The sequence below is a fragment of the Scomber japonicus genome, chromosome 7, assembly GCF_027409825.1.
Source record: "Scomber japonicus isolate fScoJap1 chromosome 7, fScoJap1.pri, whole genome shotgun sequence".
In the NCBI taxonomy this organism is placed as follows: Eukaryota; Metazoa; Chordata; class Actinopteri; order Scombriformes; family Scombridae; genus Scomber; species Scomber japonicus.
In genome coordinates, this window is record NC_070584.1 from 23,637,793 (window position 1) to 23,855,423 (window position 217,631).

Consider the following 217,631-nt stretch of genomic DNA (forward strand, 5'->3'; position numbering starts at 1 on the left):
CTTCACAGCAACGTTCACATCCACATGCCACACATCACCTTCCACGATGCCACAGTGAGAGTCACAAGTCGTGATCCCATCCAACCACACACAAAAAACCAACTACCTGCTCGTAGCTTTGATTGGGTCAAGCAATGGGGACTTGCATCTTCTCAGATTCAGATTCACTGTTCACAAGAGGGAATATTTACTATACCAACAGAATAAAAGAGGCTTTGAAGACTGCGCTTATCCTTTAGAGGATCATGGAGGGCCGGAGCCCATCCCAGCTCAGACAATGCAGTAGTGGAAAGTAATTACTGTAAGTAAATTTGCTGTAGTACTGTACTTATATGCACTTTGAGGTACTTTATTCAAGCTTTTCAATTTCCTGTTACTTTATACTTCTACTACACAACATTTCTGTGGAAAATAGTGTACTTTCTACTCCACATTTATTTTACATCTATAGTTATGAAAATACATTACTACGGCAACTATAACCGTAGTATAAGAAAAATAATTATTGCCAATATCAACTCATCTTCCAATTAATTTAAAAATCTCTCAAGTCAATTAATCCTTTAGTCTATGAAAAGTAAAAAGATTCACATTGTCTCAGAGGCCACAATGTTGTTTTCACTTTGCCTGTTCTCTGTCTAAAAGTGTCATATATGATGAGGATTTGAGAAGCTTGACCCATCAATGTTTAAGGAGTAATGTGTTTTAATGTTTAGATTTATTAAAATATTTGGCAATTAATTTTTTGACAATCCACTAATCAATTATTTTTTTCAGCTCTGTAAAATATTATATAAGACCACATATGATGAGCTTATACATTGCATTGTTAGATCAGCGGTTCCAATGTTTCACACTACAAAAAAAAAGCCCAACAAATCTTTCCTAGTCCAATAATCATGTCACGACCCCTTTATTAAGTGGCTTTTGAGAGAAGCCACAAGATATGAATACAATCTACCAGGCTGAGCTAAAGACAAAATCTAATTAGTCAATTATGAACATAATCATCATGTTTACCTCAGCAGGAAACTGGAGGCTTTTTAGTGTTTGTGATGGGGCACCAGTTTTTAATGGAACAAAGGGTTTCCTCATCTTTTGTTTAATATATCCAGTGTGTGTGATACCTTCATGACCTTCTTCAATGCCAAAATATCCACCAGACACTGACTGCTACAAATAACTCTGCATCCTCTCTGCACTCTTGGCCTACATCTTCCTTCAGCTCTCCGCTCACCAGCTTCATACTGCCAACTGTCTCCGAAATAATTGGCCTCATTCATGAATCAAAGTTATCTACCTGCCAGTTAGACCCCCTACCTACCCACCTGGTAAAAATCTACCTACCTGCCCTGTCCGTGTTAATAACTGACATCATTCAATCCTCACTGACTTCTGGTGTTGTTCCATCATCACTCAAGACTGCTGCACTCAAGAAACCTGGCGCCAATCCGAATGATTTGAACAACTTCCGTCCCATCTCAAACCTGCCATTTCTCTCCAAAATACTAGAAAGAATTATTGCAGCTCAGGTCCACACCCATCTGTCTGACAACAATCTCTATGAACAATTTCAGTCTGGCTTCCGTCCCCTCCACAGCACTGAGACAGCCCAAGTGAAAATCACAAACGACCTCCTGATGGCATCTCTAGTCTCTAGTGGTGTTCCCCAGGGCTCTGTCCTTGGCCCCCTCCTGTTCATTATTTATCTTCTGCCTCTTGGTCACATTCTCAGGAAATTTGACATACAATTCCACTGTTACGCTGATGATATCCAACTCTATCTTTTCACTAAGCCTACTTCCACTCTGCCACCCATAGCTCTATCTGACTGCTTACTGGAAATTAAATCATGGCTCTTACTCAACTTTCTTAAACTCAATGGCGAAAAAAATGAGGTCCTCCTCATCAGTACCAGCAACACTCAACACTTTCCCTATGTCCATCAACAATTCCACTGTTCCTCCATCCCCTCAGGTAAAGAGCCTGGGTGTCATCCTGGACAGCACATTATCTTTCGAAGCCGACATCAATAACATTACTCGGTCTGCATACTTCCATCTACATAACATCAATTATCTCCGCCCCTCACTTTCACCAACCTGCACTGCTATCCTGGTAAACACCCTTCACATCCCGTCTGGACTACTGTAACTCTCTCCTCTTTGGTCTTCCACAGAAATCTCTTCACAAACTCCAACTGGTACAGAACGCAGCAGCTCGTATCATAACCAGAACTCCCTCTATTGAACACATCACTCCTGCCCTGTAGCAACTTCATTGGCTCCCTATCAAATCCCGCATTGACTTTAATATTCTACTCCTCACGTTCAAGATCCTTCACAACCCGGCACCATCATATCTCTCTGAACTTATTCACATCTACACACCTTCTCGAACTCTCCGATCCTCCTCTGCCAACCAGCTCTCTGCCCCATCTGCCAACTTAACCACCATGGGGGCAAGAGCTTTCAGCCGATCTGCCCCCCGCCTTTGTAACTCTCTCCCACCAGACATTCACACATCTGATTCTGTCTCCACCTTTAAATCCTGCCTGAAAACGCACCTATTCAGAGTGGCATACTCTGTCTCACACTGACTATGCAATCACATTCTTGTTTTATTTATTGTACTAATGCACTTTGTAGTCACATTCATATTTATTCTTCATCTTTGCACTAAATGTCACCTGATTTATATTGTTTGATGTAATGTTGTTGTGTTTTATGTGCCTTGTAAGGTGTCCTTGAGTGCTTTGAAAGGCGCCTTTAAATAAAATGCATTATTATTATTATTATTATTATTATTATATCCGAAGGTAAAAGTGGCTGAGTGTTCTTTCAGACACTCTTGTGATCCAAATCTATTCTAAAATGTTGGCTGGTGTACCTTAGGATGACTAAATCTAGAAGTAGACTGCTGCAGTGCAGTTCTTGACACAGCTCATCTCACCTTTAACGTGTGACTACAGTACAGTTGACTTGCAATTGTATGGCAAGAAATACCGATCCAGCAAGCCAGGAAAACCTTGAGGGCCTTTCAATAATTCACACACCACTCCTGAAACACTGAAACACTGAAACACTTTCCCTTTCCCTAGGCAGTTTTAGATTCTCCCCACCCACCCCAACGCCAACTCAATAAACACACACAGACACATATATGCACTTCTATCACAACTTAAAACACTCCTCCATGAATATTGTCCCAGAAAATACATTGAGTGGATTGTCAGCACGAGGAACCAAGACATGACTTTACAACCAAAGGTAGGCTAAGTACGGTAGTCTGCCTTTAGAAAGCAAGACAGACCAAATCTATGGAGCACAGACCTTTCCCGTGGTAACAATGACTTTACTTTGTGTGAGATTTGAGTGCTTTAGAGATGATTCTTGAGCTCTCTTTTGGCAATAATTTGATAACAGTATGCTTCCGGTGACAAAAAAATGCCACCTAATCTTCAGATGTTTATGTCAGTCCTGTCTGGACATGATGAAAAATTGTGGCTCACGCTAAACAAAAGAATTCAACCATATGTCCTTGACAAGATAACTTCATTTCTACCAAGGTGTCTCACTCTTCAATGTGAGATTCTTTTATGTATTTTTTTGTTTCCAACCATGAATCAGTTACTTCAAAATGTTGGAAGAATATTTAACCATGAAGGATATAAAACTTTTAAAATACTGACGCTTACACAAGGCCAGTTTGCTGTGTTTGCCATTGCAAAGAGATTCATTTTTCATCATCATTGGGGCAGCTTTTCCTGTGTTTAACAACATACAACTTAAATACAACAGCGTGCTGTTAATCGTGTATGTGACCAATATAACGCTACTGTCACCAGGCATTCATCATTGGTACAGTGCTTTGGCAAAACTAACATTTTGGTTATGGTCATGCCAATAAAGCAATTTGAATTTGAACTTGACAGAAGTTTGGACTGTCCAAATCTTCTCAGTATTCCAAAAACATGAAAGAAAGGCAAGTTTGTTATAGAAATGATCTCCATGCAGCGTTAATGATGAGTGGTGAGAATTTGTCGAGGTTAATAAGGCAGTTCAGAATAACAGTTTCCTAAATGAACAGAGGATAATGAAATATTTAGTTTCCCCAGCTATACTGGCTGTTAGGGAACAACTTAGCACTGACAGACCAAACGTTGCTGGCAGCTAGTTGTAATTTCCCACTGTGTTTTGAACTGTTGGCACAGCACACCATTATACAACCTGTGTATTAAATACATTTTGTCTGTTTCTGCTGTGTTAGCTGTGACAGCCCCGACTGCAGACTCCTCTGGGAAATCAGCCCACTTCCTGTTGTATCACAGTGACTGGAGGTGGAGGAATTAAGAAGTGTGTGTGTGTGTGTGTGTGTGTGTGTGTGTGTGTGTGTGTGTGTGTGTGTGTGGGTTTGGGTTTGGGGTAGGGTAGAGACAGGGGGATATAGAGAGGCTGCTCTACAGTTATTTAGTCAAGCTATATTTTCCAGCCTCCTTCTGTGAGAAATGGGTCAAAGCAGCACGGCACCTGCTGCTGGGTGTTGATGTTGGAGATCAATGCAGTCTACATACTGTACTTTAGCAGCCATGTGCAGAAAGTAAAGGAATACATACCTAAGGTTTTGCCAATTTGTTAATGATATAGTGCCGGGAAAAAAGTTCACCAATCATTGTGTTGCACAGGCCATTCCAAGTAATTAGACAGATTTAAACAATTATATATATCATATAATCATGTATATTGGTAATTTCCAAACAAAACAAATAATTTTTGATAGCTTAAAGCACAATGTCCACTGTACTTATAAAAAAGACACCCTTCTTACAGCCAGCAGTAACAGAGGTAACTATATAGCATTTACTTCATTTAAAAAACTAAAATGAACAAATAATTTTGGAAAGACACACCATGGTGATATTTTGGTATATCATTATTTGTACAATGGGATTAGATATCAACTGGCATTTAAATAGTTCTACATGTTGAAAGGCTTCATTACAGCGACATTTAAGAATACTTTTCACTTTTCAACAATAGATGACAGTAAACGTCACTGCTTTTTTTGTTACAATTTCTAATTTTTGTCTCTAAATTTTTCTTGCATCTCTTTCATAAAGAACTATCCATTAATAATAGTCACTTTATTAATGAGTATTCAGTCTTAAATATCAAGAAACACTTTTAACCAAACCAATTTTGACACCAGTAGCCCCAGTGGGAAATGAATCCCCTGCAGTGTGAGAGCTTTGTTCAACTTACTGAGACCTTCACCCTCTGCTCTCTTATCCAAAGTATACCCATGATGTAATTATAATACAGGTGACCCCAGTAAGAAACCCCGCTGTAGCTCTGCCAGTCACTGCCTTACTCCGCTCATCATCTTTTCAATTAGAGAGGATGCAGTCCACCAAATGCCAGCAGCAGCAGGCCACCCAGCCCAGACTGAACCAGTGTAAAAGAAGATCACAGCAGAAACAAAATGGCAAAACCACAAGACTCCAGCTCCTGCTGAGCTGCTTCACTGTCACTTCATCTCCTCCTTAAAGGCACATTTTAGGTTAAATTACAAGTGGAAAGATAGCTTAAGTCACACATGTTTTTTTTTGGCAATGTGTCATTTTCGACAGTGTAACTGTGTAACTGAATGGGGGCTACTCCTTCACAGTGAGGGACCCTGTCAGAAACACAGCTGTAGCCACTGACATTTGAATCCACAATCTGAAGAATTTAAAATGTAGCTAACGGTAAGAAAATCTGATCCCCTTTACCCTTTTTTTTATTATTATCAGTGCACATACCTGATCTGGTTACATGGTCTGTTTGTTCAACTCCGTCTAATCCTGTGGAGTTTGAACATGAAAAGATACCAGCATCCTTATCGCAGCAGGAGGAGAGCAGAGCTGTGCATGGGACTGCGGCGGGAACTTCTCCAAGGATGACCCGGAGTCCAGAACGCACAACGCCGCCAGGAAAACCAAACAGTCCCGCCGTGGGACCAGCAGACTAGAGGTCAGAGGGACGCCTGTAGAGACAGCCACTAACAGCAGATACCGAAAAACGGAGCATAATCACGGCCCAACTAGAGCAAACAAACAGGTGAGGACGGGGACGACGCTTCGGGATAAGCGCTTTTTACGCGCGTGTAAGCTGCAAAAAACGCGTTAACCTTCACACACCACAGTGGTCGACTCAGGTCTCAAAGAGGGCAAACAACCACCAAGAGGCTTGAAAGGAGAAAAATACAAACGGACACATCCAACAAGTGAGGGACGAGAAGGCGAAATGACGGAGTCCGATGCTGGGCGGTCTGGGAGGAGAGGAGCCGCCCCGCATAACACACCAGCCTACCTCTCTGGCAAAGGACCAATACTCTACTGCTTACAGCACAATTCAGAGGGATACTGTAAAATATCTATGGAAGGTTGTATTTAGAGGAAATATCATTAAGATATGTTAAGAAGAAGAAGAAGAAGAAGAAGAAGAAGAAAGTAGGCTACAATAAGGTCCTACTTGCCAATATGCTTAGCAGGATCTTAGGGACACTATCACACATATCAAATCATAAATCACAGTATGACTTCCTGTAATTCTTTATTTGGCATTTGGCTTTACAGTGATCCCTAGAAACAAAGAGATTTAGAGGATAAATGCCAAAAAGCACAATAACACTGTGGCTTATGTGCGTTTTCAAATCTTCTATAAAATTATGATTATGTAATATAAGGTTATTATGAAGTCACTATTGTTAATTACTACACATAAACTGGGGTTAGGGAATATATCCTGAATATTACAGTGGTGGTTTGTTGAGGATCTTTATATAAGAGAAGGAATCAATGTGGGTTTTGCTATGCCACAGTAAATAGATGCTACTGTAAACCCCCAAACACAGACTACTGAGCTACAGTAATTGATTTGCCCTCAATCACTGGTCCCTTAATCTACTTACTGTTGGCAACCAAGTCAACGCAAGTATCGACAGAATGGGCAGGACTGGCTGACCGAAGAGGGCTGAGTTGTGATACAAAACATACATATGAATTGTGTTGCTGAACCCCAGAACCAGCTGTGAAGATGAGGATGGTGGTAGTCTGGGAATGCATTTAGTAATAGGTTTCTAATTTGGAGTTCAGATTAATGACACAACATTACATGCTATAAACCTTCAACACATAAAATCAGATTGAGTGAGGTGAGAGCAAACAATTTTAGCAAGATGTGTTGTAAATTAAAGGCTAATAGTCATAATCCTTGTTTCATTTTCATTCAATTACCAGAGTCTTGCTTCTGAGCTTTTTTCTGCAGCACATCTCATGCAGAGGCTCTGTGCTAACCAAACCTTCTGATGACTTTTAAAACTTTTGGCTAATTAGCAAATCGATGTTGAGTTTCTCTGTGAAAGTCAATGCACAGCACATATCCCAGCACTAATACAGAAAGTGCAGATTTACCACATAAGGCAATGCTTTAAAATGCTTTACTACTTTGATCTCATGATGGGATTTTTCTCTCTCATCTGTTAAAAGGAAATGTTTTATACATAGTGACAGAGCACATCAGAGCAGATGCCTTAAACCTCACCACAGTAATTTAACTGGTGTCCATCCAAGTTTGCTTTGTGAAATTGAAATAAGAAGAAGAGGTACTTTATTGATCCCTGTGGGGAAATTGATCTTCTCTATTTGACCCATCTTGTACACACACACACACACACACGCACACACACACACTGGGAGCAGTGGGCAGCCGCAGTGCAGCACATGGGGACCAAGTCCAGTTCTTTTGCCAGTGCCAGTGACACAGGACACTGATAGCAGTATTAGCTCATCATGTGAAATAGCAATCTAATTTCAGTGTAATTGTTTGAAAAGGTGTGGACAGCAATAGGTCAGGATAACTATACATTTTATACCAAAACAAGAAAAAAAAGTACCAATCTCATCAAATAAAATGAAAGGACTTTATGACTAGCCACAAGTTCTGGTGCAATCTGACCACTGATCAAGACAAATAAGTTAACATATCAAAAATAATTGAAAAACACTGTTTTATACACAATAAGAAAAAGTTTATTATTGCAGGTTTAAGTGACAATTCTGGCAGTGAGTCTGTATGCTGTGAAATGTAAAAAAAAAAATGAAGGAGACAACTTTCCCTGAAACAGCAGCTTCTGTTCATGATAGTTCACATAGATAAAGCTGCAGGGAGTGCTGGTTGTACAGCTCAGTACTTCATCTGTGTTCATTCAGCTAGAAAACTGCCTCCACTGCTGCAGAAAGTGATTTTACCCCTAGCTGCCCAAAATACAGAAAAAGATTGGGTCGATAAGAAGAACTGGGCCTTTTTATCTTGAACATTGGTCAGTGGTACAAAAACAGATGGAAGCACCTTGGGGGAAAAATGAACGCAACACACTGTCCTGTTTCCTCCTTCAAAAAGTACTGCAGTCCCTCTGCCGCTAGGTTGGTGGTGCTTAGTAGACTCTGGTTGTCCTGACCAGCTCCCAGAGTTTCACCGGATGAATATGAATCAGAGGAGCTATCTATCCCTGAATACCTAAGTAAAAAGAAAAAAAACCCCAAAACTACTGTAATGGGTTTAGGATGCAGTGGGAGTTAAACTTAGGGCATAGTTTGGCATGTGAGGAAAAAAAACTGATTTCTTGCAGAGAGTTAGATACAGCACGTTGATACCACTCTGACATCTGTTCATGAAATACCAGCTGCGGGTTATCTTACTTTAGCATAAAGAGAAGAAACAGGGAGACAGCTAAAGCAGTCTAGCTTTGTCCAAAGTTAAAAATCACCTACTAGCAACATATTATTTCTTGTTTGTGTAATCCAATCATAAACTTGATTTTAAAAACAAGCTGTGGTTTTACAGGAGGTAATGTGTCACACTATTTTTTGTCCAGGACAAGTGACAGATACAAATATGTCCTAACCCTAAACCATGGTCAGCCACAACCACAAAGACATGACATTTATTAAAGATGCTGGTCCAATGACACATGATGTAGTTTCAGTCTGATTGGAAATGTTTCTATTGGTCAGACTTAAAAAAAACCCCACCTGCACTGCAAGAGATCATCTACAGTGTAGAACCAGGTGGAGCAGAAGTCAATACCGGTAACAAGAGTTTGATTGACCTGGCTAATTCTGGGGGTGGTTCAGTGAACTGTCCATGTGTGGTACTAGGTTTTGGCTTCAGATTGCTGGGTCTATTAGTCTGCCAGCAACAACACTCTTTGTTTTAGGCTACATTTTAGTTAGACTGGTATAGGCTAATCCCTTAGTTACTGGATCACAGATGCTGCATTCAAGGCGTAGGTGACACTGGTTTTGAAAAAAATGTAATATAATTGTCAAGAAAACACAGCAATAGATTATTTTAACTATATAAATTGTGAGAATGGCACAAAACATTCCTCACACAAAGTCAGAAGTCAAGTTGAAGTGAAGGTTGGCACCTGTTGTATCAATAACAGGTAGCAGGTTAATATTTTGTGATGAGTATTTATGAGACAGACTTCAGCCATTTATTTTAACAAGAGCTTAAACCAATGAGATGAACTTTGGCTTGTTGCAATTGTTCGATCAGTCTGCCAGAGAAGCTATCCATTACAGTCATTTGCTCAAGCCAGAGTTTTGACTCCCACAGTCAAATTCAGTATAGAGACAGATGGGAGAGAAACAGGAGACACTGTTTCATGAAGGACAGTGTGAAATCCTTTACTGTTCAGGAAGTGACATTTTGATGTTTTGTTTGAACTAAACAGAAAAAGAACTGGCAGCATGAGCAGTGATAGCCTCGGTGATTGAACACAGAAAAGAGTGCAGCCTTCCAAAACTACACTACTAAAATATCTGAAGTCACTCCCTCACTATTTGACTGAAAGGTCAAGGTCCAGCAAAGAAATGCCACATTAATGACAACTAGGCCCCAGAGGTTGAGTGTCTGTGCAGTAAATTGTAACAAAGCAGAGCTGCTGACACTGTTTGCATATGAGAACACAACCGTAAAAAATAAATGGATGTACATGTATGCCCACACAGCCTTCATGTGGCCAGCTGATTTGAAATGAGAGGGAGCAGTATCTCTATGGCAACCTGGGGCTCTCTGGTGAGTAAGAGGTCACTGTGTGTGTGTGTGTGTGTGTGTGTGTGTGTGTGTGTGTGTGTGTGTGTGTGTGTGTGTGTGACAACAAAGATAATGCTATTTCCTGTGCTGGGAGGCAGCTCTGACTTGATGCTTATCTGGAATTGCCCATCCCTGGTATTTTAGTATACTGACTGTTGTTGTCTTTCTGGCCATGTCCCCTCTAATGTGAATAAAGATCAGATTGCATGTCAATTTTTTCCATCCAAACAAACTTTTTTTCCCCAATAGCTTTCTGAAAGTTTGTCTTTCACACTGAAAAACACACAATACAACATAATTAAACCTTCATGTGTAGGTCACTAGAGCTAGTCACTCCATGTCATCCACCTTACTATGGAAGGCTAACTTTGATCTATTAAGATGACATTTTTTGCTCTTTCCAACATATTTGACTAAACAAAAGGTATGTCACACCTGACTTGGATTTACACCTTAGTCACTTACAGAAATATTTACTTTTTTATTTACACTTAATTACTTTCACTCCACTTTTTATGCTGTTCTTACACAACAATAGGCACAAAAATAAAAGGTAATCAGGAAGGTGTGGAGTGCCTCATCACTGATGTGTAATACGTTCATCCTCTTTTATACTTTTACAGTGAGCTTCAACTTGGTCAGTCTAAAAATGAGTCATGTCTTTACTGTTGCCTTCTCTAGTGCTCAACTGTGCTGCTGAACTCGAAAAATTGTACAAATAGGATATTAAACTAAACATGGAGATGGGGTAATGCATGACATTGGGCAAAAGATCCCCCCACAACTTCAACCAATGATTTTCACAACTTTTAAGATAAGCTAGTTCTGAAGATAGGTGCTGACATGATGTTCCAGATGGATTTCCTCCAATTATCATGTTGTGTTATATGCAGTACTTTAATTTTGAAAAGGAAAATATCACTTTAAAATAGAATTTAATAAAAACAATAATTACTGGTGACATTTAAATTTCCTTTCTCCTTGCAAAGATGAGAAGAGAAGAAAGGAGAAGAAAAGGTGAGGGGAGGAGATGAAAAAATAGGAGATGAGGAGGGGGATAGAAAGGGTGGGGTAAAGAGAAGAATGTGGAGTAAAAAAAAGACAAAGACTTGAGAAGAGCAAAAGAAAAACAGGAGATGAACAGAGGGCAGAGGAAGAAAGATGAGAGGAAGTGGGGGAGAGGAGTAAAGGATGAAATTGAAGAGGAGAGACGAGGTGAGAAGAAGAGGAGAGGCATGTGGGTGATGATTGATCATGACTAAGCATTATACTGCTGGCTGTAAGTGACTCTATTCATCAGGTGACCTGCTGCTCTGTCTGCTCTCCATTCATTGCTATTTTCTCTAAATACAACGTTTCATCAAGCAACTGATGATAGACATGAGTTTAAGATCGATAACATATAGCCTGTTAACATTAACATTTATTTATACAAACTGAAGTGCAGATATGCAGCTTTCCAAATCACAATAAATGATTCTACATGCTCAGTCGATAGCAATTCAGCAAAGTCATGAACTAAAAGTGCTACAGGGCACTTTTCCAGGGCACACTTTCTCTCTGTTAAGTGAAATATTCCAAATTCAACCACAACATCCCAGCAAGAACCGTCCTTACTGATAATATTGCCATTGAACAGAAGTAACTAATACAGTTATAAAAGATTGTCCATTCATTGATTAATCAATCCATTTTTCACTCTGGGTTGAGGACACTGTGGCAGGAGACTAATGAGCAGGGTAGCCCAGATGTCCTTCTCCCTAGCCATATCCTCCTAGTTGGACGTGCCCAGAATACTTCTGTAGGGATGTATCAACTCTAAGCTCCTTCTTAAGGCTCCTCTTTTTGTTTTCAAGTGTTAGCCCAGACACCAACTGCATGACAATAGCCGAGAAACGTGGTGGCTAAAAAGATTTGCCTTAAAGCTCGGCTGCTACTTCATCACTGTTGTGGTGAAGTAGCAGTGACCCCAATACACTTGTCGATCTCACACTCCCTCTATCTTATTCTCTGGTGTGAACATGACTTACATAAAAACTCAACTCCCTTAGTTGGGGCAGCAATATGCTCCTGACCCAATCTAACATTTTCTGGCAGGTACCACCTTATAAAACCTAAAGGTTCTCATCCCAATTGAGTCACACTTGGCTGCAAAAATCCCCAGTGTTCTTGCAACAAAGGCCTCCAGCTGGTATCAAACCACAGACCAGGCAACCCTTAGGTTACCAGGACACACCTAACTTCCCCACTATGTGCTGGATGTCAAAGTCCAATTACAACATGTGGCCGAGACCCGTCATAGCTGCAAATAAAAAGAAACGCTGCTGCATATAAAAGAAACGCTGCAAATAAAAAGACACACCGCAGCAAACAAAAAAAACGGTGCAAATAAAAAAAGCCACAACGGAAGTGGATTACCGGGGACTGTTTTTGCCGAAACACCGGAAGAAGAAACAACAACAACAGGACTACGAATTGGAAAACTAACTAGAAAGTTTGATTCTCCTCAAATGAGAAAATGAGCGCTCCCCCTCACAGTTTGTCACCGGCAACGTGAGGAACATCCTCAAAGCCACATAAACATTAGGGATGACTAACTGCAAACCAAACATCAATATGGTTTTCAGCATGTTTGAGGGTGACTTGTCTGTTTCAGCCAACATGGGGATGAGGATCGGAACTGCAGGCACTTAAAACACGCTGTTCCGCCTACGGGACGGGTCGGAGGTTGGGAGGTAGCCACAAGTTCTTCTGAATGTTTTAAACACCAACCCTTAAACATATATATTCATGCCGTACATTGTTAGAAAGCATAGGTTGCCCTGATTCATTCAAGACCACTCACGAATTATATTGGTTGCTCACAGCCGTAATAGTATTAGCGATTGGCTCGGCTAGCCACTCAGCTAAAGTAAAAACAGCTATAATCTCTACATACCTTCAAAGTCTTCCCTTTATCCACACCGATCATCTTATGACTCAGGACTTTCTGTACAGCTCGCCAAGTATCCATTCTTGTGATATATGAAATCCGTTTCCATAACATCGAAATACTTTCCTCAATATGTCCATGTATTTAGTCCAACACGTAACGTAATAACACACTCTCGTTAGTGGTCTCCCCGTGTTAGCCGAAGCTAACAATACACCGGCATTCTCCAGTTCAACTTCAAACCTGGGCTACATCGCCTGACAAAATAACACATTAAAAAGTACATGTAGCGATCCAATTCGTAGTCCTGTTGTTGTTGTTTCTTCTTCCGGTGTTTCGGCAAAAACAGTCCCCGGTAATCCACTTCCGTTGTGGCTTTTTTTATTTGCATCGTTTTTTTTAATTATATGCTGCGGTGTTTTTTTTTGTTTGCTGCGGTGTGTCTTTTTATTTGCAGCGTTTCTTTTATATGCAGCAGCGTTTCTTTTTATTTGCAGCAGCGTTTGTTTTTGTTTGCAGCGTTACTTTTACTTGCAGCTATGGCGGGTCTCGGCCACCGTAAAAAGATGAATGTATAACCTTGCAGAGCAAAAAGACCAGAATCCCCAAGAGGCTTCCCAACAATGAACAAAACAACAAAAATACCTAAACTGGTCATCGAGTTCAATGGGGCACCTGACCAAAGTAGAATAACTGCTCCCATGAATTAAAGCTGCATGGGCCACTGTTGTGAAAGAACTCTTATTACTATATGCACTTTCTTTCAAAAGCAGCCCGATGTGTGTAGGCTTTATATTTTAATGGATTCTGTAGCACCTAATTTATAACCAGTACCAACATTCAGTGCCAATGGAGAAGGCAGTGTGTCTTTAATGCAGTGAAATGGAAAGCAGGGCTGTGGAGGCTGGGGTGGTGGGTTGTTTGGTATGTAGTGCATCTGACTTTCATGCAAGAGACCACACTTCCTGTCCCAGCACAGACCAGCAATCAATACCTTCCTGTTTAATTATCGTACTTTAACATATACATCAACCACAAAATATCTTGACCTTTATGTAGTACCCACGTGCTTAAAAAAAAAAAAAAGACTCCAGTACTATGACATTCAAAATAGTTTTCCTTAAAGAGGATCCTTGATTTTGAAGAATCAATATCAACATCCAATCAGGTGAAAGCATTTTTATAGAAATAACCAAATACAGACATAATTTGTAATATCCACTCTTGCCCCCATTTACTTTTTTAGGACAGTTTTCATGTTGTAACCTCCTCCCTGAGGAACTGTCGTCAGTGAAAAAGCTGAAGATTGTATCATTATATAATGAATGACTAAACTGAAGGGTTGCTGTGAGTCTCACCACTGAGTAAGTGCTCTGCGGTCTGTTTAGTAACGTTGTCTATATGAATGGCTTTGACCATGTTCATCCCTGATATGTTGTATAGCTGACTGTCTTTTGTTGTACAAATCCTGCCTACTGTACCACTGGGACTGACTGCGGAGTGAGTAGAGAGGGTTTAACTACAGAGATTCACAGTACTTACTTGAGGGCAAACACTCCTTACAGGAACATTCAACTTATATACAGTATTACATTCTACCTTGCCTAGTATGATTTATAACCTTTTAAAGAATGAAAGATTTTCTGTACTGACTGAAGTGTTTGTTCAAACAGTGAGGAACAGCAAAAGGAGCATGAATAGGGCAAGGAAAGGATGACAATAAGGAAGGAGAGATAAGACAAAGAGAGAAAGAGGGACAGAGGTCTAAGAGGACAAACAATACCCAGTAATGGTGCATACTGTCTCTGTTGTCACTGAGCATGGCATTTTGATGCATTGCACTGCTGGACCAAAGACAATTCTGCGAATGCGGACAGCCTGGCGTTTCTGCATATCGATTATTTGTGGCTGTCATAAATACGGTTTAATGGAACTGTCAGTGTGTGCCATCGCATATTAACTGAGCCTGGGGCTCAGCTGCAGCTGGATGCTGCTGGCAAACAGTGCTGGCCACATCTGCATCCAGGTGGAGAACAGCAGGAAGTACAGCAAGCAGTCAAAGAGACCTGTACTAACTTGAATATGAAGAGCAGCTGTATGTTTGCATCTTAAAATTTCAACAATTAGTCCATATCTTCCATCATGCTGAACACTAGAATAATAAAGCTGCTTTGGAATTTGCTCTAAATCCAAAGCATTTTGATTATTTGATGATCCCTGAGCAGTTGAGAATGCCGGCAGGTGGGATTGAAGGTCGGGGTGAGGTATTGTTATTGAATTACAACAGCGTCAATGCCCACAGGTACATTATAAGCAACAACTTGAACTATAATATGATGCACTACAATACAAAAGCTCTGCAATAAATAATAAATAAATACATTTACTAAATATCGGTCTAATCCATCTAAAGTTGATAGTGCTGACATATATTTTTATCAAAAAGTAACTAATGGAAGTGCTTCTACTCCTTAAAATAAGATCTGTTGTATGTTATTCACTTCACATAGTTTAAACCGGGACACCACATTTTACATATGAAGTCGTAAGGAGGATGGCTGAGGACAAGGGTGAGGAGATGAGCTTTTCATCCCTCTTCTCTGCCTCCAGCCGTCAGTCCTTCCCTCAGTCCAGTTCTGTCCCTCCAACAAACAGCTCTCCTCTGCCCCCAGGGTCTCTTCAAGGCCTTCATTAATTCTCAGAGCCATAAATTCTCACACTCAGACTGGCAGCCAGCAGGGCTAGGAGTTTAACGGGAATGTCATAACAGCAGGTGGCAAATGAAAATGTTAAAATGTAAGAAATAAATAATATAAATAAGTAATGTCCTCTACAGCCAGTAGTGTCAGTTATTGCCTAGATAAAGTAACCAGTGTCAACTCAGCATTGACAGTGCTAGCTAACTAACACATCTGTAATATAAGCTAAAGACAAGGATCAATGATAGTCACTTCAGCTAAACAGACAGAAATTGCTTATTGTTCTGTTGAGAAGTTCTAGATAAGACCATATAATTATATTGCCTTCCGTTAGGTCATTAGGGGTCTTGATGTCCTGTGTTTTTTCATGTGGGTCACATCAATCAGGTAGCGCTTGAAGTCAGTTTGTATAGAAGTCTATAAGAAAATGACCCTACTACTAACTTGATGTATTACCTCAGAAAACTCTTTCGTAATGAGTTTATGGTCTCAGTTGATAGTTTCAAGACTTCTTCAATACAGCACAATGGTTATTTTGTAAATTATAGTCCCATTTAGAGTAAAATAGACTGATGAGAAGATCAATATCACTCTTAAGTCAGTCCATTGTCAAAGCCAGTTAGTTAAGCTTGGCACACAGACTACAAGCATGAGGAAACAGCTAGCCAAGCACTCTCCAAAGTGTAAAATTTTGCCTGCTTAGACAAAATTGAATGTGTCAAGGTTGACCAAAATGATGGCACATACCTAATGATAAAACCGCAAACTGTCGCTTTAACATTTCTGTTTGTGTATAGATTAAACTGGCAAGATACAAGTTGTTTGTTAATGAATTTCAGAGGTATTGGTAGGCAGATTTGAAACTTTTTTTTAAAAAAAGAGCTTGGTAAGCTGTTTCTCCCTGCTTCCAGTCTTCATGTTAAGCTATTGTAAGCTAATCGCCTGCTGCCTCCAATACTCATGAGAGTGGTCGACATGAAAGTAATATCTATCCTCTCATCTAACGCTCAACAAGAGAATGAATAACCACATTTCCTCAGCTTTCTTTGAAGCTGAGGAGAATGTCATTGTTTCTGATATGAGCTTATGAAGCTCTCTCAGACTATTCTTTTGATCAAGAGCTACAACAAATGATCTTGGCTGTTGTCTGTACATCTATTGTCAAAGAGTTACCAACTCTAACATATATGACTGGCAAAGGTCAGTTCTTTGTTTTATGGTTTCGATATGAAGGAGGATATTCATGAAGCAGATGGGGTCCCAGACACACTCTATTAATACAAAATTTAAGTTATTACATGCAATAAAAGTGGCTAATGCAAACTTTTCTAAAGTTTTAGAAACTTGTATAAAATGCAGGACGAAAAGGGCTATACTAATTTATTGTCTATGGAACTACAAAACTACAGCAGTTCTGTAAAAGTGTGGTTGAATGTATAAGCCAGATAATAGGAAAAGAAATGTTCTTGGAATATACCCCGAAGACTTTGTTGTAACACTGCAACAGATGTTGCTCGTTGACTTTGGACTTTTACAAGCCAGAGGGATAATAGCACTATCACAGAAGAGCAAGGACATACCCTCTGTGGAAATGTGGACAAAAGAACTGGCAGCCTGTGTAGCCTCGGATAAACTGACTTGCATTGTTGAAAGGAAGGACAAGACCTTTGCTTGCTTATGGAGTCCTTACATGAAGTTTTTGGAAACTCATAATTTTGAACTGTTTGGAGACAATGCACTGCTGTAATTTGCAATTATTACTTACTTTAGGTTTTTTCAACTTTTTTAAATTTTGTGGGCTGGGGAGTAAATGTACACATTTTAGCTTTTGCATCATGTTAAAGCTAAATGTGATAAAACTGAACAGATAAATAATTACTCATCCTCATTGTGCTGAGTGCTGCTTCTGCTAGTGTGTGACAGTAGATGAACCAGAGCCCAGAGGTATTAACAGGAGGATGATGCTTGGTCCCATTGTCTTCAAATTAATACAGCCTATAAGAATTTTGATACAGATATAAAAATACAAGGCTCTTTTCAGAAAACATCTTTCAGAGGATTAGTGTGACATAGCACATGCTCATTTACACACAGCGTATTCATTCCCACGTGTACAGCTGCTCACAAACAAACCTAAGAAAGTATTACACATCCTATTAGTAAGCACATGGACACACTTACAGCATACACACAAACATCCAGAATCAATCACCATGAAAGGCACACAGAAATACAAAAACACCATTTGAATTTTTTTTACACACATGGAGCTGAACTAGAGGTTAGACAATAAAAAGAACAATAAAGGGAGGAAGGCTGGAAAGTTGGAGGGAAAAAGAGAAAGCAGATTATACAGCTAATTGTTCCTGTGCATTTTGGCGAGGAAGCTTTCTGAAAAATCCACAACCTAGAAAAATATAAATATAACACTGCAAAAATCCCTCACTGAAAAAGAAGTGAAAGGTCTACTAACCCTAACCCTACTGGCCATATGAGATACATTTCTTATTTCTAACCTTTAAATTCCTGTAGAAATTATAGACTTATGTTTCACAAGATCTTCTCACTCTTTTATCAGTTCTTAAATAAATGTCATCTTGTTGCCATATCTCAGGTGTTAAAACACCCCCTCTGGTGGCCACATTTCAAGTCTTTGTCTCCTGTCAGCTGACTGTCTCAGCACAAGTGAGCAGACAGTTAATTTCTGTCTGACTGAACTGATCATGTCTTTACTGATCACTGAGGCGACTGAATGTGTGGTTAGACAATGACGGGTTTTCAGCTGACTGACAGCCTCTGCTCAGGTGAAAATTAATGAGTGATCCACAGGGGGGCAGAGGGAGAGTCGCTCAAGGAAAACACAACTTTAAGTGTTTTCTATTTTCTTCAGTTTCCTGGAAAGAAATGCAAATAGGTGATTGTGGGCAGTAAAGGGTTACTATATGTTATTTGTGATATGCTAACAACCTATGTGTATACCACATGTGAAGGTCATATTAAATCACCAACAAAATTATACATTTAAAAAAATGTATGTAAGTCTGCATATTGCAATTTCTAGAAGATACAAATGGACGAGAGTTTGTGACACTTTATACAACTTTCTTAATTATGATAAATATAAGTAAGTTAATCAACAATATTACTGATACTATCTGAAAAAGTCTTGGTGTTCAGAACACAAACAGATTTAAAGACAAGCTTTGACAAAGCTCTTTATTTTCTATTACTTGTACTGCTCTGGCATCAACCCAATGTCCATAATAGACAAACAGTAAATGTAAAAAAAATCTAAATTATCAATTGTACCCACCATCTACTTAGCTAATGGGCAAACAGAAGCCTGTCAGACAAAAACAATCTTCTTTCGACTTTGTCTGTTTTAAGGTCTCGACTGTGAATCGAAGCCATCAGATCTTCATGCTCCATTCAGCACACAGATGCTCTGCTGCTCTTGGCTGCTAATTCAGCTGCAACCACATTACTGTCCTCCATAATAAGGTTTACTGTGTGTCTGCCTTACTGAGCCTCACCCTCCTCCTTACACACACACACACGCACGCACGCATGCACGCACGCACGCACACACACACACACACACACACACACACACACACGCACGCACGCATGCACACACACACACACACACACACGCATACACACACGCACACACACACACACACACACACACAATGCCTGTAACAAGCAACGGCTTGCAGCGCATGAACCTTTGCAAATGGTTTTTGTTGCGTATTGGTGTTGAAAAATAAGTATGTGTGTGTAATTATGGGCCTGCTTGTTAGAGACTGCCATCATATGTCTGCTTGTAAATCAGAACAAGTTGAATATTTGAAAGCCAATGTTATGCCAAAAACCCTTATGCCAAAAAAAACCCTAAAGTGTGTGTATCTATATATGCTAATTAGAGATGATTTATCTTTCAAAAGGACATACAGGTGTGGTGTAAACATGTGTGTACAGTACATTGTATATAAATGTATGTTATATGTCAATGCACACCTGTGTCATAAGAGCAGGAAGTGCGTTTATGATTGTGTGTGTGTGTGTGTGTGTGTGTATACAGGATGTAGATTAATGCTCTTTGCTGTGTAGCTGTGTTCTTGTATGAGGAGGAGCTATACTCATTAGGAGCCTTTTAAAAAGCTAATTGGCTGAGCCAGTAAAGGTCAGGGAGCCCAGCAGGATGCAGATTAATGATCCAGCACACAGCACATTCTGTTTTAACCTTTATGCATCCAGACACATTTTGTTTACTGCGCTCCACTTTGGAGTTTCAGCATTTTCACAGGTTTCAGTGGAATATAATTAAATCTTTTATCAGAAAATTAAGCAAAGACCCCTCTGACAAAAACAGAACCAGACACAGCTTCCAAAACCAGATGGAAAGGGAAAGGACAACAGGAAATTAAGAGACATGTAATCCAACTGAATCTAGTAAACCAGACATGATGCATATTGAACTACAACTAACCCTTTTTCTCTTGATGTTGCACAAGTCAGCTTCATATTCTAGCTACTGTGAAATAGTGATGGAAGAAAACATGTTGAAAACTGAACATAAATACCCAGATATTCCTAGTCTGTAATTGCACACGACTTTCACCGCAGAGTGGTTTATTATACTTTGAAACTTTTTATGATGATACTTTGTAAGATTTTGCCCGGCACAAACCACCAGCCGACCCAAAAGGCATTTTTTTAATATAGTGAAAGTGTTGTAATGTGTTATAAATTATTTATCTCTAGTCTTACATTTTGGATTTTATTGTTTTTTATGCCATATTTTAATCTAAAGCACTTTGTACCTTTTTAAAATGTGCTATATAAATAGAGTTAATGTCATTACTGTTAGGATTCTGTAGCGTCCCCTATAAATAGACATCACTCCCTCTATAGTACTGTGTGTAAACTGAGGCAGTGTTGTTGGGCATGCTGATTGGTTGAATCATCATTATAATTTCATAACCATGAGAATTACTACATGTGCTCTTATTGTTTTGACAGTAGGTGGTTTTGGAATTGCGGAGGGGACTTGAATCTATATTGGGTTGTGTGGGCGACTCTCTTAAATGACACACACACATTATGAGCTCCATAACTGTCAGCTCTGCTCAGTAACAATGCTTTGACTCAAGGTAACGAACATCATTGAGTTTAGAGTGGGCCTCCTTGTTTTGTTTTATTTATTGTTTCTGCACGCTGATCTTGTCTCTTTAGTCATTCATATTCCCTCTGAGACAAGGCACTGCTGTTCACATACTGCCTCATTCCAAGAGCCGAGTCACACGAGTCAAATGTAGAGTAACAGGCGAAGAAATTTTAGTCTGTAGGATGATGCAAATAATAAATTAATTAAGGCTTGGCTGAAAGTCACATTGATTTTGTTTTGATGAAGGGAGAAGGGCAAAGGTCACTACAGCTGCTGAATAACTGGACCAACAATACTAAAATAACAGCACTACATTTCAAGAAGTTTACTTGACCATGTGTACGTAGATTACTCTGAGTTGCTTGGTTTGTCATTCTTCATCAGTCCAGCAGATGCCCTCTGACTTTTTCTCTGCTCGCTGAAGTGGAATGAGTGGGAGTGGGCCATTGTAAAGGAATTTGAATTTTGCTTTCACACCACAAAGTAGTTGTAAAATGTTACTGGCACACTTAGTTAGATGTCAAAGATGCAGCAATTTATACACAAGCAGTTCACTCACCATGTTGAATGTATTTACATTCAGGGAATTTCACAGACCTTCTTATCCAGAGACTGACAGGTGATTATTCAATAACTGGACTCTATTTAAATCTTCTTTAACATGTTTTGAAAAGGGGGTGTAATGATTTGTATCTATGGATTTGAATAATTTGTATCTCAAGCCTCTGCGTACTATGTTGAAAGAACTGCATCATCATAAAATTATAAATAAAAGAGGTTGCCGGTTATAGTCTACTTGTGTAGTTAGTTTCATTCATGTATGTTCTTCAAAGGGCTTATTGGATATAAGATGATTGTATTTCTCAGTTTTTCCTCCCGTGTCCCCAGCCTGCTTTTCCCTCCACACCTGCCCTGAAGCAGCCTCGTTAGCCCTGCCCTGCTCCCTTTGTCTTCCCCATCCAATCTGCTCCTTTCCTGTTCTCCTGTTCCATCCGCACCTCATCTCCTCATTAGTTTAGTTTGTATTTCAGTTCAGTGTTCTTGTATGCACTTCTTCATTCTGTGTTGCTCTGTAATAAGTTCTTTCTGCCTGCAGTCTCCTGCATTTGGGTCCAGTTGCTCTTCTACTCCTAACAGCTACATTATTTATGTATTCACATTCATATTTTTGTTCAGTAAACTAGCTGTAATTCTTCTCCTGTGCACTATTTAAAGGAGAAATATAATGTTGATATCCATGTTAGAGAAGGCTTAAAAGGCTTTGTCGTAATGTAAACCATTGTGCTTTACAATTTGCCTACATATTTATGAGATGCTGGGAAATTGAAGAAAACAGTGAAATGGAATATCTAGCATTAAAGTCCACTAATAAGAATCACATGACACAAGTTGAAATACAAAAAAATAATCCAATATTTACTTCTCAAAACAAGATGACATTAGTCATAGCTTATACATCATAACATTTTTCTTTTATGTTTTAACCCTGTCCAGAACAGCAATATTAACATGTATAAGGAAATTAAACCATTTAACACATCAGACATCTTGATGGCCTCTCTGAGAAAATGATATGATGCTACATCCAAACAAAAAAAACAGTTCCTTAAAACAAAATGCATTCACAACGTTCCCAACATATAAAAAAAGTATCCTAACATACTATGTAAATAATCCACATTATATTAAAATGACATGAAAATCAACTCCTTATAAAAAATGCTTTGGGCCTTTTTAAGCCAGTACATAACTCAAGTCTTTGATGGCAATATTCCCTCCATAATGATTCATTCAGGTGGTTGGGGGTTGATTTAGGGTGGATGTAGGGGACATGAACTACCTGGCCCCAAAAAGAGGAAACAAGATACCTGTGTTTCGAAGGTGGAGCGGAGAAACCGGTACACCTGGAGACCAAAATCAAACATTTTATTAATATCAATATAAACATACTATTCTTCTAAATATTATAATTACACATTTTACTTTACCTCTATTTATGAGTGTTACTTTCATTCACCACATGTAACTCCACTCACATATATCTCCAAAATTCAACATCCTTCTTTCATTCTGGCACCTTGTTCTCTTTAGTATACGCTAGTCTTTTTGCTATAACAAGATTTATAAAAGCTTCCACATGGAGGCCCTGTCATATTATTACTCCATCAACTACAAGGAATATTGTCAGCTGATTGTCGGAATTTACTATTTTTGCACACACATTTTTTCAGACACACACACACACACACTAAAATCATGTCTAATCTGTAAACATCTGTAAACAATGTAAACATTCTTGTCTTCATCTTGTTTGTTTTTATCTGTATTTGTCCAGCTGTGCAAAGCACTTTGTCACACTATAGTTCTCTAAAAATGATCTGTAGGTAAATCTACCTTAACCCACTGTGTGAAGGGTTTTGCTTTTTTTCATTAACACAGTGCTAGTGAAAGCATTGTGGAGCAGCAGTGTATCAATATCAGGACAAATGCAATGAAAGCAGCTTGTTGGGTCAAATAGCTCTGGTAACAGGTCTAATTGAATCTGTGTCAGGTTCTCAGTGCAGGTACATCCACCACTGCAGACAGCAGGATGGAAATCAATACGTCCTCTCTGCATCCATGGACACACTCTAATTTCATTGAAGGCCTGTGTGTGTGTGTGTGTGTGTGTGTGTGTGTGTGTGTGTGTGTCTGTGGTAAAGGGGAGAGAGGCACAGTGAGTGTATTTATGTGCAGGTTAATGAAGGGCATTTTAGAATTGTATTAGAAAATGAGAGTGTGAGTGTGTGTGTAGAAGAGAGAACATGAAAACTATTCTTTGTGTGTACATACTTTTTTTTTTTATCACAATGTTACAATCCGCTAGCCTGGGTATACCCATGCTCTCTTTCCAGCGACATTCCACTTCGCTCAGAAAGTTAGCATGGCCACCAAGACAAAATTTTCGCCTGAGATAAGGAACCAATCACAGAATGGGGAGGCGGGCTCAAGCCAGTAGAGTGACTCTGTTTACACCCAGCATGGCGGCCACAGAGGTGCAGCAACCGTTCAAAGCAGCAGTAGATTGTGTACTAAATAAATTGGAAGGCAAGTTCACTTTGAAAATAGAACAAAAACTTGCGCTACATGATTTTCCCGTCATAAAAAGGATGTGTTCGCGCTGCTCCCTACAGGCTCTGAATACGTCATCGTCTATTGTTGATATGATTGGCTGTAAGTTTGTCCAGTAGCGTACAGAAGCATTTAATCGACATTCGTTGATCCCGCTTCAAATACAAGGAAATGAACGGCTCCTCGCCAGACCCTACCTCACCAGACTAACAATCCGCCCTATTTGGAGGAGATGTGAAGTAGCTGACTGCTACAGGATGTAAAAATATTTAACCAAACTTAATCCTTCAGGCTTGACCGATTGGTAATCTAGATAGAAAGCTGATGGATAATTATAGTTCTGCACTAATTATGTATTTTTGTTCATTTGTTCATTTCCCAAAACTGTTTCCCAATAACTCACTTCGCTCTCCACCATAAAAAAGCAAAGTACCTATTAATATGAATCTCTTGCAGTCAGACTTTGAATCCTTAAACTAAACATTTTCTTCACTTAGGTCATGACTTAAGTGCACGTTGTGTACTTCTGTTAAAACTGAATATGTCTCTGTGTGTGTATGTACCAAGAGAATAGTCCTGGATTTGCCCTAGGGCAGGGGTGTGGAGGCTCAGGGTTCTCAGGATTGAAGGTCGCTTGACCAAAGACGGGGATGTGACCTTAGGACTGTCCTTCGCATCTTTGGGTGTTGAACAGCAGGAAACAATGCTGAACGGAGTTGGTGGTGGGGTCAAGCTCAACATCTGAAAACAGAGTAAAGCATCTTTAGTGAACAAAAAGCACCACCTATTATTATGTTTTGTAGTGCTTTATAAAAAGCACTACAAAAATCCAAAGTAACTTTGCTTCCATAAAACCAAACTGAAGCCGCCTCACTTTAACATCAGCTTTATAGTGAGCTGGGATTCTCTCAGTCTGGATCAAATCTGGAGGGGCAAGATGGTTGGAGGTGGGACTGGTAGGGTTGTTCAAGGCCCAGCCCAATTCATTGCAACTGAGAGTTTGGTCATCCAGCAGAGCGCTGAAGGGGTTGGGGTCCTTATCCTGAAGACACAGCAATAAACAAAAATTTTGTAGCACTTGTTACTGTGGTACTTGACTGGTACTGTAGAAAAACAGCACTCTCTGTAAACATTTATTTTTCACATTAAAATTGCATTGATAGTTGTTTAAGCAATGCTCCAATTACTTAAATGGTTGCATACTGTTTACTATGTTAATTGCAATACAATCATATTCAAGTAAACCAAACCCAGATAACTCTAATAAACAATACACATAAACAAAGCAAACAACATAATACAGTACCATCCAGAAGCAGAAACAACTTCGAAATGTCAAATTTAAGTGATTTAATACATAGAATGAAGGCAGTGTTTGTGTGTGTAGCCATACCTGCATGTGTGAGCTGTCCTCATTCTCCTCAATAAACTCCAGAGCCGGCACATCTTCCTCTTCAACCTGAGACACCAAGAAACGTCATATTTCCTTCAGACACATGGTTCACTAACTAATACAGATTGATTAATCTGTTCATAGAACTACAAATAATAACCTATAATGGTTCCTGTAGCTGTATATTATTTTTGACATTTGTAATTAATATGTCAAACTGATTGATTTTAGCTGGAATAAACTGCATTTATCAAAACAATTATATGAAGGTACGACACCACAAATTATAGTGAAGATGCCTATTTAACTATATTATTGATTTCTGCCTATGTTAACTGTGTGGGACACACTGTAGGGTTTTACTGAAGTAGTTTATAATGTTGTAATTTATAGGTTGTTTTATTCACTGGGCTTTACAGTTGCCTTATTCAGTTTGTTTCCTTTAATATTTTATTGTTCTGCCACTGTTATTCAGTATCGTATCTGTGCTTGTAAAAGTTTATTTTTATTACATACTTTTGCTTTAACTTTTTATTACAATACAAACAATAAACAAAAACTCTGGAGTGTTTTTAATGTCAGACACTAACATTGTAAAATTCCCTTTTCTTTATGTTCAGTTTAACAACCATCCACTCATTAACATAAGAAAGAGAATCTTGTAATCCAATATCCATTAAACAGCCCACTGATTGGCTGTCATCTTATTTATTGGCCAACAACAAGCTGTGACCTTCCAGCAGTGTGACTATACATTAAGCAGAGTTGGACTGCAACCCCCTTCTGCAAGAGAATGTGTGTTTCATCTGAGTGTTGAAAATTACTGCGCGTGTGTGTGTGCCTCTGTGTGTGCGTGCGTGCGTGTGCGTGCGTGTGTGTGTGTGCCTGAGTGTTGAGGGTGCTTGGTGCCGCAGTGGGCCTGAAGCAGTGACAGTATGGCTAGTAAGATAAGAGCTACAGACATCAGAGAATAAAAGCTTGGTTACAGCAACATTAAAAGATTGGGTGAGGAAGAGGACGTAAGAGAGGGAGGGTGAGCAGAGACAAAGAGAGTGTACTCATAGATAAGAAACAATTGAGGGATAAAACTGCAAATCCACCACAAACATCCAAGTAACCCGATACTGGCCATATTTTGGCTATACAGCAACCTAAAGATATTTACATAGAACAGCAGCAGCTAGTTTGGTGTATGTAGCGGTGTGTTACTGACTGTGTGTGTTGGGACTACAGTACCTCCAATGTGGCTGACATGGACTGTTCATGATTGTCTGCTGGCTTGGGACAGGAAGGGGTCTCTTGTTCTACCTCTGGCAGGTCAACCATCCCCTCCCCCAGGTAGAGACTCACCGGATTGGTCTTAACGCACAGCTGAGCAAGAAAAGTGTTATGTAGAAGAAAGTGTATAGATCAAGTACAGTATCAAAAGTATTTCAGTATTATACTTATACCATGGTTCACCAGTGGATTAACTCACGTCTTAGCCTAAAACAAAAGTATTTATTTTACGGCTAACTATTATTACTGATCTCAATTATGCAGTACGTATCTCATGCAATGATCTAGTACTATGGGTATACTGTTGACCATATTGATGTTTAAAATGTGTTGTTATATATTCCACGTGTCTTAAAACACACCTGGCTGCCAATCAAAAACTGTAACTGATGGTGGCCATGGCACAAATATTCTTATGTTTGTGTGAGTGGCTCACCGCTGCACTGGCCAAGGGGCTGCAAGCTGTCCCGTGACCCCGGTTCAGCAGGACAGTGTGGATGTAGATGTCATTATCAGTGTGTGTGTCACACAGGTAGACCTGTAGTGTGTCTCCAGTGTAACGATCCAGAGCGCCCACCAGAGTGCGGTCAGAGCACAGCTTCTGGAAAGAAGCCGTGGCCTCGGCAGTCCAGCTGCCCTGCAGGACAGAAACCGCACTATCACTCTTATTCATCAAACTGGAGCATTGAATTGTGTAACATCTGCAGCTTGACATTTTATATTTATATCTTTTATTTTATCTATTCATATTTGCAAGAGCCAAAATGTGACTGTAAGTAATAAAATCAAAGCAGAAAACACACTTACATGTAACTTATTTCAATGACCACTTGAACATTATTTTATCAAATCATTAATTGAGCATGGAACATTTAAAATATCATGACAGGGTTAGTGAAAATAAGCTGATGGTGAATTGATTAATGAATGAAGTCTCCATTTTAACTGCAGGTTTGTTTACAATAGTTACTGTTGTACACTAGCTCTATCCACAAGAATAATCATTTTGAACAATTAAGTTTGTTCTCTTTAAAAGCCTTGAGAAACTAATGGCTTCAGAAAAAGTTTGTTAACAGACATAATACTGTATATCTGGTAACACGATGCCAGATGAATCCATATAGGAACATGTTCAACACTGTCCTACTGTATTAATACAGGACAGAAGCTAGACACAGCTGGCTCTGTGGTATTAAGAAGGGGATGCAGAGATTTGCAGGAAGGCTCACATTTGACAGCTAACTGTGATAATATAAATACAAATGCAATCAGACTCACAGTGGTAGGTTTAATTCCAGCGAGTGATGACGGGACAGCTTGTGCTGGAAGAATCGAATAACAAGACCTGTAAAGCAGAGAGATGAACTGAAAAAATGACCAGCTGTGAGGCAGTAGTTGCCCTATTGAAAAGCTTGAATGTTTTAGATGCCCTTACTTGAGGAACTTGAGACTGGCACTCTGCACCACGGTCATATCGCCAAAATCAACGTAGTACACCTCGACCTGTGTGGTGCTGATGACCCGGTGGATCACCACCCGGTAGAACCACATTCCTTTCGGTGACACACAGCAGACTTGACCCCGTCGGACAAATCGCTCAGGGAGGTGGTAGCGCTCTGACACTTCGGGACAGGTGTAACATCGTCTAGAGGAAACAGAGGAGAGGATCAGAGAAAGACGAGGTGAGACAAAGATTGCTCATAGGGACATATCAGGAAGCTCAGTGGACAGTTTATTTGTATATTGTGTTGAAAGCATATTAATTAACTTTTATTATATATATATATATATATATAGTCAGTATAGTTTGTGATGTTTCATAATAATATTAATAATAATCTAAACTTCCAACAGATCCAACTTCCTAAGAAGCTTTTCAACATCTTTACTTCAATTAAAATGTGATCCAGCTGATAGATCCAGTCACACTTACTTAAAGCTTATTTTCAGTTACTTAGAAAAATTTAAAGTCATGTTAGTCACCCAGTCATGTCAAGCTTAATCATTAAGTGTATTCTGTATCATATAATGTTTGGGGGACATTTTTTTAAATTTATTTTTTATTAGAGCTATATGATTTAAAATTGAATGTGGCATGGAGAGGAGCTTTCACCAACATCCCCTCACCTCATCTCAATCATCATGTCCTCCATAGCTCGTGCCTCCTCACTCTCACTGAAGCGGATGTAGAAATGTCCCGGTGACTCCACCTGTCCCACCAGGACCTCTACCAGCTCTTGAGCTCTATGGCGAGTTGGCGGTTTAAGATGCTGACTCTGCAGGGCGTCCAGGGGCACAGCAGAGCTGCAGTGCACCTGAATAGCAGGATACATCTCAGACATCTACAGACAGGCACAGAGAGAGAAAAGTGAGCACAACATTTACAGTTATTCCTACCACTGATTTTGTTCCTTTTATTTCAATGTTGTGATGCTCTAAACACTCACAAATTCTCCAAAAAGTTCTCCCCATACTATATAACATTTTGAAATAATGCAACAAAAAAGATACTGACTAACCATTTCTTGGGTTTTGGAATTGCCTCTGGTCTCTAGCTCTTCATTCTGGCCAACCACTGAGACAATATCATCATTATCATCGTCATCATCTCCTTCCAGTTTGCCTTCCCAAGAGGACTCTCCACAGCTAAAGTAGTAGCTCATAAATGGCTTCTTCACACGATCACCAAAACTCACAGTCTCCCTTGAATCTACAAAATAAAGAAATATATACAAAGGGGAAAGGTTTACCTGCAGTAAGCATAATGAAAAGTGCATCTCTAATTTCCAAAAAAATACCTGCTATTAGCAGTTGAGGTGATATTGACTGGTGTTATTTAAATACATGCACATACACACCTGTTTGTGTTTTGTCACTGTCCTGTATGTCCATGACTATCAAGTGGTGGCCATCGTTATCCCCTGCGGGTTTCAGGTGAAAGATGTCACTCATGGCACCGACCAGTTCAGTGACACTGACAAAACCACTCTGTAGCAGTGGCAGCTCCTCGCCACAGAGCCTCTATGAAGCGCAAAACACAAGTGAGAGAGTCGGTTACTGTTTTTCTTTACTTAGTCAAGTCTGGAAACACTGAATCAATTGCTCACATGCACTGCTTGACTTTCATTTCTTACCTTGTACTCTGCAGGCAGATCATGCACTGATAATCCACCACTGGTTTCAGCTACAACCTAGGAAAAATAGGTTTCATCACAAGACGTTATATAAATCTATTTAAATATGACTATTGACTATTTGCTTCCACTCACATTTAAGTAGTGCATTGCTATCAGAGCAAATCATATTTGAGGATTGTAATCACTTAAATAACTATTGGGAAGTCTGACCTTTCGTAACTTGTCCTTCAGCTCTTGACTAATGGTGCCAGCAACTCCATTCTCAAGGATTTGCTGGCGAAGCTCCTCCTCCAGCTGATGATTGAAGTACATAAAACAAGGACACAGTACTTTATAATAAATAAATGTCCAATGCTGAACACGCTTCATGTGACCAAACAAAAAAACAGCCTTTAGATTGGTAGCTGCAACACAAATTTGCTCTTTTGCTTTTCATTCTAGTTATCTGTAACTTAATAACTAATAAGGTTTTGTCTATGTCTCTTTGTTTTATCTGTGAACAAACCTTCAGGACACGTTTCTGAAAGAGCTCGGGTTCTGAGTCCTGCTTCTTCTCAAATGTTGTCTTCATAGCAGGCCCACTCAGAGGACTCTGCTTTACTGGGACTTCAGCTTGAGTAAAGCACAAAGGTGTTTCAAAAGGTCAAATAACTAAAAAAATTAATATACATATTTGTGTGTTGACCTAATAATCCCATTTACATGGCACATTCCAGCAAGATATTTAAAACATGTAAATGCATCATTGTCTGTGTACATGTATAGTCCACCTCTTTAATAACGCACCAGGGGGTTTTGTTGGTGTCGGAGCTCTGGAGTCTGGCACTTTGGAGACTGACTTGTCAGTTGTGGGTGATGCTGGCTTTATTGGTCCAGTCCTCCGTGGTGAATTGGACAGTCTGAGTAGGGGCCTAGGCAGCATGTGCTCCCTCAGGGTCAGAACTGAGCCTAGCCTGCTCTGCTGGATAAGGACCAAGTCCGATGCTGCTTCCAGCATCTCTCCAGTGGAGAAGAAGCCATAGCTGTGTACACGCAGCGGATGGCCAAAGCAGCGAAGGAAGCAGGCATCCAGCGCCGACAACCTGAGAGGACCCTGGGACAGGACATTGGTTGCATCATTACTCCAAACAAAATTACATTTTACAGTAACACAGCTACATTTTTAGAAAAATAATTGATAATAAGTCATACCTGGGAGAGTAAGATGCGCAGCTGTGCCCTCAGCGTGGCAGGGAGGGCTGGAGGAGCAGGGCCTCGTCTGGGAAGGACCACAGAGGTTGAAAAGTGAGAGTTGCGGGGCGAGAAGTAGTTGGCACCTCTCCTACTGATCTTTTTGTTGAACTTAGACACGCGCTGCCTGGCTACCAGATCCTCAATGTTTCGGGTAGACTCGTCGCTAACAGCTACAGAAAAGAAGGGGAGAGCATGAAATGTTAGGATTTGTTCAGGTGTTTGAAATATAAATATAATAAAATATAAATTAGGACATCTACATCAAACATTAGTTTTGGTGTTATTTTAAATGCTGAACCGAAGTCCTATTAAAACACCAAAATCATGCTCAACTGGAGAAAAAAATACTCTTTAAAACACCTTTTAAGAATGGGCTGCCATCTGATCTGAAGTGAAGTGACACCACGTCGGGCATCTCCTTCACCATATCCAGGATGTTTCTGAAGCCCAGGACTTTCAGGGGCATGGGGTGCCCCAACATGTTCCCATAGTCCCGCCTGAGCTGGTCAGGCTCCAAGCCCATCTTAGATGAAATGAGTAAGGAGCGAATATCCTTCTTCAGCTTAGCCAAAACGTCTTCCTGGTTCATCTTGCCTGCTGATATCTGTCGAACACAGGAACGGGACAAATAGATCAAAACATCCTGACGAGAGCCTGAACCCAACTACCAACTGATACTGTGGTATCAATCAATCAATCAAACTTTAAATATATAGCACCTTTCATGATAATGATAAGCTGATAATAAAAGACAGAATGAGTGACAACATACAGAAAAAAGGAATAAAAATGATAACAAACAAATTAAAAGATAACAATTGAGACCAAAATAAATAAAATATTTAAATAAATAAACAATGAATAAATAAATAAATAAACTAAGTAAAATAAGAGAAAAGGTTAATAAAAACTTAAAGTAAAAAAACTAGGTTAAACTAAATTAAAAAGACAGAAGAAAAGTAAAATGAAATTAAAGTTTAATAAAAAGGTTGACTAAAACTGTGTTAAAAAGAGATTAAAAGACAAGAACCAGATGAATAAAAGTGATAAGAATATGAAACTTATATAATAATATACAATGGCGTGAAATAAAGTAGAAACAAAACACAATACAATATCATTTTAAGTAGTTTAGGAAGGTAGACACAAGTCCACCATGCATACATATTTTCTAATCTCTGCAGTGAACAAGCTACCTAAAAGTCTCATATTCCTTTAAAATGGTATGGCTGGCCAGTAATTAAGTATGCGAATATTAATAATCTCAACACATAACTGTATGGTCACTTTTGGCTGGCTTAAGTTAGATACAGCCCCATTTCCCCTGACCCATGTGGATAAAAATTCAGCCTGTTAATTCCCTGGTGGGCAGAGCAGGTGCAAGTCTGCAGCTGCTTCAACTTGAACTATCCGCCATCTTTTGCTAGCATTGCACTTCAGATATGTTCAGTAATCTCACTATTAATGACATTATCGTTAAGGCCCTGCTGATACACCTTCATGAAGTCACACCCTGTAAACGCTTAAGAATAGGGGTAAACTAGTTAGCCTAAAAGTAATGGATAGCCTCCCTCCACCTTGCAGAACACAGCATGCATAAAGTTGGATACAGCTGTAGAAATTATGAGTATTACTTATATTGAAATACAATAAATAATAAATAACAGTCATGCCATCTTATTAAATGGCTCCAAAATGTGTAGCTATGTATGTCCATATATAGCTATATATATAGCTAGTGACTAGCTTTCCCTTAGCACGTTGTTGAGATGCAGCAGCAACCTGGACAAACACGACAAAAAACACCAAGCACGTAGTTTAAACAATAACCTAAACATAAAGATATTACTTCAAGATATCCAACGTTACGTAAAATAAAATAAAATACACTTGCTATTTAACTTTAACTGAGCGCTCCTCCAGAAATGTTACCGTGGCAGCAACGTGATGGTGATGAGCTCTGCACTCTGTGATTTGGCCCATTAGCCTGTATGAGCCAGGCCAAAGCATAGGGCCAAGGAAGTGACAGAGCTGGACAGTAGGCTACTGCAAAAAAGTGTTCATTTCATATTTTCAAGCCTTGAAAAATTGGCCCCAAAAAAAGGCTTTTTAGTTTTACTAAGTTAACCATCCTTTCATAAGAGCCAGGATTTGCACCTAGATCATTACAACCATTAGGCTACATCAAGTTTTTTTCCATTTTAATTCTGAGATTGAAAAAAAAAAAGTTTAGTTATATTTCTCAAGATAATGCACATTTATATGCATGCAACACCTAATTCATTCCAATATGCCTACAACAGCTCCTCCAGAAATTCTCTTTTTTAAAATACATTTTCACATTATCAAATAGGTGATAATATTACTTTATGTTTATGCTGAGGCTGTACTAAGAGTCATTGGGTGCATTATATTGACCCCCCCCCCCTTCACCAATGTATGGTAATGGTAATATTAAGATCAACAATATCATACACCATTATACACCACAACCATCACCCACTATGACCTCAATGATAATCATAAAATAGAAATAACCTATCACCTTTTTGACAATGTCAACAAATGGAACCTGTGGAATTAGATTCCACAGGTTTACCTAATGAAGTGGCCAGTGAGTGCATAAGCCTACCTTAAAGGCATATACGTCAACTGACATTAATATGACTGTGTCCAGATTCCAGATCCTTACTTCCAATATTTCACATTGTACTATGATTATTCTCTTCTATGCAAGCTCATATATATCAGGGACTTTGGCTGGCCCCAGTTCAGTCAGTGCATGATCAGAGGCCCATACCAAGGACCCAAACACACACACACACACACACACACACACACACACACACACACACACACACACACACACACACACACACACACTGAGGACAAAGTAAGAACTTTGTGAACATCACAACAGTCTAATGGTTGAGACACAAACTGCACAATGCCCAGGGGTTGTTTCCAGCTGCATTGCATGTCACATCCTTCTTTCCTGGCTCTCTGCACTTCCAGCTTCAGGAAAAATGTCAAAGAATAATGTTTAATAAGACTTGGGACTCCCAAAGCAGTTGAGTGGGCCACAAGACTCCTTTTCAGTTTAATTAAAGCTGAATTAGGGAGGACATTGTGCGTCTTTTCTTGTAAAAACACACACAAAAACAGTGTCAGCACTTTGGAAATGAGTATCTGTCTGAGTCTGCACATTCCCATGTAAGACACACTGTGACTGAAGGAAAGAACACAATACAAACAAACAGGAAATTAAAGTCATACCAACAAAACCTTACATGGAGAGAGGGTGTTACAGTAGGTGGCACTCCTACTGGTTTCCTGTACTCCCACGTTCAAACAGTCAGCCTGGTTTACCATCCATGTAGTTTGTCATTGCAGCCCATGGAAGCAGCTGACACCAGTAAAAGACACAAAGGCCAATTCTCCTTCAATTGTGCTTCTTCCCAAACTGATAGCCATCCACCAACCCATCGAGTGGCAACATCTCAACAACCATTCCTCTTATGCTCCTCATTGCAGAGCCTCAAGCCACTATGGAGAAATCCTCTGATGTCCACCCTAGTCACGCTGCGAAATCTACAACGGTGCCAAGGAAGGACAGAGAGAGAGGAGCCTTGGTGCCTCCAAAGAGACAACATCCAAAGGCTTCTAAGGCAGGTCGGCTCCCTGAGGCATCATCAGTGAGGAAGGAGAGGCCAAAGAAGGAGAAGTCAGAGACAAATGAGGTGACGGTGGAGCAGGAGACAGAAGTGAAGGTGAAATCCACTGTGGTGGACATAGACAGTGTGAGAGAGAAGGTAAATGAGGAGAACACAGGGCTGGAAGCAGCAGAGGAGGACGGTGAGTCAAAGCTTAAAGAATGCAAAATCAAGATTCAAATTCAAATTTGTTGAACTAGACATTCTGGAAAACAATTTGTAAATGATCACAGATTAAAAAATAAAACAAAAAAAATAAAGGTAAACCTTCAGTAACATGTTACAAATCTTGATGTTAAAAACACAGGTTAAAGGAATTTTGGGATCTGTGTAAAATTGCAACTAAAATGCTAAATGACTCATACTTTCTGTGTAATGTTGGTTAGAGGTCTAAATTTGAAGTATTGTTGATTTCTGCAGGTCTAAAGCGCAAGAACCTGGGAGTGTTAGAGTGGCTGCTGATGGTCTTCGTCTTGACTCTGATTCTCCTCTTCCTCCCTCTCACCATCTGGTTCTGTTTTAAAGTATGAACTTCATCACAGACCAAACAGAAACCAAAATTGTACAATTATCTACTTCACGAGAATGAGTCTGATGCCTTCAATGTAAAATATGTCACAGATTAGGTGAAATACATGCACAGGATACATGCTGTTTGTGATGGAAAACTGAAGTTATAGAGATCAGGTGACCCAGTCTGACCTCATGACAGGTGGGGAATTTTACATTTATCAACCCTAGTGAAATTTCAGCTGCTCCAACAAACCATTAGCTAAAATTATCATGTGACCAACAGATGAAAATAATGCGTCTAATTAGTTTGATTCATAGATAGAAAGATCTGTGGACAGAATTGAATCACTAAGGTTTCAGTGGAAATAATTCTTTCTCCGAAGTGAAAATAGTGTTTAAGAGTCTCTTCCACTCTCACAAGTCAGAAATAGTGAAAATTGGACATTATAATGAGAATCAGTAAGCTTTATTATTGTTAATTCTAATTCAACATGCATACTACATTGGTTGTCTTATCCAGTTGGACACTGCTGATGTTTGTCATTTTGATTGACAGATAGTGAGGGAGCACGAGAGAGCAGTGATCTTCAGACTAGGTCACTTACTGCGGGGAAGACCCAGAGGACCAGGTTGGTTGCGGTTAATGTAATCTGTCAGACCTATTTGTTAGCAGTAATCGTAAGGGTTTCTCTGCCATTTCTAAAAATGTGTGTCAGCGTATGAATGATGAGCTATGAAGCTATGGAGCCATGTAAAAGAATTGGAAACCCCAAAACTATGTTGTACATTTTTTAAGTCTGAGATCTTGACAGGTTCTGTCACATAAGAGTCATACTGTAGTAAGAATGATTTAACATGTTACCAATGTGTTCTCAGATCAAATCCTCCCCCCACCTTTCTGCAGGCCTTATTTTCTACCTGCCACTCCTTGATGTGTGCCACAAAGTAGACATCCGACTGAAAATGCTGAAGGTTCCTTCTCACACGGTACAGAAAAATAAGCATACCAGGCACATTCACGTGTAATTCCATCAATGAAACTGATCCATAATAAATGTATTTTTTATATACACTTGTAACAGTAAATCTTTCATAATTAGAGAGACAGTTTCACTACTGAACTAAGTTATGAGACAGTGCTAAGGGTTTAATTACATTAGACTGATGGCTGATAACCTTTTTTTTATATATCTGTACTCAGGTGGTGACAAAGGACTTGGTGAGGCCAGAGCTGAGTGTGGTGGTTTATTACCAGATAGAAAATGTGGCTCTGTGTAGCGCAGCATTGTCTAGTCTGACCACAGTGCTACAAACTCTGGTCCAGTCGGTGGCCAGAGACGTTCTCGCCCAACACACTCTCAGCCACATCGTGCTGCACCGGAGGCACATCGGTCAGCAGATACAGACTGCTGTTGACTCTGTGGCTTACCGCTGGGGCATTAAGGTGGAGAGAGCAGACATGTAAGACCCAAGATAAAAGACAAGTCCCCTCAGATCCTCTAACACAATTATTTTCAAGTGGTAGAACTTCTCTCTCTCTCTTTTTTACTAACCATGTCTATATCAGTGAGTGCCTACATTTCATTAGAGGTCAAAAAAAGAACAAAACACTCAATACAGTTATTGATACATGGACAAATGTGCCAAGAGTTGAGTAAGCATTCATAAGTAAGCCCAATACAAATGTTAAATGATATAATGATACTCTGGCAGCAATGCACTCTGGTGTACTTACTTTTATTATTATAGGTGTAGAAACTGCCTCTTGCTGCCTCTTACTGCCTCTTCTATGCCACATCCTGAACACTTCAGCCAAACAGTAGCTCCAGGAAGAACCTCTTTCAATTTCCTTCTGACATTTATTTTAGCTGATGCTTTAAAAGAAAATCAAGGCGACTTCTATCAAAACAACACAAAAGAAAAATAAGCTGATTTATACAATACCTTTTTTTTTTCTCTCCTTGTACTGATTTTGCCATGTAAAGAGCAAAGACTCTCTTTTCTCTGTTCAGACAAGCAAATGGTAAATCTTTAATGAAGTGGCAATAGGGTGAATGACTAATGTATGGTATCAGTGAATGAAAAAACATTTTTAACAGTTCTATCTTGCTGCCATCTAGACCAGATAATGTTAACAACTATCCAGTGCAGGAGTTGGTGCCAACATAAAAGGTAGAAATTCCTCCAAAAATGCACCTCGATCCCAATGTGGTGCATGTAGAGATTTGTAGTGTGCTGTGAGCTTCCTGCTGACCAGGCTGAGTTGTGCTTGTGTTTGATTTTCTGCCAGAGATGAGCTCGGTTTTCCTGTGGAGTTACAGCAGAGTCTGGCTGCTGAGGCTGAGGCCAAGAGACAACAGCAGGTCAAAGTAAGTAACCATATCAAACTTTAAAAATTCTATGGTTAAAATTTAAATCCAGGAATTAAAGTGTCTATTGTTCTTGCTCAATACAGGTTTTCCGGTTACTTTTAAAACCACTTTGCTCCATTTTTTCCAACCTTAAGCATAACCTTGCTCTGGTTTTTAGTCTAGTTATTCTCTCCTGCAGGTAAAAGCAGCTGAAGGAGAGAGAGCTGCTTGGGAGGGGTTGAGGTCTTCCTTTCGTCTCCTCCATCCTGCCCTAGTTTTTCCATTCTCCTCAGATCTCTTCAACCCTGACCTTTCATCTCTCCCACCACCTCCTCCCCCTGTTGTGGAAGAAGAGGGACAGATAGCAGATAGAGGGAGAGAGACGGACTCGCCCATGATGTGACAGACTTTATTGAGATAAAATGTTGGTTAATATTGATTATTACTAAATAGCATTTAAAGTGAAATTGACCTAATAATTCTGATATTAGAGTTCCATTACATATTGTAAACTTAAATATGAGATATGAGACATGAGTTTATAATAAATGTTTCAAATAAATGGGTTGTTTAGACTAGTGAACTTTTGCATTGAAGGGTTTGAGCACCTCTACTAGTAAACTGGGTTTGTGTAACAATCTGACAATTTCCATGTCTTGAAAAGTTTGTGGGAAAAGGTAAAAATAAGGTAAAAGTAAGTAAAAATCATATTCACTCTTCATATATATATATACAGTAATATCTCCTAGTTTAGCTTAGTTTGCTCTTTCACATTACTGTTTCTCAGTAATAGTAACTATAAAGTGATGAGGTTTAGTATCATATTATATGACCTAGCCTGGTCATTTAGTGTGTCTAAATGAAATTCAATACAATATTCTAACTTCAGCCTAGAAATAAAGGCTAAGAAGAGTCTGATGTTTAAAAATGTCTGCAGACATTTTAATTTTTGGAAGGAAACATTGAAGTTTGCTTTTACACTCCAATACAAAATTCATACAAGGGAGAACAGGGACAGCCTCCTGTTAGTATTTAATACTTGCAAGTCAGCACTGGTGAATGATTTTCTTTATTCCTCTGTGCTACTACTTTGAACACAGTACATATGCACAAAAAGTCATTATACTGTTGATATTTTTCTGGTGTTATGGGTGTGACTGTGATTGAGTATATATGAGGAGTTTCTCTGGCCTTTGTTAAAAGAGAGAACACACAGGAAACATAAAATTGTCTCAACATTACATATAAAGGCTGGTGTCAGATCAGCGTTTCTTGGTCTTTTTGGGGCTGCTTGATGATTTGGCTTCAGAAGCAGTTTTCTTTGGAGGAGCTGGGGCTGTTACTGGTGGTGGGGAAGGTGGTGGTACTTCCTTTTTCTCTGCAACACAAACAGAGCACCTCTGTGCTTTAACATATTATTTCTTTAATGAAGCTCAGCTAAAAGTTTATACAGTTAGTTATTTGCACGATACCATCACTACTTTTGGGCTCCAGGCTGGATTGATCCTCCAGTCGTTTCTCCAGGTCTTTAATCGTCTCTAGTGCTGCCTGGAGGGCCTCCTCAGCTTTCAGAGCACGCTGCTCAGCACTCTGAACCTGCAGCTCAGACTCACTGACAAACAAATGGAGACAATAAATCTGGCATAGAAGCCCTTCATACATCCACAGGTCAATAGAGACTCATTCACTTTTGGAGCAACTGCACTCAGCTGAAGTGTTGTGACGTGTACCAATGATCAACCAGCAATGTTCGATGGTTACTGAAGCAAAATGATTATATGTACTTCCCTGTTGCCCTCATGATGTGATTTTGTTTAATAAACTTCACTAGAGTCTGCCAACTGTGAAAGCTTGTTTTTGACTAATTATGAAAGGCAAAACAAAAGCATATATTTTCAGCCATGGTGGTGACTGCTGCTTATGCTAGCTACCAAATTCTTAGAGGAAAAATCATTATTGTCTGTGAGGCAGAAAAGAGCAAACAGGTAGCAAGTGTTGAGAATAATACATGGAAAATCTTTCAAAAACTAGATATAAATGGATTGAGTACTGTTTTGGAGCACTCAGAGAAAAAAATGACAGCTAGTGGGAAATACTATGAAAAAAAACATATTTTAACACTAACAGGTTAATAACATATATAGTCCAGAAATAAAAGTGTTCTACTCAACCAAAAGAAGGTTACTTACTGCAGTTCCTGTTGCAGTAATCCTACTGTGGTCAGATCACTAAAAGCTTTCTGTGCTTCATCTGTTGCTGGAGACACAACCAGTTCCTCAGTCTGACAGACAGGGACAGAAACACAGACAGGCCTTTTCTATTCTATAAAAAAGTGAAGGCATGGCACCAATGTACACAAAATACAACTTGATATTGATTAGTGCTAAAAAGAGCTAAGAAACACCACCATTTCAAAAACTATTTATATTTACTTACTTATATTACATTATTTTATAAAAAATAAAGAGATGATAGTAAGAAAACAAATGGGAAAACAAAGAAAATTATTATTAAAATTGATTATTTCAAAGTAGAAAATGTAATTGAAATGTTTCTTTTGGACAAATAAAATAATTAATGTGGACTACAAGCTTGTATCAGTAAAGTGGACTGCATTGAAAACATAGTTTTTCTTTTCAGTTGTAAATGTGCATATTGTGTTTTGCTGTATAGTGGCATCATAACCCATCATATTTGTGTTGCAGCACAATACATACATTACTGTACATATACTTTCTGTGTCTTGTACTTAAATATTTAAGTATTATCTAACACACTGACACAATGTATGCAGATTTTTCAAACGTGTGTGATGTAATTGTCTAACCCCACTCAGCCGCACACTGCTCTCTCCCAGCTTCCTTTGTGTGATGTTTCCGTCATAGTCAATTAAATTCACCACTGGACTCTCACAAACCATTAGCTCCCCCTTAGTGGAGCACATTAATGAAAAATCGTTCACTTTGTGGTACAAGCGCCACATTTGGTACACAAGTGCTTTTGGACCTACTATCTCATAAAAGTACGTTGCCCACTTGAACAAACAAAGTGGCCACCATTTTTCAAGATGGCCGCCATTTGAAGTGGTTTGAAACAGCGTTTGAACTATATTTTGATTGAATAGTCCTATTCTGATGGTTTATACATTGAAATATGTGTTTTTGCACATGAGAAATACAACTCTGCATTTAGAAAATCAAAATTATTGAATATTATGATGATACAATGCGAATTAAATGAAAAAAAACACTCACAAACAAAGACATTAGTTTCACTTAAAGCTTTTGGACCTGTAAGCTACTTGTAGGGGAGGCCACGTAGAGGCTGTCTTTGTCTCCCCCATTTTTCCAACTCAAACATTCAACTTAAACTTGGTTGTTCTATTTTCTTAGCCCTCACATGCACAGGCACACAACTGTGTGCACTTCAGGCCGAAGCGATAGCATTTGCATCGTCCTTGGCATTCAGTCTTGCAGCCACATTTTGTCAACTGCTCACAAGTCTGAGCAATGGGTGGAAGGGTTGTCCAGAGAACTTGCCAGATCTGACCATCTTTTTGCCAGCCCCAGTTGGCAGGACTTTCAGTTTGCATTTTGCACACTGTTGCTTGGCCCCATATGCAGGCAGCTTGGAAAGCAGACCGTTTCACATGCTGAACGAGGGATGCGCTTGTTGGTGGAATGGCATCATAAGACCTTTGCTTCCGAGCAAACAAGTCCAGTCTTGCCTCATCAACCTTGCATGTAGTACTTTGCTTGTCATACATGGTGATGACAAACTTCTCAAGGATGTTGAGGTCTGCATCTTCTATGATAGGTGGGTATTGGCTGAGCTTTTTGAAGACAGGACTAACTTCAGGGCAAACCTCCCATGCTTGCCATGCACTTTTCTTGCTTTTACCACGGAAAGCTGACACAACATCGCAGCCAGTGAAGGCATGGAAGAACAGCATGCCATTGGATTTCTCTGGGCCAAGATTCACCACCATATCATGAATTGGCAACCACCTAATGGACTGACCCTGGCCAAATTCTATCCAGATCTTTTCCAAGCCTGCATCCTGAAGAGTCGCAAAAACATTGACTGCAACCACAAGAATATCTGTGTCGCATGCCTTAATCAACACAGACTTTATCTGTTGCTTGGCTGCATGAAGAGCATGTGTGAAGATTCTGGAGTCAGCTTCTTCGTGGTTGCAAGGACTTAAACCTTCAAGGCTGATGGGTTTGTTTGAAAGAGCCTGCTCTCCTTTGGTCACAACTACGACATTGTCAGGTCACTATCTTCTCTGCTAGGAACCCAAAGAGTTCAGTCTTGTTTTCATTGTCTCGCAAGAAGCTTTTCCAGTTGGGCGGTAGTTTGGTTTTGTCGGTCACTCTACGTCGACCTCCCTTACCTCTGTTTGCCTTGTTTCAGCCTTCAGGCTTGAAGTCCAGTAGACATCAAAAATTATGTCTGTTCGCTCATACTTTGATGAGTATGCCTGGATCTTTGGAACTACATCTTGGACAGCATATTCCTCAAAGGTCTTTGATGTCTTTGGAGACAATGAATACACAAGAGAGGAACCATCAATGATAATAGCACCACATTCTGGTTGTTTGTCAGGAGGAGAAATGGGAGCTTCCAAAATGTTTGCAAGCTGAGACTTCTGGCCGTAGTAGAGTTTCCTTGTGTCGCTCAGTGCTGCAGGGAAAGACTGATTCTCATGCTTAAAGAACTCAAGCAGGTCACACTCTCGTGATTGGCAGGATATAAAGTGCTGTGAGAACAGGCGACAGTCATCTTTGAGTACTTGCTTCTTCATGTCACTGCAAGCTGAAGCTGCTTCTTGGCGAAAGAAGTCAACTTTGTTCTTTTTAATCGGCCTATAGAAGGAAGTCTCATCACCCAGACCATTGAAAAAGTCTCTGAAGGCAACTTGACCTTTCTCAAAGTGAGTTCTTACAAGCTCAGCAGTACTGGGATGTGCAATGTTTTTTGTGTCCAATGTGAGCAGATCTTTGGACTCCTCCTGAAAAGGATTACCCAGATCCTTCATCACAGCAAACAACCTCTGGACCTTGTCAGTGAAGGACTTCTGAGACTGACGAGTCTGCTCATGATGCCTGATATCTTCAGTTGCTTCATTGACCTCAGATGCCAACTCATACTGGTTGACTAACTGGCTAACTTCTGGTCCAGACACCATCCACCGCCTCAGTGCAGATGGATCCTCAGTAACTCCAATGGCACCACCATCACCTTTAACAACTGCATTAGCCTGCTCGTGAGCTTGGTCAATGGCTATGCCTGGGAACTCCCTGTGAGTCTTGTGGACCACAAACTTTCCCAGCTGAAATTCATTGAAAATCTGAGGGTGAGTTTGCTCCAAAGAAACCTTGTCTCTGAGGTGAATGGGGAGCCATCGAGCATAGTTCACATTGTTGTTTGCAAAGAAGAAGGGGATTAGAGCAGACAGTGCTTGACAATACAAGTTGAAGTTAGCCTCTCTGAAAGACCTGACCAGCGAGAAAATCACCAATTCCATTGACAACACAAGCTCCCAGAATTGAAACTGAGGACTCTCCTTCCTGCACTTCTCACACCAGTCATTGAAATTCAGCGCTCCATCATTCTGTTCTGCACAGTGGTACTCATATGCTTCCTTTCGGAGCATGTACAGACAGCATGCTGTAACTTGGTGCATGTGGCGTGTTCTTGTGACACTTGAGGCAGAAAGAAAGGAGTCAGCTGTTCCTGAAGAGGCCACCCCAGCCTCCACAAGAGCACCTGTCCACCCACTACTCTGAAGCAGGGTCCCAAGTGATCTGAATGCAGCCATCTCTATGTGGAGACCGCCAAACATTACAACAAATTTGTCCTCACCATACAGGTCAGGCCAGTGCCACTGGACTTGTTTGGCAATAGAATAAATAGGCTGGTCTGCAGTTATCACAGGGACCTGACCAGGGTTGAGGTGTGCAATAGCATCCCTGACTTTGTTCATGGTATGCCTCACTGTGGCAATAGAATGGGCCTCATCGCGAAGAAGGGGAAAGAGTGAGGTAATGCTCACATCAAATGCAAGACCTCGCTTCTTCTCTGCATGGTGAGCTGACCAAGTGATGTTAACCTCATCATCTACATCTTGTGTTAGGCTAACCTTCTGCAGCCATTCATATTCATTTGTCAGGAGGAGAGTTGGCAGTTGACCACAGAATTTTAATGAATTATCATTTATATTGCTAAATTAGTACTTTTATTTCAGTAAAGAACGTTTGTGTTGCTGTATGGGTGTGTGTGTGCGTGTGTGTGTGTGTGGTGAGTGACAGTCAAAAGTTTGGACACATTTTCACAAATGATTCACACAAAAAACACATCCCTCAGAATTCTGCAGATTTTCACTTAAGATCATTGCATAAAACTGAAGAAAAAACGCGAAAACGCTACTTTTTAGTCATTTAATAGCCATTATCTTGAAAATTGGTGGCCATATTGGAATCCAATTGACACCACCGAGTTATTCCAGTCATAATACATTCATTTTGATGCTTGGATCATTAACATTCTTCTGTTAATTCAACTTCTATACCTCGAAAACCTTTTTTTGGCGTTTGACGAGGCGGCCATCTTGAAAACTGGCGGCCCTCTTGGATTTTCAGCTGGGCAACGTACTTTTATTAGAAGGTATGTCCTGGACATCATTTGTACCAAATTTGGTGCTTGTACCATGAAGTGAACGATTCGGCTCAAAAATGGACTTAAGCAGCCCCACTACCTGCAGGACAAGAGCAACACTGTTCAATTTTGAGACTCCTTTGTAAAATTCCCTTGTGTCTCTAACACAAATCCGATGCTACTCCAAAGTTTCCTGACCTGAGGGAACAACGTAACACAGTAAAATAAAGTATTTTGAATCACAAAAAGGTATAAAATCAGTTATTATCATTTCTTGTTTTGTCAAATGTGCAAACTAAGATTTATCCAATAACACTTTGATGAAATGGTATTAATAGCTGACAAATCTCTTTTTTTTCTTGTTCTCCAGCAGCACTCTGTAATGAAACACAGAGCACTATCACTGTCCTCATCGTTATCCTCATAAATAGTTCTCATAATAAATTCTGTAAAAGTAGTTATAATACTTTATCTGTCACACATGAATATTATGAGAAATTATAATTCAGGTTTATTTACACAATAAATTGAAACCAAACAATGCTAGTCAGGAAATTCTAAATAAATGTTCAAATTGTTCAACCTACATATTAATTATACCATCATTATGTTATTATAATACTCACAGTTGAGTTATAGTAATTTAAGGACAAGTGATTTATCTGAATGATTTAATGAATTAGGTTCAATGTGACGTAATGTGTTCACCGTTCATGCACAAAGTTGTCCAAAGCAGAGTGTAAATGTTACAGTGTTTAATTGGGCTTTTCACTCGTACTTTTCAGCTGTTGATGTTGACTGACCTTGCTCGATTCTGCTTGAATCTCATCTTTGACCTCTTGGACTTCATTATCTGCTGCAGGTTCAGCTGAAACCTCTTTGTTCTCCTGAAAACACACACACACATATCATGGCCATCATCAAAATGAAAAAAATAACACTGACTTTTGATCCTGAACAAAAATATATGCTTTTGATGTTCCTCTAATTACGCTTTAACTGTCATTATTTCCAGATGTCAAATTTTGCCTTGAGGTGTTCACAATCTTAAATGAGTAAGGCATTGATTACAGTAAAGCATGATACATCAATCATGACACATTTTCTGACATTGACTCTACTTAGTTTACACTACTAGTGACCCGCCACCAGCCTTTTAAGAATTTAGAATACGTGATAATGGAATTATCACAGACCAAACCAATTGATCAAATGTTTGAATCAAATGTTTTACAAGTCACATATAAGCGTACAAGCACTCACTGTTGCTCTTCATGAGCAGTCACATTTGAATGAAAATTCAAATTAGGTCAGTCCTTGGGGGATACATTTGAGTTGAATCCTCACCAGAGACTCCAGGCTGTCTGCTGGAGAGACAGGCAGATCACTGCTGGAAGAGGGGTCAGCCTGTCTGACAGACAGCTCCACAGAGCCACCTTCTACTCCTGAGAGCAGGATCATACAAGTCTCCACCCAATCCGTGCAGTCTGTCTGAGGACAGATACAGTAAGAGTACACTGCAAAGCTTACCATTACAGATCTTGTCAGTTTAACAGTTTCACACCCCTGCTGGATTTTTGTAATTTATTTGCACATATCAACTCATTGTTTACCTGCAACTTTCTGAACTCATTCATCTCATTTTCATCCTTAACTTGATGTGGGTTCTGCAGAATCTGCTCCTCCACAATCAGCTGGCATGAGCTAAAGTCAAAAACACACATCTGCAATTACTGAGCCCCAGCGAAAATCCTCCAGTCAATACCCCCTGATACCCTCTAATACTCTATCTTTTAGTAACTAAACATGCTTTAGGCATCATTTCTTTTCTGTATGTGTTTGAGTTATTACTGCACTTTATAAAAAAATAGAAAAATTCTATTTTATTTATTTAATCATAACTTACTTGGATTATCTGCATCTGAAATATAAAGTGTAAATGGTAGGTACAACTTATGTTACCTGGTTATGTATCTTGAAAAAAAGTCCAGTTTCTCAGCCAACACTTTGGCATCCTCATCCAGTTTCTGTAGTGAGATGTTTGTAATGTATTGGTGTTCCTGTTCTTGGCTCTGCTCCTCACTATGGTCAGGGACTAAAAGAAGCAACATATCCAACATCCAGTGGGTCTGAGCCAATTTAATGGAAGTAACCTAGTAGGAGAGAGAAAACTTAAACTTGAAACAGCACATTTGTACATTACAGTAACATTTTTAACAACAGAAAGCCAAAATACTGCAGGGTACTATATCACTCTCCTCTCCCTCAACAACTGCCCCAATAAAGGCTCTGAAACCACAAATCTATAGAGACAAAATATAAAAAACAAGTAGGCAAGAAGAACCTGCAATGATGTGGAATAAATGACCGAGATATGTGGTTTAGAGCATTTTCTGCAGAGGGAGCTCAAGTGAACATGACAGTTCAAAGATCAGAGCATGGGTTAGGAAGTATTGGGAGTGAAAGAAGAAAAGTGGGCTTATTAAGTAGATGGCAAAATAGTGACATATCAAATTAGAAAATCGGGCAAAAACAGGAAAGAACTCTGATATTACAGAAATATTTATGGACACCCTTGTTTGAGGTTGATAAAATATTTATGCAACGAATAGCTAAGCAAACATATTCATTAAATAGATAATAATAAGGTATCGTTTTGCACTATCATCCATATGTGTTTTTGCACCATTTTTAAAAATAGTATAAACTTCTATTGACAGTTCAGCTGCACATTGTTGATGCTCACCTCCTCCATTAGTCTATGGTTCTCACAGTCAGTGAAACTGGACAGGCTGGTTATGAACTCCTGCACTTGGTCTAACACCTTTTCTGCGTCTGTACTGTTATAAACACATAAACACACAACAAAGTCCATTACTTAGACCATGACTACTAGCAAGTATCTTTGTACTTTTCCTAATATTATCAAACTTAATAAATGCATTTCCACAGAAAGTATTAATAAACAATTAGGGGATTTGAATGAGATTTAAAATCAAAGTTGCGGGTAGATGGCAATACTGAGACAATAGTTATGATTTGCATGAATTAGAAAATCTTTGTTGGTATGTTGATTAAACATCTGGCACATTCTTAGAATAAGTAATAGATAATTGACAGGTATTTGTGAAACAACCACAATATATGCATATCTGATAAACACAAACTTTGTTGTAGCTACTGAATAACATTCTAAAATGTTATCATGGAGGTAAACTTTTCTACAAAATGCTGATAAATAAAGCACCTGTTGTTTCAATTTTTAAATGCATGCAACCAATTATGCTAAAACAGATTACTCTGTACATTTTAGGTAGCAGTGCTGCCACTAAATGAAAAACTTACTAAAGGTTGGCCTTTTGTTTGTCCTTTTCATTTACTGTCTGCACAATGGAGATCTTCTGCATGGCTTCTTCAGCGAAACTTTGCCAATTCCGCAGTGCGTTTTCCAGCCTTAGCCAATCAAAGACAGCCATCATTTCTGGACGGCCAATCACTGCCCCAAGCTTTGCTACCCAGGACTCCATCAACCCGTGCAGTGACATGATCAGTCCATGGAATCCTGAAACAGCATGGTAGTTCTAACAGATCAGTCCACATCCCAATGATTTACTTTGTATTCCCCACAATGAAACCACCAAGAGCATGTTGTTGCATAAAATAAATTAATTCATTTATAAATCATTAAGCCTATACACAGTCTCCTTAGACTGTGTTATTGACAAAGCTCATAAAAAACAAGAGGCAGCTATATGAAGTCACTGTAATTAGAGTGTATGTGTGTGTGTGTGTGTGTGTGTGTGTGTGTGTGTGTGTGTGTGTGTGTACAGGGTATTACTTATGTTATGGGAAAATAAATATTTTGTCAAAGTCACATTGTGGTGACTTGCCTCACTTTTGGAGACAAAAAGCAAGGCCCCATAACATAAATGAATACAATTTAGGTCCAAGTCCTGGTGAAGATTAATGTTGGGGTCAGAATAGGTCTTGAGGAAAATAATGTAAGTCAATGCATTGTCCTTTGAAGTGATGTTGTTTTCAGACGTCCATTTAGACTGCAGACAAACATGAACCAAATAAGTGCCAAGTGATAGTGTCTGTAGGCCTCAAAATCATACTCTTTAGCTCCTTCAAAATTTCAAAAATATGAGTATATCGGCCCTCACCACTCTCTCCACTAGCTTGAGTTTCCAGCTGTTTGTGATGCTCAGGTATAACCCTGCCCAGCTCCCTTATGACCTGCTCGCCTGCAGGAGGTTCATCATGAGGGCCCAGGTGTCTTCTGAACAGCTGAAGGCTCATATCCATCCACCTTTCCTGAACACAGTCAAGTTCGCCTAATGTCTGCTGGCAGCAAAGCAGCTCTTCACCTTGATAGTGCTCACACTGCAGGGCCAATGTCTGCAGAGCAAAGGACAACAAAGGACAATAAAGGAAATCTGCTGTTGACTGAATATACTGTATGTCCCAACATTTACCATATACACTAGATATTTTTAATACAATCTAAATGAAGGTTGGTTAAGTGTCCACTATCTTAGTCTACTGCTACACACAATGTGCATCACAGAGCAAAATACTGTATCTTAAAAACATGGAACTACTAGTTTGTCCTGATCTGAAGCAAGTGATGATAAACATTGGAAATGAGGCTAATGGGAGATAAAAATGATGAGATGATGTGATTAGAAACATTATACAAATTAGAAAGATCAAATACAAGATGGCAATGATATTATAGTCTGGAATCAGTTGTCAGAAATAAGAGACATGAGAAAGATGATAGAGGTAAGACATCAATGATGATTACGAGAAAAACACAAGCACAAACACACACACACACACACACACACACACACACACACACACACACACACACACACACACAGAAAGTAAATATACTCTCTTACTTCTGACCACTGCTTCATATCAGCATGAATCCCTTCCACTGAAGCGTTCTCATATTTTGGGTCAGTACACCTTGAGAAAAGGAGAAGGGGCATCATTGGCATAAACAAACACACACACAGCCACACACACACACACACACACACACACACACACACACACACACACACACACACACACACACACACACACACACACACACACACACACACACACACACACACACACACACACACACACAGATCAATGAATTGTTCTTGAAGATAATAACCTACACTACACTGGGTGTTAACTTCCAATAAAAGTGCAAAATTAGGTTATTGTAGTTTTCCAATAACCTGAAACATCTAAAGTTTAAATAAAGTTTATTTGAACTTATGGTGGCTTATAATAAGAGATATTAATGATAAAATATTAAATAATCTCATTTTGTATCTCCACATATCCTTACTTGTTCTTTGTGGTGCAGAAGGCGAGCCACTTGGCGATGCCTTGCTGGATGGCACTGATCTGGTCACACTGAGCATGCTCAGTCTTCTTCAGCTGACACATGAAAGCAGTCAGATGTTCTCTCCAGTAGTCTGCAAGCTCTATTATGATATCCAGGTCCTCTGTGTCCTATAACAGGATGGTCACTGTCAAAGTCAGAGTGTAACTAAACCACCTAGGATTTTAACAGAGTCATCATCTGAGGAGTTATGGGTTTTTGCCAAAATAGTATTGTTACCTTTGAAGTGAGGTACATGGTGCAATGCTCTGCTGTCTTAAACCAGCTCAGCTCACTGAAATGCAGCCGGTTGACTAGCTCCAGCTTCTTCACACTGATAACCTAACAATCATAGAAACATATGTTGAAACTTGTTTAGAACAAATTGATGTTGGTACCATTCAGAATTTTTGCCATTTTTAATGAGCACTGTTTGCTCCCAAGAACCCCAAAACACAGATGAAAAGTTAAATCTCAAATATTTTTCATGTCTATATGTTTCAACACTGAACATGAATCTTTCAGAAACAACGCCCCAGCTATCCACATGAATAACTTTTTTATTCCTTCTGACAACCAAAATCAATAAATCTATTTCATCTGTCCAGTATAACAGTACATGTGTCACTGACATTCAAGGTGAATACAACTGTAAAAACAAAACAAAATAATCCTGACTCACACACCTTGAGGGCAAGGCAGAAGGTGCGCTGCTTCCAGCAGTCTTTCTCCTCAGTCATCTGGAGCAGCTGAGCCTCAAGGCGAGCCCTCAGCAGCTCATACAGCTCATGGTAACCTTGAACCACACTGAGAAGACACATGGGCCATGTGAGAGGGGAACACAAGGTCACATTTTGTACATTTGTACTGCCTGCTAGCTGAACTATTGCTGGGCTTAGGCTATATCTCAGAAGGTTGGAAAATTAAGCTTTTTTCTTTTTTGTAATATTTATTTGACTCTCTTTGACGTTCTTTGCAAAATGAATGAAGGATACAGTGCAGAGTGTCCATATCTATAGTGCATATCCTTTGTTTTGTATGTATATGATATCCATATATGTAATGTCCCAATGTTTACATGGATGTTTTTATCAAGGTGCAAATATGAAATAATGAAATAAAATTGCATCCAAATAAATAATATTTATATTGTTCCTGTTTTTGAATGCATTGACCTGATGTAGAAATAGAGCTGGACTGAATGAACAAAATGTTCAGTTCAGTCCTACGGGGGTCACTGACTCTGTGTTAGTGTGAGTCTGATCAATCGCTTCAGCCAGCTGCTGGTGAGCACGCTCCGCCTGGTGGGAGACAAAGGCATCATGGTCTCTGATCCTGGACAGCTCTCTGTGAGCAAGACACACATACACACACACATACACAATGAGTGCTATTATCTTAATTTCTTGCATTTATTATTTCCTCTTAAAATAGAATAACTCCATCTACAGAAATCACCAAATCATAACTTCATCCCTAAGAACCAACAGCAAAATGTCGACAGGAATTCATTAACTAGCAGTGCAGCTTTGATGTTTTTACACTGTATGATCTTCTCACATATAGACTACTGCTTAACGAGCTGGTCACTGGCATGTACGACATCACTCAATCCGATAGAATCTCTCTATAAAAAAGCCCTAAAGACACTGGATAAAAAACCCTTCTCCTTCCATATCTGTAAGACCCTTAAAAAACATAATTTTTTAAGTTTCCATAATTTTAAAACTTTGCCTGTTTTGTATATAAGAGTCTCCATGGTCTTGCTCGACCACAGCTGAATGAATTCATTAGGAAAAGTACTCTGGGAGGTACGTATGAGCACCAGGGCTTGTGATAGAGGAGACTGTGAGTTTCCCCACAAGTGCACTACGTATGGGACGAAAAGCATTTATTATTATTATTATTATTACATATTCCAATGCTTAACGCAGACATTTATATATTTCATCATGAACCACCAGTCTGACCCCTGACCTACATGCTGAGCTGCTGGATGGATGTCTTGATGCGGTGGATTTCCTCGGTTAGCCGGCGATCCAGAGCCCGCTGTGCCACTCCCTCCGTGTGCAGAGCCTTCAGACGGCGGGGGATTCGCTCAAGCAAAGACTGGTAGCGCTGTCTAAACACAGAAACACAGGAGTTGCTGAAAAAGACACACTCTGTGGTCATTACTGGAAAATATTTACTGAAAATGTCACGTTTATCATCAATGAAAATATGTTAATTCGAGGTAACTCATAATTAACTCGAGGTGACAAAAAACTGATACTTGTGCTTCATTCTATATTAGTTCTTATTTACATCCATATTTCATTATCTGATTTTAAGTAGTTTCAAGGCATGTAAGGAATATGAAACTCTTTGTTATTTTTGCATTGTCCCAACATGTTGGCTGCTAACCTGAGTTTGGCAAGCAGCTGTCCTCTCTCGGCACATCCCACACTGACCTGCCTGATCAGTTCATGGAAAACAATGTTGTAGATGTTCTGCTCAGTATGTACAAGCTCCAGCAGACCCTCCATCTGTAACCCATTTCATCACATTGTGTTTATATGTCTACAAATGGCTGTACTTCTATAATAATCACTGAGCACTTTTGTTTTTCATACATAAACCTAAGATGTCTACTAATATGTCGAGATTATGACATGAATATTACAAGCAAAAGGAAAAAGACACTGCACATTGTGATGTTGACCTGTGGTATATAAAAACCTCCCTTCCTTAATCTGACATATTTTAATGATATTTAGAATAGCACTGTTGTTTGTTTTGTTTTTTGGGCTATTTACTGAAATAAAAGGTTTGCTGGTATGTTACATTTTCCGTACATGAATGCAGCACAGCACTGATGTTAGCCATACAGATAAATAGAAGCTTGTGTGTTCCGTTTATTTGTCTGTCTATCTACCTGGGAGAGCTCAGTTAGTTCCTGACTCTGTTGATCCACTCCAGCCTTTTCCAGCATGTCGTCCATCATCCTCATCAGATGAACCACTTCCAGTCTGCCACTGGGCCTCCTGGATACACAGAGCATACACACACATTTGAATTACTACTGTTTACATTTACTGACTTTTCTTTTGCAACATACATCCCTTATCCATGAAAACTTTGTCTACTCAGTGATATACAGGATCATTACCTGCTACCAAAAAGATGTACTGTTGCTATCTGTAAATAAGATTAAAATATATTTTCTACACTCACAGTGATGGAAAGACACGTAGCTTCTGCTCATCATCCTGCAGTTGCACTGTGAACGCACTGAGAGACAGAAGGAACATGATAGTTTACAGATAAACTTTTTCCAATTCCAATTTGATAATGATAATATAAGAATGCCCAGTTAATATTGATAAAAGAAAGCCTGATTTATCTGTCAACATAAAGACGCTGAACATATTGAAGTGGACTCACTCCTCAAAGAACTCCAGACTCCGCAGCCCTTTGTTTTTCACAATGTGATATTCTTCTGGGATCAGACTCTCTGAAACATTCACGTTCTGGGAGATGGAGAGGCTGTGACTACATGACACACTGTAAACTTCAAACTACTGTTAAAACATGCTGCAATTAAGACTTTGGCACTTCCTACCACACATTACAAAAAAAACAACTACCTTGGAAATGTCAGACTTTCAAGGCAAATTTGACTTGTGTGCATTTGGGAAACTAAACAATGACAATCTAATGCTTCAAAGAAACAACTCTAAATGGGTCAAGTAAGTTGAAGATGAAGATAAAATGAACTCATTTTCTAAGGGCAATATTTTCACCATGATGGGTTAAAAGGTCAGAAAGCCAAAACAGTTCATCTAAGGCATTTACCTGCGTGTCACCGGTGCTGCTCCTTTCAGTCAGTGGTGGGAGGGGAGTTGTCCTCTTCTGGGTAACCACAGCATCACACAGGAACGAAATATCCCTGTATGGATACCATCCACACAGAAAAGAGGAAACACACACATTTAGCCTCATTAAATGATTTGCAGATTGCAGAAAACCAAATTTAAGACTTCTGAGACATGTGATTATGGATTGACATTTAAATCAAATAAATACTGCTCCTTAAAGTAAGAATACTAGTTAAGCTTGACTGGTGTTATGAACAAAGCTAAGACAGAACCAGGCTGTTTTTTATTACTCTTTTCTGTATTAGTGTCAAAGTAAACATGAGTACATGTGCATGCAAGTAATATTTTACAATTTATGAACATACCATTGACTCTGAATCTACATTATTCATGTATACTTGTTGATCTAACTGACCTGCCAGCTCCAGTCAGGGATGTTGGCTGCTCCAGAAAGTATTTATATTTCTTGCGTCCTAGCGGGTGTTGCCAGACTGCATCTGGCCGTCTGATTCCACATGCCTTTAAAATACAAATTCAGCTTAGGACCACTGCAGTCAAATTATTTCAGCCCCCTGCAGTCAGTTTAAATATAAATTGGGCTCGAAGGTACCTTGCAGTGCCGATGGTGTGCAGTGTGTCCCATTGTGTTCCTGTTGCAGACTGTGGAGGTAAGGCTGACCAGCAGTTCGTCTGGGATGATCTGGTTGTGAACATAATGTGGCTGTGTCTGTCCACTTTCTGCTGGGACTTCAAAATTCAGTTCTGCCACTGAGAAAACAATAGAGTGAATTTAAACAAACCAGCAGGTGTACAACTCAAGCTCTAACCTTGTTATGAGGGTTGATAAGTATACAGTATGTGTCTTACAGTTTGATATTCCAAACGGAGGAAAGATGTATGACACTTCAGGCTTCCCATATTTGATTGATGCATTGCCACAAATTGAGGAAAAAAATCTTTCAAATGCATCAGCTGGAATATTTTTGTTTCTTGAATCATGGGGGGAAAATTGTTTACTGGTTTCCTTCAAGGTTTTATATCCTCAATACAATCTGGAAAATTGCAGTAAAACACAATTTTTGAAAATATGTTTAATTTAATTAGCCATTAAGCTGATTTTTCTTTACTATTGTTTTGTTTTATTGTCATAATGTGGATGTAATTTGGTTAGTAAAATCTGGGGGGAAATTATGATTTATTACGCTAAGTGCACACAGCATCCACTTTGTAATTAGATAAATAGATTCATGTGACAACAATAAAGTACATACAAAACTGCAGTCAGACATACAATTAAATTATGAGGATAGACACAATAAAACGATTTCTTATTTGCAGTCTTGAAAAAGGGGGTATGGCTGATATTCAAGTCAGGCAAGACACATGCAATAACAACACAACAAACCACCAGACTAGACAAAAAAAAAAAAAAAGATACAGAATTATCTCACAAAAACAATCTTGATGATTGACTTTTGACCATTTCTTTACCAAGAGTTTGAAAACCTTTCTCAGTCTGCTGTTGCTTCAGTGACCTGGAGGACAGCAGTGTATAAACATGTAGTTTTGCCTGCAGAACTAATTAAGCTAAAATGAATATGTAATTTAAACAAAATATGAATGTATAGGAGGCAGAAAGTGTGGCATTCGAAGCAGTAATGTTTCCCTAAACATGACTGACAGCTGGTTATGTGTTTGTGGAGCTCTGTAAGGCTCAGTTAGCCTCCTCCTGCTGACTTCACCTGTGGTGTCCAGCGCTTTTTCCGACCTCGATGAAGTTGGCGCTGAACTGGGTCTCATGGACGCAGACATACCCGCAGAGGTGTTATATGAAGGTTTTGGCAGAACAATTATGAAACTCTAATAAAGTCCCGTGGACGAGAAACTAGTTTTAGTTAGCCAAAAAACAAAGAAAACATCCCGTCTCTTCCTCTTTGTCCCCCTGGGCTTCAACTTCCTGGTCGCGTTGCCATGGAAACGCCTCTCCATTTCCACGCACACTAAAGTTTGTTCATTAAATAATTAAACAAGATTGTAATCAGTTCACTAAGTGAGCACGACATGTATATTGGAGGGAAGTAAAATACATTTATATAAATATAAAATGTCTATGTGAAATATATGTAATCATAAACAATAGCCTATATTTTAATGCTAATCAAAGAGGGACACCAATTATCGTAGCTCCCTCCCTTATATATACACCCACACTTCCTGTGCGGGTGGGTGGGTGTCGCCTGTTGCCCCTGTAGTCTTTTTTTTTAGTATTATTATTACTTCATGTGTGATTGAGGCTCTTGATGGTGAGTCAGCGGAGGGGACAAGTGTAGGTAAAGTGGCTCTGGAGTTGACAGCAGATGAGGCGCTGCAAGCAGGAGCGACAGAAGCAAAGAGAGAGAAACAGGGAGATATCATAGACTGTATATAAGAAAGGGTTAGGGTTAGGGAGATATAGATATATCCGAGATATATCCGTTTATGACAAGACCTCAACACAGCGAGCAGGATGATCTGTCACGATTATGGATTTAATTCGGTATCATAGTTTTGAATTACTTGCCTGCACAATTCTCATCTCATCACTGTTGGTGATAGATGGTAAGTGACTGCTTTTCTATTTTGTAGAGTTTGATGTTTTTTTAGTTATTATCAACCATTAATATTTAGTCCTTTATCCATATTTTATCATATCATATCATACATTTAAAATTCTAGCCTATCATAAATTAGACTGATTATGATGTGCTATACTATTTGTGTAGCTTTAGGCTCTTCAGGCTTTTATTTTGCTACCGTCAAAATTGGTGTAACTTTTTTTTTTGTTTTTTTTTTTGGATGCATTCTCTCAAGTCTGCAAATACATCACCAGATTTTAAAACACTGTTGTTTTATTAAAAATCCCATGCAAATGTTTCCCCTAAACTAAAAATGATTAGAACAATGTCCAATTTGATTCCAGCTTCTGTGATTTAATTTTGAGTGTAGTAGACCTAATTGGCTTGCATTTTAACCAGTTCATGCTTTGAATTTCAATCACAAGACTGTGAGGTGACATAATTGCCCATAGTGATCTATACACATTTTCTTAGGACAGCAAGATGACAAAAAGAGATCTTACAATGGGGGTGCACAGTGAAGTGACCCATGAGGGAGGCTGAATGATTTGGGAGGGAGGGTTGGGGTGAGGTGGACAAGTAATGGGACAAAAAGAAAAGGCACTATACGTCTTTGAGGCACTACAAAGAAATCACCCAGAAACACGTCATGTTATCACTACTGAAACAAACAGACACGCATATGCATCGGTCTGGAGGAGATGTCAGGTGTCTTGCATGTGCCATTTGAGGGCCTCCAGATAGGACTAAACAAAGACCCACTGAAGCAATTTGCATATGAAAAAGCTTTACATGCTGTGGGAGGGGATGTGTGGTTGGCTGGAGCTGGGCTCTGAATCCACCGGACTCTGCCTCAGGGGAATACTGAAAGACCAGTGGGCTCAGTAAAAAGCAAATCTTACAGCAGCACATGAGTTCCTCTGAAATACATGCACTGTATGGGCATACTGTAAATGATTTCTTCTTCTATGGTTAAAATCTAGTAAATCTATCCCTCTAATCCTCTTTTGAATTTAACAGCTCATCCTTGCTGTAATGAGTGCTAATATGCATATGGTCAGAGAATCACCACTAATACCAAAGATCTCATCACACCCCCAGATCTTTCACACTATACTTCATTCATGCTGAGTCCAAGTCTAGACATATATAAGCTGCTCCTGGAGAACCCTGCCAGCTGCCTGTGAAAATTGATTGACCTCCACCAATGACAGAAGATTGGTGCCCGAGTTGGTGAAGCTGAAGCACTGAGTGTAATTGGGCTCTCCTGTGTCTTTAAAATCTGCTCTCAGCCTGATTGGGCTCTTGAGGACTGATTATTTTGCGTGATTATCATCTGTGAGGAATATTATTGGAGTATCTGTGTTCATATCAGTGTGGCTACTTTTGTGTGTTCTTTCTGGAGCCCATCATGCAAAACACACTTTCAAATATTGCCACATACATCTAATATTCACATATTTAAGGTTTTTAGATGTGTGGGGCGGTTGGATTATCATCTAATAGAAGCAGCACTCGTTCAGCTGATTTTAAGCCTCCTTGGTGGTGCATTATACCTCTGTGTCCCCCTTGCACACATTCCTTGGATTACAAGGATCATTGTCTCTGAGCTCTGGTCCCATTTGTTCAGCCTGGAATACAACAGTTTTGAGATGCCTTGCTGGTAGCTATGTGCCTGTGATCTTTTCCTGGATATGTAGGAGCTGTAGGGTGCAAGTCTCACGGTGGACATGATGGGTGATTTGAGAGTGAAGAGTGAGGAAACAGCAGTGTTTCAACAGATGGAGTTCCTTAGAGATTGGTTTTCAGGTCATAGTGAAACTATTTCTTAACCTCTTAAAACTTCTATGACCTACTGGTTGGTGTATATTCATGATATCTTGACATTCAGCAGCTGTTTAAACCCACTGAACTTTTAGGTTGGAATGAGGATCCTAGAATTTTCTAGAGATATCAAACTTATGTTACATGTCAAACATCTTAACATTATGCACAATTCATCTAGAATATTTCCATTTGATGTAGTAATGTAGACATAAAAAGTATTGTGTCAGTTTGTTGATGTTACTCATAGGTTCAAAGGTCAAAAGTCACCTTTATATTCATGACCTGTATTCATATACATTCTTTAGTCTTGTTACATTTGCAAAAAAACAATAAAAAAATTGCAAGATACTTCATTAACAAACAAGTAATATAAAAGTATTGATTATATAGACATGTAAGACAAAACCATCTGTTTTGCAAATGTAATGTTCACCACAACAAACACTTTAAGGAGACATGAGGATGCAGCATAGTTTTTTGTAAATATGTGTCATAGAGTGGTAGCCTGGCCCAAGACCACTGAATTACTGTGTATGTCTCCTATTTTTTCAGCAACTCAAACAGAATAATAAATAACACTGAATAATGTCATGAAGTGAAAGAAAATGGCACTTCAGTCTGATTATCAAGCTAATAATATGCATGATCATGCCAGGAGGAGAGCAAAATAAGTAGTTGGCAGTGTGTTGTAAATCAACTGAGGTAATGTAACAGTTATATATGTAATATTAATTTATTAGGTATTTGATAGATTATTAAACAGCTTCCTGATTCAGTCTATAACTGCTGCTCATCGTTTTTGGGGTGGATTGAGTGCTGATCCTCTAATTAGTATGTATGGCAAGTGCTGACTGAATTAAAGAGACCTAAACACAGAGCTCTGTGTCATTAATTTCTGGCTGATTGAACCACAGAAAAAAGTGTAAAATAAAAACAAATGCCTCAAATGCCTGTTTTCGGTCAGATGTTGTCACCATGGAAATAGATTGAATGGCGAACCCAAACTGTGGAATTGGTTACCATGGAAGCTAGCTGTGACGCCTTAAGAGGCCCTTAAATTTAAAGCTCTTGTACTGACAACTGCTAGACAGAAAGCTCTTTTGTAATCAAAGAAAAGATAAAAGAGCTTCATGCCAAACATGATTAAACTATAATAGCAATAGCGTGCATGTCTGCTCCAATACTACAGTATGTGCTACATGAGAAAAAGGGCCATTAAAGGGACTGGTTTGACACTATTCACTTTGTAATACCGTCTTGTGATCACACCGGGTTTGTTTGTCTTTATAGTAATGACATACAGTAATATTAATACTTTGAATGTAATCTGTTCATAGGTGCATCTGCTGACAGACTGCCTGTAACTGTGGACCTGTGCTCGCCAAATCCCTGCCAAAACCAGGCACTGTGTCGACTGCGCGGGGATGGCTACTTGTGCTACTGTGTGCCAGGCTTCCAGGGTGCGCACTGTCAGATTGATGTGAATGAATGTGTTTCACAGCCCTGCAGGAACGGAGCCACCTGTATGGACAGAGTTGGCAGGTATTCCTGTCTGTGTCCTCCTGGATTCACCGGTGAGTGAGAATGAATCTATTGTTATGATGTCCACGGGGTTCCTTAGATATATTTAAATGAACTAACTACAGTACTGTGAGTCACAATTGTTGCTTATTAGTACAAAGTTTGTTATGTTAACTTAAAACATCTTATGCTATTTTCTATGTGGCCTAACCTTTCTTAATGTCACTCTATCCCTGTGAGAGTTCAGTATGACCCATGAGAACTACATCTATTGTCAAATGTATTTCCATCTCTTATTCCAATAAAAGGCTTTGGATAATCTTCAAACTTATCCCTAGCTACTGCCATATATGTTTTTATTTTCTTTGATGAATAGTAATGTTTTACTAAATCTACCTGATTTAAAGGTAGATTGAAGGTAAACAGAACTAAAACGAGGCAAAATGGAGTCAGTGATTCAAATAATTGTTTTTTTTTGTTTGTTTTTATCTTTTTAAGTTCATAAGACACTTTTATTGTCATTCCCATTTTCCATTGTGATAGTGCTGGGACACACTGAAGGTGATATTGAATATAATGCACTGTTTTTAGACTTTACTTTAGACTAGTAAACAACTACAGTACAGAGGCCTTGCTGTAACATGAAAGTAAAGTAAATATCCCACACATGATCACAGCAAATCCACATAAAAGCTTTTTTCATTTTCGCCCTTTGCCCTCACTGTCTGCAGCAGCATCACTGGCCCTTTGACATATGTACTGCTTTGATGTTCACAGGGGCTACTTGCGAGATCCAGATTGATGAGTGTCAATCACAGCCGTGTCTCAATGGCGGCAGTTGCCATGACTATGCTGGTGGCTTCACTTGCACCTGCCTGCTCGGTTTCCAAGGACACCAGTGCAAAATCAACATTGACGAGTGCCAAGAGCAGCCATGCCAGAATGGGGCTCTGTGTATAGATGGAGTGAATGAGTAAGAAGCGCAGCCTCAGGCACTGAAAACAAGTTACTCTTGCCAAGTTCAGAAAAGTAGAAATTGTGTATAACAGATTTATACATTTAAATTTTACACTTAAGAACACAAAATGAAGAAATACTGTAAATAATTGGAATCATATGATTTCTGAACCATAAGTGTCTTTTTATCTGATTGTCTCAGATACAGCTGCGACTGCTCCCACACAGCCTTCACTGGCAGACACTGTGAAACGCCAAAGCCACCATGCCACTCTGAACCCTGCTTCAACAGCGCCATCTGTAAGGACAATCAGGGTAACTACAGCTGTGAATGCTGGCCAGGTAAATGAAACATTCTGTCAATCAGCTAACAGGGAAATGCACTGTATGGTTGTTACAGTTTAGGAGGAGATTTTGAAAGGTATTGGTATTATTCACACCTGAAACACTGTCTGCATCTTCGTTTCAGGGTTTGAGGGACGTCAGTGTGAGATAGATGTAAATGAGTGTGCCAGCAGCCCCTGCATGCATGGAGGCCGCTGCATTGAGAGGTCATGGGAGTACCTGTATGGCAGCGAGCCTCTGCTGCCTAAACACTATAACCATCAACGTGCAGCAGGCTTCATCTGCAGCTGTCCTGTGAGGACAACAGGTAATTTATTCTGATTAAGGTAGTGTTATTAATTATCAAACAGGTCTAGTTATACACAATGGCAGTTAGTTTCCAGTACATCCTGCACAATAGAGAACGTTGTGTTATTCACACTGCCAAACAGAAGATGCTAAAATTGTGTTATCAGTAAACAGTGTGTATAGCCAGGTAAATGACCAGGTGCTGACTGAAGCAACAGCAAAGATAGAGGGTACATTTACATTGTTTTGCTATTTATTAAAATATATAAAAATGTTCTATGCGTCATGTATTTGTATATTAACAGTGTCAGGTCAGATAGTTTCAGTTTTATTTCTGGGAATATTTAAAATATATCTGTCATTTAGACCACAAATAGCATCCAACAGGTGAGGTGAATTGGATTTAGACATGGATAGATTGTTATTGAATTACAAAGCACTGGAACAGCAATACAGAAACAATGTGCAGATTAATTAGAATAATCCACAGACCCCTTTGTCAAGACTTTTGATATATTTTACCCTCAAAATAATTGTCAATGAAAGTAGTCAGAAGTGAGGGCTGTGGACTCTATGACTTTGTGATTTTATAATAATTAATAATTCATATTATTATTATTATTATTATTATTGTTATTATTATTATTATTATTATCAAATGTAGCTATTTGACACACAAAAATACCAAATACATTTATACTGTATGAACATATAAATTTCCAGATCATCAAAGATTTAGAGAGCTGACCATAGGATCTCTTGTGCAAGATTTGAAAGATTGTGACTTTGACACTCCCTAGTGGTATTGGGATTGGTAACAATCACTACTGGCAAGTCATATACATTCACTGTCAATTTTCACTATTATATAAACAAAAATGTATACCATCACAATAATGAATGATGCTATAATCACACAAAAAATAACTAACTAACCCTAATAAAGTTCAGTTTTATTTGAGTGATACTATAATGCTGTTTTGGATGTGTAATGCTTGAGTGAAAAGGCTCTAGGACTAAGCCTGATTCTATTAAATAAAAATGTATGTATATATATATCATATATTCACAGTACAGTGTTGGTGCATCCATGTCCAGAGAAACTTCACATTGTCATTTGAATTAAATAATACTTTTTGGTTGCAAAAGCAGAATATTCCGGTCCTCCTGCTTACACAAGACTTGATCCATCAGTGACAGTAAGACTGTGAGCCACTGCCGGCTCGAGTTGTGTTCTAAAAATTGACTCCCTGCCAGTTACAGTGGCACTGACTCAGTAAGGTGGCCAAATAGCATTAGTTTAATCCCCAGGATCTGGCTTTGCTGGTCTCCTGACTGGAGCTATTCAACTGTACGTGGCTGTAGAGAAGTAGACAAGGAACAGACCTTCACTGGAATGGCATATACACACACAAACTAATATGGTGCACTTAGACAAGTTTGGGGCTATTTTGGGGGAAAGAGCGACAGCATGATGTGGACATACACACCATGGATTTGGGGGATTCTATTACTTGGAACAGGTAACATTATAATACCTTTTTGTAATAGTAGATATGTTGTATTACAGTATTACATAATACGTGTCAAACTCTAGTGTTCTTTTTTCTTTTCTTTCTTTTAATATAAAACAAGTAAATTAGTTAATAACCGAAGTGCAGGGAAGCAGCAACCCACCTGGTTTGTTGTTGTTTTTTTCTATGGTGTTTTGTGTTGTACTAAAGGCCTTATAGTTGTTGCTCTATGACAAAATGTCTACTCAGCACATCCTTTTTAGATTTTAGCTTGAAAAATCTGCTGAAAATATGAAATGCTGATAGCGTCTAGAGCATAACAACACATGCAGAGATTTCCAGGGACAAAAAAAAACAGGGAAACAATGTCAGCAGTACACAGACATGTCCAGTTATAAGTAAACATCTGAACTGCTCTAGTAATGGTCGGGTACACTGATTTATGCATCACCAGCGTAGAGAACAGGGTTTAATACCTAAAAGCTTTGCCACCAATGGGGATGAATTGATTGTGTCAGGTAAAAAGGGCTGAGTGAGGACATAACCTGTATCAAAGGAGGAACACAGTAGTTATACATTATATCCTGTCCATCAAAGAAATTGGAAAACATTGGAGCTATGATATAGTACACATATGGTTCAATCAATGACAAAACAGAAGAACAAACTCAGATTGTCCAGAGTCAAACAATCAAATACAATTGTATGAATACAGTATGAATATTTTACAATTTACATTGGTTATCATGTTTTAAGCAGTTAAATGTACACTAACCACAAAGAGTAAGATACTTTGTGACTTCTGTTACTGGAAAAAACACTGTTGATTTTATTTCATTCTTTCATGCTGACAGGTTCCTTCTGCCAGGAGGTGATAGACCAGTGTGACCCAAGTCCCTGTCATAATGGGGGTAGTTGTGAGAGCCATGTTGAGGGCTACACTTGCCACTGCCTCACACAGAGTGACGATGGTATTGTCTATGGAGGTATACACTGCGACGTGAAGCTTGTGGGCTGTGAAGGCCACGAATGCCAAAACCAAGGCTCCTGCTCCCCTTTCCTGTTGGATGGGACTCACGGCTACACCTGCTCCTGTTCACCTGGGTACACTGGCCCCCTCTGCGAGACCCCTACCACATTCTCCTTTGAACGCAGTGGCTACCTGCTGCTTCAGAGTCCACTTGTGGATGATGAGGTCTTTTGCAACATCACCCTAAGCTTCAAGACTGTTGTGTCCAGGGCGGTGTTGTTCCAGCGGAACAGCAGAGGGCTGCTGCTGACCCTGGAGCTTACCGAAGGCCAGCTTCGCCTTACGCTGAGGAAGGAGGCTTCTGCTGAGGCTGAACCAGATAGCCCAACCCAGACTCTGGAGCTTTTACGCAATGTCACAGATGGAGAGTGGCATTCTGTGGAGGTTGTGCTCGGAAACTGGGTGCTCAGCCTGAAACTCTTGGACGATGCTGGGAGCTGTGGGAGCCAGCCATGTCACGAGGTTGCCCCAGTCCAAAGCACCCTGTTCGGGCTGGTGTCGCTTCCTCAGAGCACTTTTATTGGTGGAGTGCTTAAGGACTCAAATGGCCCCAGTGAGGACTCTCCACTTCCAGCATTCATTGGCTGCATGCAGGATGTGTTTGTGGACTGGCAACTTGTCGTCCCTCAGGAGTGGCTGAGCGACTCGGCTGTTAATGTGTCCCCTGGTTGCAGCCATAGGGACCGCTGCTTGGACGTGCCTTGCCAAAACGGAGGACAGTGTGTCAACCTGTGGCAGAGCTACCAGTGTCGGTGTCCAAGGCCTTACGAAGGGCCGGACTGTGAGGAGGGTATGTTTACAGCTATGAAATGGTGAAGTTAAATAGCTGCAATACAGTGTGTTTGGGTTATGTTCTCTTTTTCCTGTCCCATTAAATGCACATGACTAACCCTAACCCTAACCCTAACCCTAACCCTTGCCATTGCAGTAGGGAAACATTTAGGAAAGCCAATCACAGAAAGCAGGCACGTCATCTCCAGAGTCTTTAAACTTTAAGCTGACCTGACTAATTGGGTAGTAGGTCACTCTCACCAAAATTCTAAATTGGATAATTAAATAACATTCTCTGTTTTGATTTGTAACAGAACTGAAGGGAGTAGAGACAAAGCCAATCAAAAGCCGCAGTAAAGTGCAGAGGCAGAGATCCTCTTATCTGACACACTGGATTAAGGATGTAAGGGGTTCTATTTTAGAAATGCTCAGAACATGGAAGGAAAGGGCATACTATAGCTCAGTAAGCTATAGAAAACTATGATCAAAACATCAGACACAGAATGAAAAAATATAATTTGCATTTTGCTGAAGTTTGCCCTGAAAGTGTTGAATAGTTTTAATTTTTAAACTAAGCTATCTTTAGCCGCTTGAGTCTATTGAAGCAGATTACTGATCATGATGCCAGATGGGAGAATTTGGACGCACATTTACTCACATGGTCATGAATGCTAACACCTGTACACTTGAAATGTCCACTCCCATACACATCCAAGCTCTTATATGACCTGTCGTACTCTACATGTCCTTTACTCTAGCTTTATGTGTTCTCAATGTCCCTCCTGCCGTATAAGGTGACAGACCCACAGTGGAAAGTGCTGACACAAAACACACATGAGGGCTGGTGGCAGCTTATATTTCCTTTCTCTTTGCCTGTTGTTCAAAAAAGCCTGTCTGAATAATAATCTGCTTAGAGTTCAGATTTTTGCTTCTTTGGTGATTCCATGTATTCACTGCAAGCTCATATGAAGAGAGTTTGCATACCCAAATCTATCATAATTCAATTTTAATAGTATTTATTCAATTTTCATTTTAGACCCCTATGCTGAAAATGTAGATTTATATAACCATATCTACCGTAATTAATCTTATAATGCATGTTGATCAAGTTTTGAATCACCTGAGAGTTAAGATATAAATACGTTTTCTCATGTTAAATTTCTTTTTTTCAAGAACATGTGACTGCACGCTTTGGGAACGAGGACTCTCACAGCTATGCTGCATTCACTGTCACAGATGAATTGGGTCATGAGTTCTCCATCTCCCTCTTCCTGCGCACACGGAGGCACAATGGACTGCTCCTGGTCTTTGCCAACAGCAGCAGCCATTACCTGCACATGTGGCTGGAGGATGGCAAGGTCACAGTTCAGCTCAATAACTTTGAGAGCCTGAAGGCGGAGAGTGCAATTGATGATGGAGAAGTCCACTTTGTGAGTGTAGAGGTGGCAAATGAGCGTATGTCACTGTACGCAGCAGCTAAGAAACAGGGTGATGTGGAGGTCACCGCAGTCAGTGTTCAAGCAGGAGATACTGTCTATGTTGGAGGCCTGCTGGAGAATGGGGCAACTTCAGTCTTTGGTGGATATTTTAAAGGCTGTATCCAGGACCTGAGGATCAATGACATGAGGCTGCAGTTCTTCGGTTTGGACACCTCAGTGAGATCGTGCCCTCTGAAGTTAATGGAAAATGTGACCTCTGGCTGCTCTGGTGACAACACCTGCAGTGTGAGTGAATAACCTGTTTAAATAAAATGTTGATGTCCTTCCATTAACCTTTGTCCACCTATTATTCTCAGTCTTTATCACAACAGTTCAGTATGTGCAGAAATTGATTTAAATCTTAAAATGAATCACATCTATGAAAGTATTCACATCTTGAGTGCAAAGGATCAAGTAGGCATGATGAAGAAAAAGTAAGCAGTTTACTTTTTTTTTTTCATCTTCAGAGGAACCCATGTCTAAACGGGGGAATGTGTTACTCCATGTGGGACGACTTCACCTGCACTTGCCCAGCCAGTACAGCAGGACGGCGCTGTGAAGAGGTCAGGTGGTGTGAGGTGTCACCTTGTCCCTCAGATGCAGAGTGCAGGATGCTGAGCGAGGGATATGAATGTAAGTATGACATTTTAAGACTTACAGTCCCAAGTTTGGACACACACCCCAGGTCCAATCAATGTGTGTAGCTGTGTGCATGTGCTTATCTGACACAATCTTTTCATTGTTCTGTGATTATACAAGGCTAAAACTTAAGAAATGAAGGTTTTTGGTCAAGAGCCTAGTAACTCAGGTGCATGACAAATCTCCTGTGCTATTTGTGTGACTCAACTCTACATCTCTGGTAACAAGATAACTTCAATCAGTGTTCAAGTTCTGATGCATCTCTTTCTCTTCTTCACTTCTTATCATTTCTCTATCTTCTTTAATGAAGATGTAAAATGCGAGAAATATTAAGAAAGAAAATAACACTGTTAATGTCATATATTAATCACTGCATATTTTCCATGTGATAATGTGGTGTCATATCATCTTATACTTATTATTCACCCTAAAGAACTTTGTCAGTGTAGCAGTGTGAATGTTAATACATGAATTCCATTTTCCAACTATTTTACATTTTGGCAATCTGTTAAATGATCACCCACGTTATACACAACCTGTTGCTACATGCTTACATTATTTATAAGGAACAGTGTGGTTGGATTTCCCAAAAAGCATCAAGTTATATTATTTGTGGTACATTTTGCTGCCTGTTCCTGCTGTTATCCTCGCCTTTAATATAATTTCATAGTTATTTAGAAGTCCTTAACCATAGACATTGGAGTTATTTACCTCTTACACTACAGTACATGTATCTTACCTAATCTTTGACCTTGTTTGTGGATTTGGTCACCATTATGTTAGTCATGTAACAGAGTGATACAATGTGTTTGCTTTCCGACCTCAATCCACCCACACAGTATATGTGCTCCGTAAAATAGGATTGGCTTGAGGCCAGCTTATCCTTTTTTTGCTGGGATTATTGATGGTTTGCTGTGTTGCCCGTCTGTCCTGTAAGCCACCTCATGTTGAGTGGTTAACTCAATGAGAAACAAATACCTGCTCTTTACAGATACATTTGTTAGCTCATTTAGATGCCTAAAATCATTTTATTGTTGTCAACTAAGTCCCTTGATGTAGTAATGCCCATTTTCATTATGTCATTTCTTTAAATTAAAAATCAGCACTATTGCCTGATTCCCTTTTTGTAATATTGTGCAAAAAGGCAGTGAAAAATTAAAAAACAGAAGATGAGCCACACTCACAAAAAGGTGGTGAAACAAAATAAGTTTGTTAATGTGTAAAGATACCTCACAGATATCTTCTCCTGACCTCCTAGGTTACTCCAACGCAACTTTCCTGAATGACAGCACTGTGTTGTCCTACCAGGGAAATGGCCACATATTCCGCAATCTAACTAATCTTTCCCTAAACCTGCGCACACGGAGGCGTAATGCAGCCATCCTACATGCAGAGAAGGACTCGGCCTTCATCACGCTCTCTATCCAAGATGGTTTTCTCTTCATGGAGCTTCAGAGCACCCCTAGAGACATCAGAGAAGAGACTGAAGAAAAGCAGAATGTGTCTACAGTCAGCCTGAGCAGCAGGAGGAGTGTCAGTGATGGCGAATGGCACAGCGTCCACCTGTTCATGGCAGCGCCCTGGGCACAAATTTCTCGGTGGACTCTGGTGCTGGATGAAGAAATAGATGAAGTCAGCACCTCCAGGCACCAAGGGGGCAACTTGGATTTTCTCAAACAAGGAGTGGACATCTTCTTGGGGGGTCTGGCCCCGGATGCCGGATGGTCCCTGACTGGATGCCTAAGCACAGTAGAGTTGGGAGGCATTGCCCTGCCTTACTTCAGCTCCTCTGATGTGAACCTCCCACGCCTGCAGGAGGAGCAGTTCATTCAGACATCATGGCATCTACCACTCCTCGGCTGCAGCGGGGCCCCCGTGTGTCAGCCGAACCCCTGCCTGAATGGAGGGCAGTGCCAAGACCTCTTCAACTCCTACAACTGCAGCTGTACTGAGGGTTGGGCCGGTAGGCGCTGCAACTTCTTCACCGACACCTGCGCTTCTAATCCCTGTGTTCACGGCAATTGCAGCGTGAATGGGCTGACCTACGAGTGCAACTGTGAGTTTGGCTACGCAGGTGTGGATTGTGAAGAAGAGGTGGATATGTGCGAAAACCATCTGTGTGCCCATGGAGGTACCTGTCTGCACGGGCCAGACAGGTACGCCTGCCTCTGCCCTGAGAACTACACTGGACCCCTCTGCAAGTAAGTTAAGATGTTAACTAGAAAAGGAAGAAAGGAAGACGATAGATTAGAATAAAAATGCAGGGAATACAAAAGTCCCTTAGGCTTGTAGAATGTAAAGACAAGCAGTGGAAGAAAAGACAATCCCAACATAAATATTTCATGCTTGTGTGGGAACGGTTTCAGGAGCCTAGTTAGTTTGTAAACACAAAACACACAAATAAACGCTCAGACAAATTGCACAGACAAGGGACCGCACCACAACACAAACAAAACCCTACACTGTAAATGTTTCCCCATCTCTGTCTCTGTTCAGCATTTCAACCACGCCTGCAGTGAGCGTCTCAGAAGCTGCATTTCTATTCTAGTGTCAGCCAGAAAAGGTCTCAGTCTGCTGTGGTGTCTCACAACACAAGGCTCTCTGGTTCAGCGCCAGTTTCTTTCCCCTGTCATCTACCGTTTGCCTCGGAGAACCAGCAGGGGAACGCCTCCAACCATTTATCCTGTAAACACACAGCTTCTTGCATTTTGCCTCTTTTGCACAAGGAAAAGCCTTTGCAAGTGTCTTGCTAAGCAAGCCACCAGACAAGCTGCACATCTCCCTTTACTGCGAACATCTACGCTGTAAAGTTTTCATCAAAATGACTTCGTTTTGTTTGTGTCTCTTGTTTGTGCCTCTTTCTACCCGCTTTCCCCATCTTTCTTTCTGTTCCTCTCTCCAGTGAACGCGTTGAAGAAATTCCATGGTACATTGTTGTCAGAAAAGTGTAAGTAGTTTTTTTCCCTATTTCTCAGGTGTTCCCTATTGTTTCCTGTTAGATGTTTGTCTCTCAAATGTCATGTACAATGTCTGCAGTTTTTTTGTTCAACTGCGTGTGACAAAATGCCAAGCAAAGCTAATATTAACGCTCCCTGTGACATTGTTTGTTTTAACCTGAGATACCGGGTATTTCAAATGAGTGACAGCTGTAGTTCAAAATGACTCTTGGCATCTAAATTAAAACTTCACCTACCAAAGTTGTGCTTTTGTAAAAATGAAAAAAAAAGAAGTATTTTGTTACTACTGAAGAATGGATTTCAAGTTACCTGCAGATTTTGGAACAGAGCTGCTCTGCTCCCAGCAAAATTAAGTATAAAAGAAAAGAGGTCATGGAGGAATGGTTGTCTCTTCCATTCCCGTGCATGTGATTTGACACCTGCTGGTGAATGGTTGCCAGAGGTCTTTAAACTTATTATCCTGGTCGGCTGCTAAGCCTCTTTGTCCCCCCTGTGGGTAATCAGCAGGAGGCCGAACAATACAGCTCCTGCCTGGCTGCTTCTTCTGCTTCCGGCTGATGTAACTGCTCCAAACGACCCACTGAACCTCTGAATAAAACTGACATAACCCATGCGTTTTCCCTTTCTGTTTGTCTGACTGTCCTCTTACAGAAGGCCCAAGCTACCTGTTTCTGTGTGTGGTGATGACACCAGAAACTACACCTGCTTCAATGGAGGTAACTGCACTGACCGAGAGCTATCCTGTGACTGTCCACCTGGCTTCACTGGACACCGGTATGAAAAAGAGAAAAAAAACATTCTATTTAAAACTGTAAATGGGGAAAATGGATACAAGACAAAAAATATTGTCATCCATGTCTGTTTTTAGGTGTGAGCAGGAGGTGGATGAGTGCAAATCAAACCCCTGTCTAAATGGAGGCTACTGCCGGAACCTCATCAACAAATTCATCTGCGTGTGCGACATGAGCTTCGCTGGGGACGTTTGCCAGACGGACGTAAGCGACCTTTACTTTTACGTGGCTGTGTTGCTGTGGCAGAACCTCTTCCAGCTGCTCTCCTACCTCATCCTCAGGCTGGATGATGAGCCAGAGGTGGACTGGGGAGACAACGACTGAGAGTGTGTGCATGGATGTGTTTGAGACTTTGAGTTTTTGAGGATTTGTCTGTGAATGTGCATGGGTGTTTCCTTCTTTATAAAACAGAGCAATGGCTGGTACTTCCCTATACAAAGCACAGTGAAATATTTAAGACCAACCAGCTGCACACAATATAGTTTTCTCTAGTCGACTGTTTTTGTTTAGTTTGGTTAACTGTACTGCAGAGATGTTTCTGTGCCTTAACATTAAGCACCTTATTTAATGTAGTTAGATAATAACTTAATTTATATATTTATAGCTATAGCTACAAATGAAAGCAGCAATAATCTCTGTACAAACAAAAGAAGGGAAATACAGTGATTACAGGGCTAGAACTGATGATTATTTTCACTATCATTTCAATTGATATTTTCATCGTTTAGTCTATAACGTGAACACAGAAAAACTGCCCATCACAAGTTGCCAGAGCCCAAATGGATGACTTCAGATTGCTTATTTTGTCTGATCAGTCCAAAATCCAAATATTTTCAATTTAAAATGATCAATCAATCAATTAAAATATTACTAAAAAAGATTTTTATCAACTTGTCAATTAATTGACTAATAATTCTATGTTGCACAGAGTAGTTAAAGTGTTTTAAAGGGAGCGATAATGCACTTTTTGGTGAAGAACATTATACAATAAGTATTATTTATAATGCTTCTCATAGAAGATATCCTGTCAGTCTCATCTGAGCTGGATTGTGGGAGCTCCATACGCATAAATGTATGAACTATCAAAACAGTGTTGTAGTTACAAAAGCACCTAGAGGGGCTCGAAGACGACAGGATGTCTGACTTTGTTGTTGATGTGCGTTCAGATCACTGTGGTGACTGACTGACTGGCTGACTGCTGTGCATTGTTTTGTACCAAAGAAGAAGTTTCTGTCTCTAAACCTTCCTGTCGGAGGAATGATATTTTCAGCTGGAATTCTCTGCGGCTCTGCTTGAATGGTACCTATCAACAGTCACCATGTGGTCAACCTTCAAAAATCATTGCACTGTTTCTCACGGTAGACTTGTGTTTGTTTTTGTCTGACTTTCAGTCATACTGAAGAATCCATGTATGACTGTTACTTCTTGTTTGTCTGTCTTTCTCTGTCCTCATGTCCAGTGTCTGTTTAAATCCAGTCTGTCTTTGTTGTTGTCAAATAAAAAAAAAATCTTTCTTATGAGCTTGATTCATTTGTCTGTCCTCTTTTCATTTCTCTAAACTAGCTTTTTTTTCTTCCTTCACCACACATTTAATTCATTTTCTAGTTCTTTCCTCTATTTTCACCTTTGGATAAACTTCAGTTGAATGTTAACAAAACTCTTTCATTGATTTCCTAACTGTGTATCAGTGTCTTTGTGTGTAAAGAATCAGGTGGCTACCGTGACTCCAGATATAGACATTTAATCTGTCTTAACGAGATGTAGTTTGAGTGTATTCCCGAACAGCCCAAGTTCATCGGCACATGCAGAGAAAAAGTACAGAGCTGCAGTATTTGGTCATCTCTGTCTGTATATTTTTGTGTATTACTGGTCAGAGGTGGTTTTTCATGGTTTGGGCTAGCTAGCAATTAGGGGAGGCCTTTACCTGTTTAAAATGAGATTAATAAAGAAATTAGTTAGAATTGGAATAAGTTGACAGAGCTCAATCCCAGCCCTTAATACCTAACTAATACTCTTGTAGCTGAATGGGAGGAAAACCCTGCAGTCACAGACAAATGGAGGTTGTCACAGCAGCAGTTTAATGCCTGTGATTTTGAATGAGATACTATGGGTGGAACACGGAGGTGACCACATACTTTAGACCATAGTGTATATGCAATGGCACTCTTCTCCATTTTTCAAGACTGTATATATGTGCATGTGTGTGTGTGTGTATGTATGTGTGTGTGTGTGTGTGTGTGTGTGTGTGTGTGTGTGTGTGTGTGTGTGTGTGCTTGGCGTGTATCCTTTGCAGAAACAGGTAATGTTGAGGAAAGAGGGGGGAAGGCACAGGAAGCAGTTTTTCAGTGTCGGCCATCCTTTGAGAGAGGGAGAAATGTGCTGCGCCAGTGAAAAAGCAGCATCTGGCGCTGAAGTGCAGTTTCAGCAGAGAGCTGGTGGCATTCACAGAAGTTCGGTTTGCTTCACAGAAACATATGAGGGCAGCTTATCTGGCAGACACACACGCACACACATACACACACACACATGCTGTGCAATAGTGCTGACAGCAGGAAAGCATTGGTGCTGTCTCTGTGTGCGAAGCTGCTCTGCTGAGGCTTCAGGGTGGCCTTGCCGTGTACCTTAGAGACTGGTTAGTTAGACATCTCCGTGTCTGTGTGTGTGGCAGTCGGTGACTGATGGCGGGTCCTGGCTGCAGGCTGCTCCGGCTTGCTTGTGTCACACTCGCTCTGACAGCCAACTGTGCTGCAGTGACAGGTAAGCACTTTCCAGGAGTCAACAAAGGACCTGTAGCGAGGGAAAGAAACTGTCATATCTGCAGCGTCGAGCATAAGTTATTTTTTGCCTCAGGATATGGATGGTTGTATTTTTATTAGAATTATGTCTCTGTGTTGATTGCTCAGTGTAAAGTTTGCTGACTTCTGAGATTTTTTTTTCATAGAGTGACAAGTTCAGTAAGAAGCTTTAGTCATGAAGATACTGTCAACCAGAATTGTAAGTGTTATGGAGTGATACTTACAGCTGTTGTGCTGTTGGTAACCTGGTAGCAGTCGCTCAGAGTGTCACAACTATCACACCAACCAGAACTACTGATGTAAGTGCATATGCTCCCCTGAGCTGCTGGGTAATGAATGTTAACCAATCACTCTCCTACTGCATTGGAAGCTTTGATTTGTCTTGATTCACTGGGTTTGACTGGTGAGGTCTGAAATCGCTGTGTTTGCACGCAGGGTGATTGTGTTTCTGGTTGGTGGTGAAGCTGTTTGTGTGTGTGAAGATCAAAGGGCCACAGGGCTGTAAGTTAAAAATGAATGTTAGCAGGTTTCACAAGTCATTAAAACACCTGCATCCAAATCAGACACCTCATGTAAAACAGCTTTTCTTCCTGCTTGAAAGGATCATATGCGTGACTGTATGAGCTATTTTTGGTGTGTGAATGTGTTTCTGGGGGTGTTTGTACTGATGGGATCATCAGGCAGCATCTTGCCTGTGTGTATGTGTATATGTGTGTGTTTTGTGTGATCCTCCACAGATGGAGCGTGCTCCATACAGCTCGCGGGTGGCTGCCGTGCTGGCACCGTGTCTGGTTGGCTTGGCGATAGTGGTGATGCTGGCTCTAGCCCTGGCTGTAGCCAAACTGCGAGAGAGGCGGCAGACGGAGGGAGGTTTCAGTCCGAGGCAACTCGAGGCTCCTGGTGGTTGCTACCCACCTGCTGAGCTGGGAAACGCATCCATCAGCACTTTGGCAGCACGTGTGGAGCGCCTGGTGTAGTGTAAAGCAGTGAGGAGAGGGAAACTGTGCCTGAGTGAATGAGTGAGAGAAACTGTGCAAGAGTAATGTAGAAATAAATGATGTATCTTTTGTATGAGCTTTTTAGAATAAGAATATTTGACAGTAGTTCCAGTAAGAACTCATATCTCTGACTCTTTCTTTTTTCCGCCTTCTTCCAGCTGACCTCAGAGGGTTTGACCTCTGACCTCTTACTGTCCATCAGTCTGGTTTCCATTGCCCTACTGCTGATTCTCATCTTTACCTCTGTTGGCCTGGTGGTGGCCTTAAACCGCCGTGCCACCCATGGCACCTACAGTCCCAGTCGGCAGGAGAAGGAGGGATCTCGAGTGGAGATGTGGAGCATCACACAGCCACCACCTATGGAGAGGCTCATATGAGAGGCAGGTGGGGACTGTGTCTGCATGCACCGACATACATGACAGAGGACCAAACTGGATTAAATCATCATCTGAACTGTGCAGCAGAATATCCGCAGCCTGCTTAACACATGTTCATTGCCTCACAGTTCCTCCGTCCCAAAATTAAACTGTCATTCTTCACTTGCATAAACACATGCTAGAGGACTGTATGAGATCTTGTGACACCATTTTTGTGTTTTTGCATCCCAGTAATTCATCCATCTTTTTACAACGTGCTGCACCTGCCTTCAGCCTGCAGCAGTACATCCATCTAAGTGCAAAGATTTGAGCTCAGAATGTATCGAGTCTGTCACATCCATGTTTGTAGGACTGATGTACCAGCGATCACCCCAAAAAAACTTAATCAGTCTTTGGACAGACAAATAGCGCTTCTAAATTAAATTCCTTACATTTCATTTATGTGTATTTATTACAGGACAATGCCTTTCTAATTCTTTGTATATTACATGTCAATATGTTGAATATTGCAGTCATCATTGATTTTTTTTCTCACTGAACATTCTCCATTGATTTTTCTGTAGCTCCTCACAAACACAATTGTGCCCTTAAAGAGTCCGATTTAAGGATTAGTTGCACTAGTCAATAATAGTTTCTTAGCTTCCTTTGGGCTGACTTGAATGTCATCAGCTGTGCCATTTTAAGTCTATGTACTGTAATTATTATTTTGTATATTAAACTGTGATTTTTATTTCTACCTTTGATTGTTGGCAGCTGTACATAGAACATGTGCCGTTTCATTAAAGTATAAAATTTATTTGTCAATTTATTAAAAATCTACAAAGTGTATGTATATTTATGAACAGTGTGGTGTCACTATAAGAGATACTTTGCATTTTTACTTCAGTGTTTGTCTAATAAATCAAACAATACACTGATACACACACACATGCATGCACACACACACAAACACACACATTCAATAAACCACCATGTGCTGTGTGAACTGTAAATAGTTAACATACCACATTGACTGTTTTGTATGTTAAATACATTCTGTTTTAATAGAGACATGTGGTTAGAAATGAGGCCAGAGATGCATAAGCATGAAACAGTATAATTTATTTTCAGTTCACAGTGCATACATTGTGTGCAGTTGTACCAAGTTACTCATCAATAGCGCATTAGATTTGACCTCAGTTGTTTAAGACAGCTGTTTTCTCTGCAATGAGAACATGCAAGTGTGCACAGAATCAGAAAATCAGTAAATGGCATATCAAAGAGTTAATCATCATTACAATACCCAAACAAGAGACTGAGAAAAAAAACTGTTGATTAAGGTAACTTCTCCTACACTGTTACGACACTGAAAATATGTTTGATTTTTGTAAATGTGTGGTTTATGGGGAAGTGATGTTAATGATCTTTGTGAAGTTGAACCTGCGTTTTCACTAAAATCTGCTACATAATCTCTTACCTCTCACTCCAAACTTGCAATTTCAGGACTATCATACTTAATATATATTTATTCATTAATTTACACTGTATTGTTAGCAGAGTACCATTTTACACGAAGGGTTAGGTATTCATAGCTATCACACACCTTCAGACATTGAAATGCAAATCCCCTGACAAAAACTTCTTCATTGTTTTACATTAGTGTAAACGGTATCAGTCTAAAGCTTTTCATTTCACTCTCAACAGCAGCTAACTGCTCAAGTATTTCTCCTCTACAAACATCTGCAGTGAGATTTACAGTAGCCTGTAACCAAAAGTAGAAATGTGTTCTCCTGCATAAGATGCAAGGCAAATTACATTTAACACTACAATATCCAAATGCAAGGCAGAATGAGTGTATTGTACCAGACCCCATGTTATTTCCACCATTCACGTTTTGATGGAAACACTAAATACTGAAATAATAATAATAATAATACAAGAAAAAAAAAAACATCAGTAAAATTGAACAAAGCCAAATCATAGCATACAATACATACAGGTACTGTACATACATGCAGATACAATAGTAAGCACTGTACCATGTACAAGCAAGCATCAGTCTGCTTATTTTGATTAGAAGTTGTCAAATGCTTCTCAACATGAATGGCTACATGGGACATTTGTTAATATTCTCTCTCTATATTTTATTTTTTCCCCAAAAAAATAAAATCTAAAAACATTCAATTATTAGGTGTCATTTTTACAACATACAACACCAATCATATATTATCCATGTAAAATATACTCAAGCCAGCAAAAATACATGTCTATTCAGTTGAAAATAATTTCTCATCATTATGAAATCAACTAGAGAATCTCCTCTGAGAATTTTTTTTAAATGCCGTTAGCTCATGATGAGGGTGCTTAAAAAAGAGAGAGTGAGAAGAGACAAAAAGAAAAAGAGCACAAACTATACATATAATCACCTACTAGAAGAATCAACTTAAGTACCTATTTAACAAAAAGATCTTCTCTTTAAACACAGGCAGGAGGATTCCCGCCGATCACCACAGCAAAGAAAAACACTGAGTAACTCCAGCTGGGCTTCAGCCGAGCTCGATAACAGAACAGTTACGAAAACAATGCTAGTACCCAAGTTCAGTTCAGGTCAGTTTCTCAGGACCAAACAAGTTTTTGTGTCGGTTTATCATCTAAATACCAACGTTTGTAGGGCCTAACTGTGATTTAAGGTGGTCTGAAAACATTGCATACTCCCCCTCTCTATAACACTGTACCTTGTTCTGGTTATACTGGGTGGTACGCTTACTGTATAAGGCACACCATACACTCTGTCATTAACACTCACAGACACACCTCAGCTCACACACAGTTAAATAGTCTTTGATATTTATCTATTTATTTGGGGACATGTGGCTTATTCCCATTAGAAGCTAATTTGATTGTGATTGTTTTTTTTCAAGTAGAATCTTGCATTATAAAATAATTAGTAGTAAAAAAAAATTGACCTTCTTGAATTTTAAATATTTGCATAGTAAATATGTTTTTTTAAATAGTTCATAATGAATAAGGCCAGTACAGAAATTATTCTAGAGTCTGTTTTTTAATTTTTCCTTTTTTGGAATTACTAGGACTGATTCCTGGGCTTTTAAAAGCACGCCAAAGACTTTATGAGCAAATCGTTAACGCAGAGCAGCACTCAAAAAGTAGAGAAATAGCTGCTATTAAACTGCCACACCGACTGGCGTCTGGCATAAATCTTAAGAACAACGAACCATAAATGTAGTAATCCCAACACAAGCACACATGAAAAAAGCTTTCTTCTTTTCTCTGGGTTTGTGGTGACGCAGAGAATGATGGGAACCACGATCCGATCTCTGGATGCAGCGTTTCTCTCCACAGGAGAGTCTGTTATAGAAATACTTTTGACTCTGTACACATTGCATCCACGTAGCTACTCTCTGAGGAGAACCATATTGCTGCGTTACAGTACAATCATCAACCACTGCATTACATAACAGTGTGACTCTAACCTAGAAGGGCAGAGATTTCATTTCCTCCTGTGAGACAGAAAAAAGCTAAGAAAGGGAGATAGACAGAGAGTTATATGATAAGTCTGGTGATATTGTATAATTTTCTTTATGACAAAAAATTCCATGAAAAGACTAAAACCAACAATTTTTTTTAACAGGTTGACAGCTGAAAATGATCCAGCAGAAATGCACTATTTATTGTTTGAGTAATGTTTGGGAAAAAAATGGTCCAGTAAAGTTTTAGCAGATTATATTTGTTTGAAGATTTCCATCTTCGGTAAATAACGGAATAATGTACTGTTGTTTTGTTTTGGTCTTCATGTAATTTGTTGGTAATAAGAAACATACAGTACAGAGGATGCCAGCCTCATACTTTAAAGTTCACCTTTTCCACCTCCACGCCAAACCTCATCAGCTCTGCAACAACTGGCCACCATTTATAAAGGTCAAAAAAGAGTGAAATGTCCTTTAAAGAAGTCAAAGGCAGAAAATTTGAAAAAAAGACAACATGAGGAAGAAAGTGATGATCATGGAAAAAGAGGAAAAAATGGAGAATGGGCACTGGCATCAGATCATCCACATTATCTTTTTTCTGTATTTGCTTCTCTTCAGAGTAACAGAAGTGTCCTGAGGAACACGAGAAGAGGAGCGAGACAGAGATGTTTCTACATGCACATCTCATTATCTGGAATGCAATTAAAAACAGCAGCTTAAAGCACATCATATATATTAACTATTCTATGAATTCAGAGAAATACAGTGCTGTTTAAGTAATATTAACTGTTGCATTTAACGTCTGACTGTACCAGTGATTCTGATTACAAAGTACCTGTAATGGTATCTATAGATTAAGACACCAGCGTATTAGAAAAACAAATCACATGTCCATTTAAGGCATCGTGATAAAAAAAATATATTACACAGTGTATAATTAGTTTCAAAGGCTTTGTGTCTGAAAAAATCTGTCTCATTTTGTTGCTTTTTGCTCAAATAGTCTTAGCGTCAAGAAGTATCGACTGAGGACTATTTGTTAATCTACGAGTGCAAATTCAATTTGATCATGAGAAATGTTTGGAACACTGGCATAATGGTGTAATGAGGAGATATAGTCCCTTCTTTATCCTGACAAAGTACTGAGTTTTTCTTATTCTACATTCCTTTAGGGAAGGTGAGAAATTCCTGTATTAACAGTTGGCTACTTATATTTTCCCCAAAATATTATTCATGGGTCTTTATTTTCGGCATTCCACTGTGAACACGTTACAAAAAAAAATACAACACATGAAAATGTAGGTGTTGTCAAGGAATTTAGAGCAATTACAAACGGAACATTGCAAAAATCTCCTTCCTATCAAGTAATTTGTTTGTTATTGAGTATACCGTAGAAAGTTGTTTAATTTTTCTTTCATTTTCTACACTAAAGTAGTATTTTTCTCCATTTTAAAATAAAGACCTGCCTTATGTTTTACGCAAGGATACAGACATTCATTTCAAGAAGAGTTGTATTGGCAAAGGTGAAATATTTTTACTACGCATCAGCTTTCACTTGTTCTCAGGAAAAAAAGGTTTTCAGGGTTCAACTCTACACAGAAATTACTTGATATGAAGAAGACGCTTTGCAAGGCACTGATTCTTCCTCTTTTACCCCTACTGGCTGTGGCTCTCTGGTCGTGGCATCAATGACATCAAATTTGTTTGTAACATTTCCTGACAGTTGAGTGTTGAGCTAGAAAAGGTCTGAATTGATGGCTACGACTAAATGTAACAGAATAATTATGGTGAATAGATTTCAGCAGAACCTATGGCGTATTTTACAGACACAGAGTTTTTGACATTCTCAAGACTCGTCTGTGGCTTTGCCCTGGACCTGGTGTTGACTGTTGTTGCAGTGAACCTGTGAGAGCTGCAGGCTGGTGTGGAGCACTGAGCCCAAGCAACACATGGACTCAATCTCCTCTAAGAGGCCCTGATCCTGTACCACCGCCGCCCCAGAGCCTTTACCCTGACCCAGGCACAGGCCGAGCCCGAGGAGGCCCTCCTTGGACACTTCTTTCTCCCACGGGACCTGCATAGCTGACTGGCTGTTCCTCGATGGACTCCCCTGACCCTCCATGTGGCCCTTGCTGCCCTGACTATGAAGAGCCTTTTCCTGGTATTGTCTCACTGTCTCCTTGGACAACACCTTCCTCCTCAGGATGCTGGTGGATGCAGTCTGGTTCTGGGCCTGAGGAGGAGGTTCGGTGCTGGCTTGGGGGTCTGAAATGGTCCGAGGCCGGCTCGCTGGTAGAGAATAGTTCAGGTGAGAAACAGGTGCTGGAGAACTGTAGGTGTGAGACAGAGTGGGAGACGGCTGCGTAGGCGTAACTCTGTGAGACAGTGTGGGCGAGTAGGAGTAGCGGTCTCCTGGTTGTCGTCCCAGAGGTAGAGCATAAGGGTCAAGACTGAGCTGCTGAAGATGTGACTGCTGCTTGAAGGCATCAGTGTCCTGGGCTTGTGCTGTTGCTGTCATGACTGGCACTGGAGAAGCTGCTGCAGGTTTCTTTGACACCTTCATGCTGCTCTTGTTGGGCTGTCTGCGTGGGGACGGAGGAAGGTGTTTCCCGTGGACTGCACTGTCATCTTGGCCCAAGTTCCAGCCCCCCTGATCTCCACCTGAACCACAACCACTCTCATCTGCAGGTTTAAACTCGCAGGAAGGTTTCGGCTTGCACTAGAAGTGAAGAAACATGAAATGATCACAAAAACAATTACTGTTATGAGGAGGCCTGGGTATCATTGCGTATCATGCTCTCGCTCAGTTTCTGGGTGAAAATACCACTGTATTTTGTAAGCATGGTAACTGAAGCGTTCCAAACTGGTGTATCCTACTTTAAGTCCACATACATTGGTTTGGTTTGGTCCCATTCTACTTAATGGGAGAAGAGTGTAAAGAGTTAACTAAATAGTCACATTTATTCTTTATTGATGAATTGTAAACTATTCATTTTCCATAGTAGATGTTGACCTTAGATCCATATGAACTCAAAATGGTAGACAACATGTTCGACTTGGCTAGAACCAGGTTAAAAGTTAGATTACTGTTTTGTATTTAACAGTTATATTAGATACCTTGAGCATTGTGAAATCACTGAAATATTCCTTAATTTTACATCAAATATTTCTTCACTTCTAAACAGCCATGGTTATCTTATTAATAGCATTTTAACCTAAACAAACAAATGTGTAAAAATGTAACAAAGGTATGGGTAGCTTTAAAAAAGAAAGTGTGAAATAGCCAAAGATAGATAGACTTTGAAAGGAGGATAAATGCAAGCACTTGGAGTTAAAAAGAAACAAAACAGTTTTTGACTTGAGACAAAAAGGATTAATAGATATCATTGTAGAGATACTCTGCACTACAGTAAAGTGGACAATAAAGTGGATTAAACTATCTGAAAGATCCCAAAATAAAATGTTTTTAGACATTTTTAAGCCATGAATGACATGCAGATGTTATATCTATCTATAACCATATATCAACAACAACCTGTCTTCATATTTCTGGACAAAGTTGGATGTTTAAATCTTCTCTGCCCTCTTGATCCCATATTTAAATAATGACAGCTCTTCTACTGATTTATTATTACTCCTTATGTCTCACTTACCGGGGCTTTGTAATCCAAATCATCCATGGATCTGAAGAAGTCCAGGCTCTTGGCAGCACTGAGTTTTCCTTGCTCAATTGTTGAGGTGTTCAGAGAGTCTAGGATCTCCTCTAGCAGGTTCATCTGACCTGAGCGGTTGGAGTCAATGTCAAGCTCCAGCGAGTAGGAGTCATCGCTGTCCTCGATGTATGAAGGAACATCCCCGCTGTCCTCAGAGGAGATCCTGTGTTTGGAAGAGACAGCAGTGCTTAACAGTCCTAATATCTGAGTAAGAGAATGTCATGTTTCATAAGAAATATTTTTAGAAGGTGGGAATTTTTACACATAATATTTAATGTATTACTGGACGTCAACATTTCGACTGGAGGATCCTTTGAAAATAAGCAGTTACAGTATATAGCTGACATTTCTTATGCTGTTACTAAACATGTCCACTTGGGGGCAGTGTTATCATGAGTAAAAAACACTGAATCTGCTTGGAAAAGCTCTTTCCACTTTTGTCAACTTTAAAAAAAAATAAAATGCATCAGTTGGACAGCCAAAGTTATCATAACTTGACACACATACTTGAAACAATGAAAATAGCTGTAAGTCATAAAACCAGGAGTACTTACTTGCTCGCACTGTCCAGCTCATCATCATCAAGCCCATAGCCAAGATCCCGAGTGCCCACACTCATAGGAGACTTGTTAAGGTTATGCTGGTAATGAGAATCACAAAGCAATAGAATGTAGTGAGACACAAGACACAAAACGATAAAACAATATAAGTGGACCCAGGAGGAGGGAGGTGGTCTCAGCTTAAAGATGCAAGTCTCCCGTTAAACCTTGAGTCTAAAATACGGTGTTCTGCTGAAGTGCAGCTTTTTCTATTTATTTATTTTTTTAATAAAACTATGACATGGGACCCAAAACAAAAAAGATGCAGGTCTGTGCCTGGTGGGTCCCCATAAGATAAGAATACCAGATTGTTTTAATGGGCCTGGACCCTAAGGGTTGAGACTAAATTTGTCAAATTTGGGTCTAGGGATAAAAATCTTTAAGATCCCCTGCAGTATTTTATCAAACTCAGCATTATATTTGGACTACAATGCATTTAACCGCTACCAGTGAGGATATGGGAAACTGCATTAATCATTTGCATTACGACAGAGATGCACGTGATTTTATTTGTCAGTGTAGAGTGTTGAATGATCAGTGTGTACTGTAGTTGTCTGACACAGTGGGTTTAATAAGCCACCTGTGTACCATGTTTAATGGGCGGGTTAAAGAAGAGACAGAAGCTTTACAGAGCAGGGCAGGACTCTCCCCATGGGAGCACAAATCTGCCCCAGGCCACTTATTAACATGCCTTCCACTAAGACGCACATGTTCCTCTCTCACTGCGTGTGCATGTTCGCTTATGTTAACACTATCTCTCACTTTCTAATTGACACTCTTTTCATTTTGCCTATTTATCTTCTTACATATTGCTCCTCACCTCCTTAACATCTCAAATTGTCCTTGAGTGTTTTTTTTTGGTACACACAAGTACAGTACTCATGGGGTACAGTTAACATGCTAGCACTGTTAACAACCTGCATGCGTGTCAGCAGCAGGAAGTTACTCTTATGAATTGGGGGGGCACAGCAACGTTTCCCCTGGTTTTTTTTACACTCCCTTCACTTTTATTTCTCTACATGTTTCTCTGTAAACTTAGCCACACATATCAAAGCACATTATTGTGGAAAATGTTCTTTAAAACCCTATAAGTGAGCAAAGCACAGGGTTAGTGTATAAGAAGAGTGGAAAGTAGTGTTTGTGTTGTGGAAAAAAACAAAATAATGATGGTGGTGGAAGGTAATGAGTGAACGAAGAAACGCTATGAAGGAAATATTGAAAGGTGAGGAAAGATTCCTCAGAGCCCCAAAGAATGATGGGAATGGGAAGGTGGGTGGGGGGGTCAGTATTGGAACCTTGGACCAAGCCGGTCTTGATTAGCCGACGCAGTGCCAGCCAGACAGGCGGAATGTAACGTGTGGCTGGCCCGGCCTCATTTAGGGCCTGTGTTCGGCCAGGGAAGACACACACACTCAGCCGCATACACACCCTATTACAAAAACACAAAGAGTTAAAGTGCCATTTTCTCCATAAAAGTCAGCGGAGGAGATGTGTGCAGTAGCCACTTAAGCCTCTCAGCCATCGGGCTAAACACGAACACATGTGGTGGCATTGCTGATTGGCCGACCCACTCCCCTTCCATGGTAGCTTGGAGCTATAATGAAAGAGATTTCAGAGGGGCTCGGGCCTGGGATCCCTAAACAGCCTTTAATGGATTCCTGTGTCAGGGCAGTAAATCTGGGACCAGGCTGACATGCCAGCCAGCCAAAGCGAGCTGACAGAGTGGAGATGCACCTGTGAGACACAGAAATACTTTCACACAAACACTATAAACACATGCACTATATGTTCATGGTGCATGCAGTTATTTAGACTGTTCATTTGAGGAACAGAGCTGTGTTTAGGAAAGCAGGGCCTCTCTCTGCGTCTAGGTGTTTATTAAAGCAAGGTGAACCCAAACACAACCAGACACAGGTCATGAAGCATGGCCCTCTGATCTCTGTTACAGCTTTGGTGCCGTCTACCCAAAAGGAAGTTCCATAGGGAGCAGTAAATGGATGGTACCTCACTTCACGGCTTTATCAATTTGTCATTCCTTCTCTTCACTGTGACCCTTTAGTGCGGCAGTTAAGATTAAACTATTTACAACAACTGACCATTTTACGATAGAAGCGCCACATTTGGCACAGGAGTTGGTTTATGATACTTTTTTTCAAAATGGCCAACATATTGTATTAATTTTACTTGTAATATGAGATACAGCGTGTGTATTTCTCAGTTACATTACTTGAACAAAGTATTACTGTCCATCAAGAGCTGTAAAAATGAGCAAAAGCAGGTATGTGTAAGATATCTGAAATTTGTCGTACTGTATGTCAGCGTAACAACAACACAATGAAAACGTGCCTGGGGAGATTTCAAATTTTACACATTCATGATGAAATATTCTCAACCAGTGCAAACAGGTACCACGCTAAAGCTGTGACAGCTTAGCCACCAGCCCCGTACCTCCCCAGGCCTGACAGGACAGTGGAAAGCATGAAATAGCAGAACAACAGATGATCATACTGCTCCTTCATTAGCTTCACGCTGTCGGCTAATGAGAAACAGAAAGTTGAAAATGAAAAAAAGTGATTCTCCCTCCATGCCTTCCTGTCTCCCATTTCCTCCCTCCATCACTCAGCTGTCAGTGACAGATGTCACTATTTCTGTCGGTCTGGTTCTCACTTCCTTCCTCTCCACCATGCCGCCACAAGTGAGACTGCACTGAATGCAGAGACCGAGAGCGAACCAGTCAGGGGAAGATACAGCAGGAGTCGTGAAAATAATAAAAATGGTCAGGTTATTTCAGTAAAACTAGCTCAAACTAGTATTTTGGAAGCGGCAGATAAGCCTCTTGTGTTCCTTAAATCAAGGAAAAATTTTGACATCTCTTTTTGCACCCTTTTCTTCTCTGAGGGAAACATTTCTTTATTATTTTTATGTTATTTTGTTATTTCAATGCTTTGATGTGTGTTCCTGAGTACTTGGCTGAAGAAGTTAAAGAATCCTGATTACCTTTAGTTCAGGCTTCAGACAAAAAAATAAAACACACTATATCTTCAGTGCAGATTACAAGTCTTTACAATCCTGGACTGCAAGTAAATGAGGGTACAATTATAAACATGAGTAAGTAATCCTCTGCCCTAACTGTTTATACCCTGAGCCTTCTGATACAATAAGCAAAGGTATTAAATATATCTAAGGGGCCTAGAAAAGTCTTCAGATTTGATACAAATAAAATTATATTTCATTCCTATGGTTATGAGAGGAAAATAGTCATCACCATCCATTTTAGTAGCTATTTGGAGAAACAAACTTTCCTCTCCTCTTCCCTTCCTTCCCTGCATGACTGGTTATGAGGAACAACTATGCCTCTCTGTGACACGGCCAAATGCTAGTGGACTTTAATAGCCAGTCTTACATTATACATTTCATATGGTATTTCTGAGTGGGCACTGATCTCACAGCTTGGCAGAGTATGTAAAGAGATGCCGGTAAAATGCAAACAAACCTTGGGGAGAGGCAGAGCCTTGCAGAAGTACGGCCAAGTCTGTGTCTGCCTGTTTAAGAGCTGCTCACCCGAAAGGGAGGGGGGTGGGGGGGGGGGGGGGACTGCTTTTGAGGCAAGATCCACTGCTCATCTGTCCAACTGGCTGTTGCTGAAAGCCCACATCCTTTTTGCTCAAAACAGGAGCCATATGAAAGAAGGAAAATGTGCATTATGCTCATTCTTCTTCACTAAACTAAACTCATCCAGTAAAATCACCAGGTGTCTTTCTGTGAATGGCTGCGGTGCAGTACTTTGAATATACCAGGAGATGGCACTTTGGTTTCAGTGAGGAAGCCAGTTGGTCTCTGAAGTGGGGCGAAACTAAACAAAGTGGAGACAACAAACACATACAAATAATCGTGCTCTCACACAGATGCTCACACATCTACTGTATGGACACTGCCACTCTATTTAGAGTTCACTGTGAGGCATGTTTACAATAAACTATTCATCTAACAATATCTATTCTCAATATTAATCTCAAAATGAACACTATGAGCATATTTGAACAGATCAGAATCATACCGAAAATGTCAAAATTATTAATTATAACAAACACATGCTGTACATGCTATAATTTACATTGCATGGCTATACTTTGAAATAGTTATTAGCTATTATGTTTATCCAGAAACATTGTTTTTGCCATATTACAGGACTTTCAATCATGTACTGCTGACTATATAATGCGTTATGAGCAATATTTCAAGTTAAGTGGTGTTTTTATTAAAAAAACATTAGTGTAAGCATGTTTGAAGTCATAGACAAATGATAGTTCTTCATCTTGAAACCATCATCACACAAACACAGACACTTCACAAGTCATGTGTACAGTGTACATATGTGTCCAGTGGCCATGAACACATGAGCTGTCTCCCACTGATGGCACACACACACACATCTAACCAAGCATTGTCTCTCTCTCTCTCTCTCTCTCACACTCTCACACACACACACACACACACACACACACACACACACACACGCACACACACGCACACACGCACAGACACACGCAGAGCAGCCTTTACACACGGAAGTATCTATGCGACTTTATTCCTCTGTTCTACATCTGTGTTAGTTCCCTGCTTCCCCTCCACCCTGAGCTCTGTGGTGTTTTCCGGGCTGGCATCTCTCCTGCCCCACCAGGTGAAGAGTCCAGAGCCTGGGGCTGAGCCCGGCCACAAGCCTGCTGGCTGTCATTGTCCATTACACTGTCCCAGCCTCTACGCTCCTTTGCTCTCTTTACAGCTGTCACTCTATTGCCTCCAACCTGAGGCAAACTGCTAAATGCATGCATTGTATACATGCACACGTACATGCTCATGTAAAAACAGGCTAGGGTAAAGATACACTTTCTACAGTATCTGCAGATCCTTACAGCACAATATCACAGTGGCACACACATAAACAAACACCAAATAGATAAAATCTGTAACAGAATCTCAAAACCCACACTCACACACAAACCCAGGAGCCAGAACAATAGTTGTTGTTTGTTGTATCAGACAAGAAGTCAGCAGTCCAATTCAGTCTTGTTTTTGTCACAAGGAGGATTACTCCTCCGTTCTTAATCAACAAGCACACCAAACACTACAAATCACCCACATTGCCGGATACAGCTGAAATATGTACGCATATGACAGCAGCACTTTCACTTTGGTACATGTGTTGGCTGATCAAATAGAATATGAATTTCATTACTCTCATTACTTTGCTATGATTAATTAAAGGAGCTACTCCCTGATCATTCATTTCATTTCAAGGACAGACATGGTGGGGTTTTCTAAAAAATGAATGATAAAAATGCATCAGCCTTTTTCTTTTCATAGGGTATGGAATTTCTTTAATCAGATCACATTTTTTGAGATTATGACAGCGCAAAATGTTTCTGTATTTATGCAGAGGCTGAAAAGGCCTTGGTCACTTGGTCAAAGGAACAGACATGGACAGCAGGGGAGGTGTAGCTGAGGGTATAATGCAAAAAATATGTCAATATGTTATTTGGTTTGTCTTACTGTGTATAAATGAGGTGAGCTTGGTGTGGAATATTAAGCAGAATCATTGCTCATGCTTTAATATATTTCCTTTTTTAAAATAAGAAAAGTATTATTTCTGTCTTATTTTAAATATTTAGATATTTAAAAGTTGAAATTAAATACTGTTAATGCAAGGTTGAGACAAAGTGGATTATTTGGACAGAGGCGAGGCCTAGGTCTATTATTCTATTATTATTATTATTATTATTATACTATTCTATGGAATGAACTGAAATGTGGGTAGGTACAGGCACAGCTCTATAGGAGCCTGGGCAGGTGTGTGGATAAAGGTATGTTTTTTCCAATTGTTTTCATTATACTTAACCTTTATTTAACCAGGTTAGTCCCATTGAGATCAATTTCTTGTGCACCTGGTCAAGAAAGCTGCAGGCAGAACAACAGTATCAAGATTTCATAGGAAGCAATCTCAGAAAAAAAAGGAAAGAACGGTGAGACACAGAGAGGTAAAAAGCCCTAAGAACAATAGCTGTGACTTCATATAATTGCAATGTAATTATGGCATGTTTTAAGCAGCCAGGTACAAGTTTAAGTCCAGAGAGTAGCAACTTAAACCTAAAAGCGTCTTTCTTTCATTATATTCTGGCTGAATGATTTTCCAGTGGTCTTTACCGCAGATTTTTGTAAACAAATGGCATTCTTCACTGAGTTGAGCATAAACATTTTCTGTGGGAACGAGTTAATTTTCTTATCCAATTAGTGTGCTTCAATTGAAGTATAATGACAGAAAACAAACTAATGGGGCTATTCTAAAAACCAACAAAACTGAAGGCATCAAAAAAATTCCAGTAGAATCTCCTGACAAATGTTTTGGAGAGTTTCAATCTTTCAGGGGTTATTGCACACTGACAGGCCATAAATTATCAAGGCTTTCTAGGCTTCTCAATTTTCAGTCTTAGTTTCAGTTGACAGAAAAGAATCTAGGGTTGTCAGACTTTAGACACAAAACCCAGGAGGGTTTGGAAAGGGTTTTAATGTGTATGTGCCAGGGCAGTATACTGATTTATCAGAGTTATAAACTATAATGTTTTAAAAAAGTAATGGCAGGAAGGCAAAGTGAAAAGACGAGAATGGAAGAAGTATTGTGTATAGAGGATCAAATGGACTATATACAAACACAAACACACACACAAAACCAGTGCTCTGGGACATGCTATGCTGTGTCCTGTGTGTGCCTCTTCCAGTGGTCTCCAGGGACCCGTTACTGTGGCAGCGAACAGGCCTCAATGGCAGGGACAGGGGTGTGAGCGTGTGTATATCCTGAATATGGTGTGCGCGTGTTTGTGGGTGTGCGCACACATCAATTGCATGTTAACTGTTAATCTGTCTGTGTGTGTGTGTGTGTGTGTGTGTGTGTGTGTGTTGGCCCAGCTTTGTGTGTGCATTAGCTGGGGGAGGGTGTCCGAGGAGGCTTTTAGAAAAGCCCTAATTGCCGTTCCTCTCCTCTCCCCGGCCGTCACACCTTCCTCTGCGCTAAGGCTTTCCAGCCTCATCACACACACACAGGAAACACAACGCTAATTAGACACAGCACAACCTCTCCTAATCACACTCTTACATGACTGTGACCAAAATGTCAGCGTGTGCATGCAGGCATGTTTTTTTGTGTGTTTTTTTAAGCTGAATTGGGAGTCTTTTTTTTTTTTTTTTTTTAGCAATAAGAGGTGGAAGAGCTCCAGCTGTGAGTACAGAGGTAAAGATATGAGGTGGGAGATATAACTAGTATCCCTGAGGCTGTGTGTATGTGTTCAGTACTGTACAGAAGTGTGCAATTATAATTACTTGAAACTAAACTTTCAAAACCAAGAGATATATGTGAACATTTACATTTACAGCACACTACAGTGTTACAAATCTCAGACGTTAAATCTCCTGATAAATTTATTGATGAATGCATACTTTGTGAGCTTGCATGTGCTTGCACTTCGCTTGCCAGCTCTGCACACAACAAAGACAGAAAAAAACGTGCTACCCACTTATGGTGCAAAAGCAAATTCTTCAGAGGAAATGCTGACCAGCAGATGAGTTGCTTCTACTGTCCGTGCTGTTCAGAGAAAAATACTGAATGTACAACATGGGTGCGTTGAAAGAAAAAAAAATGCTTATCATTACATTTGGCACCCTGACAAACTAATGTGCTTCCAAGAGCTGTTACAAGAGAGAGAGAGAGAGAGAGTGAGTTTGGGGGAAGAAGGGGAGAGACAGGAGAGGGATGGAGATAAAAGAGAAAGAGAGAGTGATGTGGGGATGGAGAAAAGAAAGAAATGAGAAGAAAAAGTGGACGGAAAGAGTACAGAAGTGGAACACTGCATCCATGTCGATCAAGTGAAAACTGAGCTCTGGTATGATCAGTGTAGCTGCAGTTAACTCATTTACTGATATATGTGTGTGTGTGTGTGTGTGTGTGTGTGCGTGTGTGCGTGTGTGTATCATACCCGTCTCATCTTCTGCAGTCTCCTTGGAGACAGGCTCTTGGTGCTGGTGGGAGACCCTGCACAGATAGTCATCCCTTCTTCTTCTTCTTCCTGAGGAAGAAATGATGAATATAAACCTTAGATGTTTTGTGTAATACATGATCTAATCTATCATCACATCTAAAATATCAGTGAGTTTTGTGAATGCTGTATGTTTGCATTCATGTGAAAGGTCCACACCACAACCCATTTAACATATTTGTACCATACATAAGTTAATCCATTTTCAATTGAAGAATGTAATAGGGTTTTTAAGTGAATACATGCCGCTATTTGTCCAGTTTGTTGCTATATCTCAGTAACACTGATGTACATTGAAGGATAAATCTGGTGGAATTCAATGTTTTTCTTCTTGTCAAAAAAATACCATGAAAAAATCTAAATGAATAATAAAATAATTAAACTAGCAAGTGTTGACTGTGTTGCCAAAGTCTGTTAAAGCCACCACTGCATTGGCTGTTATCTTTATTAAGATGAACATGGGCACTGTGGTATATTTTAAATAGTTTATATACTGTACATATATCATGTAAATGCTCATTATGCACTAAATCTGGAACTGATATAGCCCCCAACAAACACACTATTTACTGTACTTGTATCTGAATAACACTTTCTAAAAGCTACAGTCCCCAGCTGTTTTAGAAAAGTAGTCTCAGAGTCACAGACATGGCGGTGATTCATTAAGACTATAACAGAAATGTAAAATGTTGCGAGCGTTAGCGTTAAAACTTTTTCTCTTGCAGGTTCCAGAAATAATTATCAGTTGAACGGCAATATATTTGTCCTTTTAGTGTCCTAGTGTAGATGCCTACAGCTGGCAGCAACATAAATGCTTTGCAGATCAAGTGTGTTCCTACCAAAACTAGAATTAATTTGTCTTCTGAAGGCACAGGAAATCTGTTAAACTTCCAAATCAAATAGATTTTAGCATTTCCATTTGCCAATCCTGACTGCATGCATGTTTGTGTGTGCATACACTTTGCAGAACAGTGCATACTCCTCTTGTTCATCATCAGTGCCATCTCTTCTCAGTTTTCCACTGACAGATCAAACTGCTATTGCCTTATCAAATCCATCAGGCTTATGGAAACATACACCTCGTTACATTAGCTTTGAGGAAATCACAGGCTTACTGATGAAATATGCAGACAATAAAAGAGAAAGAGGGGCCAGGGCTCGGATGACATGACAGGCCATAGCCAGAGGGGCGTTGGTTAAAAATGTACAGCCCTGAACAAAGCGCTAAGCAGGCTTCAACAGTCATTAAAGGCCGCTGCATCAGAATCACACACTCCATGTAAAGCAGCCTTCCTGTCTGTTTCCATGAGGGGGGCGTGTGTCTCTCCATGTGCCTCCGCACAGAGTTATGTGTGTGTGTGTATGAGCGCTTCCACAAGCGTGTGCATGTGAGTCAGAGAGGTGTGAAGGTCTATGCACTCACCCTCGCTTTAAGTCTGCCCTTAATGTCCCGGATGCCCTTCTTGGCCTGACTCTTGGCCTAGGAGAAAAAACAAATCACACATGCGCACATACCCACACCCACAGATTATTAATCAAAACATGTTGCATTAACATTCTGTTCTGGTTTCATGTAACATCAAGAAATGCTTTGATCCCTGTGGCAAAAACACAGAGACAAAAGGCTGGATAAGAGAGCCTTGCACACTAACAGGAGGCAATAACATGAAAGGGCACCCTGACCACCTATTGTACAGCACATAACGACATGGTTCTGCTCATCAAACATAGTCTAGTCATGAACATTTCTCCTATTCCCTCCGCAGCCAATTTCAAACAGACAAGAGTTGTTAATTTCTTTTATATGCAAGCACGCAGTGTGTCGTCGTCAGAGCTCTATTTCATGAATTTTCGGAAGTACATATTGAACGAGGAAATGCATCAAGCTATGCTGATGTGGTTGCCTATTAACACAGTTTTGCAGATGAACGTACCTTTATCACAGCTGTGTTGATGAGTGCTCCTCCTCTCTGTTATAGACATAGAAAAGTATTAGTCAGTCACTTCAAGGCATTTTGAGTGGGTTTGAACACACAGATACACATTGAGCCATTTGTGTCACAGGATCATTCAGTGCCATCATTTATCAATTATCAAAGTAATAATTCTTTAATAATCTTATGACATTTCTGTTGACCAAATTAATGACTTAAAGAAAACAAACACTTATTGAAGTTTTAATAACACATATAAGATTTTAGTTATACAGAATAACAGATCAACACAATTCATCACTTTGATCATCTGTTTGATTATTCTGTATCTGATTTTACATTCATTTGCCATAGAGTTATACACAGTATATCAGTGTTTAAAAGAATATCAAAATTTAAAACACATGATACGACACAACGACACAAGTGACTTTCAATACCTAACTCCCTCTGCAGCTGTAAATAGTATTGTAATACAACTTTAGTAAAATAGTGGTGACATCAGACAAAGTATCTTATCGCTGAGCCATGATAAACTGCATGATTCATGGCATTCGGGAGGTTTTTATTTAGAAGCAGGCTAAAACAGCGATGGAGGGGACTGTGCGTGATTGATTTCTACTTTGAGCTCTGCAGACTGACATTACGGTACCCAATATCTCTCTGTGTCTGTCTTCTTTTCTCTCCGAGTTACTGCATCGCTCCTAGTTCCTTTAGCGTCTCACTCTTATTCTCTCTGTTTGGTCTTTAGTGTAAGCACAAAGCATCGGCTAAACGGCTAAACAGAGTAAATGGCAGACAGCATTTCAGAAGTCGGCAGAAAGAGAGGAGGAGAGGGGCCGAGGTGAAGGCCCCTCTTATAGATCCCTGTCAGTCAGGAAATGTGAACTTTAACAAACCTTTGAAGAGCACTCTAGAGAACTAATTCAGCCTTAGCTGACGGCGGGGGTGGAGGGGGGATACTCAGTGAGTAAGAAAGAGAGAAAGACAGAGGGGGGTCTGTGACAGAGATGAAAAGAGAGAGAGAGAGAAAGAGAGAGAGAGAGAGAGAGAGGGAGGAAACAGAGAGGAGGAAAGAGACAGAAGGAGATGAGGAAGAGGAGGGAGAGATCTATGTTCTTGGGTCGGTTCAACGAAGTAACGCCTGTGCTTGCTGCCAGATCAACATGTCATGTCGGAGGACGTCTTGTCACGTCAAATCACTCCTGTCTCCCTCCCTGTCTGTCTCCACTGTCCTGCTGCACGCGCCGCTTCACACACCAAACTGCACTCGAGCTGGATCTGTACATTCATGCAGCCCTTCACTCCAAAGGCAACACCAGGACTTCAAACACTTAGTCATGTCAATCACGCTTTCAATTAAATATAACTCGGGAATAAAATGAGTGAAACATAAAAAAAGCCACAGATAAAAGCATTTAGTTATGATACCGGGACATTCTGTGAATACCTTTACAGTGTGCATCCATTGCTGATAAGACCTTGAATTACCTGAAAGGATGTATAAAACACAGGGAATATGAATTAATCATTTTGCGCTCAATATCACTGTATTAACATTGCAAAGCAAAGCTAACTATGTATATTACACTGTGACACAGTCCTAAAGCAAGGACAGACACATTATTGAACATTTCACATTTTAGACAAGTCAAATACTGACGCTGATGAAAAATGAATAAAATGAAAGCTCTGTCATATCTCTGGATTGATTGTATCTCTTTTCTGTAAAACTTGCAACATTCAAAGATGTTTTCTTCTTTTGTTCCTTTGTCATGAAAAAATAAGAAATATTAACTGTTAATTGTAAAATGAGTACTAGTACTAGGAATTAGAGGAATTCTAAGTGCAGAATGGAGGACTGTATAATAGTGGTGATATTTTCAGAGTTTTCAGGGCCTGTTCTTATTTAGAGAATAGAATTACAGATGACAGTATAGGTTTGGGTCAGGATCATAATTGATAAGCTCAGTAATATGATAAGTGTTTAGCTGGTACAGTTTTTTTTCATGGAAATACAACTCAAGCCTGAAGTGTTACGATCAAAATGACATAATTTGTCTGAGCGGTCCTGTGGGATTTCTTTCACACTCAAACTTCTGATGTCTCGTGCACAGTTCACCTGTTATGACACTCATTGCTGACAAAACATTATTAATTCTTTCATCACTCTTCTTTTGCCACATCCAACCAGATTTACTACCTTTTTATCAGCTCTGATAAAGGATTTTTGTAACAGATGACATTGTTGATGTGTGTCAAATACAACAAATTGAATCAATTCACAATGAAAGGTGATGCCTGACACTAATTTTAGAAAGGATCCACTTCAACGCACAAAATTTGATGTTGTCTTTTATAATAATTAAATTCTAATCCTTCAAAACCACTACAGTTCATCAGTGCATTAGTACAAGCACCTTACGTGGTGGTATTTGAGTTCACATGAAACTTCTTCAGATGACTCAACTAATGGGCAGTTGAGCAGTAGAAATGTTTTTAAATACAGATATTATAAACTTATTCAAAAATGATTCAGTATATGATTGTTAATCCTCATTCATTGTTTTGCCTTGTTTTATTTTTTGAGACTAGATTTTAAATGGTCATTGAAAGGTTTTGAATGTCAACTCTTTTGATTTTTATGACTTTAATAAGCTTTGTTCTGTTCACTCTTACTTTAGCACAATACCTTCTTCTTTTTGCATGAAATATGGCAAATGAATGTAATCTGACTAATTGATGAACAGGTCTGGCACTACTCACTTCCACAGAAGCCCCCCTCTGTGATCTCTTCTTCAAACACGTCGGTGAAGCCGCGGCCTGCGTTCAATTTGGCCAGCCGTCCGTCGATGAACTACAACCATAAATTACAACTTGCTTATTAAAGAGGGGAGGTGGGGGAGAAGGTGGACACACTTAAACAGACTTACACACGTGCACACGGACGCACACACACACACACACACACACAGATTCAAACACTCAGGCAACAGTGGGTGTTATTAATCCTACCTGACGGAAACTACATCCCAAGATTAGGTGGTTTGCAGGTAATAGGGATTTGGTAATGTGGAGCAGGTGAGGGATTAAGGCAGCAGACTACATGCTGCACACTGTCTGAGACATGAGGAAGTTTCATTTCCTCCCTTAGTAACATGGAGCGCATAAAACTCCATCTCATAAATATGGGCCTAACAGCCAAGACAGCTACAGCTACACATTTCACCAAAGCACACAAACACGCATAAATATGTAACACAACTAAAAGTAAACACACGTGTAAATTGACACAAACATACACAATAAAATAACAGCATTAAAGTGTGAGAAATACCTTTGAACTTTGACTTTAGATTTAGATGTAACTTTTCAGACTTAAAAATAAAGGTAGGTGGGAGAAGCAGCCAACAATTAGCAATAGTGTCACTAAAATAATTAGTAGCCTATATAAAAGGGAAATTAAGGTGTGGAAATAAAGGTGTAATTTATTTTGACTGATTAATGTTTTAATTAATAACCAACACCTCCTACCTTTAAAGCTCTGTATTTTTTAAACAACAAATGGTGGTACACTTTTCTTTGACGTATTGTCGGATCATATTTAACTGTGACAACCCTTCTCCCACCTCTGCAAGTGTGTCCGAAGTGTAACAACAATGTAGGTTGTTTTAGTGTGCATGTCCTAAGGGACAGCCTGCTAACTAGCGACCGACACGGCCACCCACTCCTCTGGTCAGAAGAGCTGGAAACTCATCATTAGATCATTTTAATGAGAGGTGAGCCTGCAGGCTCCAACCACTGCTCTGCTACTTGGCTGGCCCAATTAGTGCAGATAATCAACCCAAATCATCACCAAGCCAAAGCCTCCACTTATCCCCCTCCACCATCTCCCTGCACACACCCTGACCAGATTACCTGCCTCACTGTGGGCCTTAATTAGACATTACTCAACAATGGCAGACTGTGATCACCACACATGCACACCAACACTTAAACAACAATCACTCGCGCACATGAGCAGAAGAGCACATACACAAAACATACAACACAATAGCTCATTTTCTTTGTTTGGAAAGTTAGTCGACATTAAATAGAAAAAGAAACTCTCAAAGAAACAAAAAATCATTTCAGGTTAGGGCCAAATCAGGATTACCTTCACCCAAACAAAAAAGAGATTATTATTAAATAATACTTTGACAGTGTTTGTGAATCCAGTATAACATCTACGAACGTCTATGAACATTCAGCCAAACTATATGTGTAAATTAAGTCAAGTCAAAACATTGCAGTGCAGATTCAGCCACACTGAGTTCCACTCTTGGATGCAAATTCTGTTCCATCTCTTCATGCCTACATGTCATCTTGTTTCCTGTTTCTGTTGTAGCTGTAGACAGTAGAGAGGGAGAGTTATCCCATCTGGCTACCAGCATACCAACTCACTCACAAGCCGGTCACAGTGGTCTACACTTATTTAAACTCTGGAACTGTGGAGCCAGAAATTGGGATTAGGTCTCTACAGGGGATCATTTGTGGCGATATACTGTACATATGGATCCTAAAGGAAATTTAATTTATTATTTCAACCTGAGAATTTTGGTCCATAAACTTTAGAAATTCAGTTATAGTGTATACTTAATGAAGTCATCAATGGTTTTTTAAAGGAGAAGTTCTCAAGGTTGGTTTTGGGTCTGCAGCTTGCCACCATTTCTGCTAGCTAATGGCAGATGGAAGTCCAAATTTGGCCAAAGGGGACGAAGCCTGGGGAGTAAGTGGCAAATAATATGTACACTGGATATGCTGAGACACAGTTTAATAAAACCTAAACCAAATCTCTACCAAGATATGTATCAGAGTAAGTGAATTGGGTGCTCAAACCATTATGCTCCATGAAAAAAAATGACTTTGCAAAATAAGAGAGAAAATGCAATTTACTGAACTGCGTTCTCTATGATAAAAGCTTTTTGGAGCCACTGTCAAGCAGTCATTAATATTATTGCATCTTAAGGCATTTGTATATTTGCTTCCTCTTTGGCCATAGTGGTGGCAGCTAGTTTTATCTGTCATTCGTCACTATTTGTTGGACTTTCCAGCTTATTATAAATGCAATGATATGGGTTCTTGTGGACCCAATGGAGTAGATGAAGCAACAACATAGTCAGTCTTTAAATTGAATTATTTGGTTATGAAGGACACAACTTCACATTTATGTACACTGAGAACGATGGATAATTATTGATTGATAGAACGTATATTGTCAACAAAGGCTCCTGGTAGTACATCATTTATGAGTGCCCCCTACAGACTCAATAAAACTGTGTAGAGCTTAGTTTTGTCAATAAGAGGAGGACAGTTTATTGAATCAGTCTCCGCTGGCACAATACACACATGGCAGTGTGTGAGTGTTTAAGTGTGTAGGAGCTGAGGATGGTTGATAGGAAGCAGGTTAATGTCAACAGGCTTTCCCCTGCATTCTTTGGGGAGATTTCTCCCACTTGTTCTGGCCTGAACAGAGATTGGCTGATGGACTGAGTAGAGCAAAGACTTCAGGAACAGATGTGTGTTAGCGTGTGAAACTCTGGCATATTAAGAGGTGGGTATGTATTTAGGGTTGATTCAGCATCTATATTTCATAGAGACATGAGATGAAATGGCTTCTGTTTCTGCTTTTTGTAACCTAGACACATAATTCACTATAGTACAACTACAGTAGGTCAGTATCTAATATTTGCTGAATTTGCATCAACAACTCCGCACTGTTTCCTTATAAAACTGTAATTACTTTTAGTTGATCACACAGCAAAAGAGTTGCTTTATGAGAAAAAAAACACAATCACAACATAATGTACCTGCAGAAAAGCAATTTCCTGCTAAGATGGTAACACTTTAAACTCGGGTAACGCCTCAACATTATATGTGCTTCAGCCTGCAGTAATGTGTGTAGTGGTCTCCCAGCCACAACAATATGGTTTGAATTTGGCTCATATTTAACCAAGTGGTGCAAACATAGAGTTGACAGTGAGAAGTCCCACACCTTGCCCATTATTTGCAACTGGACTAATGAACATCATCATTTAACATATTCTATTATATATTGTTTCAGTCACTGATGATTGGTTACTTGATAATTGAATAACCCAATTTGTTTGTGTACACCGCCCAAACTGCTCATAAGTGGCATCTATGTCAGTTCTCTATGTCTGTTCACTTTAGCTGGAGAACAGGGAAAACAAAAAATCAAGCAAAAATAATTTTTTTGTGTACTACTAATGGTCTATTTTAGATGTTGATTTTAAGCAGTCTTTCTTACAGGTCTATATATAATGATGATAATGATGATAAATACATTTGTACAGTTGTTACAGTAAACAAACAATCAATAAGAGACAAATAAGCGGAGCTACTGGAAAATATCCAAGCATCCTCAGCTAGTACTTATTCAGCTAGTACTTATTCATGTGAAAATTTATATGTGCATGTGTGTGGCCAAGCAAGTTGAGTTGCGTGTTTGTGAGCGGATATGGGTCATGGCCAGAGCAGAGCTTGGGCAGACCGCTGGCCTCACTCACTCCAGTAGAAAGAGGAGTGGAGGAGATAAGCTCACCTCATCCCCCGTTCTAGAGAGAAGATAAGGGCCTGTTTCCCAATGCTACCACTGAGGCAGGAGCCAGCCGGGAGGATGCTTTGAACTGCTGCTCTCTATCTGCTCTGCCTGGGAAAATTATAGACGGGGCAGTGTGTCCAGAGAAACAAAAGGCTGATTGAGGGCCGCTGTGCTGTACTCTCGGGGGTAAATCACACTACTGTCACGGGTCAGAGAGCACAAAGAAAAATTCAAGTGGTGAGAGGACATTTTCTTCGGAGCCTGAGGTGTCTTCCCAATTGGCTGAGCTAAGTTTAGTACAGCTAAAGGTATTTGGGAGAAAAACATATTAAGTATACATGAGTGATTGTAAGGAAAACTCCTGTAACCACACATGAATAAACGATACCTGCTCACACACATACTGTACATGCACATAAATACACACATAACCACAGAGGACTTCACAATATTTGCCAGCGGTGAATTTTCAATTTAGACTGAATTGAAATTCTGGTCACATATTTTGCTTTACAGGCTTGTACATACATGTTAATAAAGCTCTTTTCACAAATGCAGTTTGTCCCTGAAATGATCAGGAACATTTCCTGCATGGGGTCATGTGTGAAGGGGAGCAGTGATCGATATTCAGGGAAATCTGTACCACCAATTACCCACCTCAACACCTAGCAACGTTTCAGGGCAAAATAAGTATGGCTGTGTTGTGAATGAAAGCAGTAACATTGCAGCGTCAAGCATATAATTCACGTGGAGCGAGTGAACCAATCACAAGACTGAGCTGATGACGTATTTGAATCTACGACTTGTTTATCGTTGCCTTGCCTTGCTTTTGTGAGTGAATTGATAACTAACAAGCAATACAACTTTTTTGGTTTTCAAATAAGCTTTAAGAATGGCTGGAAGTGGGACTCAGAAATAAGAGAGCTCCTCTCAGTCCGCACAGAACGGTTGGCATCCTTAAGTGTTGCATGACTTCAACTTTAAATAAATTCAAGAGTCTAGAGACCTACTATGTGCAAAGTGCCTTGAGATGACTTTTGTTGTGATTTGTCACAATATAAATAAAGATTGATTGACTGATTGATTGATTGATTGATAACTTGTCCCTGGCCCCATCTATTCTAGCATTGTTTGGCTTGTGTGAAAAGATGCAAGACAGAAATGTTCATGCATGTACTGTAGCTGCATGTGTGAATATAATAGTGAAAATCATTGTGTGAACTAAATGCGAAAGAGGCTTAAGATAACACAATCTTGATGTATCTGTACTGTAAATGCTTTTAAGGGCCTAACTTGTCATGGTTGTGTTTGTGCATCAGGAAAAATTGAGCAAACAGAGACACATTAAAATGTGTGTGCAGAGATAACCACAGTAAACATTTTCTAGGGGTCAATAACCCTCTATAACACCAGGCCTCTCTTTTCTCCTTTTTTCCTCACTCTGAACAACTCAACTGTCAAGATACTAAATGCTAACTTTACCAAGCCGACAGTTTGCTGAGCACAAAAAGTGTAGACAGACAACTTTCATCTGTAAAAATGAAGACTTTCACTGTTCTAAATAAAAGATCTCTCCCAAAAAAATAAAATCCTTAAAAGTGAACTGACATTGATGGAAGAGGACAGAGTAACCTGCCAAGGAAGCACTCAGTCATCTTTTTCTATTTGTGCTTGCCTATAGCTTGCTGAACAGAGCTGTGCATCTGTCAATTTACGCATGTAAGTGACAGGAGATGTTTAGCCAACTATAATTATGATCTGAGATCAGTAAAGGTCCTGTTTTTACACAGAAGATTGAATATCATGTCCAGAATTTACACATACACAATATTTTGAAGTATGAAATCAGTTCTGGTTACAGTGTGCCAAAATGAGTATTAAATGTGGTTTAAAGAAACATAATCTCTCTCCCTCCATCTATCTATCAATCTATCAATCTATCTCTCACACACACACACACACACACACACACACACACACACACACACACACACACACACACACACACACACACACACACACACACACACACACACACACACACACACACACACACACACACACACACACACACACACACACACACACACACAGCTGTTTGTACCTGTTTGAAGAGCTGCAGATTGACTGCCATGGACAGGAAGTTCCTCATGGTGCCCGAGCGATGGTTTGCAAAGCTCTCCTCACAGAATGTAATCGGCTCTCCCTGAAAAGTCCACAGAGACATTATTGGCAAAAATTAAAACGAACAATTGATATTAATTCATTTTGGCTCACTCTTCTTTGCACCAACCTGATTTTAACCATGTTTGAATGAAGGCAGATGCGGTTGGTGGCTTGAACAGCAGGGGGTCTAAACTAAACAATGGTGTTTATAATATGATAACTAACTAAGTAATTCACACAGTGTCTATTATCATTATGCCCTGTAAAAACTCTTCCCTAATAAGTAACTATTTCAACAGATGTCTTCATTAGTGAACTAAGTGGGCCTGAAAACAGAAATGTCTAAAAAGGGACAGGAAGGAAAGAGGAAGAAGGAAAAAAGGAGGAAGAGTAAAGTAAAAAGAAAAAAGAAACAGTCCCCTTTAAAACAGTTCCCCTGGCAGAGCGCACCCGATCTCCCCTAGACCAGAAGACAGTGTCCCAGTAAACTCCACAGTACTCCACATGAGCACATTAGCACATTATTACTATTTCTTACATCATGTCTGTTGGCCTGTGAGCTATAGACACGGAGGATGACAACAGAACCACTGCAGGCCAATCACACGCAGCCCCACGGTCATTTCCAATTCATGCTTTCTCATAATTAACATAATTCTCACATATTTCAACGATGCTCTAATTTCTTTTGGTGTAAAACAATATGCTTTGTCTGTTTCTGGCTCTTAGCACAGTGTGGCACATAAAAACAACTTAACAACACTGGAGACTAACCCCATTCAGGCATGGGCGGATGATACCCGTGGCCCAAATTACATCACAGGAATACTGCTCCCCTTACATCACTTAAAGTTTTTAAGGCGTATTCTCTCGTAAAAGCCAGAGTTGAAAGTAGCTTCAGTTGTAGTTTAATCATCTATCCAGTCTCCATCTGGCTGCTACAGCCTCGGACCATACTGCAGCTAGCAAAACTGAATAGCATGCTGAGACTAACAACTAACTGCTACTAAAAAAACTTTCCAAGGCAACTTTAAGACTTGGTCTGTGTACACATCAGTATCCAACAAAATCCTTTGGTTCATACAGGCCTGTACTGAATGCCAACTGCTCCTGCTAGTACAGGAATCTCAAAACATGGGCTCCTTTATAAGGAAGACAGCAGCATAAATTGTAATCTTTTTTTATTTTTGCCTTTATTGGAAAATGGGCAGTGAAGTGGACAGGAAAACAAGAGACAGATGGGTACAACATGCAACAAAGGTTCCTTACTGGAGTCGAACCAGTGACATTGCAGTTATGTGGCTCGCACAATAACCATTTAGCTTACAGCTAGCACAGTAAAGATGACATTAACATCCTGTTCAAGTACAAAAAACAATGACTTAAAGGTTGAATGTGTAAAATTTAGTGGCATCCAGCAGTGAGGTTGCAGATAGCAACTAACTGAATACCTCTCCCCTTCGAAGCCTGTAGGAGAGCCTAGAGTGGCCACGAAACTTGCGAAAAATGCAAAAGGCCCTCTCTAGAACCAGTGTTTGGTTTGTCCATTCAGGGTGACTGTAGAAAACTGGAGGTGCAAAATGGCAGCCTCTGTAGAAGAGGACCCATTCTGTGCAGACATAAAGGGCTTATTCTAAGGTAACTAAAACAAAATGATTCTTATTTTCATGGGACTATACAACTGAATTAAGTCATTAAAGCTGTAGTAGTACTTACACGGCATGAACACAATATATCTCAAGCCCATATTACAGAAACAGCTATGGGTTTATAGCCTTTCTTAAGGCAAGGGTCATGTTACTTGTTAACTTCCTCCAAGAGCCACTGTAGTAATGCCATGTTAATATTGTATTGTGTATCATGGATATACTGACTGGAATATTGAGCACTGTACATGCACATGTAAAGTATGTATACTGTACATGTGACATACATTCACTACTAAATGGTATCTTTCTTAATTAAGGTCTTAATCATTTGCAATTTGAATCATGAACCAACATTCATATACTGTATGTGAGCTTGACACTCTTGTGGTACATGTGTTGAATTAATGGATTAGTGTTCTAATGTAGGAGGAACAGAAGTATCAGTAAGTAGAAATGTATGAATATCTATATTTTTTACTGCAGTGGGTGTGTAGAGAGTTTTTGTAGAATAAGCTGTTATAGAATGTAAATTATTATTTCAATATTGTTAGACATGGACTGAAATGTTTAAATAAAATACAAGCTTTTCATTTATGAAGGCCAGGAGCAGCTCCTTTCCATTAAAGAACAGGGACTGAAATTCTAAATATTCTGTAGAATAACAGCAGTTATTTCTATTACTTAAGTTACAACTTTATTGAGCTGTTTTTAGACATTTCAGTATAGACTTGCATGTACTTGAGTGTGACTTGTACTGTACTGTTTGTGCACAGATTATACGTGTTATAGGCAGTACACAAGAGCATGCACTGCGTTAAGTTTGGCATCTAAAGCTGTCTATACAACTTTCAAACATGTGATGGCACCCCGACCTCCCACACCCAGAGTTCTCACATCTGATTGGATGCTTTGAACTGATTATATGCCTGGTTGAGTAGAACTTCTGCTAATTCTTCCCCTAAATAGTACAGAGAACGCAATGTTGGAATATGCACACCCACCTACCCAGCTTGGCTTCATCAATGGTGGTGAAAACTAATTTGAATTGCTATTTCAGGTTCTTTTTCCAGACATGAGTGCTGCTCTGAGCTGGTGAGAAGCACCTGAGGGAACATAGACATGCACTGAAACTGATGACCTAAGAAATGCTGTTCTAATCAGCTGATTGCTTTTCAACTCATTATCATTTTCCAGTATTGTTTCATTTACAGCTCAGCAAGACTCCCACCAAGCATCCACACCCCTCCTTCTGTCAAGACATATGGGCCCGTGAACCACAGCGCTCGGATCAGCACTGTCTAGGAAGATCTTTTCCTCAGCTCAGAACAATGAGCAAAGTGAAACCCCACAACTATCAGAACGTGGGGTTTATCACCAGTATCTTCATGTGCGTACTTATGCTTGTGCATGTATGTTAACTCCAGGCTTTTATACAGAGCCTGTCTAAAATAAAACATTGAGAGCTTGAGTGAACGAAGAAATTACTGCATGCCGTGCACACGTACACAAACACACACATATACTGAGTCTCAGTGCTTGTGTCAGAGGGGAGGCAGTTTGTTCGTATACTGTCTGTATACAGAGAAAAGAGAGACAGCATCAATAATGTAGCATCTTGACTCCGGGAGTCCACAAAGTCCAATTAATCTCAAAGCCAAAGGAACAAAGGCTTCGCTATTTGACAAACAGGACATGCTGTAGTTTGCTCTGCCCTGACTCAGACTTGATAAGCAGAAAAGATCCAGAAAAGAAATGTTAGGAGGGCTTAGTAAAGGAGAGTAAAACACCAAAGGTGGCTATAAGGGATCTTCAAAGGGAACGTCCTGACTCTTTTCAGCTCCTCTGACATTTCACTGCCTCAGACAGGCCCACCTTAGCTCAGAACTCCATCTGAAAACACACCTTTTACCTTCAGTCAAAACTGCCCCAGTCTAACCAGACTCCAGTGAAATCTGAATCACTTCACCCAAACTAAGATCACTACAGCTTGCTACACATTCTGAAGAGCAAACATGCATTATATTCCTGTCTGTGAATACTTGTGCTTGTCAATTAAAATGCTAAACAAGTCTGTGGGCTTTACATTTCTGTTGGATTACTTAATAAATATATATATTTAAATATAATTGTTAATAATTGTATGTTTGTGAATTTTACAAACTGTTGTGGTGAGTTTGTGTAATTTTGAGAAATCCTCATTTGAAATTGTTTGCCTCTGCCATGAACCAAGGAGTTGAATGGTTTCTAAAAATATATGTTTCTACTAAACATTAAATTACTGTAAATTATTAAATTGTGTGAGCAGCACATACAAAATCACAATTTCATTTACTGCACTGGGATGAAGGACAGATATTTCAAAATGTGTACAGATAAAACAAATATCACCAGCAAGCAATGGGTAAATACGTTTCTTTGTACTTTGTAATTTGGGTGTGATGATCTAAATTAGGTTAGCTCAAATATTGGATGCATCTCACTCTGGGTTCCATTGCATCCAATCATGTAGAGTGTCCTTAAGCTGATTTAAATATATAAGTATATGTTCCACAGGATGAAAAGTAGTGATTAATAGAAATGGAGCCTTACAGGTCTATATCTGAGAGCATCTCGGTAGGATCCAAACAGAGCGGCCTGTGCTCTCAGGAAGGCCCTTGCCACACCACTTCCTGTTGCTGTTGACTGCTTCTTCAGCTTGCTCTTCAGAGAGGACACCTGGTGGAGAACATGAAGAGAGAGAAAGTGGGAGAGAAAGAGAGAGAGACAGAGTCAGAAAGAGAGAGAGAGAGATGGGAGGGGGGAAAAGTAGAGATGGAGGGGTAAAAGTTAAATTATCACCTCTGAAATTGGTGGAGGAAACAGCTAGCCCATTCTGGGTGTGAAGTATCACATTTGCAGGTCATCTCAAAAAAGGAAAGAAAAGAAAGGGAAAAGCTTCAGCCTTCCCTTCAAGCTTATCTGTTGTGCTGCTGGGAGCACCTGCTGCTTTGCTAATTGAGCAGAGGACGGGGGCACCGAGAGGGAGAGGAAATAGAAACTCACATCCCTGCTCTTCCTCTCTCACCCTCTCTCTCCAGGATGCCACCCCCGCTCTCCTCCCCATCACCTTTTTGCTTTTTGCCTCTTCCTCCATTTCTTACTCTCCTACTTGTTCTTTCCAGTCCTCCTGTGTCCCCCTCCCCCTGTTGGCTCTCCCAGACTCCCTCTAGAAAGGGACTCTTGACATAAAATGTCTTTAATTATTTTCCCTTCTCCTGGCTCTGTCTCCAGGACTCCAGGCGAGAGTGGAGGAGCAGCAGGCCCAAGCTTGTTTTAGGATGACAAAAGATTCACCCTGGCCACCGGGCCCTGGGGAGTCTGGGAAGGAAGTTGTCAAGAGGCACTCCTCACCTGCTCAGCAGTAGTCTCACTATGTTGTGGCAGAGCGAAGAGGCAGAGATAGCGAGGGACTGCTGCTCTCTGTGTGGGCTGTGCCAACTTAGCACAAAAGCACAACATTTGATTGGGTCGCACAGGAGGTCTAGATTACTGTAAGGCAGTTTGGTGTGGGCTGTTAGCAAAACATGATTCATGATTTTAACAGTAAAAACCTTCAAGTTTAACATTTAACCACAATTAGCAAGACACAGATTAATTTGGCTTCCTCACTGTAAACTTTGCATTGTTTTATCTCCCATCCTCAACATATAATAGACGACAAATGCTACCCAGAACTCAGAAAAGGGTCGCCAACAGAACTGTGGCTGTGGCTGGTAAGGATTTGGTGTATTGCTCATCATACAGCAGGACAGAATAAAGCAATGCTCCTCAGGTATGGTCGTTTCATATACTCAGCACACCACTCTGTTGCTTGAATATAGTACAAGAAAAGTGACTGCACATGCAGACCTGAAAAAAGTGTGTGAAATAACAATGAGCCTTAAATTAACATTTTTGGTTAGCAGCCTGCCTTTTACATTTAATTCTGTGCTACATATTTTACCAGCCCACTCAACCACCTCTTAATACAGTGCAATATTTTAGACTCTGTAGACTCTTTACACAATTATTACTAATTGCATATATCAATAATATTCATCTTAATGCTGCCACTGATAGCAGCAGTGTTTGTAAGAAATAATAAGAAAGAAGAGATTAAAGCCGGAAAAATATTTGATGTTCTGTCTACCATTAAATTACCCCATGCTCTTCTGCGTTATAATACAATTTTGATCAAGTCTATTTCAATCAGAGGTGGCCAAATATATCATGCTGTGTAGCTGTAGCGATGGAGGGATATTGCGATCTCGTGTCTGCAATTAGCCTATCAGGAAAACTGGAGGGAGGAGAAGCAAAGCGTTAGCAAAGCTCATACAGAGGACAGGCAGAAAGAAACAGAGAGAGAAAGAAAGGAACCAACAGAGAGAGAGAGACGGAGAGAGTGGCAGTCTTAAACTGGGACAAAGACAAAACGAACAGTGTTGATTCCTCTCCCCTGGGCTTTCTCACTCTCCACAACATCCCCGTGCTGCCATTGCAAATGCTCCAAGGCATCAAACAGAAAGTTTATCACGGTTAAATTAACAAGTGTCATCTCCATATTCACTCACTGTGCTAAATGCTTTTATGTTTATGTAAAGCCCTTTCTAGAATTAATATTTCATGTTTATGTGCATTTTCACTGATTTTTTTCATCCTTGCAAATCATTAAACTGTCTTTTTTTCGAGGGGAGAATCAAAGCGAACACAATGTCAGTCTAACTGGGGGAGGCATACCCCAAAGACTGTCAGAGAAGATGGGATAGCTGAGTTTACTCTGCACACAGAGTTCTGTACAGCAGCTTTGAACGGGTGAGAGCACTGCAGTGGCAAACACTTTTTAATGAGGTGGGGACACAATCACTTGTGTTTTGTTTCTCAGTGTTGGAGAAAAATGGGTGATAAAGCGATAAGTTCAAAGTTTCACATTTATTCACAAGATTAAGCATGATGAAAAAAAATCTTCTTAAGTCACATGTGGAGATTAATTAAATTATCGCATATCACAAATATATTAGTAGTGCATGTCAAATACAAGAATATTGGCTTTGCTGAGAGAGAGGCAAAGCACAGTCAATGGTGCCTTTCTTCACATATTAGACACAAAAACTAAATGTGTGTTTAGTAATTGGATTTTGAATATGGCGCCTACGCCACAATCATCAGGTATGCCTCCACGGTAATGGTTCTGTCAAACTAATTAACTTCTACAGTTTGAGTGAAGCTAACGAGATGCGTACAGGCATCAGAGGAAGGCCAGGCTCTACAGGTGATAACCCTATTTGGCAGTGACATTTTTTAGTGTAAAGTCACAGTGGCGGTGATGAGATCAAAGGCAGAGAGTCCCCCATTGGGTCCAATTAGAACTATAGCATTGTACAGGGAAGGGGTGGCAGGAGGAGAGAGGGGAGTGGGTGGTTGGTGGAAGAGAAAGAAAAAAACTGTTGAGTTATGATATTCATAATCTATGCAGAGAGGCCTTTCCAGTACAGGTCTTCTCCCCATAGCTGTGATCTTTTCAATTTACATCAAGGGAAGATGGTCGGGGATGAAAGCGGGGCATCCAAGGCGCACAGCCCACAGAGGGCAGACATGGGGCCTCATTAAGGCCCAGCCCAGCCAGCCCCAAACAGGGTTTGAAGTGCGTCACATAAAGAGCATGGGGTCAAAGGTCAGACATAGAACAGATCTCCATTTAACTCTCCAGCTGGAGATGGTAATTAGCAGGTGCAATGATGATCCCTGCCTGACTGTAAGGGATGATACCACTGTAGGTGACACCAGGCATCTGTGTGAGTGTATGTGTGAGTCTGAGAGTGTGTGTGTGTGTGTGTGTGTGTGTGTGTGTGTGTGTGTGTGTGTGTAAATGTACGCTGAGACTACACTGTGCTTCAACGTATTAATATGTACAGAAACATCCATCTGGGATAAAAACTTACATCTTACTCTTGCATGCATAGTGTACATAAAAGCAGGTACTGTGTACTGTATACAATACCAGTCAACACACTTTCTCATTTAAGTGAATGTGAGGTGCGTCCAAACTTCTGGCTGGTACTATATACAGTAGGACATTTACACCTATACAAGCATTTGGAGAATCTCGTGATAAAAATCTTTTGTTATGGTGAGCTTTGACTCTTCTCACTGTGTTTGGAGCAGACTGCAACTCCCACTGTACTTTTCAAAAACTTCAACTGAAAAAATGCTGTACACAACAAGAAGTAACATTCCTATCCAGAATGATCCTACTCTTAATGCATTTCATAGTCAGACACACCTGAAACCTGTTTACTGCTGTTAACAAACAATTCATTAACTTCTACTGTCAGTTAGCAACAAATACACAAAACATGTAAAAAATATAAGAACCTGGCTAACCATATTATATTTACTGTTTCAGAAATGAAAATAAATGAATAAATGAAAGAAAAGGAAGTTGCACACAAACCTCTAAATATATATTTAGAATTTTCCACTAAATTTTCACTAGAGCATTAAAAAAAAACCTTCCCAAATAACAACCCTGACACTTGTCTGTTGTTAAAAAATAAATAAATAAAAAGTTGGGTTTTCTTCTCACAAAAAAAGAATGTTTTGTTTAAGATTCTGTCCAGGGAAAGAAAGCCATGGGGACGCAATTAAAGAACTACAAAGAAAAAAAATAGTTATGAAAATCTCCCACTTTCTTTTGATGTGCTGCAGTCTGAACTGTACACACACACACACACACACACACACACACACACACACACACTCGCACGTACACACGCATGCACAGACACACACACACACACACACACACACACACACACAGACAAGTACATGCAAACACACACACACACAAATCTGAACAAAGACACACAGAAAACCGGCAAGTATTCTCACACATGCACACACACATGCATATACACAATGAGCGTCTTTAAAATTCATTAATTAATTCAATTTAAAATAAATATGACATATTTTATGATATTTTTAAAATAACCTCTGGTGTCAGACTCACACAGAAACTGCACAATAACGGGGATATTACTCAGACTGATAGGGTGGAGTCAAATATCATCTCTCATATTTAATCACATAAGATTCCTAACTACTAGCCTTTGGTAAGATAGCAAAAAATAACTTTGTTGAATATTAAATTAGCAAAGTGAGTAGAATAAAATACATATGGAGAAAGACAAGAATAGTTCAACTATTAAGGCATCTAGTCAGACGTATAATTTTTGTGTCATACAGTATGTTGATCTGCTGTTAAGTTCATGCAATACAATACATTAGTCAGGCGAAATGAAAAAGAGTGAGAAAGCAAGGGGGAGAAAAGGTCTGTGTGTGTGTGTGTGTGTGTGTGTGTGTGGGTGTGCGCGCGTGTGTGTGTCTGGGTGTGTGTGTGTGTGTGTGTGTGTTTTAATAGGGCTATCTCATTGCCATGAGATTCTCCCCGGTGTGGGGTTACTTTGTCAAGCTGACCTCTTATAGCAGCTGAGCGGCTGAGTTTTGCATACATAATTAACTACAGCTAAATGTCATCTCTCACTTCAATAACTAACGCAGTGGGTGATACTGCTCTCCCTTTTTGACTTCTAATCCAGAGTGAACCGCCGGCAGAACGACTATGTGAAAATGAAGTGCAGCTTTTAAACTCCACATGAGCAAATGAAGGGCTGGTAACACTGCAGAGAAGAGTGTGTGCACAGTTCAGCGTCATTTAAAATGATCGTAACCTGAAATATAATGTTTCAAATGAACAGATGTTGACATTTGGAGTTGGTAAAATAGGGACTCGACAGCATGAACGACAACAAAGGAAAAAAAAATGAAAAAATGAAAAAATGAACCACTGTTTGGAGCTTGTTATTATACGCTGAAGATCGTTAGTAGTGTATAGTATGTAACTGAGGTGGAGCAACCGCATTCCCAGCATTGAGCTAACATGGAGTTAGTACAGCATGTGAGGGGCTTTACTGTAGGCGGCTCCGCTATACTGGGGAGACAACAGTGAAATAAGACACGTCTAAGCTGAAAATGGGGAAATCTGGTGGACAAACTCAAAATCTGTGAGTAGCAAAAGTTTACTCCTGAACTAGATCTCTCATTAATTCTTAGTCACTGATGAACATTCCTGGCCGACAATATGTAGACGTCTGCGTGTGTGTGCACGTGTGTGTGTGTGCATATATACATGTGTGTGTGTTTGCTTGCTGTCAGCTGTATTCTGTTGTAGACGATGATGTAGATGTTGTTTTCTGCGAGCGTCGGAAACTGAACACCAAATTAAAGCCGCGATGTTTGATTAAGTGTGCCAGGTGATCTCAGGAGAGGCGTGCAGACACAACCTCAACCCCCTCATTCATTTGTAAACCTCCAAATGCAGGCTTGAAATACAGGAAGTAGGAGTGTACGCTGTAAATTTCCCCCTTGATTGGGAATACAAATGATCAAATGTGCGAAGGCTAGGAATGTATGGGTACACGGTGTCAGCAAAGTAGCGAGAGGCAGAGAGGAGGAGAATAGAAGGAATTAGGCTGTGATGTGAGAGGGAGCATCTGAAAATAAAGATGTAAGCTGCATTGTAGCACCTCACCTTGAATAGGTGGCACAGAAAGAATAATACATGAAAAAATTATTCCGTCATTGGTTTGAGATCAATTGCTGGGATCAAATAAAAATCTGATTCAGTCACATATTGTTTGTTTTCAGAATTAACAGACTCCTAATTTGCTATTCTTGGATACTTTTAATGACTAGTGCGGTAAACAGCTCAACCAACCAAAAGCCAATTATAACTTTATCAGCACAATGTCTGCGTCGAAGAGCAACTGTGTATCTCAGAAAAAGAAACAAAAATACCTTGATCTTCCAAGGAAAATCTACTGCTTTTTTTATTGAATATTTCTTTTCAGTGTTCTTGTCAACACATTGATTTTACTGACACATGCACAGTCTCCCTGAGATTAATATGGTTTATTACTGGATATAAAATATGGAAACTTTTAGTTTAACTTAAGAAATCTTATAATGTGCTAAAACCCTGCTAAAATATACAATGTAAAATAAAATAAAAAAAATTGGTTTTACAACAATATCAGAATGGATTTTAAAAGTAAATTAAGCAATAAAAAAACTTCTTGATCTGCATTATTTTCATACAAAGATACTAAAATATATGGGTTAAAATTGGAAATGTTTGGACTGACTTTAAATAAATATCAAAGCATGTTACAACCTAAAAATGAAGTGGAAAAAAATTCAAGAGATTGATGTGATGAATTTATACTGTCAGAATAAGACAAATCCAGAACAAAAGCCCAATCACTCGCGGCCCTCTGATATGCGTTTCCAATTTCAAGAAATGTCAAAAAGTATTTTCAAACAAGAGTTGCATCCTCTTTCGACCTGTTACCAATCACTCTCTTATCCAGAAATGTCCTCTTTTGCCAAACGGAACTGCTACTGGCATGGTAGCATTTGTAATAGTCAATAAATCTAAAATATTATGTGTGAAATTGCGGGAAAAGATCATTAAGGGGCGGGCACTAGTAGAACCGGTATAGGGGTCCTGTCTGAAAAGGGGCGGCTAATTCAGGACAACTGTGAACTCTGAACCTGCTAAAAGTATGGCCACTGGTCAGCCGAGCCACGTAATAGAGTCCACATGTGCTCACAGCCTGCATTGCTGTAATTAGAGGGATCTCGAAAGGTTTGCTTAAATCAACATCAGAGTGCTTTGTTTTCCCTATTAGTTAGACTTGAAATACGCACAAAAATTGCCCATGGCCTTTACCTTTTAATCCATTTCATGCTTTATATATTCATACAAAGTGAAGCTGGGCTTTTAAAGTGAGAATAATCATTACTTCATAGGTCTCAGGGCTTCGGTTTCACACTGAATAAAGTCTGAGTGTTAAGTAGCCAGTGTAACAGTGAGAATTAGAAAGAAATGAAGGGTGGTTTTAATAGCTCAGAAACAACACGTGGCAGCTCAGCCCAGGCAGAGAATCACTCAGCATTAATCAAGATTTCAGGCCTCTGTTTGACTGCACAATGCCTCAAACATCTCTTTGTGTGTAAACACAAACATCAAATGCCATGTGGCATGTCCTCATCACTAACAAGCAAACTAACAAGAGACCTGGAATTCTACTCAATTAGTACCTGCTTGCTTCCTTATTAATCTACTAGCCCCAGTGTAAAGATAAGAGGAGACAGGGAAAAAAAACAGGAATAGGAATAAATACAACAACAACAACAATTTGTTACAATAAATATATTAATGCCGGTGAAGTTTCAGTTTCAGGTGGTGTAATTTGACATGATATGTGGGCTATGTTCTGTCATTAGTCAGGAAAAATGGTGAGTAGGGGATCAAAGCAAAAAGGCTCTGAGCCTGCCACTTAATTTATCACACGGCAAAGACAAAGGCTTTTCTCTCTGCTTCTGTCGCTTTTCAAAAGCCCTGACTCCTTTTTATGACAAACTCAGTTTGCAATTTAATTTAGGGCTTGAGTCCCTGGGTGCAGAAAGCAAGGAGGCAGGAAGTGAGAAGGCGGCAGTGTAGCCAGACAGGCACACAGGCAAAGAAGCATGAGAAACAAACAGCGGGTGCAAGAAATGTCCAGGCTGGCAGTAAGTACTGTGCGAGAGACAAGAAAGCAGACAGGTGTCATGAAGCTCGAACTGCCAGGAGGCGATAAGGTCAGCAAGAAAACAGGCAACCCCCCCCCAAAAAAAGGAGTCAGGAAATTGTATAAGATCGTATTGTTATGGGTAGTAAAGAGGCATTCATGCACACTAGCAATCATAGTAAGGTTGAGTAGTGCTAATTCAGGAGAACCAGAGAAGAGTGGGAGTGCTAGCAGGCCTGGAGTCTGCTGGGCAGTGGATTGAATTATATACTGCTGGTACGGCAGGAGTCCGGTAGGCGGTGGAATCTGAGTATATACTGTTAACAGCGTGGGTAATAGTGCGTCCGCAGCCTCAGCGGGGCTTCAGTGCCTCACAGAGGAGCTTTAATACACACTGCCTGAAAAACAGCTAAACAAACAGATTCCTGCTTCGTCAAAGACAGGGAAGACAAGCATGTGTATTGTTTGTGTGTGTGTGTTTGTGTGTGTGCGTGTGTGTTTGTGAGAGAAAGAGAGAAAGAGAAAGAGAGAGAGAGAGAAAGAGAGAGAGAGAGAGAGAGAGAGAGAGAGAGAGAGAGAGAGAGAGAGAGAGAGAGAGAGAATGTGTGTAAATGTGCAAGTGACCCTGACGCCGGTCAGTGCTACAGGAAGCATCACCACAGCGTCAGTGCTCCATTAATTAAAGAGACGATGCGCTGGCAGGTGGCTTCACTGCCCACACTGGTAATTGGCCCCCTTCTTCCCACTCTCTCCCCCTAGAAAATCACCCATCTCTGCCTTTTCTTTTCTTTTCTCTGGCTTGTTCCCTCCTCCTATCTCTCCTTCTCAGAAACGTGCCAGTGGGCAGGCAGAAATGCAAGACTTTGTGAAATAATGATTAGAATGGATGGAGATGAAGGGAAGGGAGTTGCACATTTTCCCACAAGCCTCTGATGGTCGGGGAATGCTGTTCTCCTTCAAGCGTCATGCGACGCGACGGGAGTTTACTTTAGACAGCCACAATCTAAGGAACCAGTACTGCAGTCATTAATGATGTGGGGATGGGACAGAGCTATACTTTGACAAGTTTCTTCATGTGTGTGTGTTTGTCTGTGTGTGTGTTTCTGTATGTGTGTGCATGTGGGTGCAAGTGTATCTGAGTGAGTGTAAATGAGTATATGAGAGGACAGGAAAATGTGTGTTTATGCAAGTGAGACTCGGCATAAAAGAGAAAAAAATGAACCTTCTGTGTGTTGTGTGTAATGAGATGATAAAGGGTGAGAAGCGTGTGTGTGTGTGTATATGTGGGTCTGTGTGTGTATGTGTGTGTATCTTACCACATCACTGGGAAGGTTGTGCAGGTCATCAAAGGGACTCTCTAGGGTGTTTGTGTCCACATTCAGAATGACCACATCCTCCAGTGACCGACTGCGAACTCTCTGAAAGAGGAAATGTCCAAAACGATCATCAATAATGAGTCTGAGTAAATAAAAACTATTATGATCACAAATCTATACCTTTAAATGTCTTTACATATTTAATTTAAGTTATTGTGATATTAACAAGATATCAAATATTTTCTGATCATATATAATGAATTTGAATTCTCTGAGAAAATGAATACCAGAAATATTTCATACAATATTGACGTTTTCATACATTATTAGTTTTTTTGGTATATAATACCGCATAGCAATTCATTCATTTTTAAAATCCTGTTTGTTTGATATATGTTGAAAACTAAAGACAGTATCATTTGATTAATTTATAAAACATTAATTCAGGTTCATATTTTAAATGTTAAGTTTGGCCGAGGTGTTTTACAGCACAGAAAGTCACTGCTGCCCTGAAGCCCCGAGAAGGAGAAAAGACAGCGGTCATATTTAAAACCACACTGTCATCACGCTTCTTTACAATTAATGATGAAAAACAGCATGTGGGAAAAATATATATATATTAGAACATCTTTAATGTAACACACACACGCTCAAAAAATGAAGAATGGCACTGAGAGGGAACATTTTGGATAGCACAAACATTTTCCTCAGCACCAAAACCTCATGCATCAACAACAACACAGTGATGCTGTGCTGTGCTGTGTGCATCCTGATGGCGACAAATTCAACAATTATTTCAGTGTGGAGCAGGATGCAGGCAGGTGTGGGGGGGGGGGGGGGCATAGTGTGTGAATTTCTAGTTTGTCACTTTTGTGACAGCCTGTGCAGTGGAGGCTCACATGCTGATCTGGACTAATTATGTAGTGGCGGAAAGGGGGTCTGTCTCGGATGCAGAGTGTGATAAATACTGCCACTGCCGCAACTGTCAGACAAATATCACACACGCGCGCATGCACACACACACACACACACACGCGCACACACACACACACACACACACACACACACACACACACACACACACACACACACACACACACACACACACACACACACACACACACACAAACACACAAGCACACAAACACACAAACACACAAACACACACAGTTACACACAAACACAGACAAACACTTACATACTAACACTTACACACAAGTGTAAATGTGCGTGTGCGTGCAACTTGCATTCACACACAACAGCAGTGCTGGTGACGGCTTGCCCCCCAACCAACACACAGGTTTTCAACAATGAAGTAGAAAAGCTCTTTGTTTGCAGATGCTTTTTCTGCCTTTCTCTCCGTGTCTTTTGTACTTCTGGTTAAGAATGCACACAAGCAAGAGAGGCAAATAAAGAGGAAAAAACAGTCAGTCTACTTTTTTTTTTGATTCAGTGTGTTGGAGGTGTCAAGAATTGCCTTACAAAAAATTTCAAATATTTTTCACCAAAATTTAGAGCACAAATGCATTTAATGCATCTTAACTTAATGTAAGTTCTTTTATTTAAAGACCGTTCACTAAAAAAAACTCCTGGAATTTGTGATATACTTGTGTATCTGATGAAAATGACAGAATATGAACAGTTTAGTTTTTGCAGCAGCATATATAATTATACATATACAGCATAACAATGCACAATTACATGCATACATATTTATATGCATACACATACTGACAGAGTAACTAACGTACCTCCAGCAGACTAAGATGAACTCCCACAAAGTATGGCATGGGGGCACTGTGGATGGAGAGATGAAAACAAATCTGTTAGCAATCAATATCAGATGTTTAAATGCAGTAGATAAAAATGTCTGTAGGCTACACTCATAAAACACATTTCATATATCTAGCGGAAAAGCTTAATGTTGAAGATACTCTAAAATGATTCAGTTACTACTACTAGTACAGTACTAGTAGTACTATTACTATTGCTACTGATAATCTTTCAAGATTAAAATAATATAAAAAACAACAGCTTATTAAATGTTTACTAGGTTTTATATAAATGTAAATTGCATTTGTGGGGTTTGTGAGTTTGTGAAAGACATGGCTTGACTGTGATATAAGTTTTGACAGCAATATGTCACTATTTTAAACTTATAAACTAAATAATTGATTTTATAAAAACAATCAAGTGATCATTCAGCAATGAAAGAATAGTTACAGACATAATAAAGACAGCAGCTATTTTAAAAGTAAAAATATATTTTATCACCTGCTAGAAATTCTGTAACAAATGTTGAAATGCAACAAATGTGCATCAGATGGATTGAAAATATACAGTACTATTCAATTTTAATTTGGCTGTGCATGTCATAGCAAACAACAAAACGATTATCATCCCTACGTGGTTTTTCAACCCAATTATATTACAGTACATGTACGGCAGGGCTACAGGCTGCAAAATTATTTCCCAGAAAACCAGCAGCACTCTCAAACTGGGAAACGCCATTAGATTTACTGGTGCGTGTAGCAGAGCAACGGAATTGATCTGGTGCTACTTCACAAACAAGTTTGGTCTTAATTCTGCCTCTAATGAGTAGTTTCAGGTTGCATCACTAAATTGTGCCTTAAACTGTAAATAAATTACAGTTCCAAGTAGTTCCATACATTTAGAAGAAAAACAAAACCATCTACCAGTAAACATTCATCTCCCAGGAAAAACTGAAAAATACTAATGGTAACTGTTCTTACTACTACCTAACTTATTATCATGATAAAAACAACTAGTTACAACAATACATTATTTTGCAGGACATTTAAAGGAGTATTCCCTCTAGCAAAAAGGATTTTTAATCTACTGGTAGTTTCACAAAGCATCGAAAGACTTGGGGCACTAAAAAAGAAAAAACTAAAGAATAAAAGTGTCATACTGTATGTTTCCTTTTAACATTAAAAACCTATGATTTACATGGTTATTAACATGTCATTCTTATTCTATGTTATATTTATCTTCAGACTGAAAATACATGAATCATAAAGCATGTTTCTATTTTGAGGATTGTCAGAACATCCACCAAAATGAACAAAATAGAAAGTCAAATAATAGAAACCATTTTATGATAACATTTACAGAGGCAGCAATAATTGGATAAGTTTGGGTGAGTGTATCCCTGGACCAGAATGATTCAGAAGCAACAGGCTTGTAATCAACTTAGTGAAAAATAAAAATAAACAGCAGGCCTGTAGGTCTGCAATGTCCTCACTGGTTTCTCCATTTCATGAATATACAGTATTCCCTTCCATCAACATTTACACACACACACCAGCACACAGTATTCAAAAACTCAGATGTAATGTACGAACACACACATCATTTAATATAATTTGTTTTTTCTAACCAGTGCATGGAGGACACCCATATGATTAGATAAGATAATGATGAGTCTTCACAGAGTGTTGAAAATCACATTTTACTGTCAGTGATGAATAGCTTCTTAAAGCTGATGTGCCCCTCATGGTAAAGCACTGTACTGTACGAGCTATCAGCACTGATCCGACAAAAAAACACCTTTTACATAAGCCGACTTTCCCACTGTTTTTTTTTCTCCTTTTTTTTCTTTAAATATGTACAGATCTTAAGTTGACCTGAATGCATGTAGATTTGAAGATGAGATGTTACTTCTCCTCTTCATTCAATTTCACTCAAGTCCATTCAGATTTGTTGGACTGGTGTTGGATGGGTGGTAATGAACCCCTGAGAGGACTAAGATGATGAGAGTGTGGTGCTAGCACTGGCATGAAATATGGAGCAAGGTGATCCGGGCCGTTCATTATGTTGAGGGGCCACACAGGAGAAGGCGCTCCATGAGAGGAATTGTGAGAACAACTCGAAAGAGCGGGTGGGAGAATGTGTGAACATGTGTGTCTGCACTATTACACCAAGGTTTTAGCGGCAGAGCTCAGTGCATAACCGGAACACATGGCATAGTGTGTGTTTACGTGTCTATGTGTCAGGTGTGTGTGCAAGTGTGTGTATGTCAGGAGGTGGCTGAAAAATTAGAGAGAGGAGGAGAGAAAGTGGCAGGAGAGAGGAAAAGAGGGGGTGTAAACATTTATTACGATGATACTGATGATGTCCATGTGTGTGTGTGTGTTGTACTGTTTATGTCAATGTGTATGTGTATGTGTGTGTGTGTTTCAGAGGTGGTCAGCCTTACCAGCAGTAGTCCAGAAGATGCGGGGGCAGTACGGGGATGAAGATGTGCTGCCAGTACAAAGGAAAGAGCAAAGCGGCTGCACCATGGACACATGCAGTTAACTACAGAGAGAGAGACAAAGACAGAAGGACAAACTCAGTGTCATTCCACACTGAATGTTAACTGGTAGTTTCACATTTCAAAATTAAAAGTTTGTGTGATTTCACTTTCAAGAGGTGCCCCAAAAAAAGAACAGCATCAAGAAGCAAACGTAATAAAATATATTTGAACTAAATGCACTGCTTTTCTTCTTTCTGATACATTTCTTTGACTTATTCAACTATATTTCCACACTGCTGGAGTCTATAGATAAGTACAGCTCTCTTTCTGTCCAAACAATATACTGTAATATCCTTCTTTTTTTATTTTTTTATCTTAAAGTATGATCAAGGTTACTGCTGTTGTGAAGGTTTTTGTTGACGTGTCGATATACTGCATGTTTGATTTCATGGAGTTACCCTTTAATATGGCTCACAAACACCGTCAGCAACAACATTGTACACTGACATGTCTAGTGCTGCTGTGATGAACACACGACCTGCAAGCTATTGTTGAAGAAAGAGAAGAAGAGAATGAAAGCTTGAGATCAACCAGTTGACAGCAGGCTGTCTTTAACCTCATAACAGGAGCACAGCTAAGGAGAGAGAAAGGAAAAGAGGTTAAAAGAAAAGTACTGAAAAACAGAAATTGCTTTTGGTAGCTTATGTCTGCAAGAACACTGACACTATTGCACATGACTTTAGGAAGTGTATGATTAATCCTTAATTCATTTAATGTACAGAACTGAGCCGATTTTGAACACAAAAAAATCTAACAAATATGAGCCTGGTGTTCATAATAAACTGATTTTCAATTCAATGTCAAAATAAGAATTGTGGTCCTACATGCATAAATAACAATAAAATGAGCTTAAAAGTATACTGACATTATCCATAAAAATGTAAATTATCCCAGCCACTATGGCTAGGATATTATAGCAGAAAATATGGAATAATTAACCTCTTTTTTAACAAATAATGAGAGGCAATCACATGAAGCTGACATTCCTTTTCAAAGGAGCTCACTACATTGTCAAACTAACACTGCACATAAAATTAAAGTCATTGTCTTCCATTGTCTTAAAGCCAGAATACCCCTCTTGACATCCCATCTCATGAAAACTCAGCTATAGTAATGACCTGCAACACACACACAACACAGACGCACACGCAGACACGGCAGGAGAAAGAGGCGTTAGCTCATCCTCCAGATTAAAATAACATGATTAAATATGGAAAGAGAACAGAGGTCTGAGGGGCTCCTGCGGGACTTCATTAGGGCAAATTGCCAAAGAATGAAACATGAGTTAGCCAAGAGAGACTGCGGGCTAGGCCAATACCGCCGGGACCCCGGAGCAGCAGCCGCTGTTATACTGCTGCAGCTTCACAGTCAATGTGTGAAGCGGACACACACTATCACACACACAACTACCAAGAGACCCCCTGCTCACTGACACACAAAGTGTCACAATTGACCAGCCAAAAGCGGGTGAGCTTGGCGGCTGAAAACCGCCGCTGCCAGAGAAAGAGAAACCGCCCCTCACAATTCAACCTAACATCAAGCCTGGGCATCTGAAAAACTCACAGCAGAAAGTGCCTGTGTATGTGTGTATATGTGTGTGTGTGTGTGTCAGTTCATGTGCCTCCCTCTCTGCATGTTTGTTTTAACTGCATTCATTTTTCACATCAGCTGGGGGGGGGAAAAAAGCAATGATCTTTTTTTATTGTCTCCACACAATCTCTCACACACCCAGTCCCACAATAGTTAGGACTTAATCAACATTTAATTGGTGTCTTGCTCTGTGTATCTGAATATGCATATTTCCACTGCCTGCCGTCTTCAAATAAAACACAACAATGCCACGCTCCTGTCAGGATTAATTCCCTGGCAAACAGTTTGTTTTTTTGTTAATTCTGAAAGTAAATCAATGCTATGAATATTAATGTGTGAAAGTGAAGCACTTGGTGGAAGAGCTACTATCAAAATCATCACACACTTCTCCCTTTTCCAAAGCGATGACGGTAAGGGGCCATTAAATTGTAATGAAGAGAGGTCAGCAATCTGGCTGTGAGTATACATACACACAGACATAAACGTGTGACACACACACACACGCATACACACACACACACATACTGAGCGGAGAGCCAACAGGCGAGTGTATTCTTCCTCTGGGAGTGTGAGACAAGCCCCAGCCATTCGCTGGTACCAGGAGGTAATGGCACAGAACACCTCGCTAACCAACTCCAATTATCTCCACCAGGCCTCAAGGTGAGCCCCCCAACTGGCATGATTTACTCTCAGGTTGAAAGGGAAAACAGGAGTCTCTCTCTGCTTCTCTTCTTCTCAGGCCGGGTGGTTGTCTTAGGGGAGTTGCCTGACAGTGGAGGGGGGTTACTGAAACTAAGATAATGATTTATAAAGCAAATCTAGATTTTTGTTTTCTTTTATTTGCTATCTCCAAAGCGATAGAGGTGGCAGAGAGCCCGAGATAAGGTAACTTGGTGGGAACTCCAGAGGAATAGTTCACATATTTGCTTTTCTTTTTCAACTTAATATGAATCCCTGTGTCCTTGTTCAGGTTTTACAGGGAATGAGGCAAAAAGTAAAAAAGAAGATAAATTGGAAAAAAGAGAAATCGCACCCCTCTTTTTTTTTCTTCATTTAGAGAAGGGGGGCTTCACATGAGAGTGGGTCATAAGAGGCTAAGGCTGATAAAATATTTGCCAGGCTGATAAATAATAGATGAGTGGAGCCAAATGGCTTACACGCTCCACAAAAGACCTGGGTGCTTAATATTCCATTCAATGGAGAATCACAGATACAGTCCCCAAGAACAAATACAGGATTAGGTGCTGGGTCCAGTCCTCAGGGACCAGGGCTCTGCCCGGTAATGAGGGGCTGCCTGCCTCTCACACTGTGTGTGTGTATATATGTGTGTGTGTGTGTGTGTGTGTGTGTGTGTGTGTTCCCCTTCCTCTGAGAGAAGCTAACCGATTATACAGCGACAGCCTGCTTCAAAAAGCAGTCAAGGTCTTTGGTTCTGCCCTGAGAGCTTTCTTAGTGCGCTGTAACTGAGACAGAAAGTGTCCACACTAACACTGGTTTTTCCAGATCCATTCAATGGGACTAAATAAAGGAGAGACAGAGAGAGAGACAGACAGAGAGAGACGGAAAGACGGAATGAAAGTGGGAGAAGAAGGAAGAATGAATTTGCATTGCAGCTTTGAAGTAGATAGCATTCCACCTAAGCAAGAGGTCACACACAGGTTGACAATTATGGGGTGTAGGTGTGAGTCACTTGCTGTTTTCCAGTTCTATACTTCTAACAAACTGTATGAAGCATGTAATATAGATTGAATGTCTCAGGTGACTGTTCTTGCAGTAAGTATATATAAAAATAACATACTGAATAATCTTATAATAACAGGAAATACTGTATGGCAATATGTGCAAAGATAAGCATCAATCAAACTGCCACTTTGGAACATCACTAACAAGCAAATTTCATGAACAGACAGCAAAATATTTTTGCACAGATTTAATGGTTGTTTTTATATTGTGTTGAAAAGAGTGTTTTACAACTTCACCATCTGCAATTTGTTTAAATAATTTTCGAGTTGTGAGTGGCTGTAGTTCTTCTTCAGTTGAACTAAAGAAGAGGAGAAAAATATTCAAGAATCTAAAGCAAGTCCAGTTGTCCTTGACTTAGTCCTTTTGAATATCTAAATTCCAGCATTTTTTAGTATGCAAACTGACTTTTTTAATACTTAATGTTGGCACTTTTCAGGTGTGACCACACTACACTGAAAACCTGCAAAGAATTAATAGGTGGTATGGAACTGGGACTCACCAAAAAGCAGAATTATGACACAACTGACAAAAAAAAGTTAATTACAAGTGGGCAGCTACTAAAACTTATATAGCTGCTCACAAGCCATATTTATATATTGTGTTACTGAAAATATCTTGAAACTATCTGCGTGAGTAGCAACATAACCCTTCAATAGTGAGGTTTCCTTAAAGAGCTGGAGCCACCAGAGACCTCAGATCTTCTCAACACTGCAGACTCTGTCAGTAAGCAGTGTGTTTCCACCCACTCCATTCCTCTTTACCTGAATAATAACTGGACCTGTTTAAGTGAAATGGGTGAAAAGCCTACTGCTGGGGCCAACATACACAACTTCCACATATTCGACAACCTTCACATATAAAAAGGGTAGTATAATGAAGATTAAGCCATTTTACCAGACTTACAACACAACCAAGGCTCATTCCCTCTGCTTACATAGCCTTAGATGAAAGAACTTATTGCGAATGTTAAATTAAAGTGAGTGCAGAGTGCGAGACAAATAGCTCCTGCTGCAGGCAACATAATTCAATTTGACAGGAAGAATGGTATCAACAGTCGCTCTTGACCTCCTCACACCAGCCTCAAATACTCATTTCCCCTCTACTCGTCTTTCCTTGCAACTCTGTCCCCACTCACTCCATGAATTCAATCCTCCCTCCTCTGCTCCCTGCCTCATTTTCATCCCATTTCTTCATTTCTTATTCTGTTTTCCTCCTCTCCTCCTGCTGTCCTTCTGTCCATTGCCACCTCTCCCTCGTTTCTCAGGATGCATTATCGCAGTGTTAGCCTTACCCTCTCCCCTTCTCTGCACAGAGTAAGTCACCAATTACCCGCACTCTGCTTCTCCCTCTGTTGACAAACACCGGTGTCAGACCCAGCACAACGCAGGTGTGCCATGAACAAGTAGGTGGCACAGGGAGAGAGAGAGAGGGCACACAGGACACCACTGATAACAGCTAGAGCCAGGCCTCCCACACACACACACACACACACACACACACACACACACAGTCACTGACTCTCTTGCCAGAAGACATAAGGCATAAGGCACAAACACCTGTGAGCGCAGAAGACACACACAAACAGATGCATGCAAAAAGGACACAGACACCCACGACGTGCACATGTGCGCATTCGTGGTCACAGCGGCACGACACACACGTTAACTCAGACACATGGCATGAGGCTGAGATAAGTCTATTGAGGGCAAGGAGGGGAAGGGGGTGGGGGATGCCCCAGTATTCTGCAGATGCCCGACAATAGAAAGACACATTAAGACACCCATTAAGACAGGAGGCAAACTCAGAGAGAAAGAGAGGTGTAGCCAGAATGAGTGAGAGACAGATGAACAGAAAATAATATGGCAGTGCAGAAGAATAACTAAGATAAGATAGAGAGAAAGTAGAGAGACAGAAAGAAGTCAAGAAAAGAGAGGAGAGGAACAACAGAGGAAAAAGCAGGAAACAGAGAGACAGCTGGCACTCTAGGGCATGGTGGATGGATAGCTCCTTGTTAGCATAGGCCTGACAGGCTGATGAGACGGCTGCTGTCAGCTGGTGCTAGGGCCAGGCTGTGTGAATTTGGGCGATAGGCCGGGCAGAGGCTGGGCTCGAGAGCTGGGGGGCCTCGGCAGATGAAAGACGTGGAGGGTGGTGGGGCGGCAGCGGTGGTGGGGGTCCTCCCAACTGACTAGTTAGAGGAAGGGCCGATGCAGTCCTATTATACGGCCCTATGACAAGGCTGCACGCTCGGCTGGCTCCCGCCCCAGCGCCACCGCCGACCAGCCTTTTAAAACAGTGGTACCATTCACCTCCGGTCACGAAACAGCAATAAGTCAACTGACGCATTGTTGTAAGATCATGATTTATTCCTTTGCTGTTGGCTGCTTGCGAGACGCGCCGGCCATGTACCGACAGACTGACACACTGGGTTCACCGGAGGCTTTAACACAGACAGCACCTTGAGCAGGCAGAATGAATGCAGTATATCTCTTTGTGTGTGTGTGTGTATGTGTATGTCTCCCTCTTTCCACTTTCTATTCCCTGTTTCTCTCTCTGCTTGGCTGAGAGGCTGGACAGGCGGAGGTGGTGAAAAGCAGCTGGATGGTACTAACGATGTTACTAACAATACCTTCTCTCATACATCCTCTATCTGTGGCAAGCAGACTATAGAAATATTACCTGTCCATCCAGTGACTGCTAACACTCATTTTAACAAACATTCTGACAAACTGTGACATTAATTATATATTTATCATACTTTAAGATATTTGATCACAAGACAGTGGTGTGGATAATGAGTGGGGCTCTTTGCAGTTAAGTATGTAGAATCACAGCAGTCATTTCCACTTGAACTAGGAGGTCAATCTACCCAACAGCAAAAAATAACGCATCACAGGAGCAGTAATAACACTAGGCCTGCAAGTAATCCCAGTGGAGATGTGAAAATACCTTTGTACTACACTGCCTGACATATACTGCTACCAAACCAAAACACCTCTCCCTGAGGAAGATGGATGGATAGACAGATGAGTGGATGAAGGATTTCAGAGGATAAAAGGCTTACAGAGGTAAAGGTCTGACGTGGAAGCTCTTAAAATATCCTGTCGGCATATATTTGTTAAAAAAAAAAAAAAAAAAAGCAGCCCAGCATTTGTCTCCATGCCGCAGAAAACTGTAAATCATAGGCACCACTGGCCCCTCCCCCTGCTAAAAAAAACAAAAACCCTTGGGTCTGATAATTTACATCATGTAACCCTTGTGTCACACCACAGTTTGCTGCCTAGATCCTGAGCAGAGGTGCTGCTGGTCTGAAGAGCAGAGGGGAGACAGGTGAAATTCTCTAAGGGCTGGGTAATTTTTTTTTTTTTTTTTTTTTTTTTTTTTTTACAGCTTCTCCTGATTATGATTCCTGTGGGAGACCTTGGGTCCCATTCCCTCCAGCACCCATCACCACCACCGGCCCCTGCGGATGTACAGTGTTCTGAGTGTTCTGCAGCCTTGTAGATACAGAGGCAGGGCCAGCTACACTAAAGATACAGATAGGATTTGGATGACATCACTTCCCTCTCCCATCTCATCTGTCATAAACATTTGGCTCTGCCCCATCAGCCACAAAGATAAGAGCGGGAGGATGGAATGAGAAACATAGGAAGAAAGAGGGGGAGAAAGACACAGAGAGATTCCCTCCCTCATAGAGAAAGATAGAAGTGGTTTTAAATTATGTGAGAGAGTTAAGACATGTAATAATGGATAATTTAAAGCTTTTTGTCCAGTAATATTTTACATGTACAAGACAAACAGTGAAATATATTCCAGCGTTAGTGTGAATTTCACAGCGTGTCAAAGCATGGTGATAGTGTGGCTGTCTGACTGCAGGATGCCCAGGCAGGGAGGAGGGGTGGAGGGTTAGACACATCAGTTGAACCCTCTCTGCACAAGTAGCATAGCCATGTCAGATAAATATTCTAATCGCACTATTTAGGGTTTGATATCCTGCTAGAATATTGATGAAGAGCCTCATGTTCAATCAAGAAAAGAGGTCCAACATTTATAGTTAAATTGGTATCTGAATGCCATATGAAGCCATAAATAATAACACTGACTCTTTTTGACTGTAAATTAGCAATTTCCTTCTTGTACAATATCATTTTTGGATGCAAGTTAACATCCTTACAAGGATCCTACATGATCTAATATTACAGCATAATATTTTATGATTGAAACATTCACCTTAACTTGAACTAACTGTATAGGAAACTTTTTCCAACCTAGATATCAACAATGTTTTGAAAACGTATTGTAACCAATGTGCATGACAGACCAGAGATATTACATGAGAGAATGACTTGGAGGGAATGGACTCACAGTGCTAAGCTTGCTTGAGGTAATGATGATGCGCCGTTCATGCAGCATACTGGCATAGAGCTGAAGCATGTTGTTGACATCCACAGCCACAAAGTACTCTGTCAGGTTCCTCTGGAAAAAGATAAGAACAGAAAGATATGCAGGTACATAACAAACTGTCCTCACACAACTACAGTAAAATGTCAAAGTCAGACAGTGAAAGTGCTAGAGTGTGCCATATAAAGAGAGACATACAGTGCTGGCTGAAAAAGGACTTGGACTTCCAATTCTGTACATACTGCTTTGCCATAAAATCAAAAGGGGATAAGAAATACAGATTTAAAAGAGGTGAAGGGCTTTGTGCAGTTAATCCATCTGATTTAGTCACTTTTAAACAATTGATGTCAAAGTTTTTGTAAATTTGTCTGATTAATAGTTTTCATCTCCCATGCTGGAACAGACAGAGATGCTTGACTTGAACTACGTTTTGAATACAAAATCAACAAAAGACGAGTTCAATTTGAATCCTCTAATCCCCATGGCAGCCACTGAACTTCGGCATTAAAGGTATAAGCACCACAGGAGATAAAGCTGAAACAAGAGGATGGTGCAATAATTTCAAAAGGTGACAAGTGTATCTGATTAAATACGATTAGAGGCAGAGATGTTTTCAGAAGAGAGGGATCTTTCTTTATCTCCTTCTGTCTCTTTTTTCCTTTCTTTTTTTCCATGAATACTTACGCTCTCAGGGATGGTTGGCAGTCCATTGATATCCGGGGCGATGAAGTAGGAGTGCTGCGAAAACACAAACATGCAGGAAAAAGAAGAGGGAAGGTCACAAGTGAAGCATACCACTCACACAGAAGAGAATGAGGGGAACATGGGGGAAAAGGGCCGTTCACTTTGTTCTATGATTTATAGCTCATCTTCAGCTCTGTCTATATGAATTGCTGAGCTGGTGTCTGAACTGTGGCAATGCTTTTATCAGGCCTACAGAACAGAGAAAGCTCAATAGCAGCTGAGCTCCCCATAGACACAGACTGGGGTGATGTCTCCGGTGGAAAACTGAGTCTTTATTTAAGCATTAAAAAGGCTTTCGGAGCACCAACACACAGACAAAAGTATGCGTGCACATGAGCACACGTGTGCATCCACAGACACACACACGCACACACAGGTTGTTTAGAGGATCACAGGGCTGCCTGTCTCACTTTGGGAGAGCAGGGCAGGTTCAGTGTTCAGATCAAAGGGGCCTGAGAGAAGTGCTGTTTGGAGACAGGTAGACAAACCACCAACTGAAACACACAATTGTGTCTCTCACACACACTCTCCTGTATCCTTACTACACCTGCGTTTCTCTAGGCCTTGACTCGACCATCTGTTGCAGGTCTTCCCTTAATCCACTGTAACATCTAATGTGGATTGTTTTTCACAGTGTGAGCACAGTATTTAAAGTGAAATAAAAATGTTGTTTACTAGGACTGCACAGGTTCTTAACTAGTGACTATAGTTTAATTTTAATTCAAAAGGAATAATGAACAAATAATATCCAATTATTACACAGTGTGTGTTTCCCCAATGGTTAAGAATTTATTAGCGGTCCCTGTGGTGGGAAAAACAGCATCCAATACTTGACAGTTAGTTGAAAAACAGCACTGCATTCATGACCCAAGCCTGTTTAGGATTTTTTTTTCTCATTTACAACTGCACACAAATGCACTGTCCTGGCACTCTTTTAATTCTGTCTGCACTTTGACAAGCGGATCTACATATATATACACACAATAATAATAATAACAATAATAATAATAATAATAATAATGAATATTAATTAGAGTTACATTTCAGAAATGCCAACAGTAGCACATTTCATAGCAAACAGCATGCAAATATAAGGACAGCCATTCCAAATCAGCAGCCTCACTGAAAGGATAACCACCAAGAAAGACAAATACCTCTGATTAGAGAGACATAAGAGGATAGAGAAAAGAAAAAGCCCATCACAGCCAGACAGAGAAGATCCAGAAATAAAAAAAAATCCACTGGAAGAACCCTCGCCCCCCCCCCCCCCCCAAAAAAAACCCACCCCCCAAAAAAAACCCCCACCAACTTTGCGTGTATAAAAGGGTTACGACAATTTGATTTAATGCCCAAGCCAACTCACTTGATTTAGTGCCATTTTGAACAATGTTGGATTAATCTTACCCATATACATCATCATGCAGACAACATTATCTGAACAACTAACTGTGTCTGTCTGTGCAAAGGTTATTAACTATAGCACATAAAGTACTGCTGATTTATATTTTCTGGAGCCTAACATGAAAATTACCTTAAATTTTATATTCTTTCAGCAGTGGGAAATTTCAAACAACTGCCAGACATTTGGTCAATTTCAATTACCATCAGTAAAAAAAGACTTAGAGTGACAGTGATTGAGCAAAGAAAAAACACTAACAGACTGTAAAGATTAAGAAAAAAACAATGGCAGTACATAACCACTTAGTTTCTGTCTGTGTTTGACATTGGAACAATGAGTTTAAAGTAAAATGTTAAACTCCCTAAGCGCATGTGTATTAAGTGTGAAAAATTTGAAAACAATTACCATGAGTAAACAATCGCCATATTCCCAGAGGAGGGTCACTGTAGTCGAAAAAAGCTTGGAGGAGATAAAAACGAGGCACAAACAAACACTAAACTGGAACCAACATTCGAGGCTTTGTGTTCTGAATTGTTTTTTTTATTCTGGCTAAAAGATATACAAGTATGAATATATAATTTGTCAATTCCTTATGCACATTGTACAGCTGCCACTACAATTTTATGAATGTATCTAAAACTCTTTTAGAAGTTAAACAGGTCTAAAGTTTATTAGAGTGGGGCTTGCTTTAATGCCATTTTAATGTGAGTCTTCTATATCTGGGAATACTTTTGTTTACTTTTTAGTTCATACTGTAGCTGAGAATCAGAGGGAGTCTAGAGAGCATCAGAGCTAATGGTTTACTGTGAAACCACTACGGATACTGCATAAATTACTACAAAAGATACTAGGTAGAGAAAAAGGCTACCCATGATTAGCTGTCTATATTCTTTAGGAGCGCAAATAAATGGAATGGTTATTGATTTAACAATACCAGTGATAGAAAAGTATATTTGCATTTTAAAATGTAAAAGTTAACATGTGGAAGTCTGGCTTTTCACTGTAAAATCCTATTTATATTTGCCTGTGCTGTGAAATACTCCTCAGAGATCTTTTTTCTAAAACATAATTAGTTACATTTTCTAATCAGCATGAGTTAAAAGGAGGCTCTCTGGCTCTGCTCATAGTACTGCTAAGCTTGTGTTTTAAAGTCATTAAAATAAAACATTGGCTCATTACAATATATATTTGAACAACTGTTGAATTATAATGAATGTAATGAATAATATAATTGTATAACAATATAATTAATTATTATAATATTCCTTTCAAATCAAGAAACCCACTGCTGGGAAGATGCATTAACCTCACCCTGAGCTGTTGAACAATGAAACATTTCCCATAATCCCTCAGCTGCTGGACAACAGTGTTGCTAAAAATCTTTATTTCATCTTTAATAAATACTATTTGGGAAGGGAAAGCTATTTACAACCATTGGTAAAGAATAGAGTTGCAAATAATTATTATTTTCATTATCGATTAATCTTCTGATTACTTTTTGGACTAGTCAATTAATTGTTTAGGTCTATAAAACAAAATAAAACATTGAAAAAAGACCATCATAATTTCCTGCAGACTAAGGTAATGCCATCAAATTAGTTATTTTGTTTGACCAACAATTCAAAACTCTAATAATAACCTCTAATATATCAATTTACTATAATGTAATATGAGGAAAAAGCAGCATATTCTCAAACTGGAGAACCTGTAACAAATGTTGGGCATATTTCATTCATCAAATACCTTAAAAATGTTAATCAACTAATCAATTAACTGACTAATCGTTGCAGCTCTAGAAAAGACAACCAATAATAGGACCAAAACCATGAATTATGAGAGAAGATCTGAGCATTTGGACAATACATCTGAGGTTAAAGACAACATACAGTAAGTAGATACATATCTCTCTGTATCTCTGGCTTTCTTTGCTTTTGCTCTGTGCGCTAAATAATGTTTCCCTGTTGGTCTACAAATTCATGGCATTGTGATAATCACAAGCCATGCTCCTCAACTCAACCCAGGCTTTCATTGGCTGTTTGCTTGCTTATCTGCCTTTTTCTTGTTCTTTCGAAGACATGTTTATATAGAAACATTGAAAGTGGGTTAACTGGAAAGGCATCAAGGAGATTTTTTGAGCACAATTGCCTTTGCTTTAAACATAAAGAGAGAAAAAAAACTTTTGATATTCAGAGAGAGAATATAGAAGTGTGGAATGGCATTAATCATTTACAAAGTTTGATTGTTTTCCAGAGGAGAAGAAACATACACCAAGGCCCAGGATAGTTTGTTTTTGTTATATTTAAAAAGATAGCGCAGCTTATTTGGCCAAATTGGAAAGCCGTGGCTCCCATGCGATTAGTACAGCAGCGGTTTCATATTTCACAGCAGCCTCCTTTCCTCCTCCCTTTCTGCCGTTCACTCATTCCCCTCCACTCACCGGCTCCTTGCTTCGCCGATCTCTCAGTACTTGCCCAGTGGCAATATACAACTGCTCATTCTTGCACAATGAGAGAGGGAGAGAGAGAGAGAGAGCAAAACAGGGTTCACACATGAAAGGGGACAATGATCCTTCTTTCTTGGCTGCCATGATAAAACAAAAAAACACTCTTTTAGGGAATAATTCTGCTTCATCAATTAAATATCAAACTAGTGACTTCTCCAGAAGAGAGATGAAGCTATCACCTCTGTTCTCCAGGGCTCCTTTCCCAATGAAGCTCAGAGATTCACATGAAAAGATTTTGTTCACATACAGAGCTGATAAAAAAAAAAAAAAATCTGACACTGAGGAAAAAATAAATCACAAGGAATCTGAATTGACCTTGTTAACCTTCATAGGGATATATTGATTACCTCCTATTAGTCGTGTTATGTTGTAAATTCATCTGTCTAAATAGATGCGTATCCTTCTGAGACCTGGCTTGTAGAAAAGCCCCAGAGTTGCTTGTTTAATTGGCCCAAAATAAGGAGCTGTGGTCCTCAAGGACAAAGGCTAACACTGAAACTCTTTGGATCCCATTACAGTATGGAGTCTGAGCAACTCAGAAATAAAGACACAAGTGAACAAAATGCTGTGAGGTTTAGCGGTCCTACTATAAACTATTATATGCTACTTATAAAAGGCCAGGCTTTATTGTATGGGAATGAGCTTCTATGTATAAGCTAGAAACACACAAGGAGAGAGATTGTCAGAGTTAACACAAACACAAGCTGACTTTGAGGGACCTGGGCTCGTTAAGCCATTTCACTTTTTGATAAGCAGGAGACATGACGAGTTGCGAAAGGACCCTTCAAGTTTAAACATGTCCAGCTCAGGCTTATCACACAAAAACCTGTTAGTGCCACTTCTTGTTTCCAAACAGAGTGTCAGTCCTGGGCCCTCCGTGTCTCTCTGTTCCTACCTAGTCTATCTTAACCTCCTTCTGCTCTCCATTTTCTGTCTGCTGTGTTGTTCCCTCATTTATCTCCTGCATCTCAGCCTCTATACTTTGCCCATCTCCCTGTTTTTTGCCTGTCTGCCCTATTTTCCCTCTGTCTGTTTTTATGCCATTTGTGTCTCCTGCTCTCTTCTTTGTGTCAATTTCATTTAAGTTCTCATTATTCCTCCCTCTTTTTTTTCTATTAGATATTTTGTCTTTGCGTCTCTCGCTCTACTTTAAACTACTTCAGCCAACTGTTATTGTCTCCTCTTCTTTCCTGCAGTCTCTTTCCTGATGCAACACACTACTACAGTAACCTACCTGTCCCTCTCTTCCCTCTCTCTGTCTCTACACTCAGAAATCTTGCTTCTGATAAGGGGGAATATGAGATCTATACCTACCACACTCAGGTTGACTGGCGTGAAGGGCTTTGGTACAGGCAGATCATACAGAGAATTCAGCATGTCATTCAAGTCATTTTCCTAGGGGAGAGAAACAAACAACAAACAAAAAGACATGAAAACATAGGACACATGAATTTTATTTACTTGTTTTGTTGATGCCACGAGTTATGTGTCAATCTTACAACCGTAGCTGGGACAGGCGCTACTGCAGACCAGAGGGCGATCCTGAAGCAAAGCCTGAAGGGCTCCAAAACATCCGACTGACATATGTTTAACGAGCAATGGTGAGGTTAAAAGACGGCTGAGCGTGGGGCTGCAGACGCTTATTATCCAGCAGCGTTGATTTACGGCCGAGAGCGGGCTGTCAGTAATTAAGCAGGGGTCCCCACTCCAAAGACCGGGACTTTAAGAAGCCGTCAGAGAGCTAGCTTGACCACAGAACAGGCCCCAAGATTATTCTTCCAGCATTTATGAGCTCCACGACAAGACTGCTATTTACACTCTCGGGCCTCTAGCTGGAGAACTGATGGAGACGACACTTTGCAACTTGTACTTAAACCAAACTAACTACTGTGAGCGCAGAGGTCGGGCATTGTTGTTTGTTTTTGCTTCTTTTTCTGTTTGCCCTCTGTGAGAACTTTGTTTGGTTGTGGCTACGAGCCACTGCCCGTTTGAGGAAATGTGCATGTGTGTGTGTGTGTGTGTGTGTGTATGTATGTGCCTGTGCGCGCCAGAGAGAAATAGAAACCTAAGAGGAATTGGCGGCAATATACAGTAAGAGTAGGAGAAGGGTGGGAGGGAGGGAGGGGGTGTTGGGGAGTGTGCAATCGAACAGCCTCCTGTCATGAGAGGCTCAATGCTCACACGCATGGTCAGCAACACGGCCTGGGGAAACAGTTCATTTACCCCTCGCCTTAAACCCTCATCGCTCTTCTGTCTTCCCTCGTCTGTCAACATCTCCCTCTCGCCTGGAACGGACAGCGGGGTAAATAGAAACCAAATCATGCACACTAACACTTCAGTCACCCAGGATTTCCAGCAATCTTTCTGCCTCTCTCTTCCTCACTCTTTCTAAAAAAAAAAAAACACACACACACAAACTGTCCTCTCCTGCTTTTCTGTCACTCCCTATATATTACACTTTATTATCTTGCTGAATTTCTATGAGTTATGTTAAACGTTTATGTGATGTGTTAGTGATTATCTACTTTAGCATGGTTCTTGGTCTTGATCACTCCTCTCTGGGGGTTTTGGAAAGAAGCAGTGACTAACATGACAATTGAAAGCGGCCCCAAAGCGCTCTGCATCTCTTCCCTGCTCTGTCTCCCTCCCCTCTTTCTTTCTCCTCAGTCTAAACATGGGAACATCACCTACACCCTCTGCGCTAGACGCTGCACATCTCTCCAGTTTGTTGCATATTTTACATTTCCCCTCCCTTTGCTAGTACAATGCAGTGAATAGTCAGGGGAAAAGACTTTTGTGAAGTGTGGAGCATTTGTGTGTGTGTGTTTGTGTGGGGATTTTTTTTCTCTTAACGATTTGTTTTCCAGTAAATCATCAGGAATAACTTCCAGTGTCAGATCAGCGTTTGGTCTGTGAAATGTCAACATTGTTGCTGCTAACAACAGGAGTCAAGTCGAGCCCAAGACAGTGAACAAAACTTGCACACAAAAGACAACACGCAGTATGCAGAAGAACAGAATGGAGGAAATATCTTACCACAGCACAGTTTCAAATACACTAAACTGTGTGTGCTTGTTTCTGAGTCAAATCATACTGAAATGTCTTATTTTTCATACTGTGTGCTTGTAATTTACTAAATGTACATTAACATTATTGAGGGTTTGTTAAATGCCCCAAAAGAGCAAATGATTACCTGTTGTTTTGTTAGGTAGTCTGCAAGGGTGTTTAGCAGCTTGTAGTAGATTTCGAACCATGGTAGATAACTGTGAGAGACAGAGAAATAAAAAAAAAAAAGGTATACATTAACATTTTGTACATGCAAAAATATATCATTTTTATCATCATCATCTACAATAAACAGATAAGATGTACTGAATCAAAACAGCTCATGTCTAATTTACCACACTCTCCATTTCAGCTGCATTTAGAAGTACACCAAATGATTCATTCTCCTCTATATTTGCCAGCCATAATGTCCATAAATGATTTCACAATTTGCTGGACACATTTAAACAGCATCAAGTTTTTTTAAAAAAAAGCTTGTGCAATGTTACTGTGTGTCCTGTCAGTCAGTGACCTATTGTTTAAAGATCAAATGTATACAGAACAAATGTATAGTGTTCCCAGCAAAAGCTACTCCAAAGCACAGAGTCATTGTTGTATTGAGAAAAAAAAAAAGAGGTAAATGCTATCTAGTCCTTATTATGAAATTCTTTGTACCCGGGGCCCTCCACATGCTACAAATTCTTGTCATGTCTGCTCTTTGAACCAATAAGAAGGAAGGGTAGAAGGAAAAAACAATAGATTTTAGATTCTTTAACAAAAAAAAAAAACACCAGGCCACTACAGTTTTCATGTGATACAGAGGGATGCTATGGTTTACAAGCATGCTGCTCCCAGATGCAAAGGCTTAACAAAAATGCAGCACAAGATGCCTCCTGCCCCCCCCCCACCCGCCTCCCCGACCCCCCCTTTTCACCTCCACCACCTCCCCTTCCTTCTGCCCCTCTCTGTGCTTCTTTTTATGCCCCTCACATAGTAGAAAAGCTTTGCCTTATGTAATTAATGTAAAATAAATAAATTCATTAACGAGCTCAAAATAATTTATACTGCAGTGTTTGTGTTAAAGCTAATCACTAAGTACACCCACCACAAGCTAAAAGCATCTGCAGCATGGCTTTCTTTACAAAGTTGACATTTTCTTGGCCAAGTCGACTTGCTTTCTGGGTGGAAGATGGCCAACATTTTTCTTTTGGCATAAAAGCTGCGAGGGCTCAGTTCATTTAATGTTATGCAATCAATTTGTAAAAATATGGTGTTCTATCAAGGTATTGAATTTTTATTTAGTTTTTGGTTTTTAACATGCATTTTTGAGCACTGCATGAATAATGATTCTAGATAAGGACTTCTTAGCATTGAGATGAAATAAACAGAAATTCCCATTAATGCTTCATTAACTTGCCTGGATACAGGGGTTGAAAAATTAATTAGTGGCCAAATGAACCAATCAATCAAAAGTGGACTCTTATTTACTCTTCAAATTCAGTTCATATTTGTTCATGTCAATAAGTGCAACGCCATTTTTAACACATCATTAAAACAATAATTCCATTCAAATTAAAAATCAGACAAAGAGCTGAATTTTCTTGGTTGTATTATAATGGATTTGTAAGAGTGGAGCTTTGAGTGTGTGAGTTTATAAGGGAATGAAGTCCTGTTCAAGCAGTTGGCTGGAGACTGAGGAGTTTCCAGGCCATGGGTCACTGGCTGCTCTGTAGACTGGAATTAACAGACAACAAGAAAACAATAAAGTGGACCTAATGCAAATTTTCATATAGCTAAATCCGCAAGGGGCCAATGACAGACCGGGTTCCCGGAGAAGTGCAGCCAAGCGCACCAATCAGAGAGGCTGAGTGACCATTAGTCTGAAACAATCAGCCAATATTTTGATGTCTGCATGAAGATTTGCCGCAATCAGGTCACACTCACAGGAAAGCCTAAATCAATTACGCTTATGTTAATTCACATGCTGACCGGATATCAACCTGAAGACCTATTTCTGCCACATCAAACAACATATAACACAAATGTCTGCATATGGGGTCAGTTTACATTTAACATTAGAAAAAAAGTTCAGTCTGATATAATGACTAAGGGGGAGAACAAAGCATTTGCATTATCTTCCTCCTCTACGCCTTGTTTAAAAATCCAGGCTTCTGGACATTAATCCTTCATTTTTCACTGTTGAGGGGGATGTAAATAGGACTCTGGCTGTCAGAGCAGCCGTCAAGCCTCACAGATCTCACAGTCATTACACTCCTACACCAAGGTGCTATAAATCCTTTGTTTTAGAGGAAAACACATGATTGCCAGTGAAAGCAGCCAACAGCAAATTATCAATATTCCTCTAACATCTTCGTACGCTAGGAAATAGATTTTTTATTCAAATGCAATAGACTGACTGTAACTTAAAGATGGATTGTTTTGTCCTGGTTATCCCACCCCTCCCGCTCTGCTCTCTCTCTCTGTTGATGCAAAGTTTAAGTTTGGAAAGCTTAGAGAGATACTCCTACTCGTCACAGTTCATTGCTCAGATCTGTTTGTGCTGTGCAAATCCTCCGATAGAGAGAGAGGCATCCATCACTAGAGTGCTCAGTGCGTGGGGGCCCCGCAATCTCTCCTGCCATTTTAAAACACATGTCTTCTCAAAGTGCCATGTACTCAAAGAATGAACCAGTTAATCTGCGGCCCACTCACAGCCCGGCGTGTTCTCCATCCCAGGCTCAGACCACCTAACAGCATGGAAATATCTAGCATAAGACAGCGGCATGGCAGTGCCTTTGGAACTTATAATTATGCTATTATGGATGGGAGTGCTCACCAACACCAATAAATCTGCACTAATCCTTTCAAAATTTCTTTTCACATGCATTGTACAGTATATATCCACAATGAGATTCTACCGTGGACAGAAATAATACAAACCATTCACAAAATCTCCAAATATTGTCGACACTCACACTTCTGCCAATATATCAAATTCATTCCTAGTACCTGATTAAACCTTAATATCGGAGCAATCATTTCAACCCTTTTTGCAGCCATAAAATACCTGTTGGGTGTTAAGCACGACGTTTATTCCTGTTCCTTAGATGACTCTTAGATCTCTTTTAACACACGGGCACCTGTAATCGTAAGTCATCTTACACTTTGTAGACGGCTCAGTGGAAGATTTCATTACACCTTTACTTTTCCAGGTCATGGGTTAAATACAGGGGAGGAAGTGTCCTCCGGCGACCCGCTAAGTGACCACTAACCTGAGAAATGCAGTCCCTAAAATGTATCCTAAAGCCTTCGCCATCCAATAAAACTGAGGAAATCCACCTTTTTTATCCCTTAACAATTTACGTGTTCAAGAGATTCTTCCTGAAGTGAGAGTCAGCCAATAAGAGAAGATGATGGTATAACAGCATAGTGTAGAGCAATTTATCATTATTTGTTTTAAGTTGTTCTTTTTTTTTTTCCTGAGGTTTGCCTGGAGGGAGCGGACCTTTTCGGCCACGGCTTTAGCAATGAGACTACAAAGGGCCGTCCACATAAAACTGTCCTACTCATTAAGGCACTTCCTCCTGTAAGCAGAGGTGACAATTTTACGGTCCCAGCACTTCAACAATCACAGAGACGCAAACTGTTTTAATTACTTTTATTTTATATCCATGGGAAATGAGAGATTAAATGAATATAAACTAGGAGAGCTTGGGCCTTCCTGCTTTAGATTTTAACCAGACACATTTTAACTGATAATTCTTTAAGATAAACAACTTAAAGTATCTGTATTTTTTAATGTTTCTCTATGGTTACATTTTTTTTTTTTAAACAGGGGCAGTTTGTTGTCATTTTCTTAATATTGCCTTGCATAACTAATTTGGTGGATCTGAAAATTGTTAAAAGTATAATAAACAAAAAAAAAAGACAGAAAAAACCTTTTGACCAAGGACCTTCATTTTCACATTCTCACATTTCTTCTATCTATCTACAATGTTTTATATGCATAAGAATATTTTGTTAACACAGTGGAGGATATATAAGATAAGAAAAGTAAAAAGATCAGTTACAAAAAAAGAAAATCATAACTAGGGAGCACACAAACAATTTCAAATCAACAAAAAAAAACTTTCTATATGTTATTTTATTATAAATGAAGCAAGCCATGCAAACTACTCAGAATGCATAATGAATTTTATACATCATATGTCAAATGAATTAGCATGTCTAACTCAGCGAGAGGGACAGGGGAGCCTCTGCTAATTGGCAGCGAAGCTTCATGCATAATTATGGGCCAAGCGTCTTTGCTGTCGCACTGTGGCAGTAGCCGAATAAAGAGGAGAAAAAAGAGAGAGAGACAGAGAGAAAAAAGAGAGGGAGCGAGAGAGAGAGAGGAGAGAGAGAGAGAGAGAGAGAGAAAAGAAAAACAAAGGCCACGAAAGCTGGCCGGGAAGGGTGGGTGGTGTGGGGAGGAGGGACACTGTTCTTCACAGCAGCTCATCAGGGCAGCGACAAACCCACGACTGTCCATCAACAGACACATACACACACACACACACAGACACACAGACACACACTGACACACACACACACACACACACGCTCACACACAGAGGCGAGAGCAGCGCTTACAGGAGTGCTGCTTTACACTAACAGAGGAAAAGAAAAGGGCTTTGTGCTCCTTCTCCAGTTTGTTGTTTGTTAAACTGCTTAACACATTCATTAAAAATACATTTATTTTGTACATTTTCCTCAGTTTATTGTAAAGTGCAGAAGCCTGTCCACTGAGATTAGCACTGGAGAGCTCCTTCTTTGTAATGGTGAGGTAATTACATCTGTAAAAACATTGTGTCAACATGCAATTACATGAGAATTAAATGATAATAGCCTTTGTTGGAGAGTAATTATGCGAAAAAAATGCAATTTCCCTTGGTTTGGTGTCCTCATTTATGTAAGCTGTGATAGGATAAAACCACCTATGAAATATCAAAAACAGCTAAACTTTTGGATAATTATAGGCACATCACTAACATATTTGTGTGGGCAGATGAGAATATAAAGTTGTTATTCTGTCATAGTGCAGCTCAGTGTGAAGTGTGAGAATGAATGGAAACACTGTCTCAAAAACCTGTGTTCACTTCTAAGATCTGCTAAACTCTTTTTTTTGTCATTAAACTCAAGAAATGAATGCAGATATTGCAGATAATTTGTAACTAGGTAGAACAGATCAGATTATTTGAACAAGATTTTTTTTACACATCTTGCCTTGATTCAGATTCAGGAGGTAAAATGTCAAAGGCTTAGTTTTATACATTTGTATTTGTGAAGTGCCGCAGAATTGTTTTTCCACATCCAGTTGTGTTCTTTACATTTGTTTAAGTTATGGAAGATTAGTAAATTTATTATTTTAAAAATGATAAAGTTTATGATACCCAGAGTTCAACACTACAATGATACAGTTTATCAGAACAAAGTGATCTTGAATGAAGAATATAATTGAAACATATATACATTGTAGTAGTGCTTATTTCACAATGTAAACAAAAGCAAGGCATGTATGAGTATGGGTGTGTGTGTGTGTGTGTGTGTTACCTGAGCAGACATATGCAGACCCGGCAGCCTTGAGTGAGTCGACAGAAACCAAACCTCTGTTTGCTATCGATGTCCGTCAGCACAAAGGTGAAATTCTGCCCCACCTGACTCTGGGAAACCCTGGGAGAGAACATGAGAGACAAACACAAAAACACACACCCACTAATGGCTTTAATAACACCAACTGACTACAATAGGGTGCAGTAAATCCATAGAACCATGAACTTTCAAAACAAAACAAAACACAATGTGGTCTAACTAAATTACTATTTTTCTCAGTCAAAATCTCACCATGAGCTTAATCACCAATCAAGGTTGTAATCTAATGTCACATATCTCCAGTATGGCTGCTTGAAAAATTGTAAAAAGCTCTTATAACCCTAAGGTAAACTCCAGAGTAGATCAGTATATCCCTACACCACTAGATGGCAGCAGTTCAGCTTCAGTAAAAAACAAAAGTCACCTCTCCCTCTCTCCCTCTCTCTCTCTCTCTCTCTCTCTCCCTCCCTCTCTCCCTCTCTCTCTCTCCCTCTCTCTCTCTCCCTCTCTCTCTCTCTTTCTCTCTCTCTCTCTCCCTCTCCCTCTCTCTGTCCCTCTCCCTTTCTCTCTCCCTCCCTCTCTCCCTCCCTCCCGCCTGATCAGACATATATGATATGGGGAAAATATCCTTAGACTCTGAAATCTGTCACACACACACACATGCAGTCATAAACATGCTACTGTGCCCTTTGCATTAAGTGGGCTGGACACTGATGACCTCATCAGTATCATCCTTAATGGAATTTGTTAGTATCATTATCACCGTCATCATCATTAACGTGTGACCTCACCATCACAGCATTTTCATTTTGGGGGATATTTAGGTAACAGCTGTGTTGCTTGCATGTCAGTACAAAGAAGAAAAAGTCAGATTTGTTGGTGAGTAAGACCAAAAAGCCTCCATGAAATCATACCCATGTGAAAATGAGCAGACACACAAACTCATTACACTCATTATTACACTTTGACAATCAATAAATCGTCATGTGACTGCCTTTACAAATTATGGTAATTTTATTATAACACAATTATGTAGAGCACAAAATACACATAATCTCATTCATTTTTTTTAATGCATGTGTGTTCGTAGGTGGGAGGAGAGCTAGGTGTAAATATTATTGTGTGTGTGTGTTGTGTGTGTGTGTGTGTGTGTGTGTGTGTGTGTGTGTGTGTGTGTGTGTGTGTGTGTGTGTGTGTGTGTGTGTGTGTTACATGAGGGAGGTGAAAGTCAGCTGCAGTGCTAAAAAAACAAGGAAGCTGAGAGGTAGAGGAATCATACCTTTCCACGTCAAAAGGAAAGCAGAACTTTGGTATCGTCTGAAGGACCTCCTGAGAAACCAGAACAGAGAGAGACAAACACCATTTTAGAGAAACACACATCATAGGGAAAACAAATAATACATGTCTATTTCAATATAAAAACCTCTTGGGCTTCCACTAAGTGGGCACTATCAACTGGCTGAACAAAATGAGGATTAATGTTAAACGCTGCTGATAGCAATCTGACAAAGTCCTCACATCCCATACACTGCAGCCTAAATGCACTTAATCCAAATGAATGGGCAATATAAAGCACTTCACTTGGCAGAGCAGAGTGGAAAGGTTCCCCTTTTTTTTCCAAGGATAGGGAGGGATCCTCGATCCACAGCTTGAATAATTAGCAGTTAATAAGTTCATCGATTATCGGGTGCCAAAGGGAGATGAAAAGATGAAGGAAGAGAGAGAAAGAAAGAGAAAGAGAGAGAGAGAGAGAGAGAGAGAGAGAGAGAGAGAGAGAGAGAGAGAGAGAGAGAGAGAGAGAGAGAGAGAGAGAGAGAGAGAGAGAGAGAGAGAGAGAGAGAGAGAGGACACAACACCAAGGCTATGGTGGCAGATTGTAGTGACAATGGGCTAAGCAGCTCTGAGGGGTTAAGAGGTAGGAGGGGGGGTACAAGCCTTCAGGGCTTTACCTCCCAACACCTCCCTTGTGGGTTGGGGGAGTGTGTGTGTGGGGAGGGCCTGTATGCTCTTCAAGCGAGGTGGGAGGGGAGGGGAGGGGGGGCACCTTTCCACCAGCGGCATATGGATTTAGACAGGGAGCAGGAACAGAGCGGAGCACCATATGGGTGAGCTACTCCAGACCAGCCACACAGCCACCAAGCACCGGGTCCCTGCTCTGTCTGTCGCTCTGCCTCCTCGTCTCTCTGGCTACTAACCTGGCCCAGAGTAGGCGCAGGGCACCGGGTCCTTTTTGCCGTCTGTCCTTCTGCTTGTCTACCTCACTCTCAGTTCTGGCCAGGCTCTGCCAAGCTCAGAGACTAATCCTGGGGACTGGGTGGCTGTCTGTACTCTGGCCTCAGTAGCTTGCCTCTCTTTATCTTGGCTTGTGTGCCAAGCTCGGCCACTGAGCCCAAGGTCTGTCTTTCTGATTGGAGATGTCCAAGCTGAGATTGATGCTGCTGCTCTACCAGCTCTCTGTCAATCTCTCTCTCTCTTTCGCTCTGTGCCACCCCCCAGAAACTGATCTGGACGACAGGTTGGGTGTCTTCTGCTCGCTGCTGCTTACTGTTGCTAAGACCTCGCCGTGGGGAGCAGTCACTGATTCCCCCCGCCCCTCCTTATCAAAACTTAAAGCTGCCACCCCAGCACAACACAACCACAGACAAGCAAGCAACAGCAACAATGAGCTATGACAGAAGGGGGATGAGGGTATGTGTGTGTGTATTTGTGCATTTGAGTGTATGATGTATGTGAGTGCCAGCCTGCTTCAAGGACTTTGTGCATTCAGTGTGAGAGGGTGGTTAGGCATGTACATTTGTATCAATGTGTGTGTGTGTGTGTGTGTGTGTGTGTGTGTGTGTGTGTGTGTGTGTGGTGGCAGAGCTCGACTTGCCTATATGTCGGTGTGTGCGCCCACATATGGAGTGTACAGGAGGGGCGGGAAGGCGAGACGGGGTGGGTGGGAAGTGACTGTTTTTACTTATCAGGATCTGTGATAAAATTGAGAACTCAACAAAGACAGAGGGCTCAGTGGCAGAGGAGGTCTCTGTGTCTGCTGTGGGAGTGTGTGTGTGTGTCTGTGTGTGTGTGTATACATGTGTGTGACTTGTGTCTTGGCGTGTGCGGCTGTATAACTGTCACACACATCAGAGCTGCCATCGCTGTATGCGATTGCTACTATTATTAACCACTATGTACGCACACCAATATGTTCCAGAGAGCCCTCCCTGGCGCACTGCATATGGCACACAAACCCAAACAGACGTGCGTGCACACACACATACACAGGCGCTCGCTTTCCGTGCAAATAAAAACATTTGACTTGCCAGATTTGAGAGTTGTCACAGCCCCGCCCACATCAGGTATCTGTGTCTGAGTGACAGTCTCGGGGCTGCGGAGACTCTGATCTCACACAGGACCAGTGGGAAGTGATGTGTTTGTATGTGTGTATAATGTGACATGGAAACAGGAGACATGTTCTATATATATACATTCTAAAGGACCACATATACCCATCAGTTTCCTTTCCTCAGGTATACTGGCATCATATACTCTAGAGACATTTGTAATCTTCAGTCTTTAGCCATTAAATCATCTACACAGCTGATCCCTCTAAGACAGATCTTAAATCAGAGAAGATCTACCTTCTTCATCTACTAATGTATTATGATACACATAGATATGCAACTTATAATTCTGATTATTTTCATTATCAATTTATTTCAGTTCATCTTTTTTTTTTTTTTTATTCTACATGTCACAAAATTATAGAGAAAAACCACATCAGAATTTCTTTGAGCCTGATGTTATGTATTAAAAGTGTTTATATTTCTGCCCAATATCCAAAACCCACATATATATACAAAGATATAAAATTTCAAAGCAAATTTCTTTTGAGCAACTTGAACCAGTGAATATATGGCACATTTTCTCAAACAATGTCAAAATTGTTATTGATGAACTCCCCGTTTATACTAAGTGATCATTTCAACTTTAATATACTTATATCAATATGACAACCACTCTTCTATTCTGATTATGGGTGGATACTGGCTATTTAATTATTAGGTTTAATGTTTAATGAAAACATAACTTTGAATGGAAACTGTTAAACAAGGGGGAAAAACACTTTTCAACTTTAACCTGGCTATTGCATTGTAAGTCAGTATCACAAATGAATGATTTGGGTGACACATCCCCCACGGACTGTATAAAAAGGTCACTTCTACTTATTATGTTACTAAAATGTAACAGAGACAATGCTGTTGAATGCAAGTACTTAAGAGACCTGTGTGAATAACACCAAAACTATCTGTATGGTTAAATACCACAAGTGGCAAGTGAGCTGATATGTTTTGCTCTGTTTTGGCTGAGCTCAACAATGTTGCTTTTCCAACAACTCTTTTAGTTTTAACCAAAGAAGACGACTGCTTATATGTGATTTGCCACTGACAGTCTTCCTTTTCCTCATCTGCCAGTCTCTTTTCTGTTTCCTACATAATACCTGTATTACTGGTAACTCTGTTTCCACTTCCCTCCCTCAATGACTGGGCCCTATACCACAGGGATATCTAAACAGGAGTGGCACAAAGGGGGGGGTGTTCTTCCACAGTTTCTTACAACAGTAAGCCCCCCACCACACATACACGTACTCCCCCTGCTTGCCATTTTCCCAAGACAAAAGAAAAAGAAGCAGCTAATATATTTGCAGCTTTGCGAGGGGGGTGGGGGCCAGTGAGGGAGGAATCTGCTGCTAGCTTGGCAGACGCTGGTGTGTGTGTGTGTGTGTGTGTGTGTGTGTGTGTGTGCTGTTTATCGTGAGTGGAGACAGGGGTATCACTCAGTGAGACAGAATGCTCTGGGTTCCCCCAGCGGACAATCCTGCTATCACTGCACCACAACACTACAACAGCACACAGCAGCACTGTGCAGCTTTGCACCGTACCCCTGCAGAATAGCACAGTACAGCAGGGAAGAGCAAAATAACTTTGCGGCACAGGGCAACAGTCTTGCTTCTCTACTCTTAAAAAATAGGCCTAAATTTCACTTTTATTCTTACTCTACCCCTGATTCTTTTTAGAAGTAATTGTGGCTGCTTAAGATATGTATGGTTGAGGCATACAGCATTTAATGTGGGATATGACACGTGACAGATCATACTGTGTGGGCTCAGCTCTACTGTCTCTAACACACACATACATAAATATAATATAAATATAACACATACATATGCTAAACTCGCCAATCAGCCTTGGTGTTTCATTTTGGGTGCGAACTTCATGACCAATATTCACTTTCACATATGTTTGCAAATGTTTGCAAAGTGAGGCACAGGAGTACTGTACAAAAATGTGGATGTAAAGAGAGAAAGAGGATGATAGTAAAGGAGCAAAATTCTGAAATAGATTACGAAGCAAAAACATTGAGAAAGAAAAAGAAAGATGGAGGCAAAGGAGACTGACCCAGTGAATGTCACAAGAAATGGAGAGATGGAAGGTATTTCGATGGACGGACGCAAGAGCAGAAGGAGGGGGGAAAGGAGGGAGGGAGTAGTGAGGGAGAGAGAAGTAGCTCAGTTCATGCCCCTCTCCCTATGCAGCAAGGACTCCTCCCTGGGGGGACTCAGACTTTAAGCCCCTGCCCTGCTTTATATTCCCCTGGCTACTGCAGCCAGATCAATCTAGCTGGCTGCCCAGTGTAACTCAACCTAGTTCAGTGCAGCCTGGCCCCCAGAGTCCTCTATACAGCCTGTAGTTAGGAATGGAGGCTGGTGGCAGGCAAATTTGTAAACCTACCACTAGTATACCAATATTAGAAGCAGATTTTACTATATCAGAGTTTTTGCATGTGTTAGCCCATTACTACAATTCACATATACTTTACATTACCGTAAGCTGTTTTCAAAGCATGTTGTACTGTTTTAGATTTCTGAATGTGTTTTTACTGTATAATCCATCACAGTGAACATCTTGTCTGGTTTTATTTTTGTCAAAGTTAATTTATTGTTTCCTGGTAATGCAACTGTAAGTGCAGACTGATTTGAAATGTCTGTGGTGCATTACCACACCAAAATAACATAACTCAAAATAATGCAGCCAAGATGTTCACTGTGATGGATTACCTACCTCAAGTAAAGTCTCCACAAGTTGATCTTTCATACCATGTGGAAATGAATGGAAATCAATTAAAGCTGGGAAGGTAGCAAAATCCATTCCAAAATCAAAAACACAGTGGTATGGTACACATCTGTGAATCTCTATGAGGATTCAGCTGTGGACTGCGCTCAGTCCTGAAGCAGTGTGTCACACATGCTCAGCTAATGTGCACAAGTCATCAAGGCAGTGGAGCATCAAACCAGCTCTGAATTATTTTGGCTCCTACAGGGGTAAAAACCTCTCCTCAGCCATGTAAATAGCTTAAACTCACAGAATGAAGCCGGAACATTAGCAGGGTCTGACGACAGCCAGAGACTGTACACCCCCCCCCCCCCCCCTCCCCCTTGCAATAAAACAGTGCATTTAAAACACTACAGGAGGCTGTGTTGGTGGACTTTAAAGTCTAATCAGACATCAGAACAATAAACAGTTTGTAATACAGATTGAATGGGTTAGACAGCTCTGCAAACTTATCATGGCAGCAACTATTTTATCTTTTGAGGTAAAGAATGGAATTTCGACTGTTACAACAAAATAATACACCAGTTGCACCAAATTCAACCTTGTTATTAGGCAACCCTGCCCTGTTATGCCTAATAAATGAGCGGGCTGAGTTCTTTCACGCAAGGCTAATCTGATGATCTAATCCATGTGGCACATATTCAAGGTTAAGACTCACCACCTTTAGGCTCACCTATGGTAAACTAGTCCCGCAAGAAGTTCTAAGGAGAAAAAGATCCCAGTAATTAAACTACTATTCTAACTACTATCAAGAAACTATCTAAAAACTGTGTCAAAAAGCAAATGTATGCATAAAAAATAACATTGGCCAAATAAATATTCACCTCATGTTTTAAGTATGTGTCATGACCAAGGGTGGATTAAATTACTAAATAAATGAATTTACAAGGGGGATGGCATGACATAGATGAAGTTAGGCAGGCCTGGAGATGCATTTGAAAACTTTGGAAAAAGCTAGTAAGTGAATCATGAGTAAAGTTCATTTTTTTTCTTATTTTTCATTTCAGACAATGCATACAGTAGTCCAACACTACATGACATACCATGCTGAAATTTATACACCGTACACATAAAATCTTTGACCTCCCAGCACATTACATTAATAATGTCACACCAAACTATATCCGATGGTGCATGCTCAGTTGGATTTAAATATATACTTTTATTATACTAAGATAACGTAATGTTTGAATATGTTTGATAACTGCAAGAAAGCTAATTTATGCAAAGAAATCTCTTCCATATGTGTCAAACATACAGTATAATGGAGTTTTCAGGCATCAGTGGATTCCAGCAGGTAGGGACCTTGGTTATCCAGCCAGCACTTCTACTATATAATGACATAGTCAGCAGGGCTACTAACACATCAGTGCTGGAAACCACAGTGTCTCAACTCACCCTTCCTTCACCTCTTCCTCTTGCACGCTCTTATGCCCTCTTCATCACCTCCTCTCTTCCTTCCTTTCTCCATCTTTCCCTCCACCCCCAACTCACTGTCCTCTCTCACCTCCCTCCTAAACCCCCTGTCGTCATCTTAGATTCCCCCCTTCCTGCAAACCCCACCTTTTCCTCACCCTTACCAACACCCCTCGTCCCCCCTTTCGCCCCCCTTTTCCCAATTAGTCTGTCTGTGTGCAGCTACCCAGCCGATCTCTGCCCATCCTGCCGGTGCTGGTTCGCTCACCCAGCCCCTCTGGCGAACATGACAAAGAGAGATCCTCAGTATTCAAACAGACACACTGCTTTCAAATGCCGAATGGCAGGGTCGACCTGGGTGCAGCTTTAAGCAAAATATTCAAATTCTCAGCCTTTCTTTTTTAAGAATTTGCATGGATATGCATTCATTTGCAATGTGTAAAGGCACAAGGACAGCTGAGCCTTGGTTTAAGAAAGACAGGAAAAAATAAATAATGCAGAATAAAAATGTATGATGGTATGAAACCTTGATTAGGTAGACTGGTATATTAAAACTACTGTAGGTTCAAAATTGAGAAAAACACAAAGTCACAAACAAATGACTCAAATACATTTTAACACAAAACAACTGGTGAACCGATGACTAGTGTCAGTGGTTTTAAGGGATAGAAAGGTCTGTGATCTAATATAATGTAAACAACAAACTTCCTGGACCACTTCCTGTTTCTTCAGTTATCTCTCAATGCACCAGATATTAAAAGGTTACTGGATGTGAAAGGATAATGAGAAGGAAACACAGAGGCATTAAGACACAGAGAATTAAGGAACAGAAGAATAAATGATTAAATAATGAGAGAGAAGAGAGATGAAGCATAAAAAGATGTTAATGTTTATTACCTTAATAAAGCACTGAAATAAAAACATTAGATTTGGTTTAATGTAGCATCTGTTATAATGAGCATTTTTTGTTCCTCTGAGGCAAACAAAAGAAGGAGCTAAATGGTAGCTCTCCAACTTTTGTCAATTTTCATACCTCCTACATTAATACCTTTCCATACATTCAAATACACAATGAGATCAATATGATTAACAAATAAATATGGAAAGGGAACCAGAGATTAATCTACTGTCATGTTACAGACTGCAGCATATTAATCCAATGCTTTATCACTATCAAACAATCTATATCAGCAACTTTTACTTCCAATAATATTAACCAGCCTGCTACATCTTCCCGGACAATGCCACTAATTTATAAGCTCATGAAATACCAGCACGTATGATAGATACTGGAATGTTATGCATGAGTAATATCTTCGTTTAAAATGCCAATGTAAGCTACTTTTGACAATGCAATCTGAATGTTTTCAGAGTGTGGCAGAAACGACAAAGCTATGTTAATTTTCCCGTGATCTATTTTTGCTAGAAATTTACGGCATACTTTAAGTGCCGAACAGCTACTGAAGGTCATTAAGACAGAATATAAAGAAAGTGACAACCAGGGTTTAATCCCTGAAGTCAGGAAATATTTGGGTCTTGAACAGAAGACTCTATAGGATTGCTGCTCTGTTTGTGACCTTGACCTCTGACCTTCCTGTTGAAGGGGCATAAATGAAGACAATTCTCCAGTGGGGATCAATGTAGTAAATTCATTATTTTCAACTGGAACCATTTCAGCACTATCTTGATTTGAAAAATTTGTAGAAAAAGAAAGGGAACAGATAATTATTTCACAAGGTTCATGGTAAAGTTTCTGGAATTGTTGAATAATTGACAACATGCAACGGCATTTGCATAGGGGGGGTACGTCAACAAACACCATCTAATGCACAAGCAGGTGGAGACAGACCTAAAGATGAATAGAGAGAACAGGACAAAGTAAAAGACAGAAAATGAGTGAGGGACACAAAGACAGTGACAGACACAGACTGAGCCGGGAGATGTCAGAGAAGCCAGATTTAGAGACAGAATAAAAAAACCTACAGGATTGTGAGGAGAGGAGCAGAAGAACAATGGGCAGAGACACAGCCTCCTCTGGCCGCTGCAGACCTCAGACCCTGCAGAGATTCCTTTCATTAGGCTTTAATAGTATGCTGCCGGCTTGCCATTCTGACCTGCGCTCTGTGCCGGTAATAAGAACGGCCTTCAGAGCCGGACCAAAGCAACAGAGCTGCTTGAGAGGGGGGAAGGTGGTGAGGGGGGGGTGATGGAGAGAGGTGGAGGGGCACATGAGCATGAGCCGATGAGGTGCACTTTCAAATTGACACGGGGGCGTTACATTTTCACATTCTTGCTCACTCTGCACAGGCTGATAGGAGAGGGAAATGGGGGGGGGGGGGGGGGAGGGAGTTTTGTCTTTCTAGATTTTTTTTTTTAAATCCCCTCCACAAGTTTCTGTGGCTGGTGACCCCTCTAGTGCAGAATGTCTGTAGTGAGGGAGGTTATTTTGGTTAACAAGGGTCCCATGTTACCAGAGCCCTTATTCAGTAGGTGTTGAAGGTGGCAGATTGATCTTCTGGCATCTTCAAGCACTTGCCAAGACACCAGACAGGTATGTGTTTGTTTATATTCATGTGTGTGTGTGCCACCTCTATAGAGAGCAGAAACCGTGTCTGTTGAAAATAGTTTTCATTTTCAAATCTATATTTCTGGATCCTTAAGGACCTCACAAATGGCTAAACCAAGGACAAAATGAAGGCCTCAGCTTGGGCTTCTTGTAAATCACTCAACAGCATGTGTTTCCACCAACCTCAACACCTTACCTACAGTACATCCTCCCCTTGGATGGAAATGTTATTGGGAAATTAGAGTCCCGAAACCACTGCATTTAACCGTAAAGTTTAACATGGAGATAAAATGTTGCCTCCTGTTAGATTATAACATATAATGCACATGTAGAATGAATTCAATAATTTATGGTAAATAGAGGGATAAGTCCCCTTTACCCCCCACTGTCCAAATCCATTCCCCGTCTATCAGCTGTTAATGAGTCACCTCAAATATAACAGCATTCCACTGGGATAGTATACATGCCATCCATTGTATTGCACTCATTTATTTTCTGCTTTTTCCACAATGGATGTATTTATGTTATGGGGTGAGGGGGCATATTGCTCAGAGAATAAGTATGTGGCGTCAACAATAACAGTGTGCATTATTCCAGTGCTAATACCCTGTCCTGCTGATGTCCTTTCTACATATCACAGATGGGCTCAGACAGGGGAGAGCGGCAGTATTATGCCTCTGCCGTGATCTTCCACTGAATATATTACCATGTGATAGGGGGAGATGTCTCACTCCCTAACACACACACACATACACACACACGCACACACACACTTGTAGTGTTGGGCCAAGAGAGCTGCATATGCCCCAAACATACAAGCATGGGCTTCATTAATGAAGTGCCAGGAGGAGAGGGAGAAGGATAGAGAGAGACAGAGAGAGAGCGTGTGTGTATGTGTGTGTGTGCGTACATGTGTACGTGCACCAAGCAGCCGGGGGGGATTTCCTTCTTTAAGCTTTCAGCTCCCACTGGGCTTCGCTCGACTGTATGAACCCTGATGTGGGCCTGCCTCTAACACATGGCGTCACACACACACACACACACACACACACACACACACACACACACACACACACACACACACACACACACACACACACACACACACACACACACACACACACATACACACACACACGCATAAAGAATGTATACATTGACGCTCAGCAGGAGAGCAGCAATGCAACACTGGCTCCTAAACATTTGGCTGTGGACGTCTCATTGACAGATGTACATGGAATCTAGGAGGGAGGGTCAGGTCCTCTCTGCACTCTCCCCTTCCTCCTTCTCCTGCTCCTACCTTTCTCCATCCTTCTCTCCTTTTACACAGCACTCTGTTTGTTCTGCCACTGCTTCAATCTCTGTCTCTGGCTGGTGGCTCCTGATTGTGCCATGTATGGGGTTGTTACGGGAAAAAATGTATACCAATTAAGCCACATCATTATATGTGTGAGAGTACTGTTGGCAACAGCAATATGTGGTTAGGGTAAGTCTGGCATCCAGTACGGTAAATATGAGTTTGCTTGTTGACAGGGACAACCTGTTTCCAAGTGTAGATGTACTTCTTTTTCCTCTATGACTGCATTCATTATAGGTTGAAAGTTTGGCAATATGTACAAATATAATGCATGTTTTTATTAATGGAATTACTGCTGCTTGACAAGCTTGATAAGTCCAGCATACAAACTGACAAATGGATGTAAAATCAAGAGAATGAAAATGAAACAAAAAAAGGTGGAACATGTAGTCACATGTCTAAATGTCCCTGTTCCCTGTTCTAAAGTCTCTGTTCCTTTACTGTGACCATGAGTGCAAAAACATTTTCAAACAAGTAGTGTTTTAAATGAAGCTTGATTACACTTTAAGTTTAATAGTTTAATAGTTTAGTTTAAATCTTTTAACTAGTTTTATCTGTAAAGATATCTTCTATTGTTCAAAATGAACATCCAAAGTGCATTGCACTGTGCCAACAACTTTAAAAATGTCAAGCTTTCAACCATTATATTTGTGATTTTTTTGTGTCATTAAAGTCTCTCTTTTCAATTGCCACTTTTAATATTAGACTTATATATCCATGAGTCATTAACCAAGTAGGAACTAGTTAAGCTCATATGGTTAGAAAACAATTCTTCCTGGAAGCAGAATGGCTGTGCAACCAAGGTGCAGCTGCCTTGTAGGACTTGTAGGATGGCTACATCTGTAGCCCAATCCACTACTGTCCACCTAAAGCTTGGAAAACACAAGCAGCCAACAACTCTTTACTCCATTGCCAAAACACACAACCACTTTCTTTTTGCTAGTCGTTGGGCGCTGCTGGAGAGATGTGAGCAGCGAGGCATAAAAACACTTCCCCTGCACTCCTCTTCCCTCTCCAACGCTGTTATTCTCCCAGGAAGCCAGCCCAGGGGTCAACACAATCAGGACCCATGAGCAACAAAGGGCCCTAGTTAGGCGTCCAGCTCAGTGCCCGAGCCAAAGGCCAGCTTAGTGGGGCGAGACTGTCCATTAGGCAAGACCCTGGAACACTCCAGGGATCTGGGGTGAAAAGGGTTAGAGAAAAGAATAAAAACACTATCAACCCAGACACATACACACACATATTCTCAAAGACATACACAGATCATATGAGGCCTTGTTTGACACTGCTGTCAGGGTGCAGTGAAGGGGAAAGACGAAACCCTGTGACACACAGACATCACACACATACATGTACACAAATACATGCACACACACATTTAGGCCTATACCCGTTTGCGTGCATGCACACACACACACACACACACACACACACACACACACACACACACACACACACACACACACACACACACACACACACACACACACACACACACACACACACACACACACACACACACACACACACACACACACAAAAAGGTATGAATTACCATCTTTTTCATGTCTTGGTTTCCCACACCCTGTGCCTCGCTGTTACAGCTTCACAAAACTGGCTGCAGCAGCAGCCAAAGAGCTGACAAAACACTCACAGTGAGCCACAAAACATCACTGCTTTTCTTTCTCCTATCTTTTTAGAAGATGGGTGGGCAAGTTGGCTTTGTCCTTTTGAAAAGCCTCTGGTCTGACAGAGGTGCTGTACTTTTATCTCAAGCATCATCTTCTTCCCTGCTATCAACCATCCCCTTCCTTCCTGTCAACTGCACTCCGCTACACAAACTCTGCCATGTCGTGCATTACTCTGTCTATCACCTGCTATATCAATTCATGGTGGTGTTTCACATCTAAACTTATCAATTTCTCAGAACATGTAGAAAACACCATTATTGTAAGAATACGGACAACATGTGAAATCACACAAGGATTTAAGCATGGTTTTGTAGACCCTGAAGTTACAATACTTACTCTTCCCATTACAGAAACATTCACTCATATGAAAAAGGTGGTTTTCTGCAACCAGCTTTGCAGTAAAATTGAGTCTATCAACTCTTCTGTCTCACAAACGAACTCACCCTGATTTTCACTGTCCTCTATCTTTTTGCCATTTGTTTCCCCATTTTGTCATTCCAAATGCCTCTCACCTTCCCTTCATCTGTCTACCTCCCTATCCCACTGATCTCAAGACCTGCTCACCTCCCTCCAGTGTTCAATGTCACCCTTTTTTTCCCATCATAGATTTCTTTTCAACCCCTATACTTCCAATCCTCCACCTCCTTTCCTCTTCCATCTGCCTACACCTTTCAGTCCCCTCTTCAGGTGCTATACAGGGTCCTCTTTATGGAGGACCACATATAATTGTTTTCAAGTCAGCATCTCTGGCCCCTCTGCTGCTGAACTTCCTCACACCCACCTTGTCTCCTCCACCACCAGTCTTGACCATAATCTCCTCGTTTCCTCTGAGACAACACTCAGCTCCCTGTGGGCTAATGCCACCAATCATGTCCACCAGCTCCTCGCCTTTACCTCAATCCCTCAGACCACTTCTGCCTCACCCACCCAGTCGACCTGTCTTCCGAAAGAGCCTCCTGCCTGCCTCCCTCCTGCCTGCCTCCCCCACCCAAAGCCAGTCCAGAGTCTGCTGAGGTTGAAGCCTCAGGAGACCCTCTTCCTCCATCCTTTGCTCTCTCTTAATCTGTCCCTCCCTCTCTCTTTGTCTGGCTGATGAGACAGTGAGCTTTTAACCAAAGATGGATATACAGGACTAGTAGTAGCAGGAGCCTGATACAAGGAAGTACTTTTACAGCCCAACACATCTGCTGTAAACATTAGATATTGTGGCAGTCCAACTAAGCCAAAAGGCAAGAGTTTCTTTATAGGCTCCTTGTTTTGCACAATGATAAAAGGGGACCTCTATCACAGACAAAGCAAATAATTACTTCATCTAAGCTCATTAATCCAAACTACAAAGTAACATCAAGACATGTATTTTATATAAGAAGAGTGAATGAGGTTTCTCAACTGGCAACAGTGATTTATCTATTCACCACCTATATGCTCCATATGCAACAACCTAATGTAAAAGGCCAGCTAGGAAATGTAGAGACTCACTGAAAAATTGCTCAGCAGGAAAAGCATATTACTCCATTTTCTCACAGCATAAGTCCTACAATGCATTAAATATCACAAACTGATTATACATAGCAATCTATGAGTCCCTATCAAAGCGTAGATTTTCCTTTTAGGATTTAATTCCACCAACTGTAGCCTTGGCATAAATGAAAAATAGCATGTTATACGGTCAACTTGATGCAGTATACAGCAGGAGGATCAAAGGTTCCCTATTAAAATGTGTGGAATGGCCATAGAGAGTTAACATCACCTTTAGTTCATAGCTGAGAGAAGACCTTGCAGTAAAATCTATTCATAATTCATTATTTCCTTTATTTCTCTCTGGATATTATGCTAAAACCAGGCTGGCAGGAAAAAAAAGTAGTTTATATGTAATTTGCAATTTCCTGCAACGGTGTCTTGTGTGGGGAAATATGAGATTAGGTTTCTGGAAACAAGAGGGTTATTGAACCAGGAGGGAGCAAGAGATACCAAGGGAACACAGGGGGTGGAGAGATACTCTAAAAAAAAATATATATATATGGTCAGAAAAAGAATGATGAAGGCAGAGAAAGAAAAGACAAGACAGGAAACAGAAATTGACAAATAGGAGGAAAGATTAATAGTCATAAGCAGTAGCACTAAGACCAGAATGACGCATAACGATGATATGCCAAGAAAACAAAACAAAAAGTTATCTCTGTGTGTGCATGGGAGTGCATGTATGTGAATGATGTGCAAGTAAACTGGGGGAGGAAAGCTAATTCTAAACTGTAAGGAAGGAATGTGCAGGAGAGCACAGCGGAGAAGGACAGCGTTAAGGCAGTGGAGAAATATATCCATAAAATAGAGAATAATCAGTGTAGAAATAGAAGGTGGAGTCTTTAACAGAATTACTAGCAGGATGTGGAGTAATCTGTGTCTTTTTCCTGGAAATAATAATCCCATTTCATCCAGTGTTTTTCACACTTCTCTTTCTGCAGTCATAAAATATAATCCATGGAGTTTAGATAGATGACAGTGTTTGATGAAAAGGTCACAGCAGGGGAGTTTTTCTAAGGTTAGCATGGTATAATCGTCTTAAAAGTCTTCAGAATGTATCAGTTATACAGAAAAAACTTTAAGTATAGCTGCAAAAATTCAGGTCAGAGAGATTAAAAATTACTGACATTAAATATTGCACTTTCATTCAAAAAAGCTGGATATAAGGACAATACAAAAATATGTGGGCATGGTCCACCAGTTGAACAACACTCCCTCCAGCAAGAGCACTTGATCCCTGTTCATTTAGAGTTAATATACTCGCCCAGGCTTGTAGCCACATCTCCTCAGGTATTTCCATTTTTACCTCTTCTTCTACCAACATTGCCTTATATTGTTGAGTATTGCTTATTAAGGTGGTAGACGTGTATAATTTGTTAATAATCCCTTTGTTATAAAGCATATACAAATATACAAATAATATGTGATGGTTCCTCTGAATCATATACAGTCCTACAGAAGGAAGTACTGACATTCTGTGTAAAAGATGGACTGGTTACATTACAATATAATCTACAGCACCAGTATGTTCCTGGAGGTTTCAGCTAAATGAACTATGATTTACGTTAGACTTAATTACTTTGTTAAATCAGTTAATTCCATGGTGGTCTGACAGAAGCCAAAGTCAAATATGTTTCTGCATGTAATCTTGGGTGGACAAGATTAAAGCAGTAGATTCCAGTTTTTACAGATATTATGGAGTAGCTCACAGTCTGTGCAAGTTTTCAAATGGTCGTCTATTTGTGAAACTTGCTGAGTGTTTATCATATTATCCTCTGTTCTATACAGAGAAATGGGCCCTCTATACACCACACTGTGGTTAGCTAGAATAAACTGGCAGAACCATTTTCTGTGTGACTGTATGTGTGTGCTCACTCTGCTGTGTTTTTCCACAACTTTGGGATGAGATCTGAGAAGAAATGGACAGATTTCCATCTGTCTGCTTCATTTGCAAAAAAAAAGCCCTTCTTGCGATTCAAATATATGCTTTAGCCACCTCTCCCTTCCCCTCCCTCTTTCTCTCTTCCATCTCTCCCCTCTCTATCCAAGTGGCATCTGTGGATGACCAGGCATCAAGAGTCTCAGGGGCTGAGGGAGGAATAGGGGGAGCAGGAGGGAAATAGAAAAAGGGAGGAGAGAGACAGAGAAAGAGAAAGAGGGAGCAAGCGCCTCTCACTTCATATTTCCCCAGCACCACCCCGGCGTGCCAGCCAGCCTGCAGTCTGTTCTCCTTTGAGCTTTCTATTCTACCACAGAACAGAAAAAAAATCAATTCATATTTCCATAATCCACACTCCTGTCTGTCTGCATGTCTTCGCCTCTCCCCCTCCTTCCATCCCTCTCCCTCTCTTTCTCCCTCTTTCTGTCTCCCTCTCTCTCTCCTTCTCCCCTGGGGTAGACTAACCCCTCCACCCCGATCCTACGGCCTACAAATGTCATTACGCTGAGCAACAATAACGGCCTAAACAAAAGGAGGCCTTGCTCTGAGCTCTGAGCCCCTCTGCAGAGACTGTTGGCTGCTGCTGCCATATGCTGGCCAGCTCGGGCCACAGAAAGAGACAGAGTCTGTGGCTACAGAGGACTCCAGCCTACAGTCCCACAAAGGAGGAAAGGAGCCCTAATCCTGGTAATGAGGCCCGTGAATACAGCCTTTATGTATACGGGGGAAAGGGCCAATCCCTCTGTACACAGCAAACTAACTAGCCATCTTAAGGGCCATCTTATCCACACAAACGATCTGGTCGACAACAGAATTAAAGAAAAGTGAGGTGGGGGGGGGGGGGGGGGGGGGGGTAAATAAAAAAAGACTTGCTGAAGCAGAGGATGAGGCTCATGTCAACACATACACTGTATTTTTTTTTCTTTTACATTTCTGAGTTTCAGCTGCTCATTTTGTACCTTTTCCATCAACACTTTCCTGTGACTACGTCCATAAGTGTGTAATTTCTCGCTCGCACTCTTGTTCCCTAACTCCCTCAACCTCTCACTCTGATAGCATCCTCTGGTTATTGTGGGGCAGGAAAACATTGCCTGCAGCATCTTTCTAGCCTGTTTATTCCTCCAAGTGGATCAGAGAGGCACAAGAGCTTTTTAAACTCTGTAGCATGGCTGCTGTGTTGAGAGATAGTTAGCCTATACACATATTGTTGTTTTTAATTTTTCTCCCTTTCTTCTAGTGATGGGCTGCTGCAGTCCAATGATTTGCTTCAGGACCTGTATTTTCTGTCTCTGTGGCTTTTGGCACAGAAACAATATGTTGCATGGCCTGTTTCTCTGCTGTCAAATCAGTCTTCTGCCATTCTTCGACTGACTAATTGTCACACACACTGCCTGAGAAGCAACAGCAGCAGAGAGCAGGAGTGATGGCATCACCACATGCTGGAGCAACAACAGGAGAGTGATTCAACCTCATCTACTTATGGAGCAATGTGCACAACATGGAGATAAATACACTTATTATTATAGGCCGTGTGATCGTTTTGATCAAGTTGGATCTCGACTGTCGTTCTTTGAAGGTGAAGCCAGAGAGAAATAACAAAGACACCCTGCTGAGGCAGCATATTTTTTGCATTTTTGTAAGGGTAAAGAGCAGGCCTTTTAAATAAAAAAAGATATGAAATCAGTTTAAATCAATCATCAATCAACTATTTTCTGCATAGGCGTGTACACGTATTGTCCCCCTGAGAAAATGACAAGTTTTGTTTATTGGCTCAAAGGATTATTTGTTTATTGGCTCAAAAGATTATTATGGCATGACGTTATCACAATAAGTAGAAAAGATCAAAATTCGATAAACTGGAATGAACCTTTAACATGGTTCCTCATTGAAAACATGAGCCTTCAACCATCCAGCCAAGCAGCAGTGACTGGGGTGTGTATAACCCAGCAATACTTACCTCTGTCTAGTTTAGGGGGAACATACTGTGCCAAGAAGTGCTTCAAAACAGCTGCAGATTTTGTTTTAAGACGGAAAATGAACCCAATAATGCTGTGAATGTGAAACAAAAGGAAGCAGACACAGTAGGACAATGAGCGAGAAAGCAAACGATACAAACAGATAGGGAGAGTAAGAGAGAGAGAGAGAGAGAGACAGAGAGAGAGAGGGGAAAACAGAGGTGTGCATTCCTGTCACGGTTGCATGATAATTACTGATTCGTCGGTTATTGAAGACCTGCTCACTGCTTTTCATTACCAGCAACAGACGTACAATGAGACAGAGAGAGAGGGAGAGAGGAGGAGGAAGGAGAGAGGGAGAGAGGAAGCACTGATAGTGATGAGGAGGAGAGCGGTGGTGCTGCTGCTGGTGGTGGTGGTGATGATAGGTGTTGGGGGGAGGTTACCACAGGATGGCAGGGTGAGTGAGGGCATTAGGAAAGGAAGGGAGATGGTAGAGGAGGAGGAGGTAGAGGTTGTCTGTTACAGTGAACGAGAGAGGGAGGGAGAGAGAGAGAGAGGGAGAGAGATTTGGAGAGAGAGAGAGAGGGAGAGAGGGAGAGAGGAAGAGAGTGAGAGAAGAATGAAAAAGCAGAGTGTGTTCCAACCTGGTCTGTGTGGTCCTGGGGGAAGCTCCACAGCACGGTTGGATCTAGAGGTAATTGACAGACAGCATTAATCAGCGGGTGAGAAACACACCGTCTTCGCTAGCTGCCTCAGAACACATACATATTAATGAGAGGGGTGGGGGCAAGGGTGGCTGCTGCGAGTCTGTGCACGCACGCACACACACATACACACACGCTCAGACTTATATACTCGCTTACACACACACACACACACACACGCACACACACACACACACACACACACACAGCAGTGCACAGTGAAAAGACAAGAGAGTGTCTAGGCTGTATGTGCTGTAAATATGCAAATCTATACTCTCGGTGTAGATATGATAGATTATATTACACACCAAATCATCTGCGTTTAAAAAAGTCGTATCAGCACACACTCTAGTTTATTTGCTTAATTATTTCTACATTGACACAAGCCTGGATATTTGCTGGAGAGATGTACAACCTAAGCTAAAGAGTTTACAGTATAATCATGACAGAGGCTTGTGATTTTTGAAAGATTAGCCAAGATGATTAATTGATTTGCAAATCTATAGGAAATTGATTAATTGCAATAGTTTAAGTCCAATTACATGCAAATACAAGAGATTAGCTGGGTTCAGCTTCAAAAATGCTATTATAAATGGAATATTTCAGGGGTGTTGGGGGGGACAGATTACATAATCAACAGTGACAATAATCATTAGATTTAATAATAGACCATTTATAATGTTCATTTTTATTTAAACAGTGAGTTTCAATGGAAGTTTTAATAGTGAGTTATTATTATTAAAATATACAGCAGTGATGGGATGCTATAATAGCAGTGAAGATGGACACTGTTTACCAAAAAAGAAACACCTATAAATAAAGCAAAACAATAATGACATTTTTCTTAATAAACGATCAGCTTTCTGTTGGCTGACCCCACCTGAAACAAACTTGCACCAGTCTTAAAGATAGGTCATTTTTCAGTTTTTCTGCTTCCAAGCTAAAAAGCCAGCTTTGCTTCTCATACACCTGTGTGGTTGAATGGGAGCAGCCATCCAGCCTCTGCCTGAACACAGGGGTCTCTGGTAAACATGGTTTCCACAGCTCCAAGGTCACCCTGTGACCTCAGCAGGAACAGCGAGGGTTTGAAGAGACGAGCTCTCACATGCCAGGTTCACTGTCATGGACATACAAAGACCCACAGGCTGCTGAACACAACCCCACCTCTGTCTAAACAAAGCTGGTTAGTTAAGAGAGAGCATCTTAAAGGATTACACCATAAGATACATATCAGTCTGAGGATGAACAATAGATACATGTTCAACAGGTACGTACCATGAGGTTTGTTAACCTCCTGAACTTAACTGAAATATCACCAATAATTTTAACAAGATAATCCTACTCTAAACATATGCCCAAAATATGAATGTAGACCTTCATGAATAGGTTTCGGCTACTTCAGGAAAGAGAACATACAATTACACACAATGGGTAGAGTAGCTTCATGGCTAACAAACCAGGCTGCATGAGAGAGAGGGGAACACAATGGACAAACGGATGACAGGACGCAGCAGAATCCATAATGCCTTACATAATCCTATTGGATAATTTCATGGGCCCCATCTTGAAAAGAGCGGCACAGAAAAAAAAAAAAAAAAAAAAAGCAGCAAAGCTCAAAGCTCTGCACTCTAACTCAGACCACCCCCCTCTCTGTACCCAATGATCTGCCACAGTTAGAGCTATTTTATGCTGATTTACTGGGTGAGAGGATGGGAACTGCTGCTGGAGAGTGATACAGGACAGACCAAAAGGGGACAGGAGCGACAGAAGAAGAAGAACATGGGTGGGTGGGTGGGGGTGGTCGAAAGGTGGCTTGTTGTCTCCAGTGTTTGAAACTTTTGGCAGCGCTGCCTACTTTCCACAGTGATTGGCCAGGTGAGCAGGTATGAAGATGTGGGGGGGGGGGGACTGCACAGAAACAACTTTGTTCCACATTCTTCACATTCCCACTTTGCCTGTGTTCATGTTCACAACTGAACTGCACCAATGCTTTCTGTATTGACAGAACAGACAGGAAGAGTGTGACTGAAATCAAGATGGGTTCTGACAGCGGCTGCAGCACATACTGGACTATAGTCAAAAAACACCATGAATGAAGCTGTTAAGTTCTGTACAACCTGTACATTGATCATTTATTTACTTATCACCACACACTTAAGGGCAACTGCTCTTATAAAGTATTTACTATTTAGTTTTTCTGATGTAGTGAAAACATAAAATACAAAATAAAGTCCAGAAAAAAGGTTGAGGGAAGGAAGGATGTATCGTGCTAACATGATTGACTGATTAAACAAGTAGTAAAATAATAAGAATGGATAATAATTTTGATCATTACTTATCCTTAAAGTTATTTATCAACATTAGCTGGTTAAACTACTGCAAACGACTGCATTCAGCATGCATACATACAGGCTAAGGATTATTTATATTATTGATTAATCTGGCAATTGTTTTCTCTATCAATCAATTAATTGTTGGTCAATAAATGTCGGGGGACAATGAAAGTGTCTGTTTCAGTGTTCTGCCCACAGTGATAAACCACATGTCTTGTTTAGTCCGTCAACAGTCCATAAAACGAAATGAGAATTAATTATGCAATTGCATGAGAGAAAGAAAAGCAGCTAAAAAATGACTTAAATAGCTGATTTATTATAAGAGCTACTGCCTGTTTATTCTCCTTCAGTTGACTAATTGTTTTCATTCTAATGCCTTTAAGAGTAGTCTGACCTAAGATTATGTCACATGACCAACTCCACTTCAGATCAGAACTCCAAAATTTTTTATACATGTTGACTGAGTATGTTTATTTCAGTGTGGAGTCACACTGACGGAGAGCAGAGGAGGCAGAAAACAGACTTTTCTTGTGCAGCTGAGGACATGAGAAATTTAGAGCACTACCAAACACCTTCCTTTATCATTCATATCTGCACTTTCCTCTCTGTGGTGTCTGTGCTCTCCTTTCTGTCCTACAGGCTCGTATTCTCTATGTTCTGCCCTCCCTTCACATTCCTCTGCCAATCATCCTGCCTCTCTGTCCTCTTTTCCACTGTCTTCTTACACCTATTTTTTTTTTCTTTTTCTTTACCCCCCCCTTTCCTCCCCCCTTTTCTTGCCTCATTTCCGGTCCTCCGTCTCTCCTATGTTTCCCATGCTTACCTCCTTATTTCTTTCCTTCTCACAACCTTTCTTTCTCCTCATCCCGCCCTCCCCTGCAGCTCTCCGTCCTCTTCCCTTCTGCACCCCCCCCCCCCCCCCATCTATTTTTCTCACTCTTTTGCGTTTGTACACCCCTCCCTTCAGACGTGCTGGGCGTGTGGTGGACACAAGAGGGGGCCTGAAGGGGGTTAAGGCTGAAAGTTGAAGGTTACGGAGGTGAAGAGGACCCCTGCTGCTCCGCCAGGGGACACAAATGTCACCATGACAGATCCTGCACCGGTTAATCCACCCTCCCCTCCTTAAAATACACACACACACACACACACACACACTCACACTCACACATACACACACACACAGTAGAGCTCCTTGATACTGCCTTAAAAAAATGCTACATTTCATGTCTGAAGTAGCTGCAATATCGATGTCAAGTGTGAAACATACAGACAAAACCTGTTGTAAAGCATTTTTGGCTCAGTGTAAAAAATTATCAGAGGTACAAATGAAATGGTCATAATTCACTCAGAATAATAATTCACTCAAAAATATTCAGACACGAGTCCACAGTAAATATATTTCTGTCTCCAATGTCTGAAGATTTGGGCTTTTTCTGGATCTCTACACGCTGGCTACGGCTGTGGATTTTACAAGTGCATTGTATAAATGTGTTGGTTTACTTGCAAGGTCATAAAACATTCTCTGCATGCAACAAACAATGGTAACTGTCAGGTCCAATAAAAAAAAGAAAGTTGGAGACACAGGGGTTCTGGAGGACACAGCAATGGCATATGCGAGCAAGTGCACGTAAACACACACGCACGTACCGCTAATAACAATGTTAACACCTACGCAACTGCAGCCCTTGAAACGGTAGAAACGTAGTGCTTTGTTCAAGGGCACTATGGTAAGGTATTACTTTTGACAAATGCCTCCTACCTGTTTATCTACACATCTGTCTTTCAAACTATACTCTGTTAGGCCTGCCTGAATAATACATTGATTTGGTTGACCTAAGCCTCTCCATCACCAATCTCCATCAAACCCAAAAATGCAAAGGATTCAAAATGTGGTTGTTGTTTTTTTGTTTGTTATTTTTTTGTATTTCCTACAGTTGACTAAATCTATAAAGAGCTGTTGCAAAGAGTATAAATATAGTCCTTGTGGTGTGACACCAGTGGCAGTTAGTGTGACAAGGGGAAAACAACCTATAGCATATTTCACCCTGCTGGAGCGTAAACAGATCCAGTGGGTGAGAATTGAATTGAAATCACCTATCCAGAGTTAGATTCCTCCATTCACACCCCGGGGATTGGAGGTGGGCAAATGTGACGACAAGCTCTGGGGGGGGGGTGACCATTGGTCTCTGTGATGTGCACGTGTGTCTGTGTGCAAATGTGTACTGTACAAGTACAAGCATGTTTACAGCGTGCTACAGATAAGCTTGGGAGTGAATATTTACTGTACAGTAGCATGTCCATTGATCCCTGAGGGCTTCAAGCGTGGCTGACCTCCAACAGTCACGATGGAGGCAACATGCAGGCAGCCCCTGAGCCGTGACACAGATACTGGGGAGGGGGCAGGGGGCGGTGGTTGAGATGGTCAAAAATCAATGTTTTGGCTATTCCTGAGACGCCTGTCTTTAAAAGTTGGAGGAGGAAAGTAAGCGAGGAGAAAGGAGGGTTAATAGGTGATGGGTGTTGGGAGCTGAGAGCGGGGCAGCAGGGGAAGAGTGGGAGGAGGAAGGATGAGGTGAGGTGAGGGATGGATGGATTGCCTGAGTGGGAGGTAGACCTCTGCCACTCTCAATACCACTTCCTTCCTACCTACTCAGGTGGATCATTAAAAGTGATGGGATTAAACAGAATAAATTAGCAAGATATGTGTGCACTGATATATGAGACACAAGAAATAAGCCTACCCCTTCATCTCTTATTTCTTCAATTCTCTGCATAAATCTATGTCTATTAGCGCTTCCAAGTGGGCTAAAACTGAAAAATGTTGGCATCTTCATCTTGGCATAAATCTATGCTTTTTGGGATTTCCAAGTAGGCTAAAAAGAAGCTGTTGGCAGAGGATGTCATTCCTAATGCTGTTGGCGAGAAGAAAAAGTTGGCATATAAACACCATGTGTCAGAAACCTCATACTGCCCAGCGCTGCATGGCAAGTTATTTAACTTTGAGCCATCTTGTCACAAAACAAAAAAACAGGAAAACCCAACTTACTTAATTTGAATGACTCAAGGATCTATAAAAATTGCCTTTGCAAGCTACTGGAAAAAGCGTTGTGATAAATATGAAACACACCCACAGTGTTTGTGCACAGTGTTTCTATAAGATCACTTTATCAGCTCAATACACAGTGGAATGAATGTATGTTACGCCTGAATGTATGTTCTGGCTTTAAAACTGAGAGATTTCAGTAAACACAAAAAGACCTAACCCTAAATCCAGTGTGAATTCAGATTTAGATGAAAGCCCTTAGTTTATAATTCTCTATACTATGTGAATCAAACACAGACTTCGAGCCCTCATGGCCATCCAGTGTTCTAAAAGCATAAAAAATGCACTTTTTTTCACCTTATTCCACAAACGACTCAATGTGTGTTGTGAGTGAATAGGGGGCCTGTTTGTTAAGAGAGGCCAAATCCCATATGGTGAACAGCAGCTCCTCTGGTGAGAAGAGAGGCTGTGAAAGCCACCGGCAGCCCCTCTCCTCCATCCGTGCTCCGGAGATGAAGGGATGTAGCGCCTGCCTCTCCTTGTTCCTCCTTTCTCTCGCTCCCTTTGCCTCCTCTCCTCACTCTTTCTTGGCCAGGGGTTAAACTGCTGCACTCTAACCTCCTTGGCAATGATTTCATTCACTCCGTTTCTCTCGCTTACTCTCTCATCTCTGAGAGAGATTTATTTCACAGTATGTAGTGGATTAGGCCCCCCTCGTATGCCCCCGGACAAAAGCATTGTTTTAGCACTAGCCTGTTCGCTGTAACGGGAGGAAGCTACAGCTACTAAGTGTCCACAATACGGCCATTGTGGACACAGGGCTGGAAGGACCCTGCCTCGGAGGCCGTCTAGACTTTGAGCCCGGGCCGATTGGAGAAACAGAGGGAGAAAATCCCATCAGGCAGTGGAGTGAAAGTTAACTAAGGTAACCTGCTGTGAACCTGATGAAGATGTCAAGCCAACATATGGCAAAAAATGTCTATTGTCAGAACAAGGAGCTTTCTTCCCTCTGAAGGAGGGTATGGTGCAGGAGGAGGAGCCGAGGGGTGGCTAAAGAAGAGTAGGGGGGTTGCACAACCTAAAGGAAGGAATAACTGTGGTGGTCATCGTTTTACTTCTGGATCAGTAGCCTTATTCTGGCCGGGAGGAGGCCCAACCCCTCCGCTCACAGTTAAAGGAGTAAGCAGATTAACTGGCATCTTTCAAAGGCTAACAGAAAGAAAAACACACTCACAGTCGTTTAAAACAGTTTTTCCCCTTTGCCTATCGAGTCTCAGGCTGCACTCTGCAAATGGCATTACATTTCATGCTGATTTAGTGAGCAGAGGTTTTGAGAAAAGAGAAACTTCTTAAACGATGATATGGTCCTTAAGTTTACTAATTCTGATTGGTCACACTATGTTGTTACAAATCAGGGCTGGGGACTGATAGAAATGGTGAAAGCCTGAGGTAGATCATTAACGACCTGGATTAAATTAGAACATATTCATGTTTGATATTAAATTGATTATTAGATCTTAACACAAACAGAAAATTCTGATAAAATTCATAATTTACATACATCATTGATCTAGATTAGATCCAGAAATAGGCCTATATATGCAAAGGAGTGATACAATTTACTTCCAATACTTGAAAAATAATTTGAATCAACAAAAAGAAAAACAACCTCTAAGGTAGAGCCTGCTTTACCAGCCAAAAAAATCAACTGGAAAGCTTCAGAGATGCCGGCCTGGGGGATTTTGTAAGCCATTTCTGCATAATCTGAAGAAGATAAACAACAGCCTCAGCCTCACTGGAAGAAGAAGAAAGAAAGAGCTGCATGGAGATGATGTGACCCTATTAATGCCACATTAGTTGTTTCGTCTTCCCAGCTATGTGAGAAAAATGCTTCAGTGAGATGAGCTGGGAGAGAGAGAGAGAGAGAGGGAGAGGGAGAGGGAGAGGGAGAGAGAGAGAGAGAGAGAGAGAGAGAGAGAGAGAGAGAGAGAGAGAGAGAGAGAGAGAGAGAGAGGGGGGGAGACGAGGTGGAGAGATCGGGAGACAGAGAGAGACGGAAAGATAGAAGTGAAAGCGATACTGTCTCCAGGCTAGTTGGGATGCAACCCAATTTCACAGCTTCACGAATGAGTGGCACAGCATATGGATGCAACCTTTGTGACAGCCTCTGTGTATCACCACATATCAGCGTTGATATTCCCAGTCAGATTCCATACTGGCCCAACATTATGTCAAACACCGACTCCGCATGACTGCATCTTCAACACAACACACAGACAGTATGTTTGTTGGAGGGTTGTTAACCTCCTAAGCTACGAAAAAACAAACCAGCATCTCCCAACAGACAGACTACTCTCCAACTTTCTCCTCACTGTGTGATGTTCAGCTGCTGCATTAAAGCAGTAATCCAAGTAAAATCTGACACAACCAGAAATTTGAAATCCGATATGTGACCCATTTTTATTTCCGAATACGCAGAAAAATGGAGGGTCGACTGCAGAGTTTTGATTGTACCAGTACAGGTTTATGGTGATGATTCCATCACTGGTTGTTAGCTGGCAGGCTGAAAAACCAGCATTTCTTCATGTTATCACGTTTCTCTCCATATGGTCCAACCATCTGCTTTAGTCAAAAACAACATCTACTAACATCTACACAAATTTACACACTTAGAAACTCTGCTGTCATGTAGGAATTCATATTTCTTAGCTGGTTTGTTTATTTGGTGGGGTCTCGTCTGACAGAAACAGAGCCTTAGTTTGATGAATCTGACAAAATGTAGTTTGTGGATGAACAAACTTGTAAAGTTTAAGAAAAGCTGGTGATCAGGTCATTGTCAGTCGGTTACAGATGCTTAGGGGAGAGTTCCTTTTCTAGTCTTTGAGGTGGTGGTTGCAGCATCAGAAAAACACTGTGTGTAGCACAGCAGCTCCTTGAGGTGTGGAGAGGATCGATCTCAGTTAATGTCATATGGCACAGCACCCAGAGGCAGCTGCGTGGTGCTGATGACAGTGCAAAGCTTTGCCTTTGGCGGCTACATGCTCGGTGCTGCTGAGCTGTGATTTGAAGTTCACATGCAAAGGCTGACAGACAGACAGCTCTCAGTCAGGCAGTCAGATAGTCAGACAGTCAGCCAATCTTTCCACAGGGATGAAAATACATCTGTATCTGTTAAAAGCCTACACTAGCGTCTAATCCAAAAGACATTCACAGGGGTCTCAATGCTCTGCAGGACTGATGGACGAAATACTAAAAAATATTGGGCAAATACAATCCAACCACCATTATACATCAAACATACAGGGACTCACACTTCTCCAAAATTGAACTGGCGTCAGTAGAAATGGAAAGATGTGGGCTTTTGCAGAGCCATAACCTCTTTTGGGATTATCTGAGATAGCCATTTTAAGATAAAGGGACCCTGAGGTCTAAAAAACCTCAGAGTAGTTCTTTTATTGTCCAATTCTTTCTTTCAATTTTCCAAATGTATCTTAAAATGAAATCAGGGTTGCCTGATGTTATATAAACTGTCTAAAATGTACAATAATATAATTGGTGAAATAGCTCCACAGATAATATACTGAATGCTCAGTTGTCTTTGCTACGGTCAAAGATTTCTGCTTAAATATAATTTGGCCTCATCAACACATCTGTAAAGTTAAAGTTAACAGTGTGATAGAAATCGATAAAGTGAAAATAATCTAATTTAACAGGATAACTGACTCATGCTAAAAAACTGGAATACATGTATAGATTAAAATAATGGTACATGTCTGTGATTGATGAACTGATGTTAGCCAGTTGCCTGCACCTCTTTACCTATATTGCTTCTTCTTTTACTATTCATAATGTACCTTGCAATATTATCAATTAAAAAAGCGATGCAACACATTTTGAATGAAGCAATGAATGAACCAATGAAGTAATTGTTTCTGTTTCCTCCATCAGGTCTTTTCTCTAGATAACAAAGAACTTTTCATTATCCGATTTAGTCCATAATACATCAGATAATACTGATCTGACAGCCCATTATAACTTCAATTATGAAACCTGATATCTCTTATTTTTCAGTTGATACCGAATCAGTAGATAAATAGTTTCAGTGCTGGACAGAATATAAACTTAATATTTGCTTAACAGAGTCATGGATGTTCAGTTCATTTAGAGTTGCTACTGCTATGTTTATACTGGAGATTTGAGTAGCTTTACGTAGCTCAAAGATTGAGGAGCAGAATTTATGGTTGACACCATTATCTACAATTAGGTAAAAGTAACCCCATTGTAATTCCTGTACTTATGACAGAAATACATGTTCTACCCTTTATACCAACGCTGAGCAGCATCTCACCAGTTCAATGCTTGTCTGGAGCAGGTCTTGAAGCCCGGGTGGGTAACATGTGTCAACCTATTCATTGTGACTACAAAGACAGGTTTATCCCACATTATTGTGGCAGTATAAAGGAGCTGTTAGATGTCTATACAACAGTTAGCCTAATTTCAACCAGCTCCAAATGAAGGAATATAATCAAGGACTATTCCCCTCACAATTACACTTGAGAGAAGGACTTGAAATGTAGCTGTAAGATTGGAAGGTGAGAGATACAGAAATGTGTGTGTTTGTGTGTGTCTGTCTATACGAAAACAATCCCTTGTGGATGAATTACATGATTTGCAGTGATAAATGGTCTCAGACACTCACAAAGGCATCAAGATTGACCTATATTTTCTGTCTTGAAAAATAGGCCAGAACCCAAATTAAGGGCCAGTAGGGCTACTACATGCACGTAAACGCCATCATCTTCACAGTAATTGTGGGGTGTTAGGAAACATAGGAGCGGCCTTGAATGGAGAGACATAGCCCCGGGGCATAGCTGTTGACATGTAAATAGTGAGGATAGAAGCTGAGATGACAGCACAGACAGCACTACTAGAGCTTGACTTGGGTTTGGCCTTGGCCACAAAATTAAGGTCTAAAGGACAACAGTCTAGATGTCAGAAAACCAGTACTCATATCATGTCAATAAGTAGGCTGATTTCCTTAATTGCCGGAAGAAAATAGATTTCTGTCATTTACATCATTTAGGTTTTAGGTCTTTTTACATCACTGTATATGGCAGCAGCTCAGAGGGGATCAGAATACACCTTGACTTGAGACTATATTTCTTCCATATATATATATCTCTTTCCCTTTCTCTGTTTTTTCTGTTGAAGGCCAATGTGGTTTTTCCACAATGGTACACAAAGAGACCCCAGCAAAACATACATCATTCACAGGTATCATGATTTGCTAATAGTACAGAACTAATAATATGTGCCTGTGACAGCCAGATGTAATTAATTACATGCATTTTTGTGCTAAACTCTGAGGCTTATTTAATATATTTTCCTAAGCCTGTGATATTGGCTATAATTCCCTCTGCATGTGACAAGAGCAGTGGGCTAGCTGATGTAGTCATGAGAAGCGAGTCAGCCCCAAATCCTGTTAAAATCCTGTCATCATAAAATCTGCTCAGCATGACAGTCACAAAAGTCAACATATTTTTTGCGCACAGCTTTTTTTTTTTTTTTTGAATGAAATGAGATTTGCCAGACTAGGATAGGTTACCATCACAAAAACTAGATAAATCAGGAGCTGCACTAATCCTGTTCATTTGTGGGCTAAACTAGGCCACATTGGTATTACATGCATAAGAACCAGCCAATCATTGTTCCTTGACTCAGAATAATTGGTTGTGTGTTTGTGGGTGTGTGCATGTGTTTGTTTCGGACATGCTTGTGCCATCTGCTGTGCCATACATACACTCCTGGTCTCCAATTGTCATCGCCTGACACCCATGTGAAAAAGAGCTTAGCTTTAAGATGACACCAGTGTTTGTCTTTTTTAAAAGTTAAATTCAGCTGGACATGAACTTAGCCTGTGCTTCATCATGGTTTTTTATTTTTAAACACATAAAATTCCAACAGCTCTCTGGAGTATAAGTTACAAGTGGTCACAAGGGAATAAAATCATCTGCCATCTCACAAAGAACATGTACACAAACACACACAAACAAAAGGCGAGCCACCGACAACAATGCTGTGAGGCAGCAATTGAGGCTGCATTCATCAAAATCATCTCATTTTAAATTATTGATCGGGTCCCTACTTTTCCCCACTTTTTTCGCCGCAGAAAGGGGAAGTCTAAAAATAGCCTGTGCGCGTCAGTGCCTAGAAGTCTTTCCATGTTCTCCCAGTCTGGCAGCATTAGTGAATTCAAATGAGCCAGCTCTCACAGCTTCTGTGTCTCTTTCTAATGCGCAGCAACACACATCCACTGCAGCCGCGCGCGTGCACACGAGTTGGCGCTCACACACATACACTTAAACATGTACCTGTTATCACAAATGCACACGAAAAAAAACCCAGAGTTTCAGTACTGCATCAGTGAGTGGAAAAGCTCAGCCAGCAACCCCCACAGTATCTCACCTCTCATTATATAGACTACTGCCATCAGCATATCCATTCCTCCATCCCTTCTCCCCACCTCACCTGTCCCACCCCGTCTCATTTTGCCCCAGTTCTTCATGTTTTGGCCGATAACACTCTGTATTGTGAAGAAGCAATACTCCCGCTCCCAGCTTTCCTGAGGTTGGTGGTGTGTGGTGTGTATGTGTGAGTTTGTGGGCCAACGAATGACCACCACCTGAAAGGTCCTACTGACCTGTTCTCTCTCTCTCTCCACTTTCCCTGTCTTAAAGAGTAATAATAAGAAAGTGGGGTGTGGTGCGCTGAGCATGGTTTGTGACTGTGCAAACAATGTGTAATCGCATTAGTTGATATGCAAGCATATACACATAGGTAATACGGGATGTGATTAAACCCTGTACACATGAAAAAGAAAGCTATACTTAGACAGTGTGAATGTGAATGGACAGAGGAAACCATTGACAATGAAAATGAGCTGTCCACCTGCCAGAAACAATAAAACATGAACACGGGCACATCAATTTGCATTACTCTTTTTCCGCCACGTTGCATTAGTAATATCAGAATAATAAAACCACTTTGAAATATTGGAAGGGTATCCTTACTGCCAAAAATATATTAAACATAAATGTACTGATCACAAAAATCTATTCATATGGCTTGGAAACTGATTGATGACCCGACCTGTAAATCTAATAGCATGTTATTTCCCTATAGGCAAAACCTAGCTCAAACAATGATGGCAGTTGTATGCCTGTAGATTGATCTTCCCCATATAATCTGAAACAAAGCAGGTCAGAGTGCAACGTGAGGGCACAACACTTAACTTCCATCTCTTTTAAATAAGAAAAGAAGTGGAAGTAGAGCCAGCAAACAGCAGGCCACTACACAGTGCTAAATGGGTGAGTGACTGCGAGTAGGGAGCTACAAATGACTCCAGACACAGACAAAAGTACAAGGCTGGAGTGCTTTGAGAGAAGCAGTAACACTGGCTGGCCAACTTTGTCATCTGGATGATCATAATCGAACACTTATTTTATAGCTTACTGGATAGTATGGAGGGAAAACATCGCTTTAAAAAGGGGGAATCCACCCTGGCAGCTAAACTCACATTACTAAACCACTCAAAAATATAGTGTAGTTTTTATTTGTGAACATGTGACTATTCAATTAAAGTTTTTATTCCCACTGACACACTTTTTCTTTCAATGTGTAATGACATTCTTACATACATATTTACGTCACTTATTCCTGTTTAAATCACATTAAATTACGGTCTTCAGAATTTCCAGTCTGAGCAATTATGATACTGAAACTCCTCTTTAATATGGTTCTGCTTTAGTACTAACTACGCTACATTAGCACGACTATTGACACAAGCACTCACACCACGTCCTATATTTCAGTATGTCACGTCATTAAGAGTGTCTACAAGAGAAAAGTGCATCAGTGAAGAAGTAAGACTGACTGACCTGACGCAAATTAAAAGAGAAAAAGAGGTTAGACGTCTAAATTTGGACTGTTGGTCAAACATGATCTTATTGACACTCAGAGGAAATAGAGTGGGAGGGGATTTCTCAAAGTTCACTCACACTGAGGTCATTACCATATCGTAGCAGGGAAGTTAAGAGACTTCCTCAATTCATTTCAGAGGAAAAAGCCTGATTCTCTGAAAAAGAGCCAATTTAGCAAAATCATATGTGGTGAGACAAAAGAGAAAGGCAGAAGGGTTGAGAGATAAACAAAGTGTGAGACCCTGGGGTCCTCTCAGGAGTGTGAGTGGAGGAGTGTGGCCTCTCTAATGACCAATCAACACCCTTCTTGCTGCCATGGCATCTGTTAGTACTCCAATGGCCTCCCATCTGAGTGTGAGCCCACCGTGAACTCGACACACAGCCGGAATCCAATCAGACAGCAGAACCGGCAAGCACGGGTCAAGGAGCAATTCTGACATTTTGCAGAATGTCAACGTTCAACCTTTTCTGAAAGTTCTACTACACAGGAGTTTTGCTCTACGAATACGCAGGGTGGAAATGGAAGGGGTGAAAGCCAGTGGGGGAAAAAATGGAACATCACAGTGCTGCTGGAGGGGGTTACAGCAGAGATGGAAACAGATTGATAACTAACTAGCGAACAGTAGGCGACACTGTGAGACCTCCTGGTCTCAACGAAAATGTTCTTAGGATACAGAACAAAAGTAACTTTTCATAATTGGACAAAGTGAAGCTATAAGGTCGTGTGAATCGAAGGGCAAAATGTGTCTACTCTATACTTTTTCTTTCTGGTTCTTCTTTTCATATATATGAAGGAATGGAGGTCTGAAAGACAGCTAAAACCTATGCAGGTGCACTGATATTTTAACTGCTAAACCTCCAGCAGTGTATTTTAATACTAGTGAGAAACTATCATGAGATACTGAAGCAGACAATGAACCCATCAGTTGTCTCTGACAAAAAGAAGACACATGCTCCGTGGTATTCAACTGCCAGGCACACACATGCAGTCAGTTTGCAACAAGATGACGAGTGTTTGTATCCATCCATCCTCTAGAGTTGTTTATTCTTGTTTGGCGTCATAAGGGGATTGGGCCTATCCCAGCATGCACTGGGTTTATGTCAGAAACATACTGAGACACATAAAGATGCATTCATATTTACAATAATTCACACAAAAGGACAGTTTAGAGCTCCCAATTCTTGTGACCTGCATGTCTGAACTGTGGGAAAAATCTGGAGGACTCACAAAAAGAAAAATAAAGTGTACACAGAAAAAATATGCAAAATCAATCACACAGAAAATAACCAAAGCCAGGTTTCAAACTCAAGACCTAAGTCCTGTGATGCATCAGTGCTAACTGAGCTGCCCTCACTGAGGTTTTGTTTTTTAACAGTAAATCATTTCCCCTAATTGCAGCATGAATGTAGCTGTAAAATTGATATGCTGATCTATTAAGTTTATTGCTTTGTTACTGGGAACAATCTGGCTGAAGGGAGCGGGCGAGGACAGGTAGCATCTGTCCCCACCTACTGCCTTGGCAGCGTTAGCGTCATCTGCTAGCTTTGGCAGCATCTTGGAAGCACATCAATATGGCTTTATGTAGCCAGGGCCGCTAGTAGCTAGCATGCCAGTCACGCACTCAGGCAACGCTCGCTCACAGCCTGAGCATCCACAGAGCACTGAGCCAACAGAGCTAAGCAGAACTGAGCTCGGGCTGAACAGGGAGGCCAGGTCTCCCTGGACCTGCATGGGGAAAAAGGGCCAGTGTCTGTCATCTCTCCACACATCCATGGTTAGAAGTGTGGAGCCAAGTCCAGATATGAACACTGCCACTATTGTAGCTGTGAGCTTTATTTTCTTGTTTTTTTCCCCAGCAACACTTCTGTGATGGAATGTTGATGCACTCATAAAATGTCAATTACTGACAATTTTCGAGCCTAGAAAAATTCTTAACTGCAATTTAACTATTATATGTAAAATCAAATCTGTAGCTGATGGAAATGCTTCAGGGATGTCATTTTTTTTAGCATGAGTGTTTTGTAGAAAAAGAGGACCAAAATCAAACCTACCAGTGGGAGTAATAATTGGGACTTTGTCAAACAGGAACACACCAAGGACTCTGGAAGGGCAAATTGCCCTAAATTACATGGTTTTAGCTCCACACTTACAAATTAAGTCCCCCTTTTCCACAGTAAGACAAAAACCTGATCTAGACGCCTTCACATCAGACTTAGGTTAGGTCTAAAAGGTCATGCATCAAAAGCAACACAAGCTGTGTCATTCAGAGTAGCTGAATGGTCCTATTGACTCAACATCACAGACCTTCAGGATTCTTAAGAGACTCTAATAGAAGCAACTGAACAGTCAGATCTAAACAGTGTAAACACTCCCAAACAAAAGTACAACCCACAGACACAAAGTGAGAAATTATTTTTAGACACGCCCATGCTCAGGTTTTTGCTACTAGAAATACAAAAATGTTCTGAGTTGACTAGTGTTACCTCTGATCTATGTTTATGTATTAACTCAAATAAACAAAGGACTAAATAAAACTAAATAAAACCAATTAATGCCACACTCAAACCTGTTGTTCTAAAACTGGCTGAACAAATTAAAATAAAGGGGAGTTATCATGTGTGTTTTCTAGCTCTACATTTATGTTCTGGAGCTCTATTGGTATTTGCCAGATTTACAGTTTTAAAAAACTCTGTATTTATTTTATACTCGGCCAACATTAGTAACAAAGGCTATAGAACAGACGAGTGCTCAGTCATGAACCATGTGATATCAGTTTGATGTAAAAGAGTTAAGGTCAAACTTCAAAGCAATGCGGACATCTGTTTAGCATAGACATCATAACTGTACAAAAGTAAGAACAAAAAAGTGACATGTCTTGTGTGAACAAAATAAGTCTGTATAATTTACACATAGTTTTGGAGGGTGTAAAGCAGACGAGACTAAACATAGGCACTTGAAGCAAAGCCATATCGGTTCTCTCAACTTGGGTGACTTCAAACTCCAACAAGTCATGTTATGGTAAACAACACTTTTCACCATGATGTTCATGTTGTCACACCTTGATTTTATCACAGTCTCTGATCATGGATCATGATATAGATATCACACTTAGTCAAACAGTATATGAAACAACATTGTACTTTGTCAGTTGATATAGTTTTGATCAATGTAACTCTTAACGGTTACTAAGTAGTAAATAATTTCATTCAGCACTCAAGCTTTTGACAGCCTGTTACATAAAAAGATATTGTTGAGTTGTGGTCTTGAACCTTGCATAGTTCCTGTGCCAAAATGTTTACTTTATAATGAGTGTACTATCTATTCTGAGATCTCTAATTCTACAAGGGACTGTGACTTTTTAGTCGCTGAGAAAACAACTTAATAAAAAACAGTCTTATTGCAGGCCTGTCTGCAAACATGTGGGTGTCATCTGCACCCGTAGTGCTGACTACAGAAAGGTGTGAAACCCAGTTCACACAGGAAGTAGAGGGAAGGCGTACTTGACCATCTTAAAAGGTTCAGCTATTTTTTCCTGATAACAGTACAGCATTTTTTTTTTATCTCTGTAGTTTAATCTCTGCGAATAAAAAAAAGATGTAACCTCTACATTACCCTAGCATCATGTCATGGTATTGTGCATGGACCTCGTTTCAGACGTGCAGGACCAGGATGTGGTGAAAGTGGCAAAACAGTGGTACTGCATCAGCAAAACCAAGCACATTGCAAGCTTTCCAGTCACTCAAGGAAGACATCCTTTCAATCAAATTAAAACATGACACCACAAACTGGATTGCTATGCATGGCAGAGAGAGTGCATGACTACGACTCTGCCAAATTCAATCTAAAATTAATCTTGTATTCCCTGAACTGTTAGGAGGAGATATGAGAAATATGAGCAAGCTGGAACCTTCTGCCAGTTCTCAAAATGCTCAAATCTACACCATGTTGCTATGACAATTTAATAATAGTCTATCATGATTGCACTATTGTTTGTTTGCCTCTGTGAGGTAGTAGGAGGATAATGTGTAAATGTGAAGTGGTACTTTTTGGCAAAGCACCTATGTTTAGCTGTAGGAGAAATGGTTCTACTTTGTGGTTAGTGACAGTGGAGGTTTCATATCATGGCCAAACCTTGTCTGTTATGAGTCATAGCATTAACCCTTTCATCTCATGACAGAAACAAGCACCACAAGATTGAGACAAATGCAAACATGGCTATGAGACAGGTTAATAGTAGGGCCTAATGCATGTTTAGATTTATAAGAACTGCACAATATCGTCAATTCAAGCCTAGAACAATGATAAAAGCTTGTGCAGCACAGCTCTTTGCATTCAAGACACATTTCATCACACACATAGTTCAGCTAAAGTCAAGTCAAAGAAAGGGAAATTGATCAGACTCAGAGAGAAGTGATTCATTCCTCAAATGGTAATCTGAAACAACCCTTTTAAAAAACAATATACCACAATCATAAGCCCCTGATGGCAGATAGTGTAGATCTACATCATGACATCCTCCTCAACAGGGACATTTGTAATAGCCAATCAAGAGCCGAGAGTCCTTTTGTTCAAATGACTGAGTAGAATGCATGTTCCATTTGACCTGAGGGGTGTGCAAACATTGCTCTATAGCTGTGCTCCAGGGACCAGGAGTCCGGATATGAGTCTGACCCTGAATCATAGATGGGGGAAGTCAGTTATTACAGCGCAGGCTGGTGGTTTATGAGTTTAGTTTAAAATCCAATATCAGAACTACATCCAAGGACAACTTTCAGTGTACTCTGCTCGGTTCAGCAGCTGCACAAGTGAACCGTCTACATAACACCTCCTTAACGTCAAAAACTGAGCGGGCAAAATAAGACAGCTGGTGTAATATGTAGTGAAAATGTTTTTACATGATATTTGACTTATGGGTGACACTGGATATTGATGTGAAATATAGTTTACTTCATTTCCAATATTCATAAAAGGTAGAATATAGTGTTGTTCTTCAGTGGTCACAGTCATTTCCCAGGCTAGTCTGACCACTTTTTTGTCCTGACCACAACTGCTGGAATGTTTGACCACTGCAAACAGCAGAACAGCTAATGCAGCTTGCTGACCCAAGCGTGATCTTTCTAAAGCAATCTCTGTGGGGTCACAGTCAAATGGGGAATGCCTGCACTGGTTACCCTATGGTCAGGCTTAGTAACAGGATAGTACATATTGTCAATATCAGTCAAATTACACACAGTGGGATAACTTCTGGCCAATGAACAAAGCACAACACTAATAAAGATTTTAAAGCAACCAACATCTCTGACATTATGATTTTTACAGCAGACCTCAGTGCTGACCTTAGCACTGACCTTCTCTTGTCTTTGGTTTCTTGACAAAGTGAACCACAGGGCACGCATAACAGCACAGACATAATGATTGGTCTTACTGTGCAAGACTGGACTCAGTCATACAGCATAGTTCAGTGACACTTACTGTCTGGCTTAAAACACCCTCGTGAGTCCTTTTGGTAAACACTGCCGCCAACGTTACATGACATTGTGACTCCACAGCCTTACAATTACTGTAATTACACTAAAATGGTCACCTTTACAAACACAAGGCATCCACCGGATACAAAACACAAATTTACATCTTAAACAGTGTACAGTAGATGTTAGAGATGCAACTAACAGTTATTTCCTCTATGAATTATTAATCTGTTGTTTATCTCTTAGACAAATCAATTAATCATTTGATCTGTAAAATGCCCATCACAAAATATTTGCTTATTTTGTCTGACTCATACCACAAAAGCCAGAAAAGTCCATTTATAGTAATGTAAAAGTGAGAATGGCAGCACATTTTGATATTTAACTGTATATTTTGAATTTCTGGTTTACAATATAACTTTAGTGATTAATATAGCCAACTTTTTAAATCGTTCCTGTTTACTGTAGATCAGGGGTTTTCATAGTCTGAGACCGTGGGGCCTCCTCTCAGACAAAGCATGGAAAAAGGCGCCCCCGCTCTACCCCTACCCTTAGTTTTACTCAGTTCCTGGATGATGATGATCATGAATATGTTATTTGATCTACACACTCAACTCAGCTAAGATAATAGCCTGAGATCGCTGTGTGATATAACTTCAGACTACACCAAATACATAAAAAGGCTTATTTTGTGTGAAATAGGAAAACAATCCCCAAAACTGCAGTATCTCTAAACTATCTCTTTAAGCAAATCACACATATTTAAGCTATTCTATGAGAGCTCCTTGTGATAACTAATGTTAACTACTGTTATATTGTTTCACTTCCATTCACTGAGCCTCCCCTGAAACTCTTTGGAGCCCCTCTGGGGGGGCCCGCCTCCCACTTTGAAAACTTCTGTTGTAGATCACATAATCAGATAATTGTTTCAGTTCCAGCTCTATAAATTACTTGTACTATTCATGAGTTTCTAAACTTCTTTGTTTTACATGTCTACAGCAAGCAGAAGTTACAGTGACAGCTCATCATTTATGTTAATATTTACATCACCTACCCTCATTCTCAGATGTTGGACATGCCACCTGTACAACCACATCAAATGTTCTTTCTGGATTCTCCCTGAAAAGAATAAAACACAGTTAAGTGAGGGTAAAGGAGGAGACATATGTTTTTAAACAGAATCACTGGCAACAAGTGTGTATTCAGCATTTGCTATCATTACAGCTGTGTCACAGCTGTGGCCATTACGTGTACATTAGTAGCATAAGCATAAAGTGGACTTGTAGTCACTTGTCCTACTTCACATGAATCACAGTGTCAACAAGCCGATAGTGTCAGTACCAGCAGGTTAGCTACAGATAATAGTGCTGTAGTCTGAATGCAAGTTTGCTCATTTAAGACAACATATCTTAACTAACTTGGGGCAAAGGAGATAGCTCCACATGTAACCGATTTAACACTGTCTGGTTGGCTAGCAGAGCTGCTAATTGGTGGTCAGCTAGTAGACAGAGCAACAGACTGACCCAAATGCCGACGAGCCAGCTGGCCTGACTGTTAAATCCACTGCTGGAGATTGGCTCACATTACGCATGACATTCCTCCGTGTTTCACAATGAACGCTAAAGCGTCGGCAATTAGCTCGACATTTCTATACCACGAAGCCGACAATAGTGTGGTGAAAAAAAACATAAAACTCAAAAGAGGTCTTACTTTATTCTGCTGTCCATGGTTTAGCTACCACATCGCGACAGATCCGTGCTGTCGGCTGTCCGAGAATATTTCCACCTCGTCCTTCCGCTCCTCAGTCTCCACCGTCACTCCTTCTTGTTTATCTGACACCGGTCGAAAGCTGCCGCGGCCACATGCTTGGAGGTGGGTGATAGTGAGGTGTTGTGTGCCGTCCTTCACTCGTTAATGTGGCCTGAATCCCGGTTCAGCACCACGGTGGTTATTTCCCACAACAAACACCACTCCAGGAAGTGCTGTCAAAGATTTGGTGACGTCAGCGCGTCAGATGAGCACCTTGCTGCTGCTTCTGCCTGCAAGCATCTTTTCCTCCACTTTGGATGAGTAACAAGCATGACGAACACAGCAGACCTGATGCATGTGATTTTTACCCTTGATAAATAAATAAAAGCACAACGTGTTTTCCTGTGAGACTTCCGTATTAATTCAATAATTGTGCCAGCGGTAGCCTGCAGCATGGATTCCCAAAGTGGGGTCCAGGGACTATCAGGTGGGCAGATGTGAGTGAAGAGTGTGAAACCTGTGAGCAGAATAGTCATACCTACATTCCCTCAGTGGGCTAACTTCTGGCCAATGAAATAATAGGAATTAAATTAAAATATTCCACTTTTTTTTCTGGGGACCCCCTGGACCCCACTTGGAGAAGCACTGGCCTTAAGGCTTCCAAGAGGCAAAATGAGAGGTAGTATAAACCTGCAATTATTGATTTATTTGCCATTTGGGTGCAACAGGACAACCTGTAAACCTGTAAAACAGCACACTATCACATTATAGCCTGAAGTTGATATGGTAAACAGTTGCTTATTTTCCTCTCTCTTATTTAAACACCCAGGAGACACTGACCAACATTAGCATTTATTTGTATTTTGCTTCCACTAACTCCCAAGGGATATCTGGCGCTTTAGTGGCTAAATACCCCACATCTTCACCAACTTGCCCCTAGATTTTTTCGCGTGTGGTGAAAATGTGCTTTCTATGCCTTAAAATAACACTGATGAGAATGATGAGAGTGAGCGACAACTGTGAAGTTGCAGTTAGGACACCAAAACAATCAGCTGAAAGACACTAAAATGCTCCATAGAGCTGAGGGACACTGCAGAGTCAGACAATAAATTACTACCAGCAAGGTAAAGCAATTTTCAGCTTCGGGATCTCAGAGACCCAAGCAGCAGGTTCACTGTTGCAAATTGGTCACAGTTATTTATGCATAATATTAATTGAGGTGTGCCAATGTATATCCTGCATAATAAGCCATTTTTTGGCCCTCCTTGTAGAGGAGCCCAGTCCAAAGTAACATAAGACCTCTATTATTTCAATGTTAAATTGTATTCACATGAATCATATTTCTAAAGCAAAAGTGACAGGGAACACAGTAGGTGGGTCTGGAGACCAAACAGCTAATGTAATCTGGCCATGTTAATGAACAAGTTAATCTGGCCATGTTCAAAGTTGATCAAATCGGGATTACATACAGAAATAAGATACACAAATTGACCAGAGTGATTGGTTTGATCAGTTGGACTATGTAATATTGATGCACATGTCTCAAATGTCTTAACTACACAAAAATTGCACTTGAATGAGGCAATCTCCAGCTGGGGCAGTGGGGCCCTAAAGGTTAAATAAATGCATTTTATCTGAAAGGTAGACAGTTTACTGTAAATGTGGGAAAGTGAAAAGTCACACTTGCCCCTCCCTTATTACTATAACTGAAGAAGACTGGTGAAGCCTGGCATGATGACTTGACTTTCCCCTGCGTAATTACAGTGTGTCATCTATGTGCTCCTTAAAGTAACCACGGTAGACTACAGTCCAGAGTATGACATAACTGCTGAAATTGCAATACCTAACTCAGTTACATAAGCTTTTTAATCATGAAAACTGTGTATCATACAAACCACATATAGAATCAACTGTGTATGGATATTATAATCTGCTTCAGGACTCTACATTAAATGAATTGTTCATGATTTAGCTGAGTCACTTAAATCCTTAAAGGGTAATACACCCAAATGATAAAATATTGTATTACTGTATTTTATTGTATTGTACTTCTATAATATTGCACAGCTCAGCATTTTAATTTCAATGGGGCCGTTCCTTGTTCCCTGGGCACATGTGCTGATTCACAGCTGTTAACCTATATAAGCCTACAGAGTCAGTCATTCATTTGACATCAAACCAACTCCATAAAGTAACACCATGGCATAATCAATAACTGTTTTGATGTTCATCTTTGGGGAGATGTATGTCTCTGTATGGATGTTGAATACAGCGCAATATATATTCTGTATTAGGGTGGACTTCCCTTTTAGTGTTTGCATTGAATCTCATGTTTAAGCAATATTTGTCCCATGGTAAATTGAAAGCAATAGCTTGGATGTACTTCTCTCTCCTCTCCAGAGAGTCTGCCTGGATCAGAGCCAGATTTCTTCAGGCTGACTGGAAGGTAATTAAGTGGCAGTAGACTGGGGCATGCTGTTTCAGGCGTCCGTATGAAATGATAATGGCAGGGCTGCTGCCTTAACTTAAAAAAAACAATATGACACACACATGCACACATGCACACACACAAATACACACAAAGAGACACATACATGAAGCTATGAATCTTGGCTATACTGGATCCAGAGAGGTTTCACATTTCAAGGAACTGCAAAGAGTAAACTGTCCCAGATTATAATCATTTAAGAGAAGCTAACACTGAATAAAGGGACAATACACTGCACCATTGTCCTTCTGAGGCCTGGTAAATATATTTTATAATTGTTTGAAACATTTGGCCTAGCTTAGGTGCACATGATTTATCTTGCTGAATTGAAGAAAATATACAACAAGGATTCCCTGTGTTTTTTTCATGGAAATACTGTCTGGCCCAAATGCAGCCCCAACAAAAATATCTTGCTTTACGGTCTATTGCATTTTAAATTTGTAATACATCTGTAGTATCTTGTTAAGATAAATGCATTTTCATGGAGAACAAACTGTTTTTGTATATATATATATAGAGCACTTTTCCACAATGTTCCCCACACAAAGCATACATTAATTAATTTTTTTCTAGTGATATGTAACTTGTCTGAGGGTAAATTGACCCCACAATGTCAGTCAAAAGACACTTGTCAGGTTTAATTAACCAGAATTCTGGAGTAGACACATCATCAGAGGTGGCTTACAGCGGTGGATAACCTTGAAAGGACTCATTAATGTCCACTCATCAACCTTGCATTGCTTAGTCCAAGTCGCAATATTACTTTAATATAACTGGGGAAGGTGTCTTTGTTTGCAATCCAATCTGGCCAAGGAGAGCCAAGCTAGGCATTTATAGGGATGGTGAACGTCTGTCTGCATGATTTACTATCTATATACACACTTATACACATATAGTATGGCTCACAAAATTTCACAGAACACTGACAAATGTTTTCATGTTAACAATTTCTTCAGTAGAGAGTATTTCTAATTAAAACGGTTCCAATTGAGCTCTGTGTATTAGTAGGGACTCTGTTTTCTTTAAAGAATATATTTTTAAGTGCAATTTTTCAGTGCTCTTTTTTTTTTTTGAGCACCTCAAATTAAATATAATTTGGATGTCGCAGAAAACTCAGACATGGACATCTCAAAACCTGTACAAATAATGACAATAGTATCTGCATAGGCACCACTGGGCGCAAATGAGGAAATATACTTCTTTAAAATGTGGGTAAACTAACCCTTTAATTGGTATCAAACTTGTGCAATATTTCATTTAAGAAGAATCGTGTCTCTATTGGCAGTTTGCTTTTTGCTGAACACTTTATTTACTTTAGTGGTGTGATAACATTTTTTAAATCTGTGTTTATATACTGCATATTTGATTGGGGGGGGGTTCTCAGTAGTGTGTATCTAGTTCAGCTCATATTTTTAGTAGCTGCTTTGAGCCAGCAGGGGCGCTGTATGGAGCAGTGGATCCTTGTTATGTGATGGTCACATGTCACCGCTGTGACGACGCAGAGCAGGAAGTAAAAGACATTTCTGTGCAGGAGAAGAGGAGGCAGAAAGTAAACATGCAACATTGACATTATTTGATAGTAACCCACATGCTAATGTAATCTGTCGCTGTTACAGTGTTTAGTGAAGACATTGTCTATTAATCCAGAGTCTTGCGCCTTTTCTTGCCTAAATTTGCAAGACGAGAAACAATGTAAAAGTTTTCTCATGTAGCAACTTTTAAAGCTCTTACATGCAGCATGCTTCACCAACACTACCAGCGTAAAGCACTGGTCAGCAGACTGATTCTTCTTCATGTCCACTTTAAAAAACGACTCATAACAATGTCAATACCGGACTTATCAGAGGAGAGCTCGAGTAAGCGAGTGAGAGGCAACAGTGTGTTACAGATGAATAAGGACAGGAGTGAAGCACCCCTCAATGACGTGGTGGCAAACAGCAGGGGGGCTGAAAACGACCCCGCTGCCAGAAAGTCTACAGAGGAAGAAATGGCCATTCACAGGAGCCATAGAGAGGCTTGTGAGGTAAGATCTATCACTTGCAAGACTTCAAATAGATGTTGATCTGTCTGATTACCACGATTAGGCATAATCACTTATAGCTGGATGTCCCCACGTGTTTTTTATTTATTTTTGCTGGTTATGATTTCAACTGAACTGCATAAATGGAAATATATAATGTAACAATGTAAAAGCATTGGGGTATTGCAGCATTACATTTTTACATTAGTGAGAGTACAATGTGATCAACAAAGTGTTTTAAAAAACATTAAAAGCACTCATCATGAGTTATTCTATGATGTTATTGAAGTATTATTACTGTATTTACATGTAAGCAGCATTGCAATGTAAGTCACTTTGGTGCTAATTTACCTACCTTTGAATGTTGTTAAGGTATGCAATGTTTTACCAGATGACTATATGTTTTGTATGTAAAGTCTGCATCTGCAAAGTAACTATAGTTGTCATAATATTAGGAGAAAAGTTCAATATTAGGGTAGTATGAAGAAACACAAAATGAAATACTCAAGCAAAATACAAATACTTCTGTTACTTGAGAAAAATGAATGTTATTTCCTAAACTAAAATCAAGAGAATAAAATACTAATGATGCATTCTGTCATTAGTGAATAGTTTATAGAGAAATTCTAGTATTCCTCACTTTACTTGATATATCCTAGAATGTATTCTATGAGTGCAAAAAGTGCTATGGTGAAAATATATAGCAGTTATTTTAATCTACACAAATTGAATCTGTTTCTACATTCAAAACATGTGACATCTGTTGTAAGATTTATTTCTGGAGCTTGTCCCAAAATTCATTTTTTTCTCCAGCATATTTCCCTGTGCTCCCAGATATGCATGTTGTGTAAATGTCCCAGTGTACAACAGGTGAAGCATTTCAAATCAGTATGACATAATTAAATTATTTTAACTAACTCCACCGTATTAACAGTTTCTAGTGGGCGACATGAAACAACAAACACATACGTCAATTCCATAATAAACCAAATATCAGCAATGCAAATTACACTGGATCAATAAGACTTAATGTAAGCTTATATCTGCTATAGTATGATAATATGATAATTACCAGCTGTGGTGCATCGCTAGAGCCCATTTGCAATGGACCCAAGTTTTCCACATGATTAAATGGCAAAATTAAAATGTACTGTAATTTCTATTAATTCAGTCTTTTCATTCTTACTTCCTAAATATAATATGACTTACAAGATATAGTATAAATGTATTATTTTCAGTACAAAGAAATTGTTGATTGAGCATATATGGTGCAAAATCCTGCCACATGTATCCTGCATTTACAGAAGTATAATTGTGTAATCATCCAATCGACTTGATATTATAAGAAGATTATAGTTTAAAAACACTTTTGTAATATTTTTACCACAAGCATACTTACCTATATGTCATATGAGTATATTTAATGATGATCATTTTCTTTGTCAGATCCATCATATTCACCAAATCGTAGTGGCTCTCCCATCAAGCAGAGCCAGTGAGCTGTGTGGTGGCAACAATAGTGAATAGGTGTCATCTGCATGCCTTTAGGCTTATCTGTTGTAAATATTGTGCTTCTGAGTGTGGATGAAGTTGAGGCAAGTTGGCCGCGACCTGAGGAGAGTGGTAGAGCCTGGGTGGGAAAAGCACAATACAGAGGGGGCCCAGCTATGCCAACTTCACTATGTGGCACTGCAATGCCATGTGAAATGACAGGCCGTGTCACCAAAAGGCCTGGGGCCTTTTTCCCTTTGTGGCCTGTCAAAGCTCACCAACTAGTGGGCTCTCAGTTTGAAACAGACTGAGAGATGACATTTTCTAACTTCCTAAGGGATGGCAGAGGAGTTCAGTGTTTTCCACTTACAGAAGGTATTTCCGTGTCTGTGAATGGTTGGTTTCAAAGAGAGGATGATTGTGTCTAGAATATTTTTTTAACATCTGGGAAAGCTGAAGTGAATAAAAGCAAATGTATTATAGAGCCGCCAGTCAGTTAATCATTGCAGATTATCACCTACTGAATTTCACACAAAAGGACAGCACTAATTAATTAGTAATATCATAAGACATAGACTGTCTTACATCTGTTTCTTTACATGGGAGGTCATCCATTCCTACTTCTCCTTGACCCAAAGCAATCTGTTTCTATGTATATGTTCATATTCAGTATCGCGCCTCTGTGTGTAATGTATATGTATATGGTTATGTATGCGGGGGTCACACACCAGCATACGCGTTTGTATGTTGTACTAATTAAATAATAATATCTTCATTATGTTCAGGCGAAGAAGCAGATGTATGTCGACCCTTCCAGTGGATACAAGGTGTTCACAGAGTATGCCCACCTTCAGAGAGGGAAATGCTGTGGCAGCGCATGCAGACATGTGAGCTCTTTGTTTTTTTTCTGTTTTACCATGTTGTGTGTTCCTCTACTCCACTTCTTCTCTCCTTTCTGCTGTTAGTTTTGTGTGGTCCTACTCTGTCCTGTCCAACCCTGTTCTTTTCTTTTCTGCTCTGGGCCCTGTTCTCCAGTAATAATTTCATTGGGACATTAACGGTGTTTCAACAAATGCTCATTAAGAACAAGTGGGTGTGCATGGCTGTTAAGAGCATTTTAACATCAGCTGTGCATGATACTGAAAAAGATTAAGATCAACACAACACAAGTACAAAAAAATGCACCCAGATGTTTAGAATCATTCTATTTTGCATGTGAATGTGCTGCTGGATGCCAAATGATGCCAATATATGATGGCTAATATAATAATGGAAGACATATAGGCAAATCCACCTTGTTTACTTAAAGGGCACTCTCCAAATAATGATCAAATTAAAGTTTAGGACCATAATGCCAATTAAGTCCGGTTGATGACTCCGGTTGATACTTCATTTACTCCTTTACATGAACAGGAAGACGAAGATAGTGACACACCAGATTTAACTTTTTTCCCCTCTTGTGATTTCATTTTTTCAGATATTACTTGTGTAACCAATGAAAGGCTAAAATATGAGTTTGTTAATTATTTGTCTGACGTTGAGTCTATGTGGAACCAAACCCTGCTTTTATTCACTGACCGCATTACTTGTTATGATATTGGCTAAACAAAATTAATGAATAAAGAAATATTTTAAATGAAGCAGATAAGTCATAGTTACTCATGCAGGTGTTTCCAGGTTTTTTGGATGAAACCTTAAATCTACAAGCTGATAGGAAACACTCCCTAGTTCTTATGTCTTTTAAAAAGGCTGGGATAAGAAGTTGGTAGATACATATACAAGATAGCTTTTCATGATCACCTTCGCCTCAAAATCCTCCCAGTGAGTCTTGTTCTGGTCGGTTTGGTCCCCATTGTGTTTAATCACAAGCAGCTTTGTCTTCTCTTCTGTCCTGTCTCTTCCCATCCTCTCTTGTTATGTGTTGTCCTTTGCACATGTTCATGTCTTGCTCTCTGTGAGACACAACGTCTACTCCACATGAAGCCATTCAACACGATTTAATTATTTCATTTCTCTCCCTCAGTGTCCATATGGCCAAGTCAACGTGAAGGACCCTGCCATGAAGAAACAGTTTAATTCTCTATTTTATGTGTAGGCCTAACAAGCAAAAGGTAATATGCAAGATACTGTTTAGAATGGAGCCCACCACATGTTGCTTGTCTTCTGCCTGTCGTTATTTGGACTACTTTGAGAGTCATTTTTTATCAGTGTACTAAATGATGAAATATGGGTAGTGTTTGTGCAATACCTACCTCCTCTGAATTACAATTCTTTGGAATTTTTTTTCCCATTTTCATAAGACAGGGAAGGAGGGGAAAGGATTTGTTCACTAGAAACGCATGTAAAATAGTCTTTTTATCACATTTTTGTTTTGTTATATTTTTCAGATATTTTTATTGAATGTCCAATGAAATGCCTTGAGCTTCATTTTTCGTCTCTCTTTATGAGTATTTAATGTTTTGTGGTATTCTGCTCTTCTGATGCATTTACAAGGGTTGTGGGAGTATAGAGATGAAGACTGAAAGTGCATTTTAGATCTTCGCCCTCAAGACAAAGGGCATATAAGCAAAAGTAACTGCAGATATTCAGATGGAGTCTTGTGCTCTTTTGCTTTGCATCTCTTGTTATTTTTTTTCTCCCAAACGTACGACTGTATGAATATTAGCATCATTTACACCCCACAAGTGCTCGACTGAACTGTCTACCTTTGACTGAAATAGGCTACTGTGTTGTTAAAAATAAGCAGGGGCCAAGGGTCAGCCCTCACACTTGTGCTGTTTTTACACCACTTGATGGAATCAGGCTGTTAACAAACATGCCATGGACATCAACAGCAGCCCTCCCCACTGGACTCGCAGCTCAGCCTCCTGGCAACACTTGGCTACAGCACAGCACCCTGCGGCTGCTCTCCTGAGCTGCAGCCTAATGAACTCCTGGGCCCTCTTATCCCAGCACTGCAATAGATCAGCTCATGTTCAAGAGCATGCATAGAAGCACACATGCATAAGCAGACTTACTCCATCATAACACCCTGTGGCTCCTAATAGGCCAATATAGAATAAAGGTTGCACTGAACAGCACACTTTGTAGCCCACAGTATAGTACAACCTAAGGTCAAGCGCTCATACTGCACTACCTGTGCGTGCAAGAGATGTTGAGGAAAGATGCGCCACTTGATTTGTGAGTGCATGTGGGTAGGCAGTGCGATGCCTTCAGGCGCTGGCTCTGAACCTGCCACACACACTCGCCTGTCTCCGCCTGATTGGGCAAACAGCGTCGGGATGAGAGGATGTGTCTGCCGCGGAATTCTGTCGCAGCCGCCTACTTGGCGCGGCCACAATTTTCCACGGCAGGTGGGTCCCAAAGGCAAGTGCTTAGTGATCGGAGCAAAGCCCTGTGAGCGGCTACAAGGAGATTCATGATCCCAACAGTGCTGGGGAGGACAGGTTCTCGGGGACGCGTCGTCAGGCGGGATGAGAGGCGAAGTTATTTGGTGTTATTCTAAACTGAGGCAGCGGAGCGTGCGGCAGCAACATTTCTACAGCGGGACGGTGAAGGTGTCACACTCATCAAGTACCTGGGCCCGCTTGCCTGCCGCGGCTCTGCGGGTTTTGCCTAGGGACTTGTCTGTCACATTAAAGTAGATGCGTTGCCATTCAGGGCCTCGGCGGTCCCGCAGCCTGACCATGAAATAGGCCAACTTTCATGTCTGCCTCATCCCTCCTCGTCTACCCAATCCAGTGATGGCACAGTTTGAAATGTTTTTTTTTTTTCCCATCATGTTCTAGCTTAGCAGTTGGTGACTGAGACACAAACAGCACAACAATCCCTTCGACAGATTTATGTGGATACTTACTTGCAGAAAACATTAAAAATCTACTCCTCCCTCTACAACCAGACTGGTCAATTATCTTATTTAACTATAGAAACGTTGAGCTTTGTCTTACTGCAGTTACCCCCCCCCCCCCCCCCCCCCCCCGCCCAAAATGCTGTTTTCTTTTTTCCAAACAATGTTAAATTGCAGCATTGAACCAAAATGAATGTGATCCACTCATTTCTTTCCTACTTGCTACTCTGAGGTTGTTGGGGTTTTTTTTTTAAAGGCTTGCTTATCTTGTATTTAATTAGAGCTAATTTAATGTATTTGACAAGTTTATAGCATTATTGTTATTACTCTAGAATACCATAACCTGCCTTAATCATGATTGAGTTCACCTCGTCAATTTTGGCTGTTATACAAGCCCCACCATCCCAAAAAAATAAGCCCAGTCCAGTCTCATTTTCTTTAATTTTAGTTCTCAATATATAGGGGAATATATGCACATGTGCACCAATACGCACATATGCACAGGCAGTGGTATCCCGTTAGTGCAGATGTGCTCCCAAGTTACTTTAGCCAACTAGACATGTGAGGTGTTTATTTCAGGCATTTTGGACTGAACATCTCTGACCTTCAGCTGAAGCATATGCTGTGCTGGAGCGGAGTGGCAGCTACATATCGTGTGCCTTTCTACAGGACGATGGCACTAGCCGCAGAGAAAAAGAGAGCTGTCCAGTTTGGAACTGTGACCAGACAGGCTCTAGTCACAACCAGTTGACAGGCCAAGCAGCCCCCTCCTCCCTCAAACCCCCCCCTCCTCTATCTCAAACAGGCACAGCAGCCCTGCGGCCAATGGCCCCAACCACAGTCAGTTACAGTGGCTCCATCACTGTTGGCCAGACCAGCCAGAAACTGACACAGGGTTGGCGGGGGGAAAAAAACTCGAGTGTCAGCCGTATGATGGCTGAAAGGAACATCAGTCCCAGCGATTGGCCAGGCACTGCTTGGTATGATTGTGTGTGTGCATGCATGTGTTGACGCGTGCACATGTGTCTTGATATTCAAGCAGCATTTGAGCAGCCCCTACATCAACGTCTGGTCGTTCTACACAGAAAATGTCAGCTTGCCTCAGGGCAGCAGCCTCCGCAGTGGTCATATGGACAACTAGATCCCTGTGGTAGAATTAGTGATAAAAAACACACATGGCCACTGAGTGACAGTCAGCGCACCAGATTCCTTTGGACAGACAGGGCTGCAAATAGCACAGAGGAGCAGTTTCTCCCTCAGACCGCAACTGGTGGTCAGGCTCATGCCAGGCCAAGTCGTGGCCGCCAGATGAGCCCTGATAAAAGGAGAGTCAGGGGCAGTCACAGGCACCTAAGTGCCCGAGAAGCACTTTGGCCTGTTTACTTACTGGTGCAGTCACATCTGTGATTTCTTGTCTACAAAAGACAAGTGATGTAATGGCTTTTTTTTATTGCTTTTACATTGTAACCTCTAAAATATGTCACACTACGTCTCCTTCTGACTCTCTTTCCTAAATGAATGGTTGAAGTACAAAGAAATAGTTTGACAACACAATATGCAAGCATCAACTAAACCAGTTTGTCTACATAGAAAAACTGCGTTGCCCCAAAGGTTATATAGCGATAAAAAACATCCATCTATTATGTTTCCATGTCCTTTCTAGTGTGGCCAGATATGGACTAATATGTGCACCATTCCCCAGGAGGATACTCTGTCCCAGAGGAGATGCAGGGGGATGTGTGTGGAGGTGGCGGTGTGCTATTGGAGCTGTTCTGGAGGCAGGGAGGGGAGGCAGGCAGCAGTTGGTGTGCAGAGAGTAGAAGCTCAGGCTGGCTAGTTAAGAGCTTCTCTCTCCTATCCTCCATCTGCCAGGGACCGAGGTTGTGATTTGAGCTCCAGCAGAGCAGAGCAGGGAGGAGATCGAAGGAGGGGTGGAGGGAAGTAGGGGATGGGGGGGGGGGGTGAAGGGAGGAGGAGGAGGAGGGGGGTGGGGGGGTAGTGTGGTTGGAAGAGACAGAAAAGAGAAAGTGGAAGAAGCGGGGAGCTGGAGGAGGAGGGGAAAAAGTGAGGGAGAAAGACCTGGAGAGAGAAAATAAGGGTGGAAATGAAAAACAGGATACATGGGGATTGAGACGCCTCAAAAATCTATTTATAGGCTTATTCTTGTCTATCATTATTTTTCTAAATCACTGTTAGACATTTTAATTCTGGGTATCAGCAATAAAAACAGCACTCTGGCTGTATTTCATCACTGCTTGTGCATTTTGATATTTCCTCCCCCCCCCATAATTATGAAGCCATGTCCACTGTGTGTTTGTAAATATTTCCAGGATGTCTCACCATCCTCTCACCCACCCACCAGGTTCATGTGACTGGGATACATGTGACTGGGATACAGCTTTACAGTGCTTCACTCCTCCCTCTGTTCCTCCTCCTCAAACCCCCCTTCCCTTTCCCTTCCCTTCCCACTCCTCTCCTTCATTCTGTCAGTGTTTAGCCTGTGGTTCCCTACACCACAGTGGATCCTGGGAGAGCCTTCCCGCCTCCTCCTCCTTCCTCTCCTCCTCCCTGCCTCTCTTCCTCAGTTGCTTTTCTGGCCATGCTTTGGGAGTGACTGAGAGCTGAGTGTCACTTGAGGTGACCCAGAAATGATAACGCCAGATGAACCCTGGATGTGTGGTAATCTAACCACCATGCCCTACAGCAGAGAGGAGCCAAGCAGGCAGGGAAGAAGGCAGGCAGGCAGGCAGGCATCCCGGGTTGGTGCTCTATATCTGTGGTTTCACCATTGAACCATGCTGCAGAGCCTGTCCTGGGTATCATTCTCAGAAAACGCTGTGCGCTCCGTACACGTTGTGGTACACAGTGAAATGGATCTCAGTGCCGTTGCATTATTGATGAGATACATTGTGATGTCAAACCAGGCGGAAGGAGCGAAGCAAAATGACTGTTAGCAGTATGCCACATGATCATTTATGCAAGCAGTACAGAGGTTTAATTAATTGTCACCCTTCGCTCTCAGCCCCAGTGCTCACTCAGACATTATTCTATTCACTTGTTGTCAATTGAAATCAGTCCATCTATACCTCATTGTTTTGTCCTCCAAGTGGCCAGTGAGAGTAGCTTTGGGTCATCCTGTCTTCTGGATGACCTCCCTTTGTCATGTTAACAGTAAATATACAATCCAGGTGGAGGCACCATGCATTTAAAAGTGTTTTACATTTTGTTACCACTGTTATTATTCAGTGGCTGGTTGTCTTTTTGTTCAGGTGAATAATAATCCAATGCATTAGAAAAATGAACATTATATTAATTGTATTTTAATTTAATAGAGGAAACGTTATCTCATTAGTGGTCAAGTACAAGAACATCTTCAAAACATAAACAGCATTAATATTTAGGCTACTTAAACTTGGCATTATTAAGCAGTGGTGAATTTTTCATCATCAACATTTCTTTATTCATTAGATGTTGTCATATGAAGCCAAATGTGTGCAGAATGAGAAATGCATTCAATGTTACATTGAATTTATATGAAGTTTGTCAGCACGATTCTCCAGGAGAGATAGATGGAGATACATACGTCACACCTCACAGGAAACGAAATATGAACCCAAGAATAAAATTATTTTTAACATTGTTGCTATTTTTAGAGGATTCATTCAATATAATCAGTGGACAATATATTCCAGAGGATGTGCATGGTTATACATTTCCCCTCAAAATTTAATGCATTATTTACACCTGCACCGTTTTGATGACGTTGAAATTAACCAGCGTTTGCCATAAAAAAGGGAGTTTTCTGTAATCATTAGACTACCACTGTTTGATTTAGCTTATATTCTCCCATATTTAGATTCAAATCCACACAATAAATACGAGTTAAACCATTAAAAAATTTAGCACTTTCATGTCGAAAATGATTTCGTATTTTGTCATTTAGTGTTGTCAGTCCATTTTCATTTTTTCCCTGCAGGCTTGTTTTGTTGTGCTCCATATCTTTGTCGGATTGATTGATCTGGTTTGACTATAGACCTATCTAATGATTTATTCACACAAACCTCTGTTCTCCAACCACTGTAATTAGAGCTGCTGTACTCATTTGATTTCAACACCATAACTAAGGTATAAGAGATACGCAATTATACATTTTGGGGTTAGTCATTTCATTATGGTTATATATATTAATGTGCTTGAACCTACTTTACGCTCATTGAAAAATGTCGTGCTCGTCTTTTGGCTTTAAAATAAAACTTTAGGATCTGACTTAATATACTATAGTTTTGATAGCATTTAAATGGGAAAACACACCTAAAATATTCCTAAATCGTATATGTAATGTAATGTTACTTCTTTGCCCATATGACGATTATCGACTCCATATCATGTAGTTTATCCTTCTGTAATCTTTGGCTACATTACAGATTATAACCTACATGCTGAGTAGGCCATTGGCTCGTGGCTTCATATTTTCTGTGCATTCGTGTGTGCTGTGGTGCGCTGAAGGCTGCCTGCATATGACAGAGGAATATTTAAATGTCTCGTGTTTTAATTGACGCTCGAACTAGAACTGGAGCTCAGAAACGAGGAACAGCCCCCATCTACCGGCAGCGTCTCCTCTGTCTCCTCTGCACGCTGCAGACAGTCCGGAGCTCCTCAGCCTGCACTCTGCAAAAGGATCTCACACAACACTGCCTCAGGTAAGAGCTTCTCTATAGCAGATATGTGTCTTTTTGGGAATATATAACAGGTTTATTAACAAAAAAAGGGGGAGGAACGACAGTGAAAAGCTTGTGAAGCAATGCGCGACTGATCCAATGCATGAAAAATAAATCAAGAAGTGACATGGCTAATATTATCAGGGATGTAAAAGGAAGCTGAGCCCACCAAAACTCACTCTTCTTATGCTATATATTTGCGTAATTTTAATAAATATTTTTAGCCTGACACAAATCTTAATGGTCTAAATTTACACGCAGTATTACTGTCATGTTAGATGTCTGGACGATACAGGTGAAAATATAATAAACATTTTCGAAAATATTAGCAAGTAATTTTGTTTTAGTAGCTGACTTATAAGTTGTTTTATAAAAAATAGTAGAAGTCAGTGGCTCCCTGGCCCATCCTGGATATGCACGCCATTGTAAACATGATGAATACTGTTTTGATTGAACTTTTTTCTCTTTGTTTTTTAAATGGCGTCCAGGTTTTAAACGAAACACGGTTACTGTGCACGAATAAGCAGCAATTATTATGCGTTTTTTTAAAAGCCTTAATTTGGTCAAACAAGATCACAAATCTAAAATTAGGGCAAATCATTCTCATTAACTCAACGAAAAATGACACAACATCGCCCAGATTAAGTTACTTCCATTTATTTTAAGGCAGTAACGACATGTGATAGGTAACACATTAACTAAGATGGATACATTAAAGACATAGATTTAGAAAACAATGAAGAGCAGAATTATTATTTCCAATTCAGGCACTTAGTTTTGATAAAAGAGCGATTTCACACATTGTATCTCTGTAGAAAAACTGACATTATGAAATGATTGTAGAAAGTCATTAGTAGGCTACACCACTACACTGCCTATTTAGTAACATCCCAATTAGATTCAAAGAAAAGAAAAACAAAACAACACGACAACAAAAAGACATGATTCCCTCAGCCCCTTGTGTTCACTGACACATTGTTAAACCCTCTTCAGTCAAATGAAATGTCACTGCTGGAGGCAACGGCTCAAATCAGTATTCTTTATCGACATTAACGCTATGATAGATGTCTTCATAAATAATACGAACATGTACGCAGTGTAATATGTGTCCAGTTTTTTGGAAATCATTAGTTGCCCTTTTTCTCTTTTTTTGTTTCCGGGAAAGATTTAGGGAGGGAGAAAAAACAGCAGCCACATTAAATATCACACAGAGTTGAGTTGATCATTCCTCTCAGGGTGTCTTTGTCCAGGTGAAATGAAATCCGTGTGTCCCTTTCACCGCTCTCTCGCTGGTGCTGAGACACTGACAGAGCGCACAGCTGCAGGTCCAGTCCGTCCAGGAGGGTTACAGCCTTGTCTTATAGCGCTGTTATCAAGGGGCCTCCAATTAAAGCCAACACAACTTCATGGTGTGTGTGTGTGTGTGTGTGTGTGTGTGTGTGTATGTGTGTGTGTGTGTGTGTGTAAGGTGGGGGCGGGAGAAGGGGTGCACATGATAATGTAACACGTCTTGAGATGAAGCATCCACACCTGCAAAACCCCCCAGAGCCTCAGTAAATCTATTAATGGGACCAAAGCCAGTGTGTATTGTTTTATGGCAAAAAATTTGAAGTCATCGACCTTGCCTCGTTAGCCAAGATTTCAGCTGTACATGCCTGTGCTGTTTTTGTCAAAATACAGACCTTGAGCTGCTTCATTTTGGTTTGTTGTCACCATATTTGGCCTGTATATGCTACAAGACGGTAAAAACCATCCAGTCTGGCTATTTTCTTTTTAAAATTGCGCTACAAAGATTACACACCCTTTTAAAAAACTGACACAGATCTTTCTAGTGCAGCTTCACAGTCGACTGTATAGATTATATCACTTAAATTATAAATAAGATTTGTGAAACATGTTCTGAAAATATGCGGTAACGTGTGAGGGATTTCCCTGTGCTGACCACTCACTGGAGATAGATTTTTTAAAAATGTCTTCTATCTACATGCTTCTTGTTGCATATCCTGTAAGATAAATTAAATATGTTCACAATTACAATCATGTTTCTCTTATCATAATAGAAACTCTCCTGCAGGTTAACACGTTTCTGGCCTATTTCTTAAGATAAAGAAAAGAGAAGAGCCGTGTTAATGAATGCTCGCCACTGATTCCTGTTTTAAATGAACGTTTAATAGAGAGCGACATTGATCCCGTGCTGAAAACACTCGCCTATATTTGTATAAAAGAGGAGTTTGCTTCGTCGCCTCATCAAATTATACTATTATACATAAAGCATCAAACACTAAGTGCTTAGAAAAAAACTAATTGGTTTGTGGTTATCTAATTTAAGTGAAGAGGCTGTCATGGTGTTAAGATTTTATTTCTTTTTTATTTTAACAAAAAAATCTCATTCATTCGTGTTTTTAAAAAATCCCCATTCTTTCAAATTGTTAAATGCAATCTGTCCCCGCCCTCCAGCCTATCACTGATCACTGCCCCGCCCCAAACAACACATACATAAACACACACTGTTATAATGTTATTTTGGGACAACTAAACAACCTGATTAAGGACAAATTAAACCTCTAAACCTGTGAGGTTTTTAAATAATGTAGTTTCATAATAAAAATCATGCTAAATTAAAAAAAAACTATATTCAAAGAAGACGTCATCTACACTAATTGATTTCTATTTCTAATCCCTATAATAACACCTTTTTAAAAAGATACTTTATATGCATGTTATTTGTTTCAGGCATGTTAAATAAATGAAATATTTACATATGAAATAGTCCATTTCACTTTAGGCAACTTATAACTACACTGCAGCTTCCTCTCCTGTAAATGGGGGAAATAAAAGTAATGAAAATGTCAATACCATAAAGTAGTGGTCCTTCGCGCAGTCAGAATCGGGAGTTTTTGAGGCAAGAGTGACAGCTCTTTGTTGCTGAATAGAAATCAGTGGCGATGGAGAGCGAGAGAGAGAGAGAGACAGAGGGAGAGAGATGAGAGAGAGAGAGAGTGGGGGAACTCCTCCTACCAAATTATTCAGACTGGGCAGGCTTTGCTCTCTTCACAAATAGGACACGGTTCTCAAATCCAGGCAGTCCCAACCTGACCTCCAAGCACCAAGGAACCCCTGACTGGGAAATTGGGGGCGAGAGAGAGAGAGTGAGAGAGAGAGAGAGAGAGAGATCACCAAAAAAGAAACAACAAAAACTTTGTGTTATTATTTTTGGCGAGTGTTCACATTGTAGCCCCCCTCCCCTCCTCCCTCCCCATCACCACTACCACACCGGTTTGTCGCATCAGTTGGACTATATATTTTTCCTGGAGGAGAGACATTCACGGAAGAAGGAAAAAGCTGGTGCACCACCACCACCACCACCACCACCATTCCTCCTGTCCCACCCATGTTGTAGTTTCTTCGGGGTTTCCTTTCTTTTCTTCCAGTTGCATTTGCACTGTGGCGAGGAGGTGATCTGAATCTTTTTGGGGTTGTGTTGTTTTTCTGTGCCTCTCTCAGAGCCTCAGAGCCCATTTGGATGCGCTGAGAGAGCGGGGCGCAGCGCTGCAGTACAGTACAGTATATGGAAGTTGTGGGCTGCAAGACAGAGGCAGGCAGTTGCACGTTGCGTCCAGGACCGGGAGCCATGCTTTTCCACGGGATCTCCGGGGATCACATCCAAGGGATCATGGAGGAGATGGAGAGAAGGTCGAAAACGGAGTCACGCCTGGCGAAGGGCATGCAGCTCAACGGGAGAGAGTCGGTAAGAGCTAGATCGACCTGTGTTTGAATTCATATAAAACTCTTTCTTACACCTCCGTTGATACGTTAACCACGACTGTTGCACTGCAGACGTGCAGGGAAACGTGCAGCTGTTTTTTGAGTAGGAAGGAGATACAAAATAGAAATATCAATCTACGTCCAGTTCTGATTTTTTTTTTAAAATCTATATCTTTATCCACAATTCATTTTCTCTTGGTTTATGCATTTCACATGGATAGTTTAAATGTCCTAATAGCTCCCCAATTATCTGCACAAAAGAATGACTAAACACATTAACTAGCCACAGCTTCATGTGCAGTTCTCTGTATCACATTTAAGAAACACAGTTTTACCCTTGTCATCATTAATAATGCTTTAGCTTATATTTGGCCTGTATTATTTTGTCTGCTGACAACTAATTTAGCAATTTACGTTGTAGCAGTTACATATTTAGAAATTACTCATGACAAAAACATGGTGATTTATTATGATTAGGCTATGTTTATTAATATTATTATATTTGTGCCGTTTGCTTTTAAGTGAAAATAATTCATATTTTAAAATATGTCTCTGTCCCAAACTGTTACGGTGAATTTGTTTTGAATTTTGCCTACAAAGAAAACAACGATTAAACTAATGAAATGTTAGGTTAGAGATGTACATTTTATTCAAACTTCTCGATATTCACTTAATTTCACAAAATCACTGGTTTCATAAATGGTCTTTCTTCCTTCGCTGAGGCCTGTTGACACACCAAGCCTGCATTTACTAACATCGAGCTCAATTTGGTCTTCAAAAGGCCGTGCTGTACTTTAAATACAGAGATAATTTAAATATATCATGGACATAAAAAAACGCTACTATAATCTTGTTGTTACTCTTTTTTTAAATCATTAAAGATGCATAAGATTTTCCTACCAGTCTGTTAAAGAAAGTAGTGGCCATCAGCTTTCCTCTGTCTCTCTGACCCAGACAATGCCTTCTATGAGCCCGGAGAAGCCTGCTCTCTGTGCCGGCTGTGGCGGCAAGATTTCGGATAGATACTACCTCCTGGCCGTGGACAAACAGTGGCACCTGCGGTGTCTCAAATGCTGTGAATGTAAACTAGCGCTGGAATCGGAGCTAACGTGTTTTGCCAAGGATGGGAGTATCTATTGCAAGGAGGATTACTACAGGTAAGAAAAATGAAGGTTAATCACTTTATATAAATTTATCCCACAGTCTTTAAAAAAAGTAGACCCTCGCTTTCTGTCAACATATCACGCACACATGCACGCGCGCACACCCAGCCACGCAAACAGCGGCCCATTTATTGTAGATTCATATGAATATACTCTTAAAGAAACAAACAATTATTTCTTTCTTTTATTTCCTTTTTCTTTTTAAAGAAAAAACATTGAAGAGCCATTGTTAGCCTTGATTCAACAGGCTGTGGTTGTTCACCTTGAATTATGCTGAGAAGTTTTTTTTTTAAGTTAATAAAATATAATTGTATCGAAAACAATCTCCAAAGGGCCCTGCATAGTGTTGACTTGGAATAGGTCCTGATGTGAAATAGTATTTTTATTCATTTGTAGTTCAGATGTAGCTAATAGTGTCTAAAGCCCTGAGTGTAAACTGCATTGTCTGAATCTGTATGTGTCACCCTATTTGAAACAAAAGAGCACAGTGCTGTACATCTATATCCGTTTCACTGTCTTTTGTCAGTATGCTCAGTAGCTATATGGAAAATAACCAATGAAAAATGATGTTATGAGTCATAGTTGTTCCTCCTGATTGTAACACGGGGTAGGCAACAATGCATAGGCCAAAACGTAATGCAGCCTTTAATGCACTAGAATATTAAAATAATCCATGAAAAAAGTGAGGCAATTAAATGCCAAGGCCAAACGTGTTAGCTGTCTCACCAATAGTAGCATTTTGCCAACTTGTACCCTTTAGTGCTTAAAGTCAGAGGTAGCAATTGTAGATTTTGTCACAGAGAATCTAGCTGAACTTTTAACAGCGAAAACACCCTTACATAGAAAATATTTTACACAAAGCAAAAATGTTGCCCTTTGAAAAAGCCGTAACTCAATTGAAGTCCAGATGTGGTCCTTAGTTCATGTTGCAACACCTGTATAGAGGGGCCACATACAGTAAATCGGTGTCAGATACACACAGCCCTCAAAGGAATATGATTTGGTCCACTTTAAGCCTGACAGTGCAGGTTATGTTTAGCTAAACTTGCCCAGAGCTTGTGTCTTTGTGTTTGTCCCATCTGGTCGAGGTGTTTTGACGATTTGTCTGTTCCAGAAGGTTCTCCGTGCAGAGGTGCGCACGCTGCCACCTCGGGATATCGGCCTCTGAGATGGTGATGCGAGCGCGCGACTCCGTGTACCACCTGAGCTGCTTCACGTGCACCACTTGCAACAAGACGCTGACCACGGGCGACCACTTCGGCATGAAGGACAGTCTGGTGTACTGCCGGCTCCATTTCGAGACCCTGGTGCAGGGACCGGACTACCACCCCCAGCTTAACTTCGCCGAGCTGGCAGCTAAGGGCGGCGGCCTCACCCTCCCCTACTTCAACGGCACCGGCACGGCACAGAAGGGAAGGCCGCGCAAGAGGAAGAGCCCGGCCATGGGGATAGATATACCCAGCTATAACACAGGTGAGACAACATGTTCAGAGCAGGGCCTCACGTCAAGTATGGACAGACACGTAAACACACACACCAGAAAGCAAGTAACACACAGTCTGCAAGGTGGGGCCATGGTGAAGTTAAGTACAGAATTGGCCTATAGCGTGAAACTGTTTGTCCAAATACTGTGTAGACAGGCCTAACAGTGGGACGATGAAACCTAAAGTAAAACACAGCGAAATGACAGTGAATATTAACATTGAACTATTTCTTACGTAGGGTTAGGGCTAGAGACTGAATGACCGAACTTTATTCTATTTGCTATATTGTGGTCTTCACTTTAATCTACATGACTCAGACTTTGCAGACCAAAGTGTTTTCGTATTTAGTTATTTCTGTAAAAAAAAACGACATCAGGAAAGTTAAGTCTAAATAAAATACACGATTAAGTAAATTAAGAAATAATTTCACAATATATAAATATGAATCCGTTTTTCATCTTTATTTCTGGTTAGGTTTTGTTTCCTTTACGCACAAAGACTCTTGCTTTTTAATCCAGTTCTTAAATGCTCCAGCTGTAACAGTTGTAGCTCTACCTTACACTTCTAAAAATGAATACATCTGTCCTGTAGGCTATGCAAATATAGGTGAACATTGTGTGCGGGTAACGGCGCCTGCAGCCGGCTAATTGATCAGCAGCTTTCTGTACACGCGTCTTTTACGCACCGTTTGTGTACTTGGAACTCTGGCGTGTGTTGCACCGAGAATGATCGAAATCTGACCTCGCCGTCAACCTGCGCATCGACTTTTATCTTAAGGGCGTTTTTTGGGTCAAAATACGTGTGTATATAATGGGTGTTAGGGCGTGAATGAAGTTTTGAAAGGTTGCGTAAAAATGTTGCCGGGTAAAAATAATATTTTGTATGTCTTTGACTTTTGTTGGGGGGAGAAAAAAACATCGCAGTCTACATTAAGCTACTGTTAAATAGGTTTCATCTCAGATCTTGCATTGAATCGCTGAATGTTATAACCCGACCCCCACCACCCCCCTGCAGCGTCCCCATTTTGTTGTCGCTTTCTGCGAATTAGTGTGCGGTTGAGAAAGTTTGTCATTGTGCGCCAAGTTTCCTCTGTTCCTGCTGAATAGGGAAGAATAAGGGTAATCTGCGCGTTAATTGTTCTTCGTTAATTGGAGGTGACGTTGGAATCCCTGGCCTCCTGTGCGGCGGTCAGCACAGTTCTCAGGGACACAGCAGCGCCGTGCAGAGGGGCCTGCTGCAGGGAGAGGCCAGGGGCTGAAAACATAACACTGTACACTCTGCGCTCCGGTTGAAAAGGCTTTGGTTTGTTATCCGTAAACACAATTCCAAGAGATTATGCAAATTCTAAAGTTCTCATGGTTGATTTAATAGGAAATAGCTATAGTAGTCCTGTGATTTTTCTTTAGTAGGACGACATGGTAACCACAGAAAAGCTTTAAAACATCAACCACAACAGGTAAAAAAAAATGCACAAAAGAAAATCCCATTGTAATGGAAAAAGACGTAAAATACAGTGAGATAATGTCCCTGTGAACTCATTATTAAGCTCCACAGACAGTAATGTCCCAGTGGGAATATTATATTTTTCATTAGGGATATTTAAATGGGTGGAAATAGAATAGAATAGAATCAGATTTAGAAATAAGCATATTGGCTTGTTTTATGCTTAAGTGAAATACCTTTTTTTTTTTTTTAGTTTGCTTTTTAAATGTTGTAAATGTTATAATAATGTGATGAATTTATGACCACTATATAAGATTCAAATTAGACACTAACTTGGATATATGGATAAATGTAATGAAAACATAAAAAATGGGATTAATTTAGATCTGGAACAACTGCAGAATTTAGTCTTTATTTTCTCTTTCCCAAAGCAAAGAGCTCTTTTTTCTGTGCTGGGATATGATATCACACACACACACACACACACACACACACACACACACACACACACACACACACACACACCTTTTTCATTTTAGTCTCACACTGTTAGATAGGTTAACATATCGTTCAGTGGATCAGGAGACTTGTATTCATGACAAATAGGATGAGGTTTTGTTTGAGGTTTTGTTTCTTCTGCAGCGAGTACATTCATGTTTGTTTCCACCAGGGAAAGGTGTGGGTCTACTGTGTATTCCACGCCACTCAGTAAAGTTTGGTCTTGTTTGGATATAGAGACCCCTAGTGGGTAATATCAAGTGAAACACAATCCAGTGAAGGCTGGAACAGAAGAACATAGATGTCAGTGATTGTCATATTAATGGTGTGTATAGATGTCAGAAGAAGAAGTCTCGTATAACAAAAAACATCATTCACGCTGTTATAACACGGACCATAACGTATCACCATGCAGAAGAGTAAATCTGTACCTCCTTTATTTAAACTGATCTGTTGTTTTCCATGACCCAGTAATTGATGTGTGGGAAAGTGTTTGCACTGCATCCTCACGATTAAGTGTTGGAATAATTCATTTGAGATTTTTTCAGCCAGAGAAAAACAACTGGTCAGCATTTCAGTTAAAAGAAGAGAAGGAAATCAATACAACCCACTATATAATTTAGAAATCCTATGCTTATTCTTTGTTGGCTAGTTTTCCTCTGCATCTACAGTCAAGTAAGAGGTGAGACTTTATAACACCTGCTCTTACATGAAAACTAGATTCTACAGTATAATAATAAAAAAAAAATCAATAAAATAAGAATCAGTTGTCATTGAGGGTATTTTCACTGTATATTTACACTCGCTAATTTAACTTACAAGAATTTATGTGGCGCTGGGATTTTTACTGTTGCAACAGTTTGACCTTTTGCAGAGATTGCTTTTATAAAACAATATTTGACCAAAGTCTTGGGTTAAGAATTTTTTTTGTTAATGCAGTGATAAATATTCCACCAGTACTGTTTAACTGTGAATGCCTTTAATTTAGTGTATCCGTTTTTGCACTTCACCATCTTTTACACATATTGACAAATGAAGCCTATTAGAGCTATTAGTCTTTGCAAACACCAGCAGAAATAATTTAGTCCTGTCCCAGTGTATGTTTAAAATACATTTATTTGCTTTGTTTGAAATCTACAAATGCAGTTTAATGTTAAAACCACAATAATTGAAATATCATTATTACATATGTAAATTCATTTCATTTCATTCAGTCGCTGATTCGCATATTCTTATTACGCTTAATGTGCTCAACTCTCATTTAATGACATACAGTATAAAAAGTATAACATAGTAAATCAGTGGGAATTGATGAAATTACAGTCTACATAATATGTGATAGCCTTGATTCTGTCTGTCATTTCTTTCTCTGATAAAATTGACATGCAAAAATATTTTTTGTGAAATATCTGGCTGTAAAACATTTAGTATAACATTTCATTAGTCATCGCTGCAAATAATTAGTTTAAGCAGTTACTGGCTTTGAATAGCATTATCTTGATACTGGAGTAATCTGATTTATTACCAGTCAGTCACTTGTCTCAAGAAAATCCTTGAGAGTAGTAAAAAGAAATTAGAAGAAAACTCCAGTAAGTTTAATTACATTTGCAGTTTTTTTTTTCAGTCCTTTCAGTCATTCAGCCGCCCTTTGTGCTCTGCTCTCTGCCCTCTCAGGCTGTAACGAGAATGACACCGATCACTTGGACCGGGACCAGCAGTCCTACCCTCCAACACAGAAGACCAAACGCATGCGGACCTCCTTCAAGCACCATCAGCTGCGGACAATGAAATCCTACTTTGCCATCAACCACAACCCAGATGCCAAGGACTTAAAGCAGCTGGCCCAGAAAACAGGCCTCACTAAGAGAGTTCTACAGGTAAGCAGAGAGCCATTCTTCTTATTGATCTGATCACCCCATATTTGTGTCTGCACTCCACTCCTCCTCCATTGTCCCTCTCATTTCATACCAAAATGATCACTGAAGTCATCTTTTTGTTTTTGTTTGTTTGATTGGTCCATTTAGTCATTAGATGTATATCCAGGGGTTTGTTTTCTAGAGATCTTTAAATGTTATTTTTTGAGAAAGAAAGGAGTAAAGTAGTTCCTAAGTGTAGAAAGCTAATTGTTAAAGTGTAGATAATATTATTTATTACGGGAGTGCACATGTCCTTTTTATCTGTGGAACTGAAACAAACTCACAGATAAAATATTTAAAATAATAGGATACTTTTGGGATACTGGTTCATTGTTATCTGCCCCTAAATCTCAAAATTGATATACAGAAGGCAACTTGATACAGTAATAGCTGTGATAACATGTAATGTAAACTACTGTATATTCATGGAGAGAAATGATTTGATACTTTCTTTTAAAAAAAATAATTCCTACTTAAACAAAAAAAGTAAAAGCCACATTGGGATTGGTTTGCAGGTTTGGTTCCAAAACGCAAGAGCCAAATTCAGAAGGAACGTTTTGCGACAGGAGAATGGAGGTGTTGATAAGGCTGATGGCACCTCACTCCCTCCACCCTCATCCGACAGTGGGGCCCTGACCCCCCCCTCCAGCGCGGCCACACTAACAGACCTGACAAACCCCTCTATCACTGTAGTGACCTCCGTCACCTCTAGTTTGGACAGCCATGATTCGGGGAGCCCTTCGCAAACTACCTTGACAAACCTTTTCTAACAAGCTATCTCTAGCAGACTGATTTTTATTTTATCTGATTTTTTTGTTTTTGTTTTTGTTTGTTTTTGTTTTTTTTTATTTTTTTTTATTTTCTTTTCCTCAATTTACATTTTATTTTTTTAAATGACACCTTTAAATCAACCAGAGACAGCTCCTTGGAACAGAAAGTGCTGTACTGTGTACACAAACAAGAACAACAAGAGCAAGAACAGCAGCGACCACATTAAAACACAAGAAAATCATTTTAATGTGTAGCATTTGAAACCGCATGGCAGCCGTGTCTGTAGTTGACTTACAGTATGCAGAGAAGGATTCTGGACGGGACATTTTGAAGTTGAAAGCATTAGAAAATGGTCATGGATTCCACAATTCACTGGAAAAAATAATTTAACTCTAAGCTTGTTTGGAAAACTACAATTCTTTTTTACTTGATTTGACTTTATTTGTACATTTGTTTTGAATTATGATAAAATGAGCCCTTCCTAATTTATGGTTAATTGGTAATTTTAAAATAATATGACTATTTTGCCCTCGGAAACCTGTATATGTATGCACTGTGTTCGCACTATCCAATTTAAAGATTTTTTTTCTGTTTTGGAATAATTTGGGAAATAAACTTGTAGAATGTTCTGTATATGGGTAACTCCAGAAAACAGGCTTTAATTATTTCCGAATGTTTCGGTCTTTAGACTGAGTTGGATGGAATCAGACATTGGGATATCTCACAGAGCTACATGTTAAACATCTAAATTGGATTTCCTATAAGCACCTAACCATTGCAGTTTATATGGCAGGTAGCTGCTGAAACCACAACATACATTTTGTCTTGATTCAAAACTCTACTGTGATACAGAGCAAGAAGCAAATCCCACAATCTGTACAGTGGTAACTGTTCAACATGTAATGCAGTCACATTAACAGAAATGGCTTAATAATTAGAGATCAGTAAGAGAAATTTGGATTGGAGAGCAGTTTATGGGCACTGTTATAATTGATTGTTTTCATGACAGAGCACTTTTTTCAGATATGTTGGCCTCATAGATTAACCGTAGTCAAATGGATACTAGTAAACATATCCATAGATCCACAGATAAACTCAATTGCACAGTGACAATATACTGCCCGGTGAAAAGTGCATTATAGTTTTTATCATGTTGCTCAGGGTAACGATGGGATTTTAAAAGGGAAAAGGAGTAGGGGTGAGAAATTAAGTGGTTGCAACGTTGCAGACTAGATTTGTAGAGCTGACATGAACATTAAAATGACCTCAGATAGGTGGAGTCGTAAGAGGCAGCCAGTGGGAAATCATTGTCCATGTGTTCTCCTTTTTGGCCATATTTATACTTTCTTTAATGACACTTGCCACTGAACAGACCAAAAACATGTTTCTTCTGGCTGAAAGATAGAGATAAAAGAAAGAGAGAGCAAATCTTCAATGGAGTTGATACATTTCATTGTGAGCGTCACAATTTGTTCTATTGTAGAACAAAGTGGTACTCTAGATCTACTTAATGAAGTAGATGCCTAACTCAGTTCTACTATGTGCCTTATGCTATAACTTGGGAGAAAGTTTGTGAAATTCAGGATATATGTGTTCTTTGTTAACTGATTCACATCCTTTTGACGCCTCACTAGTTTTGTACTGTTTTGCATCTTATTTTCGAAGATCTTTTTATGGTGTATCCTGTTAAAAAGGGGGCAGCGATGTCACAGAAAGCATTTGTGCACTCTTTCAGATATAGTTGGGTAATCCAAGAACCTTATATATTGATCTTCGTGTTAATAGTTGAGTACAGTAAGTGTTCTATCAAGATTGTCCATGTTTCCCTGTTTCTTGATAAAGATGGTGTATAGAAACTATTTCCCCTTAAATATTTATGGACCAAACGGTTGTTATATATCTTATTAAATTTGTGTGAATAAAAAAATACTTTGCTTTAAATGGGTTTTATTTTTCATTACACTTGCCATTTTTGTGTTCTTTCTTGAATACAATTTTCGTTTCTCACATCAACAAACGAGAAAGCATTCAGTTAATAATGACCAGTTAAACGTCGTTCCTCATTTTTGCTTCCATTTTTAATTTCTATTTCCTATTTTATGATGTTTATGGTTTTAACGTAATGCCCCATGGATTTGCATCTAAACCCTGCAGTCAAAAATATGAAATTGCTTTTTAATGCATGAACATGGCTTTAAAATTTAAATCAAAGGAATGCTGCAAAGCATATATTGATATATATATCTATATACATATGCAGTTTATATTTATGCATAACATATTGGTAAATCTAAAATGAATTAAGAGTAAATGCAGACCCCGTAAAGCCAGGTTGCTCTGTAGTTAATATATTCTTACTCTATCATTTCTTTCAGGGAGAACAAATCTTGGGGCATTACAGCCATACATCCCGACGTTTGAAAATTCCCTAAAGTATTAACAGAAGGGGAAAACTTTGATGGGAATTCCTCACCATTGAAGACAAAGACAATATTAGGATAAGATGATAGCATATTGAGAACAAATAAACAACATAAAAACCTGTTTCAGTTGCAAATGTACAACAGATGATTTTTCTAAACAAAAGTTTGTCCTGAATGTTTGAATCCATCAGCGGAGGAGACCCCACTATGTATGATATTTATGATATCAATGTGAAAAAAAAATGTCTGTATTGGAAATGGCACATGCACAAAAATGAAAATGAAATGTATTGTAACATAGTAAAAAAAAAAAGAAAGAAAAGACCTCACAGAAAGGAACAGGATGTGGTTAAAAGACAGTAGGCACCCAACATGCCCACAGTGTGAAACAGAGACAGTATGGATGTTACTGGTACGAGCACACACACACACTCTCACACACTCTCACACACACACACAAACACACACTACATGCAACCTTTCTCCCACTGCCTTGCTCCTATGTAAGCACAATATATACTGTCCATTCCCGCAATTCCTGTTATATACCATACACACAGTTACACACACACACACACACTATCACAAACACAGATGAACACACACACTGCTGCCCCTTGCACCCCACCCGAGAATCAGCTTGCTAAATAGAAGTTTTCTTTTGTCACAAGTGTCATTTCGTAAACACATGGCCTCCTTGAAACTCGGCAGCAGGATGCCCATCAAAAATGATGAGTGTATGAAGAGGACTGCAGAACTGGAGCTTTGCCATCTGGCTGTACCGAGGGAAGGAAGTGAAAAAAACAAAGCAGATAAAGAAGAGAGTCTCATTTTGCATGCGCCTCATCATCTTAACATTTTCCTTGAAATGTATATTATTTCCTTTGATTCATTGTATGATTCACTGTCAGCTGCAAAATAAAGCATATGAAAATGATGTCCCTGATGCCCATATAGTGGAAAAAAAAAAACACAAATGTCACAGTGAGGACATGGATAGTAATGCTTCAAGCGTATTTGTTCTTGACATTCAGCTCACTGTAGAGGGTATTGGTTCATTACATCATTACTGTGGATATGCGTGAAAGCAGTAGTTTAAGTGCATGTCATAACATTCCTAAACATTTGGCTTCTACACCTTAGATTCACGCTTGTATAGATTATATTTCATCTGGCTTTTTTTTTTTTACTATTTATAGCATACAATATATTTTTTTCTGTTTTATTCCATTCAAACTCAAAAAGGGATTTAAAAGTGACACATAACGGTTTTGTATAATAACAACTAGAACTAATACAAGCAATATTTTATTGGTTAGTTTAGTTATATTTGACATATATGTAGCAAATACAAATGAATAATGTAATATTCAAACAGTAATATAGGCAAGAACATGATTTCTTTATTGCTGGCAGTGTACTGTCTCATTACTTAGTATGAATACTGGGTGTGTATGCCATGTTAAGAAGGTGTGTTGAGAAAAAAAAGAGAAAGAAACAGGCAGGGGGAGAGAGAGACTGAAGCCACATGGGGACCAGTAAACAGGCTGGTGTTGAATTCCAACAATGTGGGAAACAGCAAACACTTCAGTCAGTCCAAGAGGAAACCTCAGTCGCTGGGGTGCCTGTGCGCTGTGGCAGCAGGGCTGTGTTCCCCGGGTCTGACGGGAGGACGGTGGGCGGGTTGACACCACAAAGCTACAGGAAGCGAGGCTGGAGCAGAAACACAAACAAACACAGCCAGCCTTGCTCAGTCTCAGAGCTGGAGGATGAAAATTCTGGACAACGTCATGGCCCTGTGTTGACAAGAATTTCAGGGGTTTGCTGTTGGGCTGCTGGTGACTGGAATGCATCTTATCGTTAACATTTGTGTGTACATGAGTGTGTGTGTGTGTGTGTGTGTGTGTGTGTGTGTGTGTGTGTGTGTGTGTGTATGTGTGTGTGTGTATGTATTTATATAACAAACTATGCCTGATCAGCCTCCTCCTCACCAATGGGATTGCTTCACCCTAGTCCAGGTATTTTATGTGTTATTTCCTGAGATATACAGTATATTAAAAGATATGTATGAAGAAAAAACTGCTTCATATAAAAGCACTGGCAGTAAAATGTGTTCTCATATGACACTCAAACATTTGAGAATCTATTTTGGTCTGTTAAACCAAATATAAACAAATGATTTTAGTATTAGCAGGATAACAGTGCTAAAAACACGCATGCAATGTACATGATATCATAGTGACATAATCCTAATTTCTACCTCAGGTGCTTACTTTAGCTGTAAACTAAATGTAAAATGATCACCTGTAAAGGAGGGCTCCTGCCAGCTGACATTCTTTTCTCTTCTTCCTGTTAAATGACAACCCCTGTGTACCATGACTGTACAAAAACACTGTGGACGATACTGACTATTTTCTGTCACACAGTTTGTTCATAAAACAAAAAATACATAAAATCCATAAATATACCCCCAAAAAGTTGGTAAATAACTAAAAATATACACCATACCATTTATAGAGGACACCAAAACAGATTGGATAGTCGTTCAAGAGTGCTAGTTTAAATCAGGTAAATATAAAGATATTCTCAATATTTTAAACATATCTACGGTAACATTTGACTTTAATCTTCTCCATTTTAACATTTGTAAGGGGTATATAGACAGTTTATGATTTGTAAGTGGATTTAAGCATACTACAATGCAGATGTACATATTAATTGATGTATTCATCAACAACAATTCTGAGCCTGTGGTTATCCATTAGTGGTTTATAAACAAATAATGAATATACACATAGCAAAACACAGTTGTAATAATATTATGTCTACATAGGAAAAGTTAGTATTATGCTGAGCAAGTCCTTATATCTACTCATAACTACATTATATACACAGCATTTATTACATCTTTATATAGTGATTATAAATACTAAATACGGAGACTCAAAGTAAAGTGTTATAGTATCTACAAGTGCAAAGGAAGTTAGACTCACAAAATGCTTCAAATATTGCTCAACATAGTTTATTAACATTTAAGGCCAAAAGACCATTATAATTTTAGCTGCACAGCAGGAATATAATTTTCCCAGAGTTTTGGATTCTCCTACAGTCTTATGAGTTTGTGGTCCAGATGCATGCAACTAATCAGGGTAATCATGTTAAAAACCTGCTCAGACTCATGGCATATGCAGCTGAGGTCTGATAGTTTGTCAGTGCTGGCTGTTTCATAAACGTCACATTAGAAACTTAATTTACTTCACTCCTAAAAGTATAATCTAGGAGAACTCTAAGTGATGAGCATTTGCACAGACGTATGTGTAACTGTGATAATACGGGAACTGAATCAGCAATACAGACTTATCAAGCTGTGTCCAACACTTTGAAGGTGTCAGTGCTGTTCTCAACATTGCAAGAAGTTGTGGATGGTGAACTGTACAAAGCACAGTGTGTGTGGATCTCTTCAGGATACCACAGAGCAAAGTTGTGCTCGCTGGATGGCAACATCTGGAATTCACCATTGAAAACTAAATGGACAATGAGTGTGTGTGTCTCTCTGCAGGCATACAAAGTCACACATACAGTACATTATCCACATTATACACACACACAGTGACAGGCGACAGGGTCAAAAGAAAGTAAGGAATGATCACTGAGCCATAGGCCACACCTGTAGTTTACATGTTGCTCTGATGGTGTTGTTTCTATTGTCAAAGCTCTGTGTGTTTGTATATGTGTGATATTCTGCCAGTTCCGCCTCAGTTCCCTCCTCTCATTGCTAGACGCCTATTTAACCTCACCTCGCACACCAACCACCCTGCTAACACAAATATACACTGTCACCAGGACACACACAGGCAGATGTCAGCGGGGTGACGATGTGAATGAGACACAGCTCAACTGCTGTGTGTGTGTGTGTGTGTGTGTGTGTGTGTGTGTGTGTGTGTGTGTGTGTGTGTATCCACTCTATGTGTATGTGAGGCTGAGGCCTGCCCCGCTGGTTGATGCAAAGCAGGTGGAGAGATCCACTGTACTGGGTGTTTGCCAACAGAAGGACTGCATCAACATTGCATTGATACATTTGTGCATATGTAGGTACACATTCTCACCAAAACTCAAACACAGACACACAAAAGCTGGCATTGAATTTTTTGTAGATAGATCTAGGCAGAAATAATATGCCAGTTTTGTCCTTCACATTATCACAGACTATCTCTCCTGTGCCTCATTTGCGCATTGCTCTCCACGCGGCATAAATCCTTTATTTCTCTGTTGTGCTGTTATTCTATATTTACACGTATTTGTTATGTGACGGCTCACATCTAGACAACCTTGAAAATGCTGCGATCAAGGCTGATAACTATGGGTTGCAATTGCACTTTGAAGACAAAACAACATTAATTAGCAAATAAAATGGAAATGCAGGCATCACATGCATGCTGCCTCCAAGTTCGCCTGGGTATATGAAGAGAGAGACAACATTTCATACATATTTCCATCTGTAATCCCTTCCTCTGATAGCTGTGCTCTGTGAGGTACATAAACAGGAAGCTCGTCTGCACTGATACGGCATGTTTCAGTGTGTGACAGGTCATCTTTGTACTGGTAGAGTGTAACCTCTCAGTTCTTGCTAAACCTTCAGGATGCACGCCGCTCCTCTCCCCTCCATCTGCTGGTCTCTATGAAGTCTGCACCCGATCACAGGAGCTTTGACTGCAGCTTCTGTCTCTACCACATTGCAGTCATACCTAACCCCTGAGCCAGATCAACAACACAGAGGAAAATAAAAAAGACATGAGTGAAAACATCAACATTTTTTCCTTTTAAGTGTTTAAAATGTGCTTTCAGCCCCTGGGTGCAAAAATTCTGCATATTTAGCAATGAAAAACCCAGGTAGAATTCCACAGAAATGTGCATGTTGGAGAAACAAAAACTGAACGAGCATGAACGTGTTGAGAATATCACAGGTCTTCTTCTACTGAATATAACGGTTATATTCAGTAGCACACACTGTTTTTCAAATGATCTGAGATAAGCCATTTTCTGGGTTTAACAAAGGTTTATTTGGGCCTACAATGCTGCTAGAAGTTCTCTCATGGTGTTAATATTAAAAATCAAAAGACATTAGCGGACAAATTTGTGTAAATTACCTGCAAACGACACCAGAAAGTTTGAAAGGGGAATGAGAGTGGAATAGATGACACTATTCCCTTCATGCTAAGAGAAACCCCCAAATCAAAAGGAAATCCTCTCTGTTAAATAAACAATATAAGCAAAAAGAACACAAAAAGTTTGCTATTGGTTTAAAGCACCAGATCAGTGCAGAGAGCCACATTTAGAACAATGGAAATTCAACACGATTATTAAACAGTTTTCTACCAAACAGACGTGGAGGCATGCGTGTTGAACTAGAGGATCTCTGGGTGCAGCTCCCCTCACAGACTGATGCATTACTTTTCATCCATCCATCTAATTATTCCCTCAGAAACCTGAAATTTGAAGATACAAAAGACCGTCCCTATCTGTCACTGAGCTCCATTGATCTTATTGAAAGAAAATGTGGGTGTAGAGGAAACCCAATATAACTCATGCCATTAAATTCCACACAGCATTATTCACATACAGAATTGACAGATTTCTGAGACGTTTCTTTTAATCTTCAACTGTTGTTGAAGAAAAAGGGGAAAAAATCCTACACTCCAGGCATCTTCTCCCTTTTCCATATTTGCAGTGAGGTTAACAAAAAAGGCTATAGAAGTAGGGAGAAAAAAACACAACCCCACCTAACTTGTTGATTATTAACAATGGGGATGGGAAGACAGATGTGTTTCCTGTGTATCAGCCGTGTTTGAATTGTCAGCCTGAAATCAGCAGTGAAGCTTTTATCAAAGCAGTGTAAGCTGATCAATTCCAGATGCTCTCGCTGTCCATGCGAGTCAATCTACAATACCATTTTTGTCAATAAATTCTCATGATATTCCCAATTACAGACTGAGTGTGTGTGCGTCAGGGGATGTGTGGGTATTCTGCATGCAAGTGTGTGATGATAACGAACAAGAGCGTGTGTCGATATGTGTGCTTATGACTGTGTGTGTTCAGGAGAATCCATTAAGCCTAGGCTGCCTCTGTTTCTCTCTTTTGCACCCACACATACTTACTGACACACGCTCAACGAATCATCAGGCCTTTTCTAAAATAAAGTTAGAATGACCAACTTTGTCACCCCTTTACAAGAATTTGGTAAAAGCACATTTACTTGTATGCAAACTTTAAATACAATAGGGACACACTTACAGTTTTACTGCGCTATCATTTCAGGGGGAAATACTACACTTTTTACTGCACTACATTTAGACAGGCAACTGACAGCTAGTTACATTTGCAGACCAAGATTTTAAAACACAAAACACAGGCTCATCTTAAAAGCATATGATGAATCGTTACAGATTAAACTATCAGACAGTATATCTAGTTAAATATGCATCACCTCAACCAACCACAGCATTTAAATGTCATCAATAAATCAATAAATGTCATCAGTAAGATTAATCCAATATCATTTTTGCATTTCTCAACTCAATGCGTCCTTTCAATAGTTCTAAAGGCTTTTCCCTCAAGCCGTATGAGAGACATACCGTACATATTCTAAAGAATTATTCCTGTTTTGATTTTGTCTGGTTAGAGACTCCCTTGTACTCTGAATGTTTGGGTACATAGTTGTTGTTACTGTAAGTATGACCTTCAACTGTGTATGATTGTATGCTCACATTTGATATAAATTTTGCTGTAAAAAATGTGATTTCAGAGTGATATTTGATCATATGGTGTGATGTAGAGTATGTTTGTTTTATTCTGATTGATTTAAAAGTGTCTAATTGTGGTAAAGTTACTTCCTCCCCTTCCTCCACTAACTAACTACCTACCTACAGACACACATCCACGCACACACATAATCAGACTATGGTCACTTCTGGGGACATTACATAGAGTTACATTAATTTCCTGGAGACTTACCATAACCCTAATCATCACCACTACTTCCCTAACCCTAACTCTTATTCTAACCACAACCTAACCCTAACCCTAACCCTAACCACGCTGGTTCCCAATTTGGGACACAGCTTTTGTCCCCAATTAACAGGAACTGACAATTGTCCTCAGAAGTAGTCTATGACAGAACAGACGCACACACACACACACACACACACACACACACACACACACACACACACACACACACACACCACACACACACACACACACCACACACACACAAACACACACACACACAGATATACAAATCCACCATCACATCGTTCATATCATATCCACTTAGGAAGACTGTGGGATGCCGTTGAAAGCTTCAGAAAAGTCATCTGACCACTTTAACAGCTATCTTGCCTTTGGGTTTTCACAAAGAACAAAAACACTGTTAGCTCCTTTTCTTTTTTTAGAAATCTTTCACAAAGCATATTTGAAATTGAATATTTTTGGAAGATACTTCCTAAGGCCATTTTTGAGCTACGTTAAACACTGTCTTTTGCATGATGTCAAAGATCTTGGCTAAGCATTGAACAGAAATGATGCTGGCAAAGGTAGAAGATCACTGCTTAGGATATAGACTCCTTGCAAAAATGTTTTTGTTATTAACAAATAATAAAAAAAAAACTGAAAAATGACATATAAGGTCTCCCCAGAAGAATTTAGAACTGAGTCTTAGTGTAGAGTAGGGCCCAACTGATACTGGAGTTTTGGGGCCGATGCCAACAGCAGTATTAGGGATTACAAAAAATCTGATATCAATATATCTGCCAATAATCTTATATACACAGAATATCAGCATGGGCACAATTTTTTCCCAAATGTGCTCACCAAACACTTGTTACAAAGGTATGTAATGGAGGCAGTGATATTTTACAGTTTATGAATAAACTTAATTGTCATAAAAATGACACCAGTGCTCTGAAACACTTCACTGACAGTTTAATATGTATATATTCAATATTTATCATTCTTTTGTGGTTACACCATTTGACATTTTCAGGCGCATTCAGTCTTACTTTTGGTAAAACAAAATGGTGTAAATGTCATTTCAAATGACATAAAACCAACAAAAACACAAAGTGTACATTTTGAACAAACCTGGTGCTGCTTTTAAGATGATTTTTAAGATATTTTTGATCATTTTGCCAACCCTTATTTGTCCCTGACCCATGAACACAGATACTGATATATCTGTGATAGGCCAATATCAGCTTATAATATTGGATAACTGATACAGTTTAGAGCTCTAGTTTAGAGTAAGGTTTTTGGCAATGAGAGTGGGGTGTAAGCAGCTTCTTACACTCCCCAACTGTTTTTTAATTTCTTTAAAAATCAAACCAATTTTTCCATGGTAACAAACTTTCACACTTGCCACCACATATTCCTCTCAGTAAATATCAAGAAATATAATCATATCTGATGGGAATAAATAAAACCCCTGTGGAGTAAAAACAGTGTTAGGGAGTGAGGGTGTTATGTAATTTAATTACAAAATAAATGTAACTGTGATCCATTAGAGTTACTAAGATAAAATGTGTAATTAAATACTTTACTGATTAAATATGTTAATGATGAAAATGTTGATGAAAGGGGGTTACATCTGAATTCAGAACTTTAAGATATGGCTCAGGAGGAAGTTTTTTTCCTATCTTTTTAATATTTAACATGTTGCTGAATACATATATTGCTGTTTTTAATTCTTTGAAATCAATATTCTTTTAAATCGTGTAAATAAATCATGGCATGGACCTTATTTGGAGCATAAATGGGCTAAAATGGTATACAATTAAGCCCATGCCAGACTATTGACTTTTTTCATGAAATATATTTTTGTTTTCCTAGACATACAAAGCAGTACAAGAACTCCGTACAAGAGCTGCAAACCATAAACAGACCTAATCTTATAGTCATCCATAAAATGAGAGACAAGTCCATATTTGTTTACGTTCTCTCTCCTTAATGTCACTCCCTTCTTACAGAGTCTTTCAAATATCTTTCTTTTCTTTTCCAAAATGAACTAATTAATACATTTTCAAATGAGATATAAAACTTGCTTTATAAGAATGATATCCCTTATAAATCATGTCAGTATGCATGAAAAACACCTGAACTAAGATTTTGGTTTGATGGGTATACTTACCCTAACAGCTGAAGAAGTTAGTTAGAAAATAAGAAAAGTAATCAAGTGACATTACTTTGATTAAGAATTGAAATAGTTACCTTACTTATTACATTTTAAATGGGGAAACTACCAGTGGCGATTGTAGGATCAGACCTTTAGGGGGGCTCAGTTCATAATGAGAATTTGACATACAATGCCCTGCAAGTGTTCAAACCCCCTGCTAAATGACTCATTTCACTAGATAATGTAAATTACAACAAGAAATATGAATACATAGTAGAGTGGTCTACTGTAGTGTATAATAATAATGGTTCAGAATAAACAATCACAGATTTCTTGAGAGGACCCTAAAATAAGTTAATGAACCCTGATGGGAAATGTGTATATTAATGATTGAACTATCCAAAGATACATTAAACCTGTTAAAATAAAACCATTTGAACCTGTAGCATAAGTGTTTGTCCCCTCTCTAACAGACAGGCTGGCAAAATAATTAAATTTGTATAAAATATTAAAATATTTTTA

At 40.1% G+C, this 217,631-nt stretch overlaps 7 protein-coding genes across 13 annotated transcripts; 4 read left to right on the forward strand and 3 right to left on the reverse strand.

Moving 5' to 3' along the window:
• Positions 1 to 5,836: 5,836 nt before the first annotated feature.
• On the reverse strand, positions 5,837 to 36,780 carry tdrd5 (tudor domain containing 5). The gene is made up of 18 exons (XM_053322999.1): positions 36,624 to 36,780; positions 31,456 to 31,692; positions 31,054 to 31,265; positions 30,649 to 30,955; positions 30,368 to 30,474; positions 30,073 to 30,156; positions 29,860 to 29,916; positions 29,584 to 29,746; positions 29,245 to 29,435; positions 28,853 to 29,067; positions 28,161 to 28,370; positions 28,004 to 28,070; positions 27,162 to 27,362; positions 26,684 to 26,818; positions 25,412 to 25,513; positions 24,929 to 25,096; positions 24,618 to 24,795; positions 5,837 to 6,024 (listed from the first exon to the last, which is right to left on the reverse strand). Exons 2-18 carry the CDS (start codon positions 31,682 to 31,684, stop codon positions 5,837 to 5,839), a joined length of 2,814 nt encoding a protein of 937 aa, XP_053178974.1. The 5' UTR covers positions 31,685 to 31,692; positions 36,624 to 36,780.
• On the forward strand, positions 34,644 to 38,075 carry nphs2 (NPHS2 stomatin family member, podocin). Its single transcript, XM_053323001.1, has 7 exons — positions 34,644 to 34,950; positions 35,229 to 35,332; positions 35,878 to 35,950; positions 36,226 to 36,308; positions 36,523 to 36,782; positions 37,612 to 37,684; positions 37,851 to 38,075. The coding sequence occupies exons 1-7, from the start codon at positions 34,644 to 34,646 to the stop codon at positions 38,073 to 38,075; spliced, it is 1,125 nt and encodes a 374-aa protein (XP_053178976.1).
• Positions 38,076 to 38,934: 859 nt separating this feature from the next.
• Positions 38,935 to 55,396, reverse strand: axdnd1 (axonemal dynein light chain domain containing 1). The gene is made up of 27 exons (XM_053323002.1): positions 55,327 to 55,396; positions 54,195 to 54,352; positions 54,000 to 54,103; positions 53,562 to 53,655; positions 53,151 to 53,236; positions 52,941 to 52,997; positions 52,642 to 52,750; positions 52,131 to 52,252; positions 51,709 to 51,849; positions 50,970 to 51,074; positions 50,414 to 50,534; positions 49,968 to 50,069; positions 49,692 to 49,858; positions 49,243 to 49,312; positions 48,499 to 48,733; positions 47,689 to 47,894; positions 47,079 to 47,156; positions 46,295 to 46,485; positions 45,946 to 46,036; positions 45,680 to 45,823; positions 45,136 to 45,219; positions 42,069 to 43,691; positions 41,322 to 41,732; positions 40,500 to 40,601; positions 39,862 to 39,953; positions 39,145 to 39,284; positions 38,935 to 39,050 (listed from the first exon to the last, which is right to left on the reverse strand). Exons 1-27 carry the CDS (start codon positions 55,394 to 55,396, stop codon positions 38,935 to 38,937), a joined length of 5,019 nt encoding a protein of 1,672 aa, XP_053178977.1.
• Positions 55,397 to 56,106: 710 nt separating this feature from the next.
• crb1 (crumbs cell polarity complex component 1) lies at positions 56,107 to 74,089 on the forward strand. Its single transcript, XM_053322057.1, has 13 exons — positions 56,107 to 56,186; positions 59,380 to 59,600; positions 60,325 to 60,520; positions 60,707 to 60,846; positions 60,974 to 61,156; positions 63,506 to 64,471; positions 65,626 to 66,176; positions 66,398 to 66,563; positions 67,828 to 68,770; positions 69,472 to 69,516; positions 70,178 to 70,300; positions 70,395 to 70,521; positions 73,850 to 74,089. Exons 1-13 carry the CDS (start codon positions 56,107 to 56,109, stop codon positions 74,087 to 74,089), a joined length of 3,981 nt encoding a protein of 1,326 aa, XP_053178032.1.
• Positions 74,090 to 75,571: 1,482 nt separating this feature from the next.
• Positions 75,572 to 180,093, reverse strand: dennd1b (DENN/MADD domain containing 1B). Of its 5 annotated transcripts, XM_053322062.1 has the most exons (23): positions 179,878 to 180,093; positions 179,222 to 179,286; positions 159,284 to 159,327; positions 141,316 to 141,365; positions 139,998 to 140,117; positions 134,554 to 134,623; positions 132,675 to 132,755; positions 131,295 to 131,354; positions 127,399 to 127,452; positions 126,679 to 126,789; positions 118,882 to 118,982; positions 116,414 to 116,459; positions 114,663 to 114,764; positions 105,287 to 105,412; positions 100,987 to 101,088; positions 95,045 to 95,135; positions 93,729 to 93,769; positions 92,279 to 92,314; positions 91,768 to 91,824; positions 90,285 to 90,374; positions 82,216 to 82,301; positions 81,602 to 81,824; positions 75,572 to 80,667 (listed from the first exon to the last, which is right to left on the reverse strand). In XM_053322062.1, the coding sequence occupies exons 1-23, from the start codon at positions 179,892 to 179,894 to the stop codon at positions 79,795 to 79,797; spliced, it is 2,646 nt and encodes an 881-aa protein (XP_053178037.1). In that variant the 5' UTR covers positions 179,895 to 180,093; the 3' UTR covers positions 75,572 to 79,794. The 5 variants fall into 5 exon arrangements, 4 of the variants coding, with proteins under 4 accessions (XP_053178037.1, XP_053178038.1, XP_053178039.1 ...); XM_053322063.1 differs by lacking the exon at positions 131,295 to 131,354; XR_008321590.1 differs by lacking the exons at positions 75,572 to 80,667; positions 81,602 to 81,824 and having other exon boundaries at positions 82,259 to 82,301; positions 90,285 to 90,370.
• A 3,853-nt stretch (positions 180,094 to 183,946) lies between these two features.
• Positions 183,947 to 189,498, forward strand: c7h1orf53 (chromosome 7 C1orf53 homolog). The gene is made up of 3 exons (XM_053322243.1): positions 183,947 to 184,427; positions 186,701 to 186,802; positions 187,939 to 189,498. The coding sequence occupies exons 1-3, from the start codon at positions 184,143 to 184,145 to the stop codon at positions 188,008 to 188,010; spliced, it is 459 nt and encodes a 152-aa protein (XP_053178218.1). The 5' UTR covers positions 183,947 to 184,142; the 3' UTR covers positions 188,011 to 189,498.
• Positions 189,499 to 197,609: 8,111 nt separating this feature from the next.
• lhx9 (LIM homeobox 9) lies at positions 197,610 to 208,737 on the forward strand. Of its 3 annotated transcripts, none has more exons than XM_053322444.1 (5): positions 197,610 to 198,228; positions 199,200 to 199,402; positions 200,523 to 200,881; positions 204,508 to 204,710; positions 207,896 to 208,737. In XM_053322444.1, exons 1-5 carry the CDS (start codon positions 198,049 to 198,051, stop codon positions 207,950 to 207,952), a joined length of 1,002 nt encoding a protein of 333 aa, XP_053178419.1. In that variant the 5' UTR covers positions 197,610 to 198,048; the 3' UTR covers positions 207,953 to 208,737. The 3 variants fall into 3 exon arrangements, with proteins under 3 accessions (XP_053178419.1, XP_053178417.1, XP_053178418.1); XM_053322442.1 differs by lacking the exon at positions 207,896 to 208,737 and adding an exon at positions 205,265 to 207,494; XM_053322443.1 differs by lacking the exon at positions 207,896 to 208,737 and adding an exon at positions 205,265 to 207,494 and having other exon boundaries at positions 200,526 to 200,881.
• The last annotated feature ends 8,894 nt before the right edge of the window (positions 208,738 to 217,631 follow it).

Bases quoted from the DNA above. Each gene is read 5' to 3' on its own strand.
- tdrd5 (XM_053322999.1), bottom strand. From the start codon at position 31,684: ATGAACCAGGAAGACGTTTTGGCTAAGCTGAAGAAGGATATTCGCTCC. The intron at 28,371-28,852 runs GTGAGGGGATGT...TGTTTCCTCTAG, and splicing joins GACATGATGATTGAGATGAG to ACGATGTTACACCTGTCCCG. The intron at 25,097-25,411 runs GTATTAAATCAC...CTGTGTCTTCAG, and splicing joins AAACACTGCCTTCATTCTAT to GATAAGGACCCCAACCCCTT.
- nphs2 (XM_053323001.1), top strand. From the start codon at position 34,644: ATGGAGAAATCCTCTGATGTCCACCCTAGTCACGCTGCGAAATCTACA. The intron at 34,951-35,228 runs GTGAGTCAAAGC...TGATTTCTGCAG, and splicing joins GGAAGCAGCAGAGGAGGACG to GTCTAAAGCGCAAGAACCTG. The intron at 35,333-35,877 runs GTATGAACTTCA...TTTGATTGACAG, and splicing joins CCATCTGGTTCTGTTTTAAA to ATAGTGAGGGAGCACGAGAG.
- axdnd1 (XM_053323002.1), bottom strand. From the start codon at position 55,396: ATGTCTGCGTCCATGAGACCCAGTTCAGCGCCAACTTCATCGAGGTCG. The intron at 54,104-54,194 runs GTACCTTCGAGC...TGTATTTTAAAG, and splicing joins CACACCATCGGCACTGCAAG to GCATGTGGAATCAGACGGCC. The intron at 52,751-52,940 runs GTGAGTGTAGAA...CTGTGTATCCAG, and splicing joins CTACGTGTCTTTCCATCACT to GAGGCCCAGTGGCAGACTGG.
- crb1 (XM_053322057.1), top strand. From the start codon at position 56,107: ATGGATTTAATTCGGTATCATAGTTTTGAATTACTTGCCTGCACAATT. The intron at 60,847-60,973 runs GTAAATGAAACA...TCTTCGTTTCAG, and splicing joins CAGCTGTGAATGCTGGCCAG to GGTTTGAGGGACGTCAGTGT. The intron at 66,177-66,397 runs GTGAGTGAATAA...TTTCATCTTCAG, and splicing joins CTGGTGACAACACCTGCAGT to AGGAACCCATGTCTAAACGG.
- dennd1b (XM_053322062.1), bottom strand. The intron at 114,765-116,413 runs GTACGTTAGTTA...TTCCTCTTTCAG, and splicing joins TTCATCTTAGTCTGCTGGAG to AGAGTTCGCAGTCGGTCACT. The intron at 90,375-91,767 runs GTGAGTGCATAG...TTTCTTCCTCAG, and splicing joins AGGGCAGACTTAAAGCGAGG to GAAGAAGAAGAAGAAGGGAT.
- c7h1orf53 (XM_053322243.1), top strand. From the start codon at position 184,143: ATGCTTCACCAACACTACCAGCGTAAAGCACTGGTCAGCAGACTGATT. The intron at 184,428-186,700 runs GTAAGATCTATC...CATTATGTTCAG, and splicing joins GCCATAGAGAGGCTTGTGAG to GCGAAGAAGCAGATGTATGT. The intron at 186,803-187,938 runs GTGAGCTCTTTG...TCTCTCCCTCAG, and splicing joins GTGGCAGCGCATGCAGACAT to TGTCCATATGGCCAAGTCAA.
- lhx9 (XM_053322442.1), top strand. From the start codon at position 198,049: ATGGAAGTTGTGGGCTGCAAGACAGAGGCAGGCAGTTGCACGTTGCGT. The intron at 198,229-199,199 runs GTAAGAGCTAGA...TCTCTGACCCAG, and splicing joins AGCTCAACGGGAGAGAGTCG to ACAATGCCTTCTATGAGCCC. The intron at 199,403-200,522 runs GTAAGAAAAATG...TGTCTGTTCCAG, and splicing joins TGCAAGGAGGATTACTACAG to AAGGTTCTCCGTGCAGAGGT.